Source organism: Rhinopithecus roxellana, chromosome 9, assembly GCF_007565055.1.
Source record: "Rhinopithecus roxellana isolate Shanxi Qingling chromosome 9, ASM756505v1, whole genome shotgun sequence".
Taxonomy (NCBI): domain Eukaryota; kingdom Metazoa; phylum Chordata; class Mammalia; order Primates; family Cercopithecidae; genus Rhinopithecus; species Rhinopithecus roxellana.
Window position 1 is genome coordinate 75,324,093 of NC_044557.1, and position 288,358 is coordinate 75,612,450.

General features: G+C 34.5%; 1 long non-coding RNA gene across 1 annotated transcript; it reads right to left on the reverse strand.

Moving 5' to 3' along the window:
• Window positions 1-45,174: 45,174 nt before the first annotated feature.
• Window positions 45,175-185,297, reverse strand: LOC104657131. Its single transcript, XR_747236.2, has 4 exons — window positions 185,175-185,297; window positions 68,618-68,683; window positions 65,532-65,620; window positions 45,175-45,351 (listed from the first exon to the last, which is right to left on the reverse strand). It is a non-coding gene; the product is annotated as an uncharacterized LOC104657131 (long non-coding RNA).
• Window positions 185,298-288,358: the final 103,061 nt, after the last annotated feature.

Here is a 288,358-nt window from a genome sequence, read left to right on the forward strand (position 1 = left end):
AACACATCAGCTTGATGGGATTTTGGGTGGGAATGCATTGAATCTATACATCAAGATAATAAAAATCAATATCTTAAACATATTGAGTCTTTTAGTTCTTGAACACTGTACTAGAAATCCTACATAAAATGATAAGGAAAAGAAGGAATGAAATAAAAAGCATTCTGATTGGAAAAGAAAAGAAAAACTAAAGCTGCTTGTACTTGCAGATGGTATGATTTTCTATGTAGAAAATCCCAAAGAATTGACCAAAATATGAACATTTAATTTATTTTCAAAACTTGGAAATAAAACAGGTGTACTACATTGTTGAATGAGAGTGCTATGAGAGGACATTCTTGCTTTGTCCTCAATCTTAGAGAAAACATATCAGATTCTCACTATAATGTATAACATTAGTTCCAAAATTTTTATAGATATTGTTTATCGAGTTGAGAAAGTCCTCTCTATTCTTAGTTTGCTATGGCTTTTATCAAAAATGGGTGTTGGATTTTATCAAATGTTTTTCTGCTTCTGTTCATAGGATTAAATGACTTATCTTCTTTAGCTTAATGATAAAGTAGATATTACATTCATTCATTTGTAACTGTTGAGTTACCAGCCTTTTACGTCTGAAAAAATGCCGAATAATCAAGTTAAATAAATCATCTTATAAATGTGGTATTTAATTTGATAGTATTTTGTTAAGGACTTTTGTGCCTATGTGCATAAGGTATTGGTCTACGTGTTTCATTCTTGTAATGTCTTTATCTGATTCAGATATTAGGGTACTGCTGACCTAATCAAGTGAATTAGAAAATGTTCCCTCTGCTTCCGTGTTCTGGAAGGGATTGTACAAAAAATAGGTATGATTTATCCATTAAATATTTGGTATACTTCAGCAATAAATCCACCTAGAATTTTATGATTTCTTTTTTGTTAGGTTACAAATTATTGATTCAATTAAAAATAGATCTAGGGCTATTTTTACTTCTTTCATGATTTTGTTAGTTTGTGACTTTCAAGGAATTGATCTATTTAAGTTATAAAATCTGGAGTAGTAAAGTTGTTTATAATATTGCATTATTTTCCTTTCAATGTCTGTAGATGTCTGTAGAGTAAGACATTTGTTTTCCTGCTGTTAATGTATTGATTTCTGCTCTAATTTTTACTATTTTCTGTTTCTTAAATTGCTTTTATTTATCTAGTTCCCTAAGGTGAAATCCTAGACTATTGGTCTTACTTCTCTTCAAATATATGCATTCAATTTACACATTTTCCTCTAAGCATGTCTTATGCTGCATTCAACAAATTTTGATAAATTTTAATTATATTTTATTAGTTCAAAATATTTTAGAATTATCTGGAAATGTCTTTTTTTTTTTTTGATAAATGTGTTATTTAGAAATATGTTGTTTACAGCTACCCTGCAGAATGAGGCAGGAGAACGGGGTGACGGGGTGAACTCAGGAGATGGAGCTTGCAGTGAGCCAAGATCATGCCACTGCACTCCAGTCTGGGCAACACAGCGAGACTATGTCTCAAAAAAAAAAAAAAAAAAAATGTAGCAGCTAAAAACATCAGTGTTGAAGTGTTTGTCTGAGTACCTATTTTTAATTATTTTGGGTATAAAACTAAAAATAAAATTGTTGGATTATATGGTAAATCTAGGTTTAACTTTTTGAGGTATTGCCAAAATGTTTTTCACAGTGGCTGTACAATTTTACATTTCCACCAAAAAACTACAAGTGTTCCATTTCAACACTTACATTCCATTTTGTTTTATTTATAATGTTCCTAGTGGGTTTGAAGTGGTATCTCATTGTGTGATTGCATTGCATTTTCTTGCAGCTAATAATGTTGAGCATGTATATGCATTTTCTGATCACTTGAAATCTTCTTTGAATAAATGTCTATGAAATTGCATTGCCAAATTTTAATTTAGTTTTTATATCTGCTGTTGAAATGCATACATTATTCATATAATGTGAATTCTAGACCTTTATGAGATATATGCATATCTTTTTTTTTCCACTTCAGAAATTGCCCTTTCACTTTTTAGATAATGCCTTCTGATACACAAAAGTTCCTAATGTTAATGAAACCAAATTTATATATTGTGGTTGTTTCTTGTGCTTTTATTATACACTATCTGTGAATATATTATTGAATTCAAGGTCATAAATATTCACTCATGTTTTCTTCTAAAAGTTTAATAGTTTTAGCCCTTAAAATTTATTTTTATAAATTCATTTTAAGTTGATGTTTATATATGGTGTCAAGTAAGGACACAACTTCATTCTTTTGAGTATGGATATGCAATTGTTCTAACAACATTTGTTGAAGAGACTATTATTTTCTCTTTAAATGGTAGTGCCACCCTTGTGAAAAATCATTTGTCATAAAGGAATGAAATTCCTACAGGAATTTCAATTCTATTCCACTATTTTAAAGGCCTATTTTAATGCCAATACCACAACATTTTAATAACTGTAGCTTTGTTGTGAGATTGAAAATTAAGAAGTGTGAGCCTACCAACTTTGTCTTTTTCAATATATCTTTAGTTTTCTGGGGTCCCTTTTCATATGAATTTTGATTCATTTTCCATCGATGCAAAAAACGTCATTTGGATTTGGGTAGGATTATATTGAATCTGTAAATCACTTTTGGTAGTGTTTCCCTTTTAATAATATTAATTTTCCAATGCATGTACATGAGATGTTTTTCTATTTCTTCAAATTTTTAACATTGTTTTCAGTATTATAATGTAGTTTATGCTGTGTAAGTCTTTTACCTTCTTGGTTAAATTGATACTGAGGTATTTTACTTCTTTGGATGCTACTGTAAATGAACTTAACTTTTTTGGATTATTCATGCTAGTTTATAAAAACACAGCTTATCTGTGTGAGTTGATTTTGTATCATGTAACTCTGCTGAATTTGTTTTCTTAGCTCCAGGTTTTGTGAATTCTTTGGAGTGTTTGGAATTTTTTGGAATAGATATATTCATGTCATCTGTGAATAAGTTAGCTATTCGTCTTTTCTTCTATTTCCCAACATGTATTTTTACTTTTTTTCTTGTTTAATTTCTCTGGTTATAACTACCAACACAATGTTGAATAGAAGTAGTAAAAATCAGGCATGATTGTGTTGTTCCTGATTTAAAAGAAAGACTTTTAGCTCTTAGACCATTGAGTATGATGATAGCCATGGATTTTTCCTACATCTCATTATTAGATTTGGGAAGTTAACTCCTATTCTCAGTTTGTCAGGTTTTGCTGTTGTTGTTATTGTTTTCTACTAATGATAGAATGCTGGTTTTCTCAAATGATTTTTCTGCATCAACTGAGATGATCATGTGGTTTATATTAGTCCATTACTGTAGTATGTCACATTAATTTTGTATGTTGAGCCCTCCAACTTTATTGCTTGTGCTTTTGTGATTTTGCAATGAATTCCTAGATATAACATCAAAAGAACAAGCACTAAAGTTGGAGGCGTCAACATTAAAAAAAAAAAAAAAAAAAAATCTTGCATATTTGGAATAAATCCCACTTGGTTATGGTGTTTAATGATTTTAATATGTTACTGCATTTGGTTTGCTAATATTTTGTTGAGGATTTATGAGTCTGTACTCATAAGCATTATTGTTCTGCAGTTTTCTTTTTGAAATGTCTTTGTCTTTTGTATCAAAGTAATTCTAGCCTTATAGAATTAGATAGTAAACATTCCCTTATCTTCTACTTTTTGGAAAGTTGGAGAAGAATTTGTGTTAATTATCCATTAAAACAATGGTAAAATTTATGACTGAAATGTATGTTCATCTGCTTTTATCTGTTGAAAGGCTTTTGATGATTCGTTCAATCTGTTTACTTGTTGTAGGTATGTTCAGATTTTTAATTTTCTCTAGAGTTCATTTAGAACTTTTGTATATTTTAAAGATTCATCCATTTCATGTACATTATCTAACTTATTGTGTAGAATTGTTTATAGTATTATTTTCTGTCATTTATTTTTAAAAAGTCAGTTATAACCTCATTTTCATACATAATTTTAATAATTTTCTTCTCTCCTTTATTAGCCTACCTTGTTTTGTCATTTTAATCATCTTTTCAAATAATTAATTTTAGATTTTGTTGATTCTCTCAATTGTTTTTCTTTTCTTTACCTCATTTAACTCTGAACTAATCTTTATTACTTTAGTTCTTCAAATAATTTTGTATTTAGTTTGTAATTTTTCTAGTTATTTAAGTTGTAAAGGTTAAGTATTGATTTAAAATTCTTTTTTATTTGTTAATACAAGCCTTTATAGCTATGCATGCCCCTCTTATCACTGTTTCAACTGCATCATATAAATTTTGGTAGGTTGCATTCTCATTTTTATTCATCTCAAGGTATTTTTTAAATTTCCCAGTGATTTATTCTTTGAATTATTGGTTGTTTAAAAGTGTGTGGTTTAAAATCTACCTATTTGTGAGTTTTCTAGCTTTCTTTATTTTATTGATATCTATTTTTATCCCATTTGAGCTAAAGAAGATATTTTGTAAGATTTCAAACTTTTTAATTTATGGAGTAATGTTTTGTGTCCTAATATGTAATCTATGTTGGAAGATATTCCATGTGCAATTTAAAAAATGTATTCTGTTTTTGCATGGTACTGTGCATATGTCTTTTAGGTCTACTTGTTTTTTACTGTTGCTCAAATCCTCTATTCCTTATTAACTTTTCTCTTTAGTCCTATTCATTATCAAAAGTGGGGTATTAAAGTTTCCAATTATTATCACAGAACAATTTATCCCATCAACTCTCTCAATGTACATTTCATACGCATTGAGACTATGTTTTGGAGTATATATGTTCATAGTTGTTATATCTTCAAGACGGATTTGAATTTTATTATTATATAACTTGTCCCCTGTAAATAAAAAAAAATTAACTTAAGGTCTATTTTGTTCTGATATTAGTTTAGCCATTCTAGCTCTTAAATGGTTACCATTTGCACTGAATATATTTTCTCATTCTTTTACTCTCAACCTATCTGTTTAATTGGATCTAAAGTGAGTCTCCTGTAGACAATATGTATTGGTTTCATATATTTTTAAAATTTATCTGCCAGCCTCTGCCTTTAAATTAAAAAGTTTAGTTCATTTATCTTTAAGGTATATAAACCCTAATGGTATATATTTTATTTAATTAGATAGTCTTTAGTTACGCCCATAATGTTTTATAGATTTGAACATCAGGCCTTGCACTTGTTTTTTTTTTTTTTTTTTTTCAGATTTATTTCCATGTATTATTTTTGGTCTTATTATAAACAGTGTTGTTTTAAAATATGACCCCCAGTAAATGTTGCTAATATTTTGAAGCAAAATCAATTTTATTGTTCTTTTACACTTAATATTTTTTTAAATTATGTGTTAGTTCTGGTAGCACTTTAACAATCATACTTGTTTTTAAAATGACAATCATGTTGTCTGCAAATAAAAACAGCTTTATTTCCTTTTAAAACATGTCTGAATCCTCTTTGATTTCTTAACTCCCCTTACTGCACTGGCTAGAATCTCCAGTTCAATGCTAAGGACATGGGAGGGCATTTGTTGATATGTGAGATATTTTTTTGTGAATCAGGACTTAAAGTTCTGACTAAATAACATGGAATTCATTGGAATACACTCTAGGAATAATTACTTAAAATGTAACACATGAAAATGTCCTGCACTAAATGCTAGAATTTTCTTGCCTAAGTGATGAGAAAGCAATCAAAAGACTCACAGAGGTGAAAATAATAGAATGAATTTATAGTAACACACTAAAACAATTTTCTTAAAAATCTCATGAGTAGCTCTCCTCTTTAGGCCAAAGTTGATAATAGAACATGGTACCATGGAACTAAGCTTCTTAGTAATCAGGAACCTAAGAATTATAGAATTCCATATTAGTAGACTCTAAGTAGCAGAACTCATTGTTTGAGACAAATGATTGAAGTTATTCTAATGGACAGCAAGATTGAAATAGAAGCCCAGGTGCTTTCAACTACAGAAATTTGTGATATTCGCTACTATAGTGATTCTAAAACTTTAAAAATTATGTAAATTATGTGAGAATATTTTTAAAAATATAGATTATAATTCAAGATACCTGATTTGGGACCTGAGATTCTGAGGTTCTAACAAGTTCTCATATGATGCTACTGCTGCTGACATATCACATTTTGATTAGCAGAGCAATAATTAATAGAACATAGTGTTTCTAGGGGATGGATTAATGTGCAGTTGACTAGAAGCTGGATTTCCTTGAGAATTAATACCAAACATAGAGATTAAAAAATAAGCATTTATCCAAAACTATACCAAAAAATAACTTTCAGACATTTATAACATTTAGGCTATGAAAGAGAGATACCTAAACTCTAGAAGGCATTGGAATACAAGATATGATCAAGAACAAATAAATCAGAGGGGCTGAAATACCATTATGACTAAAATTATTAAAATAATCTTGACTGAAGTCTGTTTCACAGCAGGTCCAATATGTTTCAATCTTTGATTCGGTAGTTACTTTCAAATCACCAGATTCAGAATTGGATATTTAAACTTGGCACCTGTCAGACTCCTCATATTATGCCTGATCTGTAAAGTAAGAATAATTTCAATAGAAGCATTCAAGTGAAAATTAATCCACCCACCTTCCAGCCATCGTATTAAAATAGAAGAAATATTTTATCCCTTGTATAATGTATGAAAGTAGTGACATATTCAATGAATAAAATATAAAAAGATGGTTCTCTATTATGTAATTATTCAATCCAGTTATATATCCTTCAATAATAAGATAAATCATGGTGGATTATTTTAGACTACCATAGTCTTCACTAAATTCTATTCAGCCTTGAATTATATGTTCCTTTTATGGCATTTTTACTTGAACACATGAGTTTTGTCTCTGGGACTTGATGAAAAATAGTATTTATCAAGTCAATGTATTCTCAATCCTTATTCACAAAGAAAATCTAAACTAGTTTGTGTTTCCTAGAAGAGAATATTAGCTGTTTTGCTCTTAGGCCATATTAATTCTCCTTCACATTATCCAAAGAGAACTTGGTCATTTCAGAATTCTGCAGAACATGATTCTGGTACACTGTTTGTTGACATTAAGCAAGCACACCCGGAGAGCAGAAAGTTGCATCTTCGCTGGATGCTTAAGATCCACATAGACAGATAATAACACTTTGATGAAATTTTATGGGTTCACTGAGCTGAGAGTACTAGGATGTATTGTCTGTAGTAACAACAAGCTTTTGAACCTCTTATAACTACTAAAAAATAGATACATTGCGTGGTTGGCTTCTTTGCATACTGGAAGCAGTATATTCCACAATTAAAAATGCTTCACTACCACATTTCTAAAGCTGCCAGTTTTGAATAGGTTTCAGAAAAATAGAAGACTTTCTAGTAAGTTCAAGCTGTGGTACAAGCAGCCCTTCCACTTGGACCATCTCATAAAGTAGATCTAATAGTGCTATGAGTATCTCTATGCATAGGCGGAGGATTTCCTAGGTGCCGAGGCAAGAGACTGAAGTCACAAACTGTTTCAATATAATAAAGAAAATAGAATAAGAATAGTCATAATACAAATTAGATATAGAGATGATCATGGACAATTATCAATCATTACTATAAACATTAATCATTAGCAGTTAATTTTACTCTTTGTTGAATTACTAATATAACCTAGGACTAACCAGTGGGTATAGGGTCAGGTGCTGAAGGGACATTGTGAGAAGTGACCTAGAAGGCAAGAGGTGAGCCTTCTGCCACACTCACATAAGGGTCGCTGGAGGGCTCCTTGGTCAAGCGGTAAAGCCAGTGTTTGGGAAGACACCAGTTACTTAGCAGACTGCAGAAGGGAGTCTCCTTTCCTTGGAGGAGTCAGGGAACACTCTGCTCCACCAACTTCCTGTGGAAGGCTGTATATTATCCAGGCCAACCCACCTTTATCCAGAGGTCTAAACCCCTCCCTGTGGTGCTGTGCTTCAATGGTAACGCTCTTCGTCTACTTTCATGTTCCTCCCATACTCCTGGTTCCTCTTTGAAGTTCGTAGTAGATAGCGGTAGAAGGAATAGTGAATATAGAAGAAAATGTTGACATATGCTGCCTTCTGTCTTTCTGCTTCACCTACCTAAGAGGGAAGGGCCCCCTGCCCTGTGATCAGGTGACTTGCTTCACCTTGTCAATCACATAGAAGAGTTACCCTCCTTACCCTGCCCCCTTGTCTTTTATGCAATAAATATCAGTGCTTCCACTGATATTTATTAACAGTAATTATGACACCGTTTGGGGTCACTGCTGGTCTCTGTGTCTTGACGGTAGTGGTCCCCTGGGCCCAGCTATTTTCTCTTTATCTCTTTGTCTTGTGTCTATTTATTACAATTTCTAGTCTCTGCACACAGGGAGAACACCGCTAAGCCGTATAGGGCTGGACCCTACATCTAGGTTATGAAGGAAAATCTGTGAAATGTATGAAAATTCCTACGGAAAATAATTTTAGGTACTTAGTACATGTCTGAGGTAAGAGTCCTTTATAGTAGAGAACGGCTCACTATGAAGAATGAAGTTCTCAGCTTGTTGCAAGGCCCAGAGAGGTACCAATTACATTTATTCGATGTTAAGTAATTATGTGCTCAAAGTTGTCAATCAGGATCTAAGTATTATCAGAAGCACACACTCATAAGGTCAGGTAAACTTTACAGAAATTATATAATGGAGTCGGTGCATCTAGTGCTGATCCTGAGAATGTTCAGAGGCTAATGCGTAAGTTGTATTAACAGATACTCCAGACTCCCTCCCGAGTCACCGATCTCTGTTGCTCCAACATCAGCTCACATCTACTTACTCTTGGCAAGTTTCATATGAACAACCAACAGAAGAAGAAGAATCTTGGACCTGGTGCATAAATTTGTTGGCTCCATAGGCTTGTGCTGCTAAAAATGGACTATCCCACACAGCAAGGACACTCAGCTTTAACCTGAAGGATAGAAAGGAAGGGAACATCTTCCATAGGTCTGCAAGTACTGCTCTTAGCAAATTAGTTTGTACAGAGAGAGAATTTCCCTGAAATTCAGAGGTAGATGGACTCAAGGGAAATAGTAATTGGATTGACTGACTTGTTCGGAGTTGAAAGGGTAAAAATTTGATATCAGGGCAAGAATGTATGGGAAAGAGATATACAGAGGGCCCTATTTAATTGACAGAAAGCAAACACATCTCATACTGTATGCAGAAGAATAACTCAATGACCAGGGGGGCAGAGAGATCTATGAAATCTATGGAAATACCTACAAAAAATAATTGTAGATACTTAGTACATGTAACTAGGCCAGTGGTTATGAACTAGTCTTTTTTTTTTTTTTATTACACAACCCAATGGTTGTATAATAGTCTTATAAACAGAGTTGATACAGTGATAGAAGTTATACATAGACTTTACTGGATGCTGACCTTCTCACAAATGCTGGTCATGCTACTGCCACTGCTGATTGTCCAAACTGTCAGCAGTTAAACAACTCAGTCCACTCAATATGGTGCTACTCCTTAATGAAAGAAGCCAACATTCAGTCTCAGGTTAATTATAATAGAACATATCTATCCTGTAAAAGACAGAGATTCATACTTCTGGGAATCATAAATTCCAGAAATTACTTGTCTTATGTGTACAAAGTACGACTGCCATCATCCCTATTGCAATTATAAGGAATGTCTAATTACTGGTATAAGATTTTATGTAATAGCCCTCAGAAATAAGGAACAAATTTATAGCAAAGAGGTACTACAATGGACAAAAGGTGAGGAGGTGAGAACAGCACTGTTGTCATATGTGCATATATATACACACACATGAAATTTTGTGGGTTCAGTGAGTTGGGGGTACTAGGATGTATTGTCTGTAGTAAAGGACAAGCCTTTGAACTTCTTACATTATAACTACTAAAAATGGATACATTGCATAGTTGGCTTCCTCGCATACTGGAAGCAGTATATTCCACACTTAAAAATGCTTCTCTGTTACATTTCTAAAGTTGCACACATATGTGTGTATATATATGCACATGTGTGTATATATGTGAACATATACATGTTTATATATGCATGTATATATTACAGATGTAGATATATACATATATATTAATAAATTGGATTTTATATGGGAAATGAGTATATCTAAAGGACAAAAGAAGAAAACTAGGCTGTAGGAAATTAATAAATATCTCATATTTTCTTAGCCTTCATTTTTTTCCAGCCATTGCTTTGGCAATAAGTTTCAATTCAGTATAGTCTGGAAGCAGCACCTTTCCTCAACTGCAACAGATATCTGTAGCTTTCTGTCTTAAAGATGTCTTCCTGGTGAGTAAAACTTTTTGCATTAGTCTCCACAGGAACCTTTGTCAAACCTAAAAATGCAAGGATGTGAAACCCTGGGAATAACTATTGATCAATGGGAAAAAGAGTCAGTGACAAATACTCTTTTCTATGTGTCAGGTAGACAATTCTGAGATCCATTTTTGGTTCCTCAGATAGTCCTAAAGGATGTTGAATTCCAATTGTCCCTAGATTTTTTTTTTTTTTTTTTTTTTTTTGAGACAGAGTCTCGCTCTGTCGCCCAGGCTGGAGTGCAGTGGCCGGATCTCAGCTCACTGCAAGCTCCGCCTCCCGGGTTTACCCCATTCTCCTGCCTCAGCCTCCGAAGTAGCTGGGACTACAGGCGCCCACCACCTTGCCCGGCTAGTTTTTTTTGTTTTGTTTTTTGTTTTTGTTTTTGTTTTTGTTTTTTGTATTTTTTAGTAGAGATGGGGTTTCGCCGGGTTAGCCAGGGTGGTCTCAATCTCCTGACCTCGTGATCCGCCTGTCTCAGCCTCCCAAAGTGCTGGGATTACAGGCTTGAGCCACAGTGCCTGGCCCAATTGTCCCTAGATGAACAATACAAATAGGATTTGCTTTTTTAAATCGTTTCCCTTTTCCAAATCTCCTGATCATGTTCTTTGGGATAATTTTCTTAAAAAAGTATTTTAATGTAAGCTGTCACCTTAAATTATGTGATTAGAGAAACATAAACTCATAAACTCTTGAAACCAATAATTGATATACTAAAAACTCAACTTAGAACTAGTGGAAAAAGTATATTTTAGCCATGGGTCAAAGAGAGATGCTGTTAATCAAGTCATAAAATAGAAATAAAACTATAAGATGGAATACTTAGGAAATAACTTTTTCACAAGTACAACATAATAAACTGTCAAGATGATCAATCATATTTTGCTGCATGCCTAAAGACAAATTTGAAAGAGATCTAAATTTTAAAAATTACCTAACTATAGAAGAGTCATAAAATACAGGCTTTTCTTACAGGGAGTTTGGATAGGTGGTAAACTCTACCAAGTAATAATTTAAAGCCAAAATCAACAAAAAGTGGATTAACAACCCTATGGTGGAAGATAAGAACAATTAATCAATGTGAAATCAAGAGCTTTTTGTACAAAACTGCAGGTACTATAGAATAGAAATGATCACATTCTCTGCTACTAGCTATGTGCTAAATGATCTGTATTTATACTTTCATTCACGCTCAAAAGATGGAAGAAATAGCAGATAATTATCTAATCAAAATATTTAGATTAATTGTCCTAGCACGATAATTTTCAAAATATACTTTTGGCAGGGAGTATATTTTTATATTGTTTTTAGTCTCTTATGAAAGCTCTCTGAGTCTTTCAGGAGGTACACCCACACACATATCCATACACATATATATAGTGTATACATGCTTATAATACATATAGGCACATATAATATAAACATGTACATACATTTTGGTATACTCGTATATGAATATGTATGTGTATGTGTACGTATTGCACTCACAGATATATCATTATTAATACATCATTTTCTCGAAATTTTGTTTTGTTTTGTTTTGTTTGTTTGTTTGTTTTTTAGACAGAGTCTTGCTCTGTCGCCCAGGCTGGAGTGCAATGGCATGATCTCAGCTCACTGCAAGCTCCGCCTCCCGGGTTCACGCCATTCTCCTGCCTCAGCCTCCCGAGTAGCTGGGACTAGAGGCACCCGCCACCACAACCGACTTTCTTTCTTTCTTTTTTTTTTTTTTTTTTTGTATTTTTAGTAGAGACGGGGTTTCACAGTGTTACCCAGGATGGTCTCGATCTCCTGACCTCGTGATCTGCCCTCAGCCTCCCAAAGTGCTGGGATTACAGGCGTGAGCCTGCGCGCCCAGCCCGAAATTTCTTAAAATACTTTTTATGTCCTTCAAACAAAGCATAGCAAGATATGCATGTGCATTTTAAATGTAACACAGCCCAAACTTGCAGCCTGTGTAGCCCTATGCATGTTTGGTCCTAAGAGACAATTCAAAGACAGAATAGTATGCATCAAATATAAGATCACCCTAGCTAATTAGGCTACAATGACTATGAAGAGGTTAGACATGTTCATTAATAATAGCCATAGTCATGTAAGATTTCCTCTTCTCAAAATAATATTTGAAATAATACATGTGTTTTCCTTGAATCTCTTATTTTGCTATATTTTCTCTCAATAAAGTTTAGTTGACTTTTGTTTTCTTTTTGAAACCCATTCTTGATTTTTAGCCTGGGTCTGTTTGTCACATATAACCTCTTTTACATTGACCTCTGGTAAGATCAAGATCCTTTTTGGGGCCCAGCGGGAAACCAGTTCTGTGCCACTAACATCAAGACAGTAGGTAGCATATATTATTTTGCCTCTAGATACTCCTGTAGACATATAAAGGCTGTGACAAAAATATCTATGCAATATACAAAATTATATAAAAAGGTACAATTTGACAATAAATACTTCAAAAAGTTATATACAGTTAGTTAAAATATATATTAAATTTAACATTTTGTTGATGTACTTCTCATTTGGATGACATTAACACCTCAATACAGAATATCACTATGCTAATATCTTTCTCAGAGTAAATTGAAAACATACTACAGGAATACTCTCATTTTCCTACAAACAAATAATCAAATTCACCTAATGCCTACCCTTCCATTTACCCTAAGGATAGCCTCTTTAAGGTCACACATGGACCTCAGGCAATCCACACAACTCCCTTTCACTCACACTCCTACTTCCATCCTGCTTACTGCATATATCTCATCAGTTTGAATCCCAAATCAATACTCCATTAAAACTGCTATTTCTCAACTTGCTAACAAATTTCTTACTGCTGAGTCCAAAGGTTAATTTGACAACTACCCTGTCTGTCCTCTTAGCAGTTTCGGAAAACTCTGTTATACAAAAATATATTTAAAAAAATAGATATGAAAGTACCACAATACCTGAGATTTATCTTAATTCTATGACAGATGTCTTTGCATTTCCAAAAACTGCTTTTGCATTTATATAGTATTTTTAATTTTTACTTTCTCAAAAACTTTCATTATATTTAGATTTATATTCCCATAAAAGATGATGTATAGGAATTATTTAAAGCCTACAACATTTTGTTCTTTAGTTTGAATATTTAGTTCATTCTCATTAACTGCAAAACCTGATATATTGTGTTTAAATATTACATCTTATTATTGCCTTCCTTTAAGTTTAAATTGTCTCACATTTTTATATTTACAAAATTAATCTGGCTAATTTTAACTGTTAATTGATTTTTTAAATCACTCTTCATCCATTCTATAACATTTTGGGTATATTTATTTATTACTTTTTTGAGTGATTACCATTGGTTTTTAAAGTCTAATATGTATTGTTACTTTTACAACTTTCTAGATAATGCAAGGACTTTTGGACACTTTCGATCCATGCAACTTTCCACATCTCATATGCTACCTGTGTTTTTACTCTCTGTATTATTTAAAACCAGTAAGATGTTATTTTTAATCCAGTCAATACTTTCATGACAACATATTTACCCTTTATGAATTTCTGCATTTCCATCTGGTTCAGTCTGAGTGTAATGTGTTTCTTCTGATTTTGATTGGCAAAAAAATTATGGGTTGCATTTAATTCATCCAGGGTCTTTTTATTGGATACATTGTTCTTATTTTCTTTTAACACATTAAAATTGCCGTTTCTTTTTTTTTTTTTTTTTTTTTTTTTTGGCATCTACTTTTTCTATCAAGAAGAATGCTGTCAGTATATTTTCTAGTCATGTGAACGTAATGTGTATTTTTGCCCTGTGGCTTCTTTTAAAATTTTGTATTTGATTTGATTTTCAGATATTTTTCTATATTTTGAGGAGTTACTTTCTTTGATTTGCTGCTTCTTTTAGTGGATACTTGATATCTTTTTTTTTTTTTTTAATCAGTTTGGGTAAAATGTTGACCTTTATTCCTTCAAACATTTTTATTTTCTGGTATTTTGTCTCTTTTCTTTTCCTAGAATTCCAATTAGGTGTATGCTTGACCTTTTCATATGTTTTGGACTGAGTTTTGTTTCCCTCTCTCTAATTGGTATGTTAAACCCTAAATCCAATGTGACTGTATTTGGAGAGAGTGCCTTTAAAGGTAATTAAGGCTTAATGAGATCATAAGGGTGAAAGTAGCAATTCAGCAGGAGAGGCCTCAGGAGAAACCAAACCTGCCAACCCCTATTTATATGCATTTTACATCATTTAGTCCCTCTATGCTTTATGCCCTTTTTTCGCATCACAAAATTTTCCTTATTTGTATTGAATCTACTGTTAGATTAAATCACTAAATAATTAAATCAAATAAGTCTTGAATTCTGAATTGTTTGTATGTTTTGTTTTATTTGGCTTGTTCTTTTTTAGAGTTCCCAGTTTTCTGAGAAATGATTTTTCTTGATTATAGTCTATTGAAACATATTAAGCATAGTTGTTTTAATTTTTTTTTTCATATTTCCATTATCAAGAACCTCTTGGTAACTATTTTCATTTTAGTTCTTTTCTTTGTTTACTTTTATCTTAGAAAGCCTTGCTATCTTAAACTGAGTTTTGGATATTGTATGAGGAAAGAGTAGAAATTGTTGAAGGTGTTGGATAATAGCTTCATACAGAGATAATTTATGTTTTCTGGAGTCTAAGTTCAATAACACCACCAGATGATTCTAGTTTATTGTGGAGGTTAAAATAATTGAAGCTTGAGTTTAGTTTCCTTAAAACCAGGCAATCTCCACTTCATTCCATGGTTGTATCCTTTTGGGTTCCATTTAAAAATATATAAAGGGAAGCATTAGTTTCAACATATTTGGTGAGCCATGAAATTAAAAGATGTATCACCCTCAACCAAAAGGAGAGTTAAAAGAGCTGCCAAGATTCTCAGCCACCACTTTACTATTGCAGATTTTAATGTTCTTTCTTTTTCTTCTATTTTACATTTGTATTAAGTGTTGGCAAATATACACATTGTATAGTTCATTAGATTATTTTGTGTTGATGGTTTTTGTTTTATTGTACTTTAAGTTCTGGGGAATGTGTGCATAATGTGCAGGTTTGTTACATAGGTATACACCTGCCATGGTGGTTTGTTGTACCCATCAACTATTACAGATTTTTCGAAGAGTAAAGTTTCCCTAAATTATGGCCTTAATTTATTTTTAAGCAAAATATATACATTTGAATCTGTGTTTTGTCGTTGTTTTTCAAAGAGTTGTTAGATTTCTGATGATTTCAGTAAGATGTTTTAAAGTTTTAATTAAACATCCTCATTGTTTTCTGCCAGCTAGTTGGTCTAAGTGAACTAGGCTTCCATTTTTGGAAAGAAATCAATTTTATAATAGATTTAGGGTGAAGAAAAGTATCTTTTCAATTATATTTATTTTTATTAGAGACAGGTAAAAATAAATACTCAACATACTTATGGAAACTCAATATAGTAAGGGTATTTTAGATTCCAATTGTTAGAGCATATATTCTTTTACTTTCACACCATAATAGAGTGTATATTGTTTCTTAAAAATCTCATTGCACTATGTAGACTCTTTGAAAAAGAAATACATTGGCAGAATGTGGTAACATATAATATGGATATATCAATATTTTAACTCATCACAGGCTCCACATGTACCTTCATTCATGGACTTTTAAGACTGGATGGCACACATGGATATTGACATTATAAAAAATTAAACATTCAGGAAATAACTAATGAGAAATATTTCCTTCTGAAAAAAATTGTTGAGAACTTCTTTCTTTAACTTTTTATTTCACATTTATGCTCCAGCAAATTATCCTTGTGATTTCCAATAACAGTAAGATACTGGACTATATATTTTATTGCTATTCTTTTGACAAGACTGTCCTTTCTACCTTACATGGCTTTTTCATTTATCTTCACTTCATTCAGCTAATGCCAACTCACTTTTAATGCTTATGTCGTGTATAGTCCTCCTTAGGAAATCTGTACTTACACCAATAACCATTACTCCAGTCACCAATTATATTGTGTCTGACTCACTGTTCTATTTGTATTGGATACTTATCTCTATCAAGGGAGTAATGATGCCCATTTGTAATACATTTATTCCTGTACATTCCACTTGAGAGAAGGAAATGTTTACTAATCCTAAAATTAATTTTTATTGACTAAACAATAGGTGAATTAATGAAAAAATGCTGACAATATTATGGAATCTGAGAGAAAATATTTCAAAAGGTAAGGTTTGTTTGTTTTGTTTTGTTTTTTGTTTTTTTTGTTTTTTTTTTTTTTTGTTTTTTAGAAAAAGATAGTGTAAAGGATGAGAATAAATTTGTAGAGCTGATAAATCAGATTTTTCTTTGGATTTGGGAACATCAATGACATGCAACATGAGTAACTGAGGGGTGCACAAATAGACAACTCTTTTGAGAAGGCCAGTTGTGAACCACTGACACTAAAGCTTTGATGAGAGTTGTAGGTTGGCAATACCTCTAGTGCATTGTCAGATGTAATGCCTGAAGGGTAACATGTTCTCTGGATGTGGAAAATTCCCATTCAGAACCCTCCCAGACTCTTCCCTATATGGTTATTTTTTTCCTTGACTGCTTTTAATGCACAATTTCTCTATAATAAACATAAATCTGACTATAGTAAGCTTCTATGAGTTCAGTATGTCTGTTTTAGCAAATTATCAAACCTGAGGGTGTTTTTGGAAACTTTATGAACTTACAGTTGATAACAGAATTCTTAGGCAGACAAGAATTGCATTGTGCAATTAAAAAATTTAAAGAGTGTTGATTTTATGTTAAATGTTCTTATCACAAAAAAGTAAAACAAACCACAAAAGGGCATGTGGACACATTCAAAGGTTAGGGATATATTTACTGCTTTAATTGTGGTGATGGTTTAACAGGTGAATGCATATATGTTCAAACTCATCAAATTGTATACATTAAGCCTTATACAGTATTCTGTATATCAATTATATCTCAATAAAGCTGTTAATCAAAACAAAAAAAAGTACTCTTTAGTTTAAGTAATCATAATACCAAAATACATGAAGATAAATGGTCTGTTTCTTGACCTGGGTGCTGAATCCAAAGATGTGCTGATTTGTGAAGATCTATAGAGGAGGGAGCTTATAGAGGGGGGAATTTTTTATACATATATATTTTAACAGAGTATATGAATATTTGTGGGTATGCAAAAAAATTCTATTTTTTATGGTGACGTAAGTAAAGATAGGCAAATTTAGATAATTTCATTTTGTCATAATTGAGTAGGAGCAATTAACTATAAAGAACAATACTTTGTTTGCTATTGTTTCCTGGATCCTAAAGCCTCTCCTGGAGTCTGATCTAGGTCTTATTTGGGGAATCTATGCCTATGGTTCATCCTGGACTTCAGTGAAAGTCTTGGTTTCACTATGTTCTTGTATAATATTACAGTGTCCCAATTGCATAAGGTAATTTGTTCTGGAATACACACACATAAAAATAAATGAAAACCTTACAATAAATTATTCATGTGAGTGTTTTCTTGTCATAAACAAGCTGTTCTACAAATACTGATTAACATCTATCAGTATTCATTTGCCACAGTAATACAAAAATTATGAGTAAAACAGGAGGAAAGTTGACCTCATAACATATCTTCTTTCTAGTTTCAAATTATTATTTGCAGAAAAATATAAATTGTGTTGTTTAAGATAGCTAGAAGCTTTCAAAATTACCTTTAGTAGACACTCTCACCATACATTTATTTAGAATTTTGAACTTGGTACTTTACTGAAAATCATAATCTCTTTCTGTATTTTGATAATAAATTAATGGAATGTAATGGGAAAGTGAATTTTAAGGTGAAGTGGATTAATTTGGGACTACCATAATTGTTTGTGATAGCATTTTAAAATTCATTTTCTTAAAATGACAGAAATTGTTTAAAATTCACTAAACAACAACAAGATGTCTATTTCAAATTTTGCTTGCTCAAGAAATCTTTAGATTTAACAGTATGATTTACTCATGATTTCATTCCTGTAGTTCATGTTTTTATTATGCTATAAGAAGAATAAATACATGAATATGAAGTATACATGGCCTAGATGACTTTGGCTCAATTTATTCATTTGAAAATGCAAATTTTATAGGTATATGAACTAAAGGTTAAATTTAAATTGGACACAAAAGCAATCTCTTTCCTGAGGTTTAATATTAATAAAATTCTAGGCCGGGCGCGGTGGCTCAAGCCTGTAATCCCAGCACTTTGGGAGGCCGAGACGGGCGGATCACGAGGTCAGGAGATCGAGACCATCCTGGCTAACACGGTGAAACCCCGTCTCTACTAAAAATACAAAAAACTAGCCGGGCGTGGTGGCGGGCGCCTGTAGTCCCAGCTACTCGGGAGGCTGAGGCAGGAGAATGGCGGGAACCCGGGAGATGGAGCTTGCAGTGAGCCGAGATTGCGCCACTGCACTCCAGCCTGGGCAACAGAGCCAGACTCCGTCTCAAAAAAAAAAAAAAAAAAAAAAAAAAAAAAAAAAAAAAAAAAAAAATATATTAATAAAATTCTATAACAGATATTTACAGGAATTTTAAAATACAGTTCATCTTATTTGTGAGCTGGTACTTGGGTGCCATTTTCTTGAATCACTTCCTGATGGAGCATAAATAAATAAATAAATAAATAAATAAATAAATAAATAAAGAGTTGATTTTCAGTCATGTGTGGAAAATTTATACTATGAAAATCCAGATCAAAATATTGTTCTTTTCACATGAGCTTTTCAAAAGTAGCTTACATCTTATATATGCTTGGTTTAATATCTATAGTTATAGATTTACTTGTCATAAAATTTCTAAAGATTGATGACAGTACAAAAATTTAAATAATTTTACTGTACTCTTCGTATTTCATTGGATTTTAACAACATTTTTAAAAGATAGGAATAAAAAAGATATCTTAAGCAAGTTAAGGTTGAAATAGAATGAAAACATTGAAGAAAAAAGCACATAGGGCCAGATTTTCTTTATAAATAATACATAGGCAGGGGCTTATTTGGCACTTTGTGGGACTTGTGTGAGCTTATTCTATCCACTGAGGAAACTATTTCCTTAGTGCAACAAAATATTAAGGTAAGACTAAAGGATAAAAAGAAACTTCTAAAAATAATTTTCTCAATTTTAGAAAGCAGTTTATCCAATGGGAATTTCCTGACATATCTAATAATGTTTTTACCTTTTAGAATGTTTCCTTGGTAAAGTTTAAAGCATTTAAGACACAAAGTGGTCAATGAATTAAGTTTTTGTTGAACAAACAAACCAAAACACTCCAATAGTAATTGAATGGATTATTTTTTCTAACCTTTAGATGCAATTATGGCTTACAGAGGCTAGGGCTACACTAAAAATACTGAAAAGACCTTGGAAAACTGCCACAACTAATTCTGGATTATCTTTATGAAACTACATGCACATTACTAGCTCTGATTCTAACGAACCAATAATTTATTACATGGGTTGGTAGTGAAAAATATTTCACTCAAGGACAGTATTATAAACATTGCTTCTATTTTCAGGCAGAGAGTAACTTCATATTTTTTCAAACTTTCAGTGAATAATTATGTAAAATTATATGGATAGACATGAAAGGTGTGCTGCCCATTTTCACTTTCAATGAATGACTGACATTTCAGCTCCAAGAAGTTAAGTGATGTCCTTCCTGGGTAGCCCACAGCCTATGACTGAGTAAAGTGAATGAATGAAGGCCTGATAATTTCAGCCTGACAACACAGAATGTTTGAATGGGCTATATTCACTTCAGAGTCTTCTATTGGAATGGTCAGCGTTTCTTTATTATGCACTGCTGTCCACTTTATTTCATCCCAGTCCTGTTCCTCCCTCCTTTTCACTGGTAAAAATTCTAAAAAAAAAAAAAACAAAAGAAACAAAAAACTTTATCCCAACTATATCTCAGTGTCTCATTCTAGAGAAGCCAGTCCGTAACAAACTGCCTAGGCTATCTGTCAAAATTCAAACAAACTCATATTCCATTGTTCATTTCTGTCAAAAACAGGGGGTTTATCTAGAAAGTATGAAGTATTCACAAACACTGTTTAACTATTAAATCGTTATAAAATATGAAAAGTATAAAAATAATATTTCTTTATATTAACAATAACAATCCAAAAATTAAAATTAAGAAACTAATTTCATTTACAATAATATTGAAAAGAATAACATCCTTTGGATTTTTTTTTCAGAGATAGAGTCTTGCTCTGTTGGCTAGGCCACAGTGCAGTAACATGATCATAGCTCACTGCAGCCTCATACTCCTGGGCTCAAGGTTTCCTCCTACCTTAGTCTCCTGAGTAGCTGGGATTTCAGGTGTGTACCACCATATCCAGGTAATTTATTTTTATTTTTCTAGAGATAAGGGGGCTCTTACTAGTTGCCCAGGCTAGTCTCCAACTCCTGATTTCAAGCTATGCTCCCACCACAGCCTCCCAAGTAGGTAGGCTCATAGTGTGGCCTGTCCTGAAATAAATTTAATGAAAGAAGTATTAACCTTGTACACTATTGCACAGCAATGCTGGAAGAAAGTAAGATCTAATTAAATGAAATGACATTCCTTCTTTTTTTGAATACTCAGTCATATAAAAAATAGCAATTCTATTCAAATGGCAATCTACAGTCAAGGTAATCCCTATCAAAATAACACCATATGTTTTTAGGTATATTGTCAAGTCCTTGCTAAAAGTTTATAATAAATGCAAAGAACACAGTGTAGAAAAAATCTTCAAAAAAGAATGCAAAGTTTATAGACTCATTCTTCCTGATCTCAAAATTTACTACGGTGCTAAGTAATCAAGTGTGACTGGCATAAGGATACACATGTAAATTAATGGAACTGAATTAATAACTTAGAAATAAACTCTTAACATTTATAGACAATTGATTTTTGGCAAGGGTGACATAGCAATTTAATGGAGAAAGTATAGCTTTTACAATAAATAGTAATTATAAAACTGCATGTTCATATATGAAGAGTGCATTAAGACCTGTACCACATATCATGCAAAGCAATCATCTTCAAATAAATCATAAACATACATGTAAAAACAAAAACTATTAAACTTTTAAAGATAATGTAATAGAAAATCTTCATGGACTAGCTTAGGCAAATATTTCCTATATAGAACATCAACAGCACAATCCATGAACAAAAAAAGTTAAATTAGACTTCATCAAATTTAAAAATATCCACACTACAATAGGCACCATTAAAATAAATGAAAAGATAATCCACAAAATGGAGAAATATATTAATGAATCTTATATCTGTGAAAACTCTTGTCTTCAAAATTTCAAAAGAACATGTACAATTGATTAATAAAAGGACAATTTAATAGTAGGCAAAATATTTGAATAAACATTTTATCCAAGAATATAATTGTCAATAAGCACATCAAAACATGTGCAACATCATTGGTCCTTAGGGAAATCTCAATTAAAACTATAGTTTAATCTCATCCATTAGAATGGCTATAATCAAACTAGCAAGTATATTTAGTGTTGATAAGGATGTAAAGAAACTGGTACACTTATATATTGTTTATGAGAATGTAAGTACTGCAGAATCCTGTGGAAAACTTAGTGAAGTTTTGTGAAAACTTAAACATTAATCTGTCTTAAATTCCAGCAATTCCTCTTCTAGATATCTAACCAAGAGCAATAAAACCATTTTCATGTAGACTTGTACACAAATTTCTATAAGGTTATTATTCATAATAGCCAAAATAACCCAAATAACCATCGTTAGTTATAAAACTGTAGTATGCCTAAACAATGGAATACTATACAGCAATAAAAAGTAATAAAATATTCCTAAACTTACCAACATAAATTAAACTCAAAAAATTATGGTAAGTGAAAAAAATCTAAATTAATATCCAAATAATTTTTTAAATGTTAAGAAATTAAGCTAGGTGTTGGATTATGAAAAGCTTGGGAATGCAGGAATGGATTATGAGCCTAATTTTCTAATGGGGATTCTGGGACCAGATGTATTTTAGGTTAATGCAACCTATCTTCGCTAAAGAGATGTCTTAGTGTTTTGGGAGGAGGCTAGGAAGGAGGGAAGGGATTCAATCTGCACCTGGAAATATTGGCTATAACATATAATTATGAAAATAAGCAATTTATATAGTTTCTTAGAAACTTAGTTTTATCAGGAAAAAATGTGAATAAGACTATTAGATTTATTTATCATTTGTGATTAGGAGAAAATATAAAAACATGTAAGGATACCTTAAGGAAATTTAGAAATTATATAATGATAGCTACTCATTTTTATATCATATCTTTTTCCATAACACAAAATTTGAATGTTCTATCTCAAATTTGTGATGAGTAGTGTTTAAATATAAACATAAATAAAAAAGGCATGATGGGTTAGGTGTATTTTTTAACTTTAGATTTATATCTGCTGAATTGTACTTATATATTGTGTTATGCTTTTTATATTTGTTATGCTTTTTATATTTGTGACTTAATTTAACATGTGTTATTTCACTAAACATTTAATAAGCACCTGCTATGCATTCTGGTGGGCACTTGTAATAAAGTAGCCAATATAAAATAGAAATAAATCCTATATCCATTAACTTTCTGGACATGAAGATTGAAAAATAAAGTGATTACAGTATAATGTGAGTACTACTAGAATGAAATTTTGATGAGAGCACATGAAAACAATTGATAAATGCTCTTGACCCAGCTTTGGTAAACAATGGGATGACAAGGAGGAGTTCTGTCACAGATGAAGCATGAGGGAGATTCGAAAGCAACAGAGCCAAAATTATGAAATAAATACAGATACAGTCTATAGAAAATTGAAAATATTATGTTTTCAGTATAAAATAAAATATTTAGTAACAGTCAATTGAGAAGAAAACTGTCATAACATCATGAATAATCTTTTAATGCCATGATAAATATTTATGTATATGTGCATGTTAGAAATGTCACTAAATTTAACAATCATCCAGTAGACTAATACTGCCCATAAATGAATAAACTAAGACTCAGGTATGTTAATTGAGACATTCAAATATACAGTTTTACTAAAACTGTAACTTATATTTATCTTCCATGTTTCTTGATCCTGCACCAACATTCAATTATTTATGATACACTTTTTTATTTTGTAAAAGTACGTGTGTATGGTCTTCATTCTTTGGTATGGTTTGACTCTGTGTTCCTCCCCAAATCTCACCTCGAATTATAATCCTCATAATCCCTATGTGTCAAGAGTGGGACCAGGTGGAGGTAATTGGATCATGGGGGCAATTTCCTCCATGCTGTTCTCAAGATAGTGAGTGAGTTCTCAAGAGATCTGATGGTTTCATAAGAGTGTGACATTTCCCTTGCTTGCACTCGCTCTGTTCTGCTGCCCTGGAAAGGAGTTGCTTGCTTTTCCTTTGCCTTCCGCTATGATTTTAAGTTTCCTGAGGCCTCCCCAGCAACGTGGCGCTGAGTCAATTAAACCTCTCTTCTTTATAAATTACCCAGTCTCAGGTATTTCTTCATGACAGTGTGAGAACGGACTAATACATTATTATTATTTATTTAAAGTTGAGATTTAAGTTAGTCAATGGTGTATGTCTTTATGAAAGCTTAATATAAACCCTTAGGTTTTCTATAAAGTATTCAAACATTTAAAGAATATTTTTTTCACTAAAACATCATTTTATATCTATGTAATTTTAAAAATAATTGCAAACCTAGTAGAAAATTAAAATATTTGTGTGAAAATATATGATTATTTATTTCTGAATTAATAGTGAATAAAAAATTACTTTCTATGACCTAAGAATCACCATGCAAATTCTCTTGACATTTTCTACAGATGACTTGCACAGTATTAGCTCATCAATGAATGACATTTAGGGGGCCATAAAACACTTTAACTTGAACATAGTCAATAGAGTGCTCATAAAGTTACTCTTTTTAATCAAATAATATGTGTGTTCATATTTTTCAATTTAAGTCAATACTAAATTATTGAGATGGTAAAATGTATGTTGGCTTTATTCAGAAATGCATTTTGTGCTTCTGAATTTGAGTATGTAGTTAATATCTGCCTATTGTCCTTTGATGTTTAGAGTTGATTCCAATTCTAAAAATATATTCTTCTTATGGTTCTGTATTTATTAAGGCTGGAAGGTATATTATAACAGGTTAGCATGTTGATTTTAGTAGTAAATATTAGCTTTACTATACATCTTTGGCAATTATGTAAGCAGAAAATAATTGCTGTTCTGATACGCACAATACCAGTTCTTTACAGCTGTTTATATGTAACAACAGTTTGACATGTAAAATCTGCCTTGAATGTTTACTGGCACTGCATTGCTTGTCTGGCATGTCTTTATCAAAATGATCCATGTGATGGTTTATGAAACCCAATTTGTATCTAATCAATATTTTAATTTTAATCATGAAATCACAATTTTTTGTCAGCTAATTCTATTTTCTTGGGAGCTGCTAATACAAACCAAAAGTGATACCAAGGACAAAATTCTATTTAATGTAATGTATGGATTTTAAATCCCATTCATATTTCCCAGCCTTTCCACTCATCCTTTGAGTGAATAACCTTTCCATCCACAATCCCTTCTTGTAAATTATCAGAATAGATATCTGAAGTGTTTATGATAGAGATGGGGATGGAATTACGGCTTATATTCACCTGTACACAAGAAGAAGAATTGCCCTCATTTTATGGTTGGTGTGTACACGGATATTTATGTCAGCAGATAAAGACTAGGAGAAAAATGAAGGGTCACCCTCTCCACTTTAAATCAAACAGGGGTATTTTGTAAGGATTTAAAATGAATTTTTCACAAATGTTTTAAATTTATTTTTGGATTTTTAATTTTTGTGGGTACATAGAAGGATTTTATATTTATGGGGTACATGAGATGTTTTGATACAGGCATGCAATGTATAATAATCACATCACAGAAGATGAGGTATTCATCTCCTCAATCATTTATACTGTTATGAACAATCCAATTGTATTCTTTCAGTTTAATGAGCAATCCAATTGTATTCTTTTAGTTATTTTTAAATGTACAATTAAATTTTTGTTGACTATAGTCACCCTGTTGTGTCACCAAATACTGGGCCTTATTCATTCATTCAAACTACTTTTTGTACCTATTAACCATCCCTATCTCCCCCTCATTCCTCACTACCCTTCCTAGCCTCTGCTTCTACTCTATCTCCATGAGTTCAATTGTTTTAATATCCCAGAAATAAATGAGAATATACAATGCTTGTCTTTTTGTGCCTGGCTTATTTCACCTAACATAAGATCTTCAGTTTCATCCATGTTGTTGCAAATGACTGAATCTCATCCTTTTTATGGCTGAATAGTATTCCATTATGTCTAAGTACCACATTTTCTTGATTGATTCATCTGTTGATGGACACTTAGATTGTTCCAAAATCTTGGCTATGGTGAACAGAGATGCAATAAACCTGGCATTGCAGATATCTTTTCAATGTATTATTATTTTTTTCTTTTCTGTATACGCCCATCAGTAGAAATGCTGGATTATATGGTGGCTCTATTTTTAGTTTTTTGAGGAACCTCCAAACTGTTCTCCATAGTTGTACTAATTTACATTCCCACCAGCAGTCTACCAGAATTCTGTAGTCTCCACATCCTCACCAGCATTTGTTATTGCCTATCTTTTTTATATAAGCCATTTTAACTGGGGTGAGATGATATCTCACTGTGTTTTGATTTGCCTATCTCGGGTGATAAATGATGCTGAGCACCTTTTCAGAAGCCTGGTTTTCATTTGTATGTCCTCTTATGAGAAACACCTTTTCAAATATTTTGCTCATTTTTTGATTGGATTATTAGATTTTTTTCCCATAGAGTTGTTTGAGCTCCTTATATATTCTGATTATTGATCCTGTGTCAGGTGAGTAGTTTGCAAACATCTTCTCCCATTCTGTGAGTTGTATTTTCACTTTGTGGACTGCTTCTTTTTCTGTGAAGAAGCTTGTTAGCTTGACATAATTCCATTTGTCCATTTTTACTTTGGTTGCCCGTGCTTGTGGGGTATTGTTCAAGAAATCTTTGCCCAGACTAATGTCCTGGAGAGTTTAACCCATGCTTTCTTGTAGTAGTTTCATAGCTTGAGGTCTCAAATTTAAGGCTATCATCGATTTTGATTTTATTTTTGTATATTTTAAGAGATAGGGGTCTACTTTCATTCACTCCCTTGCTTCCACTATGTTCACTCAAAGCCCTGGAGCTTTGTAATCTACAAGTGGCAAAGATAGCCAGGCCTATGCCATTCCCTTCAAGATAGTGAGTTTCCCCAGGTCCCAGGCAGGTCCAGAAAAACTGTCCAAGAGCAAGGGACTACAGTCAAAAACCTTGGAAGTTCAGCTGGTGTTCTATTATACTGTGGCTGAGCTGGCACTAAAACCATAAGATGCAGTCCTTCTCACTCTTCCCTCCCCTTTCTAAAGACAGAGGAGCCTCAACCTGTGTCCACCTCCACCTGAGGTTCAAGAGGAGACTATCATTGATGTTCCACTAAGGACCTAGGGCTCTCAAGTCAACTTGTGAGAGCTACCTGACATAGGTCTCACCTTTCATGGAAGGGGTCTCCCCTCTGACCCAGGGCAGGTCCAAAAATGCTGTAAAAGACTCATGTACTGGAATTGGGGACTTTAAGAGCCCACTTGGTGCTCTACCCACCTGTGGCCAAGCTGGTACCAAAGGTGCAATAAAAAGACTTCTTTACTTTTTCCTCTGCTTTCTCAAGCAGAAGGATTCTTGCCCCATAGCCACCACAGCTTGGAATGTGATGAATCTCACCCGAGGCCAGCAAGTCTCAGCATCTCACCCATGGCTCTCACATTGTTGCTGGTTATTCAGGGCCCAGGGGCTCTTCAGTTAAGAGGTAATGAAGCCTTCCAGGACCCGGTCTTTCTTTTCAAGGCAGTGAAGTTCCTTTCTGGACCAGGGTATGTCTAGGAATGTCATTTGAGAGCCAGGATCTGGAACAGGCCTCACAATTCTGACTGGTGTCCTATCCTACTGTGGTTAAGCTTATATTCAAGATGTAAGACATAGGCCTCCCCACTCTTCTGTCTCCTCTCCTCAGGTGCAAGACAGTGGCCTTTATTGGAGCTGCAAGCTGAGCAGCCTAGGTTTAGGTGAGGGGTGATGCCAACATTCCCTTATTCACCCTGGCTGGTGTCTCAATAGGTCATGTGCCCCCAGCCCTGCAGCCCCAATCCCCCACCACCCCATCCACTGTCTCTGGGCTCAGCTCAGCCCTGGGACTCATCTAGGTGTAGGCTTTTCAGGTTTATTTGGGGATTCCATTATCCCATGGTGGCAAGGCTTAGGGGAACTCAAGTTTCCATTGCTGGTGTTAATGATTCCCCTCTGGGTAGGACTGGTTTAAATGCACCCTCCATGGGCAGGTGTCAGTTGAGTTTGGTCCCATTTTGCTTTCTTCTGTAACAAAGACAGCACTGAGTTCAATGCCTCGCAATTGCTGGCTTTCCTTCTCTCTGGGGCACACCATACTGCTGTTGCCAGGGCATAAGGGAGGGGTGGTATCAGCAATTCAATACTTTTTCCACCTCTTCAGTGCCTCCTTCAATGACATGAATTAAAACATTGTGCTGTGAGTTCTCACCCAATCTTAGGTTCTTACAAAGGTGCTTTTCTGCATGTGTAGATAGTTGTTAAATTTGTGTTCTTGCAGGCGGACAGTCAGTGGAAATTTCTATTCTGCCATCTTGCTCCTCTTTCTCACAAGTAAATTTGTATTAATTCACTCAGGTCATCCGTTTCCCAATTAGTAAAACCTTCAATTCTAGTTGTTTTTTATATGTCCACAATTCATGTCAGTCTATCCAAAACTCCTCACCATCTTCTTATGTGTTTCCACAGAAAGTGCTAAAATTGAAATCCTGGCATTCTTAAACAATTCAAGTGACTTTGCTTAATATAATTGTATTTCTCATCTAGGATTCAAGAAGTAGAGTTTCCTAACACATATACATGTTAATATAATTTAATAATAAATAAAAAATCAATAATTACCTCTATCAGCATATTGTTTTTCTTCCTATGTTCTGTATTTTAGTTGGCAATAACCTCCAAACTAGAGTTCTGTGATTTGTAATTCACTGCTATATCCTATGGGTTCAATATTTTTATATGCTTTTTCTTTTCATTTGTATGGTCAACATGTTTCTCATTATTGCCATTTGAAATAGCCACCCAATCATCTTCTTCTTATTTTTGTCTCCTCTTCAAATGATCTTATATGTTTTATATTCTACTCATTGCCTTTTACAAATCTGATCACCAATCATTTAATCTCCTACCACTGTGTGCTTTTCCAGGTCGCTCTGCCAAATTACATATATATGACCCAGCCCTCCTCTGCCCTGATCCACTTCTGCTTCCTCTCTCTTCTTTACCTTCCACACTGCTCATTCACAGTATTCATTTTTTTTATTAACCCAATGTGCCTGAGGAATGATCTACCAGTTTATCTGGAAAATCACCAATCATCAGCCATGCCCAATACAAAAATTCTATCTTTAATGAAATCAAAAAATAATTATTAATTGTTTTCCAATCACTATTACTTTATTATAATAAAACTGATATCTTTTTATAGTTAATTTTTATATCTTTTCCATGTTTTTCTAAATTTATTTCCAGCAAGGTTTATTTTCTAATTGTGTGGTGTTTTTGTTTCTTTGTTTTTGTTTTGTTTTTCGTTTTTTGTTTTTGAGATGGAGTCTGGCTCTGTTGCCCAGGCTGGAGTGCAGTGACATGATATCAGCTCACTGCAACTTCTGCCTCCCAGTTTCAGGCAATTCTTCTGCTTCAGCCTCCTGAGTAGCTGGAACTACAGGCGAGCGCCACCTAGCCCAGCTACTTTTTGTATTTTTAGGAGAGTCGGGATTTCACCATATTGGCCAGGATGGTCTCAAACTCCTGACCTCATGATCTGCCTGCCTCGGCCTCCCAAAGTGCTGGGATTACAGGTGCGAGCCATGGTGCCAGGTTCTAATTGTGTTTTTTAAGATCCCTAGTGCCCAGCAGAGTCTTTCATGTACTAATACATGAATATTCATTAAAAATAATTGAGTGTGAATCATTTCCGTAACTTGTGATCTAAAAGTGTTTTACCTTTTAGGAATATTACCAGAATAATATGAAAGTATACCTAGATTATTATTTTCCAATCATAAATGATTGTTTTGATATTGTGTTTTATTCACTATGATAGAATAATTTTAAAAATACTAAGTTCTCCACATACTGGGTTGGAGTTTGTTTTAGTAATTAATTCATTGACAGTTACTGTGTTCGTGTGTGTCTATACATACATATAATTTGAGAAGAGGAGACTTCTTTTTTGAAAGCTGCTTTTGTCATTAGCTATTAATGACATACTTTAATATAGGCAAGTGGTGTATTAAAACCATGAATATATCAGTTATTCACAACATAGATGAAAAATATTTGTTATACTATAATGTTTAATAATCAGCATTATTAAAAAGGCTTTCAATATATTGTGTAAAAATTCTGATTATTAGACATGTTATGATGTCTGATTATTAGACATTACAACATAATGTCTAATAATATATTATATGTATAATATATAATGTCTAATAATATATTTTTAAAATGTCTAATGTACTATAATGTCTAATAATCAACATTATCAGACATTCTTTCAATATATTGATATTATTAAATAAGTCAAAATCAGTCACTCAGAAAGGAGCCTGTACAGATCACACAGGGCTATATTAAATGGCATTAAATATATTGTTTGGGAAAATAAACAAATAACTATATTGAAGAGATGATATGTTTCAACAGACCGAGTTCAGTCCACTTCCTTTAGTTTTCCAAGATTTGGGGATTCAAATCTGTAACATAATCAGCAAGAAAATATAAAGATAATTTCTCTATGTATTTCAAATAAAAAGATAGAGTACCTAGCCTAACATTGTGTATTGTGCCAGATAGGTAGCCAAGAAGTACTAGCTGAAGGATTGAATGATGATAGAAACATTGTTTGTATTTAAATCAGTCAATAAATATCAGGGTAATCTGAAAATTGCCTTTCAGAGAAATGAGGTTTTCTGGGATTATGATTGCAAAATTTCATTGACAAGAGGTTAACTCCCCATGCTGCTAACAAACCAAGCAAATAAAGTTTCTGAATTTCTGGTTATTTTAAGCATATTTTTAATTTTACCGAGTTTCAGCTTCCAGAAAATTTGGCAGACGCATTTAACATTACTTTGGAATATTCTAACTGATTTCTGATTCCAGCATTTTTAAGGATACTGAAATTCTGTGAAAAATACTGTGTTAGGTTTTTGGAGCCCCTACTTTTACTGTATCATGAAGGTAAACTTATCTCTGTTGCCTACCTCACAGATATTTTGAGAATTATATGATATATTGACAAGTTCAAGGTAAACTGAATTTTATCATTTTGGAGATTATAAAACCACCTATGATAATCATATTTCAGTGTGTGTGTGTATTCGTATATAGTATATTTGTGAAACATATTAAAATTTACACAAATTAATTAAAGATGTATTTGTACCAGGTAATGTTTCAAAACACATACACTATATAGCTCTTATCTTAGTCAATTTTCTCTTTCTTATAAGAGAATTTCCTGTGATGCACATAGGAAAGAATTTATTTCTTGCATTTATAGAGTCAGAGAACTCTAAGGTTGGGGAGCCATATCTGGTGAGGGCATTCTGGCTGTTGGAGACTCTGCAAAGTCTCAAATCTGGGCAGGGCATCATATGGCAAATAGGCTACATGCTAGGTTAGGTCTATACTCCTCATTTTACAAAGACACCACTCCCACCTCCATGACAACCCTTTAATCTACTAACTCATTAATCTATTATTCCATGATTGAGCCCTTATGACCTACTCACCTCTTCCAAGCACTGCCATTCAATACTGCCACATTGGGGATTGCATTTCAACATGAGGTTTTGGATGTTACCTTTCAATCCATAGCACCTCTGTATTTAAAATTAAAATTTATAATTCAAAATAATTTTGAAAATAGAAAACATATAGATTTGTATTATAAATAAATTATATAATTTAGAATGTTTGCCTTAAGTAAAGAGATATAATGGTGTATATGAACGCTGGAGTTTTGTATTTTCTTTAATTTTTTATACTTGTTTTTAATTTTTTATTTTATATTGAGTTTTTTGTTTGTTTGTTCTGTTTTGTTTTTTTGAGACGGAGTCTTGCTCTGTTGTCCAGGCAGGAGTGAGGTGGCACGATCTCGGCTCGCTGCAGTCCCTCCTAGGTTCAAGCAATTCTCCTGCTTCAGCCTCCAGAGTAGCTGGGATTACAGGCACCCGCCACCATGTCTGACTAATGTTTGTATTTTTAGTAGAGACAGGGTTTCACCATGCTGGTCTTGAACGCCTGACCTCGTGATCCTCACGCCTCAGCCTCCCAAAGTGCTGGGATTACAGGCATGATCCCCCGGGCCTGGTCTGAGTTTATAATAATAAAAAAAATCTTATATTATGGTTAGTAATAAATACGTATTTGTTAAGCTGTCATTTGATGTTATTATATGTCCTAGACAAGTTTTGGATGATTGGGGAAAGCCAACTGCCAAGTGCTGTAAACCTGGGGAGATTTTTTAATTAGCAGGGATTTGCATAAGTGTAATTGGAAGCCCTGGCATACCACTCTATTTGCAGGTGGCCAAGAATCTCCTGGAAGAGAACTTAAACACAGGCTACACATTGGATTCAGATAGGGACAGATTTATCTGAGGGACTAAGATTAATAAATGGGGTCATAACTTATGGAAGAAAAATACAGATGATTAAATAAAGTTATGTAAGTGAGGGAGTATTCTAGCATTTAGATAAACCTTAACTTTAGGACCTGTATATTGTAAGAGCAAAGACAGGTGGGCAGTAGGACCACTTGAGTAAAGAATGGCAAGAGCATTAGATGGATATCAATGTATTGCATCTCTGATCATGCAGGGGCAAAATGCACCTCCACAAGCAATTATTGAAGTTTGTAAATTATTTGGAAGATGAGTCTGAGGAAAGTATAGAATTATTTATAACTTACTGGTAATCTAACATTTTGGGACATTGTATTAACATGACAAAATTATTCTCAGCAGAAAGTCACCATAAGTAAGCAACAGTTATGAGATCGTATGAATTATTTATAGTAAATGTATGTTTGTATTTTATGTAATTATTCAGAAAAAGTATCAATATGATATAATCAAAATACAATTAGCAAGTAAATGTAAATACAAGTTTGTTGCTTTAAATATTGTATAGAAACACATTTACAACATTTTGTCAAAAGTTACTTCCCTGGAGTGTTACATACAATGGTGTTTAAGATTAGCTATTATCTCACGGTCTTTGTGGGTCAGAAGTCTGGGCACAACTTACCTTGCTCCTCTGAAAAGGTATATTCAACATGTTGACTGGCTAGGGCAGGGTTCTTATCTGGAAACTCAACTGGAGGTAAATCCTTCTGTAAGTGCCCTCAGGATGTTTGCAGAACTCTCCTTACAGTTGAAGGGCTGAGGGCCCAGTTATTACTGGCTGTTGTCCGGGGCCTGCTATCAGCTCCTAGAAATCTCCAGCAGTTTATTGGCATATGGTTCTCTCCATAGACTCTTTCACTAAATGGCAGCTTTATTCTTTAAAGCTGGGGGGATAATAAGGCCCATTTCCACTAGCAAAATGGAATCTTATAAAGTATGACATCACAGGAGCAATCTTTCCTAATATTTGCCAAATTCTATTATTTAGACAAAAGTCACAGCTTCTGTCCATACACAAGATGAAGAGTTTATAAAAAGACATGAACACCTGAAGTCAGGAATCATTTTTGAGTCATTTTCAGGTCTGTCCATCACAGTTGTGAACTATCGAGTGACAAAATTTGAATGTTTTCTTACTTAGAGAAGGTATCATGGTCTATCTTAATTGCTGATCAAATCAATTTGTGTATTTTAGTTATAGTGAAAATCCATATATGAAGCACCATCAGCCATTTACAGTAGAAAAAGTTCTAGGAAAATGCAAGTGTACTTTAGACCACTCAAATAGGAAACATTTTCTAAGTAACAATCAAATCAATATTCTTATCCCAGTTGTACAGCTAATGCAGAATATCTGAGACTGGGTAATTTATAAAGAACAGAGATTTATTTCTTACAGTTCCTGAGACTGGGAAGTCCAAGGTCAAGGGGTCCACATCCAGCAAGGATCTTCTTGCTTTGTCATCCCATGGTGGAAGGCAGAGGGGCAAGAGCAGGTGAGAGTGTGTGTGAGAGAGGAAATTGTTTTTTCTCCTTTTTTGTTTTCTCCAGGCTCGCTGCCAATTGGATGGTGTCCACACACGTTAAGGGCAGAGGATGGTGTCCACACATATTAAGGGCAGAGACCAATCTCCTTTGGAAACATCCTCATAGACACACCGAGAATACCAGCTAAATATTCTTTAATCCAGTCAGTTGACACCAAAATTAACCATCACACCAATGTTGTTCTAAAAAAAAATAAAATAAAATGTACATGATTTTTTGAGCAACAACTTATTTTAACAAGGTTGAACAAACATAAACAAACCACCTAATGTATTTTTTTTTCTTACAGTTGTCTATTGGTAGATGTTATGGGTATAATCTCTTGGTGGCCACTGGAATGTATGTTGGTATTTATTTAGGGCAATGTCTGTGTTGGGCTACATGCAAACAAAATAATCTTCCAGGAGAACAGTCTGTGAAGAAAGGAAAACAAACGAAAGAAATCATAAGGACTACGAGAGACAAAGAAGGAACAAAGAAAGCATGCATATTCTGAGAAAGGAAAAACTGACCTCAACAACTACAATTTTCTAGGTTCTCTTCATCTGAAGCATAGATAAACATTGGCTTGCAATCCTAATAGGTTTTCTTTCATGTTTTTACACTATTCCTCTACTCCTTTATTTGAGCTAGCTAAATAAATCACTATGCCTGACAAACAAAGCTCTTTGAAGTAGTTTGATATTGAAAGGACAAAATGCTAATAGCACATTTATCTTAATATTTCCCTGGAATAAAAAATACTTGGAAAAGTTTCATCAAACTCTAATGTGAATCTGATTTTGTCTGCACCAAAATATTACTTCTTCATAAATGCCTCTTCTAATCATTATTTTAATTTATACTCCTATTTTTCTCTTATAATTCATATTTTCTCCATCTGTATTACACCTTATAATAGCAATTACTCTGATTTAAAAATGTTTAAATAATCGTTTGTGTGTGTGTGTCTCCTCAGGGAACTAGTTGACCTTGTAAAAATTAGACAAAAAGTACACAAATATGTAAGCAACTTAATGTGAAATAATGATTATTAGTATGAAAGAAACTATAACAGTAAAAGAAACCAATGTTTTAGATGGGGTCGCTTTTGGGAATATGTCTTCTATGTCCCTTTTTTGCTATTGTAGAGTTTGTTTAATTCGTTAATACCTGAAAACTTGTTGATATTTACATGTATGTGTATGTGTATGTATACAGATACCTGAAATCTGCTTACATAACATTGTGTCCTGACTTATTATCCCCTTTATAAATCTGTATATATCTGACATCTTTCAGAAAACTTCTGTCTTATCTAAACCAGGCTAACCATAACCCTATATTCCCAAAAACTGCTTTGCATCCGTAGTAGAATTTATCACTTTATATGATAGTTGTTTCTTTACGTATTTTCTCCATTAAACTAAGTTATTGGTAGGCAGAGATAATAATTACATTGGTTTTGTACTTATAAAAATTATGAGAAGATTATTATTTCAGAGTTTGGGTATTTTAACTACTACAAAGGCATTGATTATTCCTATAAATAATTAACTATACCACAGAACAATTCAATAGAATATGTTTAAAAATCACTGAAACACCATTTAAGGCAAGTACCCTAGGAAGCCAGCAGGAAGCGTGCCCCTCTGTGCCCTTGGAGATAGGCCTGCAGACTGTACACCCTAAAGAACCCTTGTAACTTGGTCCCAGTACCTTTTAGCCACAGTCTTGGGCCAGTCTTGACCAACCATGGACCTACCAAAGGGCCTGGTGAGAGCCACACCTATCCATGGCCCGGTGTCAGACCCCCGTACCTGTTGACCAACTGCAGACCTTGAAGCAGGCCCTTGTCCCAGTATTAGCCCTGCTGAACAAGGTCCTGGAGGCAGCCAGCCTACCAAGGTCCAGACAGGATCCACAGCGGCCCTAGTCCCTGGTAACAGGTTTACCAAGCAAAGAACTAACTGCAGACCCACCAAAAGTTGCATCGACCAGCTTTGACCACAGTTTATTATGATTACAGAGGCAATTACATCAGCTCAGGAACCTGAAGGGAGAAGTCATTTTCATGCTGAAACAAGTTTGTAAACACTGGAAGAGGTGTTTGCTCCTTCCAAGGCATAGACATCAATGTAAGGCTAAATGAATCATGATAAATCAGACAAACATGAAACTACTAAAGGAAACTAATAAAGCCCAAGTAGTAATCAACACCAAAGAAATGGAGCTCTACAGATTGCCTGACAAATAATTCAAAATATTCATCTTTAAGAAGTCTAATGTGATCCAAAAGTACATAGCTAGATGACTAAACAATGTTCAGGAAAACCATGCATGAACAAAATTAGAAGTTTAATGAAAAGAAATAGGAACCATGAAAAAGAACCAAACAGAAATCCTAGAGTTGAAGAAAATAATGGCATAACTGAAAAAAAAAAAAAAAAAAAAATCAGTGCAGATCTTCAGCAGCAGAATCAATCAAGCAGAATAATCAGAATAATCAGGAAACCGGAGGATAGATTAGGCCAGGAAGGGGTAGGATTATCTAAAGTGCTAACAAAAAAAACAAAACAAACAAACAAAAGCCTGTCAACCAAGAAAACTGTATCTGACAAAGCTGTTCTCAGAAATAAAGGAGAGGTAAAGACATTTTTAGACAAATAAAAGCCCTTTGTTTTTTTTGGTGACTTCTAGGGAGTTCATCACCACTAGTCCTGCCTTACAAGAAATGCTAAATGGAGTTCTTCAGATTGAAACTAAATGATACTAAGTAACAACATGAAAATACATGAAAGTATAAAACTCACTAGTAGAGGTAAACCTATAGTCAATTTCAGAATATTCTCATATTGTAATAATTGTGCATAAGTTGTGTTTACAGAATATAAACTTTCAGTTATATGGTTAATAAGTTCTGGAATTCTAACATGTAGTATAGTCACTGTAGATAATAATATTTACTTCAAATTTGTTAAGATAATTTGTTTTTCCAAGGCTAACGTTGTTTTATTTATTTTATTTATTTTGTGCTCATTTTTAACAAAATCCCATACATTTCATTAGCAAACTGTTCAGTATGTATCTCTAAAAGATAAAAACTCTTTAAAGAATTATAATATAGCACTCTTTAATCTATAAACCTATGTAGTCAGTATTCAAAATTTCCCTGTTGTTGAAATGTGATTTTTAAAATAGATTGTTCTTCACATAAGTGCCATACACTATAATTGACTAATATGTTTCTTACTCTCTAAAGCTATATATGTTTCCTCAATTTATTATTGTTTTAAATTATCTATATACAGTTTGTTGAATACAACATTTTTTAATTGATATGTACTATTTACATATTTATAATATTTTGTTACATGCATAAAATGTGTAATGATCAAGTCAGAATATTTACATCACCTTGACTATTTGGCATTTTTATGTGTTGGGAACGTTTCAAGCCCTGTCTGCTAGCTATTTTGAAATATACAATACATTGTTTTTACTGATGGTCACCCTATTCTGCTAACAATGAAACTTATTTATTCTACCTAACTGTATGTTTGTACCATTAACCAGCCTCCAGAGAGTAGGTCTTAAGGGTTCACAACAGCAACAACATAGGACAACTATGTGAGATGATGGATGTGTTAATTAACTTGATTGTGGTAATTATTTTACAATGTATATAAAAACATTATATTTTACATTTCAAATATATACAATTTTCATTTGTCGATTGTACCTCAGTAAAGCTGGAAAAATACCCTGAGAAGCGTCCCAACTATTCTCTAATTATATAACATTGTCACTGACTTGATATCTATGATATATTTGCATGGTTGTAACTTCACTATTTAAAAACTGATATGCCAGGTACGGTGGCTCACACCTGTAATCCCAGCACTTTGGGAGGCTGAGGCCGGTGGAACACCTGAGGTCGGGAGTTTGAGACCAGCCCGACTAACATGGAGAAACCTCATCTCAAATGAAATTACAAAATTAGCTAGGCATGGTGGCACATGCCTGTAGTCCCAGCTACTCAGGATGCTGAGGCAGGAGAAACGCTTGAATCTGGGAAGCAGAGGTTTGCGGTGAGCCAAGATCACACCAGTGCACTCCAGTCTGGGCCACAAGAGTGAAACTCCATTAACAAAAAAAAAAAAAAAAAAAAAAAAAAAAAAAAGCTAGATACCTAATGTACTAAATTGTTTTATATTTCAAAGAGTAAACATTTTCTTGGCAGGAATACATTGATGTTTAATTTTTTACTTGTTTATTTAAACAAGATTTTTAAAGACCTTACATGATTTTATGCCATATATTTCTTTGTTGTCATGGTTTTTAGTCTCATCTATATTTCCATAAAATGTAAAAATTAGACATATATATTTTGCTTCCTTACAAGTGAGTTTTTCCTTTGAACACAATTTTTAATATCTCTAAAACTTGTAACAATTTCACAGATTTTTCTCATAGTTACGTTATTTATAGGTATGTGATTTCATAAAAAAAAATATAGATCGTAGGTTGTCCCAATTAAAACAACTCGCCTGGATTTTACAACTATTTAATATACATGCATGTGTGTGTCTGTGTGTGTGTGTGTGTGTATGAGTGTGCATGTGTGTTTATCACCCCTAATATCTTCTTACTCCTGGCTTGTTCTCACCTTTCTAATTTCTACATACACTGCATAAATATAACTTTTACATGGAGACTTTCTGTTTTCTTAGAGACACTTAAGGGATTAGTCTTTTGATTGTCTTCATCAAAGAACCCAATTTATTTATTTCATAAAACTAATGGTGATTTTTATTTGTTTAAATAATGTATTTAAATGCTTTAAATAATTGTTTGCCTTTTTTCCTCACTATAGCGTGTGCTTAAGCAGAACAAGGACACCATCTGTCATGTTCTCTGTTGCACCCTATCAATTAGCACAGGATGCTGTACATCTGTACATTGGTACAATAAGTAGTGGCTGATGTACTGATTAATGAGAATAAAAATACTGGAAATATATTGATATTAAGCCTCTGAGAATGGGGAAATTTTGCCCTTTTGCTTCTATATCCACAATCAATCTGTCTGAAGTTTTAGATGGCTTTGAAAGAGTCACTCCTGTAATATATGGAAAAAAATGTGTGTGTGTGTATGCAGGTAAAAGGAGAAAAGAAACAGAATAGGTATATTTAAATAATTATTAGATAGTCTACACTGCCTTTCTAAACATTCCTAGTTCACCAAACATTACTTGTGGGGTTTCTGGAAGAAATGTGCACCTCCCGAGGTGTAAGAGAGTAAATAAACAAAGTTTTTGCCTTTGACCCCATAAATACAGAAAAAAACAATAATTTCAGAGATACTATGCTTCGTGGATTCAAATGTAATGCTATTTAAGGCCTGATATATCCTTGGTGCTCAAAAATTTTGGCAAATCTTTTCTAAATGGAGATGTATTCTATGAAAATATCATTGGAAGAATCTCTTCTCCTGATTAATTTCTCTCTGAATTGTACTTCTTTTTTTCTTGTAAAACTCTCCCTCCATTTTTAGGCAGGCTTTATTTTTTTATTTTATTTTTGTAAGAATTGTGCACCATTTTGTACTCAAATATAAATTGTATTTTATTTTAAAGTTTATTTAAGTAACAACAAAAGTAAATAAGTAAATACAAAATTTAAAACTTGATAATATAAAGCAGTTTCTTCATCCTATTCAGTTGACTTCTCAAAGAATGGAGAATAATTTCCTTAAGAAGAAACTCATGTCCCAATTCCTTCATTTGTGTGCATCTTTTAGTGCATTCTTTGCATCAATGCTATATGTTGTATTATGTGGTGAAATAGACAAAGATAATTATTGACCTTTAACAAAAGTTAAGACTGTAGTGAGGAATTTGACATTGTTTTGCATATGAGAGAGAGAATTAGAGAAACCTGAAACTGACATATATAAAAAAGAACTATCTTAGAGCGCTTGAAAAAAATTAGTAATTCTGATCTTGTCTTTATTAAAAATATTGGTATTTGGTTCATTGTTTTTAAAACATATCTTATAATATTACTTATTCTGAATATTAGCTGTATGTGTGTCTATTCCCTTAGATTTTGTGATGCAATTGCCTCATTCATGTCACATTAGTCCAAGGAAGAAAGGAAATGAAGGAGGAACAGAGAAAGGGAGAACAGAGAAAGAAACATTTCAGATGAAATAAATATATAAACCGTTGTTACAGTGGGTTCAATCATGGCCCTTAAAAGATACATCCAAATCATCCTATATTCTGTAAATATGACCTTATTTGGAAAAAGAGTCTTTGAATACATAATTAATTGAGGATCATGAGATGAGGTCACCATGGATTAGCTGCATCAGATCTAAACCCAGTGACAAGTGTTGTTATATGAGACACATAGAAAAGACACAAGTAAAGGAGGGGAGGCTATGTGAAGATGGAAGCAGAGTCTGGGACACCAGAAACCCTGAGAATTTAGGCGCAGTGTGGAAGCATTCTTCCCTAGGGCCTGTGGAGGGAATGTGAGACTCCAGAAATGTAAAAGAATACCTTCCCTTTGTTTTTAAGCCACCAAGTTTTTGGTAATTTGTTAAAGCAGCTAGAGGAAACGAATACAGTAGTAGTGACATGGCATATAAAGCAACCAACTTTGCTGAAGAGCTGAGATATGCATAGTAGCAATGAACAAAAGAGACCACCAAGATGAATCTTCAAGGATCATTTTCAGCAGTGATGTTGGCTTAGCTCATAATGTGGCAAAATTCAAAGGTTTGAGAACTGGTCAGATTTTGGACATATTTTGGGAATAGAGGTGTAAGTAGTAGATGGCAGACTAATGGACATGTAATGTTGTCTTAGTCCATTTGTCTTGTTACAAGAAAATACCTGAGACCAGGTCATTTATAAATAATATAAATTTACTTCTCACAGTTATGGAAGATGGAAAGTGCATGATCAAGGTGCCTACATTTAATCTGGTAGGGACCTCCTTGCTGTGTCCTCACATGGCAGAAGGCAGAAGGGCAAGCTAGCCAAATAATGTGTGAAATCCCTCTTACAAGGGCCTTAGTTCCATTCACAAGGGAGGAATCCTCACAGCCCAATCACCTTTTAAAGGCCCTATGTCTTAACACTATCAAAATCACAACATCTGAATTTTAAAGAGAACATATTCAAGCCACAACAGAGGTGAAAATTTAACAAGAATGATTACAACTACTTGGGTTTACACACTACAGAAAGAGTTGCAATTGCAGAGAAATAGAAACTTGCAATAGAAGTTAAATTTTGGACACACTAAGTTTAAAAAGTTTAGTTGACACCTAAGTAATGTTGAAATAGGTAGTTGGGTATGAATCTAATGATCAGAGAGGAACATTTGGGTATTAATATCAGGTATTAATATTTTATGACTAAAATAAATCCTTTTTTATAGTTATGTAAATACTGAAATCACCAAGGTGGCATAATGAATTAATAAATTACATATTATAGCAAACATTCATCGGTGCAAAAAGGTTAGATATGAACAAATTGGGTCAATATAAATAATGTTGGCCCAATAATACTATTTCAACTCATTTCTATTAGTGATTATGTTGATTTTGTCTTGTAAAACTTAATTTAAAAATGAATAAAATAAAAAGCTAGCATTTCTTAATTCAGGCTAAAAATCTTTTTATCTGTTTAAAAATAATCATTGCATAGAGAATTAATACTGAAATTATCATAATTATAAATTTTATAATTTTACTGCAGTCATGTTTACAATATTAATAATTATGTAATGAAACACATTAGACTCATAGATTGTGATGCAGATTGCTTATGCAAATTATAAATTCTGCCATGTCATCTTGTGGAAATCAGTAATTATAGTGCATATTCCTAATGTGTTTATTTTACCATTTTGCCAACTAAATAAAAATTAAAATTGAATATTCATTTCAGGCATTTTTTTCAATATAATGGAATTAGCTTTATGTTATGGCAATGTGTTATTTTATTGCAACTGTAGCTTTTTAAGAAATGCTTTAAGTTTATGTATACATTAAGTCCATACTTTGGTATGTTTTCTATTTTTAATTATAGCTCTGCTTTAGTTATATGATTTAAATTGCATCAAAATTAGTATTAAATCAAATTATGATAATATAAATGTTAATAATTGTTGTATTTAACAAAATATGTGAGAATGTAAGGTTCTCACTATTAGAGCAACTTTTCAGAGTCAGGATGGATTTCTAGCCAAAATTTGGTTTAGATATTGAGACTGATGCTACACACACACACACACACACACACACACACACACACCCCAAGAGGAGTTAAGAAGTTTAATGATCAACATTTTGAAACTTTGTGGAGAGAATAATGCAGGTTTTCCAAGCTGGTACAAAAGTGCACCTTGTGGGAGAGACTGGGAAAAGATGATTGGATGACTGGGTTATGGTTTCTATGGAGCTGTATGAATTTAGGTGCTTATGTGGTTAACCTTCCCACCAGTGGCAAAGGAGTGAGCACCCAGGCTTTTGTATTAGCTTGCCTTGAGGTGGGGCAGAACCAGAAGAAGAAGAGGTGAAACTTAAATGATTACAGGTAAATGTACCTAAAAACATAAAGTCAGAACCATTATTAAACTTATTCTGAAGAAGAATGAGTACTAAAATCGATTTTAGAATGTTTGTAGTTTCACCAAAAAATAAATAGGATTGTAAGACCAAAACTGTGGACTAATCTTCATCATTTCTTTGATAACTCTCACTAATGGGACATGATTTATTTAGTGCAATTAATTATAAAATTGGTAATTTTAAAAACAGAGGGGTAACATACGTATTTCCAAGTAATAAAACACTATTCTATATCTGTATCTGTCTACATCTGCCTACAAATACATTTATCTAGATAGAAATTGAGATCCTAGGATACAGATATAGATAATTCCCCTCCTTTTACTTTATCTTTACAAAATCTTATTTTTAGCATATTCTTTTAGTTATTTTGCATCTTTTCAAACATAAATTCTGCATAGCTTACATACACATACACGGTATTTTAATATTAATGCAATTCATTGGTAATTTATAGGTTTAATGTTGCCTCTCACTGAATTCTGCAAGTCTCAGGAACCTATATAAAATATAATATAACTAAAAATTCAATGACATATTTAAACTCATGATGGATAGGAATGTAGCTCTTGCTTTCATGTGACAGAAGTGTTTTTCATCTGTCACCAAATCCTATGAAATTCATTAGACAATGGCACTATGTGTGTATATCTATATTTGATATCTTTGGCTGGAAAATTCACACTGGAGAAAGTTTGACCATGATAGAACATGTCTACAAAAACCAATTTGCCTACTGGTAATTGGGTACACTCCCCTTGCATTATTGAAATTGTGTGCTTGAATAAAAGCCTGTTTTCCCCTACATTTAAGCCTTTCTTTGATGATTTCTTGCTGAGAAAATGACACTAATGTCATTAATTTAGTGTGATGAGTAAAGCACTTGAAAGTCATTCAAATGTAGGTTGATAGACGCATCTTTTTAAAAATATTATATTTCATTATAGAATTATAAATCCAGTGTCCATCAAAATTGATTATGTGACAATGACATGCCAGGTGCAATATTGTTAACCATAATTTAAGAAAGGCAATGTTTAAAACTTTTATCAGTTAACTTATCAATCACCTTTATTCCAAGGTTATACTTAAAAGCTGATCATTAAGATGTAATGCTAAAAGTATGTATCAATTAAGCTAAAGCACATTACTAACATAAATTTCATGTATTGTACAGTGCTTCTAAACCTTTTGGATTATTTGGAATATCTGTTGTTTGTTTTCTCACTATGTAAAGGTCCATGTTTGTGTCTAATAAGTAAGTTGCCTGCTTTATTTTCAAAACTTCTGATTTTATTTAGAATAAAATAAATTTATATTATATAAATTTATAGGAAGCGGCGGCAGGTGGATCACTTGAGGTCAGTTCAAGACCAGCTTGGTCAACATGATGAAACCCTGTGTCTACGAAAAATACAAAAATTAGCTGGTGTGGTGGTGGGCTTCTGTAGTCCCAGCTATTTGGAAGGCTCAGGCAGGAGAATTGCTTGAACCCAGGAGGCCAAGGTTGCTTGAGCCAAAATCCCGCCACTGTACTTCCAGCCTGGGCTACAGAGTGAGACTCCATCTCAGGGAAAAAAAAAAAAAAAAAAAAAAAATAGGTATTTAGAATGGTAATATCACCAATGCTCTGTCCTCTTTAGTGATGAAATATTTGGAACATTTCAGAATTTCAGAGGTCTAGTACATCCTTTTATTTTTGGCATTTAAACCTACAGAGATTCAGTAATTGTTTGCTTTATAGTACAGAGCTCCTAACATGAGCCTTTTGACCTAACAGAAGGGTGTTCTTTTCTCCTATGCAACTTTGAAATGGGAAGAGATTGGAGTAGACACTTACTTGCTTAGTGTGACTTAAAGGGTTCTGAAAGTTTCCATTTACCAATAATACCATCTCCCCTCTAGCCTGGGGAGTATAGTTGAGAATAGAAAACTCTCAAAATGGACAAAAAAACTAAAGAGTAACTTATTATTATATATTATCATGTATATATATCTAAGAGTATTAATTAGTGAAATAGATAATCAGAGTATATTAATATGTTAATAGTTTACTAGGTCTTCAAACATATTTTAAATAAATGAACATATAAGTACTTGTCAATTACTTTCCTAAGTGTTCTTTTCTCATACAAGAAATCATTCAGAAAGCTGTGCTTTTATATTAATAGTAATCAGTCTTTTGCACTTATCTAGATGCTGTTTCATTTATTTCTGCAGTGTCTTCAAAAATAAGAAAATACTTGATCTTCTTCATAGAGCTCCACAATTTTCTGGAATGCTTCAAATGAATTTTGAAAATAAAAATATTTAGCTATATAAAATGTGCAGCGATTAATAGATTATCAGTATACATGCAAATATATAGGTGCACATGAAGCATATTATATCAGTATATGAAAAATAAAAGATTTACTAATACCTGAAGTGTAGGGAAAGGAAAAGCAAACTCCCCTTTGAAAATAGCCTTATTTAAATTGCAGCTCTTTGCTTGGACATATGCTACAAATTACTTTAAATAATTATGTTGGTACAGGTCATTGCCTACAAGACTAGTAAAATTTTCTTATTGAAATAAGTAAAGTGAAGATCAAGAAAAACTACTTGTGCATTAAGGATGGAAGAAGGAGAACTGGCCCTTTGACTCCAGTCCCCATGCAATTTCTTGATAGAGTTGAGATGTAAGATCTGAAGTTTGGAATGGTTGAAAGAAAAAGAGTCTTAAAATGGAGAAGTAAACACAGGCAAGGTCATGCAGGATCTTTGATGTACACACATTTTGAAACACTGCATTCTTCACAATTCACAAAATGAATGTCTGGCATAACAAATAAGTATACTTGATAGGTAGATTAGAGGAAGTAGAAGCTAATTGATGGTTTTAGCAGTGGAGTAACATAATCTTGTTTGCTAAGTAAAATGCTAACTTTGGAAAATGAACAAGACAAGACTATTCAATATGTAGTTTGAGAGGAGATTATTCTAATTTAAATCAGTCCTGATAAATGTCCAGTTAGAAATATAGATAGGAATTTCACTGATGCAATTCATATCTATTTTTATGATCTTACTTTACATCGTTTAGCAATTTTCAACAGCATTTTGCAGTTTTTATCTTTCTTCTCTAATTTACTAAAGCTCAGGTTCCTTCTGTGTCTGTGCTGCATTCACATGCTCTGAGTATGCAATATATCTCCCAAAACTCTACACTTCCTTAAAGGCCTCAACAGGCTACAGGCTTGTTGGTTATCTTAGTCATGCAAACGAGTATTGATGAGTTAGCTGTATCTAGAAATATTACAATATCGTATGACATTTAGAAGGCTTACGAAAGATTAATTGAGTATTTTAAATGGCACTTAGGGTACCATAAAACGACCTTAAGAAATAGATGATAACTGAAAATCGAAGGAGATACAATACACGGTCTAGGACTAAAGGCCTGGAAGGAGTGGACCCCATTGCCGCTTCAATTGGAGAACTTCGCGGATGATTTTTGCAGAACATCTTTCTTAAGTGTTTTTTAGGGGAGTTCAGAAAAAAATTTTAAATAGTTATATATAGAGACGGATACGTGTTCAGCTCTTCTGGAAATACATTACAATATAGAGAAAATCTGCTTCGGATGAAGTTTTCCAGTGAAATCTAAAATTGTAAAATAAATACAGTAATATTATTTTAGAGTTATTTTAGACCTTTAGTTTGTTATGTGTAAATAATGTATCTCATAATTTAATATACTTGAGTTCATTTTATGAGAAAATATATGAAAATAATGTGTTATTCCCTTGACATGTCTGAATGGGCTAAAAGAAAGCAAATGGTATCTTTAGTAAGATGGGTAATTGGATTTTCCTAAGCCTGAAAAGAGTACTAATTTAGTATTAACCATACAGCTCTTTCCCTTTGGCATCATTCTTTCTAGTCCTTCTTTCTTGTTTTAATAAACATGTTTTTAAAAGTCTTCTATTTCAAAATGTCACTCCTATAAGTATGTCAAGTACATTTAAGCAATACAAAAATAGTCAATATGAAAATGAAAATGACAGCAATACATCATAATCACTAGGATGTGTGGGCGACAAGCCACCCACGTGCCAAGCAAGGCAAGAGACCCAGGGCACAAGCTGTTGCAGTATAATAAAGAAAATTCATAGAATAAGAATAGTTATACTAGAAATAGAATATAGATATGATTATATATGAATATTATTTATCATTAGTTTGTAGCATTACTCTTTATTTCAATATTATAATAATCTCTGTTCTACAATTATAACCTAGGAAAAACCAAGCCGTACAGAGATAGGAGCTGAAGGGACATGGTGAGAAGTGACCAGAAGGCAAGTGTGAACCCTCTGTCACGCCCGGACAGGGCCACTAGAGGGCTCCTTGGTCTAGCGGTAGCGCCAGTGCCTGGGAAGGTACCCGTTACTTAGCAGACTGGGAAAGGGAGTCTCCCTTTCCCCCTGGGAGTTAGAGAAGACTGTGTTCCACCACCTCTTGCGGAAGGCCTGACATCAGTGAAGCCCACCCCCACCATCCAGAGGCCTAAACGGTCTCCCTGTGAGGCTGTGCTTTGGTGGTCACGCTCCTGGTCCACTTTCACGTTCCGCTCTGTACACCTGGCTCTGCCTTCTAGATAGCAGTGGCATAATTAGTGAAAGTATTAAAGTCTTTGATCTTTCTGACAAGAGCATAGGAGAAATAATGACGTAAGCTGTCCTCTCTCTCTCCGCCTCGACTACCCAAAAGGCAAAGTCCCCCTGTCCGGTGGACACATGACTCACGTGACCTTATCAATAATTGGAGATGACTCACACTCATTACCCTGCCCCTTTTGCCTTGTATACAATAAATAGCAGCGCGGTCAGGCATTCGGGGCCACTACCCATCTCCGCGTCTTGGTGGTAGCGGTCCCCCGGGTGCAGCTGTCTTTTCTTTTATCTCTTTGTCTTGTGTCTTTATTATTTCTATGATCTTTCGTCTCTGTACATGAAGAGAAAAATCCCATGGAACCAGTAGGGCTGGACTCTACAAGGATGTGTGTAATTAAAAAAGGAGACAAGCTGTGGAGACAATGTGGAGTAATTGGAACCCTCATGCGCTGATGGTAGGATTATAAAATGTTCCAGCCATTTAGGAAAAGAATTTGCCAGTTGCCAACATGTTAAACACAGAATCTCTTCCTAGGTGTATATTCAAGAGACAGAAAAGCATATATGCACCAAAAACAAACAAACAAACACACTTTTACATGGATGTTCATATATTATTCATAGTAGCCAAAAATAGAAGCCACCCGAATATCCATCAACTGATAAATGGATTCGCCAAATGTCATATATTCATAAATGGAATATTATTCCAAAAGAAGAAGAATAGAGTATTAATACAAGATGCATCATGGATGAACCCTGAAAACATTATTCTAAATAAAATAAGCCAGTCATAAAAGATTGTGTAATGTATGATTCGATATATATAAAATCTCCAGAATAAGCAAATCTATATATGTATAGAGAAAATAGATTAATGATTGACTGTGATACCAGGCAATTGATTAGTCAATTGATTACTATAGGCAATGGTCGTCTATGACCATACAAGTAGTTGTATGTGGAGAGGAAAGGGCAATGATAAGGAGTCACTGCTAATGAGTATGTAGTTTTCTTTTTTTTTTTTTTTTTTTTTGGAGTGTTAAAAATGTTCTAGAATTAGAATGTAGGGATGATATTACAACTCTAAATAGGCTTAAAAACTTCCTAATGGAAAAATACAGTATTCATTCAAATATTTATAGACATATACAAAATACATTACCTGGATTTACTTTTAAAAATCTCCAATTAAAATGTATTTCCTTAATAATTTAGCATATTTCCTTCTTCTATTTTGTTTACCCTTTAAAAACTCTAAGTTTTTCTTTCTTAGATTGTTTTGGCTAAAGATTGTTTTATTATTTAATGTTTCAGTTTTAGATTTCAAATTTTGTACCAGAACTTTTTTTTTTTCTTAAGTTTGTCTCTCAAGATTTGTTTTTCGCTTCTTCTGATTCTTTTTTCCACTGTTTCTTCTTTCTTGCCTTCCTGGGAGTTACTTAACAGTTTTTTTTGTGTGTTTCTCATTATATTTCTTTGTATATTTTCTTTTTACTGGTCGCCCTGAGTATGATTTACATATATGATTAATTACCGTTTGATGGTTTTGACATTTTGTCACTTTCAATAAAGTGTCACTTCCATTTAAGTTCAATTAGTGACCCTACTTTTAAGTATTATTGTGATGGGTATCATCTAGTGTTATAATCTAATTAGTATTATCAAATACAATTTCTAAAACTCCTGAGAAGAGGTTACTACTTTTATGCAGACGTATTTCTGCTCTGTTGCTCTTTTTTTCTTCCAGATGCTTCAAAATTATTATTGCATTTCTGTTTTGAAAACTTTCTTCTAGGTATATGCTAATGACAAAGCAATCTAATTTTCCTTTGTCTGAGAATGTTTTTATTTACTTTTTATTTCTGAAAGATAGTTTTGATGGTTACAGAATTCACAGTTGAAAAGTTATTGTAACACTTGAAAAATGTTGTACTGCTTTCTTCTGGCCTCTACGGCTTCAGATGAAGAAACTACTCTTACTAGAATTGGTACTGTCTTACAGGTAACACATCATTTATCTCTCACAGAATTCAGATTTTTTCTTTCTTTTTTTGTCTTAAAATTGTATTAAAAATACAATTAAACATCTCTTGGCATTATCTGGGGGTTAACTGTGTGGGATACGTTCAGATTTTTAACTCTGTAGGTTTGTGTTTTTCATCAAATTAGAAAATGCTTAACCAGACCAGGCACAATGGGTCAAGCCTGTAATCCCAGCATTTGGGAGGCTGAGGCAGGTGAATCCCTTGAGCTCAAGAGTTCAAGACCAGCCTGGCCAACATGGCAAAACCCCATTTCTACAAAAAAACAAATACAAAAACTTAGCTGGGAATGGTGGCGTGCACCTGTAGGCCCAATTACTCAAGAGGCTAAGGCAGGAGAATAGTTTGAAACCCAGTGGCAAAAGTTGCAGTGAGCCGAGATCCCACCACTGCACTCCAACCTGGGCAACAGAGTGATACTCTGTCTAAAAAAAGAAAAAAAGAAAAAAAAGAAAAGAAAATATTTAACTATTACAGTATTTCTCTCTTCTGAAAGTTAAATAATATAAATGTTGAATCTTGGTTGTTGTTTTTCACATGTTCCTGTCTTTCTTTTTTTTCTGTCTGTTTTTTGGTTGGTCAGATGGATGGATGCTGTTGATCTGTCCTCAAGTTCCCTGATTCTATTCTCTGTCAACTCTACTCTCCTCTTGAGTTCATCTAGAAAATTGTTTCATCTGGTATTTACTTTTTAGTTTTATAATTTTTATTTAGCTAGTTTTATAACTTCAAAATATTTACTCAGAATTTCTGATTTTTTTGTTTCAAGAAAATCAATTACAAAAATCGATTGTTGAAGCATTTTTATAATAACTTCTTAAAAATCCTTGTCAGAAAATTTCAACAACTGTTTAATTTCTGTGTTCATATCAGTTAATTGTCTTGTCTTAATTTGGTTGATATTATCTTGGTTCTTGGTATGATGAAGAATTTTCAAGTATATCCTGGGCACTTACCTATTATATTAGGAAGTGTTTGGCACTATATAAATCTTGATGGTTTTAGGTTAGCATGCATGTTTATCCTGCTTATTTGAACTGTTTTCAATGACAATTTAAGTTCCAAACATTTGCAGTGCTATTTTTGTCTGCTTGGTTTAAGTGGCTCTGACTGTGGCTCTCACTAGTAAGTCCCAATTGGTCTTATTTGTCCTGCCTTAAGGGTCAGAGTGGGTTATCCCAGGTATCTCTCAGTGGGCAAGGGAATCTCAGAGCTATAAGGATGAAGAGGCTTCCAAGACTGAACATGTGCTGGCTGTATCTGCTGTGGCTGTGTTGGACAGAGACTGCTTGCTGAGATGGGTACTTTGTGTGGCAGCTCCCGTCACCACTACTGCCTGGAGTCTATCGATTTCAAAATTTTGTTTAATTGCCTAGTATTTCAGTTAATCATATAAAGTAACAATTTTCATGACATATTAATTAGCGATTATCTATAGGAACGTTTTATTTTGTCTAGATTTTTAATTGGGTCTTTAATTCAGAAGTTTCGACACTGCTACATAAGTTACTTTGCCTACAATTTAAAATATTTAACCTGCTCTCAAGAAAAATCTCTCTCAAATTTATTCCTAGAGCTCATTAATGGTCTTTCAGTTATACAGCTATTAAAGATGGAGTTTTAATGTTTTTCTATGAACCTGACTTGTGATTGGGCATACTGATAGCATAAGCTTCATGTGGAAAAACAAGGTAGACATGATAGCCTGGTAGGACCACATATTCATTTATATCCAAGTATTGCAGATAATGCAGTCAGGAGGGGAGGAGTCATTTTGTCTGGCTCAGGGAAACGTGGGCCTGAATATTGACTGTCCAATCTTCTAATTATATAAACTTCATTAATTTATAGAATCTCTCTAGATATCCTTATCACTGAATAATGAATAATAGTATGTGCCTCTAGGTAGGCATAAGTTTTCAATAATTAAATGTAGAAGACTTTCATCAATTCTCTCTTAGTACCGTTAGAGAAAAAGTCTTAATTCTCTGTGACCTGTTTGTTCAGGTTGTCACTTTCCTAGTGGTCAAATTAGATGTGACTACATCACAGTTTGGAGGGGAGAAAGGAACTGAGAAGTTGCTATTTTTTGCCTCCTATGAATGCAAAGACATCAAGTTTCTAAGAATCTTCAACTATTTGTGACTAAAGAATTATAGGAAGGAAGTGACTAAAATTCTTTCTAGAAACAGCAGCTGAAAGAAATTTCTCTGAAAAGGCCATTGTGAGGGCATCAATTTCAGAGGGAACTAGCATTCTTAGAGAAGTAGTAATGGTATCATGGCAAAATGTGGAATAAAAACAGTTATTGAGTAGTCTCCTTGAATGTAAATGCTTATCCTAATAACTCACCTGATTACATTTTCTTCTTGTAAAATAAGATTTAGAACTTTAAAAATCTACCTCTGCCTAACAATTATTGCCTTATAGAAAATAAATATTTTTGAAGTATAAATTACTTATTCCAGCAAAGTCCTTCTTATCTTTCATTAAGTGGAGAGAAATTAAATTAAATTGTGATTTTAGGTTTTTGTTTTTTTGTTTTATTTTTTCCTCATAGTTCCACGTCCTTGTGATCGACGCCATGGGGTTTAGTCAAATCGTGTGCTAAGTCAGAACTCTGTATTATCCATTTTCCTCTAAACTCTACTCTTTTCTTGTTTAAGTTTTGTGTATAAGACCAAATATGTATTAATTTCTATTTCTAGTGATTTTTCTTCAGAAATTTCTTCAGAGAAAAGTTAATTATTACAAGAAAAATTCACTCGACTATTCCAGAGATATACTTAAGAAATGCTACCTCCATGTTCCTCTTCTGGCTCTTAAATGAAATCTAATTGAACAGATCATTGGTTAAATCACTAAATGAGCTAGAAAGACACATTTCCTTCTAAAATGCATTATTCATCTCTGCATTTATTCAGCTATTCAGAAAAAATGTATGCAGTAGGTTGTCTAGGCAAGAGATGCTTCTATGTGCAGGGAATTCACCAATGAGTAAAATAATCAAATAATTTGTTTTTCTTCATAGTGTCTCCCTCTTAATGTAACAGACATTAAACAGTAAATACATATAAAAATAAATCATATTTTTATAAATTATGTTTCTATTATACAAGAATTAGTAGCCACAAAAGTAACAGAAATGCTGAGAACTTGATAAGAATCAGTGAAAAGGTGACATCTGAACCAAGATTTATAAGAGGAGAGGTTCTAATATAAGTGGATATCTGGGAATAGAATATTCTAGGCAAAGGGAATAATAAATCAAATCCCCTAATGTGGATATTATTTGTATTTGCTGGAAATTTTAACAGTTCCAAATAGTTGAAACATTGTGACCTAATTTGTGTATTAGTAAAGATGTCATAAGGTTAAAAAAATAAGATATATCATTCCTTGGCCTAAAAGAAATCATTATTAGGAGTTTGGAATTTGTTTTTACTCTTAGTAAAATGGAAGACAGTGTGGAATTTCGAACAAAGAATAAAATGATATGACAAATTTACACATTACGATCTTAGCTTTTTGGTTGTTGTTGAGAATAGACTGTAAGGAATAAGAAAAGACATAGGATAATCTGTTGGGAGATTATTGCAGTAATTCAAGAGCTAAATAATCACACCTGAGTGCTGAATATTAGCAATGCAGCAGGCAAGATAGCTCCAAATGTAGAGCTATTGGTATTTTCTGATCAATTGTATTTTCTGATAAATATAAGGGAAATAGACGAGTCAATATGATACTAAGTACCTTGAGTTAAGTAACTAGAGGAATGGAATTACCCTTACAGAAATAGGGAAGGAAGATGGAACCAAAGATTAGGAACTGAGAAGTTTACCAAGATATGTGTAACTGTGCTCTTTTTTTTTAAGAAGCAAGCTGCACACACTTTTAGGGAGGAAAATATTAATATCGAAAAAATTATTCCTTATTACTATTTCAGAAATCCATTTTAATATTTGGCTATATGTTTCCATTGTGTGCGAGTCTGTTCTTGTATTGCTACAAAGAAATATCTGGGGCTGGGTAATTTCTAAAGAAAGGAGGTTTTGTTTTGACTCATGGCTCTGCAAGCTGTACAGGAAGCACGGTGGGGACATCTGTTTCTTGCGTGTACCCGGGAAGCTTACAATCACGGTGAAGGTGAAGGAGCTGCCAGTGCATTATATGGCTGAAACAGGAGCAAGAGAGAGAAGGGGGCAGTCCCAGACTCTTTTAGACACCCAGATCTCGTGTGAACTGACTGGCCAAGAACTCACTTATCACCAAGAGGTTGGTGCTAAGCCGTTCATTAGGAATCTGCCCCATTATCCAAACATCTCTCACCAGGCCCCACATCCGAGATTAGGAATTACATCTCAACATGAGATTCGGAGGTGACAAACATTCAAACTATATTACATTATTTAGGGGAAAAAACATGATTGAATTGAATGTCCAACAATTTCAAACTTGAGGAAAGTAACTCAATATTTCAGATCACCTCCTTACTTTTCTAGATAGGTCATCTTGTAATTTCTAAATGAGAAACGGATACAACCTTTCTGTCAAAGAGGTCCCGCATTTTTAAGATGAACAATGTCAGCTAAAGAGAACATTCAGAAGATTAGCATCTTCACACAAGTGACTGGAAGTAACAAGAATAATAAGAGATATTATTTGGTATTACATCTGCTTGGATAGTATTTCTCAAATTTCACATTACATCCATAGGAAATGGATGGCCAACTGTAACAAATTATAGAGAATGTGTGATTATCTATATGGAGCATGTCAATGTGGGACAAATAAATGTGATTAAATCAATTAATTTTCCTGATTCTATACTACTATGATCAATGTAAAGTGTTAAAATAGCTGTCAAAATAAAAGTTGTTTGAAATATGCAGATAAAGATTTTTCAAAATTATATTAAACACATTTGCTGCCATTAACACAATTTTATATGTTATTTTGCTTGAACTGGGTTTACACAATTGTTTTTATAAACTTTTTGTTAATAGTCTTGCAAACATTTTGAGAATTACCACTGAGAAAACATATTTTTTCATAATAGATGGTAACAGGTTTAAACCCATTTTTACAGCCATTCTGTGTGTCACACAATTTACATTTAAAGAATCCACACATTTATTTTTTTCTTTCACTGCAATTGTGATACTGTTATCTAAGAGCTATCACATAAAATATTTGAAAATAATGGTGAAGCTCTAATTTGCAGAGTACATATGTATTGGACAGGGTATCATGTTGCAGCTTGAATGACTCTAAAAGTACAAGAATTCCAAATGGAATGAAATAGACTGTGTTATTGATGGCAGAGTTTCTAAACTGTTGCTTGTAGATTGACCTACCAGATGTCTAGCATAAGCTCCCTACTTTCAAATCCAAGATCTTGGGCAGTGTACTGTTTCTTTGACACTTAGAATAAGAACGCCTCCAGCAGTGCAACAGATTCCTTGTCAACTATCGGCAGGAACGCACCCTCCTCCTGGTTGTTACAATAGATATTCAAGTACATTTTGCATTGAAAAACCAAGTAGTGAGCATCAGATGTTGCTCATCTTTCTTGCTCTCTGGCTGCCTATAGGGATAGCAAAATGTGCCCTTAAACTTTGCTGTTTGTAACTCGCTGAGTAGCTGTAAAATGCTGCCTAAGGCTGGAGGTAAACTATCCAGGGGCAGCAGATTGTATTTAGATGCCCCCCACCCTCTCCATGTATCAAAATCTAACACCAAACCTGTAAAAGATTTGTTGATCAACAACGTGGCATAACCCAGCAGGAGATTTGCGTTAGGGATCAGAGGCCTGTGAAGTTCTGAAATTATTTTCTTACTCTTATTCTCATTACATACACAATTTTATTGTAGTCCAAAACAAACACACTAACAAAAAAGCAAATGCAGTGCATGCCACGTAGGGAAAACATTTTTCTTTCATCTGGTATAGCCTGTAACGAATAGTGAATTACTGTGTGGGGGAAAAGCACATACACATTGCAGAAATTAAATAAATGCATACTATTTAAAAACTTAAAGATGTAATTCACAGAAAAAAATGGTTTTATAATTCATAGAAATAAGTAGTCTTCACATTTTTAATGACTGTTATAGTATGTAAATTACATTTAAAGTGTGCATTTTGATAAAATTTGATGTATAGATACTCCTGTGATACCATTACCACCAATTAATCAAGATAATTTAAAGGAGTATTGGCAAAGATGTAGAGCAACTGGAACTCTTATGCACTAAAGCTTGGAATTTAAAACAAATAATTACTTGCAAAAACAATATGGAGATTCTTAAAATATTAAACATACACAAAACAATATGACTCAGCCAATCTGCACTTAGGTATTTACCTAAGATAAATGAGTCTATGTCGTTAAAGAAAATTTGTTCATATAATTTGTTCATAGTAACCCCAAAATTGAAATAAATTAAATGCCAATCAACAGGTAAATGAATAGATAAATAATGTTATATTCATAAAATAGAAAACTATTCTACAATAAAAAGGTGTAAACTCATGATACAAGTATCCACGTGGCTATATCACAAAATAAGTGAAGTAAAAACATTAAATAAAAGAGTCCATACTGCATTATTAAATTTCTGTAAAACTCTGGAAAATATAAATTAATCTGTAGTCATGGAAATTAGAACAGTAATTGTCTGGAATAGGAGGGCAAGGAATGGGGGAAAGAAATATAGAAGGGACACAACTTTGAGGTTTTTAAATGTTTATTAGCTTGATTGCAGTGACAGTTTTATGGATGCATGCCTATGTCACAACTCAAGATGTATTCCTAAAATACTGTATGTGAATTTTTATATCAGTTGCTATAAGTTTTATAGTAATATTTTCCCTCCAAAACTCAGGCACTGAAACTTAATGCCAATGTGATGGTACCAAGAGGTGGCACCTTTAAGAGGTGATTAGATCATGAGGACTCCTCTTGTGACTAGGATTAGGGTTTTCATAAAAGGGGCTTCACACAAATTTGCCAGCTTGCCTTCTCTGCCTTTCGCCATTTGAGGACACAGTGTTTTTATCCCCCGAGGATAATTCAGAGTTCCCAGTGCCATGTTGAGAGCAGAAATGGAATCCTCACCAGACAATTGAACCTGTCAGCACCTTGAACTTGGACTTCTCATCCTTGAGAATTGTGAGAAATCATTTTCTGTTTTTTTATAAGTTACCCAGTCTGTGGTATTTTGTTAGAGTAGCACAAATGGACTTAGACAGAAATATACCTTAATGAAGGTATGAAAACATGGTTTGTAAGAAAAAAAAAAAGAGACAGGACTTTTGGTAGTACCAAAGGAGATAAATAGCAATGTGATCAGTGTGCAAAAACAAATATAAAAACTAGTAAAAAGTAAAAGACATTGGAAGTATCCAATATGCAACAGAAGTTGTAGAATAATTTAAGTATGAAAAATACAACTGAATGTGATATTTATTGACAGTTTTTGTTTATTAGTTTGAAGGCACAACTCAATTTCCAAAACCAAGATAAACCAGTGGCAGGAAAAGTCATAGCACTACTTGCTAAAGGCAATACAATCAGAATTCAGGGCTTGGAAAGAAACATGAAAAGGTTTGTGCAAGAACCACAGAAACTGTGAGAACCCAGTCAGTGCAGTCTCCCCAAAATATAAGATTCAAAGTTAAATTATGAATGCAAAAAAGGAGATCTCTGTCTTAGTAGTTAAAAAATAAAAAAAGCAAGTAGATACCAAAAGAGAGTTCACTCATGAAAGTGAGAGCTTCAGGAAGCTTGTGTGTCAGTTTGTTGCTTCATTTAACTGACTACATTCTCAACCAGTCACAGCTCAGTGAGCAAAAATGTGATGCTGAGTTGCTTTGAAATGTCAGAGTACAGATTATAAGGGAATGAATGAAATACTCTGAAAATAAAGGAACAACCTCAGAAGCATGGAAGCCAAAAGAAGGCTTACTCTCCATCTCTGCTTAGATCTTTAGCTGAGCACCAATTATTTGAAGACCAAGGGAAACATATAAAGAACAAGCTAAAAATTTCTACTGTTCGAAGTCATCATACTAGAGTAGAGATAATCAGCTGCTACAAACCACAGGGAGACACAGTTTCAGAGAGAAGCCATGCAAGTTATTAATCTACTAGAATTAAAAATTAACAGAAAAATGTGACAGAATATAAGGTTGCTACAACGTATTGTATAAAATACTCAGTTTTCAACTCAATATTGCTAAACACACAATGACACAGGGAAGTGAGATGCAAACTCAGAAGATTCAGTCAACAGAATTGACTCACAGTGGCTTAAATTTTGGATTAAGCAGGTGATGAATTCAAATCAGCTAGCATAAATATTCTCAAGTATTAAAAGAAAATACTTTCAATAATTGAGGGATAACACACTATTGGTGAAGAAGCTCAATAGAAATTTAAAAAAGAAAATCCTAGAAATTAAAATGTATTAACTAAAATAAAAATCAGATAAAAAGTTTCAGCATTACATTAGAATTATCAAAAAAAGAGTGAACTTGAATATACATGCAAATTTTAAAATCTGAAGAATTGAAAGGAAAAGAGTAATACTGTGGAAAGTGAGTTGGTTAATGTTAATAATTCCTTCTCTTTTATTATCTGGAATGTTTTATGTAGAAATTTTTATTTCTTCTTTAAATATTTGTAAGATTTTACCAGTGAAGCCATCTGGGCATGATGATTTGAGGGTCTGCTTGTGGATATGCGTCTGTGCGCACATGTTTGTGTAGAGATGCTTTAATGAAATTTTTCAGTTTTCTTACTATTTACAAAGCTATCCCTTTTGTATATTTTCTTGAGTAACTTTGGTAGTTTGTGTCTTTCAAGGAATTCATTTATTTTATCTCAGTAAACTTGTTGGCATGAAGTCATGTGTAATATTCCTTTATAGTCCTCTTGATATCTAGAGAATCGAGAGTGGTGTTCTGTTTTTCATTCTTAATATTGATAATTTCTCTCTTTCTCTCTATCTCTCTTTCTCTCTGTCTCTCTCTGTCTCTCTCTCTCTGTCTCTCCCATCCATCTCATTAGCATTGCTAAAGTTTTATCAATTGTATTTTTATGTTCAAAGTAGCACTATTTGGTTTAATTGATTTTTATTTATCATTTTATGCTTTTAATTTCATTGATTTCTGTTATTTTTATTATTGTCTTCCTTGCTTGCTTTGGGTTTACTTTACTGTTTGTTTTTTGTATAAGAAATATTAGGATTTTGATTTGAGATTGTTCTTCTTTTCCAAAATAAGCATTTCATTATATAAATATTTCTCTATATATGAATATATCTAATTTCATAAATTTGATTTTTTGTTTTCTGAGCCAAATAAATTGAGATATAATTAATACATACAATATTGCATGTTTTATGTATACATTTTGATGAATTTGGATATATGTATACACCATGATAACATTACTAAAGATATCAAAGTACTAAACATATATACCATCTCTAAAAATTTCCTTATATGTGTATGCATGTGTTTTGTGGCATGAACCCTTAAAATAGACCTATCCCCTTAACATTTTAAAGTGCAAAATACTGTATTAAGTATAGGTACTATGCTGTACAGCAGATTTGTAGAACTTATATTTCTCACATAATGATACTTTATATCCATTGAGTAACAATTTCCTATTTTCCTTGTCCTTGGCTCCTGGCCACCATCTTTCTATTCCCTGCTCTGTGAGTTTATTTTAGACATCTTATATAAACAGAATTATGTGGTCTTTGTTTTTACGTAACTGGTTTATTTCACTTAGCATGATGTCCTACCAGTTACATGAATTCATGTTGTAATGAAAGACAATATTTCCTTTTTTAAAAAAATTTCTATTTATTTATTTTTGAGACGAAATCTTGCTCTGTCACCCAGGCTGGAGTGCAATGGCACGATCTCGGCTCACTAGGAGCTCCGCCTCCCAGGTTCACGCCATTCTCCTGCACCTCAGCCTCCCGACTAACTGGGACTACAATATTTCCTTTTTTAGAAAAAGGCTGAATAATATTCCATTGTATGTATATGCTATATTCATTATTATTATTATTTCAACACAAGGTCTTGCTGTGAGGTTGGAATAGAGTGAAACAGTAGTAATTTGCTGCAGCCTCAACTTTCCAGGCTCAAGCAATCCTTCTGCCTCAGACTCCCAAGTAGCTGGGACTACAGGCACGCACCACCATACTCAGCTAATATATTTTTTAATTTTTTGTAGAAATGGAGTCTCACTATGTTGCCCAGGCTGGTTTCAAACTCCTGGGCTCAAGTAATTATTCCACTTCGAATTCCCAAAGTGCTAGGATTACGTGCATAAACCACCATTGCCGGCAGTATATACAATATTTTTTAAGCCATTCATCTGTTGGTAAACATTTGGATTGTTTTCATATCTTGACTACTGTGAATAATGCTGCAATTAACATGGAAGTGCAAGTATCTATTCAAAATCTTGATTTCAATTTTTTTGGAATGCATACCAGGAAATAATATATGGTACACACACAAGAAGGTATTGTTACATATTATAAGATATATATAATATCTATAATATATATTAAACCTATATATAACATATATTTTACATATTACATATATACCTAAATACATATATATACACATATATACACACATACATATATATGTGTGTGTGTATAGAGAGAGAGAGCGAGAGACAGAGATAACAATTGATGAGGATGTAAGGAAATTGGAATCACTATACATTGTTGATGAAGATAAAGTATGGTGCAGCCACTATGGAAAATGTTATGAACTGTACCCAAAACACTAAAAACAGAATGACATATGACCTATATGTGCATTTTTACATTATTAAACAATTTAAGATTTTTATTTAAGTTAAATTGAATAGTTTAATACATAGCACATTTTAGAGGAACATAGTGTAACATTCTGAGATAAATAAAATATTTTATACTTTGATTAGGATGACATTGTCAAAGATTATTCAACTCTGTACATTAGATATGTGCATTTTACTGTATGGAAGTGTTACATGGACTAGAAAAATGTTAATATATGGAATTAGTAGAAAAAATTCCAAGAAAGGAAGGAGGCTTAAAGAGTAAGAGAATGGTGTTTGTGCAGAACCCTTCAAAAGACTAGCGTTTAAGTGACAAGACAAAGTTTAATAGCCCACAAAGGAGATATTGCGAAATTCTTATGCACAAAAGTGTATGAACAAGGAGCATGTTGAGTCATGGAATTCAGGCAGTAGAGCTGCAAAAATAAATGAGTAACATTTTGAAATTTGGCAGTGATGTACGTTTAAAAACAAAAGCTATACTTGCTGATTTTATATAGCACCATTAAAGTTGCAGCTGCTATTAATGAGAATTGTTCCAGAGACATAACAGAGATACATACAAAAACTGGAAGTGAGGCAGTGGAGAGTGCATTTAGGATGTGTTCTTTAGGGGTAAAGTGGGTAGTGATGATACTTGGTAAAGTATCAAGAGATAAAGGAGTGACGATACTTGAATATGTGCATTAGTTAAGGATATAGAGAGAATGAGAAAAACAATATAAATAAACTAGGTAAATGACTGAGGAACAAAGTCCAGAAAGAGGAGGTGGAACTGTTATTCAAGGTATAGGTGAATGACTTCCATCATGTAAAACTGAAGGACATCTGCTTAAAATTGGAATCAATATTCTCAACGAAGCAGAAAGTAGGTTTTAGAAACGTAACGAAGATAGTTAGCTAGACAGAAGTTAATGAAAGAGACAACTAACTGTGTTTGATGGGCTGTATCAATGGCTGGAAAAAACTTGAACTGAAGTAGCTTTGTCATGATAACATTTTGTTTTCTCAAAGAGAATGAAAATTATATTAATAATAATCACTTATAAACTGCCTGGTGTGTGCCATACACTGAACAGCTCATTACATGGATAAACAAATTGAATTCACACAAAATGTGTAATGTGGATAGTATTAGACTAATTCTGTACATGGCAAAACTAAATTGTGGTGCAAAAAGACAAAGTAACTTGCCTAGTATCATCATTACTAAGTGCCAAGGTCAGGATTTGAATCTAGGCATTTTGACTTCAGAGTTTCCATATAGCTAGGAAATTATATTGCTACTCTTTGGATGAAATAATAATGATAATAATATTTGTAATGTTGTTGATTAAACTGGAAAGAAGCCATACATTTAAAGATATAAGATTTGAAGTTCAGATTGCTGCTAACAATATGCTGATAATTTTGTTGTTTATTTGACTTCATACCTAAGACTATTTTCTGGTAACCCACAAAGTTTATCTGTTGAATAATGGCTGAAAAGATATTGAGATTTATTTAGAAATATGTATCTTAAGAATATGGTCTAGAAATGCTAAAATTGTATTCTTCTCTAGATATGGTGTGACAATTTGTATTAAAAATAATAAAAATTGGCCGGGCGCAGTGGCTCATGCCTGTAATCCCAGCATTTTGGAAGGCTGAGGTGGGAGGATCACAAGGTCAGGAGATCGAGACCATCCTGGCTAACACAGTGAAACCCCGTCTCTACTAAAAATACAAAAAATTAGCCAGGCATGGTGGCAGGCGCCTGTAGTCCCAGCTACTCGGGAGGCTGATGCAGGAGAATGGCATGAACCCGGGAGGCAGAGCTTGCAGTGAGGCAAGATTGCGCCACTGCACTCCAGCCTGGGTGACAGAGTGATACTCTGTCTCAAAAATAATAATAATAATAATAATTATTATTATTATTTATTTGTTTCTCTTGGATAATCTGGAATTTTTAGACTGCAGTCATACAGAGGAAAAAAGTGGTTATCTTTTATACTTAATAATAATTATTATTGATAATAATTATCAATAATAATAATTGTTATTCTGTCAATAATTTTGGAAAATTGGTTTTCATTGAGTAAGTTATTAGAGAGACAGCTAAAATGCAAAAAATATATGCCTTTTAGGAATTATATTTTATCAAGCTAATTCTACATTTTGGAAAAGCAATGGATGAGTTTTCTTTGACGTTAATCTTCATATTTCTAAATATCTAAAATAAAAACATATTGGTTGTTTTGTGTATATTTTATATCTATTTCCTACATTTATTTAGTAGTTTTCTTTGTATTTTATACCACCAAAATAACATCCCTAGAGACACATATTTGTCAAGCCCTGCAGGACCTATTGAACAAATCTACCTTGTAATAGATTGCTTCCCACAGAGCATGAACTTGAGGAAACAAAAAGTAATAAAAGTGTATTTTAAAGTTGTCCCAAAAGTGAACATCTAAGTAAGAAAAGCTCATCTCTACCCATCCAGCCAAATTTGTCACAAAATATAAAGTACTTTAATAAATGACATGATAAATTGCTAAAGTAACAACTTGCTATTTTATTTAAAGAACAGTAAGAGACCACCACATCAGCTTTCTTTGCTCAACATAAGGGGAATGCAAGGATGTATTGGTTAAAACTGTTTTTACTCTCTGGATTCCTTCTCTATGTCTAAATGTGCCACGTAATATACTGATCAACACAAGCAAGTGAGCTCACCACTTCTTCTCTATAGGCTTCTGTTTTACATTTGAACTTCTTATGTATTCCATTTTTCATTGTGATGTTCAACTTTTATCCCCTGCACTCCAAATGCAGGGAAATGAGTTAATTATAAGTTACAGAAGCTCAGAACCACTTTTTTCCTCTGTATGACTGCAGTCTAAAAATTCCAGATTATCCAAGAGAAACAAGAGGCTATGGTTTCAGTATTTGTGCTCTTCAAAACTCATGCTGGAATTTGATTTTCAATGTGGCAGTATTGAAGGGTTAGAATCTATAAGAGGTGATTACGTCACAAGCATTCTGTCTGCATAGATGGATTAATCCATTCATGGATTTGTGGTTTAATGGGTTAATGGATTAATAAGCTGACATGAGAGTGGGATGTGGCTTTCTTTATAAGAGGAGGTATAGATGCCTGAACTAGCACACTCATCCTCCTCACCATGTGATGCTCTGCACTGCTTTGGGACTCTGCAGAGTCCTACTAGAAAAAAGTCCCTCAGCAGGTGTGGCCCTTTGACCTTGGACTTCTCAGTCTCCATGACTATAAAAATACATTCATTAAAAAAAATTACTCAGTTTCAGATATATTCTATAAGCAGCAGAAAACAAACAAAGACACACTTTCTTAGCTGGTTCTTTTTGGTACCTGCACCATGAATATATGAAAGTCTCAGGAGCTCCACGTTCTTCTACATATTTATGCTTCTATTTCTTTTAATTTCAGCCATTATAGTCTTTTAAGTATGATCTTTTAAATTTCAGCCATTTTCCCTAAAATTGATATAGCTGAACACTTTTTCAAGGCCTTATTGAACAATCATATTTATTTTTTGGTGAACTCTGGGTCCTATATCTTTCCTCACAGTCACTATTTATGTTAATTTCTTTTTGTTATTGAGTTCATGCAAATAAAATATACTCTAGTTTTCAATATTTTGTTAGGTACATACATTGAATATATTTTCTCTGTGTCTGTGAATTATCCATTTTCTTAACAGTGTCTTTTAATGACAAATATTGTTGATTTTAATAATGTCTAATTTTCTGATATTTTAAAGTGTTATTTTCACTGTTTTCTCTGCTGTTTACAATATTATTCTAATGATTATAAATATTTTCTCTTTATTAAAAGAAAATATATAAATATAGATACATGTCACTTTAATATTTGTCTATAATGTGAAGTAGTGATTAGTATTCTTTTTTTTTTTTAGTGTGTCTACAGTTTTTGCAGCCCTAATTTTTTTAAAAAAGCACATATTAATCATTGCTTCACTCAACTTAAGCAAAGTCAATTAACTGAATTATATGTAGGTATATTTCTTGGTTATCTATGATGATTATATTTTTGTATATCCACATGCCAATACTTTACTACATTATTTTGATTATTGTGGTTTATACTAAGTCTTGTAACCAGGAACTTTGAGATATTCAATTGTATTCTTCTTTTCCTATTTGTTTTGACTATTCCAAGTCCCTTTCAATTAAAGGTAAATTATATAATCCATGTTAGTGCCTTTATAATAGCTGGCATAGAAAGTCTTGTTGGTATCTTGTTGACTCTATAGGTCAATTTATAGAGAATTGATAACAATATTGCATTTTAGCAACAGTGAGTGTGGTCTATCTTTCCACTTGTTTACATCTTCCTCACTCCACTAAGCAATGTTTACAATTTCTCAGTCCCACAGAATTCCCATCTGCGTTTCTCCGCTACTCACTACCAAGGTATCTACTTTCCTGACTTCTAACACTGTAGCCTGTTTCTGAAATTTATAAAAGTGGAGTCATACAACAGGTACTCTCTTGTACCTGGAATCTTTACTTTAACAATATGATTACAAGAATTATCCATTCTTAGTGTTGTACTATGCTTCGTGGTATAAATATACCATGATTTATGTATTTATTCTACTGTTTTTGTACATTTGTACAAAATTTATTGATAGCACAGTAGAGACACATTTAAAAGTTTAAAAAGTAGCATTTTAAAGAGCTCCCTGAAATTATGACACCTGACATATGGTGTTTTGTTGGAGATTTATGGTATTTAAGTTGGAGATAATTAGCTGAACTATGTAATAATTAGGTAAGTGCAGGGTGATAATCAAGGTGGAGAAAGAGAGTAGCTTAAACAAAAGCATGCTATATTAAAATGGCACTAAAGTATAAAATATCTTTATACCTTAAGGTATAGCAGAGGTCAGGGAAGTAGTCAGAAAGCCATGATGTAGCAGATTGCTTGATGTCTTTAAATTTCATGTTACAAGGTAAGGATTTTTTTCTTATAAGCAATGGACACATATTAAATAATCATTGAAATAAATGTGTGGATGCAATCCATGAATTAGAAGGTTGTTCAGTGAGAAAATATCTGTATTTCTCTTTTCTCCTATTTTATGAACTCCTGTGAATGCTTTGGATAGATGCCAGTTTAAAGACATACAGGGAAACACACACACACACACACACACACACACACACACACCCCTGTGTGATTCTGTCCACAGAACTAGGATCCTGGGCTACGAGGCAGGTCAGAGATGGTGCTGAGAGGAAAGAGGTTGGGAGACAATTGAAGAATAGCCTATATGATCATCAGTTCAAGCCCACTCCCTGTGAGGAGTTGGGAAACCTAAGGAAGCTTTGCTCATCAAATGTTTATCTGTCTGATGCATCATTAGTAAACTATATACTTACAGTTTACCATAAGAAACCAAAACTTCTATAGGACTTTGCCAAGTCTCAATGTAGTCCTCTCTGCAGCCCTCAAAATGGGGTTTAGGCACCTTGCTTAAGTGGAGGAAAGATACAAATGAACATTATATTTCCCATGATTTAGTGCAGAAGATCATTAGTATAAGACATGTTGCTCAGAGACTGAGGTCCTAATTGAGACTATTCTAGTAGTGAGACCAGGAATGTTCATTGGATGACCCAGAGAAGCTACTTTTTTGATCAACAGAATTATCTTGCATTGAAGACACTGGGGAAAGGACTAAGAAGAATAAGAGATAGATCAAAAAGCTATGCCAGGAAACCCACACAAGTTCTGGGACAAACACAGTCAACTTTTAATACACAGGTAAACATTAAAGAAATTCATTATTCAGCTTTCAGGGAAACAGCAAGTGCCATTCATGAAGTAAAACCTCACACTTCCCAGAAAGAAGGCTTAGCGGATAAATGGAAATTAAAATCTGGTTGTAAAGGGAATTTAAGGGTTACAAAAATCCTGTTTGTGTCTTCCCATCTGGAATGGAAGCTGCTGCTTCTTTCTGTCTTCTGATGTGGAGATTCAATGGCCTCTGCCACTCTACCTTTCCTCTTTTCCTCTACAAGCAAAATTCCTTTACTACTGTAGCCTATGATGTTGCCATTACTATCACTACCACCACGGGTGACTAGTCCTTAACTGTCAATGCCAAGTACACCTGGACTGCTGTACCACGCAGGCCCAGTATCGCCTCAACTGTGAAAGAACAATGAGTTAGCAGCCAACCCGCCTGACAGCAGCTATCAGAGATCCCACGCTCTCACGTCAGCCTACCAGCACCAGAGAACTTGAAAAATCAGTTCCACTCAACACTCTAGCCCCAGCTCAGCCTGTCCTGCCTACTGCTGTCCTGACATATTTGCTGTTCGACTCAAAAGGATTAACCTTCCTGTGGTGGCTGTGTGTACCTAGTGACTCGTTACTGAAGGGTCCTGATAGAAATGGCAGGGAGAAGAAAAGTCAAAAGAGAGTAATGGTATTCTGCGGGAAGACAGCAAGTATAACAACAATGACAACAAAAAACTCCTTTCTGTTTACAATGCCTTCAGTCATCATCAGAATTCTAGCAAGCAGCTGGAGCAAGCCTTGTTAGGTGGGTTTGGGGAGAATTGAGGGAAACTACTTTGCAGAAAAATGATATCGTAAGTCCTCACTTTTTCCCTTCAAGTCATATATAGAAAACAAGACTTTTTTGTATAGCAAACTTACATAATTATGGGAATATTATAGTTATCCAAAAATAACTCGTCCAGAGAGACTCTGGCCAACCCAGACCCTAGCTGTAACTCCCAGAGGATCAAAGAGTCAATAATAACATCAGGCTGCGAGCTAAAGATAATGTACTACAGGTTCTGAAGATACATCATCGTCAAAATATCAACCTGAAGAAATCTAGAATTCAGCCAAGAAATGTAGTCCTTAGGTATATCATTTGTTAGAACTGTGAAAATAAAATACCATGGACAAGGTGGCTTTAACAACAGAAATTTATTTTCTCATAGAGGCTAGGAGTGCAAGATCTAAGTGTAGGCAAGGCTGTCTCTACGGAAGCTTCTCTCCTTGGCTTGTAATAATTGTCTTCCTCCAGCATCTTCTCATGGTCATTACTGTTTGTGAGTCCTTGTCCTAACCCCCTGTCCTTATAAGGACAGCACTCGCATTGCATTAGGGCCTACTGAGTGACCTCATTTCACCTCAATTACTTTCCCAAAGCCCTATACCAAATTCAGTCACATTCTGAGATACTTGGGGTTAAGCATTCAACACATACATTTTATGAGGACACAGGTCCATAACACTAGGTCTAATAAGATATATAATTGATTTAATGATGTGATTTCACAAGCAATAGGACACTTATAAATGACCACATCTATCTAAGGTCACAGTACCTTTGGTTTCCTGTTTATAAGTTGAGTCACTAGATATATCATCAAGGCTTTGCTTTCCTGAAAAACAAAATACCTAGAAAAATATCCACTGATGTGAAGGTCAAAATATCTGCCCCATGGTTTATTTCCAGATTCCTTCTGTGGGATCAAAGACTATGTAGAGAAATAGAAAAAAATCTTTTCAGTGTGTTAAAATTAAAGTGAATGACTTGAGTATCTTATAGGACAGTTATTCATTCCTTTTGTGACATTTGCAGCTGTATTTTTCTCACACAGCCAGGCAATAAGCCCATTAAATATAACCAATTGGTTATCTTAAGTAAAGTTCTATGTTTCTGCGGGTGAAATCTTACACTAACTGAGGAAGAAACCGCTTTTGTAGTGGTAACTGCAGCATATACTGATGAGGTTAGCCCCCACCATATCGCTAATCAGGTTCATTTCTCTTGGGCACCTGAATGACATAATATTGTCGGCTACTCCATATTTGATCTTTGCTATGTTTTGTTATTGTTGTTGTGGGGTGTGGGTGTGTGTATTTGTCATATTCAGTATTGTAAATGGAGAAAGAGTATCCAATACAGTACCCTAATCAATCACACTGTTCTCATAAGTAAGCATTTCAGAAATGTTGCCAGTAGCCAAGAGAGTAATTTTATAGTCAAATATTCCTAGAATTGTGATTTTAAAAAGAGAAGAGGAAAAAATCACCTTAAATTTACATCTCCCTTACCACTCTCATCTCAGGATGCTGGTGTGAGCAAGAAGTAAAGAAAATATATTTTTTTTAATTAGAAATTTTTTTAAAAAAGAGACTAATAAAATTTCCAGAGTGCTGGATACTGGTAAACTACTTTTGATATCAATGGAAGGGCTACAGCAGTAATTCAGCCACAATATAGATATGTTCAATTTATCTCAACATTATATTTAATTACAAATTAGCCATAAATTATTTTTCTTCCTGGATAATTTGGATAGCCCATTTGTTTCTGGACCGACAGGGCAAGAGATTATAACCATATAGGGTATTAGTACACCAAATATATGGAACATATTAAGTTATTATTAAATGACTAGGGGAATAACATGGTTGGATGTGAAATCTCCTACATTACCTTATTTGGGTTATGGACAATACACTGCTGCAGCCCAGAGCTTGGTAGCAGTTATAGCCATGGATCCTGGAGATGTGGAAGGATCAGCCATGGATCCTGGAGATGTGGAAGGATCAGCAAAGTTAAGTAACTATATGTACTTTGAGTATTGCAGCAGGCATGTACTACTAAGGTCCTCAATAATATCCACTGCCTCTTATTCATGCTCTTGTATAATAGTGTCTCCCCTTGAGTATAAGTTAGCCTAGTGTGTTACTTCTAACCAATAGAATAAAACAAAGTGGATGGATAGATGGAAAGGCTATTCTCATGATTAGGCTGCATAAGCGTGTAACTTCTGACTGTTCCCTTTGCTGGGTTCAGTAAAGCAAACTGCATGTTAGAGAGGCCCAAATTGCAAGAAACTATAGGTAGTTACAATCAAAGCAAGAAAAAGAGGTCTTCAGTCAAACCTCCTGTGAATCCTTTTCCATGGAAGTCAATCCCTCCTTAGTTGAGCCTTCAGATGAAACACAGGCCTGGCTGACACATTGATCACAATCTTGTGAAGGAACCTGAAGCAGAAGATCCATCCATTACAGACCCTGATGTATGACCCTCAAAAACTATGTGATGATAAACACGGGTTCCTTAGCCACCCACTTTGTGGTAATTTGTTATGCAGTGACAAATAATTAATGCAGGGACCAAACACAAACTGATGGGGCTTGGAGACAGAAGGGAGGGAGGGACTTGTGATTTCAGTAGAGGATATAGAGAGCTAGAAAGGACATCACACCCACTCTTACAATGAAAAGTTCAAGGCAGGCTTCAAGTTTATGACTTACTTTGAATGCGTCAGAGAGCTCTATTTAAGAAGGGGTGAATGCCTGTAAGGAGGCATGAATGTGGGACAGCTTTAGCTAGGCTAGAGGCAACAGGACACAGGAAAGAAGAGTGTAGCCAGGATTGTTCCCTAATTGGAGGAGGCCAAGTGTGGCCTGGGGAGTGTGAATCCCCTAGGGATTTTAACAAATGGGGACATGTGTATCCTCTGTAGATTTTTTCTTTATGAACCCTACTGAGCACTCACAGAATAGATTGGAAAAAATTTAAGGATGTGTCCCTTGTGATGCAGACCTGGGAGAAGGGAAGTTGCTGCATGAGAGACAAGAACTTCTACCCAGAATTTTATTCCTTTACTTTCTAATAAAAAAATATTCAGTTTATTGAGGTAAGGGCACAAGCACTGTCAGAAAACTAGGGAAAGCCCTTTTCATCTTGAGAAAAGGACCAAAATCTAAATAAACCTATACCTTATTAAGGAGCAGGTATACATGCTGGGCTAAGCACTAAAGCCGGTGGAAGTTCAGAAGCATTAGAAAAGACCACATTGGTGAGATCCACTGAGGCTACATTTAAACAACAAAGAATGTCTGCCTGTCCCCAGCCACTCCCATTCCCACTAGGCTAATAAAAATCCAGTGACAATGATAGTAAAACACTGGTGAGAGGTAGAGAAGGAGAGGTCTTGTAAGACGGCCATCTCTGAGATGCTAAACATAGGTAAGACCTAAAGCTAAGGGTAGAGCAGACATTGAGTAAAAATAAATATTTCATCAGAGTAGCTCCTCCCATTTCAAACACAAATTATTTCTATAAGAATTTGACATCTGGAAGTGCTAAGAACAAATGTAAAAAAGGCAAGACTTGAGAACTGGTCCATTTCCTAATCATAATAGCTCAAATTCTTACATTAAGTAACAATTGAAAAAGAGAAGGTATAGTCATTTGTAGGCATAAAAGCTGTTATTTCATTTACTGTAGTTCAGTTCAACTTATGTCATAAAAAAGAAATATATGAGGCATATGTAAGTCTAAGGAAAGCAATATACATCCAAGATCCAAAGTCGTATTCAGATACAACACCAATGCAGGATCTCCCTCTCTGTGATAAATATGTTGACATCTTTCAGGGAAGGTACAAAACATGCAGGATCATATGGGTAATGTCAGCAGGGATATGAAAATTATAACAAATAATTAAACAAAAATTATAGAAGTGAAAACACAGCAACACAGACGATAAACGTGTTGCACTGGTTTGTGATAGTTTCATGTGTTGAATTGGCTAGGCTATAGTATCCAGTTATTCAATTAAACACTAATCTGGGTGTTGTTCTTGAGTATTTTATAGATGTAGTTACAATCAACAATCATTCCACTTTAAGTAAAATAAATTATCCCGAATAATTTAGATGGGTATCATCTAATCAGTTAAAAGCCATGAGAGCAAATAGGTTTCACTGTGGAAGACTGTAGCCTCAGCTCCTGCATGATAGTATATACCTTAATGGCTTACCCCACAGATAGACTTTGTTGTAAAACCTTCCACACATTCTCTACTCTCCCCTCTCTTCACTCTTTAACTCCGACTGATTATACTTCTCTCACTGATGCAGGGCTCATTAATGTACTCAACACATGTGAACAAAGAATAAGTGACTCTAGGTTAGCAGAAGTTAGCCAAACTGAAACAGGTCCAGAGATAATAGGGATATGGGGCAAAATAGGGCATCCAAGAGCTATGGGAAAATGTCAGGGGAGGTACAGAAGCACTAGTAAAGGCTATGTTCCTGCGACCTAGCAACATGATGCCTATGTGATTGTAAAAAAGAATAGGGTGGAAGAAATATTTGAAGAAATAATAACCAAAACATTTTTCAAAATTACCGACAGACAACAAACTGAAGAATCAATACCTTCAGAGAGCATCAAGGCGTATAAAACATAGAGGAATATCATTTTTAAATAAATAATATCAAAAAACATATATAAATCTTGAAGGTAGCCAGAGGAATATAAGAGAATATATTTTTAAAAAGTGAGAATGACCCCAGATATCAAAAACCATGTTGTCTAGAAGACAATATATTGACATCTATAAAGTGCTGAAAAGAAAAACAAAAGAAAACCTGTCAACCCTGAATTCTATATCCAGTTAAAATATCTTCAAATGTTAAAAGGAAATATAGACTTTAATGTTTAAAAATGAATAAAGACATTCATTGGCACAACACCTGGATCAACACAAAGAAACAGAGCATGCTAGTAATGAATTAAATAAAGGCAATATAAAGTATGTTCTTTTTATTTCTTAAAGCTATATTTTTACTAATTTTAGAAGATAATTATCTATGGAAAATCATAAAAAACAATTTTGTGTTTATGAAAATATAAATATAAGATGCATGACACAAATCAGACAAAAGATATATAAAAAGAATTGAAGATACAGTGGTCCAAGAACCTTAAACTACATGGAAAGCATGATAAAATCATTTTCAGGCAGCCTGAATAAATTACAGAGTAGCTGAAGTCAATACAAGGACTAGAGTATGGCAACATTTTTAATTCTATCTTCTCAGCCTAAAATAAATTAAACAAGATCTCCTTGCACTATCTTCTTACAGTATCTCCTTAGATTGTAATTTGTCCTTAAACTATCAATTAACCTATAAACAATTCTGCAATTGTAGTATCTACTTATAACTAGTGGAACTGAGGCACAAGCAAAAATGTACTTTGTATTGGTTTCTTGTAGGGCTTAGTCTAAAGATACTGGAATGCAGCTAACATCCAAGGCTCTGGAATATGATGACAAGCATTGTTAGGACTGTCAGTTCAGTGGAGCAACTAGATCAACTCTACCAGAACTGTGTTTTCATGACTGTATTTTTCTTTTCTTAGTCTTATTATCATATGGTCTCAATATAGAACCCATATCTTTGTGGCAATGTCTGCATTTCATTATGGAGAAAGAAGAGGAGAAAGGTGTTTGACTATATAAGAAAAATTTAAAACATCCCAGGATGAGTATATCAGAAATCCTATCAGCCAGAATCTAGCTACTTGGTCATCTCTTGCTGGAAGCTTAGAAGAAAGAACTTAAAAATAGATTGGATTAGGGCCTAACAGTGTCTGACACACTATATTTCTACAAGGTGTGTAAATTTGTATCTAGTTTATAATCAACAACATAGACCTTACAAAATGTATTACTATGTATAACAGAATTTGTTTTATTTTCATTGGTCTCCATCAGCTCCCTTTTCATTTGATTATCTATTTTTGTTTGCATGTCAAAATGAAGAATAGATTTTAATATCTTTTATTACTATGAAGATATAATTTTTACTGTATAATTATTATTAAAACAATTTATCCTAAATCAAAATCATTTGATGATATATCTTTATTTTCTTGGATTTCTTCATCTTTCACTTGTATGGCTTACATGTAAATTCAGTGTAACTAATATTATAGAAAACTTTTGTTGTGAGATATAAATAGCATTTCTTTCTTTTAAATTCTATCACTATGTCATAAGTATCTATACTTAACTAAGGTATACTCCATGGATTGAAATCAGTAAAAAGCTCTGCTAGCTGGGGCTGCTACTTACCTTTCAGCTTCTAAAAATACACTAGCATCCTTGGCATGGATGTCTGATTTTCTCCTGTTGTAATTCACTGTCGTAGAGAAAAGTACAGTTGAAGAAACACACTATTATTTTATTCTTTCCAAGTCAAATATTGGAGATTTGCTATTTGTAACCCTGATATCTACTTATTTCAAAGCCTATTTGTTTAATTTTCTTTTTACTATATACAATAGTATGTTTTCTGAAAACAAATTGACTTTTTACATTTGGAATGTGCTTCCTGTAACTAGCAGCTGAAAGAAAGCGTCTGTCACATTATGTCAGCTTTTCCTCTCTGGTCCCGGAGGGGGATGTTCTGAATCATTAGCTTATAATCAGTTTTTTGTTTTTAATTAAACATCAGCTGTATGATTGAGTCAGGCAGAAATAGGATTTTGCTCTTGGTCCCCCAAATAAATAGATTTATGGAAGTAATGTTTGGCAAAATATTTAATAGGCTAATAATAATAAATTTTATAAGAAAAGCACCACTTGGAGATTTCCATACATTAATTACTTTTAGGAAAGAGATAGAGTTTGAATTGTGTAATGTTAAACAAAATGTTATTGATCAAATCATTCTATAATTCAGATTTCAATAAGTAAAATACATAAGTTGATTTTAATTACTCATTCAATTTTTTCTTTATTAATTTATTCAATCAATTATTTATTCAATCAGACCATTAGCAAATTTGCTAGGCTACATCAGTATGCTGGTGTATATAACTGTACATGTGTGCATGCATGTGTGCATATGCATAACACCTGTAGTATATTTCTACATTCAAGAGTTGCAGATGAAATCTAAACTAGTATAAATTATACAGTTCAAATAAAGATTGTGCCATCTACTAATAAATGCCCAAGAAAACACATTTTTATTCAGCTCCGTTTAAACATAGACACAAACATTTAACAAGCTTTGTGCTTAATGAATAAGTGAAACATAGACATTTATAGAGAATATTTACTTGCAAATAACCAGTAGTCTATCAAAGAAAATATAGTTTTAAATTCTTTTGAATAAATCTACCAAAACATTATTAATCTTTGGATGGAATGTTTTTATTGATATATATATATATATATATATATATATGATGAAGAAAAACAGTATACAAGTACGAAATTATAAAAGTCAACACTAATCAGATTTAATAACTAAACTATATCTATATCTATATCTACCTATCTACACACACACACACACACACACACACACACACACACACATAAACAGAAAGAGCAAGATAAAAGTTAGGAAAACTGATCATCAACAGCAACAACAACAAAAAAAATCAGCGAAACAAACCTACAAAATATCAGATAGGAAACGGAAACTCAAAATAGAAACTAATACGTTAGTAAATAATAGAGATTTTAAGTATCTTATTCTGAAAAAAACATCAAACAGATCCATTTGATTTACTTTAAAGTAAAATAGAAAGCACAGTGTTCTCTAGACAATCATGTCATCTGCAAACAGGGACAATTTGACTTCTTCTTTTCCTAATTGAGTACCCTTTATTTCTTTCTCTTGCCTGATTGCCCTGGCCAGAACTTCCAACACTATGTTGAATAGGAGTGGTGAGAGAGGGCATCCCTGTCTTGTGCCAGTTTTTAAGGGGAATGCTTCCAGTTTTTGTCCATTCAGTATGATATTTGCTGTGGGTTTCTTATAAATAGCTCTTATTATTTTGAGATACATTCCATCAATACTGAATTTATTGAGAGTTTTTGGCATGAAGGACTGTTGACTTTTGTCAAAGGCCTTCTCTGCAGCTATTGAGATAATCACGTGGTTTTTGTCTTTGGTTCTGTTTATATGCTGGATTACATTTATTGATTTGCGTTATGTTGAACCAGCCTTGCATCCCAGGGATGACACCCACTTGATTATGGTGGATAAGCTTTTTGATTAGCTGCTGGATTTGGTTTGCTAGTATTTTATTGAGGATTTTTGCATCAATGTTCATCAGGGATATTGGTCTAAAATTCTCTTCTTTTATTGTGTCTCTGCCAGGCTTTGGTATCAGGATGATGTTGACCTCATAAAATGAGTTAGGGAGGATTCCCTCTTTTTCTATTGATTGGAATAGTTTCAGAAGGAATGGTACCAGCTCCATTGTCTCATCCCAAAATCTCCTCAAGCTGATAAGCAACTAGCATGGGTTATGAATATATGATGAGAAGTACAATGCCTCCTCAGAGCTGTAGGTTACTTAGAAAGAATCTTTACTTGTTTGAGAGACATTGTTCATTCGGAAGTTTGTTAAGCAGCTATTATTATCCAATACAAACTTTAGCAGTCTCAGGATACAAAATCAATGTGCAAAAATCACAAGCATTCTTATACATCAATAACAGAAAAACAGAGAGCCAAATCATTAATGAACTTCCATTCACCATTTCTTCAAAGAGAATAAAATACCTAGGAATCCAACTTACAAGGGATGTGAAGGACCTCTTCAAGGAGAACTACAAACCACTTCTCAATGAAGTAAAAGAGGACACAAACAAATGGGAGAACATTCCATGCTCATGGATAGGAAGAATTAATATTGTGAAAATGGTCATACTGCCCAAGGTAATTTATAGATTCAATGCCATCCCCATTAAGCTACCAATGACTTTCTTCACAGAATTGGAAAAAAAAACTACTTTAAAGATCATATGGAACCAAAAAAGAGCCCGCATTGCCAAGACAATACTAAGTCAAAAGAACAAAGCTGGAGGCATCAAGCTACCTGACTTCAGACTATACTACAAGGCTACAGTAACCAAAACAGCATGGTACTGGTACCAAAACAGACATATAGACCAATGGAACAGAACAGAGTCCTCAGAAATAATACCACACATCTACAGCCATCTGATCTTTGACAAACCTGACAAAAACAAGAAATGGGGAAAGGATTCCCTATTTAATAAATGGTGCTGGGAAAACTGGCTAGCCATAAGTAGAAAGCTGAAACTGGATCCCTTCCTTACTCCTTATACAAAAATTAATTCAAGATGGGTTTGAGACTTAAATGTTAGACCTAAAACCATAAAAACCCTAGAAGAAAACCTAGGCAATACCATTCAGTGTGGGGAAAAGAAAGATCAGACTGTTACTGTGTCTATATAGAAAGAAGTAGACATAAGAGACTCCATTTTGTTCTGTATTTGAGATGCTGTTAATCTGTGACCCTACCCCCAACCTTGTCCTTGCAAGAGACTTGTGCTGTGGTGATTCAAGGTTTAAAGGCTTTTGGGCTGTGCAGGGTGTGCTTTGTTAAAGCCTGAAGGCAGTATGCTTGTGAAAATTCATCACCATTCTCTTAATCTCAAGTACCCAGGGACACGTACACTGCCAAAGGTCACAGGGACCTCTGCCTAGGAAAGCTAGGCATTGTCCAAGGTTTCTCCCCATGTGATAGTCTGAAATATGGCCTTGTGGGAAGGGAAAGACCTAATCATCCCCCAGCCTGACACCCGTGAAGGATCTGTGCTGGAGAGGACTAGTATAAGAGGAAAGAAGGCCTCTTGGCAGTGAAGATAGAGAAAAGCATCTGTCTCCTGCCTGTCCCTGGGCAATGGAACATCTCTGAGTAAAACTGGATTGTATGTTCTGTTTACAGAGAAAGGAGAAAACTGCCTTAGGGTGAAAGGTGGGACTTGTTAGAGCAATGCTGCTCTTTATGCACTAAAAAGGTTTATGGAGATGTTTACATATGCATGTCAAGGCACAGGACTTTTTCTTAAACTTAGGTCACAGAGATCTTTATTCATATGTCTTACTGCTGACCTCGCTACAATGATCCTATAATCCTGCCACTTCCCTTTTTCAAAGATGGTAAAGATAATGATCAATAAATACTGAGGGAACTCAGAGACCAGTGCCAGGGTGGGTCCTCTGTATGCTGAGCACCGGTCCCTTGGGCCCACTTTTTCTTTCTCTATACTTTGTCTCTGTGTCTCATTTCTTTTCTCAAGTCTCTCGTTCCACCTAACGAGAAACGCCCACAGGTATGGAGGGGCAGGCCACCCCTTCAATTCAGGACATAGGCATGGGCAAGGACTTCATGTCTAAAACACCAAAAGCAATAGCAACAAAAGCCAAAATTGACAAATGGGATCTAATTAAACTAAAGAGCTTCTGCACAGCAAAAGAAACTACCATCAGAGTGAACAGGCAACCTACAGAATGGAAGAAAAGTTTTGCAATCTACTCATCTGACAAAGGTCTAATATCCAGAACCTACAAAGAACTGAAACAAATTTACAAGAAAAAAACAAACAACCCCATCAAAAAGTGGGCAAAGGATATGAACAGACATTTCTCAAAAGAAGACATTTATGCAGCCTACAGACACATGAAAAAATGCTCATCATCATTAGCCATCAGAGAAATGCAAATCAAAACCACAATGAGATACCATCTCACACCAGTTAGAATGGTAATCATTAAAAAGTCAGGAAACAACAGGTTCTGGAGAGGATGTGGAGAAACAGGAACACTTTTACACTGTTGGTGGGACTGTAAACTAGTTCAACCATTGTGGAAGACAGTGTGGCAATTCCTCAAGGATCTAGAACTAGAAATACCATTTGACCCAGCCATCCCATTACTGGGTATATACCCAAAGGATTATAAATCATGCTGCTATAAAGACACATGCACACGTATGTTTATTGAGGCACTATTCACAATAGCAAAGAGTTTTAACCAACCCAAATGTCCATCAATGACAGACTGGATTAAGAAAATGTGGCACATATACACCATGGAATACTACACAGCCATAAAAAAGGATGAGTTCGTGTCCTTTGCAGGGACATGGATGCAGCAGGAAACCATCATTTTCAGCAAACTAATGCAAGAACAGAAAACCAAACACTGCATGTTCTCACTCATAGGTGGGAATTGAACAATGAAATCACTTGGACACAGGAAGGGGAACATCACACACCGGGGCCTGTTTTGGGGTGGGGAGAGGGGGAGGGATAGTTAATGGGTACAGCACACCAACATGGCACATGTATGCATATGTAACAAACCTGCACATTGTGCACATGTACCCTATAACATAAAGTATAATTTAAAAAAATACAGAAAAGAAAACACAATGTTCAAGTACATGCTATTAAGAATTAAATGTTATGTAATTCTATACCAGGAAGATATGAATATTTACTCAAATCTATAATAATTAAATTCAGAACTCAAAGAACTCTATTTTTTTTCTCAGAAAATAAAATGGAAAAAACCAGTTCAACATTTGGCATAAAATGAAGTGATAGAAACCCTTGAAGGAAATGATTAAAAAATTGCTTTTTTTTTTTTTTTTTTTGAGATGGAGTCTTGCTCTGTTGCCCAGGCTGGAGTACAGTGGTGCTATCTCAGCTTGCTGCAACCTCCGTCTCCTGGGCTCTAGTGATTCTCCTGCACCAGCCTCCTGAGTAGGTGGGATAACAGGTGCCCGCCACCACATCTGGCTAGTTTTGTATTTTTAGTAGAGATGGGGTTTCACCATGTTGTCCAGGTGGGTGCAATAAACTATTTTTATGACTTTGAATTCTTATGGTAGTTTTTAGTAATGGTAACAAAGATATTTGTATATATTCAAACTCATCAAATCATACTTCCAAAACATCATCTTTGCTTACAAAATATACTTTAATGTAAGACCAAGGTTATTCTACATAGCATGACAGCATATCCACTAAAATATTCTCCCTTCTCTAATTCTCACTAAAATAACAAAATATTTTATACAAATTTTACATCCTGACATTTTCAATATTACATATGTAAACTTTTATTACATCTTTATATACTATTGCCATAGCGTATAGTATATTGTAATATCTTTTTTTCTTACTATGCAGATATACTTTTTACTACATATTATTAGTATGTATTATGGGTGCACCTTAGTCTGCTAGCCTATGTTCTACCTTCTGGGTCAGCAGCTTACTTTTCACTTGTATTCATTCTGTCTAGGATTTATCATAACAAGTATTGTTTCTGTTATCAGTTAAGATATTTTCAGCTCAGAAAAAGAGAAACTGGCTCAATGATCCCTCCAAATGTTCGTTTCTTTTTTTGTCATATTGTTTATTTGTTTGATTTTTGATCATTTGTTTCTGCTTTGTTTTGCTTTGTTTTACTCTTGTTTTGTATGATCTTAAGCTTGCTTTCCCTGGTGGTTTTAGAATGGCAGCCAGCAGAGTCTGGAGCTAAATGCTTTTGTTACAAGTCCAGAAGAAATGAGAGGGAAAACAAATGAGCAAGACAAAAAAAAAAAAAGTAATCATAAAAGTCACCCAAATATGCCTGAAGCATGAGTTGTAAAGCCTCCCACTGAATCAAAGTGCAAAGATTTAAGCAGCTTTACTAGAAAAATTCCCAGTCAGAGTTTTTTTAAGAAACAATTATCCTTTTTGTTTTAGGAATAAGATGTCACCTTATTTCTCTGATTATATTAATTGTATTCATTTTAATATTTTAGCATCTATTTTTATGGTTTTTCTTTAAAATGCTGATGCTGCTTTTTAATTTTTATCATTATTTTTCTCTCCAAAGTATATTGATTTCTTTAATAATGACCTCTGTGTAATCTCTTTGTAGTTCCATTTTGTCATCAATTGTCTTCTACTATTGTTTCCACAATTCACCATTGGGGTTTTCCTTCTGCCAGGTTTCTTATAAATTTGTAAAGCATAGAAACATGCCTTTATGGGGTGCACCTTAGTCTGCTAGCTTTTGAGGGTATTCACTCCTCATTTGTACTGAAAGTGGACTTCCAGGGAAGAGTTATTTCTTAATAATACAATATGCCATATTCAGTGTGCTCTTCTAGAGGTAGCTACCTTGGTCTCTGATGTCTATTCCAATTTTCTGTGTGAATGGTGGGCAGAGATAGACTTAGGCAGGAGATCACTGGTTGGCGGTACTCACGGTAATACTCTGACAAACATTGGCATTACTCCCGGCCCATCTTCTTGTGCTTATAGTAGAACATACCTAGTGTTCCCACTTTTATCTTTCAGTAATTGCTCTCAGTTCCTGGGCTCCCTGGTGTTTCCTTTTCTATTTAAGAAAATTATTCTGTTCTTTCAAGGCAGCAAATGTATGGTGGAGCAGCTTCAGTAGCTATTCAACAAATTAGTATAAAGCAGAATTTCTTAAATTCTTAAATACAAAAAAAGTAAACAAATATACAACATTGAGGTTATGAAGATCTTCCTAATTAGAAACAACTTTTGTAAGAACAAAAGTTCTTATAAATAAACTTAAATAATAAATAATACACTAGCGAATATATTGGCAATTAGCATGCAGAGTTTAATATCCATGACGTATGAAAAAAAAACATAGGCAAAATCTATATTAATAGAAACATTTTAAATAGGATATCCAAAAGGTAAATTAAAATATGAAAAAGTAATATTCAACTCCAGGTTTTAAATTTTGAACAAAATGTGCATCAATCTTGCCTTTGTGCAGTTTAGTTTACTGAGGAAAACAGAAATGTAAGACAATATTTTATTATAATCATTATTGGCAAACTCCTATCCCTTCATAAAAGTTGCAGATACAGGATATTCATTCTCTGGAAGAGTTTTTTTTTTTTTTTTTTTTTTTAAATTAGAAAATAGAATACAGTGGAGAGAGACAGATGATACCATTTCTGCTCTGTCTTTTCTACCACGCATACAATGTATCAATGAAAGCAATAGATGAGGAATCAGATGTACCCATTTCTTCCAAATTTCTGGCAGAACTACTAATTGGTAAATTGTAATGACATATACTAAAGTTTAAAAAGATAGTAAGATACTTGGGGATTAACTTTGCGGTTTTACTTCTAGTCATGTCAATTTGTAGATGAGACACAGGGTGCATACATTTTTATTTAGTGCAATAAACTAAGTCAAGGAAGAACAACATAGGAGGAACCATAACATACATGTTTTGAGTGCATTTTTTTGTGTGGACGCAATTACCTTGATTTTGGTAATGGTATCAAAGATACTTGTATATATCCAAACACATCAAATTATACACAATAAAATGTGTAGTTCTTTATATATCAATTATACCTTAAGAAAGCTGTTTAAAAACAAATACTGATGGAATTATTAAAATAAATAAATTTGTAAAGGACAAAATACCCTCAAGATTTGGAAGATAACTGAGTTTTTATTTGCCCCCAAGAAGAATCAATGAGATCTATAAATGCCCCAGAAGAATAGCTGTATTTGCCCATTGACGTCAGTGTTCTTGAGTAAAAAAGCCTAACACCCGTGCACAAAGGGTTCTCAGAGTGTAGAAACATTTCTGTAGCATCAGAAAACCAAAAAAAAAATAAAAAAAAAAAAATTGTGATACTGCTTTTATAATAGCTCCTCAAAACAACAACAAATTTTAATCTGCCAAACAAAAGCACAAAAGCAACAACCAAAAAACATTTTTTTTTTTTTTTTTTTTTAGACAGTCTTACTCTGTTGCCCAGGCTGGAAGGCAGTGGCATGATCTCAGCTCACTGCAACCTCCGTCCCCCAGGTTCAAGCGATTCTCCTGAGTAGCTGGGATTATAGGCGCCTGCCCCTGCGCCCGGCTAATTTTTATATTTTTAACAGAGACAGGATTTCACTGTCTTGGCCAGGCTGGTCTTGAACTTCTGACCTCGTGATCCACCTGCCTTGGCCTCCCAAAGTGTTGGGATTACAGGCATGAGCCACCGCTCCCAGCCAACCAAAAACATTTCCCACTAGAGAAGAGACATGACTGAATTTAGATCATTTATTAAAAGGTATATGGTAATAGAAATCAGAATTTTAAAGGGAAAGAGAAAAGGAGTCATAAAAGTAAGGATATAATCAAAACAGCTTATTATTACAGGAGGAAGGGGATTTTAAATTAGAAGGAAGACTCAATAATGCTAAATACTGTATAGAGTGATGAAAAATAAAAACTCCAACAGACTATTTATTATGGTCTTTTAGATCATACTTTGATCTTTGAAAATCACTGGTGTTCATTTAAAGCATTTTGTTCATTGAATGGTCAGAGATCTGTTTGCAAAATGTATTAGACCATTTTTGCATTGCTATAAAGAAATACCTGAGACCAGGCATGGTGACTCAGGCCTGTAATCCCATCACTTTGGAAGGCCAAAGTGGGCAGATCACTTGAGGCCAGGAGTTCAAGAACAACCTGGTCAACATGGTGAAATCCCATCTCTACTAAAAATACAAAATTAGCCCACTGGGTGTGGTGGCACACCCCTGTAGTCCCAGCTACCAGAGAAGCTGAGGCATGAGAATCACTTGAACCCAGGAGGCAAAGGTTGCAGTGAGCCGAGATTGCGCCACTGCACTGCAGCCTGGGCTGGGTGACAGAGGAGTGAGACTGTCTCAAAAACAAAAACAACACAAAAAAATGGAGACTAAGTAATTTATAAAGAAAAGAGTTTTAATTGACCCATGGTTCTGCAGACCATACAAGAATCATAGTGCTGACATCTGCTTCTGGGGATGGTTTAGGAAGCTTACAATCATTGCCAAGGCAAATGGCGAACAGGCACATCACATGGCCAGAACAGAAGCAAGAGGGAGAGGGTGGGATGGTGGGAGGTGCCACACGCACATTTAAACAGATCTCAGAAAAACTTACTATCAAGAAAGCAGCACCAAGCCACGAGGGATCTGTCCCCGTGACTGAAATACCTCCAACCAGGCCCCACTTCTAGCATTGAAGATTACAATTCAACATACGGTACATCACACAAAGATTAAAGATAAAGTAACAACAAAGTAAGAAACAGTACTTACCAGATACATATATGGAAAATCCAGCGATCAAAGAGAAAGTCTTGATGATAGCTTGATGAGATAACAGGATTGTATAAATGTTCTGTTTAGAACAAGGCAGCCATTCTACTGAATTGTGATGGTCAAGAAAAAAATAATGGAGGAGAAGTGTCTTAAATATATAGGTTAAAATAGAGTAAAGTTGGATATTTAATCCCTTAAGGAAGACTTAGATGTTACCCCATGGAACATTACATACATTATCAAACAATTATGACACCCTTTATTATTCATACCAGGAGACTTTTAAGAGTGAAAGCAGGACAATTCAGTTTTATACTGAGACAGACATGACCCCAGATTGTTCAGTTACTGAAACCATATGGTCCTTTACTAATACATCACACCATAGTTCACAGTATAGCTCAGATTTGATCTGGCAATGAGTAGCAAGCCAGTAACTAAATCTTTGTTTTCTTCTTCAGCACTGCTTTTCTAAGTCTCACTTGGAGAGCTGTTGTCTTGAGGCCTAGCAATGATGTGCTGTGAGCACAAATGATGTGATGTACTTCCAACACTGGCCTAGAAAAGTCTTCTGCATGCTGTCCTTGAGTTTCCCATTTGGTGACCTGAGTTTCTTTAAGGGCCTGATATTAAAATAGTGAATCCACTAGGTTGAACTAGCATGGGTTATGAATATATGATGAGAAGCACAATGCCTCCTCAGAGCTGTAGGTTACTTAGAAAGAATCTTTTACTTGTTTGAGAGACATCGTTCATTCGGAAGTTTGTTGAGCAGCTATTATTATCCAATACAAACTTATTCTCAATACAATCCTTCAAACAGTCGCTACCCACAGATTAAAGTGAATATGAGGGCAAAACTCTATGACCCATTTTGATCATAATGGAAGAGATGGAAAACACAGATTAGTCTTTAAAAAGTAAAGACACACCTTATCTATGATAAAGGATAAGCAAAAGGCAAAATACTGCAGAGAACAAAAAATAACAGAGCCAAGAATGTAATTTAGGGTACATGATTTTTTGTTGTTGTTGTTTATCCTACAGAAACAGACTGAGATTAAAGTTTCTACTCAAATAATCACATTTTAAAGGACACATTCTATAGGTATATATAGTTTATTTTTTTAATGTATTTGTGTCCACCTTAAGAATTGCTGAACCTGCTAATATTTCAGTGTCTCATTCTGTCTTCTCATATTGTTGACAATTTGAATGCAATATGGTAGAAAATTTGAGTGACATTGACCTTAACAAATTGTCACTCTGGTTAGAAATTTTCTACTGGGAAAGACGGTTTTGTGTTGGGTGTAGTGTGCTGAGAAAGGAACCAGAGAAAAGGATGCATTCATGTCCTTTGTAGGGACACTGATGCAGCTGGAAACCATCATTCTCAGCAAACTATTGCAAGAACAGAAAATCAAACCCCACATATTCTCACTCATAGGTGGGAACTGAACAATGAGACCACTTGGACACAGGAAGGGGAACATCACACACCCGGGTCTGTCGTGGGGTGGGGAGAAGGGGGAGCGATAACATTAGGAGATATACCTAATGTAAATGACGAGTTAATGGGTGCAGCACACCAACATGACACATGTATACATATGTAACAAACCTGCACGTTGTGCACATGTACCCTAGAACATAAAGTATAATTTTAAAAAAAGGAAAAAAGAGAAAGGAACCAGAGATATATGGGAATTCTGTATATTCTCGATTTTACTGTGAGTCAAAAACTGCTCTAAAAACTAAGATCTATTACAATATTTTAAAATGCATGGCAAACCAAAACATAAATTGAAGCATGTCAAAAGATTGTCACTTTGAATTAAATTTTAACAGCTGCTTAAAATATTTGATAGTTTAAAATATAGATATATATTAATACAATATCTCAAAAATTACAGAATATAGTAAAGGGGGAAACAGGAAAATGATCAGCTATAAAAATGGTATGTTTTTCAGTGTATTTTTGGATAATAGGGTGGTTTGTTTACTGTTGTTTAATGAGCACAAAGGTGCGTGCATTGTGCCCCTTATTCAAAATGCTTAGAACCAGAAGTGCTTTGAATTTCAAAAATGTTTGCAATATTTGCCTGTACATAATAAGACCCAAGTCTAAACATAAAATTCATTTATATTTTATAAACAACTTATATACATACCCTGAAGGTAATTTTATATAATATTTTAAGTAATTTTGTGCATGAAGTTTGTGGTATGTACTTACGTGTTGAATTTTCCTCTTGGGGTGGTCATGTTAGTGCTCAACAGTGATTTAGGGATGCTAAAACTTTATCATTTAGTTAACCTGGTGGCAACTTATACAACCCTTGTATTTTGTAACACATTCACAGATCTCCCATTTTGCATTTGTAGCTATATTTTATCTGTCATAATTAATGAAGCTCCACATGAATTTGCAGCCTTTTTGTAAATTATTAGAAATGATACATAATTCATGCATACATTCTTTAAGAAGCCTGTCACCTTTAATCAAGTTCATCATATTTCACAAGTCTATGACCTTGTGAATTTCATCTACTTTTTTTATTTCTTCATGCCTCATTTGAATAATCATCTATCAAACTAAATAGACACAATTTCCTCCATAAAATTTATAAACATTCATCAGACTATGAAGAAAGGTCTGTTTTGAAGTCAAGAGGCACTTTTCCTTACTGGTTACATGCCTAAATGCATTGACTTGATTCTGAATGCCATCACTGGGCACTAATGACTACAGTACTTGAAGATGCAGTGCAAAGAAGTCACAGAGTAAAGGCAAAATATTTGAACCAAAAATAAAGTTGAATTAAATATATGCTATTAAGAATACAAACAGTGAAAAATAGGGATTTGTAATCATGAAGATATGGACATGAAATTTGAAAAAAATCATTGATTTCTATTTGCTAGATTAGCAGTCTTCTTAGGAATTCTGTTGGAGCCAGGGTACAGTTTAAATAAATATAATTTAAAAATTATAATTATTGATCAAAGGATGAAAACATTTTTCTTCATCTTCATTATATCTTTCAGGAATGGCAGAACAATTCTTAAGAGGAGTTGGTCTAATTTTCTAAGTTCTAAGAACTTTCAAATTATAATATATCAGTAAATGAAGATAATTACAGATTATGGGCTAAATATGCACCTTGCTCAATTAAATTTGTTATTTTCATGTGACTAAAGGATGAACTATGAACACAGGTTTTTCATTTTATAGTGTCATAGACAAGGCATACGAGTAGAGATAGAACCAACTCAATACCCCAACGATGTAGAGAAAAAAGAGGGAAAAACCTTTTGCTTCCATTAAATCTTGGATATTTTATGCCTATGTGGCATTGGTAAAGTACATTGGTTGCTCTGAAATTCATTTTCCTCACTAGTAAAACTTGTCAGTGATATCACCAACATGGAGAACTAGAAAGCCCTTGGTTTCCTTATCCCACAGGCACACCAGTTTAGTAATATACAGAATATTCTATGTATTAGAAATTCAGAGACCAATTAAGAGGCTCATGCTCTATGAGCAAGTGTGAAACCAACCATCAAAACTGGTAGGAAAATTTGTAAAATTATCTCACTATAACTTTCCCCTCAGTACATTGCCAAACAATTGCCAATTGTTTGGCAATTGCCAAATTGGGCGAAAACTGCTGGCTCTCAGAGTCTTCTTGGGGAGAGAAGGAGATAACTGGAATGTAAGTTCAATATTTTGACTCTTGGGAGACTGATCAAGGGACTGGTTTCTGTCTTGCCTGAATCTGAGAGCTAACAGAAAAGGGCCCATATTGGAAACTGCTGAGAGCCAAGGTGATGATTTACCAGTATGCACTCATCGGCCATTGCTCACACTGCCAACTCAGCATAACAGGATCAGGAAAATTATCAGGCCCCAGATTCTCCTCATACTTCCTGATTCCAAAACATATTACATAACTACAGTAATTGAATTAGTATGATGCTGGCATAAAGACAGAGTAATGTAACAGAATAGAGAGACTAGAAATAAGGTCATACATATACAGTTAATTGATTTTTTAACAATGGTAAAAATAATACACAATAAATGTAAGACAGTTTCTTCAAATATTGTTGTGAAGACTGTATATCCATATTCTAAAGAATAAAGTTGGATTTTTATCTTACCACACACAAATATCAACTCCATAAAAACTTTAACATAAGACCTAAAACTCTAAAATTTCTAAAAGAAAACATGAGAAGAAAGAATCATGACATTGAACTTGACAATCATTTCTTGGCTAGGTGTCAAAAGCATAGGCAACAAAAGCAAAAACAAAGAAGTGGGACCACATCACACTAAAAAGTTCTGCAGAGTAAAAGAATAATAAACAGTGAAAGACTACATATAGAATCGGAGAAAATAGTTATAAACTCAAAAGGGTAAAAACTCCAAAATAGGTACAAAAGTCCTACATCTAAATTTTAAAAACCAGTGTACTTGAGCCTACGGTGGTGAGGCTAGCTGGAACTCAGGTTCCAACCTCTGCGATGGATGATACTCCTCTGGTTAGGGTTAGTTTAAATGCTCCCTCTGTGGCCAGTGGCTGAATCCTACCCTGTGTTGCTTTCTTCTGTGACTGAGCAGTACCGAGTTCCAATGCAAAGTCCCATAATCACTTCACTCTCTCTTCCCCAAGCACACTGATTCTCTTCCCCTGCTGTGTGGAACTTTTGGAGAATGGGAGAGAGGTGGTTGTAGAAAATTTGAAATTGTCTTTTCTGTGCTCTTCACTGCCCTTTTCCTTGAGATGATGCTATAAGGTGAGTGCAGAAGTATTGCACTTTTTGCATTGTTGGAATTTGATGTTGGAATACATATGTAAGTAAATGTGTTTATGTTATACATCATCTTAATGGGCACTTCTTGCTTGCTTTATTTATTTATTTATTTATTTGCTAATGACTTATTATTTGCTGTTTATTTTATGTTTATTGTAAACCGTGTAAATGATGTGAGACAAAAAGCAAAGTCAGGCTATTTTCTTATTTGAGTTCAGAATGGGTCATAAAGCAGTGGAGACTACTCTCAACATCAACAACACATTTGGCCCAGGAACAGCTAAGGAACATACAGTGCAGTGATGGTTCAAGAAGTTTCGCAAAGGAGACAAGAGCCTTGAAGATGAGAAGTGTAGTGACCAGCCATTGGAAGTTGACAATGACCAGTTGAGAGCAATCATTGAAGCTGATCCTCTTACAACTGCATAAGTAGTTACCAGAAACTGAACGTTGACCATTCTATGGTCGCTTGGCATTTGAAGTAAATTGGAAAGGTGAAAAAACTCAATAAGTGGATGCTTCATGAGCTGAGCGAAAATTGCAAAAAATCATTATTTTGAAGTGTTTTCTTCTCTTATTTTATGAAACAACAAGCAATTTATCTATCTTATTTTGACGTGCGACAAAAAGTGGGTTTGTACAACAACTGGCAATGACCTGCTCAGTGGTTGGACTGAGAAGAAGTTCCAAAGCACTTTCCAAAGTCAAACTCACACCACAAAAAGGTCATGGTCATTGTTTGGTGGTCTGCTGCCAGTCTGATCCACTGCAGTTTTCTGAATCCCAGGGAAACCATTATATCTGAGAAATATGCTCAGCATATCGATGAGATGAACTGACAACCGCAATGCCTGATGCCAGCATTGGTCAACAGAAAGGGCCCAATGCTTCTCCACGACAACACCCAACCATGTGTTGCACAACCAATACTTCAAAAGTTGAACAAATTGGGCTACAAAGTTTTGCCTCATCTCCCATATTCACCTGACTTCTTGCCAATCACTACCACTTCTTCAAGCATCTCTAGACAACTTTTTGCAGGGAAAATGCTTTCACAGCCAGCAGGATGCAGAAAATGGTTTCCAAGAGTTCACTGAATCCCAAAGCACAGATTTTTATGCTTTGGGAATAAACAAACTTTTTTTTTCGTTAGCAATATGTGTTGATTGTAATAGTTCCTGTTTTGATTAATAAAGATAAGTTTGAACCTAGTTATAATAATTTAAAATTCATAGTCTGAAACCACAATTACTTTTCACCAACCTAATAAAACCAGATACTGTGATTACCCACTTAATTTTTGGTTCTTGTAAAGGTGTTTTCTTGTGTGGATACTTGCTCAATTTGGTATTTCTTTGAGGGAGATGATCAGGGGAGATTTCATTCAGCCATCTTACTTCATCTCCCTGACTGCCAATTGACTTTGAAAAGACATATAGATAGATAAATGTAAATATAGACTTAGTATAATACAGATACGGATATAAATAATTATTAGAAATGTTTTCTACAGATGATGATTTTGAGGGATATCTGGAAAATATAAAATAATTGGAATCTGCTTATAGGAATAAAAGAAGAAAGAAAGAAGTAAAAAAGAGATATGAAAAAAAGAAGAAAATAAAATTGTGATTCTAAACAGATGTATGTACAGAGTAGAGAGCTGCTGTAGGGTAGAGAGCTGATCTTCTCACAGGAGACCTGGACACCTTAGGGCTCTAAATTTACAGTAACTAGGAAAGAACAGTGAGAAAATGTCATATTAATAAACTATCCATGAGATATATGGACTACTCACTCACTGTTATAAATATTTAGAGTGGCTTAATGTAATCTCTATTCCCAGTTAAAACATAAATTCATCTTCAAACAAACTGGAAGCAATTAAGAGTTGACTCTAAAGTCCACAAATAAATAAACAATGGCTGTCAATAAATGAACTTCCCTTATGAGGAATGTTCAAACAGCATTGATTGAAGTTGAAATGCTCAGCCTTACCAAATTAAGTTAGGTGTTGTATGTTATTTTGTATGTATTCTTCTCTTGGACAGCATACTTTTTATCTTGTAATTAATGTTTAAAATAATATGTACCTACTTATGGAGTTATGGATTTCTATCAGACACCTTTTGCATTTACTCACCTGACATATCAATCCAAATAAAAGGACTTCTTTCCAATGAGATTCATAAAATGGGTATAAGTTCCTCTCCCAAGTCTATAAGCCATTGTGATTTTTATAGTAAACCAGATGGGTATAGCTTCTCCTTGTAGTGCCCTCTCCCCACCCCACCAATTTATACAATATCAATTGAAAACCAAGACTCAAAAATCCAAAATCAAATATTAAAGCCAAACATCATGGCATATTACTTAGTAAGTAATGGAAATATGGTGCAATATTAGGAAACATTTATATGAAATAAATTGTGTTAATAGATCAGATTAAACTAATAATTGCTAGTCATAAACATTTTATAACATCACACATGTTATTTTCATTTTTGTCTTAACTTTTTAATTTGAAATAACTTAGAAGAAAATTTGCAAGATTAAGACAGAAAACATTAAAATAGTCTAAATCTCTTCTTTCCTATTGCTAACAGTTTACCACATTTGCTTTATCATATTTTTCCTCTCTAAGAATGATTGATAAATGAGTAGAAGAATAAGCAGACATAACATATATTTTCTGGATCAATTAAATGTAAGTTGAGGTCCTGCAGTCATGATTCCCTCTTGCCCTAAGGTTCTCTAGGTCTCTGCTGGGAAGATCAGCTCTCTACCCTACAACAGCTCTCTAGTCTCCACCTACACTTGTTTAGAGTCACAATTTTACTTTCCTCTTTTTTTTCTTCATGTGTCTCTTTTTTCCTTCTTTGTTTCTTCAAAAAGATCAATATTTAGCCAGAATACTTCCAAAAGTATAATATAACCATAAAATTTAGGATATTAATATTCATAGTAATACTACCCATCTAATCTATTAACTTATTCACATTTTACCCACTCTTCCAATAAAGAACTCAGCTAAAACAACCAGAACCACATCTAATATTTATTCGTCATATCTTCTTAGGCACCTTCAATCTACAACGATTCCTTAGTCTTATCTTTGATGATCATAATATTTTTAAAAACTTTAAGCTTCCATTTTGTTGAGTATCTTTATGGTTATCTGATACTTCTCTTCTTCCTCCCCTGCTTAGATTGTAGTTAAACATTAAGGACAAAAATATCACAGAAGTGATACTATATTCTCATTATGTCTTACCAGGTGCTACAAGATTTTGATTTATTTCATTACTGGTGATGTTAATTTTGGTCTTATGGTTAAAGTGGCATCTGCCAAATTTCTTCTGTTGCTATTTTTGAATCAATGTATCTAACTAATGTATCTAATTAATAAGTCTTTTGTGGAAAGATTCTTTGATACTAAAGTCCAATTTCTCATTACTTTTTCCACCCAATAATTATAACATCAATTGATGATTTTTCTCTGGTCAATTGTAACTGTGATTGTTGCCAAATGGTGACTCTTTAATTTCATCAGTTCCTACACATTTACCACCTGGCATTCCGCATTAAGGAAGAACTATTTTTTCCCTCACATTTACTCATATATTTATTTATATCAGTTTAACCTCATGAATTCTACTTTATTTATTAAGTTATAGTCTGCTATTACTATTACATGTGTTGATATTCAAATTGTCCCATATTTTGTAAGTACATCCTACACAAGTTGGCTTGTATCTTGTTTTAACATGCCTGCATCATTCCTCAGGCACCTTTTTAGTTTCTGGACACACTCACACTCACATATCTTTGTCTATTTATATTTTAGTTGTTACTTTTTATTTTTATAGTCCAAACATAAATTCTTCAAAGCCTAGGATGTTGCCTCTTTATACTTTTTTGTTTATCTCACATACTTCACTTGCCAGCTGTGAACACTTAGCACATAATAACTGATTTCTCAGCTTTGCTGAAGTGACTTTCCTGGCACAGAAGAGAACAAAGCTCTAGTTCTATATTCAGACTATTTTTGGCCTCACTCTTGATGCTGAACTAACTACTAGCAGTGCAGTGATGCCAGTGAATAGAGAAAGATACGGGTGGTAGTATTTAAAAATATACACTACTGTTCACATAACTGACTTCTTTTCTTACTCTCAGGAAAAAAAAAAGGTAATGTGAAAGTAGAAGCTAATAGTTAGATACATTCTAGTTTTTTAAGTCAGTTTGACCTTAGAAAAAATTAGCCATTTAAAAGTTCTGAACTTCTTATTTCCTATCTATAGATTTATAAATAGGAAAGTTTACTGATCTCTTCCAACTTCAAATTTCAGTAAGTCAAAACTTGTCCAAAATATTGTTTCATCTTTGAGTGAGGGTGTCAGGAATCACAGAAAGCATAGATGCATCAGGGATTTTCAGATTCAGAAATAAATGTTGACATGTCAGTCACAGGAAACAAAGTCAATAACATTGTCTGAGGACTTATGAGCAATGTGTCATCTGTGGGGTTTACATAAAGCTGTCCAAGCTAAATCTTTAACAAAAATCTGTCTCACAGCATGTAACCAAATTTCCAATTGGTGAATATTTAAACCAATTTCCTACGATACTTTATGTGAGCAAATCTTAAATTCTTATTAATGGTCTAGAAGGACTTGACATTGTATATTACCAAGTTATAATCAACAAATATTTCAATAATATTATCCAATTTTTGTTATTTAATATAAGATAAACACAAAGCACAGCTGTGGATTTTTTTCCAAAGTAAACTCCAAAATTTCACAAGCTGTGAATGGCTAATTTTAAACATTCGTAATATATATCTGTTTTGAAGTATGCATAATAACATCCAATATACTGTATTTTTCTAACTTTAAAATAATTGCTTTGGTGAGTTTATATAGATTTCTTTATAAATGTCTCTCTACTTCTTTAACATGAAGTAGATGTAATATGTATTTCTTTAACATGAAGTAGACATTTATATTATATTCAAAATTCACTAAGAATTCATATTTATTTTTCAACATCTCTTTTGTTTATAACTAGAATATGTTAAAAGTATTAGTGTGAAATTTACAAAATAAAAACTGGAAACAAATTAAAAAGTTCATATACAATTAAAGGTCAAATGATTTTAAAATGATTGTTTATGCATTATTACTATTTCATTTTAAAATGTTGTTATATGAGACACAAACTGAAAATATTTTACAACATATTATATTTTCCTGTGAAAATGTCTATTAGAACAGTTTTTGTTTTTTCCTTAAATAAAGAATAAAAAATATTTTATTCTGCTCTGTCAAATATTCCTTGATTTCACTTCTAGAAGGATGATTCCCTTTGGTGTAGATTTCTCAGCTCACTCACTCATGCAGTGTTGGATTTCTAAACTGTAGTCAATTGAACTGGGATTTGGAGTTGACCTTTAACAGTACAATAGTATTAGTTTTAACAGTTTTTCTTCACTGACAGATTAGAGTTATCTAATGCTGTTTTCATGTAAAAATATTTCATTACTAGTTTTATTTCATTTTTTAACATTCAAAAATCAAGAAAAGTAATAAAACAGTTGATTTATTTATAAACATTAAATAAAGCAACCAAATAAGCTTAGTGATCTAGGGCTGTTTACATTTGGGCCTTATTTATTTGACACATATCTAATTTTTTTTTTAACTAAATTTTGTCATCCATGTCTCCAAACTTTGGCATTTGGTACATCCTATTTTAGTTTAAACAAATTTCCTATGATACTTTATGTGAGCAAATCTTATATACTTATTAATGGTCTAGAAGGATTTGACATTGTATATTATCAAGTTATAATCAATAAATATTTCAATAATATTTTCAAATTTTTGTTATTTAATATAAGATGCAACCTCTCCCTCCTGAGTTCAAGCAATTCTCTGCCTCAGCTTCCAGAGTTGCTGGGATTACAGATGGCTGCCACCACGCCCGGCAATTTTTTTTTGTATTTTTGGTAGAGGCAGGGTTTCACCATCTTGGCCAGCCTGGTCTTGAACTCCTGATCTCGTGATCCTCCCACCTCGGCATCCCAAAGTGCTGGGATTACAGGTGTGAGCCACTGCACCAAGCCAAAACAGTTTTTGTAACATACTTTCCAGTTTTATAAATTAATATTCTTTATTGTCAGCATCTGTATGCATTCCAAGAACATAGCATTGTTTTTAATCACATAATGGTAAATAGAATTTTCTCAGAATAAATCTCTTCATTGTAACAGTAAAATTTCTCTAAGTATTGGAATATACTTCATTTAGTTTAAGGACTATTTTATAATTCAACATGTGCTTAGCCTGACCATTGCTGGATGGTGAAGCTTAAAGGCAACCACTTCTTGTGTATACATTTTTAAGTTCATCAAATACTTTTAGCCCAACATGCACCTCCATGAAAGTAGTGATGTTATTAGAATTTCCAAACACAGAAAATTATTTTATCTATGCATAGTTGTGGAAAAATTCTGTGAAAGTAATATATATATATATATAAAGTGTAAATTCTAAAGTTACACATCATCCCATTAAACTTTGCCCCTTAGCAATCACTGTAACTGGTAATTCATTAACATAAATTAACAGTATAAAGCATATATTGAAGCTGAGTTGAAATAATATGAATCAAAGAAACAATCAATGTAAATATGGTTGGGATAGCTAATGGAAAAAAGCTTTTTCTTTTAGCTTGGCAATTTTGCCTTATAATCCTTACTTTTATTACTAAATTTTAAATATCAGGTTCACAGACTAATACAATGGATACTAGATTTTTTATTTGACCTATGCATGCTGTTTTGCATGTTAACGTTTCCCTGGCTGAACCATGACAACAGCACTAACCTCTGGGTAAATGCTCCAGTCTTCTGGATGGTATAATATACGCTACATCAGTGGACCTCATGGTCATGGATCCACTCCCACCCCATGGTGTTTCTTCATTACTGCTTCTGCTTCAACTGTATATATATATATATTATATATATATATATATAATATATATATGACATATAAATGACATATATATGACATATATGATATATATGTATATATGTGCTTGTATATATAGTTTTTGTTCTATTTCTACTTTTAGGTTCTGGGAATAGATGGGCAGGTTTGTTACATGGGTAAATTGAGTGTCACTGAAGCTTAGAGTATGAATGATCCCATCACTCAGGTAGAGAACACAGTAACAGATAGGTAGCCTTCCAACCCGTACCCCCATTACCCTCTCCTCTCAAGGGGACAGTCCCCAGTGTCTGTTGTTCCCATTTTGTATCCATGTGTATTCAGTGTTTAGGTCCCATGTTTTAGTGATCACATACAACATTTAATTTTCTGTTCCTGCATTAGTTTGCTCAGGATAATGGCCTCCAGCTGCTTCCATGTGCTGTAAAGGATATGGTTTTGTTCTTTTTTATGGCTGTGTAGTATTCCATGATGTACATGTATCAGATCTTCTTTGTCCAGTCTACTATTGATTGGCAAATTGGTTTATCCCATGTCTTTGTTGTGAATAGTGCCAGGTTGAACATATGTGTACATGTGTCTTTTTGGCATAATCATCTATTTTTCCTTGGGTATACCCAGTAATAGGATTGCTGGATTAAATGGTAGTTCTAATGAGCTTATTTGAGAAATTTCCCAAATATTTTGCACAATAGCTGAACTAATTTACATTCTGACCAAAGATAGTATCTTATTGTGGTTTTGATTTGCATTTCTCTAATGATTAGTGATAATGGGTATGTTTTCATATATTTGTTGGCCACATGTATTTCTTTAATTGAGAAGTGTCTGCTCATGTATTTTCCCCATGTTTTAATGAGGTTATTTGCTTTTAGGTTATGTAATTGTTTAAGTTTCTTACGGATATTAGATCTTTATCAGATACATAGACAGTGAATACTTTCTCCCATTCTGTAGGTTGTATATTTACTCTGTTGTTAGCTCTTTTGCCATGCAGAAGCTGTTTAATTTAATTAGTTCCCACTTGTCAATTTTTGTTTCTGTTCCACTTGCTTTTGGGTAGTCAAAAATTATTTCCCAGGGCCAATTCCAAAAAGATATTTGCTAGGTTTTCTTCTAGAGCTTTTCTTGTTTTAGATCTTAAATTTAAGCCTTAAATCCATATTGAGTTAATTTTTGTGTATGGTGAAAGAAATGGTCTCAGATTCAGATTTTTTGCATGTGGCTAGCCAGTTTTCCCAGGACCATTTATTGAAAATGGAGTCCTTTTCCTACTGTTTGTAATTGTTAACTTTATTGAAGATCAGGTGGTTTTAGATTTGTAGCTTTATTTCTAGGTTCTCTATTATGTTCCATTGGTCTACATGTTTATTTCTATACCAACACCATGCTATTTTGTTTCTATAGCTTTGTAATATAGACTGAAATTGGATAGTGTGATGTCTCTGGCTTCGTTCTTATTGCTTTGGATTGCTTTGGCAATTTGGGTTCTTTTTTGGTTTCATATGAATTTCAGTATAGTTTTTTTTTTTTTTAATTATGTGAAAAATGGCATTGGTTGCTTGATAGCAATAGCATTGAATCTATAAATTGCTTTGGGGAGCACAGTCATTTTCTAAATATTGATTCTTCCTATCCATGAGCATGGAATGTTTTTCTATTTGTTTATGTCATCTCTGATTTCTTTCTTTAGTGGTTCGTGATTCTGGTCAGAAATCTTTCACTTCCTTAGAAAGCTGTTTTATTTCTTTTTGTGACAATTGTAAATGGGTTTGCTTTCTTGATTTGGCTCTCAGCTTGCATTTTATTGGTGTATAGAAATGCAACTGATTTCTGTAAATTGATGTTTTATTCTGAAACTTTACTAAACTTGTTTATCAGATCTAAGAGTGTTCTGGCAGAGTCTATTAGCTTTTCTAGGTATAGAATCATCATCCATGAAGAGAGATATTTTGACTCCTTCTGTTCCTTTTTAAATGCCTTCTCTTTCTTTCTCTTGCCTGATTGCTCTGGCTAGGAATTCCAGTACTATGTTGAATAGAAGTGGTGAAAGTGGGCATCCTTGTCTTGTTCCAGTTCTCAATGGAAATGATTCCAGCTTTAGCGTATCCACTATGACATTGGCTGTGGGTTTGTTATAGATGGTGCTTATTATTTTGAGGTATTTTTATTTGAGAACTATTTTGTTTAGTGTTTTTAACATGAAAGGATATTGAATTTTATCAAAAGTATTTTCTGCCTCTGTGAAGATGATCTTTTTTTTTTTTTTATATTTTATGAATCCCATTTATTGATTTGGCTATGCACAACCACCGTTGCATCTTAGGAAGAAAACTTGATTATGATTAACTTTTTGATGTGTTGCTGAATTTGGTTTGCTAGAATTGTGTTCAGGAATTTTACGTTTATGTTCATCGGAGACATTGGCCTGAAGTTTTCTCTTTTTGTTGTGTCTCTGCCAGGTTTTGGCATTAGAATAATGCTGGATTTGTAGAATGGAGTAGCAAGGAGTCTCTCTTCCTCAATTTTTTGGAATAATTTTGGTAGTATTGCTACTAGCTCTTCTTTGTATGTTTGCTATAATTTGGTTAATGCAGTATGGACTCTTTTATTTAATGTTTTTACTTCAGTTATTTTGTGATGTAGCCACGTGGCTACTTGTTTCAAGAGTTTACACCTTTTTATTGTAGAATGGTTTTCCATTTTATGAATATAACATCATTTATCTATTCATTTACCTGTTGATTGACATTTAATTTCTTTCAATTTTGGGATCATTAGGAACAAATTATATGCACATTTTCTTTAATGACATAGACTTTCATTTATCTTAGGTAAATATCTAAGTGCAGAATGGCTGAGTCATATGGTTTTGTGTATGTTTAATATTTTAAGAATCTCCAAATTGTTTTTGAAAGTGATCGTTTATTTTAAATTCCAAGCTTTAGTGCATAAGAGTTACAGTTGCTCTACATCTTTGCCAATACGCCTTTAAATTACCTTGATTAATTGGTGGTAATGGTATCACAGGAGTACCTATACATCAAATTTTATCAAAATGTATAGTTTAAATGTAATTTATATAATAATCATTAAAATGTGAGAACTACTTATTTATTTCTATGAATTATAAAACATGTTTTTTCTGTGAACTACCTTTCAAAATTTTTAAATATAAGAATGCATTATTTAATTATTTAATTTCTGCAATGTGTAGCCCCCATTGCTTGGAGGCTAGTGTGATAGTTTGGAGGTAAGAAGACACTCTGGCTTTTAGAGTTGCCAGAGTTCCTTATACTGGTTCTTTCTCATCTGTGAGAGAAGTGTTCCTTTATCTTTTGGAATTGCTATCCTTTGGATTGGGCTTTGTGTTTTTATTATGTTCTTGATTGCCCTTGAGGGTTTGATTACGGTACACATTGGGTACAGTTAAATGAACCAGCCTCTAGATTCTTTTAGAGGGCCAAGGCTCAGCTCCACACTCGAGCTTTGTGCTCTGAGTGGCAGAGACTGGGCCTATATCTTTGTTCTCTGGTCCCTTGAGGTTGAGCACTAGCTGGTCTAGAGTGACCATGGTACTCTTAGACTGTTGGCAACAGTGCTCTGTCATGGGCAGCAGAGGCCATGGGAGCCTTCCAGCAGCAGCACTGTGGGCAAGAAGTGCTCCAGTGGGGATGGTGATGGCTCTATAGGCAAATGTACTCCAGAGAGGCAATGGTGACGTGCAGTAGCAAGAAACTCTCAGCAACAGTCTCTGGCAGCTATGGCATGGGTGCTGCATGTGGGAAACCTACTGTAATGTGGTGGCAGAGTCCCTGGTGAATTCACCAGCTCTGGCAGTTGGCTATCACCCAAAGTGCTTCAGTGGGGGCAGTAGAGGCTTCCAGAGAAAGTACTATGGCATTCGTCACTGGCAAAAGTGTCTGGTGGGGTAGGTGAGCTCTGGCATGCAGCACAGAGAGGCAGGAACACTGGGAGGGGCTGGTTGACAGAAGGGTGAGCACCTTGGACACACCCTTGTCCCGTGGGCAAGATAGACCTGCTCTTCCAGGTGTGATGGATTGCACAGGTCAGAACCACCTAGAGGAGTATGAAGAATCTTAGGGGATGAACACCAATGGTCTTGTTCCACTGCAACCAATCCCAGCACCTCACCACCTGGGTTCCATGCACATTCAAGTTCTGCCTACTGTCTGGGCAGTTCCCTGCCACTCAAATGCCTATGGAGTTCGTGGAGATTCCTGTGGCTATGATCCTTGAGGTCCATGGTGAAAGTAGGCTGCGTGCCATTTATTTCACTCACCTCTTCCTTAGGAGCTGTTCAGGGCCAGGAATGATTTCTGGTTCTTGGCAACCTGATGTATGATTCCCAGCTTCCTCCCGCCTCAGCCCCAGCATTTGAGTTGTCTGTCGATCCAATCCCAGTATGTTCTCTCAGATGGTCTGTTTGGATTCTGCCAATCTACTTGATATTCTGGTCTGTCTCAATGGGAGAAGTTCTTCCTGACTGCATATAGTTGGCCATTTTTTCACCTCTCCATTTATAAATTTTTCACACAAAAAAATTTTATGTAAATGTTGTCAATTTTCTTTAAAAATCATCCTTTTCTTATATCATCTCATTTCTGAATTTTTCCTGTTTTTGTGCTTTTTTTTTTTTTTTTACAGTTTTTTTCTTAATTTCTTTTTGTTTCTTTTTTGTATATATTTTGTCAGGTGCCTTCATTGTGGATTAGGCATTATTGATTGTTATCTCTCTCTCTCTCTTTGTTTTGGCCATGACTTGTATACAATTCAACAATTCTTTTCTGTTGTCATAGTTAAGTAAGACGGACTTTCAAATAAGATTTTGTTACTCAAGAATATCTGGAAATGTCTTGGGACATTTTTGGTCATTGTTAATGGTTGAGTTGCTATTGGCATCTAGTGGGAAAGACAATGGCTACTGCAAAAAAAATCCTGCCATGCCTAGGACATCTTCCCTCTAAGAATTATCTGTTCCAAAATGTCAGTTTTGTCTAGGTTGAGAAAACCTGGCCGCATACACACAGACAGCCGTCATGGGGTCTGGGGAGAAGTTAGATTTCTTTAGCTTCATGCCCCCAATGTGTCTTTTTACGTTGTCAAAAGTGAGTCTTTGTAATTCCTAAAATCTATCTTGTCTCCCTTCAGTGTTTTAATCTGTACTTTGCTTTTCCATTTTACTTACAGTTTCTATACTTTTCTATTTGCTTTTTATTCCCAGGAGTTTGTTCTTAGAATAAGTGATCATTTTGGGAATTATAGTTTACAAATCCCTTCATAATTTGGGCTGCTCTTATTCAAGTGAATTGCAGAGAGTTCCATAAGCATTTATGATCCTTCCTTTTGAAGTACAGTACTTACTAAAAATCTGTCAGTTCTTCAGTTGTCAAGACCCTCAGAAGCTGCTGCCTTCCTACTACTTCATCTACTTAGTTGCTGATACATCGTGGTTCACCTTGCTGTTGAATGTTTCAAGTGTATATATTGTCATTTATGTTGTTTATGTGTTACATATGACATTTTAAACTAGTGGTTCAATATGCTGAGCATTAGTTTTTCCATTTTCTAAAATTCTAAATTTTACAAATATTTAATTTTTCAATTTATTGAGCATTGTTGAGTTTCGTTTGATCATGTATGTATTAAAATAAGTTGTTAATTTAAGTTTTTAAACTTACAGGCATAACTGTATTTCTAATTTTCTTTGGAGATCTTTTCATCTATTCCTCATTTTTAGATATACCTCTCTATTACTTTGTAATAACTGTTTTGTTTTCTATAAATTAAATTCATCAAAAAATAATTCTCAAAGAAACAACATTTGATTATATAATTCTGGTCTTATTTTTATCTTTTTCTTACTTCTGTTTTCTTTCATCTACTCTTACGGTATTCTAAATTATTTGGTTAAATATTTTGTTTACCAATTTTTAGCTTTTTGATTCTCATATATAAGAATAACCTAAATTGTTTGTTTTACATAATGCTTTAGGTGAATCCCATTAGTTTGGAAAGTGTTATTAACTTTTAAATTAACTCTCAAACTAATTGTGTTTTAGTTATGTAATTTTTGTTTTGTATCTTTTCAATTTTCTATCAACTTTTATTTCATTTGAACTTGAAAATTATTTTTTAAATTTATTGTGTAAATATTTGTGTATGTATGTGTGTGTGTTTATATCAAGCTTATTTATATCTTTAAAAATTTTTTTGATCTTTATCAAACTGTCAATTTCATCAATCAATTGTTCCAGAGATATTTTTAAATTTTCACAAATGCACATGGATTTATCGATTTCTCGAATTTTCTGCAAAGTTTTATCTTATATAATTTGGGGTTATTTTTATAAGCATATTAAGTTGTTATACCTTCTCACCACATTAAACTCTTTATCAATGGATAGGTACTCTCCGTATCCCTCAAAAGGAGACGTGAAGATGGAGGTAGAAATTGGGGTGCTGTGGTCACAAAACAAGAATTACTGGCAGCCACCAGAAGATGGCAAAGACAAGGAACAGATCCTCTCCTAGAACCTCCAGAGGGAGTGTGGCCCTGACAGCACCTTAGCTTCCACTTTCAGGCCTCCAGATCTATGAGGCAAACAGTTTTGCTGTTTTATGCCACCAAGTTTGTAGCAATTTGCTGTAGGAGTCTTAGGAAACAAAGACACCTGCACTTCCACAAAAAACTGCTTTATGTTTGAGAGTGTGCATCATATTCTATTTAATGTTTAATCTCAACATTATGGCTTAAAACAGAGCCCAAATCTTGTTCATAATACGTAAATTTTAAATAAGATAATTAAAGCGTGTGAAAACATAGGCTTTTCAAATTAGTGCCATCTGGTTCAAATACAATTTGGAAATAATTCTCTCTGACTCTGAATTCGTTTTTTAAAATTTCTGTATTTTGCAAATCCTTATTAAATAAACTACTGTGCGTTGGCTGTATATTCCAAAGTGGATTATGGTAAAAACTAGAGTATCCATTTATTGTTTCCAAGATAGTTTTAGTTAATACTCCAGAAAGACCCAGTTTGGTTGTTTTTTTATATACAACTTCTCTAAATTTTTTTTCCTTTTACAATTTATTATCTAAAATGGTATTATGTTAAAATAGATAGTATTCCTATAATAATTTAACAACCACACTAATGTAATTTTAAATATAACCTTAGGTATAACTTTATGTAATTCTTTCATGATTTTTATCAAATTACCCTCAAAATAGTGTAAAACTGCTACAAATTCAGGTATATATTATGCATCCACTGTGTAGGTTTTAACATTAAGCGTTTTTACACTATTAGAGTGTGATATTGGAATCTTATTTTTATTAAAACTCTTATTGTTTTCTAAATTTACTATGTATTTGGGTCAAATTATTGCAAGAAATTCGGACGTGGTGGCTCATGCTTGTAATCCCAGCACTTTGGGAGGTCAAGGTGGGCGGATCACTAGGTCTGGAGATCGAGACCATCCTGGCTAACATGGTGAAAACCCGTCTCTACTAAAAAAAACACAAAAGATTAGCCAGGCGTGGTGGCAGGCACCTGTAGTACCAGTTACTTGGGAGGCTGAGGCAGGAGAATGGTGTGAACCCGGGAGGCGGAGCTTGCAGTGAGCGAAGATCATGCCATGACACTCCAGCCTGGGTGACACTACAAGACTGCATCTCAAAAAAAAAAAAAGAGAGAGAGAGAAAAAAATTTGAAAAATTATTGCAAGAATATATTGTTTCATCCTAATATGTTCTTCTTAGTGCTATCATACTTTCTAAACTATAAGAAGAGAAATATCAGTTTAATTATGATCCTTGTAACTAAGAAATACTCCTAGAAGATGTTCTAGCCTTTAGTGTTAGATCATCATAACCATGATGATTTGTTGCATTCGTTACTTATTACAGTTCTGCCACTTTCAATACCTCAGTATTATAGGCAATGTAGACTCAGAAATATATTAATTTAAAAATCTTCAGTCATTTGTTTATTTTATGAAGGAACATTACATTCACTATAAAAGGAAGACTGTAATAATGTATAAATAGAGTAAGAAAGCAATAATTTTTTTAAAAAAATGGGACAGAACACCTGGCCAGAGCAATCAGGCAAGAAAAAGAAAATCAGGGCATCCAAACATGAAGACAGGTGAGTCTAACCATCCCTGTTTGCAGATGACATGTTTAAATAGCTAGAAAACTCCATAGACTTGGCTCAAATGCTTATTCAGCTGATACTTACCTTCAACAAAGTTTCAAGATACAAAATTAATGTACAAAAATCACCAGCATTTCTACACAACAACAACAGCCAAGCCAAGAGCTAAATCATAAATGCATTCCCATTCACAATTGCCAGGAAAATAAGAAAATATCTAGGAAAACAGCTAACCGAGGAGGTGAAAGATCTCTACAATGAGAATTACAAAACAGTGGTCAAAGAAATCAGTTATGACAGACACAAATGGAAAAACATTTGAGGCTCATGGACCAGAAAAATCAGTATTATTAAAATGGCCATACTGTCCAAAGCAATTGATAGATTGAATGCTATTCCTACTAAACTACCAACAACATCCTTCACAGAACTAGAAAAACTTTTAAAATTCATATAGAACCATAAAAGAGCCCAAATAGCCACAGCAATCCAAAGCAAAAAGAACAAAGTTGGAGGCATCACAATAGCTGACAACGCCATTCAAAAGTGGGAAAAGGAGATGAACAGACACTTTTCAAAAGAAGATATACACACAGCCAACAATCATATGAAAACAAGCTCAATATCACTGATTATTAGAGTGAATAGGCAACCTACAGAATGGAAGAAAAATTTTGTAATCTACTCACCTGACAAAGGGCTAATACCCAGAACCTACAAAGAACTCAAACAAATTTACAAGAAAAAAACAACCCCATCAAAAAGTGGGCAAAGGATATGAACAGGCACTTCTCAAAAGAAGACATTTATGCAGCCTACAGACACAAGAAAAAATGCTCATCATCACTAGCCATCAGAGAAATGCAAATCAAAACCACAATGAGATACCATCTCACACCAGTTAGAATGGCGATCATTAAAAAGTCAGGAAACAACAGGTGTTGGAGAGGATGTGGAGAAATAGGAACACTTTACACTGTTGTTGGGACTGTAAACTAGTTCAACCATTGTGGAAGACAGTGTGGCAATTTCTCAAGGATCTAGAACTAGAAATACCATTCGACCCAGCCATCCCATTACTGGGTATATACCCAAAAGATCATGCTGCTATAAAGACACATGCACACATATGTTTATTGCGGCACTATTCACAATAGCAAAGACTTGGGACCAACCCAAATGTCCATCAATGACAGACTGGATTAAGAAAATGTGGCACATATACACCATGGAATACTATGCAGCCATAAAAAGGATGAGTTCATGTCCTTTGTAGGGACATGGATGCAGCTGGAAACCATCATTCTCAGCAAACTATCACAAGAACAGAAAACCAAACACTGCATGTTCTCACTCATAGGTGGGAATTGAACAACGAGATCACTTGGACACAGGAAGGGGAACATCACACACAGGGGTCTGTTGTGGGGTGGGGGGAAGGGGTAGTGATAGCATTAGGAGATATACCTAATGTAAATGATGAGTTAATGGGTGCAGCACACCAACATGGCACATGTATATATATGTAACAAACCTGCACGTTGTGCCCATGTACCCTAGAACATAAGGTATAATAAATAAATAAACAAAATCATAAATTGAGTTCCAAATTAGTTATAATCACTCTAAAGTTTGTAGCTTCAAAAATTTCAAACGTATTGCATCATTTAAAACTTTGCAAGATTAAATTTGCTTGAGAATAACATTCAGCCTTGTCTTGTCACTGATCTATTGTTTTACAAATCAATTCGACATACACATTAAAATATCTTATTATTGCTTTAGAAGACTGAATAATATACATGCATACAATTACACAAGATGGTTTTCTAAAATGTGTTAATTTACTAGACTTCAACCCACACTTATTCAAAGACTAATACTGTTATTTTTTTAGATGTGATTGGAGTCCGTAGCCAATTGACATTAAGGAAAGGGAATTATCCTAGATAATCAGCCTAGCTCAATCAGCTGAAAGCCTTAGGAGCAGAGCTGGGGCTTCCTGAAAAAGCTATTCATCTACGAGCATCAGCTTTAGCTTGTGCCCAAGAGTCCTTAATATCCTGCACTAGGGATTTAAGACTTGCCTAGCCAGATCCACAATGAAGAAAGCCAATTTACTGCAATAAACATCTTAGTATACTTCTTATTCATTTCTGACTCTCTGGTTGAACTTTGACTGATACAAATTTTGGTATCTGAAATAGTTCTAGAAGAACAGAAGCCTAAGGCTCAATTTCCTGAATTGGTTCTGGGATGTCTGGAATTTGTTATCCAATCTAATTAGATTTAAAGGCACTAATGACTCTATCTCCAGACTCTATCACATGTGACATAATGTGACAATAATATATGAAATATTGCTATTGGATAGTCAATTACCTCTGGAAGGCAAGTTTCTGTAATACTATGTATTTGCTAGCTTAGAACATTTTGCTCAAAGGAGTATAATGAGTTTGGCTGGCCCCTAACTTTGCTAGAGAAAGCAGGTAAGTAAAAATATGTTCAGGGCTTCATATTTCCAACTTAAATTCTGGATTAATGACCTAGAATATTCTCTACTTGCCCAAAAACAAAGAAAAATGCAACAAGAACCTTTATCTCATGTGCCTGTACCATAGACATTTCTGAAAACAAAATTAATAGTTTCATTTGGTGAATAGCTGAATTACAATGGAAATTGAATTCCTATCCTAACCCCACAGGGTAGAGTCTGTTAAAGTGAAGGCATTGATTGAGAAGAAATGGGATTATGAAAATTGAAATAGGAGATGTGGGAAGATCCTGATGAAGGACCCATGAACTCTGTTAAGTGTTTTTGCCAATAAAAGCAGCCATTCTTTCCTTGCTTGAGTGGGTTAGCCCATCCCACGAGGTAGTTGCCTTATCAGCCACCGCTGATCCTTCTCAGTACCTGTTTCTACCACCTCCTGTGATTTTAGATGTAAAACTAATTCAAGTCTCGGCAGGCCCCAAAGAGTAAGATGCAAAGTGAATCCATGAGGAAATACACTACCCACCAAAATAACTAAATATTTTTTAAAATATATACAGAATAAGATCTGAGAAATGTGTTTGGGAATGAATCTTAAGAATGTCGATTCAAGGAGGAAAGAGTGTAAAGTTAAGTCAGGCTGAATTTATTGACATGAGACCCTAAGTAGAGATTCTAGAGTTGATGTTTTACCTTGAGGGGTTGAAAGAGCAAACATGTTCTAAAGGAAATTAAAATGCTAAAAGTACTTTGGTATAATGTACAAGAAGGGAGAGAATAGAGATACTGCAATTTTATAATGGATTTATCATACTGATTTGCTCAATTACCCTGGAACACTCCTATGGAACACACCTTTCACCTTGACTGTGGGAGATAAATTTGTAAGGGAAGCCTTGAATTTTCTTATTTGTAGGTCAGAAATTAGAGTAGATACTTCTGTTGTCAAACTGTGACCTCAAGACGCAATGGAAATAATGACAGTCCAGAGCAACAGTGGCCTCATGACTGCAGTTAATTGCCAAAGACAAGGTGGGCATGGTTAATGGACAGTGGAAACTGAGGAGTAATCAAAAAACTTTGACTTGCAGTGACTTATGGTATGGGCTAGTTAATCACAGTGTACTTAGAAAATTAATAGATGGACAGTCTATTAAAGTCTTATTTGATCTGTGTAAAAGGGAAAGTTACAAGTTTAGTGAATAGAGGTCTAATTTGAATCACCAAAAAAGATAATCATGACCTATCAATCAATTCTAAAATATGAACCAATTTTCAGGACACTCCTACACCACGAAAAATGTGTACTGCTTGTATTTATTTATTTATTTATTTATTTATTTATTTATTTATTTTTACCATTCTTTTCCAAATGGACCTATGGATGTTTGCAGGTAATGATGCACTGGAAAAGGGGAAATAATCAAACATTTTGGAGGTTACTGGAGACTGGATCTGAAATGACACACTCTTTCCTGAATACCCAAAATGTTACTGTAGTCTACCAGAGTTGAGGAATTATGGTGATTATGGAATTTTTGCTTAGCTCTATCTCACAGTGGACCAATGTATCCATGAACCCATTCTACGTTATTTTTCCAGTTCTAGAATGTAAAATTGGATTTTACATTCCACACATTGGTTCTCTGACCTGCATATTGAGAGTTATTATGGTAGAAAACTTTAAGTGTAAGCCAATATAATTGTCTCTACCCCAACATATAATAAACTGAAAGCAATAATGCATTTCTAGAGGTATTGCAAATACTAGTGCCACCATCACAGACTTGAAAGATGCAGGCGTGGTGATTTCCATAGAGCCTTATTCGAGTCATGTATTTGGCATACACAGAAAACAAATGGATCTTGGAGAAGGGGACAGTGGATTATTGTAAATGTTCAAATTGCAGTTGCTGTTGCAGATGTGTTTTCATTACTTGAGCAAATTAACACATCTCCTGTAACCTTGTATGCTGCTATTGATCTGGCAAATGCTGTGTGGAAATCAGTAATTCAAAATTTAAGCTGTTGAAACTTTCAAATATTTTCAGCCTTGGGGAAATGTGATTAGGGGAGACTCATATCAGGCAGTTGTAACCTAGACAGCTATCTATAACCTATGTTTCTGTTTATAGATTAGATTCTTCCTTACCTACATTGTTTTATAAAATGTTATGAATGACTAAAGATCACAAAGGAAGACTATGTCTCTCTTCACTGTCGATCTTCATTATAGATTAATTTCCCTCTTACCTTTCACACAAAAAACAATTCATGACTATTGCAATATATTAAGATGGAATGTTAAATATACTCTTTTAAATTGAAATGGAAATAAAAACAAGCCGTATGAAAAAGAAAGCAAACTATAACTAATTAAATCATTGTAACTCATAAACCAGCCTTGAATAAAATGTTATAATCCTACTAAACTTGATTTCCTGCCGATATATGCAAGACTATAACTTTAAATGTCTGAGAATTGATTCCATTTCTTTGGAGTCTGTTCTCTGGATGACTATTCCTATATTTTCATTTGAATAAACTATTCAAAACTGGATTCTGACTCTTTGGATTCTTTCAGGTTGACGGCTGTTTGTTCTGTACCTGTTAATGAAGACCACCAGAGCAGTTTACTTTCCAGCTGGCAAGGAGAGCAAAATACCTTCACTGTCACGTCAGAAGTATCTTAGCTTCCTAGATAAGCTATGTTATAATTTATTCCGCAGGGACCTTGATCCCCTTTCCCTTCCATGAGACATCACACTGGTTCATTAAATCGATGATATCATGCTGATTGTTAGTGATCAGGAAGTAGAAAACTACACATTTGAACAGACATTTGTGTGTCAAACGGTGGGAAATAAATCCCACAAAGTTTCAGTGGCCTCTCATGCCAGAGAAATTTCAAAGATTACAATGGCATGAGCATGTGAAGTTATCCTGTTCAAGACAAAGAACGAGTTTGTTGTATCTGGTCCCTGCTGCCACACACAAAATGAAGCTTAATTCTTACTGAGCCTCTTAAAAATGTGAAGGCAATGTTAGCAGTGATGAATTCATACAGGTCTGCCCCAAGTTGATTTTTGCCTCATTGAAAGAAAGACTCAGCCAAGGAGCATAAGGCAGAGTAAGACACTAAGGCCAGTTATAGAGCAGGAGTGAAATTTATGACAACTTTTAGAGCAAGATGTAACTAAAGGACACTTGGAAGAGGGCCAAGAGGGTAACTTGAGCCTCCTTTCAGGTTTCCACATGTTGTTTGCCTCACTGTAATTGTCTGTCCCAGATGGTAGAGGGACTGTCCACTTACCTTTCATTGTTTTGAAGCCCTGCTCTCTGCATAACTCCTTTTCTTCCTGAGAGAGTTTCAGTTTAGATGAAACAAAGCAAACACCTTGTCTCCATTCCTCCGGATGTCTTCAGACAGGTTAAAAGAGACAAACACAATTCTTGACATAGAAGGTCTGCTTTGTTCCCTCTGGAGTCAGGGACCAGGGTCTCACTGAGAACATGAACTGCCACCTTCAAGACTGCTGGTAGGCAGGGAAGTGAGGTGGCTCAAGAACAAGTAACAATACTACCAAGTTCTACACATTTGTAAGGTGGTTTTTCTGTGGTTAACATTTAGCTGGTTCCTGTCAACCTCTGACTGTTTTCCAGAGTGCCAATGAGTTGATTCTGACACTTTCTGCTTGTATTTTCTTTTATTAGTTGTGTTTTGTAGAGAGATGGGCCCCAGGAGCTACTTACTCTGAGTTTTCTGCTAATACTATTCCTTTATGTACTAACTGTTGAAATCAGGTAATGTAAGTTCTCTAACTTTTAAAAAAGACTTTGTACTTTTCTGTGTCTTATTTTTTCATATATATTTTAGAATTGGTTTGTCATTTTGCAAAAAAATTCTGTTCAGACTTCAATAGAGAATGCATTAAATCAACAGATCAGGAATTGCCATCTTAAAAATAATGCTCTTTCAAATGCATGAACATAATGTTCTCCACTAATTAAATCTGTTCAAATTTCCCCCAGCAAAGTTGTGTAGTTTTCTGTATATACTTTTGCATTTTTTTTTATTAAATGTATTTCTAAGTAGGGTTTTTTTTTAGTGCCATACGTATATGCTTGCTTTGTTAATTTCATGTTTTGATTATTTCTAGTATGTAGAAATACATTTGATTTTTATATATTGATCTTTATTCAGAGTCATTGATGAGCTTATTAGTTTTCATAAATTGTTTTGTGAAATCCTTAAGATATTCTACATACAGGTTCATGTTACCTGTGAATAAAACATTTTTAAACCAGATGTCCTTTACCTCTTTATCTTGCTAGTTTGCTCAATTGCACTGGCTAGAATTTCATGTACTACATTGAGTAACAGAGATTCTTGCCATATTCCTGATTGTAAGGAAAAATCATGTAGATTTTCACCATTGAATATGATACTGGTTGTAGCTCTTTATAGATGTTTTTCAGTTGAAGGAGTTCCCTTCTGTTCTTTGTTGAGAGTTTGTTGAGCTATTTTCCCTGCAAAAAGGCATGTCTTTCTTGAGTCATTTTCTTATTCATACACTGCAGATGACATATTTTCATGCATCTGATCACTTGAAAAACAAACAACAAATATGTTTTTACTATAACACCAGACAAAAATAATTAATATAGTTGCATTTAGGGAGCATCAATATTAAAAACCTACTTTTAAATCAACAAAACGTACAATATAAGTGCTATTTAATACTATGAAATATCACTGATTATTCATTAATTCTAAACCTGGTAATTAATCACCTGAATTACTGGATTTTATTCGATAAGTATGAATACTAATAAAACATCCATTGTGAACAAACATGTTTCATCTTCCCTTTTAAATTCTCTTGCAGGGAGCAAGATGTCCAAATAGGAACAGATCCAGTCTCCAACTCCCAGCGCGAGCGACACAGAAGACCGGTGATTTCTGCATTTTCAACTGAGGTACTGGGGTCATCTCACTACGGAGTGCTGGACAATCGGTGCTGGTCAGTTGCTGCAGCCCGACCAGTGAGAGCTGAAGCAGGGCGAGGCATCACCTCACCTGGGAAGCGCAAGGGGAAAGGGAATCCCTTTTCCTAGCCAGGGGGACTGAGACACACAACACCTGGAAAATCGGGTAACTCCCACCCCAATACTGCGCTTTAAGCAAAGGGGCACACCTGGAGAATATATCCCATACCTGGCTGGGAGGGTCCCACACCCATGGTGCCTCCCTCATTGCTAACACAGCAGTCTGCGATCTAACCACAAGGCAGCAGCGAGGCTGCGGGAGGGGTGCCCGCCATTGCTGAGGCTTAAGTAGGTAAACAAAGCCGCTGGGAAGCTCCAACTGGGTGGAGCTCGCAGCAGCTCAAGGAAACCTGCCTGTCTCTGTAGACTCCACCTCTGGGGACAGGGCACAGTTAACAACAACAACAACAAAAGTAGCAGAAACCTCTGCAGATGCAAAGGACTCTGTCTGACAGCTCTGAAGAGAGCAGTGGATCTCCCAACATGGAGGTTGAGATCTGAGAAGGGACAGACTGCCTGCTCAAGTGGGTCCCTGACCCCTGAGTAGCCTAACTGGGAGACATCCCCCACTAGGGGCAGTCTGACACCCCACACCTCACAGGGTGGAGTACACCCCTGAGAGGAAGCTTCCAAAGTAAGAATCAGACAGGTACACTCACTGTTCAGCAATATTCTATCTTCAGCAATCTCTGCTGCTGATACCCAGGCAAACAGGGTCTGGAGTGGACCTCAAGCAATCTCCAACAGACCTACAGCTGAGGGTTCTGACTGTTAGAAGGACAACTATCAAACAGGAAGGACACCTATACCAAAACCCCATCAGTACGTCACCATCATCAAAGACCAGAGGCAGATAAAACCACAAAGATGGGGAAAAAGCAGGGCAGAAAAGCTGCAAATTCAAAAAATAAGAGTGCATCTCCCTCTGCAAAGGAGCGCAGCCCATCGCCAGCAATGGATCAAAGCTGGTCAGAGAATGACTTTGACGAGATGAGAGAAGAAGGTTTCAGTCCATCAAACTTCTCAGAGCTAAAGGAGGAATTACGTACCCAGCGCAAAGAAACTAAAAATCTTGAAAAAAGAGTGGAAGAATTGACAGCTAGACTAATTAATGCAGAGAAGGTCATAAACGAAATGACAGAGATGAAAACCATGACACGAGAAATACGTGACAAATGCACAAGCTTCAGTAACCAACTCGATCAACTAGAAGAAAGAGTATCAGCGATTGAGGATCAAATGAATGAAATGAAGCGAGAAGAGAACCCAAAAGAAAAAAGAAGAAAAAGAAATGAACAAAGCCTGCAAGAAGTATGGGATTATATAAAAAGACCAAATCTACGTCTGATTGGGGTGCCTGAAAGTGAGGGGGAAAATGGAACCAAGTTGGAAAACACTCTTCAGGATATCATCCAGGAGAACTTCCCCAACCTAGTAGGGCAGGCCAACATTCAAATTCAGGAAATACAGAGAACACCACAAAGATACTCCTCCAGAAGAGCAACTCCAAGACACATAATTGCCAGATTCACCAAAGTTGAAATGAAGGAAAAAATCTTAAGGGCAGCCAGAGAGAAAGGTTGGGATACCCACAAAGGGAAGCCCATCAGACTAACAGCAGATCTCTCAGCAGAAACTCTACAAGCCAGAAGAGAGTGGGGGCCAATATTCAACATTCTTAAAGAAAAGAATTTTCAACCCAGAATTTCATATCCAGCCAAACTAAGTTTCATCAGTGAAGGAGAAATAAAATCCTTTACAGATAAGCAAATGCTTAGAGATTTTGTCACCACCAGGCCTGCCTTACAAGAGACCCTGAAGGAAGCCCTAAACATGGAAAGGAACAACCGGTACCAGCCATTGCAAAAACAGGCCAAAATGTAAAGACCATCAAGGTTAGGAAGAAACTGCGTCAACTAACGAGCAAAATAACCAGTTAATATCATAATGGCAGGAACAAGTTCACACATAACAATATTAACCTTAAATGTAAATGGACTAAATGCTCCAATTAAAAGACACAGACTGGCAAACTGGATAAAGAGTCAAGACCCATCAGTCTGCTGTATTCAGGAGACCCAACTCACATGCAGAGACATACATAGGCTCAAAATAAAGGGATGGAGGAAGATCTACCAAGCAAATGGAGAACAAAAAAAAGCAGGGGTTGCAATCCTAGTCTCTGATAAAACAGACTTTAAACCATCAAAGATCAAAAGAGACAAAGAAGGCCATTGCATAATGGTAAAGGGATCAATTCAACAAGAAGAGCTAACTCTCCTAAATATATATGCACCCAATACAGGAGCACCCAGATTCATAAAGCAAGTCCTTAGAGACTTACAAAGAGACTTAGACTCCCATACAATAATAATGGGAGACTTCAACACTCCGCTGTCAACATTAGACAGATCAACGAGACAGAAAGTTAACAAGGATATCCAGGAATTGAACTCATCCCTGCACCAAGTGGACCTAATAGACATCTATAGAACTCTCCACCCCAGATCAACAGAATATACATTCTTCTCAGCACCACATCGCACTTATTCCAAAATTGACCACATAATTGGAAGTAAAGCACTCCTCAGCAAATGTAAAAGAACAGAAATTATAACAAACTGTCTCTCAGACCACAGTGCAATCAAACTACAACTCAGGACTAAGAAACTCAATCAAAACCGCTCAACTACATGGAAACTGAACAACCTACTCCTGAATGACTACTGGGTACATGATGAAATGAAGGCAGAAATACAGATGTTCTTTGAACCAATGAGAACAAAGATACAACATACCAGAATCTCTGGGACACATTTAAAGCAGTGTGTAGAGGGAAATTTATAGCACTAAATGCCCACAAGAGAAAGCAGCAAAGTTCTAAAATTGACACTCTAACACCACAATTAAAAGAACTAGAGAGGCAAGAGCAAACACATTCAAAAGCTAGCAGAAGGCAAGAAATAACTAAGATCAGAGCAGAACTGAAGGAGATAGAGACACAAAAAACCCTCCAAAAAATCAATGAATCCAGGAGTGGGTTTTTTGAAAAGATCAACAAAATTGACAGACCGCTAGCAAGACTAATAAAGAAGAAAAGAGAGAGGAATCAAATAGACGCAATAAAAAATGATAAAAGGGATATCACCACGGACCCCACAGAAATACAAACTACCATCAGAGAATACTAAAAACACCTCTATGCAAATCAACTAGAAAATCTAGAAGAAATGAATAATTTCCTGGACACTTACACTCTTCTAAGACTAAACCAGGAAGAAGTTGAATCCTTGAATAGACCAATAGCAGGCTCTGAAATTGAGGCAATAATTAATAGCCTACCAACCAAAAAAAGTCCAGGACCAGATGGATTCACAGCTGAATTCTACCAGAGGTACAAGGAGGAGCTGGTACCATTCCTTCTGAAATGATTCCAATCAATTGAAAAAGAGGGAATCCTCCCTAACTCATTTTATGAGGCCAACATCATCCTGATACCAAAGCCTGGCAGAGACACAACAAAAAAGAGAATTTTAGACCAATATCCCTGATGAACATGGATGCAAAAATCCTCAATACAATACTGGCAAACTGGATTCAGCAGCACATCAAAAAGCTTATCCACCATGATCAAGTGGGCTTCAAGGGATACCTGGGATGCAAGGCTGGTTCAACATTCGCAAATCAATAAACGTAATCCAGCATATAAACAGAACCAAAGACAAGAACAACATGATTATCTCAATAGATGCAGAAAAGGCTTTTGACAAAATTCAACAGCCCTTCATGCTAAAAATGCTCAATAAATTCGGTATTGATGGAACGTACCTCAAAATAATAAGAGCTATTTATGACAAACCCACAGCCAATATCATACTGAATGGGCAAAAACTGGAAAAATTCCCTTTGAAAACTGGCACAAGACAGGGATGCCCTCTCTCACCACTCCTATTCAACATAGTGTTGGAAGTTCTGGCTAGGGCAATCAGGCAAGAGAAAGAAATCAAGGGTATTCAGTTAGGAAAAGAAGAAGTCAAATTGTCCCTGTTTGCAGATGACATGATTGTATATTTAGAAAACCCCACTGTCTCAGCCCAAAATCTCCTTAAGCTGATAAGCAACTTCAGCAAAGTCTCAGGATACAAAATGAATGTGCAAAAATCACAAGCATTCTTATACACCAGTAACAGACAAACAGAGAGCCAAATCATGAATGAACTTCCATTCACAATTGCTTCAAAGAGAATAAAATACCTAGGAATCCAACTTACAAGGGATGTAAAGGACCTCTTCAAGGAGAACTACAAACCACTGCTCAGTGAAATAAAAGAGGACACAAATGGAAGAACATACCATGCTCATGAATAGGAAGAATCAATATCGTGAAAATGGCCCTACTGCCCAAGGTCCTATTCAATGCCATCCCCATCAAGCTACCAATGAGTTTCTTCACCGAATTGGAAAAAACTGCTTTAAAGTTCATATGGAACCAAAAAAACTGCTTTAAAGTTCACATGGAACCAAAAACTGCTTTAAAGTTTATATGGAACCCACATTGCCAAGACAATCCTAAGTCAAAAGGACAAAGCTGGAGGCATCACGCTACCTGACTTCAAACTATACTACAAGGCTACAGTAACCAAAACAGCATGGTACTGGTACCAAAACAGAGATATAGACCAATGGAACAGAACAGAGTCCTCAGAAATAATACCATACATCTACAGCCATCTGATCTTTGACAAACCTGAGAGAAACAAGAAATGGGGAAAGGATTCCCTATTTAATAAATGGTGCTGGGAAAATTGGCTAGCCATAAGTAGAAAGCTGAAACTGGATCCTTTCCTTACTCCTTATACGAAGATTAATTCAAGATGGATTAGAGACTTAAATGTTAGACCTAATACCATAAAAACCCTAGAAGAAAACCTAGGTAGTACCATTCAGGACATAGGCATGGGCAAGGACTTCATGTCTAAAACACCAAAAGCAATGGCAGCAAAAGCCAAAATTGACAAATGGGATCTAATTAAACTAAAGAGCTTTTGCACAGCAAAAGAAACTACCATCAGAGTGAACAGGCAACCTACAGAATGGGAGAAAATTTTTGCAACCTACTCATCTGACAAAGGGCTAATATCCAGAATCTACAAAGAACTCAAACAAATATACGAGAAAAAAACAAACAACCCCATCAAAAAGTGGGGAAAGGATATGAACAGACATTTCTCAAAAGAAGATATTCATACAGCCAACAGACACATGAAAAAATGCTCATCATCACTCGCCATCAGAGAAATGCAAATCAAAACCGCAATGAGATACCATCTCACACCAGTTAGGATGGCAATCATTAAGAAGTCAGGAAACAACAGGTGTTGGAGAGGATGTGGAGAAATAAGAACACTTTTACACTGTTGGTGGGATTGTAAACTAGTTCAACCATTATGGAAAACAGTATGGCAATTCCTCAAGGATCTAGAACTAGATGTACCATATGACCCAGCCATCCCACTACTGGGTATATACCCAAAGGATTATAAATTATTCTACTACAAAGACACATGCACACGTATGTTTATTGTAGCACTATTCACAATAGCAAAGACTTGGAATCAACCCAAATGTCCATCTGTGACAGACTGGATTAAGAAAATGTGGCACATATACACCATGGAATACTATGCAGCCATAAAAAAGGATGAGTTTGCGTCCTTTGTAGGGACATGGATGCAGCTGGAAACCATCATTCTTAGCAAACTATCACAAGAACAGAAAACCAAACACCGCATGTTCTCACTCATAGGTGGGAACTGAACAATGAGATCACTTGGACTCGGGAAGGGGAACATTGCACACCGGGGCCTATCATGGGGAGGGGGTGGGGGGAGGGATTGCATTGGGAGTTATACCTGATATAAATGATGAATTGATGGGTGCTGACGAGTTGATGGGTGCAGGACACCAACATGGCACAAGTATACATATGTAACAAACCTGCACGTTATGCACATGTACCCTAGAACTTAAAGTATAATAATAAAAAAAAATTCTCTTGCGTTTAGATCAAATAAATAGTATTAATCAATACTTTGTACATTAATATATAAACCTTGCCCTCAACAGTGTCAAATCTGCATGTGAAAATCACTACACAGAAACATGGCGTAATGTCTGATGAGATTACCTCTGGATGTGTAGTCATACATTAAATATCAAATGATTAAGAGGAAATACGCTAAAAACAGTTGTTAAATATCAGTTGTCGGATCATGGTAAATTTTTAGCATCTTTTTACATATATGTTCTCAATTCAATTATATTAGACATTTTAACATGTTAGAAAGGTAAAAGCAATTAATCTTTATTTCAACAAAGAATGCCACCACAACTCTTTCCCCAGGGATGCCATCCCCCTGCAAGTAAGGGAGTTCTCAGGCTTTTACCTATTTCTGAGGCTATCTCTCTCCATTTAATCTATCTAAATTGTTGAGAAATATCCTGTGTTTGGAGAAGATATAAAAGGGATAGATATGAAGCATATCATAATTGGTATAAAACATTATAGTGGAATATAGTAGAATTATTCAAGTTATCTAAACAAAGAAAACTAAAAAGTCAAACATTTAGCTTTACCTTATCTGTCATTTGTATTGCGGTGTTAGCAGTGTTCTCCATAAATCTTGAGCATCTTCTGCTATCTAAATACAACCATATTGTTTAATTGGTTTATAAGGCACACCAAAGGAACTTTCTTGTGTTCCATACTTGAGTTAATGTTGGGCAGGGAAACATGACATGGCAGCAGTAAGTAAAAGAGAACATTTAGCAGCAATAGGATTTGCAACCAGAAAGAAACATGAAATCATAAGCTATGGGTATTTGTTATCATATTGGGAAATATACTGACCTTCCATTATTATGGCTAATACATTTATGTATTATGACCTTCCATAAGACTAAGGAGTTATGTAAATCACTCCATAATTTTAATGATTTAGTCAGCTATCTGGGTTAAATATGCTTTGTTAACTATAAAACTCTTTGAACTTTGGGGTACAAGTTCACGCCAGCCCTGCTTCCCACCATCAATCCACAATGTGTTGTGACTTATTCCTACTGTTCTGGAATAGTAGGTTTGGAATATTTGAAGTCTCTCCTTAAATTATTCACAATCTGTTCATCTTCTTTGAGTGCAAAAGTCGTCATTTGCCTTTTGGTTGCTCAGAAGCCTATTTTTTGGTATGATATTCCAAGATTTACTATTAGGCTGCAGTATTGCACATTAGAGTTCAGAAAAATATGTCTCTAAAGCTCAATTTATCTATTCAGTCTGATGTAGTTACTTGGAAAGTACAGAATAATTACTTTTCTGAAGTGTATCTGGCCTGATCTAAAGAGATTTCACTTATTCAGGGATCAACTCCACGCAAAGACTGTAAATTTCACACAATAAGAATAATACTAACAGATTGCAGGAATTCTAATGAGTGAGTTTCCATGTCTACTAGGACCCAAACAGATATGCAGCCATGGTAAAGGAGAAGAACTGAAAAGCATGCAAACTATTTACAAGATAATTACCCAAGTGGAAATTACATTAAAATACATATTTTGCTAAATTTCTAAAATTCACATATTTTTAGCTTAAAAATAGTAATATATATGGAATACTGCCTACATATAAAGTTATTATACAGGTATTTTCACAATAGAGAGGAGATGCTGAAGACAGTATTTGACTCAATAATTCAGCAAATTTCAAAAGATGTTACGATAAACTGAAGTTGGCAGTTATCATGCATAATTTTCATATGTGGTTGCATTGAATTTCTAATTCTGGGCACCAACTCAAATTCTGAGAACATGTAATATGCTTTCTATTGAAACTAGCATTTGAGTAATAATACATAATATGACGATATTATGTGAGTAACATTTGTATGTGAGATATTATCATGGCTAAAACTGTATTAGCCATAACAATATCTTAGGAAAACTTGAACTTCTTTCTTTTAAGAGGCATAGAAAAGAAATAAGAACTCTTTCAACAGTTTGCTTACTCTTTTTCAAAGCTTTCACAAAATAATACAAATATAACTTTTTAAAGAGCAACAAAATAGTATTTAATATCAGTAAGAAAGAGTAAGTGAACGTTAAATTTTACTGCTAGATTTTTTTTCTAAATTGAACAGTTTACCAATTTATAACAATCTTAGTTATCATTTGTAATTAATTATGATTACATATTGCTCCATTTATACAACATTAAAAATTTAGTAATACGGGCATGTGTTTCTCAACAATGGCGATATTGTCTGAGAAATGTGTCATTAGGTGATTTCATCGTTGTACAAATATCAGAGTGTATTTACACATTCTACATCAGAGTGTACTTTCAAGCCTAGATAGAAGAGCCTACCACACACTTAACCTGTATAGTATGGCCTGTTGCTCTTAAGCTACAAGCCTGTACGTCATGTTATTGTACTGAATACGGCAAACAGTTGTAATACAATGTAATACAAGTATTTGTATCTCTAAACTTACCTAAACATAGAAAATAAAAAGATACTATAGTATAACCTCATGGTTCCACCATTGTATATGTGGTCCTTCATTGATTGAAACATTGTTAGGCAGCACATGACCATATACTGGACACATTCAATGTCAAATATGTATGACTGTCAAGGTGAGGGATCAGGGTCTTAGGCTGCACATAGAAAGATGTGGATTATTCTGAGACTCTACATCCTCCAAATGCCAGCTCTGCAATTTTTGTATTACTAGTAATAGTGAGTGATCTGGCATCTTTTCCAGAGATTGAGTTTCATCTCTTCAAGGCAATCTTATTCTGTCATTTCATCCAGTCCATGCTCCTCTCCTAAATCAGAGATAAAATATATTACAAATTCTGTTACAAACTCCAGTGTTGTCACAATCAAAAAATGCCAATTTGGTGTTCCTACTAGATTAATGAAAGTGATTTCCTGAAAGTGATAAACTTTGCAAACTGACAAACAGCATTCTAGTTTATACAGCATCTTGCTTTGTCTCTAGTAGCCATTTCATTTTTGGGGTGGCAGGGAATGAGTAAACCTGCATGCTTTCTTCCTTAAAATGGAAAGAAAAATAAGAAAACGTTTACAAGCCTGGTTTTCAACAACTTTAGTTTAATTGATAAAAGAATACACACACACATACACGTTAGATAGTTTCCAAAGACAGTGTGAAACCTATCTGCTACTCTCTATGTGGCATGCACTACCTACAATCAAGAGTGGAGATTCTCTTTGAATCTGAGCTGAGCCTGTGACTGCTTTGATCAGTGGAATGTGGACAGAGTGCAGTCTTCGGCTACTGAGCATTGTCGTTAAGATTTGGCAGTCTACTCTCCCTATCATGGAAAACTATGATTCCAAATAAGAGTGCAAGTTATTCTGCTAGACAGAGAAACCACTTGTTAAGGTCTTGAAAGTTGAGACACAACATAGAGAGAGGCCACATGGAGAAGTACATAGGTACCAGATATCCAGACCCAGCTGGTAGGCCCAACTGTCATGTGACTTGACTCACTTAAGAGACTTCAACCTAAATCTATCAAGCCACCTAACGACTCTACTTCTGCCAGCTTACAGAATAAAATGCCTATTGTGTAAATCACCAAATTTGGAAGTTATCTGTTATTCAAAAATATTGAAGTGAAATAGATTTTTTAATGTTAAGTGGAATGTTGCTTTTGAAAAAAGCTTCACATACATATTATACACTTTGGGACATTATGGGAGATGCAAGCTGGAAATGCCTTGAGAAGATTGTTAGGCATGAAGGAAACTTTGGAAATTATTATTTGAGCTGGAAAGAAAGAGACACAAGTTCTATAAAAGCAATATAATTAATAAAATAATCAATAAAAGGATTATGAAAAATGTAAAATGTTACCCCAACTTGTTGATCTGTCTAAAGATAGTACCAGAAAAAGTTTTGAGAGTGTGAACTTTTTAAAATATAAATATCATATTTGTATATCAGTTGATGATAAAGTACAAGAGTAGCCAGAAGGGCTAAAAAGTAAGTGCTCAATTTTTCAAGATAAATTAGAGAAAATACAAAAATGCAATACTTTTCTGTCTTCAAAAATAAAATTTTGTCTTATTCTCAGTCTCTGTGGAACACAAAAAGAGCTTTCAAAGTGGGAAATAGCCTCAGAGCAAAGGTCAAATCTTGTCCATTGCCAGTGTAAACTGATCTCTGTGTAAATTTCAGATCAGGGATCAGCTGTACATGCCTTTGTTAAGGCTCAAAAAACTTCAATTTGTCACCTTTAGAAATTTTCAGCTAGACAAAAAGACCTCTAGGTCAAACAATAGAATTTCTGAAAATTTTAAGAAAACTTTTACCTCAGTAGCCTTGGATGGGAGGTCTAAGGTACAGAAGCTCTTACTTCTGAAGGGAATGTGAGTGCTATTTTTTGTTTTTATGTGTTTTCTTGTCTAATGAGTTTTATTATAATATGATAAATTTAAACAACCTACAAAGCTTATTGAAGAAATTATAACATATTGAACTGAAACAAAAGGAGACAGTTTATTATGAAAAGAGATCACACGGGACCTCAAAATTTTAAAAGCATGAGCCTTTTCTTATAGAAAACTGAGGTTAAGTCAGAGGGCATATGAAAATTCCTGAGGATGGAGCCAAGATCTATGCGGAGCCTCTTCATTGAAACTAGAAGGTCTAATCAAGGAACCACTTGTAGGTACCCAGTTGGATATTTTAAAAACTATTGTCTTATTGGGTCCTTTATGTTCTTCTCTAAACTGGAACATATCTCAAAATAATAAGAGCTATGTATGACAAACCCACAGCCAATATCATACCGAATGGACAAAAACTGGAGGCATTTCCTTTGAAAACCGGCACAAGACAAGGATGTCCTCTCTCACCACTCCTACTCAACATAGTATTAGAATTTCTGGCCAGGGCAATCAGGCAAGAGAAAGAAATAAAGGGTATTCAAATAGGAAGAGAAGAAGTCAAATTGTTTCTGTTTGCAGATGACATGATTGTCTCAGCCCCAAATCTCCTTAAGCTGATAAGCAAATTCAGCAGTCTCAGGATACAAAATCAATGGGCAAAACATCACAAGCATTCCTATACACCAATAACAGACAATCAGAGAGCCAAATCACGGGTAAACTCCCATTCACAATTGCTACAAAGAGAATAAAATACCTAGGAAAACAACTTACAAGGCATGTGAGGGACCTCTTCAAGGAGAACTTGAAACCTCTGTTCAAGGAGATAAGAGAGGACACAAACAAATGGAAAAATATTTCATGCTCATTAATAGGAAGAATCAATATCATGCAAATGGCCATACTGCCCAAAGTAATTTATAGATTAAATGCTATTCCCATCAAGCCACCATTGACTTCCTTCACAGAATTAGAAAAAACTATGTTAAAATTAAATTTCATACGAAATCAAAAAAGAGCCAAGACAATTCTAAGCCAAAAGAACAAAGCTGGAAGCGTAACACTACCAGACATCAAACTATTACAAGTCTACAGTAACCAAAACAGCATGGTACTGGCACCAAAACAGATATATAGACCAACAGAACAGAACAGAGGCCTCAGAAATAATGGCACACATCTACAACCATTTAATCTTTGACAAACCTGAGAAAAAACAAAAAAGCATTTAATGAATGGTGTTGGGAAAACTGGCTAGCCATATGTAGAAAACCGAAACTGGACCCCTTCCTTACATCTTACACAAAAATTAACTCAAGATGAGCTAAATACTTAAATGTAAAATCTAAAACCATAAAAATACTAGAAGAAAACCTAGGCAATACCATTGAGGACATAGGCATGGGCAGACTTCATGACTAAAACACCAAAAGCAATGGTAACAAAAGCCAAAATTGACAGATGGGATCTGTTAAACTAAAGAGCTTCTGCACAGCAAAAGAAACTATCATCAGAGTGAGCAGGCAACCTACAGGATGGAAGAAAAATTTTGGAATCTATCCATCTGACAAAGGGCTAATATCCACAATCTACAAGGAACTTAAACAAATTTAAAAGAAAAAACAAACCACACCATCAAAAAGTATGCGAAGGATAGGAACAGACACTTCTCAAAAGCGGACAGTTACGCAGTCAACAAACATATGAGAAAAAACTTATCATCACTTGTCATTAGAGAAGTGCAAATCAAAACTATAATGAGATACCATTTCACACCAGTTAGAATGGCAGTCATTAAAAAGTCAGGAAACAACAGATGCTGGAGAGGATGTGGAGAAATAGGAACACTTTTACACCATTGGTGGGAGTGTAAATTAGTTCAACCATTGTAGAAGACAGTGTGGCAATTCCTCAATGATCTAGAAACAGAAATATCATTTGACCCAGCAATCCCATTACTGGGTATATACTCGACGGATTATAAATTATTCTACTATAAAGACACATGCACACATATGTTTATTGCAACACAATTCACAATAGAAAAACTTGGAACCAACCCAAATGCCCATCAGTGATAAACTCGATAAAGAAAATGTAGCACATATATAACATGGAATACTATGCAGCCCCAAAAATGATGAGTTCATGTCCTTTGCAGGGACATAGATGAAGCTGGAAACCATCATTCTCAGCAAACTAACACAGGAGCAGAAAACCAAACACCGCATGTTCTCACTCATAAGTGGGAGTCAAACATTGAGAACACATGGACGAAGAAAGGGGAACATCACATACAACTGGGGGCCTGTTGAGGGATGGGGGACTAGGGGAGGGATAGCATTAGGAGAAATATCTAATGTAGATGTTGGGTTGATGGGTGCAGCAAAACCACATGGCACGTGTATACCTATGTAACAAACCTGCACATTCTGCACATGTATCCTAGAACTTAAAGTATAATTTACAAATGTTAAAAAATGTTATGAGCTGCTTATTACTCTCTTCCTACGACTTTAACTCTATTTGAATGTGAGCCAACTACACATTCTTTGTCTTTGTTCACTATTATATATTTAGTGAATGGGGTACTGAGAATTTGTCTCTTTTTAAAGGTTCTCAGATCAAAAGAGACAATATCTAAGTAGATGAACTAGAGATTCCACACCAAAGAAACCTTATTCACAAAAAACAAGGCAATTCTAGAATTCAAACTGATAATGTAAAAGAATGATACTTTGGCAAGACGGTGTCTAAAAATGGAATGGCTATATTTGACACAAGGAAAGAAATAAATTCTTGTGGCCAGAGAGTTGGATGGCACCCAAACTTCTGCCCTTCCTAGTTTGTAAATAATTACTTTTCTTCATCAAAACGTGGAACTTAAATCCCTCCAGTAGAGTTGTGATCCATTTGACAAATGGACTGCAGAGGTAGTACCATTCTAAATTTCTAGTCCATGTATAAATAAAGCATTAAGGCAACTCCCTCTTTTTTACTCTTGGAGTAAACTACCAAACACAGAAAAAAGCCACATGAAAAGTATAAGGTTACAATCACCTCTAACCCATAGGCCCAACCTTTTAAAGGTTTTTACAACCTTTAAAAAATGTGGAAAGCATCAATAGTTAGCAGGTCATACAAAACAGGTCACAGGCAGTGAGAAATTCTTTGTTGATGCTTGTTTTCAGCCACTAACTTTTATGCTGATTAAGTAAGAACACGTGACTAAAACAATTTATAAACATATTTTAATCATAAAACTGAAATTTAACAGCATATTGAAAACTTTATAGACTATTTGATAATATGGTATAATTTTATTACAGTTTCAAAACAAAATCTAGGAGGTTAAATTTTCTGACCTGATTTCTCAAACAATAAAACAAAATATGAAAGTATGTTAAAAACTAAATAACCACTAATTCACTCATTATGGAAATAAATAACAGCATTGCAAGTTTTATTATATTTTAGGTGTCTTCTAGTTGATCAATTAGATTGCTAGCCTATAAATTCCAAATTGCAATAAAATTGCCACCAGTAAATTATAGGGTAATGAAGAGTTTTAAAAAATGCATCTGTTTCATTTTGCCTTGCTGAAATCCTTCCTATTACCTCACAAGAAGATGCTTCAATCTCATACACACCAATGTTTGTATATCAAACTCTGCAATTTCTTTGTCTATAATGATACAATTACTTAATACTAATAAACACTGATAATAGTAATTAATTAAACTAATTATTAAGTACATATTGTGATTATAGTAGTAGCTTTTGGCTTTATGGGGAAAATGAAAACACAGCACATATGTTGATGAGGAAAGTAATCTTTAAGAGATAAGATGCACAGAGAGAAGAGGTAAAATAGGAAATAACTTTTATTTATATTCACATGGTAATTTTCACAGAGTATCTACTCAGAATATTTTCCAATTGACAAAAAATAAGGTAAAATATGATTAGATGTCAAGTGAATGCTATGACTAATAATTTAGAAGAGGTATATTTATTGTTAAACTTTAAAAAAATATATTTATTGGCTGGGCGTGGTGGCTCACACCTATAATCCCAGCACTTTGGGAGGCTGAGGTGGGCGGATCAAGTGGTCAGGAGTTCGAGACCAACCTGGCCAACATGGTAAAACTCCATCTAAAAAATTAGCCAGGTGTGGCCTGTAATACCAGCTACTTGGGAGGCTGAGTCAGGAGAATCTCTTGAACCTGGGAAGTGGAGGTTGCAGTGAGCCGATATTGCGCCATTGCACTCCAGTCTGGATGACAGGGTCAGACTCTGTCTCAAAAAAAAAAAAAAAAAAAAAAAAAGTTTATTGATCTTTGATATATATCTTTGGTGTAGAAATAAAAATTCAGAAGAAGTGAAATCAGTAATCTGTTATATCATTAGGTTTTCAATCTTTTGGTTTCACAGAAAAACTAAATATATGAAGGTATAGATAGACAAATATAGATATATAATATAAATATTTTTCAATTAAAATACACTTTTGGATGTTTGGTTCTAAGAGGGAATATATAAGACATTTTAAAATCTCTATTGTGAGTGACTTTCAAAATTACAATTATTAGCTCTATTTTATCTTTATATAGAGCATGTTATCTCAGCAGACAAGTAAATAAGACTCAATTCACAAGTCTTTACATGGAATCTGGCCCGGTGCAGTGACTCACGCCTGTAATCCCAGCACTTTGGGAGGCCGAGGCGGGCAGATCACAAAGTCAGGAGATCGAGACCATCCTGGCTAACACAGTGAAACCCCGTCTCTACTAAAAATACAAAGAAGCATTAGTCGGGTGTGGTGGCGGGTGCCTGCAGTCCCAGCTACTTGGGAGGCTGAGGCAGGAGAAAGGTGTGAGCCCGGGAGGCGGAGCTTGCAATGAGCCGAGATCGCGCCACTGCACTCCAGCCTGGGCGACAGAGTGAGACTCCATCTCAAAAAAATGAGTAAATAAATAAATAAAGTATATGGAATCTTTGCTTGAATATCTGTTCTTTTAGATACTTAGCGACAAGGCCATTTCATCCACTTCTTATAAACAATCATATAATACCCCATGTTTATTCAATATTGCTGCTTATTTGTTTACAACATTTTGTCCCTATACTATCAGTTTCACATTGGCTTTTTCCTGATTATCATGCAAAATTTAGATGATCCTTTCCCTGTATTCCCTACATTCTCTCGTGCATAGAAGAGATTGTATTCATACATCGACTTTAAGTGTCCTAAGCAGAATCACCATACAAACCTGGAGGTTTTCTTGAAAATATGCAAAATGCTTTCAATCATTTACTCTCCAGACATGTAACATTTATGCTCAGTATTGTCTTTACATGAGCAGACTGAGAAAATGTGCTTTCCTATTTGTCACAGGAAAAAAGAAGGGCAAAGAATTGGGCATTTATAACTCTGACAAAGAGAAAATGTACACTGACATACTATTCTTTGGCCCATATTTAAAAGGCTTACAAACCATAAAGTTCTGCTACACTCCACTTTTCTGGCAAATTTGTGTCTTGTTGGAAGTAGCAATCCTGGCGAGTTTTTGTTTAAGCATTCTAACTGGTGAAATTTGAAGGTTAAAACCAAGATATCTAATAAGTCGCCTCGGTTTTTAAAACAAAAATAAGGTTCACTGATTCTACTAACTTTTATAAGGAACTCTTACAACTCAACAGCAAAAAATCAAACACTCTAATTTAAAAATTGGCTAAGAACTTGCTTGAGTAGACATTTCTCTAAAGAAACGTACAAATGGACAATAGATACATGAAAAAATGTTCAATGTCATTATATCATGGAATGCAAATCAAAATCACAATGAAATCTTTACGCCTGTCAGGATGGCTATTATCGATAAAATAAAAGATAGGAAGTATTGGCGGCCAGGTGCGGTGGCTCACGCCTGTAATCCCAGAACTTTGGGAGGCCTAGGCGGACGGATCACGAGGTCAGGAAATCGAGATGATCCTGGCTAACACGGTGAAACCCTGTATCTACTAAAAATACAAAAAAAAAAAAAAAAAAAAAAAAATTAGCTGGGCATGGTTGCTGGCGCCTGTAGTTCCAGCTTCTTGGGAGGCTGAGGCAGGAGAATCGCGTGAACCTAGGAGGCGGAGCTTGCAGTGAACTGAGATTGGGCCACTGCACTCCAGCCTGGGTGATAGAGCGAGACTTGTCTCAAAAAAAAAAAAAAAAAAAAAAAAAAAAAATGAAGTATTGACAAGGATGTGGAGAAAAGATAACCCTTGTACACTATTGGCAAGAATGTTAAGTTGTTACAGCTATTATGGAAAACATGATGAAGGCTCTGCAAAAAAATTAAAATATATATAATTATCATATGATCCAGCAATCTCACTTCTGGGCATATTTCTGAATGAAATAACATCAGTATCTTGAAGATATATCTATACTCCTATATTTATTGTAGCACTATGCACAACAGCCAAGATGTAGAAACAACCTAAATGTCTATTCACAGATAAACAGGTAAAGAAAATACGGTACATTCATCCACAGGTAAATGAATGAAGAAAATGTACATGCAATGGAATACAATTGGAATATACATAGAATGGAATCCTATTTGGCCTTAAAAAAGAAGAAAATTCTGTAGTATGCAACAGCTTGGATAAATCTTAAGAACATTATGCTAAGAGAAATCAGCCAGTTACAGAAAGATAAATGCTGCATGATTTCACTTATATAAATTACTTAATTCTTTTAAACTAATAAAAACCATGGAATCAAAGAGTGGAATGGTGGATGCCCAGGGCTAGGAAAAGAGGAAAATGGAGGTACTAATCAATAGGTATGAAGTTTCACTTATGAATAGGTTCTAGATGTTTGTTCTAACACATTGTACCTAGAGTCAATAGTAATTTATTGTACACTTACACATTTTAAAAATACAGTAAATATATATATTTAGCATAATATATTTATAACTTACAACTCTAAAAGACCAAAAAGACCATCATTAACAAACTACTTAAAGAACATCATCAGAAAACATAAAAGACACATGGAATAGAAATTATGAACATATAGTCAATGAAAGACAAATGAAGACATAAAGAACATTTAATATAGCAACATTTTCACCCATCAAATTCACATTTTAAAATATAATATTCAGTGCCTTTGAAGGTTAGTTAATGTTCAAGATAGATTCAGAGCTGGTTAGAGTTGCATCAGTTAGTAAGATATTTATGAAAATATTTAAAGAGCCAATATCCATAGTTATTAATCACTGAGAATCTCTTATGAATGATTTAAAATTATTAACCAAATTATATGTCAAAACATTTATATATACATATGCCAAACTTTGGGGAACAACTTACATTTCAAACTGTAGTGAAATGATTAATATGTTATACCATATCTGCCACCAAAAAAAGATAGCAAACGCTTGCTAGAACATGCAACTATATCCTCATGTTGCCCACTTGTGAATTAAAGCCTCATGCTTTAATTCAACCCCTAATGGGTTTGTTTCAAACTGGAAGCACTTAAGTAACATATGCACATTAGCAGCAAAAGGATCTGAAAATGTTAATTCTTAAATTTTCACCTTAGAAAAGCCTGTCTCATAATGTGGAAAAATTCTAAATCATAGACAGGATGCCTACCATGGTGGACACAAATAATGGGTGTTTGCTGTAAAATGCCCGTTTTCTGTCTTATTTAAATAAGTTTGCATATTTTGCAATAGACATGAAAAATATAATTCTTCCTTTCCCTGATGCTCAGGATTCTTCTCTCCCTTTAACATTAAACTCAAGCAAATAGGTTTTTATTAGCTTGCTATGCAAGTTAATCTAAGATTGTTGAACATTCCCTTTTCTATTCAACTGGATTTACTATTTTCATTGCAAAAAGTTTGCAATTAAACATGTATTTAGAAAAAACTAAGTAATTACAAATGTATACAATGAATATATACATATGTGTGTATATGATATGTGTCATACTATTATTTATCATATATTTGTTGAGTTTTCCATCTGTAAAGTGGTAGTAATAATTGTTGAATAATAATGTTGTGAAGATTCAGGCACTTAAATATTTAATAACTAGCAGAGAGTAGGTACTATGTAAATGTCAGTTAAATGACTTTCACGAAAATACATGATTGTTTGTGATGTTTTCTCTCAGGTGCAGGATTTTCAGTCAAATAGTTATACAGATAACTAAACAATGTTTTAATAGCTTTTTTGTCCACTATGTGTTTGGTCCAATTACCTATCCATGGGCACATATTTTTCAGCAATGTTATTTTATTTTGCAGATGGAAATTGTTTTTTCTCTCTTTTACCAGCTATTCCTAACTACCCACCTCCCTTGCTCTTCAGAAATTTAATATCATTCTTATTGTAGAAAAATTTGTGTTTGTGGTTTTAGGTTGTTGCAAAGAAAATAGGCATAGAAACTTATTTCAAGCAATATAACATATTTGAACAAGAGTATAAATTAGATCCTAATATATACAGGTTAAGATCATAGCAAGAGGAAGCATTTCAATTATTTTGCCAGGGGATATTAGGGAAATTTCACTAAAAGGAAAAAAAAAGTAAGGTTATACTCTTGTTTTTACAAGGGGTTAGTACAACTCTTCCCCGACCCCCAGATTGAGGACTGATTATTAAAGACTTACGAGGATAAAGTTCAGGGAGTCATATTTTCTCCATTTTTGCATGTTCAAATACTCATTATTTCAGATGTGATAGTCTGCTATCCAGTTTGATATACTAAAATTCTGCCTTTAGAGAATGTCCTGATATTATATGAATTACATGGTTTAGGGGAACATCTTTTCTCTGTCTTCATGGTCTTAGGATTACCTGATCCCAAATATTATATTAAAACCTGCTTAGGTCTGTCTGTGGAAGAAAGTCTTTTTCATTATATATATATATATATATATATATATATATATATATATATATATATATATATATATTAGAGAAAGGGTCTTGTTGTGTTGCCCATGTTTGAGTGCAGGGCCTATTTACAGCACACTGAAGCCTTGAACTCTGACCTCAAGCAGTCTTCCCACCTCAGGCTCCTGTACCTGGCTGTGAAAATCTCCTTTAAAGTCATATGCTGTTCTGTTGAAATGCTTTGGCTGGAGAAGTCTTATGACCTTATTCAATTACAGAGTCTCTAATATTATTTCTCATTGATCTAATGATGTAAATGAAATTTCAAACCCAATATTTAAAACTCATTATAGTTATAATTTACCCAATAACTCATAACTACCAATAACTTATAACTCTTTTATTCACTGTCATAATTATCATCCACTTATGACACCTCAGGTTAACATAATTGATATTTGATCCTATAATCACAAATGTCATTAGTCACCTATAATAGTTACATTCATCATTAACATAATATTAACTTCCTGCGATGACAATATATAAAATAACCTGAATTGGATTCTATTTGATATTATTATCAATGGCCTGATAGATTGAGAAGATAGTTAATAGCTGCACTGTTAAATATTAAACATTACCTTCAATAAAATTTACTATTTCAATAGTAGCTATTAGAGTATCACATTACAATATTGTTTAATTTTTTAATTTTTTTCTGATAAACTAATTCTTGTTATAGTTATGTTCTTAATATATTGGAATTAAGATTGTTTTCAAAATGTATTAGCCTGTTTAACATGTGAAAACATTAGTAAAACATATAACATTAGACCAAATTATTTTATTGGTTTCAGCATTTATGTTTGGATCTGTCAAGATCCAATCAGGAGACAGAAACCACAGACCAGAGATTTTCAATGGAATAGTTACTATAAAGTTAAACTAGCTCTCGAACTCAAGGCTTTTGTAGTTATATACTGCTTTGTATACAACTACGTTTTCATTTAGTTGCTTAAGACAATCATGACATATTATTACTCAGGATTCTTATGATCCTTGGCTGACTGGAATCATCTGGGCAGTCCTTCTATTCCAAATGGTCCAACTTATGCAGTTCCATTGCCCTGGGAGCTCAGCCGGGGATGAGGATAGAAAATCCAAATGGCTCACCCACATGTCTGGTGCCTTAGTTACGGTAGCTGAAACATCTGGATGAGGCTCAACTTCACTAGAAGCAGCATAAGTTATACTTCTTCTTACATGGTGGCACAGAACTCAAAGAGAGCAATAAAAAGTTGGTAGATCTCATTTCTGTCCCGTGCTTATTCGCCAAAGCAAGTTGCAATGTCAACTAGGATTCAAGGAGAAGGGAAGTAAACTGTACTGCATGGAGAGAGTTGCAAAAAATACATAAGGATGGGAGAATAGTTGACAATTGTCATTTAAGACGAGGCAGAAAAAGGAATATTAAGGTATATGAAGATAGCAACAGCAGACTGCAGCTACCTACCTAGTGCTGATGAAACAAAGGGAAGAAGTTGAGAAAATTAAAACTTAAAAGGTTAGAGGAGTCGACAATTGAAGCTGGAACTTAGATCCTGATCAGAAGGCACTATTCAGCTGGTGCCATGTCTTGGAGCTCAACAGAGGTTCCTCCTATTTTAAGTATTAGCATATTAAGTCTTTATTTTACTTCATTCAGTCTTTAATGAAGGCTGGCTTCTCTGAAGGTGTAAGATAGAAATGGTTTTGAGAGTGCTGAAATTAAAAAAACAAATGAAAAAACAAACACATGAAATCATGTTCTTACTGAAACAAATTGTCACTATGATAGTGAATAAAATGGGAAACAACTAGAAAAGGAAAAATCAACAGAAAGAAAACAGAAAGGAGAAGGTGTCTTTTCTCCCTCCGGCCTTTCGAGCCAGCCGGCGGAACAGAAATGTGGTTGGTAGTGTCCACCCTGGCATTACAAAGCAGAATATGGTCCTGAGGTGTTTAAACCTGAGGACAGTAGCCACTTCTGCTTATAAAAAATAAAGAGAATGTATATTACCATGCCTTAGTGAATCATTAAATGGGAAATGCCCTTAATTACTTTGCAATATGAAATTTTAAGGGTAATATAAGACATGCTCCCTAATATTGACTTTTACAATGTTTCTAACATTTAATAACCATTAACTAGACATTACATTATAGAAATATTATAATATTTTCCCTCATTAAAAAAGTTATTAAATTCTATATGCATCTTAAAGTTTGTCATGACGATTTTGAAATTAAGTTCCGTGATTATGTTATCTTAACAAATGCGTAGTCTCTAAGGATGGCTTCTTATAAAGGTAACATATTTAAGGCTTTAAGGTCTCTAATGTATGTGTTTTTTTTGTTCTTATCAGCAATATTTACAGTTACACTACAGATTATCATTTGTGTTACTATAAAGAGTGAAATGTTGTTATAGAATTACAAGAAATATTTTACTATATACTTTAATTAAAGCATAATTATATACACTCAAATATTTAAAATACAAACATATGTTTATATAATTTTACATTAAATAATTTGTGATTATGGATTGGAGACCCAACCTACCTATTTGTTTTTAGGAAACAACAGAAGCCTCAGATTCATGTCAAATCAACTATCATTGGCAATCCTCTTTCTCCTTTTTTACTCTTCGGCTTTCTCCTAATATTAACAAAAGAAGAGTTTCACTAACAGATGAATAAACTTTAAAAAATGGCTTTTATGTAACAATCTGTAGGTGTATAATTAGGAATTCAATATTTTTAAGAAATTTAATTTTTATATTTAGTGTGAAATTAGAACAAGAAATAATTTTGAATGTGTATAATATTTAAAGGTAAACCTGTTAGCTAAGAAATAGAAATAGGAAGAAAAGAGTTCAAATTGCAAACCCAAGCCTCCCATTTTATCCTATAATTCATGCAGAATCAATTCCTTCTAGAACAGGGTGTGGTTTTTCTAATAGTGTTCTGACTAAAGGGCTGTTACCTAGCATGGCTATAATTACATGATGTCAGTGTTCTATGCACTAGGCAGAAATGTCTATTGCATCCATCTTTTACAAAGGGCAGCAAGGATTCCCCAAAGTCATCAGTTCACATTTCAATTGTTTTAAGCTATGTGAATTGTTTTGAAGTTAAAAAAAATCAAAGACCACATAGTCATTATGACCTGAAACTATATAATTTTAAGCCAAATGTCCCACCTACTTGAGGCATGGCACAGTTATTCTGGCTTTCTTAAAAACAATAAATAAAAATGGGAAAATATAAAAAGAAAAAGAAATATGGACAGAGGACAAGAACTACGATCATAGTGCCTCAGCCCTCATGAGGAGACATTTGGGTTTTATTGTTCTATATGAAGTAAAGTACAATAAATGACATTTCTACAAATGCTGCCTCTGATCTGCTGAAAACATAAGGGGGAAAGGGGTAAAACCTACTTCCCTTAAAAATGCTTTCACATTTATATAGGAAACCACAGCCTAGACTCAGAAATAATTCTTCTCTTACTTGGTAGCAAGTATTAGAGATAATATATTCATTTATTTAGAAAACCCTACTAGTATTTTTAGTCTCTTTCTGTGATTTTGTGTGGCCATGAGGAGATTGTAAAGTAGGATAAATTCTTGTTATATTCAGAAGTACCCACTGCCCTTATGCTGTCACCTACCTCTATGTGAAATTTAATTACAACATTGTTTTCTGATTCTGATTCCCTGTCTCACCAACTGAAAACCTTAAAAACTGAGGCATGGAAATATTACCTAGAAGTTATAAAGTTTCTTCTCAAAAAATATTAGTACGCTTTTATTATGTTCAAGAAGCAAGAAAAATGTGTTTATATTTTTTACAATAGTGGACAAATTTATACTTGCTATTCAAAATTTTAGATATCTGTATGTAAACATTTTAAAACTTTAAAAAGTTCTAAATGTTATAATTGTAATTATCATTATTTATGGTATAAAGAAAAGATAGAAAGTATAAGATATAAAAATGTAGGATGGAACAGGATTAAAGAGAATGTACTCTGAGCCAGAATGTTTGGTTTAAATCTTGGCTATGGCACTGCAAGCATTGGGATCTCAGGTATTAACCTCTTGGCCTTTTTATTTCTTATCTAAATGAGAGCAATAATAATACTCTCCTATAGATATTTTATGAGGCTTACTGGACTGGTGTATTTAAATTATATTGGATTATTTATAGTAATTATGAGCAACGTAGATATTAAGTATTACCTATAAACCCACCTATAAACCTCCCCGAGAACAAGGATTTGGGTCAGTTTTGTTTATTTCTGAATTCCTGCCTCCCAGAAGAATGCTTGGTACATAGTTGGCACATGTGCCTGTTTGCATGATTTGTATTCCAATTCATACCTTGCTGTTCTGAAAACTGTATCTCCTAGGTTCTTCTGCTCAATGGTTACCATGTGGTTTCAACCAAGGGAGGCACTGTTGGAAGACTAACCATCATGGTATTCTTAATTCTCTAGTGCCTTCGCAAATGGATTTTTCCCTATATCTGCCCTACTCTGTGTGATACTTGTCCTCCCAGTTGCTGTTCTTTATGTTACTTCATCATCTCTTATTTGTCTTCTCAGCTCTTGTGTCAACTATACAATTCTCTGTATAAAATACTTCAGTATAAAATACCTAGAATGTTTCTTGTTTCCTTGTTGTCTTGTTGGTCTTGTTTGTGGACATTGATTGATGCATTACTCAGTAAATAATTGTTGCTTGAATAAATTAACAAAGTGGCAGTTACATAATGCCACATGTTTATACATTTTGGTTCTTGAAGTTTTGATGTATTACCCCAATGAAAAAGAATTCATATTTTATTGTAGATGTATTTAATAAAAATGTGTCTTAGAAATCAGGTTTCCTTCCTAATATTGTAATTTTGAGAGTAATGAAGCAGAGAGTTATCAGCCTCTAATTCTGAAAATAGAAATAATAGAAAGAAGAATATTGATCCCTTATCTAGACCAGAGCTGTTATGGTACACACTCTTCTGCATGTTTGTATGATAATCTGGGACTTGTCTGGCTTATTTTATTTGTTGCCACATCATTAACCTTCAATTTTATATACTATCTTAAATGAGAATTATTCTAACAGTAACAAGTATGACATCTTGTTTCCTAAAATATTATGTTATGTCAATAAATGAATTAAGTGCAGATTTTTTTCCACTGAAAGCAATAATAAGTATATCTACACTGAAGCTAATGTTAATACTCAATCCTTAATTAACTCAGGCTATCACTATTTCCTGAGCTGCATCATTTAGAGAAAACAAGACTCAATGCATTTTCTGTAACTGAACTGTGGGATAGTGTTTGCTGTCAGCCAAACTCCTAATACTCATAAGGACTCCAGGATTGTCCCTAGACTGAGTCTATTTGAGAATATTAGTATGCGTAAACAAATCATTAAATGTGATTTGTCCAGAGCTAATTTAAATTATCTTGTATATGGCAATAGTAGTTCAAAAGGGACAGGCAATTTGATACAGACAAAAGATAGTGAAACAGAAGTCAGAAGAACAGAGTATTATCTAAATATTGCCACATACTTTGCTGTGAGACTTAACTCATACGCCAGTTCAGAAGAGTTCAGAATGATTTCTTTTTTTTTTTTTTTTTTTTTTTTTTTTTTTTTTTTTTTTTTTTTTTTTTTGAGGCGGAGTCTCGCTCTGTCGCCCGGACTGGAGTGCAGTGGCCAGATCTCAGCTCACTGCAAGCTCCGCCTCCCGGGTTCCCGCCATTCTCCTGCCTCAGCCTCCCGAGTAGCTGGGACTACAGGCGCCCGCCACCTCGCCCGGCTAGTTTTTTTGTATTTTTAGTAGAGACGGGGTTTCACCGTGTTAGCCAGGATGGTCTCGATCTCCTGACCTCGTGATCCGCCCGTCTCGGCCTCCCAAAGTGCTGGGATTACAGGCTTGAGCCACCGCGCCCGGCCCAGAATGATTTCTGATGTTCCATTTGGTTCCAACGGCTAACCACACAAATGAACTTTTCTAGTATTTAGGCAGACCTAACATATCATTTTGTCATATAGTTAAGGTATACCTTTAAAATAGAATAATATATTTATTTTATCAACATAAATAAAAAGAAAATGGTTTCTATTCATTTTTAAGATTTCATAAATATCAATAAAAAATACTTAGGCTTTGAAATGAGGGTAAACGATTAAGCATCTCTTCCAAGGTGGAGTTAGCCATTCTTCATCAAATTATGTTTATTTATTATTTATACTTAAGTTGTGAACAACAATAATTATTTCTCCAAGCCCCCATCCACCTCCTAGAAATTAAAATCATCGGTGTATCTATGTTTGAATCCACTTGTAGAACTAAATATACAATCTTGACTGTTTTAAAATACTTGCATTGATTTATAAACATAGTTAATGAAATAAATTAGCCTATGGTTTAACAAATTTTCTTTTAAAATGTAGAAAATTGATGTAGTTAATAATTGCCTTTGCATTAAATAGTATCTGAAATCTAAAGTTGTAGCACATTCTAGTTTATAAGTTTTTATAAGGATATGATTTTCATCATTTTACTAAAGTATAAGCAACACACCTGACCTGTACTGCCGCCTAAATCCGTTATTGATCCTAAGGGAAAGCTTTCCCTTACTCAATCTATTTAAAAGAAGGTGGTATTGTTTGTTTTTTGTAAAAAGTCAAGAAAATAAACTGGGTATCTTGAGCTAAGCTATGTCTGTGTCTCTTTTGAAAGACAGTTTTCCCTTGTCCTCCACAGAACACACACTTCTCTACTATAAAGGCATACTTTGCACCACATTGCCTCTGTGTGTCTAGGTGGATAAACCCTTTTCAATCTTGAGTTCTGTTAGTGGACCTATTTTGATCTACAAAACAACATGAACGATTAAGCTATTATTAGCAATAAGAGCAATATTGATACCATCATCAGGTATTTATTTTTTCTCACCTTGCTTAAGGAGGGGATTGTATTTGGGTTGCTAAAGTCCTCAACAATTGGACATTGATTAGAAATGGAAATAAATAAAGCCAGGAATATAATTTCAGACCAAAATAACATGCCAAAAGTCTTGTGATGATTCAGGGTACAGAGATCTAAGATTTTAATATATGAAGAAAGCATTTCAAACTTATCCATTTTTACTGGCTAATGTGTGACTGGACAGGTTGTTTCAGCAGTTAGATGATTTAAAACTGCTCTGACCAAAGAAGAAACCGCATGGCATTTTGACTCCTGTTTGTAGTGGGATTATCCACTGGTGAGTCACTGCAAATGCAGGACTGCATGATCAGGCATGGAAAATTTGTAGATAAATTCAGTAGACTGCTATAGTAGTGTCAAGGTAGCAAATATTAGCTGGATAAACTTCGCCAAAATACTAGACTGCACGGCCTTTTGCAGAGACATGCAACTTCAAAATGCAAGCTGCTAGATCTCTCTACACAGGCACACATATTTTTAAGTAGGCATGGCTGAAGCAAAGATTTTATTTTTGGAATAATATAGCCTTTTGACCTTTTAAACTACTTAACTGATGAGTTCTGAGTGAATTACAGATCACTGTCAAAAAATTATTAGTGTGAGGTTAGGTAGATAAAATTCGACCTACTTCTCTAAATTCTTTTAGACACAAATAGATAAGGACATATTAAAGCATTAACCTTAAGTTCATATAACTTGTCTATGGGATCATGTGTAGGGGGAAAATGGTTAATTTCAAGCTGCCAACATTTAAATACATAAACATGTAAGCTTACCTATAAAAATGTGAAAATCTAAAGAGAAGAAAGGTAGTACCTCAAGGAGAAGGCAGTATTAGTAGTAAACTAGTTCTACATGCTGGTATTAGAACTAGTTACTGGTTCTCTGTAGGTCATAAGGGCTTAAAATGCAGATTTATAAATACCAGCTTCAGTTCAGATTTCTCCTAAATGCTGTTTGCAACTTAAAGGCATGTGAACGTTCACTGAAAGCCACTCCTAGGAGGCAGTCCTTGTGAACCCTAAAGTTTTAAGCACATTTTCAGCCCAGATATAGAAAACACATAAAGCTAAACAAAAAGTCTATCTAGGATATTATTCCTAGTTGAATTCAAACTCGTACATTGTTGATATTAGACAATAGTCATTAACTGGTTGATAAGCATATGTAGTTGAAATCTAAAATCTGCATTGGCACTTACTCAAATATCACTAAATTTTTGCTATCATCTTGGGCATCACTGATAAATTTAGCATGGTAAAATAGTTTTGCCTAGATTTTCCTTCTCTTGCAGTGTTTTTAACCTTGGTGCTTGTAAGTTCCATAATATTTTTTCCCTGTAAAATAAAAATATGCGATACCTGAAGACTTGGCATTAAGCTAATTCAACCTCTGTGTCTTAGAAACTGCAGTAATTCCAGTGAAAGAAACCTCATTCTTGAGCTACTGACAGAATTCTGACACCACCTACACTTGGAGAACCATTTGGCTAAAATAAAAAGTAATTTTGGTGACAGAGCGAGACTCCTTCTCAAAAAAAAAATAAATAAAATAAAAAATAAAAAGTAATTTAATATTGGGGTAGGTTTTAATTCCTTTGGATTTTCAGCACATAAAGGCAGGATATTTTTATTTCAAACTTGAATTCCTTTGAAATTTAACTAGTGGGAGGATTTAATCTTTGAACTTTGTTATTTCCCTGGAAAGTTAATACCACTCAGGGGCTTATTTTCAAATTTATAATATGTCTATAATGTTGTTTTTTTATTAAATGCCTTTATGAATTTTATTATTAGATTTCTTAATGAAATATTTAAACTCATAGAATACCTCCTGATAGGCTATGTTGTATAATCTGCCCAAACCTAATTTGGGATGGATAATTAAGTAGAAAATAGATTGTTAGCCTTGGAGCAAAGTAGGTTTGGCATAAAAGTTAATTAGAATATTATTCAGATCTATTTCAGAGCCTCAGACAACAAAATATTAACCATTTTCCAGTGGTCTCAGAGGAGAAGGGGTTGGTTTGAGAGTAGTTGTCTCAGGAAAACTTGTGTGAAAAACTTTTAATCACTTATAACAAAGGGGATGACCTAATTTTTGGTAGATCATGGTCCTAATAATTAAGCCCAATGGGTTATGAAGAAAACAGCTATAGAATAATCATAGAAACATTACTTAGTCTGTCTTCTTAATGGATCTTTCCAAGTAGTAAGCATTCTCATCTTTTTTTAGCAGCGTTATTGAAGTGTAATTGACAGAAAAAGATCTGCACATAGTTAATCTGTACTACTTGATGAGTGTGGATGTATGCTGACACCACAATCAAGAGAATAGACAATGCCTCCCAAAATTTCCTTGTGTCTTTGTGTGTGTGTATGTGTGTGTGTGCATTCAGGTGTGTGTGCATGTTATTAATCAATTTATAAAATTACATGTATCATGTACAACATGATGTTTGGAAGTGTATATACATAGTGGAGTGACTAAAGCTAGCTAATTAACATATGCATGAGGTATACATGTTAAGTATATCTCTCTCAATATGAGATACACTATCTTCACATATTGTGAAGTGCACAATGCTGTTGTTAGCTACAGACAATATTTGTATAGCAGATCTCTAGAAATTATTCATTACCCATAACTAAAACTTTATACTTAATGAATAACAAGTCCCTATTTGCTCCAGCCCCAAGAACTAGCAACTACTATTTTATTTTCTGATGAGTTTGACCATTTTGGATATCTCATATGAGTAGAATAATGTAGTATATGTCCTTCTGTGACTGGTTCATTTCACTTAACATAATACCCTGCAGGTTCACCCATGTTGTTGAAAATATAAGAATTTTCACCATTTTTAAGACTGAATAATATTCCATTGTTATCACATTTTTTGATTCTTTTGTTTGTTGATAGACAGTTGGAAAGTTTGCATGTCTTGACTATTATAAATACTGCTGCTAACAAAAATAGAAGTGCATATATTACTTCAAAATTCTGATTTCAATTATTTTGAATATATACCTTGAAGTGGCATTGCTGGATTATATGGCAGTTCTATTTTGAAATTTTCAGGAATCTCCATTCTGTTTTTATATTTGCTATAACTTTCACATCCAACCAGCAGTGGGAATTTCCACTTTCCCACTGTGGATTCCAATTTTTTCATTTTGCGCTAACACTTGAAATCTTTGAGGTTATTATCATTATTTTTTATAATTGCCTTTCTAAGAGGTGTGAGTGATATCTCATTTTAGTTTTGATTTGAATTTATCTGATAATTGATGATGTTGAACATCTTTTCATATACCTGTTGGCCATTTGTATATTTTCTTTAGAGAAATATCTAAGTATTTGCTTATTTTTTATTTTTATTTTCAAATTGACTAATAAAATTATATGTATCATGTACAACATGTTTGGAAGAGTGTATAAATTGTGAAATGACTAAAGCTAGCCAATTCATATATGCATTACCTCACATAGTTTCATTTTTATGGTGAGAACAATTAACATTCTCTTATTTTGCATTTTTCAACAATATAATTACATCCAGAAAAACTCTTTCTAACCATGGTTTGCCTCTGCTTTGTCACCACAACAATAATCATCAACACACAGGAAGACTTCTGTGGCCAAATGTGTGTGGGGTTTTCCCATGCACCAAGCAGTGGATACCAGCTGGGTGTCCTCCAATTGAATTCTGACACAGTCTACCTGGAGATAGTGACAGATTCCACATGTTGGGGACTCCGTCCCTAAAATTGCCCGACACCCTCAGACAGCAAATTGTAACCCCAGACCTCTGCAACATCTGACTGACTGGCTTCAAGCTGGGGTTCCCATTACTACAGGTAACAAGAATGGCATGAATGGAGCGGGAGAGGGCTCCCTGCCACCCCACTAGGAACCTTGGGTGATGGTTCGGTAATTATTGCACTGACTCTCTAAAAGGGATAAATTGGCAGCTGGTGTGAGGAATAGGCCAGTTCCTGATGGTCCACACCTGTTAAGATTAAAGTGTTAATTAAAGGCAAGTCCCAGGGAGAAGCAACTTCCCGGGCATACACCTTAAGAGACAAAAATGGCAAACTATGATCTTCCAGGTGTACTCCACTGGAAAAAGGAAGAAAGCCCAGATGGAAATGCATACAACTTCCTAAACAAACCGTTCGTGCTCAATTCACAAGGGTAAGGAGGGCACTGCACATGCAGAAAGCCCACCCTAATGGACGAATCATGAGAAAGAGGTGAGCCTACCAAGTCCCAGGACCAAGGTAAAGGCCCTTTTCTGTCTTTGACCTTTAGGTGCCCATGGATCTCTTCTTTCCTTTCTTTCCTGTTCTAAAGCTTTTAAATAAACTTCCACTCCTCCTCTAGAATTTGCTTAGGTCTCTTTTCTGCTTTATGCCCCTCAGCGAATTCTTTCTTCTGAAAAGGCGGAGGCTGAAATTGCTGCAGACCCACACAGATATGCTGCCGGTGACGCGGATCTCTTCCACTGCCAGCACCATGACTCCTTTTTTGGTTTCCATTAATTTGCTGGAGCAGCTCACATAATTCAGGGAAATATTTATACATTTACTGACTGACTATAAAGGCTATTGCAAAGGATACATACAAAGAGGTGTGTAGGAAGAGGTATGGGGGAAGGGGCATGGAGCTTCCATAGCCTCCCTGGGCAGCACTCTCCAGGAACTTCCCTGTGTTCAGAGATCCAGAAGCTCCTCGAACCCAGTCCTCCTGAATTTTTATAGAAGCTTCATAATGTCAGTAATTCTTCCCCCAGGGTATAGGTTGAGAACCTCTGTGGGGAGATATTTAAGACCCAGAATAAAAAGGCAGGAGTCCTGCCTTCAGGAAAGTGAAAGGTCAGGAAAAGGTCAGAGAGATCCTGTTTCCTGAGACCTATCCTTGAGGCCTAACACACCCAATATTACAACAAAAGACTGTAACAAGGGTTATGGGAGTTACATCATAATACTACAATAATACATTGTTATTTACTATAGACACCCTGTTGTACAGTAAATCTCTTGAAATTCTTCCTCCTGTCTAACTGAAATTTTGTATCTTTCGACCAAGGTCTCCCCAACTCAACCTCCTCCAACTACCCCAGTCTCTGGTAACCACCATTCTACTCTCTACTTCTATAATCAAAATTTTTAAGATCCAATTTAAGTGAGATCATGCAGTATTTGTCTTTCTCTCACTGGTTTATTTCACTTAACATAATGTCCTTTAGGTTCATCCATGTTGTCACAAATAATAGGATTTCTCCTTTTTTATGGCTAAAGTGTGTGTGTGGGTGCGTGTATGCACATTTTTTAAATTCATCCATTGATGGACACTTAGTTTGATTTAGTATCTTGGCTACTCTCAATAATGCTGCAATAAATATGGGAGTGCAGATATCTATCTCCCATAATGATTGTTTTGAATATATACCCAGTGGTGGGATTGTGTGGTCATATGGTAATTTTATTTCTAATTTTTTGGGAAACCTCCACATTGTTTTCCATAATGACTGCACTGGTTTACATTCCCACCAACAGTGTGCAAGCATTCTCTTCTCCACATCCTCACCAAAACTTATAATCCTTTCTTTTTCTGATAGCCATTCTAGGTGTGAGGTGAATCTCATTTTAGTTTTAATTTGCATTTTCTCAGTAGTTAATTATGGTGAGCATTTTCTCATATACCTGTTGGCTATTTGTATCTCTGCTCTTGAGGAATGTCCATTCAAGTCTTTTGCCCATTTTTAATCAAGTTTTTAATTAATTAATTCCCATGATTCTTTATTTTGGAAATTAACCTCTTATTAGGCATATAGTTTGCAGATATTCTTTCCGATTCCTTGGATTGTCTTTTCACTTTGCTGGTTGTTTCCTTTGCTGTGCAGCAGCTATTTAGGTTGATGTAGTTCTACTTATTTCTGCTTTCGTGACCTATCCTTTTGATGTCATATCTAATAAATCATTGCCCAGACCAATGTCCATAAGTTTTTCACAGTTGGGCAAGGTGGCTCACACGTGTAATCCCAACAATTTGGGAGGCTGAGGCTAAAGGATTGCTTGACCCCAGGAGTTCATGACCAACCTGGGCAACACAGGGAGACCCCATCTCTACAAAATTTTTAAAAACTAAAATAAAATAAAAATAAAGCATAGCCAGGTGTGGTGGCTTGTGCCTGTGGTCCCAGGTATTGGGGAGGCTGAGGTAGGAGTATTGCTTGGGCCCAGGAGCTTCAAGCTACAATGAGCCGTGATTGCACCATGGTACACTCCAGCCTGGGTGACAGAGCGAGACTCTGTATCAAAAAAAAAAAAAGAAAAAAGAAAAAAGAAAAAAGCTTTTCTCCCATGTTTTCTTCTAATTTCAACCCGCTTTAATTAATTTCACAAAGTAAAATTTGAAAATGATTAAAAAGCAACGCTTAACACTGTAATGCCCTTCTTTTCCTTAGGCATAGTTTGTCCAAAGCGTGAGCTCTGAGCTTGAATATGATGAGAAACGCCCTCATTCAGTTATATCGTGATTACTAAATCTGCTTAATTCAGAGCTTCAGTTAGTAGAATTATTTGTTTGATAGCATACTTGTAACCTCCATATTAGGCTTTGTAGTAAATAAAGTTAATATCTGTCCCTCTTTGCTTTCTCCTGTTTTTCTGGATATAAAAGTGGGGATATTTACTAGGTGCCATTTTGAGATATGCAATACATATTTTGGCATAATAATTTTTAAAATTTACTAATTATAATTACAATAAAAATGTTACTGTATTCTTTTAGCCTTTAACAATATATTTTTAATCTGCTAGACTTTGAAATTTTCTGGCAAATACATAAAAACATAAAAACTTACATACATATAAAACAAATAAATTGAAACTCTTCAAAAAGAAGTTGCTGAAAAAAAGGGAATCTATATTATAAAGAGTTACTAGGTATGTTTCAAATCATTTCCTAATCCAATTGTTGTTTTTAACTAAGTAAACCAAATATGAAAGAGTAGGTGGCATAAAATAATTTAGATCAACATTATAAATTGAGATATTTTATAATATAACTAAAAAAAAAATGTGCCCTGGAAACTGATTGGCTGAATTCAGATTTATTTGCTATTATATGAACTATGTGAACTTAGGCAATTAATCTAATAAATGTTATCTGTTACCACATATGCAAAACAATAATGACAATATTGGTGTTTACCACATTGGATCATTTGAGACTTACATTAGTGACTCATGTAAAGTGTCCAGAGGAGTTCTTGGCATATGGTAAGTACTATAAAATTGTTGGCTGGCCGGTCGCTGTGGCTCATGCCTGTAATCTCAGCACTTTGGGAGGTGGAGACGGGCAGACCATGAGGTCAAGAAATGAAGACGATCCTGGCCAAGATGGTGAAACCCTGTCTCTACTAAAAATACAAAAAATAATAATAATAAAAAAAATTAGCTGGGTGTGGAGGTGGGCACCTGTAATCCCAGCTACTTGAGAGGCTGAGGCACGAGAATTGTTGAATCCAGGAAGTAGAGGTTACAATGAGCCAAGATAGTGCCACTGCACTCCAGCCTGGTGACAAAGTGACAAAAAAAAAAAAAAAAATTGGCTACTTTCACTCACAGGGTACATAATATGTTGAGGATGATCTCAAACAGATATTGTAATGAAGTAGAGATGGTGACCTTCAAAACTTCCAGAGATGGTTCTAAAGTCACGGTAAAGAAAAATGCTAGAGGAAGTCTGAGCAAGTTTTTCACATTTGAAGATAGACACAAATCTAGATGCATATGATAAAAGGAGATACTATTCAACTTTAGACTCGGGAAGTTAATATGTTAAACATAGCAATTAATTTACTCTATTACTGAGAGCAGTGATTCTCAAAGTGTGGGTCCTGGACAAGCCGAATCAGTATCACCTAGAAATTTTTGAAAATAAAATATACGGGCCCCACCCAGACCTATTGAATCATAAACTTGAGAGTAGAGTAAAAATCTATGCTTTAATGGTTCCTCAAAATAATTTGGATATATGTTAACGTGTAAATGCCACTCGTCTAGTTGTGAAATGTTGCTATGTAATGAGGCACTTAGCTATCTAGAAAATGCTGAGAAAATGAATTATGAAATATATCAATTAATACTAATGCTACAATAACATGTGTAAAAGTATAACATGGTGTGTAGACAGAAAAATGATAATATCTATATTTTACTATCTCCTTATGTCAAACATTATAAATGTTTAATTTTGTAAGCACTCCTGTTAGTATTTTTATACTCATTTTACAGAGAAATACACCGAGGCTTTTATAGGTTAAGATCATAAAGTGAGAAGCTGGCAGACTGAAAATTTTATCTCAGATTCTATAATTCTGAAGACTATATGCTTAACCAACATGCTGTGCCACCTTAATAAGCATAGGGCTGGATAATGATGAAAAGGTAATGATGAAGCCAGGTTATTATTTCATTTCCTTCTGGTCATTTCTCATTCTCACTGAGGACTACTACTTGCCCCATAGAATATCATTTCCTTCTATATCTCCAAAATCATGCCTACCAATGGATGATTGTATAGTTATCTGCCAATGTTTCATATTTTCCAAACTTCAACATATAATGAACTAATGCATATTGGGTGCTTACTATAAGCGACTTTATGTGGCTTTATGTGCTTACTATACTCTACGAAGATAATGCATATTTCAAGAAGTAAACTGTTTAGATGGGGTAAACATAAAAATGTTTAAAACTGTTTAGATGGGGTAAACATATAAACATTTTAAATAGGTGGCCGTTCAATGACAAAATAATCAGAGGTGATTGATTTTTTCATTTCTGCAAGAGTTAATCATACCTGTTGTGTATTCAATTTGACTTTTAATAATTTGTATCAAGGGAGTCTAATAGAACTGGTTAGCGATCATTCTGTGTTATTTTCACTGATTGTTTTCCATTGATTTTAGGCTATATTTTAAAAAGAAAGCAATAGTTATATCTTGTGAAACAGTGAAATCAGAAAGTGAAGATTAACTCTGTTATGGCCTAGCTATAATATTTGTTCTCTCCGTCTGATTATTATGTCATTTCACATTCTTTACTCTTCATTATTGTATTCCATATATTTATACTGCCATTTATATTCAAAGACCTTTCAGCCTCTATTTTACTGCTTTCAAATTTATATATGGTACATTTATAATACTGAGCTAGTTAATTTTTTACTAAGTAATTTTAGGAAAAGTGACACCAAATATTAAAAAACAAATACTATCGCATAAATGTGGGCTGTGTGCGGTGGCTCATGGTTGTAATCTGAGCACTTTGGGAGGCCAGGGCAAGTGGATCACTTGAGGTCCGGAGTTCGAGACCAGCCTGGCCAACATGGTGAAAACTGGTCTGTATTAAAAATACAAAAATGAGTCAGGCTTGGTGGCATGTGCCTGTAGTCCCAGCTGCTCGGGAGGCTGAGGCAGGAGAATCACTTGAACCTGGGAGATGGAGATTGCAGTGAGCTGAGATCACACCACTCCGCTCTAGCCTGGGCAACAGAGAAAGACTCCATCTCAAAAACAAATAAAACAAATGCATACATGTATACATACATACATAAATATGAAATATCATTACTATCAAATAAACACACAACTTTAGCTTTACCCTTATATATACAAGCTACTAGTAGTTACCTAGTTAGAAAATTTTGTAAGGCTTCAATTTAAAGATATTATATTTGAATATAAAGGTTTAAAACACAGCAGTGAAGATCCACAGTACTGGTGATGTGTTAGGCCTTTCTTTCATTGCTATAAAGAAATATATGAGGCTGGGTAATTTATAATGCAGAGAGGTTTAATTGGCTCATAGTCCAGAATGCTATACAAATATGGTGTCAGCATCTATTGCAGCCAATAGAATGATTGTCACTGGCCAGGTGCAGTTATTCATGCCTGTAATCCCAGCACTTTGGGAGGCTGAGGTGGGAGGATCACTTGAGACCACGAGTCTGAGACCACCCTGAGCAACATAGTGAGACCTTGTATCTAAAAAAGAACAATACTAAACATAAAAAAATCAGCCTGGCATAATGGTGTGCACCTGCCTGTAGTCCTAGCTACTTGGGAGGCTGAGGTGGGAAGCTCGCTTGAGCCCTCAAGTTTGAGGTTGCAGTGAGCTGGGATTACACCACTGCACACACTACCTTGGGTAGAACCTTATCTCAAAAAAAAGGAATAATTATAATTTTAAAAGATGGAAAATAAGCATTTTAAAAGATGTTTAAAAGTTGGAACCTTCATAAAGTGCAGTGAGGAATGTAAAATGGTACAGAACTTTGGAAAAAGAGTCTTAAATTTTCTCACAATTTTAAACATTGAATTACCTTATGATCCACCAATTCCACTCCTTAGCATCAACGCAAGAGAAATGAAAGCATATGTTCACACAAAAACACGTGCAAGGATATTTACAGCAGTATTATTTATAATAAAAAGTAATAACTCAAATATTCATTAAGTGATGAATATATAAATAAAGTGTGGTGGATCCATACAATGAAAAATTATTCAGCAATTGAAATAAAGAACTGATACATTCTGCTTCCTAGATGAACATTGAAAACATCATGCTAAGTGAAAGAAGCCAGTCACAAAGACCACCTACTGTATGATTACATTTACATGAAATGTGCAAAATATGCAAATTTATAGAGACAGGAAATAGAATGGTGGTTGCCTAGAGCTAGAGGGGTTTGGGGAAGAAGGATGTCTCTGCTAATATGCACAGAGTCTCTGTATAAGACAATGAAGATGTCACAATGTGATGATAGTTGCACATATCCATGGATATACTAAAAAACATTGAATTGTGCATTTTGAATGAGTGGATATACAGCAGGTCCTCTAATAACATAACTGATTTTCAGTGGGACCTCTGTGTGGACTTTACACGTTCTCCCATGTCTTTGTGGATTTTCTTTGAGAACTCCAGTTTCCTCCCACATCTTAAGATGTGCACATTAGGTTAATTGGCAAGTCTAAATAGTCCCAGTATGGTGAGTGTGTGTGCATGTGTGCACGTGTGTGTATGTGTGTGTCTGTGCACCCTGAGGTGGAATGGCATTCTGTTAGAATGGGTTCCCACATTGTACCCTAAGCTGCAGAGGTAGACTCTGGCCACCCTTGACCCTGAACTGGAATAATTGGGTACATAATTGTCTTTTTTTTTTTTTTTTTTTTTTTTTTTTTGAGACGGAGTCTCACTCTGTCTCCAGCTGGAGTGCAATGGCGCAATCTTGCCTCACTGCAACCTCCACCTCCCCGGTTTCAAGTGATTCTCTGCCTCAGTCTCCCAAGTAGCTGGGACTACAGGCGCCCGCCACCACGCCCAGCTAATTTTTTTTTATTTTTAGCAGAGACGGGTTTCACCATGTTGGCCAGGATAGCCTCGATCTCTTGACCTCGTGATCCACCCGCCTCGGCCTCCCAAAGTGCTGGGATCACAGGCGTGAGCCACAGCGCCCAGCAATTGTCTTGTTTTTATTAATCTTTCTTAAATACATGTGTAGCTCATATTTCAATGTTTGATATTAGTAATGTTTCAGTCTTTATTTAGAAGTATGATGATATTTTTGTGACCAGAAATATGCCTTAGGAATTTAATTCTTGCTTACATCAATTAGCCTACGGTAGATACCCAAATTGGTTTCCTTTTATGTCTTTTTTTACTGAAAGACAAGTTTTTGAAAATCTGTCAACCATACTGAGTGAGAATGTACTGTTTGTAAATTATATTTCAATAAAGCTGTACTATTAAACATAAACACAGTTTTTATATCTGCATATAATATTTATATAGGCTATATTTATACAGGCTTTATTAACAGTAAATGCTGAGGGTTATTTGTATGTGAAGGTCAAAAACACATACTTTGCTTAACAGCATTATATTCTAAATTTAAAAACAATCGATATCAATAAAATTTTAAAAATTGAGTGGTACTACTTTTGGGATAATCTTGTACTGTGATTAGTAATATTTTACAATACAGTAGAAAGTGAATACCATAATGTAAGTACAAATAAACTGGTCAATCTAGAGTGCTAAACTGTACTTTTTAAGCAAAAATAGAATGTGCTTAAAGACATGAACTGTAGAAGGAGATTACTTGGGTTAGGATTCTTGTCTGACACTTATCTGTAAAACTTTAATAAAGTAACTTAAACTTTATGTTTATTTGTTTCTTCATCTTTATATCAAAGGGGAAAATTATAATGCTTATTGTTTTGAGCATTAAATGAGCTTATTACATAGATCAATTTCCAACATAAATTTTTAAATTATTTCTTGAAATCAGTATTACTGTTTCTTCTATTACTACTATCATGGAGAGATACAGTAGGCACAATATAAACATGTAAATTCTAAATTATTAAAATACATAAGGCTTATTTAATAGGTGGTAAGACATTTTATTTTAATTATCTATAATAGTATACAATCATAATAGTATACGTATATAAAAACACAAAAATCTCAAATATGTCAACATGTCCATTATATTTCAATTGATAAACTTAACAAAATAATGTGCATATATCATCTATAGAATGTTTTCCAAACTTGATATATGGAGGCACAAAGAATATCTCAAGAAACATTAAACTGCATTTTGAAACAAGTAATAAGATGAATTGATAATTATACCTTAAATTTAAAATGCTGAATAAGGCAAAAGGAACAGCTATTTTTTAAATAAAAATTAGATAGAAATTACCAGATATAGACAAAAGAAAATAAGACTAAATTGTACACATCTAGGCTAACTTTTGCTTAGCTTTGTGGTTTTCTAGAGTTAATATGTGCCTACTTGCTTTCCTTAGACTTATTTTTATATGAACCTTTCACAGATTCTTTGCAATTACTTGCTGTAGATCTGAATCTCCATTCCACATGAATTGAGCACCTTATGATGTCATCATCCATAGTCCTTTCTCTACCACATTGACCTCTGCCCTCCACAGTAATGGTTTTTTCCCTTCCCAGTTTGCAGTGTTTGCTCACGGTGGCTTCACACAGCAGGCATCCTGGCACTTCCCTTAATCCTCATGCATAGAATTCTCTAAACCTCTTTCGAAAATGTTTCCTGGATCTCAGATATCTTGGTTATTTTTTAAGATTATGAGTGCTTCTATTATTAATTTTTTTAAACAAATTTATTTATATTTAAGCATACAACATGATGTTATGAGATATGTACATACACACATTTATATATATACATATATGTATATGTATACATACATATATATCCATGGCTTTCTATATATCTATATACAGATAGATAAAATTCTTACAATAGTGAAACAAATTAACATGTCCATCATTTCATATAGTCACCAACTTTCCCTCTGTGGCAAGATGAAAAGATGCGTGACATCACTAATTATCAGGGAAATGCAAATCAAAACCACTATATGCTATCACCTCATTCCCCTTACAATAGCAGTTTTCAAAAACACAAGACGTAAGTGTTAACAAGGGTGTGGAAAAAACGGAAGTCTTTATTTCTTGAGATTTGTGTCTTTTTTCTTGGTGTACTACAGCACGCTGGGTATGCAACACATCTCCCAGTGGATTTGCCACATAAATAGATGGAAAAGCAATTTATTACAATGATGCATATCTCATTAGATTTTTATTCTACTCTTGTTTTAGATATTTAGAGTTTGGCTGAAAGTAGGAATTCTAGGCAGGACATAATTCTTTTTCATAATTTTGAAGGCTTTGCTCACATTGCTTCTGTCTTTTAACATTACTGTCAAGATGCCCAATGCCATTTTTATTTTTTCTTTGTAGAGAATACTGTTTTTCTTATTTGTTGATTTTCAGTTCATTTCTCTCTGGACCCTTTGTATACATCTATTTTTCTCTGGTGCTCTGATAATTTATTATGACAAATGTTGGTGTGCATCTTTATTCATCTTGCTGGGAATTCATCTTGCTGGGTGAGCCTTTCCATTATGAACATTATTACTTTCTAATCTTGGGAAATTTTATTGAACTATTCATTTAAAATTTTTTATTTATTCCTCTGCTCTATTTTACTGTCTTCTCTTCTACATTCAGAAAGTGTCCTATAGGTTAACTAACTTTCTCTCTTTTTATCATAATACAGCTCTCTGTTTTTTGAGTTTATTACTTTCTTTGATATTTATTACTTTCTTTGATATTTAATCAACTTTACCTTCCAATGTTCTTTATGACTTTTTATTTCTGCTATTCTACATAAAACATAGAATGATACATACATTATATTATGTATAATATTATATTAAATAAATACATATATGTATCTTTATAAACATCTCACTATGTATTAGCATTTTTACAAAGTACAAATTATTGTTTCTTGTGTAATTTTTTTGGTAATTTTTGTGTCTTTAAGTTTTTCCACTTTCATCTGGAAGCTTTGTTTCTGCTGATTTTTCTTATGTAATTAAAACAATATTTAAAAAAATAACAAAAAAAATAGGTGGGAAGCTCTCTCTCTATGACTGATATGTATTGACTTGTGATGCTCACAAATTTGGTGATAAAACAGCAAAGCACTTTTCTTTGGGAGTTACTGAGTTACTGAAATTTTATTATTGATAGTTCTTTTTTTCTTATTTTGATCAACTCCCTAGTGAGATATGTTCAAACTTCTACTTTGAGTCTCCAAGATTGCCTTTCAGCATTCTGGAACTATAAAAGGAGAAGGCAAATTGAGGTTATAATTGCTTAGTATTCAGGATTTCTTTTCTTTTATTTTTATATTTCCATTTTTTTTCTTCTCCTGGGTGTATAAACATCTCCACACAGCGAAAAGCACTCTCTCCCTATTTCAACTCCCATCTTCTGCCATGGAACAAGTGGGTCAGTTACATGGTATATGGTGCATAAAAGGGAATCTAAATGTTTTACCACTCCCCAAAGATCTTTCAACCAATCCCTGTTTGAAAGAGATGCAAATCCTGACTTGGCAGCTCTGGCTTTTGGGGTACATTGTGCTTCTGGAGCCAGTCACTTTTGGAACTCTTATCAAACAAATCATTCTACTTATTGGCTTTTACTTTATCTTAACTCTTTGACTTATTAGTTTTTCAGATTTTTCTGGATTCTCAATCAGTTTCTAATTGTCCATAATCTTTTGGTTTCTAAGATACTTGTTTATGTTTTCATTAATTTAACAATGTTTTATGTATTGTTCAATATACTAACAATCAGCAGTTAAAAAAACCAATACTAAGATACGTTGATAGATGTTAGATAAGACAAACAGATGTAGAGACCCTCAAAAACTTCTGCTCTCATAAAGCTTTTATTAAAAATAATGAATGAATAAGTCAATGAATAAATCAGTGAATTAATAAATTAAAAGTGGCTGTAAGTGATACTCATTTTCTTTTAAGAAATGGAGTGAGTGATAATAAATATTCCCAGACTTTGGAAGACAATGGAGTCAAATATATTTTATTTCTTTCACATTTATATTTTTTAATAATAATAATAGCATCATAAAAAATACTAAGACATAAGACCAGAGCAACTTTATTTTATTGAGCTTGATTAGATATCTTCCATCTTACATGAGATAAAGTCATTTTCATGATCTCTAAGTGATCCATTTACTTTGATATCTTTAGATATTATTCAGAAGAACTACTAGTTGCACGTGTTTTCAAAGCGTTATCTTTACTAATTTTTTCACTTCTATTTACTTTTTTTTCTTTTTCTTTTTTCTTTTTTTGTTTTTGAGACAGAGTCTTGCTCTGTTGCCAGGCTGGAGTGCAGTGGCACAGTCTCGACTCACTGCAGCCTCCACCTCCCGGGTTCAAGCGATTCTCCTGCCTCAGCCTCCCAAGTAGCTGGGATTACAGGGGCCCGTGACCGCGCCCACCTAATTTTTGTATTTTTAGTAGAGACGGGTTTCACCATGTTGGCCAGGATAGTCTTGATCTCTTGACCTCATGATCTGCCGGCCTCAGCCTCCCAAAGTGCTGGGATTACAGGCGTGAGCCACTGTGACAGGCCCCAGTTTACTATTTTTTTTTTATTATTATACTTTAAGTTCTAGGGTACATGTGCACAACGTGCAGATTTGTTACATATGTATACATGTACCATGTTGGTGTGCTGCACCCATTAACTCGTCATTTACATTAGGTATATCTCCTAATGCTATCCCTCCCCACTACCCCCTCCCCACAATAGGACCCGGTGTGTGATGCTCCCCTTCCTGTGTCCAAGTGATCTCATTGTTCAATTCCCACCTATGAGTGAGGACATGCGGTATTTGGTTTTCTGTTCTTGCGATAGTTTGCTAAGAATGATGGTTTCCAGCTGCATCCATGTCCCTACAAAGGACGCAAACTCATCCTTTTTTATGGCTGCATAGTATTCCATGGTGTATATGTGCCATATTTTCTTAATCTATCTGTCACTGATGGACATTTGGGTTGATTCCAAGTCTTTGCTATTGTGAATAATGCCACAATAAACATATATGTGCATGTGTCTTTATAGCAGCAGAACTTAAAATGGGCAAGGACTTCATGTCTAAAACACCAAAAGCAATGGCAACAAAAGCCAAAATTGACAAATGGGATCTAATTAAACTAAAGAGCTTCTGCACAGCAAAGGAAACTACCATCAGAGTGAACAGGCAACCTACAGAATGGGAGAAAATGTTTGCAATCTACTCATCTGACAAAGGGCTAATATCCAGAACTTATAAAGAACTCAATCAAATTTACAAGAAAAAAAAAAAAAACCATCAAAAAGTGAGCAAAGGATATGAACAGACACTTCTGAAAAGAAGACATTCATACAGCCAACAGACACATGAAAAAATGCTCATCACCACTCGCCATCAGAGAAATGCAAATCAAAACCACAGTGAGATACCATCTCACACCAGTTAAAATGGCAATCATTAAAAAATCAGGAAACAACAGGTGCTGGAGAGGATGTGGAGAAATAGGAACACTTCTACACTGTTGGTGGGACTGTAAACTAGTTCAACCACTGTGGAAAACAGTGTGGCGATTCCTCAAGGATCTAGAACTAGAAATACCATTTGACCCAGCCATCCCATTAGTGGGTATATACCCAAAGGATTATAAGTCATGCTGCTATAAACAAATGTCCATCAGTGACAGACTTGATTAAGAAAACGATTTACTATTTTTAACTTCTTTACTGGCAATTGGATTGTCCCATAAATTCAGCAATCAACTCCTTTTAAAAATATCACGTATATAGATGGTCATTTCTTGCTTTAAGAGAATTCATCTTCTAAATCATAAAAATGTACGATTCAACTTTTTTTAGTGAGTATTAATTTTATTGCAACAATACTAACTGCAATGCACATTTGCTGCTTCATTTCTTGTTATTTGGACCAGTACTATGTACTCTAGTTAAGCATAGTCTTGTTCCGAGGATACCCAATGCCTCTTTTTTTTTTTTTTTTTTGAGACAGAGTCTCTCTCTGTCACCCAGGTTGGAGTGCAGTGGTGTGATCTCGGCTCACTGCAACCTCTGCCTCTCGGGTTCAAGAGATTATCCTGCCTCAGCCTCCTGAGTAGCTGGGATTACAGATGCACGCCACCATGGCCCGGCTAATTTTTGTATTTTTAGTAGAGATGGGGTTTCATCATGTTGGTCAGGCTGGTCTCAAACTCCTGACCTCGTGATCTACCTGCGTCAGCCTCCCAAAGTGCTGGGATTATAGGCATTAGTCACCATGCCCAGCCCCAGTGCTCTTTCTTAAACTGTAGTTTGGCACATGTTTTATCCTTAGACTCCCCAAATGGTCTTGTTTCCTATTACTAAATGACAGCATTATAATTATAAAAAAGAACAATAATAGTTATTTCCTTTCCACTATTTCCTGCTCTGTAAATACCTCTCTACTTTAACTAGGGAAGGTTAGACATTTATTTTGTGACCATACAATTATATTAAATCATCTTTTTTTATCTTTTATTACATTAGTTTTGTAGTTATTTTTATAAAATTTGTTCTTAACAGTTTTTGACAATATAAGGCTAGCAGTAATTATGTTTTTTTCTCTTGTGCTTGACTATTTCACATGCACATCCATCTTCAATAAATGATTTTTTGAATATGTGTAATAATCTTAAATTTAAAATGCTGATAGTGGGTTTTTCCCTTTAATAGTGAAATGAAATTAGATAACCAGTGAAGCATATATTTTTTTCAAACATGTATAATCATTAAGGATTATAAAGCCTTGAATATTTTATATGCTTTACTCCAAAATGACTCAAATACTTCCACTCCTCTGTTGTACAAATTACATTAAAAATCACTTAATATGCAACAGAAGAACAATAAATGAGAAAAAATGCAAACAAATATACACAAACATATATTAAGTTAATTTGGAATGTAGTCCTGTTAATGTCACACAACTCAGTTTTGTACAGACACACTCTAAATCACTCTTTTGATTTTTTAACTGCTAATCATAAATATGAAACAAATAATATTTTTTAGTTAAGTAATGACTATAAAATCAATAATTAGAATGTACATTTGATAAAACGTTCACAAGGGTAAAAAATCAGGTTTCCATAAGATAGGGCAAACTATTGTGTTTGTCTATACTGAACATATTGACCATCACTAAACAGACTTTCTGTGTATGATATGCTTCCCGTTTTCCCTCTTTAGACAAGAGATATGTAAAACTTTATCCATGTTGTCTTTTAGGTTTTTGATCAAAATCAGCTAACAGGCCTTATGGTGCTTGAATACACAGAATTTAGGAGAATAAAAATGAGCATTCTTATATTAAAAGGGCAGATATCTTGACTTTCAAGGATTTACTCTTAAGACAATCAGATATAATTTGCTGGATGTATCTTTTGAGACTGTCAAATTTGAGTTCCTTTTAATATTCATTCATGATTTACAGTAGAAAATTGTGAGTACAGTGACTTTTATAATCAATAAAATCTATTTATTATTTATTTTCCCCTTATTGTTTTTGAGACACCATATTGCTATCACTGCAAAATGTCTAAATCAGTGTGTCTCTTTTCAAGCTACTTCTTTCCTTGCTTCAAATCCAGAGTGAAAATACCCTGGCTACTGTGGAATGTTTTGACTAATGAAAAGTTGTCGTTACAACCAAACTGGTTATTGCAATGCTCCTGAGGACAGATATGGCCTGGATACAGAAGTCAATAGCAAAGGCATTTCTGAGGAGTTGGAACGTTGAATAACTGACACTTATTTGTTTTACTTTTATTTTTTAATGCCAACTCCATTCAATTACTTCTGACTCACATAGGCTATCCGGGGTGGGTCAGTTTCTTTCACTTTGTCATATTGCACAGCAGAATATACTTACCCGTGCATTTTTCTTATCCCATATGATTTCATTTTTATCTTTTTTTTTAATCAAACATGTCCTGGTATTACACCAAAGTCAGAAAAGAAGGGAGTCCAATTAATCACACAAACTAAATTAGTTGAGGTTTTAATCTGAATTTTTTAAAAGTTCCTATTCTTATTTACTACAAAAGGTTGGTAGTAGGGTTCTCATTTTTCTCTCAGGAGTATAAAACAACAATATATTTAATAAAACAAATTTTGTTTAAAGTTTTAAAAATGATTTTGACCCTTTATGGATATTGTGATAAGAGTTTGTAACATTTTTAGCTTTTATTATTATTTTGTAATTTCAACTTTTATTTTAGATACAGGATGTACATGTGCAGGTTTGTTACATGAGTATATTGCATGATGCTGAAGTTTAGGATATAGATCCTGCCACCCAGGTAATGAGGATAGTACTCAATGGTAGTTTTTCTGCCACGAGAAAGGCAGATTTCTTGATGTATATATATATAATAACTGCTGCCTTAAATATTTTCTATCAAATTCCTAAAAGTAGTAGTAAATATCATTAACCCTATTTAAAGAGATTTCACATATGATGGGCCATAGTACATAGTGCATAAACAAATATATTAAAGACACTAACATTTTTACCAATATACTTAAAATCTAAATAAATGTTACAAAATGTTGAAGAAATATGGCTTGGGATAAACTTTCAAGTAGATGGCTATTTATATTTTAACTACTATTAGTTTTTAAATATTTTTATTCCCTTTTTCATATTTATTTGGTTCAAATATATTGATTTTAAAATACAGACCTTTTAATTGTTTTCATTGCTAAACTCTTCGTATAGTCAACATGATTAAATGATGTGTGGACGCGAATGACCAATTTAACTTTGCAATCAATATTTTAAAATATTTTTTCTTAAGTAAACTTTGCCATTGGAAATGCTACCAAGGCAGTGTATGTGGGATTCTATAATAACCCACCATCCTTACCAGCTTCTTTGATGTTGATTATACCAATGATCTGGATGCTGTCAAAGCACACATGTTTGAATTTATTTGAGAGACTACAATCCCAATCGTTTTATGATTTTTTTTCCAGAGAATGTAACCTCAAACCTGCTGCTACCAAAAGCTATCAGCATGTAAACAGAGAAACAAATGTTTCTTGGAGTATTACACTAAAATTATGTCCTCCATCTCTACTTTTCATTACTATGAAATAAACTCCTAAACTGACTGTACCTACCAGAGGGGCTGAGAACCACAATGGAATTTTAATGACATTCTCTGTATTATTCCTTTAACTTGTTTGTGCTTTTGTAGAGACAAAATAAGAAAATACTCAATGAAGCCATTTTTGTATTTTCTAAAAAGATTTTATGAAAAGTGTTGATGTGTTCAAAAGTAATTAGGTAAAAGAAATAGATTGAGACAATCATTTTGAAATAAATATAAAAAGCAATAATTTCCTAACTTTTCAGCTAATTATTATTTATTTGATTTTTAAAAAATGTTTAGAAATAACTATTATACAAACATGGAATAATTATATCTAATTTTATTCTGAAAGTAAAATGTATAATTAGAAGGTATATTTATTGAAAGGAGAAATTAAACTATAATTTCATACTGCAGTGCTTACCAGATGGTGCTCTGCTGTACTCCTAGCACTCATAAACTAATTCTAAAAGAATATATATACATCATAGAGTTTTAAAAATTGTATTAAAGCTATACTATATAATCTCCATTTAAGATTCAAAAACATATTAATATATTTAAAATGCTGAGGAATCATACAAGAAAAATCATTTAGTTTATTTTATCTATAATTTTCCCAAAGATATTAGACAATAAGAAACTTTTTCCAATGCATATTGATTATAATTTTAATATTCCAAACTTACATTTCAGAAAATATTGTTTCACACCATAGGTGGGCACACTTTTTCAATAAATGCCCATATAGTAAACATTTTTGTTTCTATGAAAGAGAAGGGCTTTTGCTATGTCTATCATTTCTGTCACCACTACTAAAGTCAACAATTGTAGTATGACAGCAGCCACAGACATCAGAAACAAAGGAGTATGACTCTGGCCCAGTAGAACTTTATTTATAAGAACATGCAGCAAGCCGGGTTTGGCCCATTTTGTTGGCTGACCCCTGATCTACATACCATATTCTGAAACAGGTTTGTAAGGTCTAAGATTTAATGAAAGTGTTTATTGGTGAAAATGAGGAAAAATGAGTAGGTCAAGATTACACTTCTGGCTGTTCAGTCTAATAGCTGTACTTTTAACAAGTTTTCGATTAAACTCAATCTCCTCTATACTCTCCTCAACTATAAAATGTAATGACAATAATACCTAATGAAATTATTACAAAGTATATGAAAATTAAAACTTAGAACTTATGTATCATATATTTGCTCAATCAAATGATAGCTATTGTCTTTTTCAATTATTTTACAACTACATGTGATATTTTCATAAAAATAGTCTGCTGCTAAAGCATAATTTAAAATTCTAGAGTAAGATTTCCTCACCTTTATTTTACATTCAGTTGTTTAAAAAAATTTGAACAACAAAAACACCCAGGTAGTCTTTTTCGTATGTTAAATTTTTTCATTTTCTTTATGCAAAAGTGTTTTGAATAAAATCTCTCATTTTTAATTATCTTTATTTTTCTTTGAAAATTTTGAATTATCTATTTTTTCCTAATGAAAATTATTTTCTTTTGCCTAATGAAAAGTATGGCTACTAAAACTCTTTAGATTTCTATTTTTATAATTGCAGCTCAAATATAACAATGCGTATGTATACTTAAGCAAGAAATTAATATGACTTTAAAGTATGTTTTATTCCTAACCAAATCTCCCTTTGTGACTTCAATATGGTATCCAATTTGAGAATTTGAATTTTACTAATTTGCATGCATCCATTCTAATTCCAATCCAATCTTTTGGAATAAGCCATTTTTTGCATAAACATAAAAGTAAACAAACAAATACTATACACTTAGACATGTAATGATTAAAGTCACTACTTCCCCTACGTCAACATTGGTGGTAGTCTGTGTGATATTTTACATCAAAAAATGTTTAAAGAATAAAGCCAGGTTTTAATTGAAATTGGCTAGTAAACTTCTTAGTCTTAATGATTGTATGATGAAAAGACTAGGTCAGAACTTTTCATTTTTAGATTTTCTATGTATATATAAAATATATATATGTACATATATATATTTAATGTGACTCAGTGTATATGCTCCTGAAATTTCACACCTATGACCATGTGCCGAAGACAATATGACTTTTACAGAAAAATGAGGGTACAATTTGAATACCAGCTCTGCCTTAGGATCTATTTATTTATTTATTTATTTGGAGACGGAGTTTCTCTCTGTCACACACTCTGGGGTACAGTGACGTGATCTTGGCTCACTGCAACCTCCTAATCTCTTAGGTTCAAACAATTCTCCTGCCTCAGCCTCCCAAGTAGCTGAGATTACAGGTGCCCACCACCACACCTGGCTAATTTTTGTATTTTAGTGGAGACAGGGTTTCACTCTGTTGGTCAGGGTGGTATCAAACTCCTGACCTCAAGGGATCCACCCGGCTTGGTCTACCAAAGTGCAGGGATTACAGGCATGAACCACTGTGCCAGGCCTTATGATCTTTAAACTTCAAAATGTTAAGGGTTTTTTGTGCCCTCCCTTTTCAAATACAAAGTGGAAGCAATAATGTCTTCATTGCAGATTGTATTTGGAATTACATGAGATTAAGCATTCTGTAAAGAGCCTAGAAGAGTAGCACTACGTTGGAATATATAATGTATCTTCAAAAACCCAATGTCCAAGCCACAGTCATATTAATTAAATTAGAATACCTGGGTATGAAATCCAGATCCAGGCATCAGCATTTTTATTATTCTCTCAGTTGATTTTAAAATACAGCCAAGTTCAACAATTATAGGTCTGCAGCAAGAGTTCTCAAACCTCAATTAGAAATTGATCAACTGGTGGTTTTGTTACAGTCAAGGCTGAGCAGTACCAGGGAGGCTTCTTAAATTCTTCCCTTCTGAAAAATACCCACAGCTGATGCTGGTGACTGCTGTGTATGGAGTATACTTGGAGTAGCAAGGGCTCAATGATACTGTTTTTATTTACTATCTGTAGAGGAAGGAGGTTTGAAATCCAGGCAGAAAACTGAAAACTGATTTATTTGTTTACTTTTCAATTCACTACAGTGATGCAATTCTTATGCTCAACAAACTAATTTGGAGTTTAAGGCGCAATCTCAATTATTGTTAGTATAAATTAAAAATCTGAGAAGTTTATTTCCAAAAAATAATTATTTCTCTTCTTTTCCTTCTGAGGTAAAACTGAAAATTACACAGGAAACATTTATAAATAGAAATTATAAAAATTACAATTATAGTTCCAGAGATATATATAGCACAAATTATATTTTGTCTACAAATTATAGTGAGTTTAAATTCTGAATCAGATTTAAACTTTTTAAATTAAAAAGTACTCCTATTTTCTATTCTACATTATTAAAAGAATATTCTAAGATATAAACATGTATACACACACACACACATACACACACACACATACACAGACACCATATTGTGCTTACAAAAGAATTACATTAGCATGAATGTATGGATATGAGAGATTTTCTACATGGATGCTTCTGAAGAATTGTAGCCATTCCATTTTTGAGTCTTTCTGTCTCCTTTCCAAATAAGCTAGTGATATTAATGAGATTTTTTTGTTTGTGCCTGAAGAGTTTCTTAAAACTGTTATGGGGCTTCAGAGAGATTACCTCAGGTTGTCTCTACATTTTATTTTATATACTATTGCTTTTTCAAAAAGACATATCTTTCAGTGATTGAAAATTGCTTCTTGGAGAAATCATAAAAAAAAAAAAATCCCTCAAAGTGTCTAGATTTTTTCTCTCTTTGAATATATTTTAAAATACTTAAAAAGGTTATATTTGTGCTCTATTCATTTGTTTTATTATAATTATTTGCAAACAGTCGGGGACACACAGGTTATTAGTGCCATATAGCACTAATACGAGAATTGTAAAACACAGTCGTTTTCTTTTGGGGAGGTGTGGAGGAGAACTTACAAGTGGAGAAAAAGCAGAGTGCACAAGATACCAAATCTCCCATTGTCTCAGATGGAGCTGTGCCAGCCCTCAGCGCTGGACTGCACACGTAATGGCTGCTGTTCTCAGAAAGAGTACTCCCACTTCCTGAATATTTTTATGCATCATAGAGACAGGGAGTCAAGGAAATTCTAAATGAAACCATAAGAATGAAATTTGCTCCTCACTGAGGAAAAGCCTTTGCTCAGATACAAACTGGGAGCCTCCAAGCTCTGGAACATGAATCTCCTCTCGTGGGGTGACTCAGCCTTCTGTTAAGTTCTTTTAAAGGGGGAGGACATGAATTTATAGGGTCACCCAGATCTTTGTCTCCCAAAAATATTAACTTCCCACTAAACTGTCAGTGCCTGATGAGCAGATATATACATATATATACTCATTCTGCTAATTAATCATAACTGGATTTTGTTATAGAGCATCCACAGAAAAAAACTTTTATATTTGAGTTGCAAAATACATTAAAGTATAAATTTAAAAAATAAAAGTAATGAAAAACTACAAACCAACTCTTCCAGTTTACCTGAACATATTTATACTAAAAAACGATATATTATACATTCAAGCGTGTTCATTTAAAATATTTCACAGGTTAAAAGAGAATAATTGAAATTTGGTTTGAAATATGCAAAAGCCAGAATTGCTGGCTAGATGGCCAAATAGGAGCAGCTCCAGTCTGCAGCTCCCAGCGAGATCGACGCAGAAGGTAGGTGATTTCTGCATCTCCAACTGAAGTACCCAGTTCATCTCACTAGGACTGGTTGAACAGTGGGTGCAGTCCAAGAAGGGCAAGCCAAAGAAGGGTGCAGTGTCACCTCACCCAGGAAGTGCAATGGTTTGGGGAACTCCCTGTCCTAGCCAAGGGAAGCCATTAGGGACTGTAGAGTGCACTCTGGCCCAGACATTGCGCTTTTCCCATGATCTTTGCAACCTACAGACCAGTAGTTTCACTCCAGTGCCCATGTCACCAGGGCCCTGGGTTTCCAACAAAAAACTGGGTGGGTTTGGGTAGGTACTGAGCTAGATGCAGGAGTTTTTTGTTTGTTTGTTTGTTTGTTTTTCATTCCACAGTGGCACCCAGAACAACAACAAGACAGGTCGTTCACTTTCCTGGAAAGGGGGCTGAAGCCAGGGAGCCATGTGGTCTGGCTCAGCAGGTGTCACTCCCACAGAGCCCAGCAAGCTAAGATCCACTGGCTTGAAATTCTTGCTATCAACACAGCAGTCTGAGCTTGACCTGCAATGCTCGAGCTTGGTGCAGAGAGGGGCGTCTGCCATTGCTGAAGCCTGAGTAGGCAGTTTTACCCTCACAGTGTAAACAAAGCCACCTGGAAGTTTGAACTGGAAGGAGCCCACCACAGCTCAGCAAGGCCACTGTGGCCAGACTGCCCCTCCAGATTCCCTCCTCTCTGTGCAGGGCATCTCTGGAGAAAAAGGCAGCAGCCCGAGTCAGGCACTTATATATGAAACTCCCACCTCTCTGGAACAGAGCAGGGAGGAAGGCGTGGTTAGGGGTGCAGCTTCAGCAGACTTAAACGTCCCTGCCTGGCAGCTCTGAAGAGAGCAGGCAATCTCCCAGCACAGCACTCGAGCTTTGATAAGGGACAAACTGCCTCCTCAAGTGGATCCCTGACCCCCGTGTATCCTGATTAGAAGACGCCTCCCAGTAGGGGCCGACAGACACCTCATACAGGAGAGCTCTGGCTGTCATTTGGCAGGTGCCCCTCTGAGATGAAGCTTCCAGAGGAAGAAACAGGCAGCAATCTTTGCTGTTTTGTGGCCTCCACTGGTGACACCCAGGCAAACAGGGTCTGAAGTGGACCTCCAGCAAACTCCATCAGACCAGCAGCAAAGGGGCTTGACTTGTTAGGAGGAAAACTAACAAACAGAAAAGAATAGTATCAACATCAACAAAAAGGACGTCCACTCAAGAGACCCCAGCTGAAGGTCACCAACTTCAAAGACCAAAGGTAGATAAATCCGTGAAGATGGGGAGAAACCAGCACAAAAAGACTGAAAATTCCAAAAACCAGAATGCCTCATCTCCTCCAAAGGATCACAATTCCTTACCAGCAAAGGAACAAAACTTGACAGAGAATGAGTTTGATGAATTGACAGAAGTAGGCTTCAGAAGGCGGGTAGTAACAAACTTCTCTGAGCTAAAGGAGAGTGATCTAACCAATGCAACGAAGCTAAGAGCCTTGAAAAAAGGTTAGATGAATTGCTAACTAGAATAACCAGTTTAGAGAAGAACATAAATGAACTGATGGAGCTGAAAAACACAGCATGAGAACATCATGAAGCATAAACAAGTATCAATAGCCAAATCGATCAAGCAGAAGAAAGGATATCAGAGATTGAAGATCAACTCAATGAAATAAAGTGAGAAGACAAGATTAGAGAAAAAAAGAGTGAAAATAATCCAGGAGTTGTTTTTTGAAAAGATCAACAAAATAGATAGACTGCTAGCCAGACTCATAAAGAAGAAAAGAGAGAAGAATCAAATAGAAGCAATAAAAAATGATAAAGGGGATATCACCACCGACCCCACAGAAATACAAACTACCATCAGAGAATACTATAAACACCTCTACAAAAATAAACTAGAAAATCTAGAAGAAATGGATAAGTTCCTGGACACATACACCCTCCCAAGACTAAACCAGGAAGAAGTCGAATATGGAAGGGAGAACCAAGAAATATAGGACTATGTGAAAAGACCAAATATGGAAGGAAGAACCAAGAAATATGAGACTATGTGAAAAGACCAAATCTACGTTTGATTGGTGTCCCTGAAAGTGACCGGGAGAATGGAACCAAGTTGGAAACACTCTTCAGGATATTATCCAGGAGAATTTCTGCAACCTAGCAAGGCAGGCCAACATTCAAATTCAGGCAACACAGAGAACACCACAAAGATACTTCTCAAACAATGAAACTCAAAGACACATAATCATCAGATTCACCAAGGTTGAAATGAAGGAAAAGATATTAAAGGCAGCCAGAGAGAAAGGTCGGGTTACCAACAAATGGAAGCGCATGAGACTAACAGCGATCTCTCAGCAGAAACTCTACAAGCTAGAAGAGAGTAAGGGCCAATATTCAACATTCTTAAAGAAAAGAATTTTAAGCCCAGAATTTCATATCCAGCCAAACTAATCTCCATAAGTGGAGGAGACATAAAATCCTTTACAGACAAGAAAATGCTGAGACATTTTTGTCACCTCCATATTTTGCCTTACAAGAGCTCCTGAAGGAAGCACTAAACATGGAAAGGATCAACCGGTACCAGCCACTGCAAAAACAAACCAAATTGTAAAGACCATTGACGCTATGAAGAAACTGCATCACTAATGGGCAAAATAACCAGCTAGCATCATAATGACAGGATCAAATTCACAAATAACAATATTAACCTTAAAATTTAAATAGGCTACATGCCTCAATTAAAAGACATAGACTGGTAAATTGGATAAAGGGTAAAAACCCATTGTGTGCTGTATTCAGGAGACCCATCTTATGTGCCAAGACACACACAGGCTCAAAATAAAGGGATGGAGGAATATTTACCAAGCAAATGAAAAGCAAAAAAAAAAAAAAAAAAAAAAAAAAAAAAAAAAAGGCAGGGGTTGCAATCCTAGTCTCCTATAAAACAGACTTTAAACCAACAAAGTTCAAAAGAGACAAAGAAGGGTGTTACATAATGGCAAAGGGATCAATGCAACAAGAAGAGCTAACTATCCTAAATATATATGCACCTAATACAGGAGCATCCAGAATTATAAAGCAAGTTGTTAGAGACCTACAAAGAGACTTAGACTCCCACACAATAAAAGTGGGAGACTTTAACACCCCACTGTCAATTTTAGACAAATCAGTGAGACTGAAAATTAACAAGGATATCCAGTACTTGAACTCAGCTCTGGACCAAAAAACCTAATAGACATCTACAGAACTCCCCACCCCAAATCAACAGAATATACATTCTTCTAAGCACCATATCACACTTATTCTAAAATTAACTACATCATTGGAATTAAAACACTCCTCAGCAAATGCAAAGGAATGTAAATTATAACAATCTCTCAGACCACAGCACAATCAAATTAGAACTCAAGATTAGGAAACTCACTCAAAACTGCACAACTACATGGAAACTGAACAACCTGCTCCTGAATGACTACTGGGTAAATAACGAAATGAAGGCAGGAATAAAGATGTTCTTTGAAACCAATGAGAACAAAGACACAATGTACCAGAATCTCTGGTATGTTTAAAGCAGTGTGTAGAGGGAAATTTATATCACTAAATGCCCACAAGAGAAAGCAGGAAAGATCTAAAATTAACACCCTAATATCATGTTTAAAAGAACTAGAGAAGCAGGAGCAAACAAATTCAAAAGCTAGCAGAAGGCAAGAAATAACTAAAATCAGAGCAGAACTGAAGGAGATAGTGACGTGGAAAATCCCTTCAAAATATCAATGAATCCAGGAGATGATTTTTTGAAAAGATTAACAAAATAGATAGACTGCTAACCAGACTATTAAGAAGAAAAGAGAGAAGAATCAAATAGATACAATAAAAAATGATAAGGGGATATCACCACCGACCCCACAGAAATACAAACTACCATCAGAGAATACTATAAACACCTCTACAAAAATAAACTAGAAAATCTAGAAGAAATGGATAAGTTCCTGGACACATACCCTTCCCAAGACTAAACCAGGAAGATCGCTAAATAGACCAATAACAAGTTCTGATATTGAGGCAGCAATTAATAGCCCACCAACCAAAAAAGTCCAGAACCAGATGGATTCACAGTCAAATTCTACCAGAGGTACAAAAAGGAGCTGTACCATTCCTTCTGAAACTATTCCAAACAATAGAAAAAGAGGGAATCCTCCCTAACTGATTTTATGAGGCTAGCATCATCTTAATACCAAAACCTGGCAGAGACACAACAAGAAAAGAAAATTTCAGGTCAATATACCTGATGAACATTGACATGAAAAGCCTTAATAAAATACTGTCAAACCGAATTCAGCAACACATCAAAAAGCTTATCCACCATGATCAAGTCAGCTTCATCTCAGGGATGCAAGGCTGGTTCAACATGCACAAATCAATAAATGTAATTCATCACATAAACAGAACCAATGACAAAAACCACATGATTATCTCAATAGATGAAGAAAAGGTCTTCAACAAAATTTAGCAGCCCTTCATGCTGGAAACTCTCAACAAACTAGGTATTGATGGAACATATCTTGAAATAATAAGAGCTATTTATGACAAACCCACAGTCAACATACTGAACATACTGAATGGGCAAAAAACTGAGAGCATTCCCTTTGAAAACTGGCACAAGACAAGGATGTCCTCTTTCACCACTCCTATTCAACATAGTATTGGAAGTTCTGGCCAGGGCAATCAGGCAAGAGAAAGAAATAAAGGGCATTCAATTAGGAAAAGAGAAAGTCAAATTGTCTCTCTTTGCAGATGACATAATTGTGTACTTAGAAAACCCCATCATCTCAGTCCAAAATCTCCTTAAGCTGATAAGCAACTTCAGCAAAGTCTCAGGATACAAAATCAATGTCCAAAAATCACAAGCATTCCTATACACCAATAATAGACAGAGAGCTAATAGATGAGTGAACTCCCATTCACAATTGCTACAAAGAGAATAAAATACATAGGAATACAACTTACAAGGGATGTGAAGAACCTCTTAAAGGAGAATTACAAACTACTGCTCAAGGAGATAAAAGAAGACACAAACAAATGGAAAAACATTCCATGCTCACGGATAGGAAGAATCAATATAGTGAAAATAGCCATATTACCCAAAGTAATTTATAGATTCAATATTATCCCCATCAAGCTACCATTGACTTTCTTCACAGAATTGGGAAAAAACTACTTCAAATTTTATATGGAACCAAAAAAGAGCCCACATAGTCAAGACAATCCTAAGCAGAAAACAAAGCTGGAGGCATCATGCTACCTGACTTCCAACTATACTACAAGACTACAGTAACCAAAATAGTATGGTACTGGTACCAAAATAGTATGGTACTGGTACCAAAAGAGATACATAGACCAATGGAACAGAACAGAGGCCTCAGAAATATGCCACACATCTACAACCATCTGATCTTTGACAAACCTGACAAAACCAAGCAATGGGGAAAGAATTCCCTATTTAATAAATGGTGTTGGGAAAACTGGCTAGCCACATGCAAAGAGCAGAAACTGTATCCCTTCCTTACACCTCATACAAAAATTAGCTCAAGGTGGATTAAAGACTTTAACTTAAGACCTAAAACCATTAAAACCCTAGAAGAAAACCTAGGCGATACCATTCAGGACATAGGCATAGGCAAAGATTTCATGACTGAAACACCAAAAGCAATGGCAACAAAAGTCAAAATTGATACATAGGATCTAATTAAACTAAAGAGCTTCTGCACAGCAAAGAAACTATCATCAGAGTGAACAGGAAACCTACAGAATAGGAGAAAATTTTTGCAGTCTATCCATTTGCATCTGACAAAAGGCAAATATCCAGAATCTAAAAAGAACTCAAACAAATGTACAAGAAAAAAATCGAACAACCCCATCAAAAAGTGGGCAAAGGATGTGAAAAGACACTTCTCAAAAGAAGACATTTATGCAGCCAACAAACATATGAAAAATTGCTCATCATCCCTGGTCATTAGAGAAATGCAAACCATAACTACAATGAGATACCATCTCATGCCAGTTAGAATGGCGATCATTAAAAAGGCAGGAAACAACAGACAGTGGAGAGGATATGGAGAAATAAAAATGCTTTTACACCATTGGTGGCAGTGTACATTAGTTCAACCATTGTGGAAGACAGTGTGGCGATTCCTCAATGATCTAGAACTAGAAATACCATTTGACCCTGCAACCCCATTGCTGGGTATATACTTAAAGGGTTATAAATCATTCTCTTATAAAGACACATGCACACGTATGTTTATTGCTATTCACTATTCTCTATTCACAATAACAAAGACTTGAAACCAACCCAAATGCCCATCAACGACAGGTTGAACAAAGAAAATGTGGCACATATACACCAAGGAATACTATGTAGCCATAAAAAAAGATGAGTTCATGTCCTTTGCAGGAACATGATGAAGCTGGAAACCATCATTCTCAGCAAACTAATACAGGAACAGAAAACCAAACACTGCATGTTCTCACTGTAGGAGTTGAACAATGAGAACATGTGGACACAGGGAGGGAAACATCACACACTGGGGCCTGTCTGGGGGTTTGGGGCTAGGGGAGGGATAGCATTAGGAGAAATACCTAATGTAGATAATGGGTTGATGAGTGCAGCAAACCACCATAGCACGTGTATACCTAACAAACCTGCATATTCTGCCCATGTATCCCAGAACTTAAAGTATAATAATAAGAAAAGAAATAGGCAAAAGCCTTATAACCATTCCCCAGTAATGACTTATGGTTTTTATACTGTCTTTATTATTAAATATGAGGTAAATAATAATAATGATCTAAGTCTAGGCTAAATAATCTCTGACGTATCCTGAAAACATGTGTTTTGTTTTTATCATTTATTGTCAATAAATAAATATAATTATCAATCAATAAATAAGATGGCATTTAACAAAGTAAAATTAGAAAAATTAGAAGCATAGAAAAGTAATATCTTATAATGAATAGAAACAAAAACAGATTATTTAGTGGTAACAGAAGGTATTATGATAAAACCAGTAAAAGTATTAATAATAAATATGAAGAATATCTGACTGCTAGTATTCTTTATCATTTACTATTTCAATGATTTTGAATACATTATTTACAGTTCACTAGGCTTGATTCTTCATTTTTAAAATGAGAATGAAACACACACACATACACATGGACACTTGAAGGCCATGTAGGTTACATGGTAACCTAAATTACTGTTGTGTAGTTCAGCCATAATAACAGGCATTGGTGAAAACTTTTCTTTTCATCATAAAATTTCAGGAGAAATACACACACACACACAAGCACATATTATATTTACAGACACATACATATAGATATATACAATAATAAATGAAATAATAAATGTTATATTAATTTACCTACACATGAAAACATATGTATCAAATCAGTTTTATTCATCAAAATAAGAAGCATATCTAACCATTCACACAGATTAACAATTTATACATATATTGAAAAGATATTTTCTTATCCTTTGGATTTTTGTTGTATAGCATACGGAAAGAATAGCTAAGACACACCTGTAGTCATTAACGGTTTTCTTGATCATCTTCTATGAAAATTATATCTAGTAGTCTATTTTTGCATTCATATCTTTTCTCTCATTTTATAACATTAATAATAACAATATTGATATTTAAATAATTTACCACCTTGGATATGGTATATTTTTCTATTAATGCTGTTTTTGGCATTTTAAGATTAGAAAAATTTTAAAAGAGAATTACCTATTTGGTATATGTTTTGATATTCAGAAAATTTTAAAACACCATATTAGGGTTCTCTAGAGGGACAAAACTAATGGAACATGTGTATGTGTGTGTGTGTGTATGAGTCATACATATATATATGTGTGTGTATATATATATATATGACTTTATTAAGAATTAACTAACATGATCACAAGGTCCCACAATAGACCATCTGCAGGCTGAAGAGCAAGGAGAGCCAGTCCAAGTACCAAAACTGAAGAACTTGGAGTCCAATGTTCAAGGGCAGGAAGCATCCAGCACGGGAGAAAGATGCAGGCTGGGAGGCTAGGCCAGTCTCTCTTTTCACATTTTTCTGCCTGCTTATATTCTAGCCAGGCTGGCTGCTGATTAGATTGTGCCCACCCAGAATAATGGTGGGTCTGCCTTTCCCAACCCCCTGACTCAAATGTTAATCTCCTTTGGCAACACCCTCACAGACACACTCAAGATCAAGACTTTGTATCCTTCAATCCAATCAAGTTGACAGTATTAACTATTACAAATACCAATATAGAATAGATATAACAATAAAACGTTCAGATAATATATGATAAATAATACCTCTCCTATCACTACATAGCACTTCTTAGAATAAGTTTAGTTTATTTATTGTGCATGCAAGCATTGGAAAAGACTACTCAATCAAATAAGTCACATAATGTTTCTGATCATAGCTCTGGGCAGTAACATTATTAACTAGCTCCTTTTCTAAGATTTAAGAAGTGCTATGCCTAATTTATTTTACATTGGCAAAGGACTGAATCAAGTCTTAAAACAAAGTTATGCCTAAATTATTAAAAGTGTGACTTGATTTTGAATTAAAATTTAAAAGACTAAATCAAGATATGTTAAAAGTAACATGCATTATTTCAAAGATCCAAAGGAACAATTATGGTAACATCCATAATTATTTTCATTATAACATGATACACCTCATGAAGTCAATATTGTTGTTGAAAATAAAAAAACACCTACCTCTGAATTGCACAAGTATTTTAACTATTTGATTGCTGCATTCCTAAAACTATCATTACTTCATAATTTTGAGCTGGACTTGTATAATAGTGGTAGGCATGAGGAGCATGCCCCTTCACTACTAAATTATTTATTTCCTCAGTCATGTTTCTTGCTACTTGGTAGACATACTTTATATAAATTGTCCTGAGATGGAAAGAGCTACCACCCAAAAAATGATAAATGTAGGACTATAAGGACCTGGCCATTTATTTGCAATGCAACATCAATATGAATAGCTGCCTATCATCTCTCTCTCTCTCTCTCTCTCTCTCTCTCTCTCTCTCTCTCTCTCTCTCTCTCTCTAATCAATAATCCATCTGTCTTATCTATCATCTATCTTATCTATCATCATCTATCTATCTACTATCATCTATCTATCTATCTATCTATCTATCTATCTATCTATCTATCTATCCTCTCTCTCTCTCTCTCTCTCTCATATCTATCTAAGCAATCACAACATTGTGTAATGGTAAAAAAATACAGAACAAATAGGATTCCCAATAGCTGATGACAGAAGTAAAATGATTGCAAACCCTTTGGAGAGTTCAGTGAAGTTAAATACACACAATATAACCCAGCAATTTCTCTCTTAGCAAATAGAAATGCACAGGTCCTTGAATAATGTCATTTAATTCAACATCATTTTGTTATTTTAATATAATGTTGATGAGAAAAAAAAAAAAAAAAAGATTCCTGTCTGGAGCCACTGCCTGTGGTGTTTGCAAGTTCTCCCCATGTCTGCCTGGGTTTTCTCCAGGTCACCTTGTTTACTCCCGCACCCCAAAGATGTGCATGTTAGGTTCCTCGGCATGTCTATATGGTTGCAGTCTGAACGAGGGTGGGAGTGTGTGTGAGTGTGTCCTGCAGTGAAGTACTGTCCTGCGTAGGGTGGGTTCTTCCCTTGGGCCCTGAGCTGCCAGGATAGGCTGTGGTCACCTGTGCCCATGCACTGGGGAATAAGCTGATTAGAAAGTGAATGGACGCCAAACACAAATTGTCCTAAAATAAACATCTGTAAAGTGTATGATAATTAGACAAATGCACAACAATAAATGATGTGAGAGGAAAGCTCTCAGCAAGCCTGCCGTATTTGTGATTGCTTTTGACCTGCATGGCTGTAGAAGGTGCTCCTTAAAATTTTTGCTTTGCAACCACTTATTCCTTGATTTAACTCACCATGATGACCACCATCACTCACTGATTCACTAAAAATTGTAAATTATTATCTTACTTGTTTTTATTAATCTTTCTTAAGTGTATACATAGCTCATATTTATTTTAATGTTCAATGATAGAAGTCTTTCAGGTCTTTATTTGGAAGTCGGGTAATGTTTTTGTGACCAGAAATATGATATGGGAAATTAACTCTTGTTTCTGTCACTTAGCCTACAGTAAAATTGATTTGGTTATACATCATTTTGCTTAAAGTCACCATTTCCAAGAACCTATCAACAATGTTAAGGACTTACTGTATACATGCTTCAAGCCCATGTGCAAGAATATTCATAGAGGCAGTATTTAGAATAGAGGCAGTATTCAGAACACAGAAGTGACTCAAATAGATCATCAATAGAATATTAAAAATCTGCACAAAAGGATACTGAGTTAAAAAAATAAACTAGTTACGTTGACATATTAAGTTAAATTTTAGAAACATAATGCATACAAATATGTGATTTTATAAATCTAGAATACAAAGCTAGGCAAACTTTTATGGGGTTAAAAATCAGGCTGTTACTCACCTTTGAGTGAAGAGAGAAATTACGGACTCAGAGGTGGCAGGATAGGAGCATTAACAGTATCAGTAATTTTTAAAACTGGTGTGTGATTATTAAATTGTTAATTTTTAAATAATTTATTGAAATTTAGCATTTATGATTTGAACACTTATATCCATGTTTTACATTTCATTTTTAAAGATGACTGAAAAAACTAAACATTTGGAATAACTCTTTTGTATTTAAGCTGTAAATATAATTTTTGTCCTTGTCTAGAAAAAATTACATTCAAAGGGGCATATTATATTCAAATCAAGCATGAACTGGTGTCCAGGAGAACTGGATTTACATTCTTATAGTTGCATTAAGTATTGGGATAACCTCTGCAAAATAACCTTTTTGAACTTAATTCATCCTCTCTACATAATTGAAAATCTGAAGATTGAGTTCAATACTTCTGACACTATTCAGTTGACAAGTGAGCTGTTTCATATTTGGGTTATCCAATAGAGAATACAATATCCATCTTACATTTACTCCTAAGAAACACAAGCTCTTTTTCAATCTGGGCACAATATTCCTTACAAAGTTTGGGTGTGTAATATGTTTACTTGCAACCTGGTTTTTGTCCCATTAGGTAGAAGTTCTTGGTAATGAATGATAAGAGCAAGTGTTGGGTGAGACTGACAGTGCCATTTCAATGTGGCTGAATCTTAAAGGAAGGGCTTGCCCTCTTCCCTTTCTTTCTCCTTTCAACTATTCTGGCATCCTGGTATAGTCAACGCAGAGCTGGCGTAAATGAGGCTCAGAATGCCTAACAGATATTGGCTGCTGTTTACTCAGCAGTGTCATAATTACCAAGGCGCAAGATAATCCAGGCATCTACGCACAGCTGAGGCCTCCCTTTGTTTTTTATACTAGCCTAACATTGTCATAACTGGAGTTCCAGAAGTCAAAATAAAACAATCGACTTAAAAACCATAAACAAGAATAGCGAAGTATGGTATAGAGAGCTTCATAGATGCTCAACCCTGGAATACTTAGCTCCATACTTCTTTTATATGAAGTATGAATTTCTTTTATATGAAGTTTTAAATTTAACATTTTGATTAATTCAATGCTATAAAGCATTTTTGCTAATACAATAATGAATTTAATCTTCAACAATGTGGGCTGACATATAATTATAATATGCTATTCTTTGGCAAAATAACATTAATTTTTAAAATTAATTATTATGGATAAAAATAATGAATATCAAACATTGAGCCTACAACTGCATAATCACTGCCCTTTAATTTATAACCTCCACAACAAATTTCTGCATACTTCTCTGCTTTTACTGATATCCTTGGAATCTATCTGAATTCTTGCTAAAATGCACTTTCTTGTTCTTCCTCTATAAATACATAATTAATTGAGTTCACAAGTCTATTAATTATTGCATATCACTGGACTTATATTTCAGAGATATCTGAAAATTTTTTCATATCTTCTGTCTTTCAGAAGATATGAAGTATTTATTTCTATTGCTATTTGTACTTTTTGCTTTTCACTCTCCAGTCAGTATAGTTGTTATACTGTTTTGTTGCATGATATTTTTACAACTCTTGCATTTTGAGTTATTTTGTAAAAATAATCTTACACTTGCTTATGAAGTCAAAGTTGCTGTTTAGCTCTCAATTGGAAGAAAGATTCAAAAGGTGTATGGTTTCTCCTTGGGTCATGAATAACATATTCTGAATATGTTAATTTGCATAGAGCATCTCAGCGTGTAGTAGATATTCTGGGTTAAATCGTGTCCCTCCAAAAGATTTGTTGCAATCATGACCTAGTACCCCAAAATGTGATCTTATTTGGAAATAATATAATTACAGATGAAATTAGTTAATTTAAGATTTGGTCCTGCTAAAGAAGGCTGGGACCTTAATCTAGTATGACTTGCATCCTTATAAGAAGAAGAGAGAGATAGGAAGGGCACCGCATGAAGACAAAGGCAGAGACTGGAGTGATGCACCCGCAAGTCAAGGAAAATCAAGGATTGCAGGCACACACTAGAAACTAGGAGACAGGCAATGAACAGATTCTTCCTCAAAGTCCTCACAAAGAACTCACCCCGCCAACACCTTGATTTCAGACTTTCAGATTCCAGAACTGTGAAAAAATACATGTATTACATTAAACCATCCATTTTTGATACTTTCTTATGGCAGCCTTAAGAAAATACTACAGTAAATATTGACTTTTATTTAAGAAGTATATATATTGGCTTATACTCACTCAGCTCATGTATTATTATTGTCTTCTGAAGAAATGTAAAACTACACAGTATTAAGCATGTGGGCTTTAGAAATAAGCTGGACTCAGATATTTACTCAGTCACTTATAACTGTGTGGTAAGAAAAAAAGTATTCATGCTTTTTAACTCTGAAAGTCTCATTTATAATATGTATAAAATATTTTCTTCCTCGGCACGTGAGACCTGATATTTAATTTTAACTGGTATCTTTAAAGTTTTTTCCCTATATTGTTTGGCTTACAGAGGTGAGAAGTCAACATCACTTGCCCTTGCTTGCACATAAACACATCTTGTTAAAACTACATGCATGCATTCCAAACGTATAGACTATGTAACGCCACACAGTAAAGCTGTGAACAAATTGTTCTACTTAACCCTCTTAGTCTTTCTTCTCACTGAAGAGTTTAGAATTGACACAGTGTAATGTCAGGTAATTCTAATATTGCTAATTAAATACACAGAGTCACATTTTCTACAGCTAGCAGTGATATTTCTTAGAATTACCAGTGTTACAAATGCAGTTACTTCCGTATTGTCAATATAACTCACCTGTGTCTATTACATGAGTAACCTGGTCAACTGATGAGATTGCTATTTGGGTCAATGCATCTTTTTGTAAGTACATATTAAGCCATATTACAACATAAAGCAATTGGTTCCCTCATGTTGAATGTTATCATACGTAATTCTTACTATTTCCCAGTGAATAGCCAAGGAATTTAGGCAATCGAAGCACCCATGAGGCTTTCAGCACTCATTTAGCATCAGTTCTAAACTGAACGATCTGAGAAGTTCACTGCAGTTTTTGTGTGAACCTAAGAATAGGACAGTGGTGTAAGCGCTGCCAGATGTGCTTCCACATTTGGAATGTACATAATGCAAGGTTTTCTTGAAGAAATACTTCAACTAGAAAGTAGGCAAGAGTACGTTGCATAAAATCAAGACAGTATCTATAAATATAACAACATAAATTCAATAGTATATTCTGTATAGTGCAAAGAGAGGTACTATAGTATGGTGTTTTTGTATATAATTCATTGGGTCAGACTGCATAAAGTGGATTATTTCTTCATCACTTAATATTTGTGTGACCTTAACTAATGGCTCCTTTACTTTGGACTTTAATTCCTTATCTTTATAATGGAAATAATAATATTTATTTATGTGAATATCATGGGTCTTCCAAATAGTCCAACAACTTCTTCATGTCCATGTCCCCTGGAAGTAAGTTCAAGGCAAAACCATTTTTCTGGTGAAAAAAAAAAATATATATATGACCTGATTGATTTCTGGAATTTATTTTAGTCAAAGAGTAGGATGCATGCGTATGATTCTTCAGTTTCTCTATTCTTGTGATAACCCAAAGTGGACCAGGGAGAAAGAACAGAAAACAACTCCATACACTTCCAGGCTTCCATCCTTGATCCACAAATGGTATTCTCTTTGCTTCTAAACATTGTTTCTCCTGATGCAGTTAACCTTCAGTGATTGTCATGGGCCATGGCTAATCTGTAGTTTAGGGTTCTAATTCAACCACTTGTTCATTTGTGGGATGCTCACACAACCCTTTGATTAAAATGTTACTTAGGCCGGGCACATTGGTTCAAACCTGTAATGGCAGCACTTTGGGAGGCCGAGGCGGGGGATCACTTGAGATCAGGAGTTCAGGACCAGCCTGGCCAACATGGTGAAACCTCGTCTCTACTAAAAATAGAAAAATCAGCTGAACGTGGTGGCTCGTGCCTGTAATCACAGCTGCTTGGGAGGCTGAGGCAGGAGAATCACTTGAACCCAGGAGGTAGAGGTTGCAGTGAGCTGAGGTCATGCCACTGAACTCCAACCTGGGCAAGAGTGAGACTCTGTCTTCAAAAAAATAAATAAATACATAATATAGTTAATTAAAGATGAAGTTTGACTATTACAACTTTCTTTTCCTTGTATCAGGCCTATAATCATGAGCAATCTGTGCTCTCTGACTACTTCAGAGGAGAAGCTTATTCTTCATAGTGTTATTTACATCCAAAGAATGTTTATCACAAGTGAAAGGCAACATTAGACTCAGCTGTTCTTTTCCTTACTGAAGGAATAGTTATGAACTCTTGGAACTTAAATATTCCATTTCTCGGTAATGGCTAAAGTTTAGGGCCCCATTGTCTTTCCTTGAGAATTTTAAATATGTTATTTCTGATACATATTTTTGCCATAAATTTATGCTATATAAGACTTCCTACATTTTCCCCTTATACCTCATGCTTTTGTTTTGGTTTTGCTTTGTTTTTGTCTAGATTCTCAAAGAACTGATTCTTTTTCTTGAAGTCTAGCAGTTTTACTGAAATACATATTGATCATTTTGGAACATTATGTAGTTTTCTTTTTTTAATTCAATAAAATTTTTCTGAATAATACATTTCAGTATGTATTCTGCTCCCTTGCCTGATTTTCTGCTTCAGAAATTTCTATTAACTCAGAATTTTATTGTCTACATTTAATATTCATTACTTTGTGGTGAAAAACTTATATTGCTTTTATATTTTGCTTTTTCTTTTCTTTTTAACTTTTATGCTTCTTAATGCATTATTATTTTTGTAATTCACTCCTGCGTTCTTATTTGTTTAATCTTAATTTCTAAATACTTTAAAAAACTAATTATTTCTGTATATCTGCCACCCATTTCAGATATTTATAACTTTCACATATTGTATTTTCATATGTCCTATAAATATCTTAATGTTTCTTAATCATCTTCAATAACAAGTTAAAGTTATGATATTTTTAGCAGATTTTTGGTGTGACTATACAGTGTTAGTAGCATTCCTAATCCTCTTGTTCTCAAGATAATTTTGATTAAAATTAGACCTTCATAATTTTCTATGAATGCACATGTTTGTGTATCTGTGTGTGTGTGAAATTAGTTTCTGTAGTTTTTAGGCAGAAGCTTGATTTAGTAGTTTTTCTGAATTCACAATATTTGCTTTTCTATTGTTTCATGTAATGTTAAAAATATGGGTTCCTCGACCCATAGCTAAGGTGAACTTCTCACTTTAAACAACTGCAAAACTGTACACATTTATAAGTGAACTGTTTTCTGGTGCTGGATAACAAACAGCAAAGTGAAAGAGGCTGGATCCATAAGTGAGCTCCACAGTCACCCAAGGTTTTACCTTTGAATGCATTCCTAATCAGGAAAGCAGATCCCAAGCTGAGCCGAGGTGCATACATGGGAAGATCAGAGCTTCTCAGTTCGCAAATTTGTTAGGCAGGTTTTGGGAAAGGTAAAATTATACAGAGGAGAACCCCCACCCAGAAAACTGTGAAGGGATTCTCCTAAAGTCCTTGGCCAAAAGCTTGGCCTATGGGAAGGCCATTCATTGAGGCCTCTGGGAAGCCTAGCAGCAAGTCATTGTTGATGCGTAGAGAATCAAAGGTTATGCATTTCTGAAGCTAAAGCTCTGCCAGAGCAAAGAACTCTCATGAAGCAATTAGATTATTTAATTGAAACTTATGAAGGCAATTTTGTCAGGCAACTAAATTACTAGTGGATACTCCTGAATCTGTTCAAGGAGATTGTGTGTGTGTGTATGTATGTGTGTATACATACATTTGTATATGTGTGTGTGTGTTTACATATAATATATGGGAAAAACTGCAATAAGTAGGAACACATCAAGGGTTGACCTGTATGTTGGAAATAGGGGACAAGGACTTTGATGCTACCATTATAATTATAAATACAGACATGAAGAACAGTGTCATCCTATTGGTTGAATAAGACTCTATAGAAATAGAATCTATTAAAATGAAAATTCTATAACTAAAAATCATAGTACTGACAAACAATTGTATATTGATTATGTAATATACCATATTGAGAAGCTAGAAAGCCAATCCACACAAACTGAAAGTAGAACAAAGGGAATACTAAAAATGAAGGTAGGTATTGACAAAGTTGGAAACATTAATTAAAGCTTACAGATAGAACATATTAGTTATTTTGATAAATTCCTAACATAGTTGATCAAGATAAAGAATGAAAAAATAAATAATCATTAGAAATGATGGAGGTACCATTAGACATTGTAAAGACCTTAAACTAGTGAACAATATGAAGAAAACTGTTTACATTAGTAAATTAAATAATTTACATGACATGAACAAAGTTCTTGAAAACTCAGTTTAGCAAAGATGATACAAAAGGAATTTAAAACACTAAAGGGCCCTACATCACTTTAGAAGAATTATACTTTTAAAACATTTTGCAAAAAGTCTCAAGGACCTGGTGGCTTCATTGGTATATTTTGTCAAACTTTTAATAATGAAAAAATAGTAATTTTATAAACTTCTTTCAGGAAATAAAGGTGAATTGTATTTTATTTATTCCATTTAAGTCACTCAAAAATAAAATATGAATTTCTTAATCAAATTGTAAAAACATATAAAAATTTTAACACACTAAGGCACGGGTTTATCCCAATTATGGAAGTTTGTTTCAATACTTTAAATCAACCAAAATAGTCTTGCACATTATCAACAAAAAAATTTTAAGATTTATCTCAACATATTCAGGAAATGCATTGACAAAATCCAAAACCAATTTATAATTTAAAAAAAATTCATAAAATAGCAATAGAAATTAACTATAAGGTTAGAATAGATTGTGTATAATCTACAACTAAGATTATTATTGTTAAAATATTAGATGGCTTCTTTTAATTTGGAGGTTAAGAGTATGTTATCTTAACTTTTAACTTTTCCCTCCCTCCCTTCCTTCCTTTCTTTTCCTTTTCTTTTCTTTCTGTTTCGTTTCATTTTCTTTTCTCTCTCTTTCCTTCTTTCTCTCTCTTTCCTTCCTCCCTCCATCCCTCTCTCCTTTCCCTTTTCTCTTTTCTTTTCTTTTTTTTCTCTCTCTCTCTCTTTTTTTTTTTTTCCCAGGGTCTCTGGCCCAGGCTGGAGTGTCATAGCTCAATCATGGTTCACAGCAGCCTCTACCTTCCAGGCTTAAGTAATCCTCTTACCTCAGCTACTTTCGTTTTTGTGTGTGTGTGTGAAGACGGGGTCTCACTATGTGGCCCATTCTGTTCTTGAACTCCTGGGCTCAAGTGATCTTCCTGCCTCAACCTCCCAAAGTGCTGAGATTACAGGTGTGAGGCCCTGCGCCTGGCCCATCTTAATATTTATATTCAATATTGCGCTAGAAAGAACAAATAGTGACATAATCTAAGAGCTAGAAAGGATACAGATAGAGAAATAAGTAAAAACTCTTTTATGTGTGTATAATATGTCTGTGTTGAGAAAATGCTAAGGATTCTAATAAATGTTTTTTAGTAAAAATCTAGTATATAATAATAATTTTCTTTTTATAACCTAGCAATAAAAACTAAAACAAAAACTATAAAAATGGTCCTTCTAACAGAGGAGGAGCACCATCATCTTGGACAAACACCGCCACTTTAAGTTCCAGCTCCCTTTCTAGTCTCACACATTTCCAGGAAATCATGTAGAAGCTTCTCTTCTAACTACAAGCAGCCAGAAAGAGCAGAAAATAAAACACAGACAAGACAGCTCAGGCACAGAGGGAGGTGGGGGAAAAGTCTTTTGGGTAACTGCCAAACTCCACTCTCATACAATGAGCCCCAGTAAAACAGTGGACTTTAATAAGCACATTCCTTTCCCTTCAGGTGCACTAAGATAGGAAATCTAAAAGCAGACTCAGGGAGTATGTCTGCAGCTGCAGAAAGATATATAGGAACAGACACACAACTCTCCCTCCCAGGTAAGCACAACAAAAAGACACAGAAGCAGTCCAAGCCTCTGATAAACATTATCACCTTGAATACTTACAAACTCTCAGTCTGAGGCCGGGCATGGTGGCTCACGCCTGTAATCCCAGCACTTTGGGAGGCCGAGGCGGGAGGATCAGGAGGTCAGGAGTTCGAGACAAGCCTGACCAACATGGTGAAACCCCATCTCTACTAAAAATACAAAAAAAAAAAAAAAAAAAAATTAGCTGGACGTGGTGGTGTGCGCCTGTAATCCCAGCTACTCCGGAGGCTGAGGCAGGAGAATCGCTTGAACCTGGGAGGCAGAGGTTGCAGTGAGCCAAGATACTGCCACTGCACTCTAGCCTAGCCTGGGCGGCAGAGACTCCATCTCAAAAAAAAAAAAAAAAAACTCTTAGTCTGTAATAAAGTGTGCCTCTGAGCTAACTCTGCCAGATGCCCTCTTCAAGGGCCACCTTTCATGTTTCTTTCCTCTTTCTTTAATTCTTACATTTACCATGGGATTCTATCCTTGAATATTTGTACAGAATAATATACTTTCTAACACAACAGTTAAATATTAGATGAATATTATTGTTGAATCATTTTATTTGGATTGATATAAAGATACATCAATTTGCAAATGATAAGAGCAGTGATACTTAACCCAGTAGTCTTTAATAGCTCGTTTATTTTTGACCCATTTTGAAGTATACATTGAAAATTGTTGTGAGAGTAAAAATTGCCTTTGAAAGCAAGGCTTCTACAGCTTTTATTAGAAGCCCTTGAATAATAAGTGAGTTTTGAGATATATACATTTTCTTCATTGTAGAAATTATTAAGGCAATTTCCTCAGATAATACTAAAATAATTTTAGAAAAATAATGTGAAAACGGTGAAAGTACCTCTAATACTTTTATTGTAACCTGAAGCTATTCTATGAATATATGAATTGTCATCATTTTCAGTGTTCTGTGATTAAAGAATAAAAATGACTTAAGGATAAAGGGTGCATAGTGCTTCATAATATTTAGTTGCCATTTACATGTATTGGGAAAAAGGGATCAAGCTAACTTTAAATAAATTGTAATGTTATTATTATAAGCAATTGTATCTCTTAATTTCCCACATTTTATTTTAATAATAGACTAGATCTCAGCCTCAAAGAGTTTTTGAAGAGATGTCCTGCCCCTCCACACCTGTGGGCATTTCTCGTTAGGTGGAACGAGAGACTTGAAAAAAGAAATGAGACACAAAGTATAAAGAAAAAGTGGGGCCGGGCGCGGTGGCTCAAGCCTGTAATCCCAGCACTTTGGGAGGCCGAGACGGGCGAATCACGAGGTCAGGAGATCGAGACCATCCTGGCTAACACGGTGAAACCCCGTCTCTACTAAAAAATACAAAAAACTAGCTGGGCGAGGTGGCGGGCGCCTGTAGTCCCAGCTACTCGGGAGGCTGAGGCAGGAGAATGGCGTAAACCCAGGAGGCGGAGCTTGCAGTGAGCTGAGATCCGGCCACTGCACCCCAGCCTGGGCGACAGAGCGAGACTCTGTCTCAAAAAAAAAAAAGAAAAAAAAAAAAGAAAAAGTGGGCCCAGGGTATCGGTGCTCAGCATACAGAGGACCTGCGCCTGCATGGGTCTCTGAGTTCCCTCAGTATTTATTGATCATTATCTTTACCATCTCAGAAAAAGGGAAGTGGCAGGATAATAGGATCATTGTAGGGAGAAGGTCAGCAGTAAGATATATGAATAAAGATCTCTGTGACATGAATGAGTTTAAGGAAAAGTGCTGTGCCTTCATATGCATATGCAAACATCTCCATAAACCTTTTTAGTGCACAAAGAGCAGCATTGAGCTAGCAAGTCCCGCCTTCAGCCCTAAGGCGGTTTTCTCCAATTGGGTTTTACACCGAGATGTCCATTGCCCAGGGATGGGCAGGAGACAGATGATTTTCTCTATCTCAACTGCCAAGAGGCCTTCTTTCCTCTTTTACTAGTCCTCCTTAGCACAGACCCTTCACGGGCGTCAGGCTGGGGGACGATCAAGTCTTTCCCTTCCCACGAGGCCATATTTCAGACTATCACATGGGGAGAAACCTTGGACAATACCTAGCTTTCTTAGGCAGAGGTTCCTGTGACCTTTAGCAGTGTATTTGTCCCTGGGTGCTTGAGATTAAGAGAATGGTGATGACTTTTCACAAGCATACTGCCTTCAGGCACTTGTTTAACACACCCTGCACAGCCCAAAATCCTTTAAACCTTCAACACATGTCTCTTGCAAGGACGAGGTTGGGGATAGGGTCACAGATTAACAGCATCTCAAATATAGAACAAAATGGAATGTATCTCTCTTTCTTTTCCCCACAAGTTTTCATTCTCAAAATTACTTAGAGATCACCTAACCTTCATTTACAGTTAACCCTTAATGTCACATCAGTGTTAATCTTACTTGGAAATAATTATATTATTTTATCAATTGAATATAAATTAGAATACATTTTAAAACAAAAGCTGAGCATGGTTTTATTTTGTAGCTAAAAATGTAATTTAAGAATCTACTATTTGTTTAATCTAAAATTCTCAAGCAGTATGTCTACCATATGTAATTGATTTTTTATTTTACGGAGTGTTTTGATGGGCAAATGTTTCAAATTTTGATTAATTTCAGCTTATGAATTTCTTTATTTTATGGTTGCTCTTTCAGTCTCCCTAAGAAAATTTCCTACCAATGATTACAAAGAAAATTCCTTTAAGACTGCATAGTTTTTTAAAGTATCTTGCAATTTATTATTCATTTTCAACCTGATTTGATTTTTTTAAGTTATTACATTCTTATATGAACTTTAGAACTGCTTGTTAATTTTTACGACAAGCCTTCTTGGATTATATAATGAAGCATTGGAACTACCAATCATTTCAGGGAGAACTAACATCATAACGATATTGCGTCTCACCAAAGTTTGGTAGTTTTCAGTGTAGTGCTCTGTCACTTCATAAGTTAAAGATATTTATATATATATATATATATATATATATATATATGTATATTTAATCTCATGGTAAATGTAAGAATTAAAGAAAGAGGAAAGAATCACGAAAGGTGGCCCTTGAAGAGAGCTTCTGGCAGAGTTAGGTCAGAGGCACACTTTATTACAGACTAAGGGTTTTTTGTTTTTGTTTTTTGTTTTTTTGAGATGGAGTCTCTGCCGCCCAGGCTAGGCTAGAGTGCAGTGGCAGTATCTCGGCTCACTGCAACCTCTGCTTCCCGGGTTCAAGCGATTCTCCTGCCTCAGCCTCACATATCTCTCTTTTGAACAGCAAGCATTCAAATCAGGGTTCAGTAACATCATCAAAGTGTGAACAAGAAGGCTGCTAGAGCTGGCAGTGTCACCAAGTCTGCTCAGAAAGTTCAGAAACCTAATGAATGTTATCCGTAAACCTGCCACCCCGTCGTAATCAGTGGAAATATCTCAGAACTGTTTGTCTCAATTGACCATTGAAATTTTCTTGCACCACAAAATCATTAAGCCGGAAAGAAAACTCAAACTGGGAACTGCTTGGGGCAAACCTGCCTCCCAATCTTTTCAAAGTCATCCCTCTGCTCCCTGAGATAAACGCCTATCTGATTGCCTCCTTTAGAAAGACTAAACAGAAACTCAGAAAAATGCAACTGTTTGTCTCTCACCTACCTGTGACCTGGAAATCCCTTCCCCGCTTTGAGTTTTCCCACCTTTCTGGACTGAACCAATGTTCATTTTACGTATATTGATTGATACTTTATGTCTGCCTAAAATGTGTAAAACCAAGCTGTGCTCTGATCACCTTGGGCGCATGTCATTAGAACCTCCTGAGGCTGTGTCATGGGTGTGCATCCTCAAACTTGGCAAAATAAACTTTCTAAATTAACTGAGACCTGTCTCAAATTTTCTGGGTTCAAAATATCTATCTAGGCTTAAGCAGAATACAAAATACGTAGAGAAAACAGATGTTTCTGAGGAACTTTGTTACCAAATATAACCATGACAATTAATTGCATTAATACTACTTTCCAATACATTAAAAATCTAAAATTCTGTCCTACAAAGAAATCACAGCATGAAGGCATTATTTAAAACCTCTTCTTTTTCCATTATTTTGCCAATTTCTTTGAACCATCTTTAATGATAGCTGAGATTCAAATTTACATAACAACCAGTAACTGTCTAGTTGTTCCCAATCTCTTCACCTTCTAACATCTAAATTCAGGGCTTTTAAAAAGGACTTGAAACATTGGTTGAAGTGAGAGACGGTGGTGGAGACTTACTTATAAGTGATTTTTTTCTTCCTGAGGAGGAAATACAGTCTTCTTCATATACCTGTTGGTTCCTTCCCTCTCTACCTTAGGTGATCCAACTGTAACCATGATACTCTCCCTTTCCCCCAATGCAAGGAACGGAACTGTCTATGACGTCAAAATCACAATTCTATTACCTCACTGTGCTGGAGGCCTTAGAGGAAGGGGAAGTTGTGAACAGCCCTGGGCTCTTCTTAAGCTTTGCAAAGTGTTCTGGATAGGGCTAATTGCAGAACCAAGAGAGAAAGACCCCCAAACTGTTGTAAATTCTAGGCTTAAAAGGTTTGAGCCCATCCTGCAGCTAGAAGAGGGGTTCCTGGGACTCAGAGCAGGCCCTTTAGGTCCATGGACTACATTTCCCAGCAGCCTTCATGTCACATTGGCGTCCTCTACTGGTGGTCAGGGGAGTCCTTTCAAGAGAGGGCTGTAGAGGGCAGGGCAGGGCAGGAGAGCAGCTGAGAGGAGCCTTGGCTAAAACTATTAAGGACCAGGATGACAAAGAAAACCCCTTCTTTCCCGGCCAAACAAAACAAAGCAAAAGACCAAAAAATAAGCAAAAAAGAGTTTTGTATGTAAATCTGTGTGTCAGAGTTGTTTTCCTAGGAAACCTGACCCTAAACATTTGAAGCCAGGAGTCAACCAAAGTAGCCAACTCTAAAGTGGGAGTTTGGGGTTGGATGGCTTGCTAGTTGGTTGGCTGTGAAGACCCTATCGTTAGTGGTAGTTGGATGACTAATAGCCCATTAGTATGGCTTGTGGTAGTGGTATAATTATTAACCTTCCATTGGCATTTAACTGAGAAGAAATACCAATGGAGAGGAATATACTAGGAAGCGCAATGGCTCAGGATTTTGAGAGTTTCATATGAATTAGTAATACTAACTTTATAAAATTCAGTGGATGCTGCTGAGTTTCTTCAATGCTTCAGAACGTCTAGGGATGATTAATCTCCAATTAAAACCTAAGTGTGAAAGCCAGATGGCCTCCTTGGCAGCATGTAAAGAGACTCATTTCCTACAGCTGGAACATAGGAAAAGCTCAGGATCATGGCTAAGTGTTAGTTACAGAGAAGGCTGTATTCTCAATGCTAGCAATATGTTACACTGAGGTCAGAGACCTCATAGAAAGGATTGGGGCTCTGAGACTTCATATAGAGTTGTCTTTGTCAATGTATTCAGAAGTCAACAAATCTCAGACTCTCATGGCACCTCTGTACCTGCAGAATGTCTCAGTCTTCTGTGCTAAAGCAGAAAACTCAGCTATTGAAAAAACGCACAGTTATCTTCCTTGTTGAAAAAATGTGCTCCCCTCATCATCTAACCTTACATCTCTTTCTGAGTGCAGTCTTAATGATTAGCATTGTATTAGTTTCCAGTGGTTGCTTTAACTAGTTAGCACAATTGGTGACTTAAAGCAACAGAAATGTATTATCTTATAGTTGTGGAGGCTAAAAGTCTGAAGTCAGTGTTAGTGATCCCAAATCAAAGTGCTGTCAGGATTTCTGGTCATTACTGGCATTTCTTGGCTTGTGGTTTTATCATTCCAATTTCCGCTTCTATCTTTACTTTGCCTTTCTCTCTTCTGTCATGTTAAAACTCCCTCTCCCTCCCTCTTACAGGGGTGCATGAAATTGTATTTGGGGCTCACCCTAGTAATTCAGGATAATCTTCCCCCTCAAGATTCTTAACACATCTGAACGACCCTTTTGCCTCGTAACATTTTTATGTCACTAGCATTAGGACTTAACATTTTTATGTCTCAAGGATTAGGACTTAATATTTTGGGGTGGCCATTTTTTAGCCTACTATAAGCATTAATTCACAATATTATCTGGTATGGAAAGGAATAGACATTTTTACTAATGTTACAGAATACATCATAAGTGAATTGCAGATCTTGGCCAACAATTACTAGAAGGAGACGGGATGGTATGTGTGTGATAGGATTCTGAAGGTGCTGAATCAAGGGTGGTGGGATGTAATAATGAATTAAGGAGAACTTTAGACTACATTAAGAGCACTTTCTCATGATACAGCAAGCATCATATTAAACTACACATTTTAGCTTTTTAGTTGCTTGCCATCTAAGCACTTTAGATATTTTGTGTATAGGGACCAGAAGATAAGTAAAGAACTCATGATCTTAACAAGGGTGATTTCTTCTGATCAGCAGAAAACAGATGGTTTTACACAATTAGGGAAGGAAGGAATAGGTGTGTAACCCACATGATTCACTTTAGTAAACGTTAGTGTTTTATTTTCTAATTCTAACCATAAATGTATTTATGCAGCAGTTCTAGCCTCAGAAGAGGATGGTTATGAAAAACTCACATCACTCAGGAATGAGAATTTGAGTTCCATTACCACATAAGAAACCAAAACCTGCAAAGATGATAGCTGAGCATGAGAATTTAGAATAAATAATAGAGGAAGAAGGCGATGGGAGCCAAGCTTGGCCTTGAAAACAGCTACATAGCTGGGCCTGCATGTCACTAACCTCCCTCTTCTAAATTTGAACTGAGAAAGAGAGGCCCGTAGGAGCCAGAGAGGAGCTGCTTCCTGCCTGTGCATATGTTAAGTGTATTTGTGCTGTACAAGAAGTATGAAATTGTAGCAAAAAACGTTTTCGTGCTTCTGAATGTTCATGGCTTTCAGAGCAAAAAATACAGGCAATCTAGGATAATGGATTGTTGAACAGAAATTCAAGAATAAAATGCTTCTTAGAGATGTATAAATTTATCTATGTGTTTACACTTTGAAGAGGAATAAAACCTCAAGCCATGAAGGAAGGCAAAAACCTAAGGACTTTTATTTGAGATTTGTTTACATTAGGAAAATAAGGTTTCTCTTCTTTCCTCAGGAGGGGAGGGTGGCAGCTATACAGCAGCTCCTTATGAGATCCTAGATTTGTCACTTGAGGGCTCCTCTTCCGTGGCACAAACCTGGAAGTGCAGTTGACAACTGCCCTAATTTCATTGCCTCCGAGAGACTGGGATAAGAGAAAGTGGTGTTGTTATTGCTATAATTAATTCTAATGCCTGATCTAGAAAATAGATGCTTTCTTTCAGAAGAAAATTATAAATATAGGTGTTAAAACCTGATCAGAGTCAGGTTTCGACAGCCATGGAGTTGTGCTGCTCAGATGTACTTTTGAGAGAACCTATTGTGAGCAGGGTAGATGGTAACAATCCTCCATCTGCCACACATTTGGATTTCCAGCAGTCTCATGACAAGGTTGCATTCTCTTCAGATTTCTCACAGACAAAGAATGAGAATGACTAGGGAATAAAGTTGGGTTATTTCTAGTCCAATGTAGTACTCCATAATGGGCATTTTTTCCTCTGGGGCTTCTCGTTTACTTGGTCAAGAATTTCTCAGAGCTTCACTGCAGTCTACGACTCTCCCAAGTCAATTCTTCTTTATTTCCTCTTGTTTTTATAGTTATAAATCCTATGTCAAGGTTAGAAAGTTCTACCTACCTTCTCCTGCCCATTAAATCTCTTCATTGTCTAACTACATCTTTGTATGTGCTTCTCAGAAGAACTTAACTAACAACAACAAAAACCAAACAATTTGCTTATAGATGGGATCCTGAACAACATACATTTCTGGTCTTGCCCAATTCTTCTCTTCTCTGCCATAATATGGTCTGAAGAAAAATGGAGACTATGACATTGATCTTCTATATCAACTGTATTACATTAATTCTCCCAATTTGCAAGAAGTGGCCAGTAGTTTAAAAGTTTTGGTAAGACACATGCATTCCAGAGGGTTGAAATAAAGCTTACATATATTCAGGGGCATTCATCATTAGTGGGAAATATTAGGCTCCCATTGGTTTAGGGTATGGATATACTGGAATGGCTCCTTTAAGGTAATAGGGAAATTATTGTAACTTACACTTTCCACAATAGGAGAGAAAAACAAACACACAAAATCTTTGGTAGGCCTTTGGGTTTATGGAATTACCATGTTTCACAATTGATAATGCTGTTTTAACTCATATAATATGTGACACAAAAGACTAACAGCTCTTGGTGAATATCAGAGCAGAAAAGGATGATGTAGAAGGTCTGAAATGTAATGCAAGTCCATCCTATTTTCGTACTGTAGGATTTGGCAGACCCTATTGTTCCAGACTTGGTAGTATTACAGGAAGACACTGTGTAGAGTTTATAACAAGCCCCCATGGGAGAATCATAAGGCAGCCTGATAGATCATTGATAAAATTATGCCATCCACAGAGAAAAATACCATTTGAAAAGCAGTTCCTGGCATGATAGTGAATCCAGGTAGAGATGAAGTGCCTGTCCAAAAAACACCAGGTTGCCTGGTAGCCAGAAATGCCAACCATAAGGTAAGTTCCATTGCACTCACTAATTCATAAAACTGGCTGGGTAGGCAGGATTTCATGGTGAAGTAAATGTGGTAAACCCAGTTCACAAGCAATATTGGAGGATGGAAGTAAATTATTTGAGCAGGTAGCCAGCCCCTGTGTTTCCTACCATGCTTCTACCATGCCTCTCCATGAGCTCACACTGTGTCCCTTTAGGGTGGTTCCAATATAACCAGCAGATGGAGTAGAAAGACCATGCTTGTTTTTACATACAGATTGTCTTGATATGGTATGTGATTTCACTTCGCATGTCAGGGCAAGCTGAAAATGCATTTGGAATATACTAGAGACCTCCTTTATGTGCCCCTGATAGGCTGAGAGGGAAAATCTTCCTGATGGTTACTTTTCACATTAACTCTGGACCTTCACTCTGTGAGAAAAGAGAGTAAGCCAGAGAAAAGTATGACACACACACACACACACACACACACACACACACCCCAGTATGAATGGCTTGACTGAGCTGGTTGATCTAGGTCTGAAATGACAGACTAGGAGACCATGAGTAGGAGGCATGTAAAAAGAACTGTTGTGGTGAACATAAAGTGTGAAGGGCAATTTAGCTACTGTAACTGCAACCCACAGGGGTGAATTATGAACTCTTGACATGTCACTGTAGTTTAAGGGAATTAGCTAGCCACTTTGTTGTGGCAAAGAGATATTACATTAGATCCTATAATACCAAAAGGTGTGGCAATTTATCTTGTCTAGAATCAACACATATAAAGTATTGTATTGCCATTCCTGCACATAATGTCTTGGTCACACAATATTTAAGGGTTACAGAGTATTTCATTCACCAACACAGGATCTTGAATAATACTGAATTGGATTAAGATACCAATTTTATATCAAGAATTTTGCAACTCATGATCTAAGATCCAAGAGTCCAATCATGTTACTGCACCATTCAGTACACAGAAGGTGCTGGCTTGATAGGGCAAAGGAATGGCCTGTCCAAGGTGAAGTTGAAGTGCCATTTGGATATGATGCCTTGTGCTGATGGACACTACATGCCAAGATAAAGTGTACACTGTACATCAGTGACAATTATGAAGCCCTGTGTCCTTAATAAGTAAAATACAATCCAAGGTACATAAGTAGTAGTGTCACTTTTTAGCATTCTCCAGAAACCCATCTGGAGATTTTGCCTTTCCTGTCTATACAACTGTAGGTTCTGTTTTGGATCCTTGGTTCTCAGAAGGAAAATGCTTCTATTGGGGAAATAAGAGTCCAATTCAACTTGAACCTATGGCTGTCACTCATTCAATTCATGCTCCTCATTACAGGAGAACCACTGACAAGGAAACAAGTCACTTTCCTTTTAGAGACAGTGAACTTAAATCATCAGGAGATAGTACAACTAATATTACATATTCAGGCACTCAAGTGACTCACTTGTGCATCTATTCTTTGCCAAATAATGAAAGGAAGTGGTAAAGTTCACTAATATCATCTGAGACGTATTTCTCAGGAGTTAAGAACACTCAGAGATAAAGTTCTTAGTCAAGCTGTAAAGTAAATCTCTGAAACCACAAGAAGCATAAGTCAAACACAAGACAAATCTAGACTTGGTAGTATATTAGAGATACCATAAGTATCAGGTTTAGTTATGAGCATATAACTGCAGGAATATAATATCAACATGGTATAGCAATGGGAATTTTATACATACCCATAAATATCAGTTTATAATTATTCCAGGAAGAGCTGCTGGCTAAAATTACTGAAAATGTGTTTTCTTATCACATTATACAAACGAGCAGCTCTAAGGCATGCAAGAGTGGTCAATGTTCTTAGGGCTTCCTAGAGGTCCCCTGCTACCAGAATAAATCATTCACTTCTTTCAGGTTTTTGCAGTGTTGGCAGCTCACATCTATCTCCTGAGCCCCTCCTTAAGAATGGCTCTCATCTAAAAAAGTTTTCTTGCCTAAACTTATATTCTCTTACCCAAGAAGCCAGTGTTCAATGTCTGGCCAAGGGAACGAATGTAAATGCAAGTTTCCTGGCTTCAATACAACACAAGTCTGTAGGGTTATCCCCGTGCCAGAGCTCTGAGTTTGACCAGCCAAGACCTCTGTAGTAACCGAATCTTAGTTCAAATTATTGTTCTGCCAATTCTGCTTTCTTCAGTCTTCAGCAGTGTTTATCAAAAGAGCAATTCCTGTTTAATCTCTTGTATATAAATCTCTGTCTCAGATTCCACTTCCCAAAGAAACCCAACTTCAAAATTCATTTGTTTATAGTCTATTTTTTCAGATTATGGAAATGTTGATAAAGTTATATATTCTGGTAACCAAAAAGGAAATATGACTTTTTTTTGCTTTGCCAAGGTAATGTGAAAGAATCTATACTGGCAGTCAACATGAACTTGTTTTGAAGTTGATGCATCCCCCAGATCATTGACTTTCTACCAAACAAATTGAAATGCAGAGAGATGTTTCAAAATAAAATTATATCAGGTGTCCTTATATCAACAGAAGATACAACATCATTTATTTTTTGACCCCCAGAGGTAATTCACAGGCATCAGATAAATAATTATATTAGAATAGGGGATTAGATCACTCCTTCCTCAAAATCTGTATCATTGTTTTAGTTTTACTCACTAGTCCTACTACCAATGTTGTATCTTGAATGCTAGAATTTTGGTGAAGGTTAACATCTCTGAGCTGTCACATTTAAAATGCCCAGTAATTAGTGGCCTGTATTCCTTTGCTCTATTTAGTCAAGAATGGTATTTTTGCAGGAGCAGAATAAACTAATTCTAAAAACATACCCAGGGAACCATGATGACATTTCCAGTTACTTCAACTTTGCAAACTCAGATTTATGTTTATTTATTTCCTCCGAAATTATAATAGTCTTTTCTTTTAAGGTAATCCCACTATGAAAAAAGAATGAAAACAAACTTTATCTCATCCTAAATACCTGAACTCTGGCATACAGCTTAGGGTTCTTCTAAATATTTCTGATGTCTTAATGAACTTGGAGGCAAAAATGAATGCTTGTTGCCTTTAACTCTTGATAAGTCCCCACCATCTGCCTCAGATTTTATAAGGCAAATATCTTTAAATTTAAAAAGAGCGGAATAAATAAGGTGGTCCTTTAGAAGCAGAGAGAACTTCATTCTTCAGATTTACAACTCTTTATCTTAGTGCTATCTCACTTGGCTTCTTTCCCAGAAATTTTTACTGTCTAAATTGATAGTCTGTCAAGGCTTTTGACCTGGATATAGTAGATTCTTATAGTTTAACTCTTTCTGCTATTGAATCAATCTCATTTTAAATTGCATTAATCTCTACTAGAATTTTTACGGATTTAAGAAACTAGTTTCCTAAAGAAAAATACTGTAAGCAGGAAATTTGTCTCTGTCCAAACTATGTAATTAATCATAAACAGTGCAAAAAATTGGCTACTCAAAATCTTTCTCATTAGTCATTTCTCTAGGAATTTCTCCCACGTTAACTCTGTCTCTGTTAAAAGCAGTTTTAACAGAGAATATTAATCTCATGAAGTCGATTTAAGATACCAATTTTTCTACAATTTGGGAAGAAAATCACTCACATGGTTTAGAATACCAGCATCTGAATGATCTAGAAAGTAGATCAAAATATAATATTCTCCCGTCTACATTTTTAATTCCATATGAGTTTTCTTGGACCTTCAAATTATAACCTCCATTATCTTTTATCAGCCAAGAAAAAAATAAAAAGAAAGAAAAGAAAAGAAATGATTTCCAGGCAATTGGGGTATATTTTAAGCTGTGATTATGGGAATGTTGTCATTGATGTTCCTAATAGCACCAGCTCTAACTCAAAGGGGAGAAGCATACCATAATGTCTTTCATTTATTGTTGGTGAAAAGCAAAATTGTACAGCTACTTTGGAAGACAGTTTGGCTATTTCTAATAAAACTAAACAAACTCTTAGCATATAATCCAGCAATCATGCTCCTTGGTATTTAGCCAAATGAATTGAAAACGGATGCCTACATGAAAACATGCACAAAGCTATTTATAGCAGCTTATTCATAGTTGCCAATATTTGGAAACAATAAAGATATTCTTCAATAGTGACTGAGTAAAATAAACTAGTATATCCAGACAATGAAATATTACTCACTGCTAAAAAGAGATGACCTACAAACCATGAAAGGTCATGGAGGGAACACATGCATATTACTAAGTGTCAGAAGCCAGTTGGAAATGGTATGTACTGTATGATTCAGCTGTAGTAGTATATGACATTCTGAAAATGGCAAAACTTTGAAGATAGTAAAAAGATTAATTTTTGCCCAGAATTAGAGGAAAGAAAGGGATAAATATATGTATCACAGAAGATTTTTAGGGCAGTCAAACTTTTCTGTATGATATTATAATAGTATAAAAATATAATACATTGGTCAAAACTCACAGTATGCACACCAAGAATGACCCTTAATGTAAATTATGGACTTTGGGTGACAATGTCCTGTCAATGTTGGGTCATCAATTGTAACAAATATACCATTCTGGGCTATGTCAATAGTGGGATAAGCTGTGCATGCGTGGTAGCAGAGGATAGATGGGCACTCTTTATTTTCTGCTCAATTTTGACCTGAGCTCCAACCTGTTCTAACAAAATCTAAATAAACTAAAAAATAAAATTATAATGAAAAGTCACTCACTACTAGGTGAACACACACACCACAATAACATCCACATACACCTAAAATAAGTTTCCCAGTTAAAAAAATAAAATAAAAAGAAAAATTAACCTTATTTCTTGCAATTATATATAGATGTAGCTATATATATATATATATATAATATACGTGTATATAAAGATACATATCACCATTTAATACAAAATAAAACTATTGAATCTAACCTTTTTTTTTTTTTTGGAATATCTGGAATCCCTGTGTATCAGTGTTAACCCAATTAATATTGCATAAATTATTGAATTTATAATTTGTACATCTTTACTGGACAATTTCCAGGCTGCTAAAAAAACAAACAAATAAAAACCCCACTACAGACACATGTTAAAACAAAGTAATTCATTTATGTTCAATAAAAATAATGTTCGATATAAATATGCAATCACTTAATATTAAATTTACTAAGCTGTTTCAGGAGATAGAGTTGATTTACAGATGAACTTAAAATACTTTCTTTAAACCTGGGCCAGTATGAGAACAGTGGCTTTACAATGTGATCTTTAAGTCTGAAACTTGATGAAGGACCCTCAAGGTCAGTATATTTAACAGTGGTTTGCAACTGGCCCAACGGGTTTAACAAATTTGACTTGCAAATCTGACATGTATTTTTTGCATTGACCTTACTGGTTTAAAAGAGGGACATGCAGGACAGTCAATCTTGTGCTGTCCCTTCTCTTTGCCTAAATAATAGGCATACATGAGTACACTCCGCAAATTCTGGTAAGCACTTTCAGATATATGACCTGCAGAGATCTTTGCACTATCCAATTCTTCTTGTCCAGTTAAACAAGTTAAAGATCCTTTTGTTGATTTTTAACATTTTTTATCTGTTTATTTATTTATACAACCCTCCACCTATTATACTGTATAATGTTCTTTCTTCTTCTTTCTTTCTTTTCTTTTTTCCTTTTTTTTTTTTTTTTTTTTTTTTTTTTGGTATGGCTGTAGCTTTGTATGGGTGATCCTTCTGGGGACAAGTATGGTCCTAACATAGACACTTAATTTCACTCAGAAAAACCTGAATGAAATGAAATTTAGTAGAGAACTTCCTTTTCTACAGGGTATTTGGGGTTTTCCTTCTGGTTCACATGCAGTTTGTCTTCACACTCTGGTGTAAAGGAATTCTACTTCAATTATATAGCCTGAATAAATATTGTACAGAAGAAATGTACCCTTTGGGGAATTTTAATTCCCTACAATTTACTAAGAATCTACACTGATGTAAAAAGGGAGGGGTCAGTGCAAGAGTGTCTAGCCTTCTACTTTTACCTCACTTGTTCTTCTATGTTAGCATTTCAAGAGAATGAGATGAAGTTTTAACTGTGACTCCTAAGTTTTGGCCTTATAATAGGGTATAAATTGGTAACATTTACAAATACAGGGAGTGTTGATGCAGTTATTTGACTAAGAGCAGGTATTGGGAAATAGTATAAAGAGTTTTAGTTGGGTCATACTGTGTTTTAGTTTCCTATAAGATATCCAAAAAAAAATGACAAGTAGGCAGGTGAATACTTGAACATTCCTAAAATTATAACTCAACAATAGCTTACCAAGAATGTTCTATTTCCTTTTTAGTTCAACAATGTAGTAATATTGTAACTAGATTAAAATATATTTTTCAAAAAGAAAAATGTTCAATGTAATCTAGAACTAAGCAATCCAATTATTTTTCTCCTGTCTCTTTTTATCATTTTTCTTCTTGTTTTTCTTCATCATAAAACACATTTTTCAAAATTAAAACTTTCAGTGTAATCTGGAACTAAGCAAATCAATTATTTTTCTCCTTTTCTTCTTCTACTTGTTTATTATTATCATTGTCATTATTATTATTTTTCTTTTGGCTCAACCATCCCCAAGTTGCGTAAACTCCAAACAAAGCATGATTAATGTAGGTAATATAAATTATTTTTCCCGTCATTTCACTGTTTTATTTATAAAGACTAGAAATGACAATAATTTACATATGATTTATCTTGGAACAATTTTTTGGAGAGAACAAATAAAAGAGTGGTCTCCTTAATAGAGTGGTCTCTTTAAATGATTATTTTTGTTACTTATTCCCTTTCACTGAAGTACAGTCATCCCTTGGTATCTGTTGGTGATTGGCTCTAGGACTAACTCCACCATGGATACCAAAATCCAGTGATACTCAAGTCCCTTACATTAAATGGTGAGTATTTACATATAACCTACACATATCTTCCCACAGACTTTAAATCATCTCTAGATTACTTATAATACCTAATGTAATGTAAATTTCATGTAAATACTTATTACACTGTATTCTTTAGGGAATAATGACAAGAAATAAAAGTCTACAGAGTCAGTGCAGATACAACTTTAAAAAATATTTTTGATCTATTGTGGTTCAATCCATTGATGTTGAGCCCAAAGACACGAAGGAATGACTGCAATTTATTTAGATTATTTCTCCAGGAAACTTCTGTAGAAAGATGGACTTGGGTGTACTTCTCCAGTCTTGAGAAGAGATATATATTAGAAATCAAAGAAAAGACATGGTATAAGTGCAAACTGGAAAATGAACAAGAATTTGAATGAAGCAACTCATGTGGTTCATTCTATCTTAGCATACATAACAAAATAGAAATGTAGAATTATAATATATATTAAAGAGTGAATTTTTCAGAAATCTGTGTGTGTATACTCACATACATATGTCATATATGCATATATATGTTTATACTCATATTCTTTGGGACATTGTGCTAGACTGTTTGGACTACAACAGCAAAATTTCGTAGATGAGTAGAATACAAACAATCAAAAATTATTCCTCACAGTTTTGGAGGCTAGGAAGTCCAATGTCAAGGTGCTGGCAGAATCAGTGTTTTATGATGGCCCTCTTCCTGGGTAGCCATCTTTTTGCTATAACTTCACTTGATGGAAGGGGCAAGAGATCTCTACGGAGTCTCTTACGTAAGGGCACTAATCCTGTATCCTAAAGGCCCCCTCTTAATTCCATCATTTATAGGGTTAGAATTTCAACATATGAGTTTGTAAGGTCATAACCATTCAGTCCATGCTGATCTGCAACGAGTTTAAGCTCATGTTACTTTTCACCCTGTCTAATGTTTACCCAGAGCAAGGCCTTAGCAGTATTGACTTTTGCTACCTGTGAGTAGAATATTAGTTTTGTTGCATAACTGAATATTTTTCTCAGAAACAGATAATTTTCCAGCATTTTCCCTGATAAAATCCTTTATTAAAGCCTTAGAACCTATGCCAATATATATTAGAAAATTATGAGTTTTGCATACATACTTTAAGTGACAGTAATTATTTTACACTTAAAAATGGCACATTTATTTAATTTTCACTCAATTATGTATGAATCACCACTAATTGCCAACGAGAAGTTAACATATGTTTTGTCAAAAAATGTCTCAAGGTTTTCAGTTACTTTGCATTATGTTGATGATGGATTTTTTTTATCACATCATCATTGCAAAAGGTCAGTTCCAATATACGGAATGGCTGATAGTAGATTTGTAATTACTGTAGTGCCTCAGAATGATATCTGGCCTCCTGGGAGCACTAGCCTATGAATGCTGTTGCCATAGTTGTGAGCAGGAGAATAATGCCGATATTTCAGGTTTCTAGAAATGTAAATGATCCATAGTATAAACCTCGGCCAATGTGTAAGAAGAAGCAGATGAAAAATATTGAAGCACGCTTAGCATGAAAACAGAGGACCATTCAGCTGTAGTTACACCTCGATTACCTTCTCTTTAGTTGCTCATATCAGCCGAGATGTAAACTATGGACTTCATCCGAGTCTGTCTGCGGTGGATTCGGCAGGGACCAGGTCTTCTGCGATGATGAGTAATATCACCCCCAAAAATTAAAAATACCAAATGCATGACAGTGCTCAAATGACTGGCTACTATGGTGGTAGTCATTAGCCCATCAAGATGCCTTATTTAAGGGGAATGTGTGGGCGATCTTAGATTTATGGCCCTGAAGTAAGAACTGGATGCCAGGTATAGTTTCAGTATAGTCACCCCAAGTATCATGGGCCTGGAGCGCGGAGGGTAGCACTCCAGAGTGGGATGATGATTTCTCGGAGTTTGGTAGATTAAGAAACCAAAACCTGGTAGGAGATATTTATGTTGATGAGGGGATGTCTTGACTAAAATGTGCTATGTCTGATGAATGAATGCATGTACTATGAAATATTAAGGATTTACAGGACAGATCAATATCCATGTGGATTGGGTTTAAATGTACATCACAGACTTGATTAATTATTTTAATTATTGTCTATAGGTTTTATAAAATCTACAATAAAATATGAGAAATAATCTTCTCATATTTATAATTAGGAAGAATAAAGCACTGAGATAAAGAATAAGAGCAGACACAATATCCATGGTTGACACTGCTCACAATCTTTTCTCAAGTCTTTTAATAAACTTCTGGTGAGATGACCAAAATAAAAAATAGATAAATGGGACTCAATTAAACTAAGGAACTAATGCACAGCAAAGGAAACTATCAAAAGAATAAATATGGTACCCAAAGAATGAAAAAAATATTTTCAAACTATGCATCCAACAAAGGACTAATATACAGTATCTATAAGGAACTTAAGATGAATCAACAAGAAACAAACAGCCCCATTGAAAAGTGGATAAAGGACATGAACAGACACCTCTCAAAACCAAGACATGCAAGTGGTCCAAAACATTAAAAAATGCTCAACATCACCAATCCTCAGAGAGATAGAAATCAAAACGACAATGAGATACAATCTCAAACCAATCAGAATGGCTATGATTAAAAAGTCAAAAAATTACAGATGTTTGCAGGCTATGGAGAAAAGGTAACGCTTATACACTGTTGATGGGAACGCAAATCTCCAAAGCAGTCTGAAGATTTTCCAAATAACTAAAAATAGAACTACAAACAGATCCAGAAATCCCATACACAAAGGAAAATAAATAATTCTACCAAAAGGATACATGCATTCTATGTTCACTGCAGCACTATTCACAATAGAAAAGACATGGGATTAACTTATGTGCCCATCGGTGGTAGAATGGATAAAGGAAGTATGGTACGTAAACACATGGAATACTACATAACCATAAAGAGAAAGAAGTACTTTGCAGCAACATGAATGCTGCTGGAGGCTGTTATTCTAAGTGAATTAATGTGGGAACAAAAACAAAATATGGCATATTTTCACTTACAAGTGGGCTCTAAACATTGGGTTCACATGCACATAAAGGGGGAACAGTAGACACTGAGGACTTCAAAAGTAGGGAGAGAGGGAAGTACGGGGATAGGGAGGAAGAGGGGCAAGGATTGAAAAACCTTCCATTGGGTATTATGTTTACTAGCTGGCTGACAGGGTCAATAAAAGCCCAAACCTTAGCATCACACAATATGCTCTTGTAACAAACCTGCATATGTACCTCCGGAGTCTAAAATTAAAATGGAAATTAAAACAAAAAATAACAACTAAAAGGCAAAATACAAGAGACCACCATACAAGCAAAAATGTAAAAAAAAATATAGCAAATCTAATAACCAAAATGTTCTCAAAAAGAAAAAAAAAAAAAAAAAAAAAACCTGTGGGAATAAGTAACTGCTGGCAAAAGAATTTGAGAAAATTGCCCCATAAGCAAACACATCTTCTAATGCCCACTTGAAATTTGACCAAACAACAATGAAGAATGGAAAAAAATCTTAGGAGGCAGAGACAAAGTTCATGGAGAAATATCATTTTGGAATCCCCCACTCTTTAGGAAAATAACCTGTCCTAATCAAGAAACATTCCCCATCCAAGTGAAGGGTCCCCATAATAACTGCACAGCAGAATTTCTGTTTAGCTATAAGCCAGTGAGATCTGTATTTTCTACTCTCTCTCTTTCTTGTCAAATGGGAGCATTTAGTGTGGTGTATGTATCAAATATTTAAGGGACAGATACTTTTTTTCACTGTATAAATGTCTGGATCAGGTCTAGCTGTTACAGAACCTATTGTATATCATATATGATTTTGAACTTGAGGTGTCTTTCAGTGAAAAGGTTTATTGTGTTTTGAATTCAAAATTGAGCCAAAGTTTTCTCAAATTCTCAAATTCTTTTGCCAACAGTTACTCTAACTTTATAAGTAGTTCTGCTTCTCTGTATATTCAGAACCCTGATGTACATTTTCTGGCTCTCTTTTAGCGAGGTGGATATATAGTTAGTCCTACCCAATGAGTTGTTAGTGGGAGTAACAAGTTCCAGTTCCAAATTGGAGCATTTAATTGTCGATGTAAGATTATCCAGAGAGCTCTCTCACTCTACCAGCAGAATGCCAACATTTAGTCTGGTGGCTGCTCATTCAGTCTGAGTCCTGGGGTAAGGAAAAGTGATAGAGTTGCCTAGTTACAGTGATGTATTGTGAACAATAACTAAACCTTCCTGTAATAAGTCATCATAATTTTAGAACTGGTTGTTTTGTAGATTCGTTGTCATAGCCTGAATAATAATAATCATAATAAAAGATAATGTTCACATTCATTATTTCATTGAATCTTCACAGCAACACAATTAGTAGTTTTTTGTGTCTTATTTGTGAAAAAAGAATGAGGAAATATTTAAAAATACACATTCCTTGATTTTGAGCATGTCTTATTTCTTAATTTTTATTAAATATGTAAACAAGTGTAGTAGTCCATTCTTATGCTGCTATGAAGAAATACCCAAGACTGGGCAATTTATTAAGAAAAGAGGTTTAATTGACTCACAGTTCAGCATGGCTGGGGAGGCCTCAGGAAACTTACATTCATGGCGGAAGGCACTTTTTCACAGGAAGGCAGGAGAGGGAATGAGAGCCAAGTGAAGGGGGAAGCTCCTTATAAAACCATCGATCTCAAGAGAACTCATTCACTATCACAAGAACAGCATGGGGGGAAACCACCTCCATGATTCAATTGCTTCCTATTGGGTCCCTCCCATGACATGTGGGTATTACAGGGCCCTAACCATATTGTCAGTCAAACTTTTATTACTAAATCTGTTTTCACCCAATTCTTAGGTTATCTACTCTCACTTTCATTGCCTTAAGAGTGCTAAAAATATAGAGTTTACAATAAAATATTGTATTTTTGAAAGATACTTGTGTTATGGAAAATGGAGAATAGATGTTAGCATGGTACCCAGAGTTGAGAATAATTTTTTTAATGATAGCCAAATCTAAAGGATTCTATAGAACTAAATGAAGATATAATACACTTATATTCCAAAAAATCTACATTTTGCAACTTTATCTTTTTTCTTTGATGAAGCCATTTACCATATTTTATTTAGAACATACTGGTACTTTTCCGACAGTGCTTTTGTAATACAGATTTATGGGGAATGTTTGTCCTTTTGTCTTATTTTTGAGAGTCAGCAATGTAATTTTTGTGATGATTTGTGTTTTCTTTTCACATATACAGAGATATTACAAAAGGGTGAGTTGTAAAATTAAACACAAAAATCATACACTTTGCTCAGAATCAAACTAAAAGGTTATAGGTAATTGAAAGACACAGACACGGCGTGGAAGAGCCTGAGACTGCCAGCCCATCCCACAGATCTGTTTTGTAAGACATTCATCCAAATTTAACATTTATACTTCTACATGATATAATAAGAGCATCACTTTTAGAAACAGAGCTAGTTAGATTATTGTATCATTCTGGGTTCAATGAGGAGAGAAAATCACGCAGTTGTTGAGTTCTCAACTTTGTAGAAGATGGCACAGCTGTTGCTCACTGGATGACAGAGAAGTTGTGAGGTGTCATGCCAGCAGAACTTGGTGGAAATATGGTCTCTGGAACTTGCCAGAAATCCACCATCTGGGATACTGGACTGTTTACTACATGGTTCTGCTGTCCAATGTCCATGGCAGGGTCCAGATACTGTAGAAATGCCTGTGGTTTGAGAGGTGTTGTGAAGTGCCACTTGATTGCCACACACTGCAGGAGCTGGACACTGGGAAAACGCCACTCTTCTTCAAAACTGCTCTGGAGATGGGATGTTTCAAAGAATCTGCTGGCTATCAAGGTATTGTTGCCTGACTTAAGCTGAGAGAGTTAGGCACTACAGAAGCTGTGAACGCTACCAGAACCTACAAAGCCAACATACCCAAAGTACAGAACAAAGCTCTTTTTCTCTTGCAGTGCCTTCCGCTGACAAAATGTTCTGCCAGCTGGTACAGGAAAAACAAATATTCAAAAGGACCCAAATCTGTGTTCCCAGAGCAGTCTAAAAAGATTAATTTGTGGTTGAGAGGCAATAAATTTATAACCAGCACAACCATGAAATGCCAATATTTGTTTATCTGACAATTCCATCTCTAACTCAAACATTTTCCAGAGTGTCATACCACAAACATCCATAAATTTTAGGTGTGTTGGTCATAAGTAACCTAGACAGACCAGGTATATTTTCCTAAAAACATTCCGTAATAGGAAAACATTCTGCTAAGAAATACTAGCAAGAGATTCAATTAGTATCTTTTGAAGGCAATTTGATTAGACTGTTTGTTCCCAGGTGCTTCAGAGAAGAAAAAAAGTTACAGACCAGCTGTTAATTCTTTTATTCCCAAATGACCATTGGTCATGACATTTCAGTAATGCAGAGAGATAGTTTTGGTTTTAGATATAATTAAGAATTTTGTTACTAAATTTAGAAATTTAGGAGAAAGAACTAAGTAAATTATTTATGGCAGAGAGACAGAACTGTTATTTCAAAAGATGTAGAAATGTGGATGGTAAGAAGATTTCAAAACCTTTCTAAAGCATATTTCAGATTTCTCAGAATCAATACTTTACACATTTATTTATATTACTGCCTCAAAATATTATTTTTTACTCATTTTCCAAACTATGTTCTGTCATAGTAACTACAGTTGTAAGTTGTCCAAAACATTTATTGAAATTTAAATAATTTCAGTCTTACAAATTAACATCTTATATTATGATTATGACATTTTCACTGTCGCTACTTGCTATTTATTTTCATAACAAATAATTTTAAGCAACCAATCAAAATATCCACTGTTGGTATTATGACACATAAGAATCTGTGATCATTTACTTCAACATTCAGAAATATTGAAAGATAGGTCTCAGTTCTGCAAAGGCATAAGAAATCATAAAATAAAATTGCTGTAATGAATTTTATCTATTTTTGGCATATGTCTTTGCTTTCATATTTCTTCACCAAGTAAATAACAAAAAAGTGTTTCCAGATGGAATAAAAATCTATATTTCAATAAAAATAAGGGCATATGCAAATCTATTTTTATTTCTTTTTACTTTGTTGGGAATAATACTAGGAACATCAGCATTCCCTTAGGAAAACTCAAAAGCAGTATAGATATCTTCAAATCAAAACTAATATTTGAAAAATCTCATAGTTTCTTTCCTTTGGATTTTTTTTTTTTTTTTTTTTTTTTGCCAAATTATCTCCTCGGCACAGTCATGAGTCACAAGAAATGAATGTGATTGTGTCTTGATGGTGATGACTAAGGAAAAAGACAAAATAAGCATGACTTCTAATTACAGGTGTTGTGTACTCTGATGTGAAGTTTGTAATTATAATTGCAATTTGTAATTGCAAAATTTGTAAAAATGTGATGTGGACTTAATCCCCACCAATTGCATGAAAGCCTTCTTAGAATAAACATGTACTGGCACTCAGACATTTTTCATCTATTAATTTTGTCATGCACATAGTTTTAATTACTTCCCTTGATGTGTCTTTAGAAGCCACCCAATGGAAGCACCCAACACCCAGAGATCAACAGCCTATGGTCTTGGCCATAATAGTATAATATTAGGTGTAACAATCCGAAGAAGTGTATTCTACTTAAACTTTTGTAAGAGCATTACTCAGAGCAGGCATAATATAGAGTGTAAACTGCAGAGGCCACAACAAAATACATTAATCAAAAATTGCACTGTGGGAGGCCCAGGCAGGCAGATCACTAGGTCAGGAGATCGAGACCATCCTGGCTAACATGGTGAAACCCCATCTCTACTAAAAAAACAAAAAATTATCCAGGCGTGGGGGTGGGCACCTGTAGTCCCAGCTACCTGGGAGGCTGAGGCAGGAGAATGGCATGAACCTGGGAGGCGGAGCTTACAGTGAGCCAAGATCCCACCACTGCACTCCAGCCTGGGCAACAGAGTGAGACTGCCTCAAAAAAAAAAAAAAAAAAAATTGCAGAACTGCATTTGTTTCATTTAGGTTAACTTCTGCCATTTAGTAAATCATGATTTTAATATGTTAAATGGTGCTTAGCAGCCTGAGAGAGTTAATTAGTTTCCAAAGTATTTGACTTATTCTTAGTGAGCAACTTATCGGACCAGTCTTGCTGATTAGGAAATATATCATAAATATATTACAATTATTAATAAAACTACGTGATACTTATGATTTGACATTAGCTTGTGTGTTCTAAATACATGACACACTAAATTGATTATTACTGAACACAGTGACTAGAAAGAAGTAATTTACTATCACCTGATACCTTAAGACTTCCATATCTTGTGGGGGTAAACATTTTAACTCTACAGTACATTTTATCATGATCATTTATCATGAAATTATGGCTACTATTATAAAAGTGAGATATTGAAAGACAGCTCATACTTTGTATATTAGTCCCATTATTTCTTCTTGCGTTTTACTTTTATAATTTTTGCAAAAATATCACCATTCTTTTACACTATTCTGTATTTCATTGTTTTTTTATAGTAAAGTTTTAGCTTAAATTGTTAAACACATTTTCCTATCTGGTTATCTCCATTAGTAACAAGTATAGACAAAATGAAAACCATCTGAAGTCTTCCCATTTTTTGTCTTACCTGTTATCTGATTTCGTTTGTATTTTTAAAAATCAGGTATTTAAAAAACCCTGAACTATCCTATGTATATTGTATCTTTACCTGCTGTTATTCTAAGCTTTCCTTATTTTATATTTAAAACATATTTACAACTGAAATACTATGCCTTATATAGTTTAGAGAGACAAATTTAAGTATTTCAGTATCACAATGTGTAATCTAGTTTTGTTGTGGTACAAAGGATTTGCATTTGTTATTTAAAAAAATCATGAAATAGTCTGATCTTGTATATCTGAAAGCATTGAAGTTGCAACCTCCTGAATTTCATCTAAATGCTTAACTATTCTCTAGTCCTTAAATGACACATGACCTTAGTTGTGGTCAATAATTCAATGATCCAATAATGAGTAGGTCTGATTTTTTTATTTGTAAAAGATGCTTCTTTTGTAAAATTATTCTGTTTTGGACCTAACATAACTTCAGAGAGATTGTTTTCCTTATTTTCAAATTATAGTGATAAATCCTGGATGTGTGGTAACAAATTTCCTTTTATAATGATAAATCCTGGATGTGTGGTAACAAATTTCCTCTTTTGGATAGTCCTTTTTTTCTTTCTTTCTTTCTTTTTCTTTTCTTTTTTTTTTTTTTTTTTTTTTTTTGCTAAAAAATACTTTTTCCAGAACACACACTGCACTAGGCATTTTATGGACTATGAAGGATATAAATATAAAGTCTCTAACTTTAAGAAACTCACTGTCAAGTGATAGTGGCAGATATTAAACAAATAGGTAGAAGACTATATGATGAGTGACATGACAAAGGTATAAAAATAATAGAGAAAGACAGGATTAATGTGATAAACTGACTATTAACAGTTGTTACATTGCACATGATCTTTCTATTTTTAGATACTAATCAATTTTAGATACCAATCAAATACTCCAAACTGTATTTGAGGAATATTTTGGAGCTCAGAATGATTTATGACATAATAATCAGAATAACTGATGGGCTTGACTCATAATAATGTTATTATTCTGCCCTTCTTTCAAACAAAATAAAGGTTTATACATATTGCTATCATCTAAAGTTTTTATGTATTGCTATTGAGTACAAAGTTTCCTGATCAACTCATCTTGGAATTTGCTCTTATATTTAACAGTTAATTTTAACTCTATTTTTCTAATTTAGATTCACACTGATACTAAAACTCATGTTTGAACATCTCTCTGCTATATCATAAAGTCTGTAATAATGGTATCAATTTTAGAATAGAGTGGACATTTTTTTCCTTTTAGTTTTGTTTTTTTTGGTAAACATCTTTTTCTTTTCCTCATGAAATAGTCCCTTCTACTAGGTCCTCTTTCTACTTTTACTCTGTGGTTCCAGAAAAATCTTTTATGTTACGTTATGGTCCCACTAGCTCCAAGCTCCTGATCTAAGAGAGAATACTTGACATAAGAAAAAAAGATCAGAGCATGTTTCTGCAATTTTAAAAACTTGATTCTTCAAAAATCTTAATTGGAAAAAATATTAAAACATACACTTCCATATTTTGTCAGCATGAGATTAAAGGCAGTGCTCAATGAGAAAAAAATAAAACATTCAGAAAAGCAAAAAGAAAAGTGATAGAGAAATGCCTAGAAATATTTGAGCCTATAATTATAAAGATGACTGAGTTAAGTTCCATTACTAAACATTCTAACTGTTGATTTGGCAAGTTTTTTAAATTCTGTCAATTTTATCTAAGCTGATTTAAGTAATCATAATACCACCAGCAATACAAAGAGCAATGAATAATGCAGAGACATGAGACACTGAAAAGACAGATTTTAAAGGGCCAAGTTTGGAGAACAATACTAAAATCTAAAACACATTCATCCACATACAACAAACACGTCATTTTTTTCTCATCTTCTGAGGTAATAATATTTTTTTCTCTAATAATATTTGGATCATGTAAAACAAGTTATGCTGAAATAAAATATCATAGACTTTTGACATTGAGGTTAATAAAGGAACGCAACGTTTAATTCAATATGTAAAATTAAATGATGAAAATTAATGAAACTCAGATGAACTACACAGCAAATAAAGAACAAAATATTCAAAGCATTTTGAGGAATACAATCAAGAAATAAGAACATAAAAATATGTGTTTTATCATTATGCATCTATTCTTAACAAAATATCAGTTTACAATAGTGCAAACAAGAACACAGAAAAAAAGTCCCAAAAGTATTTCCTAATTGTTGGTAAATTAAAATCCCCTCCAAAACTAGTATTATAGATGTAGCATAGATAGTGGCTAAAACTGAAATTATGACAGTATATATGATATCATTAGAGTAAGACTTTCATCTGTGTAGTTTGGGGAAGCAGATGCCAAGACAAGATTAGACATGGAAGAGATTTACTGGGAGAAATACCTGTAAAAGAAAGTGGGATTGAGCAGGGGAGGCTGGAAAATATTTCAGATTGTGATACAGACTTGACCAGTGTGCAGGTATCAGAGAAAGCACAGTGTGTGGGTAGAAAGAGTCTCAGACCGCAGTGTGTGGTTCTAAGAAAGATTTAGTCAGGCCAGTGAGGAGTCTTTGAGCTAAAGTCCTTGGACAGAAGAGTTCTTCGTCTTGCAGAAATAATCTGGCAACTGTATCCTTGCTGCATTTAGTTATTAGCTGGGAGCATCCCATGGGACACCTGGTCTTGTGCAAATGGACAGCTAGTTTCAGAGAGCAGCAGCTGACACCAACAGTCTATTAGGTTTCCTGAGGAGGAGGTTGAGTAGTGTATTTTATGTTTATCACAGTTCATACCTCGTATTGCACAGGCCTATTTCTCCTCACAGGTTTGGAAAGCAGTTCCTCTATGATCTTTGTTAGCCTCCCTCCCTGAGAGAAAATTCATAAGTGAGAGGTGAGTGGGGGGAACTACAGAGTTACCTGCTATTCCACTTGATTTCAGTGTCACAAGTAATACTCATCCTCTTCCTCCTCTATTTTAAATTTTAAATTCTCTTCACCTTTCATTGTCAATTTTGCAATCTTGGTGACCTACCAAATGGCATGACTCATAACTTCATTCCTAAAGAATTCAAACCCTGCTCATTATCCTCTTTTTAATCTGGGATTGGTGCCAGTGTCCACTAAGTTTTAATTGGGGAGATGAATACCAGCAGATACCAGGGTAGTTCACCTGGATTTTACATGTATTTCTACTCTGCTGTTTGAAACGAAATCTCGCTTCTGCTGATCAGGGTTGTTAGAAATTAAGTCTGGAGTTGTAAATAAAGACGAGTATTTAAACAAAGGATTTTTTAGTAAAGTAAATTTACTTTTGTGCAGAAGGGCGTTTTTTTGTAGGGCTGGTTGTCACGAGGACACACTGAACAAAGGAGAGTAGAAGCTTTTATTTTCAACAAGTGTTTTCTCCCTGTATCCTTTTCCCATTGACTGGGGTTGGACCACACAATTTAAATCAGACTCGATTGGCTAAACATTTAAACTTTTTTAGATAAGGTGGGCAACTGGTGGAAGAGAGGGGAGCGGGGAAGGGGTTATCTACAGAGGACTAGAGAGTCAGTCCATTTTCAAATAAGGAAAGGAATGTGGGCTGGGGCTGTGGCATTCTGGATATGTAGTAAAATTAGAAAGAAGAAAAAGGAGAAGAAAGTGGGGGGTACTTGGAATTAGAGAATAAGAAGCTGAGCAGGCTGTTTGAAGAGAAATCTTGCCATATCTCACAAGGGTCATTCATGTCCATCAGTATGGTAACTCCTTATCTGCTAGTCTGTATACATAAGGGTTCCCAAGTGACTCAACAGCAGTTACAGTTTGAAATTCAGTGAGAGCCTTGCTAATCTCCTGGCAAGTAAGCATCTCCTATGGGGAATAAAACTTCCAAATCCACAGACCCCTGAGTTGCAGGGACACCACTCTCCACAATCCCAGTGGTTCATTTGAAGTGATAGTAAGAAGTAACATTTTGGCTTCCCATACTCACATATGAAGCTCTGATTTAATAGATACTGCATCTGGAAAGATAGCACACTGTTTGGAGAGGATTGCCTCTGAGATGAAACCTCAGTTGTGTTTCTAGAAAGAAACGGTAGCATTCTATGAAGCTGTCTATTTCTGAAAGGTGAAGTATGTGGTACTAATAATAGATCCCAAGGTCATAGGCTCATTCTCTCACTACATCTGCTGTGAAGTTGGACATTCATAGGCAATAGTAGTAAAATTGGTCTTTGAAAATGCAAATTCATGCTACTGGACCTATACACAGCCTCTGTCACTGCCATTGTGGACACTCACTTTATGTGTCCATCGTGCACATTTCAGAGTAGCTGATAATAAAGTAACTAATATCAACTGGCCAACTTATGTGCATACTTGATTATTCAGTGATTTCTTATTGATGAATGCTTCTTGGTGGGTGTTGATGTGTGATACAATAATCTTAACTCTTCATTGCCATTGTTATATATCTGTCCCTGTGCTTCTTTCCATCAAGATCTCCTTTACTCGAATATTCAAGTCGTTTTCCTTGCAAGATCCTGATCAAAAGTCTTGGACATTAATCAGTACTAAGAAACATATGTATTATTTCCTTGACCATTTTCATCTTAATTAATGGGAATACCAGTTGAACTACTCATAGTTCCTCTCATAGTTCCTCTCATCCTCAAAATATTTCCCCTCTCCCCTGTCTTTCAAGTGAAAGCTTGAAAGTAGCTATTATGAAATCACTGGTGATTTTTTTAGCTTGTAGCCAATCTCTGGCTAAGTCGAACATAATCCAAACTCAGGGAATTTCTTCCTCCTTCAGCTGTTTATATGGTTCCCCCACCCCTACCCTAACTATGTGAGCTGAAGAAGAGACACACTGGCAACTGCAATGGGTAACAGGACTGTCTGCGCTGCATCTTGGAGTATATAATGCAGAGGGTGAGAATGTTAGTATAGCTCTGAGGCAAAATTGTAAATGAATATTGGCAGCTGTCTCACATGACTACAAACCATTCCTTATGGTATTTTATCTTTGAATGGAAAAGAATACATTCACCGTATCAATGGCTGCATATGTTGTATATGGGGTCTTATTTCTCTGTTGTCGCATAGATGATGTCCAGCCCTGTGGCTGTGATCAGGATACCACTTAGTCAAGGTTGTGGTCATCTATAATTATTATCCACGTGTTATCTATCTCCTGAAAGGAACAGACTAATTAATTATAGATATACCAAGGACAATAGCCCCTACATTCTTTAGACATTTATATCTCTTCTAGTGATACTAATCTATCATGCTGCCTGGTATGCAATACTGTTTTTTATGTATTATCTCTAGGGTGGGAGTCCGTTTCAGTTTGCATAAATCAACAGTTTTTATGTTGCTTCCTGTCATTGTTATTCTTCCTGACTTCATGTTCATCCCAAGAGTCTCCACGGTCTTGTTATGATCATTGCTATCTCTTGGCTTCTGCCAGCTAAGTGCTATCCTTTGCCCTCTTCTTTGAGGGCCCAACATTCTCTTGGGTAAGAATGATGCCATCTCTGTGGCAGTCTTTTCTGCTGTCAGTTATGCTGGTGCCATTCTCATTTACAATTTCCTGATGACTTTGGTGACTGGTATGTCCTCTGGGCCCTCTGTGGCGCATAATCCTCTCGTGAATTTTCTAATGTCTCCTATAATTTGTATTTCCACATGACCTCTTTCCTCAGCCTCTTTATTTCTCTTTAACTGTTGGAGTAAGACAGCCATCTTCACTTCACTAGGCAGGGGTCATTTACATTTTAGGCCTCAAAAGGCCATGCTGACAGCATGTTTGCCAACTGCTTGGAGTCTTTGAAAGGGTGTTAAATCCAATGTCCCAAGAAAATGCCAAATCGATAGATTTTTGATTATCCACTCTTACATTCTGGTCCCCTTGATTAAGCATTCTAAAGCTATTAATATAATCTCAAGGACATTGATCTGGTCCCTCCAGAATTTGCTATCTAATTAGTGTCATACCTTCAACATCTAGACTTTTTCCTCCTTGGCAGGCCCTCTGCAAGTTGGAATTTAACCCTACTTCTTGTCCTGGCAGTCAAGAGAAGAGATAGGAGCAATTACTGAATGTGGCTGTTGCAAAAGTGCTATATCATATTGGGGAAGGGAAGGACACCTCTAGAAGCTCTGAACCAACATCTTTAGGGGCATCCATCCAAACGTCCTCCATCCCATGCTTAGAGAATCCAGGTTTTTCATGCTCAGGTCATGATTTTTCTATAACAGACTTACCTTAACTAAGCATTTAAATGTCTCTGAAGTTCTGCAAATCTTTCACATCAAGTCTCCTGTCTGCTGACTAGTTGCATCTATAAGAGGAAAAAATGCCTCTTGGTAAACCTCAAAAGAGCCCCTCTGGGGCTTACACTGAGCCCTTACCTACATGGGAACCCTGTGATGCCTGTGATCACCATCTGTGTTGGTGATGTTTCCCCAAAGATTGATATGATCTTTCTAATGTCTGAATCATTATACTTCAGTGACACTCTTCTCCACCAGGACTTTTTTTTTTATTTTATTTTTATTTTTTATTTTTTTTCATCACTGCTTTCTGAGAAGCTTCTGAACTGGATCAACAAAAGATTTACTGAGAAAATTTCTTCTAACAGAAATAAAAGGAGCTTGTCAGAAGAGATTAAAAGAGCCTTCTTACAATAGTGTGTATCTTAATACTGTGAAGATTGGGAAATCCAGTAGAAAGGCCCTCAGACTTTAGCAGGGATCTAAGAAACACTTGGCCAGGCTGAATAAGTGTCATGTTGCCAAATCTCCCATCAAAGCTATCTTGCGTTTGTACATATGGGTCTGTATTAGTGCATCCTGCTCTCAGTTACTAGTTTCAAGGAGTCTGTGGGGAGTGTACCTCAGCGTTGACATGATGGTAGATTCATCACACAGTAATGGAGGATTTTTGTCAATATCCCTTACAACAGCAGGAAATCTGAGTTGGACACTATGATTGTTTCCATATCATTTCATTGTCGTCATGAAATACAAACTCCTCAAATATGTAGATAAATGAACAAATAGCAATTGTTGAGAATATTTTAAGTTCTTATTTGAACACTACATTTTTTCTTTGCCCTCTCTTTCTTATTTTGAAATAATAGATGGCGTTAGGTTAAGAGGTAATATGACTTCCTGAAAAGGGGAAGTTCAGTAGCTCCCCAAGTACATATAAAGTAGATTCATAATGAAGATGCTTAGGATGTTCTGCCCCAAACACAATCAACAAAATAGGAATCTGAGTTCCTTCACTCAGTGATATGTGTACAATGTCACCATATACCTAATCCCACTGAGCATAGCACTCTCTAGTTCACAAGATGTAGTACATTTGGGGTTGGATGTACCCTGGTATAAATAGTACTTTTTGCAATTTTCTGTTTAGAATCTGGGATGAAATTTATTTCTCCAAATCCCAATTTAATATAAAATATCTAACAGAATGATTTTTGCGGGGAGAGAGTGATTTTATGGAATCAAATGAAGAACCTGACAGATGCACAGTTTATATTACTTTATTGATTGGTAGACTGGCAATATTTTCTACAAACTTAGGCATTACATTGAGGCTGAGTTTACTTTTTATGGCCTTTGTTTTAAATGAAAAGTTATATTAAGACACTACCATATAATGCATTTGACTTTATAATAGTTATGTTCCAGGAAGAGTACATTGTAATGTTTTCATTAGTACATTTATTACATTAATAATATAAGCATACAGTATTGCACTTCCAACCTGCCTATATACAGAAACATTGTAGGATATTTAAAAATACCTAGATTTAAATTATTGTATTATAGCTTAGATATAATTGACCAGAACTTCATAGAATCTGTAGTGACGCTTACGTATCTAATACTGCTAAACTCTGTACTGCAGTTTGATAACCACCCTCTTAGCCTACTTGGATGAATGAAGAAAAGTATAACATTATCATAATATCTATAATATAGGATAAAGTGATAACTCTAAGTTCTCTGAGGCCCAGACTATCATTTTCTGGTCAGCAGGTCCTCAAAATCAAGGTCTTACATATGGGAAAATTAAGAGAAGGCATTTGAAGTAGTCATGCAATGCTATATAGCAAACTACCCCAAGGCTTAGAGGCATAATACAACAAATATTTTTTAGTCTCCAGATTTTCTGAGAGTTAGGAATCTGAGTACAACTTATCTGGGTGTCACTGACTCAGGGTGTCTTGGAAGGTTTCATTTAAGATACTGGCCCAAGGTTTTGTTAGATCAAAGCTCAACGTGGGGAAGATCAGCTTCCAGTCCACTCAAATAGTTGTTGGCGTCCCTCGGGTTCTCATTGGCCATTGCCTGGAAATGTGAGGTCCTTGCCATATGGGACTTTCCATAATTTAGATGATAGCATGTCAACTAGCTGCCTGCATAGAAAGCAAGTTAGGAAATTAGAGAAGGATCCAAGTTAGAAACCACTATTTTTCTGTAACCTCATCTTAAAATTAACATTTCATAATGTCACTTTATTCGAATCTAAGGAAATACTGTTGGAACAGAGGCATAAGACAAACCCAAATAGCTGTGGTTCTACAAAATGAAAAAAACTGAATTCTGTAAAAATGTCGTCATTAATGACAAAGGAAAGTGGAGAAACTATTCTAGTTTGAAGAAGACTAATAGTTTTCATCTGAAATGCAGTGGAATTTACAATTATGGTCATTCAGGCAAAAATAGGGAGAGCATGAGCTCTTTCATTCTATTACTTCTCAGCTTGGACATGCTGTTCTTCCAGAGGAGAGGCATGGAGATGGCAGGGAGTGGGAATGAAGAGGTAAGTTTATGTACTAGGGCCCTAGGAAATATATTCTCTCACAGAAATGAAATAAGGCATGCTTGGTTTTGTTTTCGAAATGTGTTCTGAAGGACTTGCCAATCCAGCTAAGGCAGATGGATTGTGAAGCAAGAACAGTAATTTTTATGTGCACTTGTTTAAAGCAGTAGCATGAAATATGTGGAAGGCCCTTCATGGTAGACAGTTTATTGAAAATTACTTGGTCTGTCAATTCCCCCTTCAGGAAGGATTGTTTATAAAGCTCAAAGTTCCTACAAGGAGCTAGAATTGATTACATCAGTTGGAAAGCTTGATATGTTTTAAATCCTGAGGCAAGAGGAATGCAGCTGCTATCATCTCTTGCTATAAGTCAATATGGGAAAACAGAAAATGTGGCAAGAGTTGGAATGTAGACAAAAAAGTGAGACATAATTTACTTGTCAGGATTAACCTTTTAGTGTGCTCCATAGGCAAATGTTTATCTTAATAACGTATCTTCTCTCATCATCAGGTTGTATTTTAATTCCTTTGCATAGTGGATTTTAAATTATCTAAAATGATCCTTATATTTATTTTAACAAATGAATTAAATGTATAACTAATTTAGTGTTTGTATTTTTTTCCTCAGAGAGGTGGTTTAAAATTAAGAATATAATAGACTTACTTTAGAAAATAGTGGAATTGCATATTTGCTAGATTAGCCTACACTAAATATTAATATCCACAGGATTCATTTGAAAAACTTTTTAATAATGCAGTTTTCTTGAGCCTTATGATTGCAGTGATCTGAAGAGACACTCAGAATTCCAACATTTTAGCAAGTTCTCCAGTGAATTCTACTGCAAGGAGCTTTCAGAGCTTGCTTTATAAACCACAGTTTAAGGCCATTGCATGGCATTAAGTTAATAAAACAAATTCAATTTGATGCTGGACATCTACTCTTAAAACTCAATGCTTCATTCATTAAAGGGAATCATGTTTTGTTTTGTTTTTTGTTTTTTGTTTTTTTATTTTATTTTTATTGTGAGGCCACATTTGACCTCTTAGGAACACTCCATCAACCATTATGTATAATCAAAGACATAGAAAGAAGAAAGCACTTCGATAAAATACATTCACTTTAATTGTATTTCTGACATGTCCTTCTAAATAGATAGCTAATCTGGAAGTAGTATGAAGACAGAGCATTGCTTTTGCTTAGACCAGGGAAATCATATATGTCATTTATTCTGGGTCTACTATAATTCTACTTAATCTCTTGAGGGACAAGGTCAGTATCTTCTCTCAAGTTTACAAGAAGTCTTGTACCAACTTAATATGAGAAATGTGTTATCAGGGTTTTTTTTTTTAATTAACAAAATGTACATAAGCATTAAAGTGCTGGATATGGAAACAATGAATTTTAACCTCTCCACCACACTCATTAAATACTATCGTAACAAACACAGATGTGATTGACATTTTAATACTCATTTTAAGTTGGGTGGGAATGGCTTACAGTACATGAAATAATGCAACATTGGTTAAGAATAACACTATTCACAATAGTAAAGCCTTGGAACCAACCCAAATGTCCATCAATGGTAGACTGGATTAAGAAAATGTGGCACATATACACCATGGAATACTATGCAGCCATAAAAAAGATGAGTTCATGTTCTTTGTAGAGACATGGATGAAGCTAGAAACCATCATTCTGAGCAAACTATCACAAGGACAGAAAAACCAAACAACGCATGTTCACACTAATAGGTGGGAACTGAACAATGAGAACACTTGGACACAGGGTGGGGAGCATCACACACCGGGGCCTATCTTGTGATGGGGGGAGGGGGGAGGGATAGCATTAGGAGATATACCTAATGTAAATGACGAGTTAATGGGTGCAGCACACCAACATGGCACATGTACATATATGTAACAAACCTGCACGTTGTGCACATGTACCCTAGAACTTAAAGTATAATAATAATAAAACGAGAATAGATAGAAAGAATGGAAACAGTTCTATTCTATAGAAATCATAATCTATTTTATAAAATGGCATTTCATAATAGTGGCAATCTAATAAAATATACTTATTCTGCAAAATGGCATTTTAATTTAGAGGAGAATCAACAAAATATGACGGAAATCCTAGCTGATCATTTGGAAAAAAAAGGTAGGACTGTGATTCATCTTACATATAATTATAAATTCAAAAAACATCAAATATTCTGATTACAAATTACAAAAATAACAAAATATTTTTTATGTGGTTATACGATTAGGGTAATAACCTAAACATGACATCTAAGGGAGAAAAGGGAGAAACCAGAAAGTATGTGTGAACATAGAAATTCAAAATGAGCCGGGCGAGGTGGCGGGCGCCTGTAGTCCCAGCTACTCGGGAGGCTGAGGCAGGAGAATGGCGTGAACCCAGGAGGCGGAGCTTGCAGTGAGCTGAGATCTGGCCACAGCACTCCAGCCTGGGCAACAAAGCGAGACTCCGTCTCAAAAAAAAAAAAAAAAAAAGAAATTCAAAATGAAAAATAGTCATATACAAAGTGCTGTGAACATATTTGCAAAATACTTTACAAATCTTTGCTTTTCAAATTAAAAAAATACAAATCAACAAGTGTATGATGGACTTTCATGAATTCATAATGGTGAAATATATAAATAGACCATTCACTAAAGAAAAAGAGCAAAGCAGACCAAAAAATCCTATACTTGTGGAGTTTACATTCTACTACCAAGGGGATATAACTCCTCTTCAGGGTATTTTGATATTAAACAATAAAACTAGTAAATGTACTTTAGATGAAGGAATTGAGTTTATGAAACTTCAAGCTTCTGGACTTTAAGGTGAAGATCATCTGTAAGCAAATAGATACATTACATGGATGATCATCACAGTATTGAAAGGGAAAATTTTAACACAGCTTAAACTTTGACGTGCTCCCAAACTGGCCATCATAGGCCAGTCTGGCAGGAAGCATGCAGTTTGCTTTTATACATTAAAAAGTAAATTTAGACCTAGTGTGGTGGCCAGCACCTATAATCCCAGCACTTTGAGAGGGTGAGGTGAATGGATCACTTGAGCCCAGGAGTTCAAGAGGAACCTGGGCTGCAATGAGCTGTGACTGCATCACTGTACTCCAGCCTGGACGATGGAGTAAAACCTGGTCTCCTAAGAAAAGAAAGAAGAAGAAGAAGAAGAAATATATTTACACTTGATAGAGATAAAATATGACTTTTTTCTAATCTCTCACTTAAGCCCATAATTTGAGTCATTGCCCTGCTTAATTATGGTCTCCACTATATTCTTTTAGTGGAAAAGAGAGAAGTCAAAGAGGGTGGAGACCCTTGCCTGAATCTGGTGGTGACAGAGACTTCTCTATTCTGTTCCATTGGTCTATGTGACTATTTTTTTACACCAGTACTACGCTGTTTTGGTGACTATGGCTTTAGAGTATAGTTTGAAATCAGGTAGTTCTTTCTGCTTATTCTTGCTTTGGCTATGCAGGCTCTTTTTTGCTTCTATATGAATTTTAGAATTTTTTTTTTCTAATTCTAGTATTTTGACAGGAATTACCTTGAATTTATAGATTGATTTTGGCAATATTCAACACAATAATAGTGAGATACTTCACAACTCCACTGACAGCACTAGACAGGCCATCAAGACAGAAAGTCAGCAAAGAAACAGTAGATTTAAACTATGCCTCGGAACAAATGGACTTTACAGATATATACAGAACATTTCATCCAACAATTGTAGAGTACACATTCTATTCAAAAGCACATGGAACTTTCTCCAAGATAGACCGTATGCTAGGCCATAAAGTGATCCTCAATAAATTTAAGAAAATTGAAATTATATCAAGCACTCTGTCAGACCACAGTGGAATAATGTTGGAAATCAACTTCAAAAGGAACACTCAAAACCATGAAAATACATGGATATTAAATAACTTGCTCTTGAATGAACATTGGATCAAAAACAAAATCAAGATGGAAATTAAAAAATTCTTCGAACTGAATGACGATAATGATTCAACCTATCCAAACCTCTGGGATACAGCTAAGGTGGTACTAAGAGCAAAGTTCATAGCCGTAAAAGCCTAAATCAAAACGTCTGAAAGAGCACAAACTAATAATCTGAGGTGTGATAATCTAATGTCACACCTCAAGGAAATAGAGAAACAAGAACAAACCAAACCCAAACCCAGCAAAAGAAAGGAAGTAACCAAGATCAGAGCTGAAGTAAATGAAATTGAAACAACAACAACAAAAAAGTACAAAAGATAAATGTACCAAAAAGTTGTCTTTTTGCAAAGATAAATAACACTGATAGACCATTAGCAACATTAACCAAGAAAAGAAGAGAGAAAATCCAAATAACCTTATGGAGAAACAAAACAAGAGATACTACAACTGACATCACTAAAATTCAAAAGATCATTCAAAGATACTAGGAACATCTTTACACACATAAACTAGAAAACCTAAAAGAGATAAATAAATTCCTGGGAAAATTCCTGGACAGTTCTGGATCTTTACCACACAATATCTATGAACAAAATATGCTTAGAACTTGAAAAAACCTTTAGTGTAATTGTATGGAAAAAACTTGGCCTGTAAATTATGTGACATCTCTAAAATCAACTAGTATTTAACACGTATATGCCAACAACTAATATTTTCACAGTAAAGCTTTATCTATTTGGCATAAGTTTGTAGCATGACTTTGAAACTACTTGATTAAAATGTAGGCCAGGAGAGGTAGCTCATGCCTGTAATCCCAGCACTTTGGGAGGCCGGGTCTGGCAGGTCATTTAAGGTCAGCATTTCGAGACCAGCCTGGCCAACATGGCTAAACCCTGTCTCTACTAAAAATATAAAAATTAGCCAGGTGTGGTGCTGCAGGCCTGTAATCCCAGCTACTCGGGAGACTGAGGCAGGAGGATCGCTTGAACCTGGGAGGTAGATGTTGCAGTGAGCTGAGATTGTGCTACTGTATTCCAGCCTGGGCGACAGAGAGAGAATTTGTCTCAAAATAAATAAATAAATAAATAAATAAATAAATAAATAAATAAATAAATAAAATAAAATAAAATATGACTGATCAGTATAAAATAATGTCTGTTTGTTGCTTTTTTTCTATAATGTTAAACAGATACAAATGTTTACCTTTTATCCTTATATAAATTTGGTGCACATTTTTCAATTTAATAGGCATTTAAGAGTCTTAGTAATATTTTATACGACTATTTGACATTAAAGTCAATAATATAATCATTAATGATTTAAAAATAAAATATATTGCATTAAGGAAAAATTACATGGAGTTATATATGAGATTTATTGAGTTTGTTTTATAAACTCAATTATTTCACTCAAATAAATACATTTGAGTGAAACCCAATAGTATAGTATACAATTCAACCAAAATTTAAAAACATCTTAAGAATCTTCTCTCTTTATCAATTAACTTGTGTTGGAACAAAAGATAAACGTGTTTTCTACTTCTTCTTTCATTGTCATTTGCTATTTGCCAACTTTCCTGGTGTTTCTCTCAGATTCAGTATTGTCAGAGGTTGATAAATTGGTGCTTTCACTTAGAGCATCTCCTTTGCCCTCTAAATTCCCAATCTATCTACGACTGCCTGTGACTCCTGACTACAAGGCTTCCTGGGATATTCTGTCAGCACTATTCAGCTAGGCTGAAGAAGGAGACAGGTTCGTTACTTCAAAATTTGTGAGCATATAAAATATCCATGTTTTTTAGCACTATCCTTTTCTTTGTATTTTTCCTTTATTTCTTTTCATTTTGCTAACTATATTTTGTTTACAGGGCTTTTAATTTTAATTAATGTTTTTATTTTAAGGTCTAATTTCTCAATAATGCAGCTCAGCAGTGTATCTTAGTGATATTATATGGGTAATGACATTTTCTGGGGCAAACAGGTCAACATGTAAATACAAAGATGTTAATTAGTTGATTTGTTTATTTAACTGCAGAACATATGCAGTGACTCTTGTGTAACTAAGAAAAAATTACAAATATGACTTTTTAAGGAAATTAAATAGAAAGTCTAACGTGTAAATATTATTATTACTTATTTTTGTTAATAATTTAATCAACTATTGACGGCTGACATTTCTAAACTGAATGATTTATCATTATCAAACAAAACAGAAGATAATTTGTTATAAAAAACCTAAGATATTAAGATAGTTTATTCTGTTTTATGCACCATATTCACTTGTTCTATGATATAAAACACCGTGGCATTAAAACATGTGGACTGTGGCTAGAAAAAGGTTGGACAATGAATTAGAAATGCTGTAATTCTTGAGTTCAGAAGTCTTCATTCTAATACTGTTTTTAAAAGATAAAGACTTCAATGCTTACTTGATGAATAGAAAAACTACAAAAGCTACCTACTGAGAAACTGAATTTTCTTTAGGTACATTATGTCTATGATAAAATTTTCTATACTCTGAAACTGTTGTTCTTGCCTCTATAGTATAGGAAGATATAATTACATTAATATTATAGGAATATTTTCTATATATTTGTGGTAACTTTTTAAAGTGTTTTTTGACGGAATTTACTATTTTCTCTCATATGAACACATATTAATCTGATTTGCTGTCACTTCCAAAGAAATTTTAAATTTTTAGTTTATATAGCCATTAATAATCAACAAATAAATATTATTACTTTAGGAAGAAATTGTGCTCAAACCAATGTGCCTCTAATGATGTGGCTGTATCCTCTATTTTCTGTAAAATAAAAAAAAGTTTGGCAAACCTACTTACAAATATCTAAGGTTTTTATTTAATTCTTTTTAATCAGAAGAGACTTTCACGAGTTTGTTAAATATCTGAGTTGTCCAGTCTGTTTATGCAAGTAGTCACTCAAATACATGAACAACTTTTAACTACACTGAAAAGATTTGAATGGATCCATTGTGCGATTTAGTCACTAATCATCAGCTCTGACTCAAAGATTCAGAATTATTGTCTATAAAACACAAATTTCACTGAGTATTTGAATTTGTATTACTTAGCTAGCAAAAATATATACATTTAACTGAGCACAAAGTGCAAAAATGATTTGCAAGTTGAAAAATTGAGAACAATTTTAGAATAATTTTGGATTTCTGAGATGTCACTCTGTATTTCTAAGATATTCATTACCTTCATGTTGTATGTATCTGGTTACCATTAAATAATATGTTTATATAAAACTAATTTTTTTAAGTTTAAAATGAATATATTTCAAAACTATTCAGTTTTTTTTTTAAAGAAAACAGAATGAGAGTAATCTACTTTTGAAATTGACTCATTTTTTAACATTTTTCAATATTTTAAAATTTTTTTAGGTACATAATAAATACATATATTTATGGGGTATGTATGATCTTTTGATACCTGCATAAAATGTAAAATAAGCACATCATGGAGAATAAAGTATCCATTCCTTTAAGCATGTATCCTATGGGTTACAAATAATCCAACTTGACTCATTTTTTAATGCACCATTAATGGAATTTCAAATTAAATTGATATTGTAAAAATATTGAACAGAACTTTTTATTTTTTTAATTTAAGATAAGTAAATACTTTTTAGAGCAGCAATACTGATGAAGATTACTTAATAACAAGTATGTTTGTGGTTAGCTTTCCAAATAATTCATATTTTCTTTCTCATTGGTATGAGAAACATAATTCAAATCGAATTACTACCCTGAGCCTGCTACCTAGAGTGTCTTCTGAAGCATTGTTGGTCCTTAGAGCATCATTTTTGCTCTTTCAGGTCTCTATTGAGCATTTTGCCATTAACAATTATAGCCTGCACACCAAGATTCCTCTAACATTTTAAACCTCTGAGGTAACAGAGTGAGATCACTGCCATTTGTTGCCCCCAAAACACTCAGTAATTTCCCTTATTTTATTATGCCATAAACCAACTTGTTTAGTTGTCCTTGTGAAAATATATTTTGTGATTCATTTACACTGAGTCTAAAGAACCAATAAATCTCAAAACTGCTCTCTATGTATAAATGAGCTTTCAAGGCACAATTGGGATTATATTAGTTTTTCTTTTTTACATTAAGCCACTAACATTATATGTTTTGAAGAGACTTTTAAACTTGGTCAAGTCATTGAAATTGGTGCATGTGAATGGAAATGGGCATCTAAAAACCACCAAGACATTAAAGCACCACACTCTTATGTATACATGTGCTGGCAACCACATGCTCCTAATTGGAAATTTTTGATGTTTACACTTTTTTATTCTTCCCACATTGCTGTTTTGAAGGTAAAAATTATTATATTAAAAGGGAAACAAATGTAAAACTGAAAAAAAGGACCTATATAATAGGACAAGCATCCTCCAGTTATAAAAAATTAGGCCACCTTTGTAATTATTATCTTTTAAAGATATGAAAGTATTATTCCTGTAAATACATGTGATATTTCTCATCATCCTATATTTTACATTTTAAATTTGTCAAATGATTATTTTTTGACAGTGTATGTAGTCAGTTCTATGTCAAGAATATTCAACTTTGTTAAGGCATCAATTTAAATAGCATTATTCATATATAAGCTAACAAAAAAAATCCTTGAATTAGATGCTGTTATTTTTCCAATTTGGTACCTGAGAAAACCACAACAGAGATGTAAAATTAACAGCTTAACCTCAAACAGAAAGTACATAGGTGAATCAAGTGGAGTTCAGCATAGACCTTGGCTAGAATCCTGCTGTAATCTCTTGGCCCTTCAGCCTCAGTGGGAGATGGAACAGAATGGAGTCTATTATAGCTTCACTCAGTTTAGATTCCCTTCATCAGAACTTTGACCATAAACCTAGTACATTTCAGGTATCACCTCTGGAATTTCATATGAGAAAGCTAGCATTTACTTGAGCAATGAAGAAAGTGAGTGTCTGTGAGGTTGCTGAGACAATCTTGAAAAACCTGAGGCCATAAAAAGAAAGTCCAATGGGTCACTCCGTTGACCTTTCTCGTCCCCTGTAGTGTTGATTAAGCAGACTCTGTCTGGAGCATATCCATTCATCTTGGCAGGAATAAAATATTACAGGGCTCTTGAGTCTCTTGTTCAACAAGAAAACATCTCTTCTAATATCATTCTATGGGTCAAAGTGATGTGTAGCCAAGCATGAAAGAATAATTACTCAAGAGATGAGACATGGATATTGGGGTACAGTTATAAAATCTAACACTGCCTCTTTGTTCTTCTTCCCTTCTTCCTTTACCCTCTAACACTGACTCCACACACACTCAGCCAAAGCTTCTGTTGCAGAGTAGTTAGTACACGTTGCCTATACATACATTATCTTATATATCACAGTCTTGTATGCATTTGGGTTGGATTGAGGTGATATGTGTCCAGCAGAGGCTGTTAAAAGTGATTTTGCCTCTTCTCTCTTCCTTTCGTATTTCACATGTGGAGCTGACCGCAGCATAAGAAGAGCAGAACATGGAAAACTAAGTCACTGTATTGAAGATTGACTCCTCTGACCTACAGCAGATTTTCTGTGATTTATAAATTAACCTTTCTGGTCCTTAAACACTGATTTCAGAATTTATTGGTTACTACCACATAGCTTGGCTCAAATAGACTAATTTTACTGTCATCCACTGTGAACTTTTCTCACTTAAGTTTACCTCAAAAACAAACAATGATGTTGGTATGTTACTTTGATACTAATTGCACTGTGCTAAAAGGACACAGAGTGTTATTCCTCATTTTGACTTATTCTGTTGTTCCCAAGGAATGTCACCAAAGTACAAGATGATTGCATAGCCTAAGTAAACAATATAAACAATAGTAAAATGCCTGAAATTTCCTACCTCCCCAAGCAGTTTAATAATAAAATTCCCCTCAAATTATCAAGTAAATTCCTTGTGTTCACAGCTATATTAAAACATAAAAACGTTCTCTCCTTTTTCATCATAAAGAAATTAAAAACAAATGTATGTTTAGGTGTGTGTATGTGATTTGTTCTAATTTATATTTATTTTTCAATAAGTAGCAATTTATATCTTACTCAGATTTCTATTTTTTTGAGTATGTTACCCATAGATTTTAACAAACCCACACATACACAAACCAAACACAAATGTTTATAGATCTTTTTTAAGAATATATATCTCCATCTCATTTGGCAATCTAGTCAATTTGATCCTGTAACCATTTTCTCACACCAGAAGTCAAATGTGAAAGACACTTTTACTGGTTTTCTTTAAAATATAAATTCCCTGCTTCTTTCTTTCTAAATGATCTGTATATCATTTCAATGACGTGAGGGACACTGATCCCACTCTCAGCTCTAGTTACAAATTCTGATTAGTCAAACGCATTATTGAGCTCTCAAAGTCCATAACGCTGAATGGTTGAAGAATGTGATTGTAACCTAAGTCAGCTAATCAGACAGGGGAAAATATCACCTGGGAGTAACATGGGGTAAAGCTTCTTCACTTTACTGAATAACTTGGTCATTTTCTTCCATTTTTGCACATTGTGTTTGATGTGGGCATATCTCCAATCATCTAGATACCAAACTAATGATAAAGGCAACATTTGGAAGTGACAGGAATCATTAGAGGAAAACAGAAAGAGAGCAATGATGAATTATGAATCGATCTTGCCTTAGCTGGGGATTTTCTATGCACATATGTAAATATGTTACTTTTCAAATGACCTCGAATCTGGGTTCTAGGATGCTTGCACTATTACATTATAAATGACACAATTAAAAGTTTACACATTAAAAATAAGAAAAGTAAATTAATTTGTGGGGAAAATGTAATACAACTTGTACTGAGGAAACTTGGTTTTGATATACAGCTACATTCTTAACTAGTATTAAGTTAGTTGCTGAAACTCAACTAAATCTAAATCATTTTAAATAAAGACATTTATAAAGGCTAACTTTCATCATTATTATAAGGATAAATTTGTAAATATGAGTGAATGAACATGCAAATATTTGAAACTAAATAAATTGTTGTTTGCAGGTGGAGAAGTGATTTTTAAATTATTTTTATTAGAATGATAATATAATAAAATAAATTTCTAAATTATGTCAAATTTTTTTAGGAGAAAAAGCATTGAAGGTTTTATGTAACACATTAATAAAAACTGCCTAATAAATACCACTAGTAAAATACAACTAATAAAAACTTTAAAAAGTAGCAAATAGACATGCTAATTCATAACATTAAAAGTGTCCCTTTAGTTATTATAAGATAATGAATAACAAATAAATGCAAGCAATTTATTAGTTTGAATACTGCTAACGCATGTAATAGTCTGATAGCTTGTAACTGTAGAAGAGAAAATACTGGCCATGCATGTCTAAAACTGAGCTCTATTACCATGATATTCCCAATGGTATTCTTAGTGGTATTGCCATCCCTTTTGTAAGATGAAATTGCATACATTAAATTTACAGCAGGGGTATATATTTAATATAAACTATAGATAATCTAAAATAATAGCAATTACAGATGAAATGTTCACTATATTTTCTACCCTTTTATTCATAAACTTTTAATGAGATTTCCTCGGGGGTATGATAGACACATTTTCTAAATTTGTAAAGAATGTCTGAATAGGTGAATATGCACTTACCATAATTGTGGAAGAAAATAATAGTATAGCCATTTATATCTTCTGGAATTAAGTAAAAGCATATTGAGATCTGGAAACAACCTTAATCTAGGTAGGATAGTTATACTCTAACATAATATCCAGGCCTCGGTTTATTTCTTTATAAATTAGTTTAATGCTATTGCCTCCGAACTGCAAAGATTCAGAACCTTAGAAAGAACAGAGGAGATTGCCAGAATAATTTAGGTTTCATTAAATATTAGTTGTGCATTTGTTGTTGTTGTTGTTTCTATTTATTTTTGTCTTTCTCACCTTCAGTGGCATAATAAGGATCACTATATTTTCTGATAATGAGGATTGCCATATTCATTCTCCGTAAGTACATGCCTGGCTTCATGTTACTATTTTCTCCCTCTGCCCATAATACAGAGCATCTTGAAAGGCCTAAGTCTGTAATTCCCATAATTGGTGCTCATAGGAATCACATAAGGAACTTGCTAACTAGTCAGCTATTTAGGGCTTATGTTCAAGTATTCTGATTGTGTGAAGATAGTACAAAGAATTTGTGTTTTAATAAGTACCCTAGACAGCATTAAAGCAAAACACACTGCTGTTGATCTTTAGAAATAAGTACTGGAACTATGATTCAGGCCACAATTTATTGGGATAGGAAAAAATAAAAGGAATATAACTTATTAATATTAAGAAAGTCGGGCCGGGAGCAGTGGCTCACACCTCTAAATCCCAGCACTTTGGGAGGCTGAGGCGGGTGGATCACGAGGTCAGGAGATCGAGACCATCTTGGCTAACATGGTGAAACCCCGTCTCTACTAAAAATACAAAAAAATTAGCAGGGCGTGGTGGCGGGTGCTGGTAGTACCAGCTACTTGGGAGGCTGAGGCAGGAGAATGGCGTTAACCCGGGAGGCGGAGGTTGCGGTGAGCCCAGATTGAGCCACACTCCAGACTGGTCGACAGAGTGAGACTCCATCTCAAAAAAAAAAAAAAAAAAAAAAAAAGAAAGAAAAAAAAAAGTTAGTATGTGTCTTCTTGCATGCTTCTTGTACACAGGTTATGAGGAAAATCATCCAACAGCTGACATACTAGGTCAAAATAGAAAATTATGAAAATCTTAGACTAAAGGTTTCTGTGTTGTTCAGAGAAGTTCTGCCACAACTTGGTTTGGTTTCCTGTACCACTAGCTCTAATTCTTTCATCCTTGTGTACTAGCGTTACTATTCGATAAATCTAAGTATCCTATGCTTCAGTCAAGTCTATGGCACATCATTTACATTTACTTTTACATTTCCATGCTTTGTAGGACTCTATCCCTTCTTCCATGAATGATGGTTCCTTCTTATGTCTTCTATTCACTCTTCAATATCCAGGTAAAACATCTTCCACGAGTCTTTCAAAAATTTCTCCATGCAGATTTAGTTGCTCCTACCTTTGTATTTCTCTAACATCCCCATAAGTCCTACAAGGTCTTACTGCATGTTTTTATATTATATATTTCTGTTACATATAAGCATATATAATATATAATATATGTAGTGTAAGTATTATATATACTATATATAAATATATATAGTATGCACCATGCATTTGGAAAAGATGCAGACTTTATCTATCTTAATATATATAGATATATACATAAATATATAGAATATATAATAATATGGTATGTACAAAATATATATAAGTATATACTTCTAGTCTATAAATATTCAATATAATACTTATACTACATATTCTATATAAATATGCACACATATGTCTATTAGTCCTTTCTCACACTGCTGATAAAGACATACCCAAGACTAGGTAATTTATAAAGGAAAGAGGTTTAATTGACCCACAGCTCAACATGGCTTGGGAGGCATCAGAAAACTTACAATCATGGTAGAAGGAGAAGTGACCATGTCCTTCTTCACAGGGCAGCAGAAGAGAAAAAAATGAATGCCCAGCTAAGGGGGAAGCCCTTTTTAAAACCATCAAATCTCATGAAAACTCACTCACTATCACAAGAACAGAATGGGGGAAACCACCCTTATGATTCAATTATCTCCACCTGGTCCCCCCAACAACACATGGGTATTATGAAAACTCCAATTCAAAATGACATTTTGGTGGGGACACAGCCAAACCATATCATTACACCCATGGCCTTTCCCAAATCTCATGTCCTCACAATCATGATCTTCCGACAGTCTCCCAGTGTTAACTCGTTCCAGCATTAACCCAAAATTCAACCCAAAATTCCAAGTCTAAATTCTCATCTGAGACAAGACAAGTCACTTCCACCTATGAGCCTGCAAAATCAAAAACAAGTTAGTTACTTCCTAGACACAATGGGGGTACAGGCGCTGGGTAAATAGGCCAGTTCCAACTGGTCAAAACAAAGAGCTACAGGCGCCATGGAAGTCTGACATGAGATAGGACAGTCATTAAACATTAAAGTTCCAAAATGATCTCCTTTCACTCCCTGTCTCACATCCAGGTCATGTTGATGCAAGAGGTGGGTTGCCACGGCCTTGGGTGGCTCAGCCCCTGTGGCTTTGCAGGGTACAGACCCCTCCTGATTGCTTTCACAACTGGCCTTAAATGCCTGCTTCTTTTTGAGGTACATGGCACAATTCGTTGGTGGAGCTACCATTCTAGTGTCTGGAGGACAGTGGCTTTCTTCTCACAGCTCCACTAGGCAGTACCCCAGTGGGGACTCTGTGTGGGGGCTCCAACCCCACATTTCCTTTCTGCATTGCCCTAGCAGTTCTCCATGAGTGTTCCACTCCTGCAGCACACCTCTGCCTGGACATCCAGGCATTTTCATACATCCTCTGAGATCTAGGTGGAGATTCCCAAATTTCAATTCTTGATTTCTGTGCACCTGTACGTCCAACACCACATGTATGCCAACAAGGCATGGGGCTTGCACCTTCTGAAGCAATGTCCTGAGTTGTACATTAGCCCCTTTTAGCCAATGGCTGGAGCTGAAGTAGCTGAGACACAGGGCACCACATCCCCAGGCTGCATAGAGCAGTGGAGCCCTGAGACAGCCCATGAAACTGTTTTTCCTTCATATGCTTCCTTTTCCCCCACTAGACCCCCAGGCCTGTGGTGGGAGGGACTGCCATGAAGTTCTGTGACTGCCCTGGAGACATTTTCCCCATTGTCTTGGTGATAAACTTTCAGCTCCTAGTTACTTATGCAAATTTCCACAGCCAGCTTGAATTTCTCCCCAGAAAATGGATTTTTCTTTTCTATCACATCATCAGGCTGCAAATTTTTCAAACTTTATGCTTTGCTTTCTCTTGAACATTTAGCGCCTTAGAAATGTCTTCCACCAGATACCCCAAATCATCTCTCTCAAGTTCAAAGTTCCACAGATCTCTAGGACAGGAGCAAAATGCTTCCAGTGTCTCTGCATAGCAAAAGTGACCTTTACTCCAGTTCCCAGCAAGTTTCTTATTTCATCTGAGGCCAACTCAGCCTGGACTTCATTGTCCATATCATTATCAGCATTTTGGTCAAAGCAATTCAACAAGTCTTTAGGAAGTCCCAAACCTTCCCACATCTTCCTGTCTTCTGATCCCTCCAAACTGTTTCAACATCTGCCTGTTAACCAGCTCCAAAGTTACTTCCATCTTTTCAGGTATCTTACAGCAGCACCCCACTACCCAGTACCAATTTATTGTATTAGTCCATTCTCACACTGCTAAGAAAGACATGCCCAAGACTAGGGAATTTATAGAGGGTAGAAGTTTATTTAATTGACTCACAGTTCAACGTGACTGGGGATACCTCTGGAAACTTACAATCATGATGGAAGGAGAAGCAAACATGTCTTTCTTCAAGTGGTGGCAGGAGAGAGAAGAGTTAATGCCCACCAAAGTGGGGAGCCTATTTTAAAACCATCAGATCTTGTGAGAACTAACTCACTATCACAAGAACAGCATGGGGAAACCAGCCTTGTGATTCAATTATCTTCACCTAGTCCCTCCCAGGACACATGGGGATTAAAGGAACTACAATTCAAGATGAGATTTGGGTAGGAACACGGTCAAACCATACTATATATGTATATATACTTGACTTTGGTATATGAGTTTTTATTATCTATTAGCTTAAAATTAAAGGCAATGGATGATTATTTAATATACCTTAACATATATAGCACTCAATCTGTAATATTTATGTATAACAGAATGTTGCCAGCCCTATAAAATTAATTATTCGTTGCTATGGTTTGATTAATTTTGTCCCATCAAAATTCATGTTGAAACATTAACCCCAATGTAACTATATTAAGAGGTGTGACTTTTAGGAGGTCACTGAGTCATGAAGGCTCTGCTCTCATGAATGATATTAGGTGCCCTTATAAAAGGGCTTGACAGAAGGAACTCACCTCTTTTTGGCCTTCTGCCTTCCACCATGTGAGGACACAGCATTAGCCCCCTTCAGAGGATGCAACAGCAAGACTCCATTTTGGAAGCAGACACTGGGTCTTCATAAGACAGTGAATCTATCAGCACCTTCATCTTGGCCTCCTACTCTCCAAAACTGTGAGAAGTAAATTTCTGTTCTTTATTAATTACCCAGTCTCAGATATTTTGTTATAGCAGCACTAATAAACTCAGACGTCCATGAAAAGAATCTCTAAGAGCACTAAAATATTTGTAATAGCTTAGCATCTAATAACTAATTTAATAATAATGGTTTATTAAAAAATTTCTTTATATTTGAAATGCCTCAATGTTTATTTTGTGATTTTTATGATTTCCAGAATATTTATTTTTTGTGATACTTTTTTTTTTTTTTTTTTTTTTGAGACGGAGTCTCGCTCTGTCGCCCAGGCTGGGGTGCAGTGGCTGGATCTCAGCTCACTGCAAGCTCTGCCTCCCGGATTTATGCCATTCTCCTGCCTCAGCCTTCCCAGTAGCTGGGACTACAGGCGCCTGCCACCTCGCCCAGCTAGTTTTATGTATTTTTTAGTAGAGACGGGGTTTCACCATGTTAGCCAGGATAGTCTTGATCTCCTGACCTCATGATCCACCCGTCTCAGCCTCCCAAAGTACTGGGATTACAGGCTTGAGCCACCGCGCCCAGCTGATCACCTATGATTTGTCAGACCAGAAGTAGGCATTCTGAAATCTGCAAGCAAAATATTTCATTAGAAATTAGAACCCATTATTTAGTAGTTGAATTAATTTGTGAAACTAATGACTATTTAATTCAACATATATTTGAAGTTAATGTAAATTTAAGTTACAAATAATAAAAGGAGAGCAAAATAATAAAAACCTTAAGGTTGTAATAAAGTTTTTTTTTTCTTTTGAGACGGAGTCTCGCTCTGTCACCCAGGCTGGAGAAGCTCCGCCTCCCGGGTTCACACCATTCTCCTGCCTCAGCCTCCTGAGTAGCTGGGACTACAGGAGCCCGCTACCTTGCCCCGCTAGTTTTTTTGTATTTTTTAGTAGAGACGGGGTTTCACCGTGTTAGCCAGGATGGTCTCCATCTCCTGACTTGTGATCCGCCCGTCTCGGCCTCCCAAAATGCTGGGATTACAGGCTTGAGCCACCGTGCCCGGCCAATAAAGTTATTTTTTTAAAAAAGATACGTAAATTTATCTTGATATGTCATTTGGACTTGGGTCTTCATTTAAGAAGTGGATTTCAAAACAAACCAACGTCTGTTAATGATTGTACTAATTTTGGTTTCCTAACAAATGAATATTTGGATTATTTCTATTTTAAATTTGGATTGAAATTTGAAACAGCATTTTCCTATTTCAAACCTCACTAAGGTTGTTTGTTAAGGAAGTAAATTACATAATCCATAAAATCCATAATTCAATTCATTAATGTCTATTTATGTGGAATACAGGTCAGTATAGTTCTGCTTTCCTGCAGAGTTGAAATTCTAGATAGATACAATGGAAAAGTTTTTCATTAACCTTTTATATTGCAATTTTGCATATAGTGAATGAATAGTGCTTGATATAACTATAATATTATGATAATATGTAGTGGAAACAATGTGAACTCTTGTAACCTCTTCAATTAATCAGAAAAAAATTACATATGAAATAATAGCTCAAAATTAATTTAAAGAATATATTTACCAGAAAGCAAGAAATTTACAAGAATATAATTTTTAAATGCATAATGTATAGTTATGCAGTTTAAAAACAAAATAATTACATCATTTTTAAACAATGGCATTTTATTTTAATATGTATATTATCAGAGAGAAAAACTCAGTAGTTGGCAAGACTTAATATGAACATACTATTTAACACAAATTTTTCAAAGAGATTGAATATTTAAAATGTGTAATCATACATGCACCAGTTCCTTTGTGTTAGTCTCTACACTATAATTTTAAAAAGTAATTATTGATGCCCTCAAAATTCAAGGTTTCAGGATCAATACACAGAATAATCATAAGGAAGCTTGAACAAATATCTTGATTCATGCAGACATAGGGGTGCTTACATGAGTGCCAATCAGAAAACAACTACAACAAAATTCCCTCTGAGGATAAACATTTTAAAACATTCTGAGGGTAAACTTTACCAATACATACCTTCCTACTCTGTAGCATATATTGTACAGATCTGTTTGTATAGGCCACATGTTGGTGGGCATTGGATTTTTAAAGACTAATCAACTATTGATCTTTCCTGATGATCAATGATGTTATTTCATAATGTATTGCTCCATACACGGGTACGGATTTTCTGTTCTCCTCTCCCTCCAATTTGAATACTGGCAATTTCTATCAAAGAAAGCAAAAGTAATCCAATTCCTAGCCAAAGTCTAAGTGAACACACGAATATTTGAAACAAACACAAATGCAGAGTTCTAGGGGTTGTTAGAGGAAAATAAAGTTTTAAAAGGCAGGATTTTAGAATTAACACTAAAAGCAGGCTAATTACCTTTTGCGAGCACAATGGAGGCAAAGAAGGTCTTCACATACATCAACAGGTAACGCAAATGCATTATTACAGACTGAGCATTGTCTATAAATGACAATATGTATCCAGTTGAAGTTGAGCTGCTAAAATAGAACATGCAAGAGGGACATGGTAAAGAAGCAGACTAGAGGGTTTTTGCTAGAGCTCAGAGTTTTCAAAAATCCTAAAGGAGGAAGAACTTAGAAAAGCACTATTAGTATGAATATATTGTTATACTTGTATGTTTTCTTAGCTCTTAGTTTTATCATATAATTGAATCATATATTGTGTGGATTGCTGAATCTGTCTTCTTTCACTCAGCATAATGACTCTAATATTCATTCATGCTTCTGTATATTTTAGTTGTTCATTCATTTTAAATTATTGGGTAGTATTTCATTACATAGATGTCCAATACTTAGGTTATCAGTTTATCAGTTGATGGACATCTGGTCGAGTTCTAATTTTACATGATTGAGAATAAGGTTACTATTAACATTTGCTTACAGGCTTTTGTGTCACATAAGCTTTCATTTCTCCTGCATAACTACCTAGCAGTAATATTGCTTGAACATATGTGAAGTACAACTTCATAAGCTACTGTCTATTTCCCCAGTGGCTGTTCCATTCTGCATTCTCACCAGTAATGTGTAAGTTCCAATTGCTCCGACTCCTTGTCAACATCTGTTATTGTCAGTTGTATTGGTTTCAGACTTTCTAATAGGTACACAGTAGTATCAAATTTCTTTAAAATCTAGAAAGTTTTAACAGAAAGTCTTAATGTTGGTCATTTGCTATATAGATATTTCCAAGTGGCAGGTACTTTTTTTTAATACATCATTTTAAGTCATAGTTTATTTAAAATAATTTAAAATTATAAACTTTATTCTATTTTATTGTGGTTTGTTTCTTTTTAAAGGCACTGATAACTGTATGATGCTCTTTTGTTAACTTTTTGGTAGCTTTTACTCTCTTTGTTTTAATTCTTTTCATTATTTCCTTTCCTTCATTTTCTATTTATTTTGAGGAATTACCTGTTATGCTTGTTTTATTTTATACTCCTATTTAAAGTAATGGTTCTAAAATAATATTTGATTTTGCATTTCATTCATTGTCTAATATCTACTACCTTTCTATTAAGTTGTTGATTCTTATTCAAATTTTTATTTTCTACCAACTTTGTCTTTATTTAATGGCCTCTGATTTTGAGACATTAGAAAATAAATTTTATGTTTTTCAGTGGACGTATCTTTCTGACATGCAGACATATTTCTAGCATCCTTGATTTATTCTTTACTCTTTTTTCCTTCATTTTAAATTTGTAAGAGATGTGACCATAATTAATTTATTTTGATAATTTTAGTTGAAATTATTTTTTCTGAAATATTAAGAATCAGTATACAAAAGTATGTTTTTAAAACATGGCACACTATCTGAGATGTTGTAAAATCCATTCTCACTTGATTTTGCAATGATCTTTCTTTTTTCTCTAATGTAACTGTCCTGTTCATTTTCATTTCTACTCCCAGAAGGTTTTCACAGTGCCGGGGAGGGTGGTGGTTCCAGATATTTTCCAGTAGTCATAATGCTTATACTGTTCTAGCTCCTTCAGATCTTTCTGTCAACTTCCCCACATGGAGGAGTGCTCAACAACTCTTCCCAGTTTTAGCTTGTTTTCACATTTGCCTGCTGCATATATGAAGAAGTATCTATCTTCACTTTATGGGTTTTCCTGTTCTTACAAGTTCTGCTACCTCATTGCTTTCTCGGACCTCTCTAATTGCTGATATTATGCAGGTCTTATAGTGTCTTTTATTTTCTTTTTGTCCTAGAGATTTTGATTTTGCTGTGTTTACTGCTGTCTTTAATATTATGTCGATTTTGAATAAATTCAAATATGTTACCGCTGCTGCTAACTCTTTCTCAATATACATAACACTTGAAAATATAATATATTAACAACTTACTTTGCAGAGATTATCAAACACAAATAAGTAAATGGCAAAGGATTATAGTTCAAGCTATATTATTATAGAGTTAAATCTTATTATACCTCAAGTAAGTAATTTGGACAAGAAATAATTTGGACAAGTTGGCTTAATTGATAATGAAGAAACGAATTTTGAAGATACATGCGAAAAGTCTGGTTTTATGAAATAAATCTAATTACAGCGATAGTAATTGTCTTTTATACTAGTTTGTACAAGATATATATTTATGTTCTGTCTATGAAATCAATGAATTATGCATTATTATTGAAGATTTTATTTCTTTTATAATCATAAAAGAAAAATATATTCAGGGATGCCAAACAAATATGTAAACAAAAAAAAATACGAGCAAAGATTTTTCTCATTGTTCAAGGAATACATTGTTCTATATTTGGGAAGTCTTGATATATAATAAGCTTTTTTTTTTTTTTTTTTTTTTTTTTTTTTTTTTTTTTTTTTTTTTTTTGAGGTGGAGTCTTCCTCTGTGGCCCAGGCTGGAGTACAGCGGTGTGATCTCAGCTCACTGCAACTTCTGCTTCCTGGGTTCACACATTCCACCTGCCTCAGCCTCCCGAGTAGGTGGTATTACAGACATGACACCACACTGGGCTAATTTTTAGATTTTTAGTAGAGACGGGGTTTCGCCATGTTGACCACGCTGGTCTTGAACTCCTGACCTCAAATGATCTGCTCACCTTGGCCTCCCAAAGTGCTGGGATTACAGGTGTGAGCCACACGCCCAGCATATAATAAGCTATTTTAAGTAAATATTAGATTGTTTCTATTAGGCATTGTTTTATTTAAATGAACTTTTTTTAATTTGTTAATTCCAACTAAAAGTAACACAGTGCTAACAAATGATAAAAGCTAATTCAAACTTACCCTCAGATCTAGAGACATGATAGAGAATAGTGAGTATCCTTCCAAAAATGAATAGATGACTCAGTTTTGTCTGATCATTGCTATGCGAGTATATCGGGTAAGTGTTGCCAGAATCTTTCTTTTTTTTTTTTGACAATGAAGTTATAAAATTAGAATTTTAAATTAAAAATAAATAAACATTTTCATTAATTAATATTCAAACATTGCTAAAAACAAACGATTCAGGCTGGAAATATGCAGGTCTAAAAATATATCTTTGAGAATCTATTTGACAAGTTTAGAAGCATGTGTACTACTCTGGACTAAGTTGTTTCCCCCTAAAATTCTTATGTTGAAGCCTAATCTTCAATGTGATCTTATTTGGAGATAGGACATATAAAGTAATAAGTAAGGGTACATGAGGTCAGAGAATAGGACTCTAATATGATTAGTGTTCTTAGAAGAAGATACATCAGAGATCTTGGACACTGGCATGCTTATCTAGGACTTTCAACCTCCAGAACGGTGTGAAACGACTTTTGTTTGAACCACCCAATTTATGATATTTTATTAACACAGCTAGAGCTAAGACATGTGCGAGGCTTTTGGTCTCCCCTCACACTCAGAAGGGTATCATTATTTCCTGTTTTGTGGATTCTGTATGAATCTTTGTCTCAGTTTTTCAAATGGCTGTTGAATCTCAATGACTTGGATAATGTCCATAAAGTAATAGACATTTGTTTTAATTAAGTTTAACAAAGGCCAGGCGCGGTGGCTCACCCCTGTAATTCCAGCACTTTGGGAGGCCGAGACGGGCGAATCACGAGGTCAGGAGATCGAGACCATCCTGGCTAACATGGTGAAACCCCGTCTCTACTAAAAATACAAAAAATATTAGCCAGGCATGGTGGCGGGCGCCTGCACTCCTAGCTACTCGGGAGGCTGAGGCAGGAGAATGGCGTGAACCCGGGAGGCAGAGCTTGCAGTGAGCCGAGATTGCACCAGTGCACTCCAGCCTGGGCAACAGAGCGAAACTCCGTCTCAAAAAAAAAAAAAAAAAAAAAAAAAAAAAAAAGTATAGCACAATTTTAGAAAGGAAATAAAGGACTGCTGCATTCAGGCCACATGTGTACCATCTTCGGAGGGCTTTGTATGCTTCTCTCTGATAATCTGGCCAATAATACCTCAATTTTATACCATGGATAAATATACATACATATGTACCTATATACATACATGCAAACATAATTATCTACAATTATAAACAAAACTTTGCTACATAATGCACTGTAATATACAGTGATGTATGGCAAATTTTCTTATATTGTGAAATCAAATTACTGATGTGTTAAAAATACACTGCACTTGTTTATATTGTGAAATTACTTACATTGTGAAATCAAATTACTAATGTTTTAAAAATACATAACACTTGTCATGTAAAATGGCATATGAATCTCTATGAAGGAAACATTCATAGTTCTAGAGTATGTAATTGCATGTTTTAGAGCATATCTAGTGGCAATATATAAAAACTGTCATCATGTTGATAACCTTAATCTAAAATAACTAGTATAACACTAATTAAAATAACTTCCATTTCATATACTTCAAATAACAAATTATTTATAAAAAGACAATCATATACATAAGTAATGTCAAAATTATTTAGTTTTCCCAAAGACATATAATGAGAACAGTGAATAATTACGATTGGCCTGTAATATGTGAGGATTTGAATTTTCCCATTACGAAAGAGGAAAATCACTTTCAGAAACAAATTCTTATCAGAACTTTGCAGAAGAGAATGTTTTTCCCCTCCATTCATTATAATTTCTCAAACTTTGAAGTGTCTGATGAAATTTTATTGCAATAACAGAAATATTTATTTATTAAATAGAGGTCAAAGATGGATAAACACATTCTTCCAAGTTGCAGTTATAAGTTTGAATATTTATTTGAATACACAGAGGAAATATAATAAGAATTAGAACAAAAATAATGTTAAAAATAATCATCAAAGAACCACCTATTTATTGGCTTGTATTTGAAAATACATTAATGCTGAGTTTTTTAAAGAAAGCGCCCGACTTGGGAGCAAGATGGCCGAATAGGAACAGCTCCAGTCTCCAACTCCCAGCGCGAGCGACACAGAAGACCAGTGATTTCTGCATTTTCAACTGAGGTACTGGGGACATCTCACTAGGGAGTGCCGGACAATCGGTGCTGGTCAGGTGCTGCATCCTGACCAGCGAGAGCTGAAGCAGGGCGAGGCATCGCCTCACCTGGGAAGTGCAAGGGGGAAGGGAATCCCTTTTCCTAGCCAGGGGAACTGAGACACACAACACCTGGAAAATCGGGTAACTCCCACCCCAATACCGTGCTTTACGCAAGGGGCACACCAGAAGAATATATCCCTCACCTGGCCGGGAGGGTCCCACACCCACGGAGCCTCCCTCATTGTTAACACAGCAGTCTGCCGTGATCTAACCTCAAGGCAGCAGCGAGGCTGGGGGAGGGGCGCCCGCCATTGCTGAGGCTTAAGTAGGTAAACAAAGCCGCTGGGAAGCTCGAACTGGGTGGAGCTCACAGCAGCTCAAGGAAACCTGCCTGTCTCTATAGACTCCACCTATGGGGGCAAGGCTCAGCTAAAAAACAACAGGGGAAACAGCAGAGGCCTGAGCAGATGCGAACGACTCTGTCTGACAGCTTTGAAGAGAGCAGTGGATCTCCCAACACGGAGGTTGAGATCGGAGAACGGACAGACTGCCTGCTCAAGTGGGTCACTGACCACTGAGTAGCCTAACTGGGAGACATCCCCCACTAGGGGCAGTCTGACACCCCACACCTCACAGGGTGGAGTACACCCCTGAGAGGAAGCTTCCAAAGTAAGAATCAGACAGGTACACTCGCTGTTCAGCAATATTCTATCTTCTGCAACCTCTGCTGCTGATACCCAGGCAAACAGGGTCTGGAGTGGACCTCAAGCAATCTCCAACAGACCTATAGCTGAGGGTCCTGACTGTCAGAAGGAAAACCATCAAACAGGAAAGACACCTATACCAAATCCCCATCAGTACGTCACCATCATCAAAGACCAGAGACAGATAAAACCACAAAGATGGGGAAAAAGCAGGGCAGAAAAGCTGCAAATTCAAAAAATAAGAGCACATCTCCCCCTGCAAAGGAGCGCAGCCCATCACCAGCAACGGATCAAAGCTGGTCAGAGAATGACTTTGACGAGATGAGAGAAGAAGGCTTCAGTCCACCAAACTTCTCAGAGCTAAAGGAGGAATTACGTACCCAGCGCAAAGAAACTAAAAATCTTGAAAAAAGAGTGGAAGAATTGACAGCTAGACTAATTAATGCAGAGAAGGTCATAAACGAAATGACAGAGATGAAAACCATGACACGAGAAATACGTGACAAATGCACAAGCTTCAGTAATCAACTGGATCAACTGGAAGAAAGAGTATCAGCGATTGAGGATCAAATGAATGAAATGAAGCGAGAACAGAACCCAAAAGAAAAAAGAAGAAAAAGAAATGAACAAAGCCTGCAAGAAGTATGGGATTATGTAAAAAGACCAAATCTACGTCTGATTGGGGTGCCTGAAAGTGAGGGGGAAAATGGAACCAAGTTGGAAAACACTCTTCAGGATATCATCCAGGAGAACTTCCCCAACCTAGTAGGGCAGGCCAACATTCAAATTCAGGAAATACAGAGAACACCACAAAGATACTCCTCGAGAAGAGCAACTCCAAGACACATAATTGCCAGATTCACCAAAGTTGAAATGAAGGAAAAAATCTTAAGGGCAGCCAGAGAGAAAGGTCGGGTTACCCACAAAGGGAAGCCCATCAGACTAACAGCAGATCTCTCGGCAGAAACTCTACAAGCCAGAAGAGAGTGGGGGCCAATATTCAACGTTCTTAAAGAAAAGAATTTTCAACCCAGAATTTCATATCCAGCCAAACTAAGTTTCATAAGTGAAGGAGAAATAAAATCCTTTACAGATAAGCAAATGCTTAGAGATTTTGTCACCACCAGGCCTGCCTTACAAGAGACCCTGAAGGAAGCCCTAAACATGGAAAGGAACAACCAGTACCAGCAATTGCAAAAACATGCCAAAATGTAAAGACCATCGAGGCTAGGAAGAAACTGCATCAACTAACGAGCAAAATAACCAGTTAATATCATAATGGCAGGATCAAGTTCACACATAACAATATTAACCTTAAATGTAAATGGACTAAATGCTCCAATTAAAAGACACAGACTGGCAAACTGGATCAAGAGTCAAGACCCATCAGTCTGCTGTATTCAGGAGACCCATCTCACATGCAGAGACATACATAGGCTCAAAATAAAGGGATGGAGGAAGATCTACCAAGCAAATGGAGAACACAAAAAAGCAGGGGTTGCAATCCTAGTCTCTGATAAAACAGACTTTAAACCATCAAAGATCAAAAGAGACAAAGAAGGCCATTACATAATGGTAAAGGGATCAATTCAACAGGAAGAGCTCACTATCCTAAATATATATGCACCCAATACAGGAGCACCCAGATTCATAAAGCAAGTCCTTAGAGACTTACAAAGAGACTTAGACTCCCATACAATAATAATGGGAGACTTCAACACTCCACTGTCAACATTAGACAGATCAACGAGACAGAAAGTTAACAAGGATATCCAGGAATTGAACTCATCTCTGCACCAAGCGGACCTAATAGACATCTATAGAACTCTCCACCCCAAATCAACAGAATATACATTCTTCTCAGCACCACATCGCACTTATTCCAAAATTGACCACATAATTGGAAGTAAAGCACTCCTCAGCAAATGTAAAAGAACAGAAATTATAACAAACTGTCTCTCAGACCACAGTGCAATCAAACTAGAACTCAGGACTAAGAAACTCAATCAAAACCGCTCAACTACATGGAAACTGAACAACCTGCTCCTGAATGACTACTGGGTACATAATGAAATGAAAGCAGAAATAAAGATGTTCTTTGAAACCAATGAGAACAAAGATACAACATACCAGAATCTCTGGGACACATTTAAAGCAGTGTGTAGAGGGAAATTTATAGCACTAAATGCCCACAAGAGAAAGCAGGAAAGATCTAAAATGGACACTCTAACATCACAATTAAAAGAACTAGAGAGGCAAGAGCAAACACATTCAAAAGCTAGCAGAAGGCAAGAAATAACTAAGATCAGAACAGAACTGAAGGAGATAGAGACACAAAAAACCCTCCAAAAAATCAATGAATCCAGGAGTTGGTTTTTTGAAAAGATCAACAAAATTGACAGACCACTAGCAAGGCTAATAAAGAACCAAAGAGAGAGGAATCAAATAGATGCAATAAAAAATGATAAAGGGGATATCACCACTGACCCCACAGAAAAACAAACTACCATCAGAGAATACTAAAAACACCTCTATGCAAATCAACTAGAAAATCTAGAAGAAATGGAAAATTTCCTGGACACTTACACTCTCCCAAGACTAAACCAGGAAGAAGTGGAATCCCTGAATAGACCAATAGCAGGCTCTGAAATTGAGGCAACAATTAATAGCCTACCCACCAAAAAAAGTCCAGGACCAGATGGATTCACAGCTGAATTCTACCAGAGGTACAAGGAGGAGCTGGTACCATTCCTTCTGAAACTCTTCCAATCAATAGAAAAAGAGGGAATCCTCCCTAACTCATTTTATGAGGCCAACATCATCCTGATACCAAAGCCTAGCAGAGACACACAAAAAAGAGAATTTTAGACCAATATCCCTGACGAACATCGATGCAAAAATCCTCAATACAATACTGGCAAACCGGATTCAGCAGCATATCAAAAAGCTTATCCACCATGATCAAGTGGGCTTCATCCCTGGGATGCAAGGCTGGTTCAACATTCGCAAATCAATAAACATAATCCAGCATATAAACAGAACCAAAGTCAAGAACCACATGATTATCTCAATAGATGCAGAAAAGGCTTTTGACAAAATTCAACAGCCCTTCATGCTAAAAACGCTCAATAAATTCGGTATTGATGGAACGTACCTCAAAATAATAAGAGCTATTTATGACAAACCCACAGCTAATATCATACTGAATGGGCAAAAACTGGAAAAATTCCCTTTGAAAACTGGCACAAGACAGGGATGCCCTCTCTCACCACTCCTATTCAACATAGTGTTGGAAATTCTGGCTAGGGCAATCAGGCAAGAGAAAGAAATCAAGGGTATTCAGTTAGGAAAAGAAGAAGTCAAACTGTCCCTGTTTGCAGATGACATGATTGTATATTCAGAAAACCCCATCGTCTCAGCCCAAAATCTCCTTAAGCTGATAAGCAACTTCAGCAAAGTCTCAGGATACAAAATTAATGTGCAAAAATCACAAGCATTCTTATACACCAGTAACAGACAAACAGAGAGCCACTTCAGGAATGAACTTCCATTCACAATTGCTTCAAAGAGAATAAAATACCTAGGAATCCAACTTACAAGGGATGTCAAGGACCTCTTCAAGGAGAACTACAAACCACTGCTCAGTGAAATCAAAGAGGACACAAACAAATGGAAGAACATACCATGCTCATGGATACGAAGAATCAATATCGTGAAAATGGCCATACTGCCCAATGTTATTTATAGATTCAATGCCATCCCCATCAAGCTACCAATGAGTTTCTTCACAGAATTGGAAAAAACTGCTTTAAAGTTCATATGGAACCAAAAAAGAGCCCGCATTGCCAAGACAATCCTAAGTCAAAAGTACAAAGCTGGAGGCGTCACGCTACCTGACTTCAAACTATACTACAAGGCTACAGTAACCAAAACAGCATGGTACTGGTACCAAAACAGAGATATAGACCAATGGAACAGAACAGAGTCCTCAGAAATAATACCATACATCTACACCCATCTGATCTTTGACAAACCTGAGAGAAACAAGAAATGGGGAAAGGATTCCCTATTTAATAAATGGTGCTGGGGAAATTGGCTAGTCATAAGTAGAAAGCTGAAACTGGATCCTTTCCTTACTCCTTATACGAAGATTAATTCAAGATGGATTAGAGACTTAAATGTTAGACCTAATACCATAAAAACCCTAGAAGAAAATCTAGGTAGTACCATTCAGGACATAGGCATGGGCAAGGACTTCATGTCTAAAACACCAAAAGCAATGGCAGCAAAAGCCAAAATTGACAAATGGGATCTAATTAAACTAAAGAGCTTCTGCACAGCAAAAGAAACTACCATCAGAGTGAACAGGCAACCTACAGAATGGAAGATAATTTTTGCAATCTACTCATCTGACAAAGGGCTAATATCCAGAATCTACAAAGAACTCAAACAAATATACATGAAAAAAAACAAACAACCCCATCAAAAAGTGGGCAAAGGATATGAACAGACATTTCTCAAAAGAAGACATTCATACAGCCAACAGACACATGAAAAAATGCTCATCATCACTCGCCATCAGAGAAATGCAAATCAAAACCACAATGAGATACCATCTCACACCAGTTAGAACGGCAATCAGTAAAAAATCAGGAAACAACAGTTGTTGGAGAGGATGTGGAGAAATAGGAACACTTTTACACTGTTGGTGGGATTGTAAACTAGTTCAAACATTATGGAAAACAGTATGGCAATTCCTCAAGGATCTAGAACTAGATGTACCATATGACCCAGCCATCCCACTACTGGGTATATACCCAAAGGATTATAACTTATTCTACTACAAAGGCACATGCACACGTATGTTTATTGCGGCACTATTCACAATAGCAAAGACTTGGAATCAACCCAAATGTCCATCTGTGACAGACTGGATTAAGAAAATGTGGCACATATACACCATGGAATACTATGCAGCCATAAAAAAGGATGAGTTTGCGTCCTTTGTAGGGACATGGATGCAGCTGGAAACCATCATTCTTAGCAAACTATCACAAGAAGAGAAAACCAAACACCGCACGTTCTCACTCATAGGTGGGAACTGAACAATGAGATCACTTGGACTCGGGAAGGGGAACATCACACACTGGGGCCTATCATGGGGAGGGGGAGGGAGGAGGGATTGCATTGGGGAGTTATACATGATATAAATGATGAATTGATGGGTGCTGACGAGTTGATGGGTGCAGCACACCAACATGGCACAAATATACGTATGTAACAAACCTGCACGTTATGCACATGTACCCTAGAACTTAAAGTATAATAAAAAAATGCAAAAAAAAAAAAAAAAAAGAAAGAAAGCACTCACTCTAAGTACATGAATGAAAAGTAAAATACCAGGCCAAGCACGATGGCTGATGCCTGTAATCCCAGCACTTTGGGAGACCAAAGTAGGTGGATCACCTGAGGTCAAGAGTTCGAGACCAACCTGGCCAATATGGTGAAATCCCGTTTCTACTAAAAATACAAAAATTAGCCAGGCATGGTGGCAGGCGCCTGCAATCCCAGCTACTTGGAAAGCTGAGGCAGGAGAATTGCTTGAACGTAGAAGATGGAGTTTGCAGTAAGCCGAGATCACGCCATTGCACTCTAGTCTGGGCAACACAGCGAGACTCTCTCTCAAAAAATAAATAAATAAATAAATAAAATAAAATAAAATAAAATACCAGGAATAAATTTTGTATAAGCGAATTAGAGTAGAGGAAATTAGTAAAGTTTGAAGGTAGAATAATTGTTTCCTTATGTTTAAATACCTGAAAGGGAATTATATGCCTATACATGCAATATACTTTCTTTTATGGATTGAAATTCTTTATATTGAAAAATCAAATCATTTATGGCAATGTTTAGTAACTAACATAAGATCTTATATTTTCTAATCTATACATTTAACAGAGTTTTGCGAATGTGACAATAGGTTATAAACATGAAGACTTCTTTTTCCATAAAAGAAGTAAAGAAGACTTTATTTTCCATAAAAATCGAAAAATAAAAAATCAAGATGCAGCTTATTGTACTATTTTTAAGGATTATATACTGCTGTGGTTGTAAATGAAATACTTTTATTTAATTAAATTTTAGGCAAAGGTTGTCTTCTTTTCTGTCACATATGAAAAAATGATCCAACAATACGCAGAGGATAATACTATAAGATTATGGCTGGGGACAACTGGTTAGTAATCCAGAATAAAAAGGAAAGGAAACAAGAGATGAATCAGTAAATGCTGGAATGCAACCCCATTGTTTAACATATTAAGGCACTATTTCCTAATTATTGTACTACTCACTTTGACCTTTTCTCTAGCCCCAAGAGTTAGCAGAGGTTTCTTTCCCCATTTAATTTTTTTAAAGTTAACCAATTGTATAACAGAAAATTTATTGTCAAACAGTTTTAAATGTGTAAATAGTTTTAAGTATATTCACATTGCTGTAAACAGATCTTCACAAGTTTTTTATCTTGAAAATCTGAAACTCTAAACTTATCAAACAACAATTCCCTTTTAGCCCCTCTTCCTAGGCCCTGGTAATCTCCATTCTATTTTGATTCTACAAATTTGACTACTTTATTCATATATATACAATCCTACAATAGTTATCTTTGTGTGGTTGGTTTACTTTACTCAGCGTGATGTCCTTAAGGTGTGTGCATGTTGTAGCATGTGACAGGATTTTCTTCCCTTTTAAGGATGAATAATACTCAATTTTCTGCATAGTTTTCCCTTGCAAAATGCAGGGGTTAGAGGTGCGAAACCCCTCATGCAGTCAAAATCTGCATATATTTTTGGCTTCCCAAAAACTTAACCACTTAGAGCTTACTATTGACTGGAAGCCTTACCAATAACATAAACTGTTGATTAACATATATTTTATATTATATATGTTATATACTGTATTCTTAAAGTCAGCTAGAGAAAAGAAAATGCTATTAAGAAAATCATAAGGGAGAAAAAATATGTACTATTTATTAAATGAAAGAGGATCATCATAAAAGTCTTCATCCTTGTTGTCTTCATGTTGAGTAGGCTGAGGAGAAGGAAGACGAGGGATTGGACTTGCTATCTCAGGGGTGGCAGGGATGGAGAGGTGGAGTCAGTTGAAAAGGAGACAGAAGAGGTAGGCACACTCAGTTTAAGTTTTTGAAAACACATCACAGTTTCTGTCTGAGTTTTTGCCTTTTCATTTCTCTAAAAATTTTTCTGCGTGGTACCACTCCATCTTCCACTGTTTGCTTTAGTTTCAGTGTCTGTGTCATAGAGAGTCCAATATCATGAGAGAAATCAAAAGCAGTCTTGAATAATCAGAACTCTTCTAACTGTCTAATCTCAATTTGTTCTTTGACACCTTTCTTCTACATTTTCTTCCTCATGGTGGGGCACTGGTTCAAAAGTGCTCATCTCCATCAGGTCATCTTCCATTAATTCATCTGGCGTGGCATCTATTAATTCTTGAATCTCCAAGATCCATATATTGAAACATTTCACTCCCCATCTTTTTTTTTTTTCTGCCATATCCACAATCCTTTTATATGTTTTCCTTGATTGACTTTGTCATAAATCCTATGAGGTCATGACCATCTGGACGGTTTTCTTCAGCAGGAATTTATTTGTTCAGGCTTCATAGCTTTCATGACATTTTCTATAACAATGAGGGAATCTTCAATGTCCTTCCAGACATTGGTGATGTTCTCTCTCTTCCGTGGCATGGGTAATCTTTTTCATAGAGCGTCCTGTGTAATGAACCTTAAAGGTTCTTGTGACCGCTGATCTACAGGCCGGATCAGAGATGTGTTTGGGGACAAGTAGTCCACTTCAGCACCTATGATGTTGAACTCATGGGGTTATGATGGCCAGGGGCATTTTCCAATATCAAAAGGATTTTAAAAGGTTGTCCCTTATGGCAAGGTATTTCCTGACATAGTGGGCAACCCATCTATGGAGCCAATCCAGAAAAAGGGCTCTCATTGTCTAAGTTTCCTTGTTGTACAATGGAAAGACTGGCAGCTGATGTTTATCTTGTCCCTTCATGTCCCATGGGTTAACAGCTTTATAATTAAAAGAAGTTCACTCATAAACCCCACTATACCTGCACAAAACTGTAGAGTGAGCTTATTTATTTCTGCCCTGAATCCTGGCCCTTGCTTATCTTCCTTACTATTAAATCTTCTTCATGGCATTGTTTTCTCTTCAAAATAGAGCACTTTCATTGTAGATATTTTTTGTTCTCAATTATTTTTCTTAGTGACATCCGAGAACTCATCTGCTACCTTTTGGTGTGCAAAAATTGCTTCTCCTGTTACCATGGTATTTTATAAGCAAAATCTTTTTCTGAAATCATCAAGCCATAATTTCCTGGCATTAAATACTTTAACTTCTATTGCTTTACATTGCCATATAATGACTTTGCTGCATTTCAAATCATGTTCCTGTCTATAAATATGCCTTATATTAATAGAAACTCTGTGCCCAAATCAAAGCTGCATTTTTAATATGAAGTAAAATATTATTTCATAAAATGCACAAGGTTTTCATACTTGCTGCAGTGATGGCGTCACAAGTGTTTCTGTTTGTTTTTTTTTTTTTTTCTTTTTCACATCAATCCTTATGCTGGATTTATTTATCTTGATATGGTGGGCATCCACAGCTGCAGACTCAATCTAAGGTACCTATTAAATAATTCAGCTTTTATTATAATGTCATGATTATTTTTTTTCTACTTTTTGGAAGCACTTCCAGCATCACTAGGGATGCTTCGTATAAGTCCCTTGGTGTTATTTGTTTATAGTAATGAAAACCTTTACAGTGATTAAAAATACACAAGAAGCCAGTCATGGTGGCTCATGCCTGTAATCCCAGCAGTTCAGGAGGCCAAAGTGGGTGGATTATGTGAGCCTAGGAGTTTGAGACCAGACTTTGCAACATGGTGAAACCCTGTTTCCACAAAAATTACAAAAATTAGCTCTGCATAGTGGAGCATACCTGTAATTTTAGCTACTCAGGAGGCTGAGATGGGAAAATCACCTGAGCCCAGTAGGTGGAGGTTGCAGTGACTGCAATCATGCCACTGAACTCCAGCCTTGGTGACAAAATGAGACAGTCTCAAAAAAAGAAAAAAAAGTAAAAAGAGATAACTTTTTACTGTGATATGCCATTTACTGGAGAGACAAACTGCTCATGTGAAAATAATTAACATTTTATATTTTTAGTGAAATGCATTTGGCATCTTAAGTGGATACTTGCAACACTTAAGCTCACTGCAGTAGCAACAGGAGGTGGCTACAAAATTATTACAGTCATACAGTATGTACTACAGCAAATTTTATGCAGTATCAATTTAATATTGCATCGTTACATCTGTTTACATGTCTCTCCGGTGTGAATGACACCATATCTGGTCTGTGTTCATGTAAGTTTTGATAAATTTTAACTTCTTATAGTAGATTTGTATATTTTTAGGGTAGTAAATGATAAAATAGACAAGGAATATCTACATATATTTTATACATACATGAAATATCCTTTTCTTAAATTGTTTTTTATATTTCTAGGCCGCTTGGTTCATTGGTGAGTTTTTCTTTTTCAAGTTGTCACAAACATCCCCCAAATTCTCCAATATTTTCATTGGAAAAAAATCTAAGTATATTTGTACCTTCATAGTTTAAACCCATGTTTTCAAGAGTCAACTGTATATACCATAATTTCTTTTTCCATTCATTCATGGATGTACATTGCATTGTTTCCACCTCTTGGCTATTGTGAATAATATTGCTATGCGTATAAATACGCGAAGAGAGTTGAAAGGTTTCTTGAGGTTACAAAGTCAATGTGAATAACATATAGAATACAGGTGACATCACAGATTCAATTAATAGACCATAGTTATAAAGATGGATATTCTTGAGCATTTAATGATGGGAAGTATCAGTAAAAATGAGTTGTAAGAGAATGTATCAATGGAGGGATTGTTTTAAGTTTGTCTTTGAACTGTATGTGAAGTTTGTGTTACCAATCAAGGCAATTAAAATACATGAGGATCTATGAAAATGGGTTTTGTTCCTATACACTAGTAACAAACAATCCAAAAGTGAAATTAAAGAACTAATTCCATTTATAATAGCAGCAAAAGAATAAAAGTTAGAAATTTATTTGACTAAGTAGTAAAAATCTTCAAATCAGAAAAGTGTAAAACAATTTCTGAAATGAAGATTTATAAATTGAAAGATATCTATATTTGTGGATTCAAACATTTAGATTTTTCAGATGGTAATACTTCCTAATCTACAAATTTAATGCAATCCCTATCAAAATTTCAACTACATTTCCATTGAAATGGATAAGCTAATCCTAAAATTCATGTGGAAATGTAAATATCTAGAATAGCCAAGAGATATTTAAAAAGATCAAAGATGGATCACTTGCAATTCCCAATTTCAAAGCTTACTAGAAGCCACTGAAACAAGATAATTCCCTGACTTCCTCGTGGGACTTGTGAGAGGGGTGTGGCTTGTTTACTTGGCCACTATACACTCAAACCCCTTATGGGAGGGGGAGCAGGCAGACAGACAGGTGCAGGAGCCAGGGTGAGTGCTTTTGGAGTCCAGAGTCATGGCAATGTCTAGGGTTGTGTTACAATTAATGCTCTTTTAGCAGTTGCTGTCCGCAGATGGCTAAGTGTTAAACCAGCTTAGTGGAGAGTCAGGGTGACAGCCTTTTACACTCAGCCCTCTTGGTACGTGTGTCCTTGTTTGGCATTTTAGAAGAATCAGGTCACACAGACTAGAAGGATGGTGAATGCATGAATTTTATTCAGTAATGGAGGTGGTTATCAGCAGATTGGATGGGGAGCTGAAAAGGGGGTAAAGTGGGAAGATGATCTTCCTCTGGAATTTGGCTGCCCCATGGCCGATCTCCTCTCTGACCATCCCTAGCTGAACCATTTCAACGTTCAGATGTTCCTTCTCTTCTCTCATCTGCCACTCTGTTGCTCTGCCACTCTTCTGTTTGTCCGCTTGTAGAGCTTGGGGTTTATATGGTCACAGGCTAGGGGTATGGCAGGACAGAGTGGTCTTGGAAAAGGCAACATTTGGACACACAAACAGGAATGATGGTTCCTATTTAGGGCCACAAGTTTCCAGGCTTGAGGGTGGGGACTTTGCTGGGAAATCACACTCTTCTACCTAGGATTTCCCTGCCTCTTGTCCATATCACTAGGATAAACAAGCAAGTGTAGTGCTGGCACAAGAAAAGACACATAGACAAATAAAATAGAATTGAGCTTTCAAAAAAAAAGTTGTATAGCTAAGTTCAATTAATTTTTGACATAGATGCAAGAAAGCATTAACTAACTAACATAGCTGGAACAACTGGATATCCATATGCAATAAAATGATTTTGGACTCTACATAGATACAAAAATCCACTCAAAGGATCAAAAAACATACAATTAAACTGAGATCTTAGTTCATACAACATAGAACTAAAACCATACAACTCTAAAATGGAATCTTAGGTGCAAATATTCATGATTTTGCGTTAAGCAGCTGTTGCTTAGATATGACACCAAAAGTACAAGCAACCAAAGAAAAAAATACATATATTGTGCTTTACCAAAATTAAAACTTGTGCATTAAAATATAGTATCAATAAAATAAAAGACAAACTTCAAAATTTGAGAAAATATTTGTAAATTGTATATCTGATAAGATTTACTGTACAGAAGAGTATACATATAGAAGAGTATACATATAGAAGAGTATACATATAGAAGAGTGTGTATATATATATAGACACATGATTCCATATTAAAAACTAAACTCAATACTCTTACAATTTACTAATATAAAGACAAATACTCAATTATCAAGGCACAAATGATTTGAATAGACATTTTTCAAAAGATCATATACAATTGGCCAATAAATGCATAAAGGAGTTCTTGCCATCATTAATCATTAGGGAAATGCAAATCTAAACTACAAACTTCACACCCACTAAGATAGCTGTAATAAAAAAGATGAATAAAAACAAAAGTTAGAGAGGATATGAATTTGGAATACCCATAGATTGCTAGTGGGAATGTAAAATGGCACTGCTACTATGGAGAAGAGTTTGACAGTGTCTCAAAATGTTAAGCATTGAGATGTCATTATGATCCAGCAATTCCACTCAAGCTTACTGGAAATATATGTTCACACAAAAATGTATACATGTTTATAGCAGCATTACACATAATACAAAAAAGTAGAAAATGTCTATCAACTGATGAACAGATATTAAAATATGATAAGCAAATGTAGTACAGCTATACAATGGAACATTTTTCAAACAAAAAAATATGAATTATTGATACATGCTACAACATGTGCTGAGGAGGAGGAATAAAGAGGGTTTAGGTACAGGGTATAAATACATAGGTAGCAGGAATAATATCTAGCATTAAACTTCTAGAAAGTTTAATAATTATAAATGTAGAAAAACTTAATAACGTAACTTTTAAACACAGAAGGCCCAAATTTACAAAAATAAATGTTGGAATAGGAAACATATCCAGTGGCTGTTTAATACAAAAATTATGTTTTGGTAAAAAATCAGTAAAGATTCAAATTCTATATGATATCCATAATCTGATTAATAAAATCAACTTCATTTGTATGGAAATGACAATAAATATAGCTTCTAAGGACCATAGATATTTCAACATCCCTTATTTTGTGCCCCAAAATTACTTTCGAGTTTTTGTTTTGCCAAAATTTAATATTAAAATTAAAATCCTATCTATAATAGTTATCATCAATATCTAGAAAATAAAATAAGAGTCTCTTAGTTGGAATTCCAAGCCTCTATTTTTCTGCTCAATTTGGGCCAAATTCTGTCTTCTCACTATAATTGAACATCTTTACACAGGAAAGTACCACAATGAGCCATTTATTCTCAAATTGCCTATTTTTCTTCTTCAAGTGTCTCTTCAGTTCCCTTTAAAAATTACTTTTTGCTCATCACCTTGTTGGTGTTACTCTTGTTAAATTACCAGTGACCAGTGTCAATTGTAATCTTACTTTACTTTTTGTGTTTAAATATGTTGACTCCCTCTTTCTTTTAAAATATCCTTTCCTCTCATATTGTAACCATTATATCCAAGTTATCTGCATATATGTAATTTTTTAAAATTTGTTTTCTCTGTGAATTGTTTCCTGGATAATTTAAGACACATTATTAACATTTTTTATAATCAACATTTCGATATCAGTTGATGCTTTACAATAAGATCATTGAACATTTCTTAGAATTTTAATATAGTTTCAATTCTATTAATGTCTGCACACGATTAGGAATCATAACTTCTTTTGGTTAAAAATTATGGTTTATCATAATTTATTTTAATTCTTAAAGTTTTATTTTTAAAACCATGTATACTAATGATGACATTTTATAAACTGTAGAATTCAGGGAGACTGGAAGTGTAATGAAGGAGTTGAATGTATCCTACATGTTTCTTGTTCAAACTCAGTAAACAAATACTAATTTAAAACCATACAGAGGCCAGATGCAATGTATCACACCTAAAATTCCAACACTTTGGGAGCCTGAGGTGGGAAGAATGCTTGAGGCCAGGAGTTTGAGACCAACATGGTCAACAGTTTTTCTCCATGCCCCATACCTTTCTCTCTACCCCTCTTTCTCCTTTTTCTTTTTAAAATATTTGGATTCATAATGCATATGGTCTTTACTTGCTCTTTAATGTAGCAACAGCAACATATGTTGAAAATATTTTTTGTCACATGACAGTAAAATAACTATAAAGAATGCATAACATTCATCTTTTGCATAAGTGATTTAATCAGTCTCCTAATATTTGTTATTTATGTCTTTTCATTATTTACTATAAATAGCACCATAATGAATATCTATGAATAGAAATTGTTAAATGCATAAATGATTTCTTAAAATTTATTCCTAGATGTCAAGTTATTTGGTGAAACCATTACAAAAAGTTCATAATTTTCATACATGTAAAAAAGCATCAAAATTCACAAACTGATTTCTGTTCAAATTCCAAAATTAAGGTTAAATTTAAAAAGAAAATACCTTTTTATTTTTGTAAGTTAATAATTTGAGCTTAAATAACTTTATCTTTCCAGAATAAGGTAGTTGCTTGAGAATTTCATAGTAAAAAGTCATAGGATACGTTCCAGTAACACTATAACTTCCTAATGGAAATCAAGTGGAGTGAACTGCAAAGTATTGGATGGAATCTACACCTGAGTAGCTATCTTTGCAACTGCAGTTATCTGGATAATTCATGCAAATAGAATGTGATTTTCTACATTGCCAACTAAGAGAGTTTCATATCTTTTAACAAAATTCTGTCATATTATGTATTATAACTTTATAAAGTTGTAGACACATAAAACACAAAATTTTCAAATATAGTCTCACACATAATAACTATTGATAATGGGTTTAGGGCATTTTAGCCTGTTATTAAAAAGTGTGACTTTATTTTGATGATATCCCTAGCCCTTTTATCATCTGAAATTTGTCATCTTTACTATGTGCTTTTTGGCCTTCACAGAACAACTTGTAGCAAACAAAATGCAATAGGAAATAACGTGAAGGAAAAGTACGGACTTTGGGACCAGCACAAAAGAAATCGATTTAAGTCTTAATAATTGTGTCTATAATTATTTAAACAGTCACTTGAAATTACTGTATCAATAGTTATAATTATATATTTATGCTAATTCTTAATCATAGAGTTGTTGAGTCAATACCATGAGTTAACCAGAAATACTAGTGGTAGATTTTTTTCACTTATTCCCTTGTACAGTGTGTGCATTTCTATCATAGGGCTAAATAGTACTTACCAATTCATAAACAAATCTCTCCAAGATATGGAAAATTACTTAAGGACAAATCCAATGTATCAGTAATTTTTGTTTCTCCAGAATATTTGGGAATATAGGAAAAAGGGTAATTAGTAGTTCATTAATGAATAAATAAAAATTTGGAACCCAGTTGAAATGTCATTGTAAGGCCATCTGGACTGAGATTCTTAGTAGCATTGTGAAAATGTAAGATTTTAGAGGACTTATTGTACTAGGTATGTTTTTTACCATAATGACAAACAAGACCTCATCTAGAGCTTTTTTATTATTATGACTGAAAAGATAAGCAAAGGACAGAAAGATGTTAAAGGTGATCCCTAATTAATTCTTATGGAGAGAAGTCATGAAGAACATAAATTATCAAGTAAACAATTTTGGACAGTGATTATAAAGCAATGTGGCGATGTAATAAATTCATTTATTATTATCATTGCAGCAAATTAGTGTGAAAGCAAAAATGTGAGCTTCAATAAACAAGCTGGGACTTATTAAGCTTTTCAAAAAGAACCGTCTGATTTTTCATTAGTGATAATTATACTGTATATGCAGTTGATGGTCCAATCTCTGTTTTTATCAGCCATCAATATAAATTATAATAAAAGTTTGTTGAATATTTATTGAAAAAGTGGCCTTAATTCTTAGCCCCTCTCTATGCCTAAGACCTTTTCAGTGTTTCTTGTTTTATGCAATGGACTTAATCAGAAGAAATAATGTGCTGCACTGAATAAAAACTTCAAAGACATTGTACCCTTAACCTCTTTTTCTTAATTCCAGCCTCTGCCATGAGAACCTAGTGGACTAGTCTGCTGAAGTGTAGAGTTATCTATGTTGAGGACATACTATACAAGCTAGCATCACAATTTTATCTGCCAAAATTATTCCAAATTATGATTGCAAATGCTTGAAAAATATCATCAGGATCAACCGAGTCTAGCTCGGGTCAGTAGAACCACCCAGCAGAAATACCCACATCCTTTGAGCTTAGTTAGAGAATGCAGCCAAGAATGGAGACAACTCTTCATGCACTTTGCAATTCAGTTTGCATATCTTCAACTAATGGGTTGTGAATATTTTCTTAAAACTTTAGAGTAGCCTAACTAGTCGTTTTTAAAACCTTATGTTTTCTTGACAGTATCATATATGGCTTTTGTAGATGTTTTAACGAAAAACGTTATAACGATTTTGTTAGACAGCAATAGAAATCTACAGAAGTCACTTCATTTTCCAACAAGAAGAATTGGCACTACAGAGACAACATTTCTTAGAACTAAGTTTGAACTATTAGATCAAATAATCAATGAATCTATTAAAAAATTCTTATGTCGTTAGCATTTTTCAATTGGGCTAAAATCAGATTTTTCAAAAAATAAATATGTAACATATAAAATTACATCTAGAGTAAGTCTTAGACTTGCTAGTATATGCCTTTTTATTTCATACTTCTATTTTGAGATTATTTTGGTTATTATATAGATCTAACTGCATATTATTATTAATAATAATATTTTTTGAGACAAGATCTCACTCTGTCATTCTGGCTGAAATTTAGTGGCGAGATCTCGGCTCACTGCAATCTCAGCCTCCCAGACTCAAGTAATCCTCCCACCTCAGTCTTCTGAGTGGCTGAGACTACAGGCACACACCATCACACTCAGCTAAATTTTTTGTTTGTTTGTTTGTAGAGATGAGGTCTCACTATGTGGCCCAAGCTAGTTTGGAACTCCTGGACTCAAGTGATACTCCTGTCTTGGCCTCCCAAAGTGCTGAAATTATAGGCATGAGCCACCATGTCCAGCCTTCATATAAATTTTATGTAATACTATTCAATCATTACAAAGGAATACTGTGTTGTAATTTTTATATCAATTCCATTGAAATTAACTAAATTCAGGATAATTAATAGCTAGCAATATTAACTCTTTCAGCTCAATAACATGTTATATATATCTCCTCCATCCATTTAGGTCTTTAATTTTTCTCAGGAATTCACTGTAGTTTTGCATATTAATGTCTTTTGGTAAATTTATGCTTAATTATTTTTGATTCTTGATGCTATTGTATGTAAAATAATTTTTAATTTTTCAGTTTTTTAATTTCTTGTGTGATGAAATAAAATGAATTTTAATGACTACATCTTGCCTTAAAAATTTATGGAATAATCTCATAAGGTTTTCAAAAAATTTTTGGAAGTTTCTGTGTAAATCATACTGTCGTGTCACTGGTAAATAGAGATGGTGTTGTCTCTTCTATGTCAACTGTATAGTCTTCACGTGTGTGTATATTTTTGTTTGTTTGTTTCTCTGGCCAGGCCCTTTGATATAGTGCCAAACAAAAATTATAAGAGAAGACCTTGCATTTTTCCTTACCTTAGGTAAAAGACTTTCCATATTTTTTTCATTAAATGTAATGTATGCTGTAGGTCGGTCCTTTGCAGTTGCATTTCATTAGATTGAGAAAATTCCTTTATATGCATAGTTTCTGAGAAGTTTCATCATGATTGGGAGTTTAATTATTTTTTGGAATGTGTTTTTGTTTCTGATGAGAAGATTGTAAGACTTTTCTCAAATATTCAATTAATATGGTTAAGTAATTTGACTTTCAATTGTTGAACCAACTATACAATTCTATGAGAATCCTACTTGACATTTTAAGGTTACTTAAATATTACATTACTCATCCAAAACCTTTTAATTATGAATAATACACACACACACACACACATATATATATTTGTATATAGAGGGTCAATACAATATATATATATACCATAATAACAGCAATGCTCACATTTTCAACATTGTTTACACATTGGTCCAAATTCACTTATATTTTTCCTACTCAATTCTAATATCTGCCATCTCGCCGAGTTGCTGTGGTTCTTTTTAGTAGGAAATGACATTTAGAAATCAAAACATACCATGTACTTTGGCTGATAATGATGTGTCAACACAGGTTCACCAACTCTAACATGGTGGAGGATGCTGATAATGGGGTAGTCTGTGAGTTTTGGGAGGCAAGAGATAAATGTGAACTCTGTATTTTCCACTCAATTTTGGTTTTGACCTAAAACTGCTCTAAAAAAGTCTATTCAAAAATAAGTGTATGTTCTATATAGTATTTGGCATAACTATATTGTTTTCTTATTTCTTCCAAATGCCATTTTTTAAAAAGCACTTTATATTCTAACTGAGTATATTTTGTGTCTTTAAAAAATAGCATTATGCTTCTTGTCAAGATTGAGTTTCAATAGACTATTTCAACTTATTTTACTGATGTCATCATGGATGCATAGGTCAAGTGTGTAAGAAAATATTTTTTGTAGCCTTGTAAGTTACAGAAATTTCTCACCTGTTGAAGAAACTTCCATTCCAATTTATGAGATATTTTGCAGTGAATATTTTACATTTAGAATGTAATTGTTTTAGGTGACATAGTGTTTCAAGTAATTGAGAAAGAGGAAGGTCAACACTTTTAGCTTTTCTTTTACTTTGTGTTTCAAAACCATCTGCCACAGAAAGTACAAATAATTTTATTTTAACCACACAATTTAAGAATAGGTGCTAAATATAAAGGTATTGGAGGAGGATATTTAAATTGCAGCACATTTCAAATAGATGAAGTCATCTATATAATAAGGCATGCTGCTGTAGGGCAAAACGCATAATGTCAATTTTCGGATTTATCTTCAGTATCATGGGATTTTGAGCCACAGGCTTGAAATGTACTACTCTTGTCAGATGTCCTAAGCTCATAAAAAGTAGACATTTGATAGATTTTTTTTCCAGCTCGTTTTATTTCCAGTCAGGTAATTATATAAATTTGTGACAATCACTGTGGTGCTTTAGGGAGAAAATTGTGAAGCACAGCTGTAATCGTTTGAGCATCTTGTTACTATCATCCAGCAACTTGGCTCTGCTTTCAGGTTAAAAATCTCATTAAAGAATTAATATTGTGAAGCCAGACCAGTAATAGTTGGAGTTTAAACAAATTACATTTATTTTATTTGCTGTGCTTATGTCTCATGGATTCAATTAGGCATAATTAATTAAGAACGTAGCTTTGTATCTCATTTTCCTGGGTTGAAATGCTGGCTTCACCACTTTTTAGCTTGGAATTATTAACTAGTTACTTCTCTACAGCTCAGTCTCCTCGTGTTGAAAAAAGAGTTATTAATAAATAGTGACTTCCTCAAAGTAATGTTGTAAAATGAAATTATTTAAGTTTTATAAACTTATTGAATCAGTATTCAGCATAGTAATTACTCAAGGTTAGCTATGTTAATAATACCAATTTCCTGCTTATTAAGCAATATCTAGTAATATTATCATTTCACCACTTACTTTAAGAGAAATCCATCAATCCTTGAGAAAATAAAAAATGTCAAGAATTGTAATAGCTCCCATTTTCTTTCTAAGTAGCTGTCTGTTTACATAAATTGATATCTCCAATGGAAGTGGAATTAAATAAACTTAATCATAAACTAAACTATTCAATAACTTATTTTGCATACAGATTTTATCTGTTCTGTAATATTTCATGTTCTCAATAACATTAAAATAATATATTGCTTATTAGAAATGCTTAGCATGTCTATCAAATTGTTAATACTTTCATAATTAATATTTACACTGTAAAATATATTATTTATAAAAACATTTTAATCAATTATTAATTTCTTCAAAACTCTTAAAAATTTCCCCAAACATTTATCATGAACAGCTTTAAATGCTTTTCTAATTGAAGGCAAAATAGAAATATGATATTTATATTTTTATATATTAAATATCTTTTAAAGAGGCTAAAAATGTGAAAAAAATCTGCTATTTGTAGAAGTTTTTAAGCATATCCTGCAGGAAAATATATCATCTGATCCAAATGACTCCAGATTGACATATTCATGTCTAATTCACCTCCCATTACTGAAAGTAAATATTCTAAATTATCACACTTTCTTCTAGACTTGTACTCTTTTGCTGCCCTAAATCTTTACAAAATGAACTTACCTCCTAGACGTCATACCTCACAGGTAAATTGAAGTTTATATATATGAATTCTAGAAATCATACTGATAGAAATCCAAATACTCAAAATAAAATAAGCAATAAATTATAAATATATAGGTAAATATAAAACATTGTTATGTGGCTTTTCAAGAGTATTCCAAGATAATTGGTTACCTACATTAAAAATAAATGGTGTTTACAGATTTCGTGTTTTACAGAAAATATAGAAAAATATTTGCAAAAGTAATACCACAAAGACAGAGACAGAAAAACATACACATTTACAGTTTTAAAGATTGTTATAAAAACCTGAAAGTGGTGTAAAATATTTGAAGATAAATTAAGTTGGTTGTATAAAATGCATTTCTTTTTCAATATTTAACAATGTTATTAAGGTATAATTTGCATATTGTGGACTGTACAAATTTAATATGCACAAACTGATGGCTTATAAAACATCACCAAAATCAAGACATTGAACACATCCATAAACTCATAAATCTCTTATTCCCCTCTGTAATTCTTCCCTCCTGACCCTCATGACCCTTTCCCTACTAAGCTTTAGATCTGCTTTCAGTACACATTAGTTTCACTTTGCTAGGATTTCATGTAATTTGAATCATACCATACGTAATTTTATGTTGTTGTTGTTGCTGTTGGTGGGGGCAGTCTGCCTTCTAACACTCAGCAGGACATTTTGAGATTCATATATTTATTGTAGACATGAATAATCCCCTTCTTTTTGTTTATGAATAATATTCCATTGCATATAGATACCAGTATTTATTTGTTTATCTGTTCACCAATTGATGGGCATCTGTTACTTTCCAGTTTTCACATATTGCAGTAAAGCAGATTTGACTGTTCATGTAACAGTTTGTGTAGAAAAATACTCCATCTTTTTTCTTGGGTGAATGCCTATAAAGGCAATGGCTAGGTCATATGAAAGATGAGTGTTTAATTTTTTTATGAAATTGTTGGATTAACAAAGTGTTTGTGTCATATTACATCCCTAGCAACAGTGAATGGGAAAAATACTCCACGTTCTTGCCTAGACTTGGTATGGTCAGACTTTGTAATTTTAGTCATTCTAGTAGGTGTATAGTGTTATCTCAATGTAGTTTGGCTTTGCAGTGCCGTAGTAATTAGTAATGTTGAGTATATGATGATACGTTTATTTACCATCCATATATATTTTCTGGTAAAACATCTGTTCAAAAACCTTTTGTGCATTTTTTAAAAAATTAAATTGTTTGGGCTGGGCATGGTGGCTCATACCTGTAATCTCAGCACTTTGGGAGACCCAGGCAGGTGGATCACGAGGTCAGGAGATCAAGACCATCCTGGCTAACATGGTGAAACCCCGTCTCTACTAAAAATAAAAATAAAAAAAAATTAACCGGGTGTGGTGGCGGGTGCCTGTAGTCCCAGCTATTCGGGAGACTGAGGCAGGAGAATGGCATGAACCCAAGAGGCAGAGCTTGCAGTGAGCCCAGATCGTACCATTGCACTGCAGCCTGGGCAACAGAGCGAGTCTCTGTCTCAAATAATAATAATAATAATAATAATAATAATAATATAAATTGTTTAAGAGTTATTTACATGTTCTGTGTGATAGGCAATTAATTGATCCTGAAATAGATTATTGAGGACTGTCTAGTAGGGTTGATCTGAATACATACACCCTAAAACCGAGGGCTTTCTCAAGCTGGTGGCACAAGTCAGACGGACTTGAAGAATAAGAAAGAATGAACGCACCATTGCTGATTTATAAATGGAAGAAACTGTATGAGAAAGAATGCGAATGACCATAAGGAGGTAAAAGATGTCCTTGTTTAAGAGTCTGTAAAGAAATGAGACAGGACATCAGTCCTACATCTGCAAGGAAATAAATTCTGGAATTTATTGTACTGTGAATGTGAGCCTAGGAGTGAATTTTTCACTAGGACCACAATCTGAAGTGTCCAGCCCAGACATTACTTTGATTAATGCCTTATAACCTTGGGCATAAAACCCACATCAGTTCACTTGGACTTCTGACCTACAGAATTGTGAGATGATAAATGGATATTGTTTTAAGCTGCTAAATTTATGGTAATATGTTATGCAACAATAGAAAACGAGTATGTTCTGTGTAAAAGTTTCTGATTAGATATATTTTGAAAATATATTATCTATGTCTGTGCCTTTTCATTTCGATCCTTTAAGAGAAAAACTCAAAAGGAAAGTTTTAATTTTGAAGAAGTCGAAGCTCTCATTTTATATGAATTATAATTTGGAGGCCATATCTAAGATATTTTTACCAAACCTTCATTTGCCTTTTTTGTTTTCTCTAGATCTTTTCATAATTTTAGGAAACATAAGTTCATTGCCAATTTTAAGTGAATTTTGGTTATTGTTAGAGATATAAATCAAACTTTTTTCTTTTTCATGTACATACCCGATTATTTTAATCACCATTTATTGAAAAGAGTGCCCTTTCTCCCCTGCTTGCATTTTTAAAAAGACTTTTCATCAATCAGTTCTCTTAATCCATTTTCTGTTGCTATAACAGAACCTTAGACTAGGTAATTTACAAAGAAAATAGGTTTGTTCGGTTCATGGTTTTACAGGCTGGGAATTTCAAGGGTATGGCCCTGACTTCTGTCAAGGGCTTTCATGCTGCATTGTAACATATTGGAGACATTCAAAGGGGAATCAACCATGTACACATGAGAAGAAGGACCAAACAAGAGGAAAAACTCACTTTATAACAATCTTCTCTCCTGGAAACTAATCTATTCACAGAGACTTAATCCTGTCTTGGGAGTGTAAGAACTCACTACTGTGAGAATAGCACCAAACCATTCATGAGGGATCTGCCTCCATGACCCAAACACTTCTCACTAGGCCCCACTTCCCAACACTGCCACACTGATGATCAGATCCCAATGATAGCAGTTGTCCATATATATGTAGGTCTCTTTCTGGGTTCTCTATTCTATTGTTCTGAATATATGTGTATATAACATGTATATAATATATATATAATAGTCAATACCAAACAATTTGATTACCATAACTTTATACCATGTCTTGAAATCAATTGGTGCTGAACTTCTAACTTTATTTTTTATTTGCAAAGTTGTGTTAACTATTCAAGGTTCTTGACATTTGCACATTAATTGTAGAATTAGTTTGTTAATTTCTACAAAAATTCTCCTAAAATGTTTGTTGAGATTGCTCAAAATCTATATATAATTTATAGATAAGAATGTCAAAAAGTAAGTCTTCTGACAAATGATCAAGCTATATATCTCCATTTATGTATGTATTTTCAATTTGTCATATTTGTAGATTTCAGCTATATGGGTATTACCCATATTTTGCCGAATTAATCTCTAAATATTTCTTAATTTTTGAAGTGTTTGTATGTGATATTTTGAAATTTCAATTTCCAAGTTTTCATTGCTCTTATATAAATATTATTATGTATGCATGTTGACATTATATCCTAAAAACTTATCTAAACTCACTTAATGCATTTATTAAATTTAAAAATATATATATTCCACTATATTTTCTATATAGAACAGAGTTTTTCAACATAATCACTATTGGGATTTGGACTGTGTAATTATTTGTTGTAGGGAGCCCTCCTGTGTATCATAGCATGTTTAGCACCATCCTGATCCTCTATATATTAGACGCCAAGAGCACCTCACTTGTGGTAATTAAAAATATCTCCAGATATTAACATATGTCTCCTGAGGAGCACTATCACTCCCAGGAGGAAACCAAAGGTTTATCATGTCATCTGTGAATAAGGGCAGTTTTCCAATTATTTTCCAATCTGGATGTATTTCTTTTTTTCTTTTCTTTTCTCCTTCCTTCCTTCCTTCCTTCCTTCCTTCCTTCCTTCCTTCCTTCCTTCCTTCCTTCTTTCCTTCCTTCCTTTCCTTCCTTCCTTCATTCCTTTTCTTTTCTTTCTTTCTTTCCTTCTTTCTCTTTCTTTTTCTTTCTTTCTTTCTTTCTTTCTTTCTTTCTTTCTTTCTTTCTTTCTTTCTTTCTTTCTTTCTTTCTTTTTTTCCTTCCTTCCTTCCTTCCTTCCTTTCCTTCCTTCCTTCTTCCTTCCTTCCTTCCTTCCTCCTTCCTTTCCTTCCTTCCTTCACTTCTTCCTTTCCTTTCCTTCCTTCCTTCCTTCCTTCCTTCCTTCCTTCCTCTTCCTCCCTCCCTCCCTCCCTCGCCTCCCTCCCTCCCTCCTCCCTCCCTCCCTTCCTATCCTTCTCCTTCTTCTTCCTTCCTTCCTTCCTTCCTTCCTTCCTTCTCTGTCTGTGTCTCTTTCTTTCTTTCTTCTCTCTCTCTCTGTTTTTTGCAGCATTGCTTCAACAATACATTCTGGTAGTATGTTCAATAGAAGCAGAAAGAAGAAATATGAAATATCATTGTCATGCTCTCTATATTAGAATGGATATATTCAGTCTTTTGCTAATTGAAATAATGCAAACTGTATGTTTTATTAAATGCCGCTTTAATTAAATTCAGGTGTCTTCTATACCTAAATTGTTGAGAATTGTAATTTGGAATACATGTTGGATTTGGTCAAATCTATGCTGGCCTAGAATTTTCTTTGTGGGAAGGTTTTTAAGTACAAATTTAACTTACTTAAGAGAAATGAAGCTACTCAGTTTATTTCCTAATTAGTGAATGACTTTGGTAATTTGTGTCTGTAAGGGAATTTCTTTATTTCGTGTTGTAGAATTACTGGCATACGGTTATTCATAGTGTTTCCTTATTATCTTTTTGATAGCTGTAAAAATCTGCATTGATGTTACCTGTTTCATTCCTTACATTAGTAATTTTTGTTTGCTGACTTTTTTTCTCTTCAGCCTGGCCATGGATTTATAAATTTTATTGAATGTGTGAAAAATAACCAGGTTTGGGATTTTAAAATTTTATCTATTGTCTTTTTGTTATGTATTTCATTGATTTCTGTTCTCATCTTCATTATTTAATTTCTTCTATTTACTTGAGATTAGGTTTACATTTTCTCTAGATTCTTTTGCTGTAAGTTGAGATCATTGATGTAAAACCATTTCTCTTCTCTAGTATTGACGTTTACTTCTGTAAATTTTCCACTACATCATCATTCTTTAGTGGCATCTCTCAATATTTTACATGTATTTTTATGTTCGTTCAATTCAAAATGATTTCTAAATTCATTTTATCTCCTGTTCACCTTCATTAAATAAACATATTTTATAATTTTAAAAAATATCTTATTTGACTCATGCATTATTTTTAAAAGTTGCTAGTTTGTTTCAAATTATTTGGAGATTTTCCAGATATCTTTCTGTTATTGACTTCTAATATAAATTTATTATAGTGAAAGAACTATACTTTGTATGACTTGAATCATTTTTAACTTATTCAAACTTATTTTATGGCTCAGAATATTGTCTATTTTGGTAAATCTTTTTTGTACACTTTGAAGACAGTAAATTATTTTGTTGTTGGGTAGACTGTTGTACATGTGTCAGTTAAGTTGGTTGATAGAATTATTTAACTCTTCTATATTCTTATTACTTTTTTCTCACTGATCAATTATTAAGAGGAGAGTGTTAACATTTTTGGCCATACTTATGAATTTTTCACTTTTTACTTTTAATTTTTTTATTGTCTTAATATCTAGCTTGAATTCTTTATATCTCTTGCTATTTTTATCAAATCAGACAATCTCTAAATTGAAATTAAAAAGCTAGGACACTCACATTTCATGTCGTTATTTATATTAGGTAAACCTATCATGTTGTTATTTCTTTTCAAAATATTCCTTCTGAGGATAAGAGAGCTTGGTAAGCAACAGAGGAATTAATCAAATGCTGACTGTATTCCAAAACACATGCCTTATATCCAAACACAAATTCATAGTACTATGAAGGAGACAAGTATTATTCATGCATACAGTCATTCATTCTACAAATGTTTATTGATTATCCCACATTATCTTTGTCTTTCAAGGTGATTATATCCAGTAGATAATAGTAACAATGAAAAACTAACCAGTTTTATGGGATTAATTTTTATACTTGTCTTCATAAAACTACTATTCTTAGGGCTTTAACCTCCTATACCACCAACAACTTGCTCTTCGTCAAAGCCCCCTACCCTCTCCATTAAAGGACTTATGAAGTACCTTGGCCCTTTAATAAGCTACTGCATGTAAGATGTAGTGGAAAGAGGGTAGTATTGCATGCACAGAATATCTTGCATGGTACTCAGCTAGGTTCTGGGCCAAAGGGAATATCTTGCAGTTGGATGAACTTCAGGCTTTTGTTCACATAACTATTTTCCTAAATTTTGGTTGTGCTTGGTCCACACTCAAAATTCCAAGTGATCATTGTTTCCTGTTCTTTTTTTTTTTTTCCAGTGGAGACAAATTCTACAGATTTGGGGTAGTTCTTTTCTTCTCTCTCTCTCTCTATTTCATTTGTTAGAATTCTAATTTCTTGGGATGCTTCCCTCAGATCTTCCTTTTTCATTCCCAAATGCCTTGGTTGTGTCCCAAAACAATGAATGCTAACTGATCCTTGTTCTTCTAATTTCTATATAAAAATATTCTTTCTCTCTTACTAGTATGATTGCCTCTTTTTAGGAGAAAAGTCACTTATAAGGGGGACAGAAGTTGCTAAGATTAATATTCAAACTACAAAAAGTAGTTGTGGGGTCCAGTGAATGAATGTTGCCAAATGCATGTGTGTATATGTATATATGTATATATACACACGTGTATATTCTATATATACACATATATATCATGTATGTATTATATATATGAAGAGATATATGATATATATAAAGAGAGAGACTAGAATGGAGAGACTAGAATGCATACATATATGTATGTATGTGTATATATATGTATGTGTGTGTGCATATATATACACATATATATAACATTACATTACACAGTTATAATTTTAACCATACTTGTGTGGGACTTGCTTCTAGAAATACTTCTTCACCCAGTTTTTAGATGTGCATTGAAAAGTTTATGTGCTTTAGCACCTCAAAAAGGAAGGATGAAGATTCTGTAGAATAACTAAAATGTGACATGATCACAGGCAGGAGGCAACTAGCGGAAAACATTTACATTCATAAGGTTGCAAAATTGTAAATGAAGATTTAGTTCTCATTAATGCTTAGTTAAAATGGAAGTTCTCATCAGAAACTGACAATGCAGCACACAAAATTATAAACATATAATTTGTTATTTTTTGTTTTGATTAGCATACCTGAAATTAAAAAAATCAGAATCTGTGTTTGTAAAGTACCAACCAGTATGTTTGTTTGTAAATAGCTTAGACATCAAGCAATACATAATAAATATCACATAATATGAGGCTGAATTATCTTTCTACTTTCCCCTTAGAAAAGTACATTCTAATTATGATATGAAGACACAATTAGAGATTCCACCAGTAAAGCACAGTAAAAAATACTACAGAATAATTCAACCAGTTAACTAATAATAATATTGTCTTGTATTTCTGTATTTTGTGATATCCTTAGAATTTGCAAGCTTTTAAACATTTGTAATCCATTATGATTTGTTTGTTCATTCTAAATTAGTATTGTGTTCATATATAATTTTATTTTCAATATTTTTGTGTTCTGTATTATTTTTAAAAGATTTGTAATACATGACTCCACCCTGACTATACATCAAAAGCCTACACAGAAATGGAAGAGCATTAGGAAATGGTCTTTGAAAGCTGGTGCAAAGCCAGATTCTGGTGGAATTTTAGGCAATAGGAAGAATTGAAATTGTATGTTTACTGTATATCAGACTTGTATCAAAAAAAATGTGTTACTCTGGTTCCTGTGTGAAGAGATTAGAGAAAGGAAGCCGGCATAGAATCAGATATGAGCTGGAAATCAATTTTATTATTCAGGCTTAAACCGATGGTTGCTCAGACCAGAATTTCATGGTTAGGCAAAAGATACTGAAAAGCTTAGAGAAAGTGTAAAAACAAGGTGCTATATGCAACAGTAGGTTCTTTTGTGTGTTTTGTTGTTGTCATTGTTCTTGTTGTTTCTTTGTAATACATTAAATGTTGGTAATACAAAGAAAGAGAAAATGATTTACATCTCATGGGTATTTGTCTCAAGGCTCTGCATAAATGGTTGCTACACTTACTAATAAAGAAGAAAGAAAACTAAAAGAAATGTGTAGGGCTTGTGCAAGGGTACGTATCAGTATAAACAATAAAAGAAGAAAAAAAAAAAAAAGAAATGGCCCAAATGGTTTACAGACATAAAAATTCAAAGGCTAAGGTTCACAAGAAATAGGGTGTATTCAATAACATCAAATTTTATTGCAATTTTGACATCAGTGAAGACAGAGATGTATTTATTGGCTTTAAAAATCAAGTCACTTTGGTATGAACACATGTAGTACTCTGGAGGGGTTAGAGCCTTTTGCTGGATTGGAGTGAGTTGAAGAGTACGATGTGAGGAGGCGGTTCTTTACAAGAAATACTATCAAGAAGTATTTATTGAAGGTGGGGCAGAGAAAAGAGTAAATAGAGAGTGAAAAGAGTAAATAGAGAGTCTTTATAACAAAATGAATGATGTAGCTATTGTAGCTCATTATTATTAGAATAGAGAAATTAATTTCTCTTGAGAATAAAAAGAAATATGAATATTTCATGATTCAGGAGAGAGAACAATAAGAGAATAACACCAGAAAGTTAACTGATGAATTTTGTACTTTGGATTCCTCCAGCAGCCACCCATGAAAAAATAATTCAAGTGTAAGTAGTTTATTTTGGAGGTACGGAAATACGAGTAGTTCAGTCAAAAAAAAAAACTGGACAGAGAAGACAGCTAATAAGGTTGTGTTATCAGGTCAGCCAGCACCATAACAAATAGCATAGAATACATATCTGTTACTCCATCTGAGAGACAGGAATTTGGGATAAATTTATTCGAGACATTCTCCCAGATTGAATGGCAGGCTCTGATGGCATCCAGTAGCCTTCCCTAGAGAAAGCCCTCAGGCAGAGATAGAGATAGTGGTAGCTGGTCATTGTCCAGGACATCAGAATTATGAAAGCCTGAGGGCTATAGATGGAGCATTTATAACATCATATACCTCCAAAACACGTTAAGTTACAAAATTGAGTATTATATTAATAAATTCCTGGTTAAAGTATATATTTTTACTTAAGAATGTAAATGTTACATTTTTTATATGTTGTCTCATTTGAACAACTTTTAAATAGTCTTTACTGTAATGAAAACAAATTCCCTCAGTTGAATGTTTGGACAGAACAGATTGAAGAAGACAAGCATTGGTTATTCATATAAATGGAAAAATAATTTGCCACTCATTTTAAATTTTGATATGTAATGACATTTGAAATTTATTAAATCAGTTTTGTCATTTTCCTAATGCAATGCCTGATGTTGAAGCTAACATGACAAAACTGGAAGAGACAGGAAATCTTCCTTTGTTCCATTGAAATTAATAACAATAATAATAAACCTTTTAGATAAAATGACTCTAATTGTTCTATGGTCATTAATGCTTAAACTGAAGAAATATTTAAGCAAAATTATTTTATAAAATCTAGCTTTAAGGAAAGGAATACACTGATTATATTCACAGTTATAATGGTTTTGCTCAGCATAAAACAATCAACTAACTCAATTCACAGGAATATAAAAGGTGAAGGCAACAGTTTTAAATATTAATTACATCCACTGAAAAGGTAACAGTGCTTTTGAACAGTGCTTCTTTAAACTGTTATATCACTGTCCCAGTTGGTGGTTGATGATTCTGACAAACTGTGATGCTAGCTACTTAACAAAGCCCAGAGCTTTCAAACTGTTATACAACAGTGATTTTCTGATATGCTTGCTATGAGTATAAGGTTTTATTTCAATAATGTTATCTGGAAACTCTGACACCCCTGTAGTCTTAGAGAAGAATATGACAGTCACTAGGCCCACTGAGAATCACTTTGTTTAAAATGTTAAATATCAGTGTCTGTTGAAAGAAAATGGGATGACTATTTAGATGGCTGAAAATTACTAGGAATCTCTTCCATACCTTAAAAAAAAAAACTAAAGAAAACTGCTTTACATTAAGGATAATAACATTTTTACTTAAATCATATTCTATTTAGATTTCTAGTATGATAGGCGAATGTTTCATGCTGCAGCTATAAGCATTCCTCAAATATTAAGGTTGCAAATTTATTTTTACTTCTTGGCCTTTTTTCATCATTTAATATCTTGTTAGATATTATTTACTATTTTGATTAGATAATAAATTATATTCTTCCTCATTAAGCTAACAGTCATGAAGAAACAAGAAACAGTACTCTACTGCTTAGAAAAGGGCAAGAATGTAAATGTGGTCTTCATAATATAGCTGTGAGAGAATAGCTGACAACTAAGAGACAATGTGTTAAGTTCAAGGACTCATCAAGGAAAACAAATGACCACGAGAAAATGGTGTTGAACAAGTTTTATTGGGTGTCCAACCACTTGGACAGAGTTTCATGAAAGAGGAAGTCATTCTCAGTAGGTGACTTTCCAAGATGGAAGTGCAGGGCTATCTTACAGAAACAGAAAGGGCAAGGGAATTACCAGGGAACAGAGGAATTAGTGGGAACTTACATATTTAGGTAATGTTGCTCAGGGTTGGGAGTCTGAATCAGAGAGCTCGAAGGACAACAGCAGGTTAAGGACTTGCCTAGTTTAGGATGGGTCTTTTCTGTAGCTAGGGGAGAACTTATACACAGTATGGAAATCAGACAAGCTCTAAATGGCTAAACGTTTGTTGATATTGGCTATTTTTCAAATAATTGGATGTTGAAAAATTAGAATTTTCTGCCTGATATGGTTTGGCTCTTTGTTCCCACCCAAATGTCATCTTCAGCTGTAATACCCATGAGGGAGGGACCTGGTGGGAAGTAATTGTATACGGGGATGGTTCCTCCATGCTGTTCTCATGAGTGAGTGAGTTCCCACAGGAGCTTATGATTTTAAAAGTGTTTGGCAGTGCCCAATTGCTCTTCTCTCTCTCTGCTGCTGCTTTGTGAAGAAGGTGCCTGTTTTCCCTTCACCTTCAACCATGATTGTAAGTTACCTGAGGCCTCCACAGCCTTGCAGAATTGTGAGTCAATTAAAACTGTTTTGTTTATAAATAACTCAGTCTCAGGTAGTATCTTTATAGCTGTGTGAGAACAAACTAATACACTGCCTCAAATTAAACCTTTGAGCCAATGATCCTAGCTTGTTATGAAGAAGTAAACAACATAGGGGCCAATATAGAGGTGCCATTTTTAGCCCATTTATATATAAATCCATTCTTCTTAGCTCCAAATCATTTAAGAATCCAAGTTGTATTGTATTTCATAATATCTGAATTTGGAGCCAGTGACATACCATCCTAAAGACAAAGAATCCTACAAGGGGCCACAGCAAGATTTCAAAGCCTCTTCACAGCTAGCCTGCCCTCAGAAAAAGCCAGAAGAGTAGATCAGAAAATAAGATTTTAATTTGCTCGATCTGTTTGGTTAATAATGTGACATTATTTGGTACATGCCACTTGCTATCCAAAAAACTTGCTGAGTGTTATCTAGCTAAATACAGCAAGATATGTTAGCAAGTGCACAGACCTCCCATTAAGAAGTCAATAGTTACTTAGGACTATGTGGTTATAGCCCTTAAAATATGAGGAGATTAAGTCCTTGGGCCATTTATTTAATTTGTGTGGATAATTCCTTGGGTATGATTATTTGTGTTTCTTTTCACTTTTGTGTAATGTCTTGCACATATGTTGTCATCACCGCCTCAAAAATTATTGTCCCTAGGGTGGTTAGTACAAAGGGACAATTAGGAAAGACTTTTTTTTATGACATTAGAGAGTTGCAGCCAGTATGATTTTGAGGACAAGTATTTGGAGAGGGGTTTCTACTTGAAAAAAATCAACTGGAATTTTCAGTCTAACCAAGGAATTTTGACCAAACACAATGAATATAGGATATGTTGCCAAAGGTCAGACGAGGGGAAGCTTACAATAGGGGAAGCCATTTGACTTTCATACGGGTCAACCAATCTCTCTGCTGTTTGTATTCTCTGCATTCCTATGAAGATAAATTTTTATGGTTTAGTGCTATTGTAAGTCATGCTAATAGTGGAACATAATAATACAGTCAAAGAAATTTGGTTGTTATCTGCCTTGCATACAGAACCTAGGTCAAATAAATTGGTTATAAACTCAGCCCACTATTTCCCATGGATTTATGGGAAATTAGCCTCTGGTTATTGTTCTTGGGTGTCAGTGATTAGGACAAGACGCTTATCTTGATAAGTGAGATTTACAGGGTGGATTGGCCAGAGGAGAGATATTACACTATGTGTATTAAATTCAGGTTGGAAACGTCCTGTGTCTGTAGTATGCAATATGGAAGCCATAGCCACATAAGGCTATTTAAAAATAATTGACATCTTTACTATGTTTATTCTTTCAAATTACGAACATGATATGTCTCACTGTGTAGAAAGATCACTTTTATTTCTTTCCTCACCACTTTGCAATATTCATGGTAAATTTTTCATTCATGGTTTGTTTTGTTTTGTGTTACACAAAATATTTTATTTTCTTTTTAAGAAGTATAAATAACATTGTGTTTCCATCTGAGATTTGGTTTCCACTTGTTAGTTGCCAGTGTGCAGACATTTTAGTGATTTTTATAAGTTGATTGTTTAACTTGTGTGATTGCTGAACTTATTCATTAGTACAGAAGAATTATTTATAAATTTGCTGAAATTTTCAATGCAGAAAATTATGTTGTGCGCAAAAAAAAAAAAAAATTGTGGTTGTATTTTTCACTTCCAATATATGTGCCTTTCAAAATGTCTTTTGTTCTTTTCCAGTGACTAGAAGTTTCAGAACTATTTTGAATAGGAGCTAACATGCTTGCCTTGATCTTGAACTTAGGGGGAAAGCATTAGGTCTCTCAATGGTAAGTAAGCTATAAACAACAGGTATATTTAGATGCTGCCTATCAAGTTTATATGGTTTCTCTCTATTTTCAGTTAATTGAGGGTTTTGTTTATTGGATTTTGTGAAATGCTATTTTTTAGCCAATTGATATAATCTTATAATTTTTCTGTCTTAGCTTATTGCTAGAGTGTATTATATTCATTGGTTTTCTAATGTTGAAATAACCTTGCATACCCGCAATACATTCCAATTGTCATTGCATATAAATTATACATTGCTGAATTTGATTTGCTAATATTTTCTTAATGAATTATGCATGGAGGATTGTGAGTGATATTGGTCTGGAGTTTTATTTTTTTAAATGATGATTTGCATAGTGTTGGTATTGGGGTAATAACAGGATCATAACCAGAGATGGACAGTATTTCCCTTTATTTTATGTTTTTGAAAAAATATTGTGTAAAGTTGGTATTAATTTTTTTTAATGCTTGATGAAATTCTCAAGTTAAAACTTTTGGGCCTGGACATTTCTTTGTTTGGGACCTCATTTTGTGAAGAATAATTCTGATAGCTATAACGTGTATATTTTCCTCAGGATCACAAAAATGACACTCTAATTTTCTGGCCTTTATCCTACTTTTTATTTTTTTTGAGAAGTCAGCTATCAAGCTGTCTTTTCTTCTCCAAATATGACTTGTCAGATATTTTAATAATTTGTATTTTTCTAATTACTAATTTACATACTTTCTAAAACCCAAATCATACATTCTTATGTCTTATAACTAGTGGTATTTACTGAAAAATATTGGATAGACTAATTAATTAGAACATACTTAGTTTTCCTAGTGAATTTCTATGTTTTGAGAGAAGAGTCTAAATTAAGATGTATTCCTTTGATTGTATTCTGTCTTCATAATTCCTTTTTTAAAATTGTGAACTTGCGTGTTAAATATATAAGGTTAATTTTATGATTTTGATATTCAAAATCACACTTAAGTAATTGAGAATTATATATGTAAATGAATATTCATATATCATAACATCTTACATTTGTCATGGCACATTTATAACTTTTATTTTTATGTGAGAATTTCTTAGAGAGGTCACCAAGAAAATAGTGTTCAATTGAAAAACAGTTGGTGAGTGGTAAAAAAATAGTAATGAAATTTATCACCATATGGATTCAACTTTAGAAATGGTGGCAAAGAAGAACACTTGAGGAGTTTATGTAAGAGTACATCATTGCAATCATTTAGATGTGTGGTTGTGTGCATGTGTGTGCATGCGCACACGTGCACATGCATATTTGTAAAAACAACTGAAAATAATGCTGAAATTGAAGTGAAGCCATTATATGTTAAAGGAGATAAGGAGTCATAGAACAATTCAGGCAAGAAATAACATGTGATTTTGATTTTATAATTATATATTCAAAGTAAGAGATGTGATGGCTAACTAAGCTGTTCTTACATATCAACTATTTTTTATGAATATCATTATCATTTTGACATGTGTTAATATACCCTATTTTACAAGAAGAGGTGTTAATCATATTGCTATTGGATTAATTTTTTACATTATTTAAAATGTTTTTAGTGACTTCCATTCAAACAATATAGATGTATCTCATTTGTCAAAATTGTCCTCAGCATTAATTTCAACGTTTACTCATGTAATTTCTGTCAATTTTATGATAAATTTATTTGTAAGTAGTTTTATTTTCTCTTGCTAATACAGTTTAGGTTATTACTTTAAATATAAACTTTAATATTCTATATATATAATATTATTAATTTTCCTATTTAATTGCATAAGAAATTGTTACCAAATTCGATTATATTTTGTAATAAATTTTTAATTACCCTTTTTTTTCTAGGCATGAAATGATGTCACATTTCTTTTTCTACATAATTTCTGTTTATATCTGGAAGACTGGAGTTAAAGGAAGTAACTTAAAAATATTTGTTTGAAGGCATGGACAAGATTTAACGATATTGTCACTATATAAAGGGGAAGCCTGGAATGTACAACTTCTTTTCATTCTATTTATTGTTATTTTTATTGGTACATAATGATTATACGTATTTATGGAAAATCTGTGATATTTCGATACAGACGTACAATATGTAATGATCAAATGAGTATGATTGGAATATACAGACATCACTTTAAACATTTATTATTGCTTCGTGTTAGGAACATTACAAGTTGTCTCTTCTGGCTGACTTGAAATTGACAATTAAAAAAAAATCTAGCAAACTGAATCCAGCATCACACAGAAAATATCATTTAGCATGATCAAGTGGGATTCATCGTATGTATGCAATAATAATTTAGCATATGAAAATCAGTAAATGTGGTACATCGTGTCAACAGAAGCAAGGACAAAAACACAAAATTATTTAAATAGATGTTGAAAAAACACTTGACAAATTAATATTGTTAAAATGTACATACTATCCAAAGTGATACACAGATTCAATGCAATGTCTCTCAAAACAGCAATGACATTTTCATAGTAATAGAAAAAAAAGTATAAAATTTGTATAATACTGCAAAAGACTACAACTAGATAAAGCAATTCTGGCCTTGTAGAATAACTTTGGAAATACTCCATCTTCTTCTTTTTTTGAGTAGAATTGGTGTTAATTCTTCTCTAAATGTTCAGTAGAATTCAGAAGTAAATTTATCAGGTCCTAAACTTTGTTGATGCCAGAATTTTCATTACTGCTTTGATCTTGTTACTCATTATTGAAGAATTAAATAAAAATCTGCAGTTTTTATACTTCTTCATGGTATAATCTTGGAAAGCTATATGTGTTCAGAAATTTATACACTTCTAGATTTTCCAATTTGTGGGCATATAATTTATAGTAGTGTCTAATGATTCTTTGTATTTCTGTGGTATCAGTTGTTCCCCTTTCTTTGCTGATTTTATTTATTTTGGTCTTCTCTCTTTCTCTCCAGTTAATCTAGCTAAAATTTGTTAATTTTGTTCATCTTTTCCAAAGAGAAAAATTATATGGGAACTAAAAAAAGCTGATCTCATTAAGGTGTAAAGAAGAAAAGTTGTTAACAGAGGTGGGGAAGGAAAGGGAGAAAAAGGAATGAGAGAGGTTAGTTAATGGGTATCAGAATAGAGTGACATCAAAGGAATAAAGTGTTTAATAGCACAGTAGGGTGACCATAGTTAAAAAGAGCAAAAAGAACCAAACTGGAAAAATCACAGTACTTGACTTCAAAATATACTACAAAGCTATAGTAACCAAAACAGCATAGTACTGACATAAAACAGAAACTTATATCAATGGATCAAAATTGAGAACCCGGAGATAAAATCTATACATTGACAGCCAACTTATTTTCAACAAAACCAGCAAGAACATACATTGGTGAAAAGGACAGTCTCTTTAATAAATGGTGCTGGTAAAACTGTATATCCATATGAAGAAGAAAAGTGCATTCCTATTTCTTGTCATATGCAAAAATAAATTCATAACAAATTAAAAACTTAAATGTATGGCCTGAAACTATGAAACTACTAGGAGAAAACTTTGGGGAAATGCTTCAGAGCATTGATCTGTGCAAATAATTTTTTTACTAAGACCTCCCAAAGCACAGTGAACAAAAGCAAAAATAAACAAATGGGATTAAATTAAGCTAAAAACTTCCACATAGCAAAGGAAACATTCCACAGAGTGAAGAAACAACTTGTAGAACAAGAGAAAATATTAGCAAGGTATGCATCCAAAGAGGGATTGGTAAGCAGAATATATAAAAAATTCCAACAACTCAATGGTTAAATAACTGATAACCTGATTAAAAACAGACAAAAGATTTGAATAGACATTTCTCAGAAGAAGACATAAAATTGATGAACAGGTATATGAAAAAAGTTCTCAGCATCACAAATCATCAGGGAAACACAAACCAAAACCACAATAAAATATCATCTTACCCCAGTTAAAATGGCTATCAAAAAGACAAAAATAACAGTTACTGCCAGGGATGTAAAGAAAAATGTACACTCATATACTGCTGGTGAGAATGTAAATTACCACAGCCACTATGGAAAACAATATGAAAGCACTGTAAAAGACAAAATGCATACGTTTTGAGAGAGAGAAAAAGACTAAAAGTTACACAGAGCATCCTTTGGAACTTAGAAGGTGTATTAGTCTGCTGTCACTCTGCTAATAAATACATACCCAAGACTGGGTAATTTATAAAGGAAAGACCTCTAATTCACTCACAGTTCAACATATCTGGAGAGGCCTCAGGAAACTTACAATCATGGCAGAAGATGAAGTGAACATGTTCTTCACACGGCGGCAGCAAGGAGGAGTGCCGAGTGAAAGGGGGAAATTCCCTTAAAACCATCAGATTTCATGAAAACTCATTCACCATCATAAGAACAGGATGAGGGCAACTGTCCCCGTGATTAAATTACATCCCATTGGGACCCTCCCGTGACACGTGGAGATTATGGGAACTACAAATCAAGATGAGATCTGGGTGGGGATACAGACAAACCATATCAGATGGGGAAAAAAGTAAAGTAAAACAAAACAAAAGAGTAGCAAAACAAAAGAGTAGCACAAAGTCAGATAATTCAAATCTCCAAACTCATCATCTACTATTAACATTTTCAGTCTGTGTCTAATTGTATTACTTAACAGTTAATATTTACATTTTACAATGTTAATAAAATGATACCTTATTTGCGTCTCCATTGAACTCAATCATACTTAGGAAACATTTGAAATTAAAATTTGATACACCTTTATAACTTTTACAGAAACAGATAATATTGTACTTAGTAATGAAAAAATAATCTGAAAATAATGGGAGAAACAAACTAATTAATTACACGTAAAACTTATCTTCCATGGTAATCCATAATTTTTTAAATCCCTAATAAAATTTTAATAATTTGTTTTTGAAATTTATGAAAATATTATAAACTTTATTTGAATGAACAGCTACAATAAAAAGTCAAAAACTGCTTTTAAATAAAGAATAATAAATAAAAAGAAACATGTCCTGTAATTAAAATAGAACAGTAAATTCATGCAGAATCAGGTTTAATGCCAGAATAGACAAATAAATATTAATAATAAAATGCAAGAAATTTTAAGTGTCCATATGAACTTAGCACAGTATAAATACTACATCTAATATTACCCAATCCGGGTTTCTGAATTTCATAGTGACTTGACTCCTTCAGATGCATTTTATCCCAAAACACAGGATTTGTCATAAGGTTTACCAGTTTCCTATCTTTAAAATAGCAGCATCCATGTTAGCACAGCATTTGTCTCTGTTTTACCATCCACAGTACATCCAAACATTACAAGATTGTCATGCACATTTTAAGAGTCAGTATCAGTGAGGCAAGGATGGAGATGAAAAGTCTGAGAAATATTCAAAAACGTGTTAAAACACTTGAGGGGAATTAATACATGTTGGTGTTTGAAACAAGCATTACATTAAAAAAAATCCAGTGAAGACCTAATTACATAACATATTAAAGCTTTATACTTAAAATGCTTTTGTTGTATTTTTAAGATGCCTTTTTGTATTTTAAGCAGTAAAAATTAATTAGTAAATTATGAGTAGCAAAATATAATCAGTGTTAAGAGTGATGTTAAAATGTTAGTAAGAGGATGATCAGTATTGACAGAACAATGGAAACCAGAGCCCAAATTTATTCAATCGTATCTAGAAGATACAAAGTCATGTAACTAAAAGAAATGTCTGAGATTTTCTAATAAATTTATCTTCTAGCACTTTGCAGAACTACAGACCATTTAGTTTATGCATTCTGAATAAGTGGACTCAGTGGATTCAGTGTTTAGAAGAGAATGATTATTTAAATATGAAATTCAGGGCTTTCTGTCTATTTTTTTCCTCATCTGAAAGTTTGCCTTTTCTAGGAAAAGCAATTGGTTCTTTAAGATAACATAGGCATGCAGATTGAAATCATATTTAGAGAGTTCTGTTTAAACTATGAAAAGATGTGCTGTATAAGCTCAAATCTGAAGTTATTAGAACTAAAAAAGAGAATTACACGAAACCATTTAGTAAAGATGAAACAGCATAATTTCATGTCACAAAAATGAATTAGGTTCTATTTTAGTTGGCATTAGTTGTATATTCTACTGATGTTCTTTTATTTAAAACATTTGCTTACTGATTCCTTCTAATTACTTAGGCAGTTCAGAATGTTATTGGATACCAGAGCTGAGCTAAAATAACAGAAAAAAAGTCATCAATCAATATTTTTTAAAATATCTTAAAACATATTTTCTAACTTCATGGGAATGAAAAAAACTGTATTTTCAGAATGAAACACTCATGTAGTATGTGATAAACATAGGGAGTAATAACCTCAAACTGGAAAATAATAATGACAGATATATTTTGAGTATTCAGATATCAAATGACTGGACTTATGTAATTCTGATACCATTCAAAATAGAGTATTTATGGAGACAATAAAAATGCTTCCTACATACAATAAATTATGCACACCATGGCAGTTGCTTCTGACCTTTCATTCTGTCTGAGAAAAGATTTGGACAGATTACTTAACCTCTATGAATTTATATTCTCGTTTATAAAATCAGTGCAGTATATACAGTTATACAAATGCCATCAGCAGGTATTTTGTTACTTCTTTTATCTTCTTGTGGATGAACTGTATTAAGCTATGAAGTTTACCTAATGAGTCTTTTTACTTCTTTATAATAATGCACTTTGCTTCCAATTTTTCTTAAAATTTTTAGTTTATTTTTATACTTAGTTGACTTCTCTAGTAGCATATATCAAATTAGTTAAATAAAATTTTTCTTCCTGAAGTATGTTATTAGTCTATATTATTATTCTTCACTGTATTACTTTCCTTTATTTTTCAATCCAATTCCTCCGTATATACTGTTCTATGTCCTGTTTTTAAACTTCTTTATGTATGTTTTTCTCTATATCACCCCCTCCTCTTCAACCTAACTCCATTCCTTCATTTTCTTTCTCTTATGAAAAGCCTTAAAGAATTGTTCACATACCTGTAGCTTGTTTAAATATCATTTTAGCCAGTTAATATTAATATTTTGTGTTAATAGCAACTATTTGTATTTTAATATTTATTTTTCTTATTTCTTCTACATGTGTTTCTAATGTTCTTCACTTCTATTCATGTATTATTCCAAAAAACTGTTTCTTTCCAGTTTGATATGTCTTCTAATCTCAAATTCTGCAAGCTCTTTACATAAAATTGTTTCTAAATCCTGGAGTCTAATAAAATATATTCTGCCTAGGGCATTTGATGGGTCTACTAATTGCCAGACTCATTTGTTTCTTGAACTCAAAGACTGATGTTTAATGTGTTTGAGTAAACAAACTAATCAACTTTTCAAACTAAATGAAAATGTCTGTTCTCTATGCCTTGAAAAATAACAATTAATATTCTTTATTTGAAGACTCCAAAGTCTGATAGGATTTAAGAAAACTACAACACAAAGCTTTGTGGGTTTTTTTCTTATATATTTAATTGCATTTATTCAAATAATTCATTTTACAGTTGATTTATATTGGCCTTGGCTCTCCTGTATTCGTTTAAAAGAAAAAAATCACTATTTCAGGATCACATATGATGGGCAGGACAGAAAGAAAATAAACTTACATTTTTATAGCAAGTAATTTGCAAATGCAGAGTATATATTAGAAAGTGCCTTAGTAGGCACACACAATTGTTTTACGAGAAGTCATTCTGCATATTAAAGCACCAGCATTAGCGAAAAGGACACAAGGGAGCAGGAGTGTCTGGTTGATGATAATGAAGTGGAGCTCCATTCTTAATCTTTTCAAATTATTTTTTTCGAAAGAAGACAACTGAATGAATAAAGAATAATCCAACTGGGGCTGTGTTCTTGTCAAAATATAAAGGGAAATGTTGAAGCTGATAGGTTAAAATACGTTGTGCACCGTTTCTCTATTTTCTAGTTATTGTTTGGGGACCCTAGTTTTTATAAAGGCTAATTAACATTATAGTCCTAGGTACTAGTCCATTTTGCCAAAAAGGAGACCGAGATTCAAATAAGTTAAATAAGTTATGCATTTTCCACCTTCCTTGCACACATTTTTTTCTTAGCATTTATTTTAAATCCGTTATTTATATTAAAATGTTTTGACTGTATTAAAAGGAAAAAATGGTCACTTTGAGAAAATTCTTATTCTTTTATTAAATGTGAATATATAACTTTTCTTCACATGTATCATTATTTTAATTGCTGTAGCATACTGTAATGCCATTGATGGACATCAAGTATAAAATACACTTCATTTTAACATCTATTCTGTGGTGTTTAAGTATAATAAATTATGTATATGTTAGCTATTACTTTTAATAACAGTAGGTAATATATGGTGTAATCTTACTTTTTCTGAAGTAAGCTGCCATATTCTCATGGAAATCACTTAAATTTGTTACTGGAAGTAATGATGACAAGCAAGATTGAGATGGTACTAATTATTATGAATTGAGAATTATTCCTGAGATTATTCCATGTGACCCACTTGTACCTTACCAGTTAATCTTCTCCACAACCATGTGTATTAGGTACTAATAATATCTGTTTTTTTGGGTTTTTTTTTTTTTTTTTTTTTTTTTTGAGGCGGAGTCTCGCTCTGTCGCCCAGGCTGGAGTGCAATGGCCGGATCTCAGCTCACTGCAAGCTCCGCCTCCCGGGTTTACGCCATTCTCCTGCCTCAGCCTCCAAGTAGCTGGGACTACAGGCGCCCGCCACCTCGCCCGGCTAGTTTTTGTATTTTTTAGTAGAGACGGGGTTTCACCGTGTTCGCCAGGATGGTCTCGATCTCCTGACCTCGTGATCCGCCCGTCTCGGCCTCCCAAAGTGCTGGGATTACAGGCTTGAAATATCTGTTTTTATGCAGGTAAAGTTACTGAATCATAAAAGCTTTAATTTGTTTTACTCACCCCTCATAGATGATGGAGTTTAGACTTAAACCATGTCGACGCAGTCACCAACACTGAATTCTAACTCACGATGGAAAAGTGGTGAAATCTACATCTAGGGATTGGAAAATCCAAGTTAAAAGATGAAACCACACTATTTGAATGATCTGAGAGTGTTCTTAACATTAATAGAAGGATGGGGTTCATTTTGAAGGAGACAACAGATCAGAATTTTCAACAATCAGATAAATAGAGATGATTTAACACTAAACAATTACCTTACTGTAATAAAAGTGCCTTAAGGCAGAGGCCTTTTCTAACCCCTAGAATATTATGTGTTGAGTGGCAGATAGACCACACTACAAATTTCTTCTAAAGGAATACCTATCACAACATATTTACCAAACAAATATGTATCAGCCAGAAATGTAGCTAATTTCCCTGTCTTTGCTAGTCAGTCATGAATTCCAACAAGTTAATATGTGGATGATTTGATATGTGTAAAACCATAAAAAATTGCCCTAAAGTTTTGTGCTTGAGAGGCAAAATTAAAAATTATCTATAGTGGTTTCTTTCATCATATCTTCACTCAAAATAATTCAAATGATATATAACATTTATAGGAAATCATAGCACTTCATGGTCAAACTTCTTCTAAAATACAGATATTTTTTCTTTTAGATGAATATTTTGGGAGAAAACATGGAGAGAATGGTATAGTCCAGGATGAGTGAAGGAATTTAGAAAAGTGATTTATTTTCATGGAGAAATTCACTATGAAAAAATTTATTAGGTAACCTTGTTCCTTCGAGTAACACAGGTTCAGGAAATAATCTTGCCAGCAAAAGACTCTTCTGAATCAATCTAGAAAAGAGAGAAGAAAGAATGTAATATTGGCATATACATTTGAGGTGACATAAAGTGACTATGAAGTCTGAACAGAATTTTACACATATATATACAGTAAAGTAAAAGAAGGAACAATTAAAACTTCTGACTACTTGAGTTACAAATAGTTATGCCTTGTGATTATCTCCTTTATACTCTAAGAAAAACCTAAGTTAATTTCAGACATACGTGTTTCTAGTTCCAAGTGTCAGATGATCTGCAATGTTGCCCTGTAAAATAAAAAGGCCAGGCCTTTATTGGGCCTATTGCATTATAAACGAGACACACTAAGGAAGAGAGGGCAGGGAGGAATTCTTTCTCTCCTCAAAGAAGATTCTATCATTGTATCTTTGTGTATGTTTTTATTATAGTTCTTCAAATGCAGGCAAATATTGATTCTTATCAAGCATGTTCTCATATAGGCAGCCACACCAATGACATAGGACAGAAAACCACAATTAGCTTTGCTAGGAGAGGTGATGGTGAACAGGGAAAGAGGGGAGGAACACCAGGGTAATGCTGATGAGTATGTTGGACAAAACTTCTGGTGATGCCAAAGTAAATTTTTACCACATTCTTCAGAAGTCAGGAATCCTACATGAACTAGAGATAAGCAGAGTTAGGAAATTTAGGGTTATAACTACATTCACATTTTTTTTTTTTTAGGCATTTAACACAGTTTGTGAGTGTGCAATAGTTCAAAAAAAAAAAAAAAAGAAAACACCCACACACACAAATGCACATACAGACGTAATCTGGATCCTTTAGGACGGGAAAGGAAGACTTCATTCTAAATAAATTTGAAACTTGGTTCTGTGTTGCAAGTTATCTATTCATTTCACATGTTTAAAAATATTTGGCATTTCACTATGGTATCGTCAATATTGCTAAAAATATTAAGAATAAGACTTGTAAGTAAATGATAAACAAGATTTAAATGACTGACATTTTCTGAAATCTATAGAGTTTTGAAAGATAATATTTTTTGAAAGTATCCTATTATTTATTTTAATTTAATTGATTTACTTATTAAACTTTAACTTTTATTTTAGATTCAAGTGGTACATGGGCAGGTATGTTGCATGATGTTGGGGTTTGGGGTTACAACTGGTCTCATTATCTAGGTAGTAAGCATAGTATCCAACCAACAGGCATAATAGTTTTTCAACACTTCCCCTTCACTCTCTCTACACTGGGTACACATGGACATAAATATGGGAACAATAGACATTGAAAGATAATATTTTGAAGTTAACTGAAAATATACTTACCTTGTTTCAAATTACTAAACTATATGAAGATTTAATTATATATTAGTTATCTTATTCTGAAGCTCTTACTATGTACTTTTACCCTAATAACTAAGTCAAACATCAGACATTATAGAAAAGTGATGAACTGGTAGAAATTTTATTAACATCAATCAAGTTTAGAGAAAAATGCAACCAATGAAAATAGTTTTATACCTGTACTTCATTTGTCAATTCCAATAATACAGTTGATAAGACATGTTATTATAATTTCTCCTGCTGGTATTTCCTAGGTAACCAATATTTTAGAAAATATAATTAAAACTCTGTACAATAATTGTATTATTTTAACATCTATACTAGAAGCTCTGAATTTCTTTTCTATTCTAAAGGAGAATGGGATGCAGGGAGCAAAGATGATCAAATGAAGGATAGTAGATGAGAGCCAAAAAACAGATAATGCTGGTGGAGGAACAGTTATTTCTGCTATGGTCTCTAACAACATTTTTCGATTGTCATTTAAAAATAATGCATTAATGCTTATGGAATTTTTTTTCAGAATATTCATAATTTTAATTTGTGTGTGTGTATATGTGTGTTTGCGTATGTGTGATCTCATGTTTAGACTAACACAGTTTTTTTCAAAAGGCACTACAAATGGAATGGAAGCAGAAACCCAAAGGGAAGAAAGACTCTAAAGGATACAAGCCTTTTTTTTTTTTTTTTTTTTTTTCGAGGCGGAGTCTCGCTCTGTCGCCCAGGCTGGAGTGCAGTGGCGGGATCTCGGCTCACTGCAAACTCCGCCTCCCGGGTTCACGCCATTCTCCTGCCTCAGCCTCCCGAGTAGCTGGGACTACAGGCGCCAGCCACCTCGTCTGGCTAGTTTTTTGTATTTTTTAGTAGAGACGGGGTTTCACTGTGTTAGCCAGGATGGTTTCGATCTCCTGACCTCGTCATCCGCCCGTCTCGGCCTCCCAAAGTGCTGGGATTACAGGCTTGAGCCACCGCGCCCTGCCAAGCCTCTCTTAATTGAATTTCAACTTTTGTCAACATTTTTAGGGATCTTTGGAAGTGCTTACATTTCTAAAGTTCATAGAATTGTGGAATTCAAATCAAGGACAGGGAAGTCCACCTGACATTTAAGCAACTTAAGGAACTGGATAAAATAAGTGATGAAGAAAAATAATTATATATATTTTCCATACTATAAAGTTAGATTATTTTATATCTAGAGATTTGTCATATTTGTCACTTTGCAATATAACATGGAGTCGAAAAGAGATTTTGGGTAGTGCATGTGTGTTTTGTTGTTTTCATATTTTGAACTGTGAAACTTTAGGCAAATTATTTGATATTTCTTAATCTTAGTTTCCTTATCTGAGAAACACCTAAACTTCAAAGAGTTTGATGAGAATTTAAGTATATAAGGCATTTAAGCACACAGAAAATTGCTGGCATATACCAAACTTCTGACACAGAATTACTGTTGTCATTGATATACGAGTGCTCAAATTAAGATGTTCTCACTCACTTTCCACTTTAACTTAAAAACAATGCTGCTTATCTTATACATTAACTGATAACCTTTACAAATCAGAGTTGTAGAGCCTGGCACGGTGACTCACGCCTATAATCCAAACACTTTGAGAAGCTGAGGCGGGTGGATCACCTGAGTGAGGTCAGGAGTTTGAGACCAGCCTCGCCAACATAGTGACACCCAGTCTCTACTGAAAATACAAAAAGTTAACTGAGAGTGGTGGCAGGTGCCTGTAATCCCAGCTACTAGGAAGACTGAGGCAGAAGAACCACTTGAACCCTGGAGGCGGAGGTTGCAGTAAGCCAACATCGCACCATTGTGCTGAAGCCTAGACAACAAAAGCAAAACTCCGTCTCAAAAAAAAAAAAAGAAAGAAAAGAAATCAGAGTTGTATTCATTATCATCAGTATTATGCAAAATGTATATGTGACAAGCAAAAATATCTAGAAGAATAATATATAGATATTGCATATTTATATATTTAGGAGGTATATATTTATGATGTGCAACATGCTAGGAATCATGCTACGTGTTATAGAAATTATAAAGATAAACTTTTTTTTTGGCTTTGAGATTGACAAAAGGAAGATACGATTGAGGTTGATGTAAGAAAGATATGATTGCTTTCATCCCTGCAAAGGCACAATTCATGCTCAGGGACAGAAAAAAAATTGCTTCTAGATGAGGGATAAGGGAGAATAACAGAGGAAGTGTCATTTGAATTAGCCTTTAGAAAGGGATTATGAATTTTACAGATGGAGATTACTTGGGACACAATATTATAAATGGAGAAAAGGAAATCAGCAAATGTGCTATGTTCCAAATGTTTATTTACTCTTTTAAAAATTTTCTTCAACTATTATTTTAATTTCAGGGGCACATGTGCTGGATGTGCAGGCTTGTTATTAATACACAGGTAAATGTCCATCATAGTGGTTTGCTTCACAGTCCGCCCATCACCTAGGTATTAAGACCAGCACCTATGAGCTATGCTTCCTGATGCTCTCCCTCTCCCCTCCATCCATCCCTGGCAGACCTCAGTGTGTGTTGTTCTCCCGCATGTGTTTATGTGTTCCCATCTTTCAGTTCTCACTTATAAGTGAGAATAGGCGGTGTTTGGTTTTCTGTTCCTGCATTAGTTTGCTGAGGATAATGGGTTCCAACTCCATCCATGTCCTTGCAAAGGACATGATCTCGTTACTTTTTATGACTGCATGGTATTCTATGGTGTATATGTACCACATATGTGTATGCGTACACTCACATAGCATAAGTTTAAATAGTTTTGATAAGTATTTCCACTCATGAATTGAACTTAAAATATACACATGGTTTATGTTTGAAGAACGTTTGTAGAATAAGTTGTTAAATGTAAAATAACTGATACACAGTCATAAAGGGAAGCAAAATACAGTAGAAAAAAGGTAGAATGGGGTGGAAACAAAATAAACATATGGAATGAAACATGTGGGACTGCAAAAGTCATTTAGTCGGAGGGTTTGTGTGCTCTGTCACATGTTTTATGTAGGTGGTAGGGATTTACAAGATAGTATGAGTTCCATATATGTACATTACGGTGTGCTAAGATGCAACAGTGTGAGAATACCACAAACATGAGCATTTCCTTGAGTAAGACAATGTAGTTTGTTTTGATGTGTGTGGTATCAAGGTTGAATTGAGAAAGGGGAAGAACAATGTAAAATAATGTTTCCAGGTTTGAAATGCAATTACTCTCATATGAACTTCTCATATGAATATATGAATCCCTGTTGCCACTTCAGGCATTTAGAGCAAAGCCATTCATTTAACTTGAATTTCTGGTTTTAATTGTTTTTGTTTTTGTTTTTTTGTTTTTTGAGATGGAGTCTCGCAGTGTCACCCAGGCTGGAGTGCCATGGCATGGTCTTGGCTCACTGCAACCTCCGCCTCCCAGGTTCAAGCAAGTCTCCTGCCTCAGCCTCCTGAGTAGCTGGGATTACTACAGGTGCACACCACCACGCCCAGCTAATTTTTGTATTTTTAGTAAAGACGGGATTTCACCATATTGGTCAGGCTGGTCTTGAACTCCTAACCTCGTGATCCACCCACTTCGGCCTCCCAAAGGGCTGGAATTATAGGCGTGAGCCACCGCAGCTGGCCTCCTGTCCTTAGATATACCGGATAACATGTTATACTCCTTAAAGCCGGAAAGCTTCCTAGGCTCAGTTCACTTTTAGAATTAAAGAAATAACAATATAGAACTCAAAGGCTTATTTCTTTGCTTTCCAGTATCCTCTCCACCACACCCCTCACCCCCTCACCCCCCTACACCCCACCCCAAGCTCCAAGGTCCTGGCTTTTTTCTGCAGATACAATTCTGGTTGAGCTGGAATATGCATCAGAGAAGAAAATACACTTTGTAAATTTACTTCTTTCTACCAAAACCTATTGATTTCCATGGCATACTTTGAATGTGTTTTTTCTTTATTTTAAAAAAGAATGTTAGATATTGTAAGTTTTGAGAAGTTCAGGGAGAATGGAAGAGGAAATAGCATCCAACCTTATCTCAACGATGGGAAATGGGAGAATATATTAATAAAAGCCTCACAATGAGCTTGCAGACTATTTATGGAAGCAGAAAGCATAGAAGGAATCAATAAAAGGTTTCTATTTTGTTTTGTTTCTTTTTACAAACTAATATATAACAATTACAGATTAATAGATAATTCATTGGATACATGAGTTGAAGAGGAGATGAATGATTGAGGTCATTTTGGAGCTGTATATGAATAAGTTTATTCCATCCTTATACTTGAGAAAACTAGAATCAAATATTTGATTAATGGGAATGTAGTACTCTTGAGAAAAATCAGTTGATATTAAGGGATGAAGCAAAAATTCGATGAACAGTGATTTGAAGAAAATAGTCATAACTGAATTGGCAAGGGAGTCAGGAGTTATCTGGTTTGTAAGATGAAGGATGCCTGCTGGTACAGAGTATTTAATATTTTAAAAAATGTTTTGATTAAATAAAATTTATATCTTTTGATTCACTAAAACTTGTAGTTGTTAAAAACCTTTTTTGTATTTTAAAATTTTGAGAATTAGGATCTATGGATGGGAGGGAAGTGAGGGTTGAAAAACTACCTGTTGGATTTTAGGGTCACTCTTTGTGTTATAGGTTCACTAGAATCCCAAACCTCAGCACTATGCAATATAATCATGTAATAAACTTGTGCATGTATCCCATGAATTAAAATAAAATAAAATATTAGTAATAAAAAAAGAGTGGTGAAAGAGACATGGAACCCTGTGTTACCTTCTATATATGCAATAATACTATGCACATTTTGGTAATATAAAGTTAAGGAATCAAGTAACGGATATAAGATATTTAATAAAAGAGGCTCAGGTTAAATCACTGAAAGTGTGTTACTGACACCAGTAAATGACCAGAGCATGGGTGCAGCACACCAACATGGCACATGTATACATATGTAACAAACCTGCACGTTGTGCACATGTACCCTAGAACATAAAGTATATATATATATAAAAAGAAAGAAACCATTCAACAAAGATGACAAGCTCTTATTAAGACCTGAAAAGAGCTGGCCTGTGAGTTCTATGCCTTGCATATCTGCACCAAAATGTTTTGAACCTTCTAATAAATTACTGTACTTTGTAGATCTATCCAATAAGCCAATTCCAGTGCTGTTTTTTGCTTGACTATTAAATCTACTCCTATATCAAGAAATTCTCATGTCTCCATTTAAAAAAGTCTATAAAATTGGCAGGATATTTGCACATTGAAATATAGCATCTGCCTACCTCTTACTAATTAAAACTTAAATGTTATACTCCTACTGTAATGTTCCTTGAATTGACATAATCATTACGTATTTTATTCATTATATGTTTCTGAGCTTTCATTCTTGTAGAAAATCCAGCAAAAGATAATTTTATAACATCCCCTCCTCTTTTATTTATGCTACACTACTTCACTGTATAACCTCCTAGGAGAATTAGCATATATATATGTGCGAATATTTATATATGATGATTTACATCACATATAATGGATTTGTCATATAGAAAGTGAAAATCATACACAATGACACTGAGTTTTTGAGAATGATTTCCTGACATTAGATGTACTGGTATTTATCATCAGAACATTTTATATTCTCTAAACTTAGTAACATTGGGTCTCACTCTTTTTTTAAAATTAAATTAAAATTCATTTTTTAAAAAATTGATGTTACCATATATTTGTAAATACACACACATAGTTCTACAAAATAAATTCATAGCACAAGTAAATAAGTTACAGACAATTTAGAAATTTAATTCCTTTATTCTGGATTTTGAAATTGAGTCATGTGTTTTACATC